Genomic DNA, 288,358 nt, shown 5'->3' on the forward strand with positions numbered 1-288,358 from the left:
CCTGGATCCGGTCCGGGCTGCCTAGCACCCCAGCTAGATATTGGTGTCATGGAGATTGAGCACCTAGGCGCAGACATCGCTTATTTTGAGAGGTAGAGAACTTGCCGATCTCCCTTTCTCTTCGCCGTCGGAAGAGCAATTCCTCCTCCTCCACTTCCACCGCCGCCTTCGCCTTCAAACCCGTCGCCGTCTTCCACCAATGCAACTGATTGTAGCGGCGGATTCGAACTCAACGGCGTTGAATCCACCACCGGCCTCTCTCCATCTTTTATTATTTGTTTTCTTTTTCTATTTCTGCTCCTTCCAACGGTTGTCGCGCCCTCTATCACAACCAGTTGCTGCCCCCTCTGTATTTCCGCCAAATTAGTCGCTACCCCCAGCCCAATTCGTCTCCATCATCTTCACCCATTTGGGTTTTGGAGCACTCCATGTAGAGGAAGAAGAGAGATCCGGGGAGAGAGCGATGGAGAGAGAGATGTGGATTACCGCAGCTGTTGTTCGTGCATCGTGAGGGAGGGGAAAAGAAGAGAAAAAGAAAAAATAGAAAATAATAGGTTAAATAGGTTTTAATAGAAAAAGAGCAAGAAAAAGAAATAGAAAAAGTTTAGTGAGGTATTTTGGTAATTTAACATATTTTGTCTGATTTAACAGTCAAAGGGGATCTTTCTCATGGTCATAATACAGGGGGGTCTTTGTAATTTACTCACTTTTTTAATTGAAATTTTCTTTAGATAAAGGATAAATATGAATTAGATATATTTTATGAGAGAATGTCTCTACTAAATTAGAGATAATTTAAAAGATAAATAGGAGTTATAAATAATTTAGGAGATAAATAAATGGGAGTTAGAGATAATTTAGGAGAAAGTGGGGGGGAAATGGTGTCACTTGACTAAACATTAGAAGAGCAAATTTTTCTATTTCTTTATGGTTGTTAAAAATAATTAAGCCCATATTATTTCCTCATTGGTTTAATGGGCAATTATGTAGAACTAAAAAAAATAAAAAATTCAAAAAAAAAGGAAATTAAGGGGGATCTGTATAAATTATCATTCTCTCTCTATGTTATATATATAGAGAGAGAGAGAGATAATAAAGATGCCTATGTTAATGAGACATTTGAATAACATTTGTATGAACTGACCAATAAAACATGAACACAACATCAATGCAATGCTGTTTTGGATTTAAACCAATAAGAGATTGTAATGCTTGCATGCAAAATCCATACAAACATTACTACATGACCTTATAATATATAGTGCCCATTTGGGAGGGTTTCCAATGAAAGGTTGTACCTTTCCAATGTAGGCCCCACACAGGAATTACACTACAAGAAAATCGATCGATTGTCGACTTAGGCTTGAAGACCGCTGACTTTGGTCTAAGGCGGCGGTCTTCAGTCTGCCCCCTAAACATCTGCCGAGTTAGGTCAAGACCGCCAACTTAGATAGAAAAGACCACCACCTTTAAGGACCGATCCGACGCGGCTCAATCATCCTTAAGCCAGCAATATGTCATAATCGCCAGCTCAAAGTTAATAAAGGTGACGCCCACCACCTTAGGTCCATCGAATATATTACTTTTGTTTTTAGGTGGCGATCAGGACCGTCAGCTTAGAGTTCTTTGGACCGCCTCCTTAGGTCCATCGATATATTGCTTCCATTTTTAGGTGGCGATCATGACCGCCGTCTTAGAGCTCTTTGGACCGCCACCTTAGGTCCGTTTGTATATTGCTTCCGCTTTTAGGCGGCATCTTAGAATTCTTTGGACCGCCACCTTAAGAGCTCTTTTATGTCTAAGGCGACGGTTGTATGGCTACCAACTTTGATTTTTTTATTATTATTTATATCAATCTCAACATTTTTTTGGCACTTGTTTAATACAAATCTCATGATAGATAATGCATAAAAAAATCAATTTAAATAAAAAACTTTTAATTAAATTATTTATTATTATAATATTCAAAACAAATTGCTTAAATACAATATCCAATTAACATAAAAAAAGTACAAAAATCAATATAAATGCTATTTAAAAGATCTATTTCCATTCAAATATTTTCTTACCAAAAAAATTAATACATTCGAATCAGAAATTAATACATGTTAAGTTTCAAATGAATACAAATTAATACATGAGAAACGTCATGGCATTGTGCTTGTGTGGGGGCTCAAGAACAATAGTTAATGGAACACCAGCAACCAAAGAGCTATGAAATTCCTTTCTCACAAGTTCATTCCAATTCCTTTCTGAGATGTCAACTCTAACTATGCCCAAACTTGCAGGATCTGCTAACCTACAAGAAGGGAACAGAACAGGTATTTTAAGCCATTTTGAATGATAGCAAGTACCTTCTTTATGACTAGATTATATTTCCTGGATGCATGAAGTATAGAAAGAGCACAATGAAATGGTAGGAAAAAAGTCCTAACAAAGAGAAAGCAATAGATAAACTTTAAATGGTTTAGAAGAGTTAAATGTTTTACATTATTATATTAAAACTTGTCAACTTCAAGCATAAGAAAATTTAACAGAAAATAATGGAATATTGTTGCCGACAAAAATTGCTAATAAAATCAATACTTCCTAATATAGCCCAAGTTAGATGCCAAATGTCCTCCAACAGTAAATTTCTGACATCAGGTTCAAGATATATTATATGTAAACAAACCTTTTATTCGTATATATGTGCATTTGATGGGAAAAGTCAAATCTGACCACTACAGGTCCTTGGGAAAACTTTATAAAAGAATGTTGTGCATGAAAGCCAATGAATGAAAATGTCTCGACACAAGTTTGAAATTTGTTGCACAATTTGAAGACTGACCAGTCATCTCTATAAATTAGGCATTTGAACTTGGAATCAAATATTTAAGATATGGGGTTGTTCAATTGACATCAGATTACATGCACAAAACACTGAATGAATACCGTATTTGTTAACAGAAACGATTTGCAAATATGCAATATATATTTCTCATTCTATATATTCAATCATTAAGTATAATTTTCTTGTAGGTGATTATAGAATTTTACCACATCATTGTTTCATGAATTTCTATCAATTAAGGAAGCAAAGAAAATGATGATCTAAAGCAAATATGCAATGTGATTGCATTATCAGCATATGGCATGTTTCCAATTTGCAAAAAGTAAAAGTATTTCAGAAAACAACTTTGGAATATATAAACAATCAAATAGAGAGCCAAGGCTAAGAACTGCAAAGATATTTTGCATAAAAACCAAATATGGAACCAGTGAGTGATAGCTTGAGCAGGATGGAAATATATCAGAACCATGTATGTGCAAAAGATCTTGATTGTTTGCAGAAGCAAAGGATACACCACCACTACCTGTTGATGCAGTATGTTGTTGTTGTTGCTGGCAATAAGATGAATATGTCCCTCCTAAGCTGAAGCCAAGAGATCTCCCCATCTATATAATTAAAGCAAGAAATTATGAGGCTAAACTAAAGTTGAAAAATAAGACATAATAACTTTCACAAAACACAAGAATTTTCCATCAAACATGACTCACAGAGAAGTGCCGGGACTGCATCATGGACATGGCATTGTCATTAAGTTGTTCTTTTGGTGTAGATCCATTCTATAATCATTGTTCCCACCTTCATAACAATTACAAACAAATAAATACCAACGTACAATCCCAAATTCCTAATCCTAGTGGAAAGATAAACATGCATTCCAGGTGTACTCAAAATGCACTAAAGTTGTGTCAATACTTGAGATAAAGAGAAGTGGAAAATACAACATTGAAATGTAAAATGGAAAATGACAAAATGATATTGCACCAAATTACAATACGAACCAGGATAACATCATATGAACCCATTGTAGAAATTATTCAAATAGCTATGATAACACAGTAGATAACAAACATGTTAAACGGGACCAAGAGATAAACCATTCGGTACAGTCAAAGCTCAAAAGATGTGTGTTATGATTGAACACAGACAAAACATTATTTTATCATAAATGCAGATTCTATAGCAGAAGTGGAAGTGAAGAATACATTCATTTCAAAGGCTGAAAACAGGAAAAAAAATAGAATAAGTGAGATTCAGAGACAGGAGCATGCTTTTTATTGATCAACAACAAGAAACTCAAAAATAGAATAAACAAAACACCCGATGAGTTAGCTGATCTTCAATCAATCTGAATAGACATTGAACTCTCTATAAGCCAGAAATCTTGCATTCCTGATGTGGTGTCATAGGTCAAGGGCCCTCATAGTCCAACATGTCTACAACATGCATCAACCTCAACACCTGAATAAGTGCCATAATCTCTCCTCATTGAATCTCCTTGGCCAGTGGAGCCAGACTGCAGAACAATAGTTTAACCCTTATCTTGGAGAGCACCACATACTCCTGACCAAACCAAGTCCTTGTCAAGTAGCCACCGAAGTTACAGCTTGACTACTCCATGTAAGATCATCCTTTTCAGGGTCATGCAAAATTCACCAAGATTGTACTAGATGTTTCCTACATGCCCCTCAGTCTCCGAAATTAGTTTTTCTTTTTCTTTTTATTTTTGAAATTACTGCAACATCTAAACTTAGCCAAAACACTTGGATTTTTAGCTTTCTATTATTCCTTCTTCATTAAGGAAGCAGCTAACAATAATTCAAATCCCTCGATGGTCCAATTCCTAGGATCCACATTGTACATTTTTTTATGCATAAGCAGTTAACGTGTCTTTGTTACAAGCACTTTAAGATATGAGAATTTCATAATCTGGATTATGAAAAGTCCCACTTACCTTTCACCCTTACTTTCCTGACATAAATAAATGATTAGTGCCACAATTGACAAGAGGAAAGAAAAACTTTCTCAACCTCTATTTTTACTTATTTTATAAATAACTAAAACCAAAACTTTCTTATCTCTTTTCCACAAGCAAAGATAAAATACCTCAAAAACGATACTAGACTAAGAATGATATATAATTTATGGCAACAAGACATTCTAAAAGTAAGTAATATCGATTGCACAAAGAACATCATCTTTTCAATCTAGATCTAAAAAACAATAGAAAAAACACCTTTAAGACTAGGTAAAGCTGGAAAATCTTCATTTTGAATGCTAAATTCTTGGTTTTATTGGACAACACCAACGCTTTGCTTTCGTACCGAACCTGCAAGGAGTAGGTTAAATTATATCATGTTGCAGGAGAAGCAACTCCAAACAAGAATCCAATAGTAGAAAAAGTTAAATTATTAACTACCCATTATGGAAAGAGAGTGAACATTTTTTTTATCAGAAACAAAGAACATTAATTTATTTATATAAACAAATAATGTACATATTCATTTATAATAAAATAAAATTTATTAAAAGCAATAAAAAGAAGTAAGGAAGGTGACCAAAAGTTACCCAAGAGAAAGAAAAAACATACGTACTCCCAACCAAGCTACAAAACCAAAAAACAACCGAGCAAAAGAAACACCCCAGACGCAAATTCTCCAACCACATGGCAGCCTAACAAACATCTTCCATACAACAAGCTCAAACAAGCAAAAAACCAGTCTGTCCGAAAAACAAAACCCCATCAAACACCAAATATCCAGCAATCTAGAACATGAACTCTGTACTTTGTCTTAAGAACTTCCATTGATTTCATAACCTTCTTGCTTGGTCCAATCCCAAATAGACCGATGGCTTCTGAATCTTCTCACTGCAAGAGGAGCCTTCCTGAAATTCTTCAAACCCAGAATTAATCCTCCCTAGCTCCAAAACTGTGTTCTAAAAAAGCTGACATGCAAATGACTCTTCACCCTCTTCTTCAACAGCCCCTACAGATCCAACTGATGTAGGACATCATGTATTTGTACTGTATATTGTATTTACAAACCTTGTATTTGTATTATACATATTTGTATTTGAACTCTTCCCAAACTGAGCCTTAACGACAACAAGGGGGAGTATTAAAAGAGGAGATGCAAAGTCCCATGAGCCTATAGAAGCAAGAGCACATTAAGAAGAACCAGAAAGAGATTTCCTCAACATAAGCCAAAAACCAAGAAAAAACAAAAAAACAAGAGCATTGCATGTACAAGAAGCAATATGTTGGTTGAACACGATGAATTGTATTAATGCAACACAAGGGAATACTTTTTTGAGTAATAAGAGAAGTTCTATCGAAAAATATTTGTTTTTTAAAAGGAAACGATATATTTTATAGATACTTGCAGGAAGTCCTTCAACCAGATGGTTCGATTTGCTCTATCTGAGTAATTAAACGATCTGCTCTAGCCTTCGGTGTTTTCCTTGGTGAAGTTAGTCATATCTATGATTTTTTGGTATTCTTTAAAGCCTTTAGTATGTGCAATCTTTTTCTTCAATCGGGAAACCTTATTCCTTTGCTCCTTGTACCGCTCAAGTTAGTCATATCTATGATCTTTTGGTTGTGACATTTGCAGCACCTGACAATTGGGGAAAAAAAAGGCTAAGCATCTACCATGTAATTTTCTTAAATGCTTAGATTTTATCACTAAAGACGAGTATTTCTTAAAAGCTTAAAGCATCTACCGGTTGAAGGCTAAGCATCTTCCAATTGAGGAAAACCTAAAAATAACAAAAAACATATAAAATGGAAGAAGAGATTTTCAAAAAAATAAATGCTTAGAGAGAGATGTATACCAAATATTGTTACAGTTAGTCATATATCAGATATTGATTTGATCACTAAAGACGAGAAAATAAGCGGAGCAAACCTAGATTTTCGGATGAAGTCGTCAAGTGAACGAAAGAGACAGAGTTTAGTGAGGAATAGAGAGAGGGATGAAATTTTTTTTTACCTTCATACGAAATAGAGAGAAGGATGCAAGAGAAGAAAATCCACGCCGCCGCGTCACCTTTGCTAGTTGGAGAACAAAGAAATAAGAAGTCGATTGAGAGAGAGAGAGAGAGAGAGAGAGAGAGAGAGAGAGAGAAGAAGAAGAAATGAGAAAGAACAGAGGAAGAGGCGGGAAAGGAAAATTGAGTGGTCTCTGCCGCTTTGGTCTGTCGAACCGGAATTTAGACCGGTTTAATTCAGGTTTGGTTATAAAATCCGCCGCGTCAGCCTTTTAAACCAATGTAGATGGCGGTCTTCGAAAGCCTGCCGCCTTAGATATGCCTATTGCCGCAGTTACAAAGACTGCCGGCTTTAACCCTTTTTCTTGTTCTGAAAACCTAAAACTTAAGTTAAAAAACCATCCCAAATACACTTTATTCAACCAATAGATTGGCTTTGTGGTGAAGTTGTTTTTTAGTAGCTTCTTCAAAACAGCTGAACCAAAGCTGTGAAAACTCTCCCAAATGGGCTCATAAAGCTCCCATTGACAGGTCACGAACTCTTACACAATTCAATCAAAGCTGTGAAAGCTCTCCCAAATGGACCTATAAAGCTCCCATTGGCGAGTTGTGAACTCTTACACTTCCTTATTTCTTGAACTTTCATTTCGTGGGCGACAAGTGTCTAATTACACAAACTGAATAATGATGCACATATAAAGTGCAAGAGATCCGAGATCATGTCTCCAAGCTAGGGCTATCAATGGATTGTAGAAGTTAAAGTCAAGTTTAGTTCTCCAAGTTAGGCTTTATTCTTTTAATTCTTGTTCATCTTGAGAAATAATGAATAATATTGAAATGTTTGGTTACAAAATTATTGCTATAGGCCTTATCTTTTCAGAATGAAAAATCAACCAACAACACAAAATTTAAGGTAGCATGAAACATAAAAAGCAATCATGCCCCATCTTGCTTATTTTCATTATTTAAAGAAACTTTGCTAGTGGTTGTTAATCGTTGGCCTAGGTCTACAAAACTATCGCCATGGATGTTTATTGCCTTATTGGCAAACTGCCATGGAAACTTACGCCAACAGATATTGATCGTTTGCCATCCACCGACAAACATCTATTGTTGACAGTTTTTGAGACCTAGAAAGACAATTTATAATTGTTGGCATAGAGTTTTTTTTTTTTTTTTTTTTTGTTAACAATGAAAATGAGCAATATATGGCACTTGTCATTCTAAAAAAATCATTTAAAAAAAAAACATTTGTTCCATATCAATATTTTCTCATCATGCCATTTTTTACCAAGTCTTGTTCATTCTAGAATTTCATCTTGGGTAAGAATGAGAAAGAACTAGAGTTAAACCAAACATGACCTAAAAGCCTGGTTCAACACCAAATCCAATTATAGATTTTGGATGTTTGAACTTGTATTTGATTAATAATGGTATTATCTATGGTTTTAACTCCATATAGTATGTGTTTGGAATCGTGGACGTTTATTTACTAAACGTTTTGTACTTGATTTGTTTGGAAAACCGAGAAAAGTAATAATGAACCTGTTTATTGACACTTAGGCACCATTATGTGACAGTTAGACACTGGCTTAGCCTTGCCTACGCTTGGCAGGCTTACGTTAGGGACATCATCGTCATTTTTGCCTGTAAGATTTTTGGGAGAATTGATGTTATCTTCAGGCAGACCACCAAAAGCTTAACGTACTCTTTGAGGAGGGGTAGTCGACCTCCTTGGGTCCCTAACCTTGGCACTCTTAGACCTTCACCCCCTTGCGGGGCGGCCCTGGTTAACGGCTAGCATGGCTACCAGGGTTCCTCATGGGTGCACACATGTTCATGGGGACAATGTTGGACCGGCACTGTGCTGCCGACACTCAAGGGAGGCTTGGCATGCGGGCCTGGCTCAAGCATGACCCTTCACCTCACCAGCCCCTTGCCCAAGCTGATTGAGCCATCCCATTGCCTCTAGCGCACGGGTGTGTTTCGGCCCAAGCGGTTGCCTATCATCATGGCACACAGGTGCCTGTCATCATCGACATACAGGAGACCCTTCACATCGGTGCCAAGTCACCTCATTAGCGCATGGTCGCCTTGCATTATGGTTGTCCCCCTTTAGCATGTAAGCGGCGCCTTCCATGGATCGGTCTGAGCCAAAAGAGTGCCCCGGCCATTGGACTTCGGGTCATGATCCAATGCTACTGACTTTGGTGGAGCATCCCATCGGACAACTCCTATCCTCTAAGCGCAGAAAGGCTTGTCCTGGCCTACCTTGGCCTGGACTCCGCACGGGTTCCTTTTGCTATAGAACTACTCCCGTGACAATTAGGCACCACATTAGCAAAACAATGAATAAACGCCTACCCGTTGGGAGAAGCACTAAAGTGAAGCTTCCCCCAATGATAGGCGTGCACATAAATCGAAGCCTACTTTTGCAAGTCCCTATGCATACGGATTCACATAATGGGAGAAATGTTGAAGTGACACCTATGTGGCATCATTTATTTAATAAATGCCCACGTTTCAAAGCACCCTCATAATGTATCTCCATCAATATTGGATGAAAGCTAAACTACTGTAGCCGAAGTAGCAGCAAAGAGAAGAAGAAGAAGAAGAGATGCTGGAATGCCGAACTGCACTACTCAGTCGACAGTACTATTATTTATATTATGATGTAGTACAATGATACAGGAAGTTACTAGAATGCCCCTGATTAGTGATGGGACACCCATACAACTTAAAACATTAAACAAGATTAGGCCCATTAACAAAGGCCTAGTACAGGACAACTTAAACTTAAGTATAGGCTAATAAGAACTCTTATCAACTGAATACTCATACATACAAAGACTTCAATCCAACACTCCCCCTCAAGCTAAGCATGGATATCAATCATGTTTAACTTGCCAAGCATGTCCCTAAACTTTGCTACAGCCAACCCTTTAGTCAGTACATCTGCAATTTGCATCTCAGATGGAGTATAAGGCACACAGAGTTCACCCGAGACAATTCTTTCTCTAACAAAGTGCCGATCAATCTCAATATGTTTTGTCCTGTCATACTGCACGGGATTGTTGGCAATGTTGATGGCAGCTTTATTGTCACAATACAGTCTGAGAGGACCTTCAGCCTTAATGCCAAGTTCATTAAGAAGAATTCTGAGTCATAAGAGTTCAGCAACCCCATGGGCCATAGCTCGATACTCTGCTTCTACACTTGATCTAGCCACTACATTATGCTTTTTACTGCGCCATGTGACCAGGTTTCCTTCCACAAATGTACAGTAACCCGAGGTTGACTTCTTGTCTCCAATAGATCCAGCCCAATCTGCATCAATGTAGGCTTCAATTTCAATTCTATTATTTTTCCTGAAGAGAATTCCCTTCCCTAGGCAAGTCTTCAAGTACCTGAGAATCCTTTCAACTGCTTTCATATGAGGGATCTTTGGAGAGTGCATAAATTGATTGACAACATGCACATCATAAGCAATATTTGGCCAAGTGAGGGATAATTATATCAGCCTCCCTACCAATTTTTGGTATCTCTCTTTATCACAATAGTCCTTCCCTACTGATTCCTGCAGGTTATGATTCTATTCCATTGGAGTATCTGCTGGCCTGCACCCCATCATGCATGTTTCCTCTAGGAGGTCAAGAACATATTTCCGCTGGTAGATTCCCTCTCTTGACCTGGCAACTTCAATCCCAAGAAAATATCTCAAATGACCCAAGTCTTTGATCTCAAATTCAGAAGCTATAAACTCCTTCAGTCTTTTTATCTCTTCCAAATCATTCCCGACAATTACCATACCATCCACATAAACAATGAGTGCAGTAAGTTTGCTATCCTGTCTCCTTATGAACAAGGTATGGTTTGCACCACTCTGAGTGTACCCCACTTTCTTCATAGCCCCACAGAGCCTCTCAAACCATGCATGGGGAGATTGCTTCAACCCATATAATGCTTTCCTCAGTTTGCACACCTTTCTACTAAAGTCATAGCCTGGTGGAGGTTCCATAAATACCTCTTCATGAAGGTCACCATTTAATAAGGCATTCTTCACATCCAGCTGATGAAATTCCCATGAAAAATTTGCTACTAGTGACAATAGAACCCGAATTGTGTTGAGCTTTGCTACTGGGGCAAAGGTTTCTTTGTAGTTAATCCCTTCTTTCTGAGTAAACCCCTTTGCCACAAGTCTGGCCTTGTACCTTCCAATGGACATGTCATCCCTGTGCTTTACAGTAAACACCCACTTGCACCCAACAGTGGTCTTCCCCTCTGACATATCCACTAATTCCCAAGTTATTGCTTTCATCTCTTCATTTATAGCTTCTTTCCACCTTGGATCAGACACAACATCTGAGTACCTAGAAGGAACACACACACCGGAAAGAGAAGACACAAAGGAGTGATAGGCAGGAGATAAATGTGAGTAAGAAACAAAATCAACAATGGGGTGTCGGGTGGTGCAAGAGCGGATAGGCTTATGGAGAGCAATAGGAAGATCCAGATCAGAAGTATGAGAGTTGAAATTACCTTGGGTTGTAGAGACAGATTGATCCGAGTCCAACTGGTTGTTGTCATGAGGTTGAGGGCCTCTTTTTCTTTTGTTGTATGTAACTATCTCTTTTTGTTGTCTATCGGAGCCTTCAGGAACATCTGCAGCATTAGGAGAAGTAACCGGCATAGTGGGAGCCTCACTGGGTTGACTCGAAATGTCACAACAAGGAGTAGGAGGAGAGAATGGAAGACCCAAGGCAGATAGGGGAACATAAAAGGAGGGAGAATGAGAATCCTCTTCCATCCCACTTGTCTCCCCCTGAAGAGGATTCTGAGAAGACTGAAAATAGGGTTGAGACTCAAAGAAGACCACATCTCTGGTGACATGCTTTCTCTTGGAGATAGGGTCATAACACTTGTAACCCTTTTGTATAGGAGAGTACTCCAAGAATATTCCCTTCGTAGCCTTAGGATCCAGGTTGGTCTTCTTTGGATCCTTCACATGTATGAAACATATATAGTCAAAGACCCGAGGAGGAAGGGGAAAGTCTGGAAGAGTGGGGCACAAAACAAAGGAAGGGGTTTTCATACCCAACACCTTAGATGGCATCCGATTTATCAGATATGATGCAAAAAGTACGACTTGAGACCAGTATTGCTTGGGGACTTTGTGCTGGAATAGTAAGCCTCGAGCTGTCTCCAATAGATGTCTATTCTTGCGCTCAGCAACCCCATTCTGCTGAGGAGTATAAGCACAGGATGACTGATGTAGTATGCCAGCATCTTCCATGAATAAGTTCAATGATTATTCAAAGTATTTAGCAGCATTGTCTGACCTGAATTGCTTAATCTTCTTATTAAACTGTGTTTCAATCATCTTGCAAAATGCCATGGTTATCCGTGGTACTTCATCCCGTCCTTTTAACAGGTAGATCCATGTACAACGAGAGTAGTGGTCAATAAAACTGATAAAGTACTGGAAGCCATCAAAGGAAACAATGGTGAAGGGCCCCAGACATCAGAATGAACCAAATCAAAAGGAGCACAAATTTCATTGCTGGAAATTGGATACACAGTTCTACATTGTTTTGACATTTGACATACTTCACAAGTTAGACTCTGACTTGGAATGCCCTTAAACAATTCAGGAAACAACATTTCTAATGAGGAGAAAGACACATGACCTAGCCTAGCATGCCAAAGATGCAGCTTAGCTATTGATTCCACACTTTCCGGATTACTAACAGCAGATGCTTGTAAGGCTGAGTCGATGCCCGCATCAAGGTAGTAGAGGCCTCCATACTCATGACCGCACCCAATCGTTATCCTTGTCAATCTGTCTTGGAAGACACAATGAGTAGGAAAAAAGGTTATACTACAATTCAAATTTTTGGTAAGTTTTGAAACAGACAAAAGATTTGAGGTAAGACTGGGAACATGTAAAACTGATTTAAGAGAGAGGTTCTTGCTTAGGTCAACAATTCCCTTTCCAGAGATAGTGGAGAAAGACCCATCAACAACTCTCATCTTATCTTGACCAGACAACAAATGATATGAAGAGAATAGGGAAGACATATGTGTCATATGGTCAGTAGCACCGGAATCAATAACCCAAGAAGTAGAGTCAATAGAACCAGTGGCACTGAAGGCAGAGGTTGTATTTGATCTAGCAAGAGATGTAGAAGCAAAAGAATTATTTCTTAGGTGGGCTAATGCCCTGCTAAGGACCTCAACCTCACTAGCAGTGAAGCCCAAAGTACAAGTTCCAGAGGAATCAGCAACCTGTCCCATAGGAGAAGAAGACACTGTTGGTGTATTTTGTGAGTTGTCATCATTGTTGCTGGTGACAAAATTCCCACTTGTCGCAGGCCTGTTATCTCTAGAAGAAACATCTTTGGGTATTGAAGACATCTTGACTGCAGCCACTGTGTAGGTGACACTGATTAAGACTAGCTGAAGCAGTTCTGAAGGTTCTGAACCAGTTCTGGAGCAGATCTGATTAGCTGAAATGATCACAGCAGGTTCTGACAGCACTCAACACAGTTTCAGACTTGCCGAGATTGTCAAAGTTCTGAAACAGTTCGGTTACAACAGCAAGCAAGGAGTTCTGTGCTGGTAACTGATATGAAGCTAAGGGTTCTCAACTATTGTGCTATGCAGACTCCACTTGAACTTCGAGTACTGCAACTGTAAAGAGAGTGCCCTTCCTTGCGACCAATACTAGGACTGCTGACATCAGTCCTCAACTAGGGTTCACGGTGCTGAACAATCTGGAGCTAGCAGCTCCCTAGGTAATCTCACAGCAGTGGTGAGGGGTTTTGGACTGATAACCACCCTGAACTTGGAGCTGTTTGCCACATTGCTATGCTGGTAGAAGTGTTCACAGTGCTGGTAGGACACTAGATAGACTTCACTTGGGCTGAACCAAAAACTGCAACAGTTCGGGTATAGTAGCGAGTGAATAGTTCGAGGCTGCAACAGTAGCAAGTGAGCAGTTCGAGGCTGCAACAATTCGGGAAAGAAGCTAAGTCTGTGCGAGTCTTGTTGGAGCACCGAAGCTGCAACTGTAGAAGTAGCTAAGCCCCTTTCGGCTAGTGCTAGGGCTGCTGAAATTAGTCCTCAACTAGGTCTGTCCTACACTGACCTCTCTTAGTAGCCAAATAGCTACTATTTGCTGGAAATAACCTAGTAGGACATCTACTTCTGGGTCTTACTTCCCTTGAGTCCTACAACCAAGAGAAATCCTAGGTTCAAACTTGCTTTACTCTCTTACACCCTTAGGTCTTCACTGCAGCAACCCAGAAAAGGAAGAGAGAAGATGAAAAGACAGCAAGAGAAGAGAGTGTGTGCCGGCTAAACCAGGAAGAAGCTAATGCTCTGATACCATGAAAGCTAAATTACTGTAGCTGAAGTAGCAGCAAAGAGAAGAAGAAGAAGAAGAGATGCTGGAATGTCGAACTGCACTACTCAGTCGACAGTACTATTATTTATATTATGATGTAGTACAATGATACAGGAAGTTACTAGAATGCCCCTGATTAGTGATGGGACACCCAGACAACTTAAAACGTTAAACAGGATTAGGCCCATTAACAAAGGCCCAGTACAGGACAACTTAAACTTAAGTATAGGCTAATAAGAACTCTTATCAGCTGAATACTCATACATACAAAGACTTCGATCCAACATTGGAGATCAATTAAAGAAAAATTTATTTTATATATAACATAATTATGTATATCAATAGATACACAACAAGTTTATACATGATAAATTTAATACCTCATGTTCTTATACATATATGTTGCTACCAAATATGGGGCTGTGGGCAACAAGGGAATTTCGCTGGTGTTCGTGGCCGGTAGGCCCAACCTGTAAGTAGAAGAAAAGTACATGTCAGAGGCCTTGGGTGTTGGGTGTTATTCTAGGGGCAAAGACTCTAACGGTCAAGTTAGCCATGTGCCAAAGAGGGGTCAAACCAGGCTTGAAACGAGGGTTCATAGCTTAGTCCTTAATTGCTAAGGATAATTCTCTTGGTATTCTGAATGCAATAGGGTAAGTTTGAGTAAGTGTGTTTACCTTGAGATGAGCACCCCCTTTTTATAGCTGACCTTGCCTTGGAGTGGTTGGAGGCAGTTGGTAATGTGTGGCCAGGATTTAATTTGGCCGATGCCACATGGTGCAGTTCGAGGCTTGCCAAGTATACCTACATCACTTACCCCCCACCCTCGAGGTCGTAGTGGTTGAGGCCGGGTGATACACTGAGTGGAGACCTCGGCCTTGGCCAAAGAGAGTACTACGTAGCTGCGTGGAGGCGTCGAATGGCGTGTTGGGTGCAGACCTCGGCTTTGGTCGAAGAGAGTATCATGCAGTTGAGTGGAGATGTTGATCTCGATTGTTGAGGGCTCTTCTTGGTGACTATGTGGCGATTGCTTCCTTGCTTGCTTCTCACCTCATTGGAGGAACACAATGGGCCAAGAACATAGGACCATGGCCGGCATTGGTGTGGGACACCCGCGTTCGTTGGTTGTATCCCGCACGGGTGTCGTTGTCATCAAGTGTGGGTCCGTGCTAGGGACGGGCATCGATGTCAACTGGTCATGGCCATGTGTAAGACGATGTGGAGGGTCGCCCTATTTGGGTCGCTCTTGACCCAGAGTTAACAGGTGGACTGCTTTGTTCCTTCAGCGTCGTCTTGTCTCCCTAAGGTCGATGCCACGTGTAATGTGTCAATCCGAGTTGTCAGGTCAGCTATTTCACGGCCGTTGGATCAAAGAGCAAGCGAGGGCTCTTTCCAAGATGTACTATATTTCGGGGGGCTATAGGACTACAGTCCCCTGTGTTGGTGACCGATAGTGGCAACCCGTTGAGGAGGAGGGGTGTGTGCATGAGCACTACCTCCACCTCGGCCTTTGTTTCCCTTTGCCTCCTCTTGTCCCTAACATCCTCAACCACTACAACATTTTCCTCAGCCAACTTGCTTCGAACGCAGTTAGGACCATAGTGGTTGTGTTGGTGATGGCTCGCCTTTGAGGTGTGTCTGTGACCCTAAAAGTCTTAAACAGAGGAAGCCTTGGTGTGCGTTGGCCTTAGCCCTGCCCCCTCGGTATCGGCACTCCTACTGTTGGCTAGCTATGTTGTCTGCTTAATTTTCCTTGTCTTTCCTTTAACATAGTCTTTCTTTGTTGCTGAAATGGACGGGAACTTGAAGGACAAACTCATGCAAGTAGCAATGGCAAAATCTAGGAAGGGCCCGGACGAGAGACCTCCAAGGAGGTTGAGCGAGAAGGAGCTGCCGAGGCCGAGAGGAGAATGGTGGCCACACTCAAGCGGCCAACCGATGCCCCTCAAGATTAGAGGGTGAAGACGTTGGCGGTGAGGGACCACCGAGCTAAGGGTGTCGCTAGAGGTTCTCGACAGTCGGGGCCTCATTCCTTAGATCCACGCGATGACATCCTGTTGGAGGTTCTCCCTGGGTTGTCATACACTACTCAATAAGCTGGCCAAGGTAATTCTTGATCTTCACTTGCTTGGTGCTATTATTCTAGTACTTAGTTTTTTTTAACTAACGAAGGTTTCTTGTGTCTTCGTAGACGTTCTTGTGCGTCATTGGCTTATGTGACAAGGTGGAGGTTTTGTTGTATTAACTCCGATTGTCGTAGAAGGAGAACAAGCAGCTGAAGCACCAACTGGTCGAGAAGTGGACCAGCCGAGAGGCCATTGTCAAGGCAGCCCGTGAGGAGCATGGGCACCGCAAGAAACTTGAGTCTGAGGTGACGGATAAGAGAGCAGCTGAGGGCTGACAGGGTCTCGTTGGATGGGGCGGAAGAAAAGCTTCAGGAGGCATCCGTTCGATCCATGAAGGAGTACAAGGCCTCTAAGGCCCATAAGGACGAGCTGGCCGAGTTTGGCACCGCTCCTTACTTGGAGGGCAATGAGGATTATGTCTCAAGTGTTGGTGCTCCTCCAGGATTTTGATGTTAGCCAGTTAGGGCTTCGTCCTCCAAGCCAACAAGCGGCGACCAACGAGCATGTTGACATCAAGGCTAAATGAAGGCACTCACATAGGGTTGAGGCTCCCACTGGACAACTTTGTAAGGGGCTCAGCCTCCCCCATCAGGGCCCTCTTTTTTGTAAAGATTTGAGTGCACAATGAATACACTTGAGTTTTTTTGTCAAACTTGTGCCTTTTTCTTTCTTTTTTTCCTCGTCTTTTCCTTTCTTTTTATGTAAGGGGCCAATGCCCTCATTGAAGAGGCATAATTTGCAAAGAAACTCATAAATCCTGGCTTAGCTACCTACGAAGGTGTTCCTCTTTAAGGTTGTTAAGTCAAGGCTAACTCTCATCGCTGAGGTCTCGGGACTCACTTCCTTAGTGAGAAGGAAGGGAGGTGATGCCTTAGTCTGCCTGGCGTATTTTTCTTTAAGGGTTTAGAGACCGGACTCGCATGTGGCCGAGGCCCAGCGAATGGTGCTCGGTTGAGGCTGTGGAGTACCTTTGCCTTAGTGAGGTAGCATTAATCGTTTAGTGTGTTTGTTCATCGCGTTTTGTGTTAAGCGATGGTTTGATGTTAGCTCTTTGGCTTAAACAGAAACTCACTTCTTCGGAGAGTCTTTGAGGATGAGGCCAATGTCAAAGGCTGCTCGTTAACGATGAATGAGTTCCCGTAAGCTTTTGCCTTAGCTAAAGAAGGCGACTAGGCATATGACCCTTTAAGAGTCATGTGTCTTGGGCCGATGTCCGATTCAAGCGTACAACCTTGGTGAAGGTTGTGTGCTATAGCCAGTCATTCGGCGATGGGGGGTGTCCTGACGATTGGATGAGACGAGGACATTTACACTAAAGTGACTCAAGCCGAGGAGAGATGAATTTGCATGCTTTATTCACAAAGTTTCCACTAGTCATATTTACACCATTGACAATACATTTAGATTTCATCGACATTCCAAGTGTGAGGCCACTGGTCTTCCTTTTACTAACAGAGCATGGGCAGGTAGGTAGAGGCTTCTCATATTCTCTAGTGGCCTAGCCGAAGGCTTGGATGAAGGTGCATTTGATCAAGTGGTCTACTAATTTTGATGCTTTCATGGTGGGCTTGACCCGACTTGTATTGTCTCCTCGGGCTTGGCCTCAGCTTGCTGGTTCGTCCCTAACGCCAAGCCCTTCCCAATGGTAAGGCTCCTCAGTTCTTGCCTTTTAGCGTTGTAGTGTAGCACTGCCTGGCAATTTGTCTGTCCCCCTAACTACTCCCACGCCATGCTCAATAGGAAACTTCATAACTAGGTGATAGGACAAGATGGTTGCCTTGGGTGCATGAAGGGCCGACCTCCTTATGATAGCATTATATGGGGAGCCTATGTCACACCGAAGATCTTGGTCATCTGTGTGACTTGCTGAGGCTTGGTTCCTATCATGACTGGTAGGGTTATCTTCCCCTTGGGTTTAATGACTTCTATAGAGAATCCTACTAGTGGCATGTCTACAGGTTGCAACTGATATGGCGTCGATTACATCTTCTCATACGTGTAACAAAATATCGGCTGAGGAGTTGTTGTCTACGAGGACTCTCCTCACAACATAGTTGGCGATGGTGATAGACACCACCAACACGTCATTGTGGGGTAGTGAGATCCCTTGTAGGTCATCGTCGGTGAAGGAGATGGCGTCTTCCGGCCTTAGTCCTTTAGGTGTCGATCTCTGGATGTTAAACTGTGAGCGTATGCATTTTCACCGAGACCGATCCCCCAACAATGACATCAGTAACTCTAGCCAAGGGGGGATGGGCTTGGGACCCAACCTGTCATTGTCGATATGAGGACAAGATGCCGGTATCGCCTCCGACATACTCTTTTAGGTGCCCGTGGAGGATGAGAGACTCGATTTTATCCTAGAGTTCGTAATAGTCTTTGGTATTGTGGCTGGTGCCACGGTAGTACTTGCAGTACTTCTTGGGGTTATCTCTTTTGGGATTCATTTTTAGTTTGGCCGGCCACCTCATATATTCCTCCTTCCCTACTTGCAATAGTATATGTATTCGGGAGGAGTTCATAGGCGTATTTTATTGAAGGAAGGGGTCGATAGCCTCTTTTTATTGTCTTTGTTGGTGTGGTCATTGCTGCGGCCTTCCCTATCCTTCCTCTTCATGTCTGTGACCCCTCAGTTGGTCTCAACCTTTGGTTCTTGGAGGCGCTCATTGGCCTCGACCTCCTTGACAACAATGTTCTTTTGTGCTTTCTTCAAGAACTTAGCCTTGTTCTTAGGTGGGGTTTTGGAGATGGGACCATTTGAGGGGTCCGGGCCGAAAACCGTTGATGGCTGCATGCATGGATATCGAGGGGTCAATGTCTCTTACTTCGAGCTTTTCTCACTTGAACCAGTCAATGTATGCCCGAAAGCTTCTTTCGCGCTTTTGCTTGATTGACATAAGAGGTATGACAATCTTCTAACATCGTTGATTGCTGACGAAGTGGGAGAGAAGGATGTTGGCAAACTGGTCACAGGAGTTGGGCTGAGGGGGAGCATGGAGAACCATCTGCGCACTGCTCCCTTGAAAGTGGCTTGGAAGGCTTGGCACATTAGGGCATCAAAGTACCCATAGAGGAGCATGAGTGCCTTGAAGCTCTCCAAGTGGTCATCTGGATCTGTGCTCCCACAGTAAGTCTCTAGAGTGGGAGCATTGAAGTGAAGTGGGAGCAACTCCGAGGTGATGGAATCAATCCGAGTGGACAAGGGGTTCTCACCAGTGAAGGCATCGCCTCGGCCCACCTTCACCAGCCATATTTGATCTTGGATTGCGCCTATATGCGCTTGATGGTCACTGAGTCATCGGTTGATAGAGGCTTGGACCTCGTCCAGGTTCTCTCTCACGTGGAATGGGTCGGCCTTGTTTTTCCAGAGTGCTCATATGCTGGCACGTCATGAGCCTTGTGAGCTTGGAGATTGTTGAGAAGATCGTGAAGATCTAACACTGGTGAGGGAGAGGTGTAACATCGGCCTCTAGCCCTCGAAGGAGGGCTGTAGTGGCCAGAATGCCCGCCATCGTCCTAGTTATCATGGGGAGCCAAGAGGTCTTTGACGGGGGCTTGCTGGCCCATTGATTGCTGTTGTTGGACATCGAGGGGTCAGCCTTCCTGGGGCCGATCGGGCACTGGCCTAGTGGTACATGAGTGGAGTGTCCACTGTATTGCCCTTGGCTTCCGACGAGGCGACCATCGTGCGGGCAGCCTCTTGTTGGATGCCCCACCTCGTCCAATCTTTGGGCTAGGTTGTTTAGCCTGTCGAGGACTAGTTTGAATTGGTCCATAGTAACTAAGTTATGAGCATTTTGAGTGTGGTCTTGCTTATCGACCATGTTAGATATTTGATTAATTATGTTAAGTTTTTCCTTAAAGCGAAGTCTTGAAAAATTCACACAGATGGCGCCGATTATTACTACCAAAGATGGGGCTGAGGGTAATAAGAGAAATTCATTGGTATTCGATGGCAACGAACTCGACTTATAAGTAGGAGGAGAGTACACATTAGAGGCCCCGGGTGTTATCCTAGGGGTAGAGACTCCAATGGTCAAGTTAGCCAAGTGCCAAAGAGGGATTGGACCAGGCTTGATAAGGGCTCAAAACTTAGTCTTTAATTGCCAATGATAATTCTCATGGGATTTTGAATGCAAGAGGGTAAGTGTGAATAAGCGTGGAACACCCCTTTTTATAGCTTACCATGCCTTGGAGTGGTTGGAGGAAGTTGGTGATGTGCGGCCAGTATTTAATATGACACATCACATGGCACAATCCGGGTTAAATCCGAATCCAATCAGATGCGGCTGTATCTGGGTCTGATCCGAATTCGATCGTATTACAGTCGAGTCAAAGAATACATACACGTGTATGTTGAGATGGATGAGGTCTGACGATTACTTTTTCTCATTCGATGCCCTAGCGCCTGCGACGAACAATCTGAGAGAGCCGTCACTCCCACTGTTGCAGGTGATATGCTCGTCAAACTATTTCTTTCCCGTTCGATTCATCTTTCTGTTCCTGCATTGTTCTCTTTAATGGTTTACCCTCTCTCTCTCTCTCTCTTCCCCATGTCTGCGTCTCTCTGCATCTCTTTCTCACTCTGTCTCTTTCTTTCTATCTTGATTCATTTCACCACCTTTGCTGTTGAATGATAAATGAAGTTATGGATCTTGTCTTATTTATATATTCCAAAAGATCTGCTTAATGCTTAAAATCTTCTTAGATACTTGGATATTATAGGCAAAATTGTTGTCTGTGTTAATTTATTAAGTGATTCAAGGCTTTCTTCAAATTATAGATGCACAGTTAGATGTGGCTCACAGATCGGATTCATTTTTCCTCAACATAGAGAGATTATCTGTTTTCACTGGAGTACTGAACTACGGAGGAAAATACCTCTGCTGCATCTACGAGTTCAGCACAAACCCGAAATGTATATCTGTTTTAACTTGAAGTTCGACTAGCCGTGTACTTAATTATAAACCTGGAATACATCCATCACGCTCTTGCAGTATTGCTGCATCTATAGTTTGCTTCCATGGATAGAATTACTTTATAATATGGGACTATGTGAATTTCAAGCAACCGATTGTGCGTACAACAATGCAGTGCATGTCTAGTGACTCCGGTCTCCAGGAACAAACACTGCAGATCCAGGTGTTTCTTGCCTGGATATTTGCCCACGTCTAGATATACAACTGCAAGTAACCTGAACTTCATTGTACCTAGTCTGTCTCATTGCACCATATAACTGAATCGGAAAAAAAATGTTGGATTTAATTTGAGGAAGAAACAGCTAGATTCTTATCCCATTATGCCATAATGAGTGGTCTCAACACAGACATACACACTCGACATAAAACTATAAATTATACAATAGAAGACAGGTATATCTGGAGTGCAGACATCCTCCACATTTAATAAGCAATAATTTCATTGTGTGGCATCTGAATGATATTCCAAAGAAGAAAATTCCACTTTTGAATTGTTGATCTCTTTTCCTTTTACTGTAACCTTTAGATTATATATATTTTACATGAAGGTCAGAAAAAAATCAATAGCTACAGAAAGGCAGTAGAAAGCAAAATTAAAGTTGATACTTGATCAACATAAACAAATTCACATGAACCCATATCTTGAACTAAGGCAGCATTATGAATCTTCCATTTTCATTATTTATTTCCATGTTTTCACTTCACATGAAGAGTTTTTTACTCTTCCGTATATGGTTTTTTTCCCTCCTTGTATCAGCATTATGAATCTGAAGCTCATTTCTTGATCCTGAAACTCTGAAGAAGAAAAAATATCACCAGATTTAAGAAGTAACGGAGGAGGGCCAAATCTAAGGATACTTAGACTAGTTAGTAGTTTCATGGTGGAAAAGGAACAATAAGTAGGCATGTAGACATATGAACGTATTTGCAAGCCTGCAATTTATTACTGAGAAGTAGTGCATTGTATCTTTAGTAAGCGGAAACTAGGAGTTATCCATAACTTAACCAATAATCACTGAAACCAATTAAAAAGAACTGGAACTCTAGAAGTAGTGCATCTTTTTAATAAATGGAAAGGATTTGTCCAGAACTTTCCCAAAAACTTTTATAATTTGATTTGGGTTTGGAAACTAAGCACTCTACCTTTTTTTTTGACAAGTAAAGAGGAAATTTTATTAAAGTATATAAAAAATAAGTGATACAATGATCTTCCCACACAAAGGCATGAGGTGCAGCCTCAAAATACCAAAAGATTATAGTTTAGCCCATAAAAGGTTATTCCTATGCACCCATTGCTTAGCTAGACAATCATGTAGCCCATTTGCCGATCTCCTTTCCCATTGAACATTGTCATGTTAGAAATGAGCCATTTAAACCTCTTCATCTCTCTCATTTAGGCCCAAACAACAGGTTCCAGAGACCTTAGCCAACTAATAACCAACCTGGAACCCCCCTGCCTTAATAAGTAATCTGTCAACACTCATCTCCTTAGCCAATTGTACCCCTACAAAACATCTTGAATCTCAACTTTGGTTGAATCCCCCACACCTAGCGGACCCAAGAATATAGCAACTGTGTTGCCAGTTACATCTCGGAACACCCCTCCTACTCCTGAAGGCTTGGGTTCCTAGACGGGTTCCTAGACTACTACCATCAAAGTTGAATTTAATGAAGTCGTCTTCAAGAGTCCATTTTATCAGAGGCTTGACCTGTTGACCATTAACGTTGAGCTCCTTGCTATTGCACCCCAATTCCTCCATAGATCATCAAAGGAAACTAGAGAGAAAATATCTAGTGCTTTGGCTCATAGAATGGTCCTACTAAAAATGCAATCCCAGATATCATCATTCTTTTCCTTATCATTAAAAATTCTGGCATTCCTCTCCTCGCAAACTGTCCTGACCAACGCTGCTCTAGCACATCTCCTCAAGATTTTATCCCTTCTCTTAGGCCACTTGAAAATGGTAGGGTCGGAGAGATCACAAATTTGTAGCAGCAAAAACCACTTGCACTCAAAAAAGATCAAACAACCTTTCCCACAAGTTGGCAGCAATAGGGCACAAGACAAGAAGATGGTAACAACGCTCACTATTGGCTTTACACAAGGTACACCAGCCCGAGGAGAGATTGATGTATGGTCTTTTTCTCTGTAGATTGTCTAGGGTATTTAGCTTCTTGATGATGCGCAATCAGGTCGGTCCTAGCTGTCGGTAACCTTGCCTCTGATGGAGCTGAAGATGCTTGAAACAAGGAAGAAACTAGAGATTTCCGGGGAGGAACCCGGTAAGAACACTCCGAAGCTCAAGTTAATATTCTTGAGAAGGCAAGGAAAATAATGGATTTCAAGACCAGAAAGCACAAATATCACATATCTCTTTCTCTGGGGGAAGAAGGTCTTTTATAACCACTTGGTGCACTCACTCCCAAGTTTCTGGCAGGTCAGGTATAACTGCCTTTGGGGGGGAGGGGCAGACACAACTGCCACTGTCCTCTCTGTTAGGGCCGTCTTTGCCACAACTGAGATGGCGGTAGCAGGTGGTCGTTACGGAGTGATTTCCATCTGTCAGATCCAGACCAGCCTGGCGTGCTGCCTCAGAGTACGGACCTGTCAGGTACGGTTTTACAGTTGCGCGACCTGGAGCCGAGGTGTCGGAGTGGTGCGCGAGGTGAAGTCTTGAGTTCGAATGGGAGTATGTCCTATTGTTCCGAGGTGCCGGCATACGGTCCGGACTGACCCGAGGTGGGTTAGTCTAGGCTTTGCCCCTCGCGGGCTTCTCTGTTAACCTCGGGATTCTTAGGGAGAGCTCGGGTTTCACCCTCAAGGAAGTGTGGGTTCCTTTTGGGGAGCTTGGGCCTCTTCTTGGGGAACTCGGGAGCTCGGGCCTCTTATTTAGGATATGGCCGTGCTACGTCACCGTGCCGATCTGACGTTCCTGCCAGGTAACCCCGTCTTCTTCCACGTGTTGCACAGCCAGGGGGTCGGACCAAATCTACCTCCATCACATCTCATGAAATGCTTCCTAGCAAAGAGCTTAAACCGTGGGAGGGATAGTGATGGGGTTTAACTTAAGGCGTATAAAAAGAGAACCAAAGCTGATCTTATGCTTATTTGGCATCATTATGATGATGTGGGGCCCACATGGGAGCTGGGTTAGCTGTTGGACAGGACTTATTTGACTTTCTTATATTTCTGGACAGTAAGGGTAATTTTGTAATTTTGCTTGTTGGGGGGGGTGTGTGGTTATGTTTGACAATAGGTCTTAGTCTATTAATTTCCGTTTGTTTAGCTTTATGTTTGTAATTGTTTGTGGCAAGTTTCTTCCTTTCGAAGGGGGGGGGGTGTGGTTATGTTTGACAATAGGTCTTAGTCTATTAATTTCCGTTTGTTTAGCTTTATGTTTGTAATTGTTTGTGGCAAGTTTCTTCCTTTTGAAGCTTCTTTCTAATTAAGCTTGTAAGGCTCATTTGGAGAACATTTTTGCCAATGAACAAAGAAGTTCTGTACAGAATCTGGTGTGATTTCCCTACCCTTAAGTGTGATTACCTAGGGTTTTCATCTTATTTTTATCTTTTCTCTTCTCTTCTTTCTTTGTACGTTGTTTGTTATACACATCTAGACCTAGGTTGCAAGAATAGTTCTAAATCACGAAGATCTTGCACGGTTGCACCAATTTGCTATCAGAGAAGGGATCAACACTATGACAACATGTAGTGAGAAGAACTTTAGAGGGAGATTGAATGATAGGAAATGGGATGATTTCATTTACATGATCATGGAAAGGGTTGATGCCTTGGAAGCTCAACTGCTCAAGTCAAGGAGTTACAGCAAGGTTCTCAACAGATTGTCCGTAGCTTTTCCTTATTCTCCTTAGCAATGTTGTTAATCTAGTGGACCATTCAGATTGTCCATATTGTCATTCGACATTGCAATTCATTCACATGTGACACTGCAGTGTGAAGACTGGTCGACCTTTGAACTATGAAGGAAGTGATAGTGAATCTGGATTTGATTACTGGAGCGCAGCTTGGTTGGTCGCTTTGTTAATTCCAACCCAGAAGTGGAGAAGATTGAGTGGGCTGATGCTGAATGGCGACTTGAGAAACCTTTTCGGGTGAGAAGATTGATTGCTGGTTTTTTTCTGTTCACTTTCAAAGGTGACGAGGCAAGCAATGTCCTGATGAGAGAATAGAATTTGATTCGAGTGCCTGACCTCAAAATTGGGAGATAGAATCCTTTAGTTGGAGCTATTAGAAATTTGGGTCCTTTAAACATGGTAAGGATGTGGAGGATTTAGGCTTGTTGGTTCTAGAACACTTTCTTGGAAAAACTTATTTGCTACTCAATTTTAATTGAAGTTGAAGAGATCTACCTTGTTCCTACTTCCCTGTCTCTTCAGTTTGCTAGTGAAGTTTTCATGGATTGTCTACATTTTATAGGCGTTTTATTCAGAATTTCAGTACAACAATGGCACCTGTAACTGATTGCATGAAGAAGGGCTAGTTCTTATGGTCTAATGCAACAACCAAAGCTTTCGAAGAGATCAAAAAGGGACTAACAGACAGCAGCACCAGTCCTTCGTCTCCTAGACTTTTCAAAGGTCTTTGAAGTACCTTGTGATGCCTCTCATGTTGGGATTGGAGGAACTCTTAGCCACGAGGGTCACCCGATGGCTTTCTTTAGTGAGAAACTTTAATAAAGCCATGCAAAAATACAACACCTATGACAAGGAACTTTTACGTTGAAGTGCATGATTTGCGTTATTGGCGACACTATCTTATTCCCAAAGAATTTGTTCTCTTTTCTGATAATGAGGCCTTGAAGCACATCAATTCTCAAAAGGGGATGAATCAATGACATGCCAAATGGGTTGCACTCCTCCAAGAATACAATTTTGTGATCAAACACAAGGCTGGGAAGGAGAATAAATAGCTGCTGCACTTAGCCAAGTGGTCTATGTCCTCTCTATTATGGTTGTACAAGTGGTAGGCTTTGATGTGCTCAAAAGAGACTACCCTACATGTTGAGATTTCAACATTTTCTATGTAGATTTGCAGCCAGGAAAGCAAGCAACATACCCAGAATTTTCATTACATGATGGTTTTTTCTTCGAAGGGACTCATTTGTGTCTACCCAATACCTCACTTAGGGAAGAGATAATTTGGGAACTACATGTAGGGGATGTTGCAGGTTATTTTGGAAGGGACAAAACCACTGCCATGGTTGAAGATCGTTTCTATTGGCCAAGACTCAAAAGGGATGTAGCTAAGGTTATCAAGCAACGTCGTGTATGTTAGCTAGCAAAGGGAAGAAAACATAATGATGGTTTGTACACTCCACTCATTGTTCCACATTCTCCTTGGCAAGACCTTAGCATGGATTTTATTCTAGGCCTCCCTAAGACACTCTACGGGGGCATGGTCCCATCTATGTTGTCTTTATCGCTTCTCTAAAATGGCTCATTTCATTCCTTGTAGCAAGACATCTGATGCTGTACACATTGAACAACTATTCTTTAAGGAAGTTGTGCGTTTGCATGGCCTACCCAATACTATTGTTTCACATAGAGATGTCAAATTTATGAGTTACTTTTGGAGGACTCTTTGGTGTATGTTGAATACTAAGTTAAAGTTCTCTTCAGCTTTTCATCCTCATACTGATGGGCAAACTGAAGTTGTGATTACAAGCTTGGGGGATTTACTATGTTGTTTGATGAGTGATCATGTTACACAGTGGAATTTGGTGGTGCCCACAATAGCTCCATGAATAGAAGTGCAGGTTGCAACTGAGATAGTGATGGAATTCAGCCTAAGAAGCTTATGGATCTAGTTCCTTTGCCATCAGAGGCAAGACCAAGTGTTGATGCAGAAAATTTTGCTAACCACAATACCACATTAAGGAGATCCATGATGAGGTTAGGAGGAAGATTGCAACCAACAATGGAGCCTATAAGTCCCATGCTAACTTACACACAGGTTTATTGATTTTAATGAAGGGGACATGGTAATGGTTCTGATTTTAATGAAGGGTGCATAAGTCTGAACTTTTTTTTTGGCTCAGTTGTAATTTGTGTTGTTGTTTGGGTTCACACCTTGTGTCCCTCTTAGGATGTTTTGTAAAACTTTGATGTACCCCCTCTGTTTCTTAATAAAACTTCATCATTTATCAAAAAAAAGGTACGAATCAGTTCGGGTCATTATGCTAAGATAATACCTAGAGGCGTAAACTTTGTAGAAACTCTGTAGAAGACCATATCTTTCTAGCTGGGGAAGAAGGGGGAGAAGGTGCAGAAACTGAGCTGTAACAGAACCTCAACCTTAATGGAGAATAGGTTTGTAGAAGTTACAAGATGGAGGAAAGCAATGAAGATTGAAGCAAAAGACCTCATCCTTGAAGAGTTGAAAATCAAAGGCTTGCAGAGCTTGAAGATTAGGGAGGCAAAGAAAGCTACAATTCTGTTGGAAGGTTTGGAAGTGATCGATTGGATGAAGAAGTTTTTTTCAGAAGCAAGTTGTAGAGGTAAACAAGTGAGCTTTATGGAGTTCAACTTAGATGGAAGAAAAAGATGAGTTGGATTGTAAAAAGAATGCAAAAGGACACTATATAACTCTGCAAGAATTCTTTGGGGGAAGAAAGAAGCAGTTAGTTTGCTTCCCAGAAGGTAGAAGGGGAATTGGATGGAAGGCAGTGGCAGAGGTACTGTGTGATTTTACTCAACAGCTGAAATCAGAACAAATAGAGGTGGTGGCAAAGGAAGAGAAAGTGTGTAAACAAAAGAGAGAAGAATCTATTGAGAGGAAATGGATGATTGTAGAAAAAGGAAAAAGAAATTGTAAACTGGTAGCAACAATAGGAAAGGAGGACTGGGAGAAGAAATTTGTGGAGGAAACTTCAAGGCCACCAAAGGATTGGAGGGGTATTGTGCAGTCGGTACTCAGAGAAATAAACCTTCCAAAACCAATGGTGATTACACCTTATGAATCTTGTAAAGCTCTGATAGATCTAGGTGAAGTTGAAGTAGAGATTTCAGCTTTAAATATTCAATCAAAAGTTGGTGCTGCAACAGTCTCGAAATGGTGTCCTCTCTCAAATACTAAAAGTTTTGAGATTGAGGACAATGTATTAGTCAGACTGCTTGGGTTACCTTTCAATCTTTGGAAGGAGGTATTATAGTCCATTGCTATAATCTGTGATGCAAGACTAGATGGTGTCTTTGATCTGGATCTTCATTCAGTCGCATTGAAGCTAGCCGGAGTTAAACCCAGTGACATCCCAAAGAAGTTAGAGGTTGTTTTAAATGGTGTAGTATACCCTGTCTGGCTTGCTACCTCCTTTGAAGCCCAACTATGGAGGGAGGGACGAAGGGACAAAACAGGCCTGGTTACGTGGGTTGCAAGGCAATTCAGTAACTACAAAAGGGGCTAAGTCATATATGAGGAAATCAAGAAGAAAAAGGAAAAAGAGGAAAACATAGAGACTTGGGGAAAGTCAGCATGGCAGGGTGGGCAGAGGGATGGCAGATCCTATGTTCAGACTGTGACAGGAGGATTAAATGGGGTCATATATGAGACAGGAGTTCAAATTTCAAAAGAAACTGAGCGTAGGTCGGCAAGGGCTCAAGTTTCAAACCGGTCTTGTGAGCTGGTTTATTCTGGTCCAGTGAACCAAGACCAGCCACATGAAATTTTAAGTAGACACATGACTGGTAAAGAGATTGGGGGTTTGGGCCCTGGCCCATCTGAAAATAAAGGGCCACTTCTTCTGATTGGGCCGGTTGTTTTAAAACAGGTGGACCCAAGTTTTAAGAAGTCATATGCCTCTTTAAGTGGGCACGTGATTGGTAAAGAGGTTGGGGGTTTGGGCCCTGGCCCATCTGAAATTAAAGGGCCTCTTACTTTGACTGGGCCAGTTGTTTTAAAACAGGTGGACCCAAGCTTTAAGAAGTCATGTGCCCCTTTAAGTGGGCACGCGACTAAAGGAAAAGGGTTGATAATAGACAAAAAAGTTGGTCTATTATCGTCCTCATTGAGCAAGAGGCAACCACCACTCGCAGGAAAGAAACCTAGCTGCAGTGGAGCGGCAAATCAGAACTGGGCATGGGCCCCAAGCTCTAAGAAAACAGTCAGCTCCCTAGAACGGCGCATCCTGAGGTTCAAGAAGCACTCGACGACTGTGGAGTCAGGGTGTTCTTTCATTCCAGAGACGGTAAATTAGGAGGTTACAGACCCTTTTGAAGATTGTGCGACAGAGGAAGAAAGCAGTTCAAGATCAGATTTGGAAGGTTCCTCAAGTATCGGAAGTGTGGAACTTAAAAAGATAAAATCACTCAGTGCTGATGAGAGCTTACACACGGAGCTGTTACTTTTGGAAAATGATGGCTTTGAAATTACTGACTCAGCCCAGAAGAAGAACTCTCAACTACCCAAGGAAATGGAGTTTACCACAACTATTATAGAGGAGAGGTAGGGGATACCGGTTCCTAAATATGCTCCCAGTTCACTAGAGCAGTACGACATCGATAGAGGACTAGAGGAACAGAACACATCTCGGTCACCGATCACAGAGTCATCAATCAGGGGACAACACCTTAAGACAGACTCTGATGCAAGGACTAAAACAACATTGATCGAACACAATGGGAATCCACAATCACCTATTTTGGAAGGATTAACTGTGACCTTACTCCCATGTGTCGTCTCTTCGGAGTCATTGCCCCCTTCCCACAACCTTTCAGGTAATCTTGTCAATTCGTTTTTTGATACTGACGTGGGTTTTGTGCCTGGAAAAGGTACCTATGCAGCTCAACTTGAAGCAACAACCATGGATGGAAAGTTTTTAAGTGGGGACAAGGGGGCCAAAGAACAAGTGGAAAAGGAATTAGAGAAGATCTGGGATCAGATTTGTATGTATTTGGAGGAGTACAAGAAATAAGAGGAAGTGGTAGGAAAATACGAGCCTTAAGAAGTTTTAGTAAAAACAGGGGTTCAAAGTAGCAAAAAAGTTGGGGATGAATCAATCTTGGGAAAGATGCAGAGGGAGGAATTAGAGAGGATTTGGGGACAGATTTGTGCTTTCCTTGAGGAGTATAGGCAATAAGAGGAATCTTTGGAGGAAAATCAAGGAATTGCGGAAGGGCGGAACATAAAAGAAGCAGTCTTAAGTAGATCTGAAACAATAAACAACCGAAGGAAGAAGAAAAGATCAGAGGTGGAAAGGTTGATCTCAGATATAGAAGGAGATTTAGAATTTAGCGGAAGAGGGGAGAGAAGGAAAGCCTCCAAGTAGGGGCCTGACCTCAAAAGGGGAAGTCAATTCTCTTATCTCCATGAAAATCATTAGTTGGAATGTGAGGGGCATGGGGAGTGCTAGGAAAAGAAGGCTAATTAAGGACCTCCTTAGAAGAGAAAGGCCGGATATAGTGATGCTATAGGAGACCAAATTAGCTGATATTGATAGAAGATAGGCAAGAAGCATATGGAAATCTAGAGGAGTAAGTTGGGTTTCAGCACCTTCTTGGGGGGCTTCGGGAGGCATTGCCACTTTTTGGAGAGAGGATATGGTGGAGGTTTTGGAGGAGCTAATAGGTAATTTTTCAGTGTCATTAAAATTCAAGATGGTAGAGGATGGATTTACTTGGGCACTAACTAATGTCTATGGACCAAGCAAATATAGAGAAAGGAATGATTTTTGGGAAGAACTTTATGGGATTCAAGGGATTTGGGATGGCCCGTGGTGCTTGGGGGGGATTTCATTGTAATTTGTTTTACGAATGAATCAAATAACCCCCAACAGGTCATTACAACCAGCATACAGAGATTCAATGATTTCATTAATAATTGTGAGTTGAAGGAACTCCCATTGTTGCAAGCCCTCTATACTTGGTCCAATTTTTAAGAGACACCAAATTGCACCAAGTTAGATAGGTTCCTTTTCAATGAAAGCTGGGAAAACAAGTGGGAGCACTTGATAACAAGAGCTCTACCTAGAGTCACATTTGACCATTGCCCCATTGGCCTAGGACAGGAGTCGTTTAGGCAAGGACCCTGACCCTTTAGGTTTGAAAACATGTGGTTAACTCACCCGGATTTCGTAAAGAAGGCTGAGGAATGGTGGAGAGAAGACCTAAGGGGGGTGAAGTGGAAAGGAGTAAGATTTCTTAAAAAACTAAAAAGTTTGAGAGCACATGTGAAGGATTGGAATAGGGAGCTATTTGGAAGAATAGAAGAATTAAAATCCTCTTTGATGACCCAAATAGAGGAATTAGATGTGAAGGAATCCCAAAGAGTCATAACTCTCAAGATAGAGATTGGAGATGGAAGCTGAAAAGAGAGTTAGATGTCATTTTGAGAGAAGAAATGAGATGGGAACACTAAATTTTTTCATGAACTAACCAATGGAAGGAGAAGGAAAAACCTAGTTTCCAAACTGGAAGTGGATGGACTAGTCCTTGATTCCCAAGAGAGGATAACCAATTGTTTTGTTGACCATTTCAAATCCATATTAAGGAAGCCCCTAGGTCCTAGTGTGGAGTTGGAAGGTGTGACCTAGTAGAGGCTTCCAGAAGAGAGTAGAAGCTGGCTAGAAAGGAATTTTGAGGAGGAAGAAATAAGAAAATCTGTCTTCTCCATGAACAGATCTAAAGCACCAGGGCCGGACGGACATAATCAAGGAAGACTTGATTGAGGTCTTTAAGGAATTTGAAGATAATTCAGTGATTAGTCGTGGAGTTAACACTACCTTTTTAGCCTTAATTCCCAAGAAGAAAGAGGCCAAGCATCCAAAGGATTTTTGACCTATTAGTTGGGTGACTAGTGTATACAAGATTGTGGCTAAGGTCTTATCTTTGAGGATTAAAAAGGTGCTTCCTTGTCTTATCAGCCAAGCCCAAGGAGCTTTTGTTCAGGGGAGACAAATAGTAGATCAGATCCTAATGGCAAATGAATGTGTGGAGGAGATGAGGAGATCATGTTGTAAAGGTTATTCTTGTAAACTAGATCTTGAAAAGGCTTACGACCAAGTGGATTGGGGTTTCTTATTACTCGTGCTAAGGAAGTGTGGGTTTGGGGATAGATGGTGCAAATGGATAAACGATTGCCTTCCTCTTGCCATTACTTCATCCTAGTCAATGGGGTAGTTAACGGTTTCTTCCCAGCTAGCAGGGGTCTGAGACAAGGTGACCTCGTGTCACCTTTCCTATTCACTTTAGTTGCTGATGCTTTTAGTAGGCTTCTCTCAGAAGCGGATAGGGCTGGATCCTTAAGAGGGTGGAGAATAGGTAGAGATAGAGTTTCAGTAACCCATCTTCAATTTGCAGATGACATAATAATCTTTTGTGAAGGTTGTGATCTGATGGAGGTAAGAAATCTGAAGGATTTGATAATTCACTTTGAGAGGGCCTCAAATTTGAAGATAAATTTTGAGAAAAGTTGTGTTGTGGGAATATATTTGAGTAGAGGGGAGATGGAGTTTATAGCAACCTCGTTAGATTGCACATGGTCTTAATTGCCTCTATCCTACCTAGGATTTCCCTTAGGCGCAAATCCAAAGGAAAGTAGGTTTTGGAACCCGGTGGTGGAAAAGTTCAAAAAATGATTGGCAACATGGAAGAGAAACTATATTTCCTTAGGGGGTAGAGTTACTTTGATTAAAGCAACTCTAGCCAACTTGCCTTTATACTTCCTGTCAGTCTTTAGATTTCCTAAAAGGGAGGCAAAGAGGTTGGAAAAACTGATGAGGGACTTCTTATACGAACCTGTGCAAGAGCAAAAAGATCACTTGATTAGGTGGGAGGTGGTGAGTAGAAGCAAAAATGAAGGAGGCCTAGGCTTAGGGAATGTGGTGAGTAAGAATGAAGCTCTTTTAGGTAAGTGGATTTGGAGGTGTTCCTTGGAGAGGGAGAGGTTGTGGCATGAAGTAGTGAAGAGTATCCATGGCTGTTCTGAGTCAGGTTGGGACGCGGAGGTATCCCGAAGGGCTTTGCTCACAACACCTTGGAAGGCTATTTATGGTATTCTCTTAAAGTTCCTCAAATTTGTAAGGTATGATGCTTGTTCTGGAAACTCCATTATTTTTTGGGAAGATATTTGGGTGAGCACTTAACCCCTAAATGACCGCTTTCCTTCTCTCTATTCCATCTCCCTCTTTAAGTTCCCCCCCGGTTCGCCCTTTGGATTTAAACTGGAATTTTGGGTTTCGAAGAGGGTTAAGGGATGAAGAACTTCTTTGTGTTTCAGAGCTCTTGTTGCTTCTTGACTAAGTGTGCTTGGACCCCCCTAACCTGGATAAAAGGGATTGGTCTCTAACCTCGGTTGGCTCCTTCACTCATGCTTCTTTCTTTAAAGCCCTTTGCTCCAATCCCTCCTCTCAGGTGTTCCCTGTTAATGAGGTCTGGTCAAGGCCAATTCCTCCTAAAATAGCAGTTTTCTGTTGAGTAGCCTACTTGGGTAAGATCAATATGGTGGAAAACTTGCAAAAGAAGAAACCTTACTTGTGTTTGTCCCCAAATTGGTGCTTCTTATGTAAAGTGAAGGGTGAGGACTGTAACCATTTATTGATATCGTGCTCTTTTACTGCCAATATTTGGAAATGGGTTGTTGCACTATTTGGGTGCAGGTGGAACTTGCCCTTCGAAGTAAAGCTACTGTTCATTCCGGCTGCCTTTGGGAGATTGACAAAAAGAGGGAAGTTAATGTGGAAATGTATCAGAGCCACTACCTTGTGGACTTTATGGGAGGAGAGAAATGCTAGAATATTTCAAGAAAAGGAAAGAGGTCTTGCTGAAATTAAGGAATGCATAATGACAAGGACAGTCTTGTGGCTAAAATCTTCACACTTGTTGGCAGATTACTCCTTTGATGACTTAAAGGAGAAACTGGGCAGCAGTGGCTTCTACAGTCTCCACAAAGAACAAATCACAAGCTGAATGGGAATCCCCACTGGATGGAGTGGTAAAACTGAATTTTGATGGTAGCTGCCAAGGTAACCCAGGGCCATCTGGAATAGGAGGGATTCTGAGAGACAAAGATAGCAACATGTTGTCTTTATTTTCAGGACCAGTTGGTGTTGGTGATTCTGTAAGGGCAGAGATACTAGCAGCGGTACAAGGTATACAGATGGCCAGTTCACTTGGAGTGAATAAATTGATAGTAGAAGGGGATTCCAAGGTAGTAGTGGGCTGGTTGACAAGTCCAGAGACAGCTTGTTAGGGCTATGGGGATTTGTTAAAGAAAGTTAAATGGCTGACAAGGAATATGTCAGTCAGGTTTCAGTGGGTCAGCAGATCAGCAAATGCAATGGCTGATTCTTTGGCCAAGCAAGGGGTGTCAAGGGGAGATCTGTTTTGGGCCACTTTGTAACTGTGTTTCAGGCTTGTGTTTGTTTAGTTTTTATGACTCAGTCCTAGGGGGAGGTAACACCTCGTGCCTCTTCCTAGGCTGAATGTACTACTATTTTTTTAATTAATAAAACTACTCTCATTAATCTAAAAAAACATTTCCCTAAATGTGTTTATAAGAAGCTCCATTCAAGAAATTTGGGTCCTTTTAAAATCAAGAAGAAAATTAGCTCTAATGCTTATGTACTTGAGTTGCTGGATGATATGGGTATGAGTAGTGCGTTCAATGTGGAGGATTTAACGTTGTATAATGGTGATGCAACCAATATGGACCAACCTGTAGGCTGCTTACCACAGCCTCCATTTCTAAGGAAGAGATTGAAGATGTTATTGATGATCAAATTGTTTCAATACGACATGGGGGATATCACAAGTTTCTTGTCAAATGGAAAGGTCATCGTCATTTTGATTGCACTTGGCTCATTGCCAATGAGTTCCAACACCTGAACTGTGATATGTATGAGAGGTACCTTCCTTTTACTAGACAGAGCCAAGTTTTTCCAAGCCGGGGAGAGATGATGAGGATCAACTTAAGGTGTATTAAAAGAGAACGAAAGATACTCGTATGCTTATTTGGCATCATTATGATGACATAGGGCCCACATGGGAGCTGAGTTAGCAATGAATCAACTTGGGAAGACCCTAGAGTCTTTAGTCCACCTTAAGGTGCTCTTTGTGTGGTTGAGTTTGCTGCTGGACAGGACTTATTTGACTTGATTACCTTTCTAGACAGCAATGTATTTTTGTAATTTTGCATGTTTGGGGGGGTGTATCTTTTGGAACAGGTCTTAGTATAGTAATTTCTGTTTGTTTGGCTTTATGTATGTGATTGTTTGGGGCAGGTTTAGTATAACCTAGCATCTTTTTGTAAGTGGCTTGTTGGGCAAGCTAACTTGGGAGGCAAGTTTCTTCCTTTCAAAGCTTCTTTCTTATTAAGCTTGGAAGGCTCATTTGAAGAACAATTTTGCTAATGAACAAAGAAAGTTCTCTACAAAATTTGGTGTGATTGCCTAGGGTTTTCATCTTATTTCTATGTCGTCTCTTCTCTTCTTTTGTTTCTCTATTAGTTCTTTGTTCTACACATCTAGACCTAAGTTGGTTGCAATTGGCAACAAGTAGGGTGAATCACTACTCTAAACATCATGACAATGGTTACAAAGCTTACCAATATCCAATCAATCATTCTCCCAAAAGCACACTCTAGCTCCATTACAAAATGCCAATTTTGGAACCAACATGCTGCATGAAGTTTCTGTTAGAGGTCATTGCCTCCTTCGATTTCTGTATATTCTGTATGTATTTTTCTACCTAGTGATTTAAAAGGTGTGCTTGAGGCGCGCCTAGGCGGACAAGCGAGGCGCATTTTGGGGTATGCGCCTTGTGCCTCAGCCCAGGCGTGCACTTTTTTAAAATTTTGCGCTTTTTGCGTTTTTTTTTTGAGTCAGATAGCCCCCGGACCCTTGACCACGCCCCTTGAGGCAAGCCCGAACAAGTCTATGTTAGGGTCTGAAATTCTTATTTGCTAATGTTGTTCATTCATTCATTGCAATAAAATATCTTCTTAAAAGGCAATGAAAGTTATAAAATCATTGTTTTTTATGTGAGAAATAAGAAATTCAGACCCTAACATAGACTTGTTCGGGCTTGCCTTGACGGGCATGGTACAAAGGCGACTCATAGAAACAAGAATGCAATATGTTTTACACCACATTAGCTACTTGAAGCAATGCAATCAAGGAGAAATGGAGATTGCGGGTTTTACATGCTTGAAAATGCTTTATATGTTTGCTTTTATTTTTAAAATTTCATTTGAATACACTTTACGTGCTATGTTTATGTATTTTAATTTTAGGTAATAGGTTTTTTGAAACATTTATTTTAAAATTAAAATTTATATTTTTTATTAACATTATGTTTAATATTTTTTGATTTCGTTGCATCTTTAAAATTTTTTTGGCATTTTTTTTGAATTTTCTGACTTTTTTTTTAGCTTTTTTTTTTGTTGTAATTTTGCACCTTGCTTAAAAAGGCGGGCGCCTTGCCTTGCGCCTCAGGCGCAAATTGGCCCTTGCGCTTTCAAAACACTGTTTCTACCTTAACAAAAGCCTAGTTTCTGTTGTATGAAGTTATTTCGCCATATTAAGGATACTTACCTCCATTCTGAAATCAACTGGGGTCAACATGATCATAAGCCATCCTTAATTGTATTTACAAGTCCTTAAAGGACCACACCCTAGAAAAGCTGCTCCCTATTGGTTCATTGTTTTGCTAATAACCCATCTGCTATACAATTTGGTAGTCCTTGGTGTCCATTTCTAGAATATTTCAATCTCTTCTGTTAGTTGCTTTATCTCTCTCATGATTCCTCTATAGATCCATGATGCTGTATCGGGTTTCCTTAGCAATCCTATTATTCTTTTAGAGCCCCCTTCCACATGTAATTGTTCCAATGCATTGATATAACTAATCTTAGACCATGATACAGCCACTAGCTCTGCTCTGATAGAGCTTCCCTGACCTATTTATATTGAATATCGAGCCATTATATCACCTCTCTTCATTTCTGAAAACTACCCTTATTCCTGATTGATCCGAATTCCCAATGCTGCAGCCAGCAAAGTTGAGCTTTGGTTCATCTCTCTTGTGGTGTTAAACTAGAGATGGGTGGGAATGGATCTAAAAGCTGATGATTTAGCTACCTGTGAGGCTGTGGCAATTTTGGATTTTATAGTCTGTGGAGAAAATTTGAAATCCTTCAAATGCGTAAGGGACTCAGATGGACTAAGAATTTCCCAGTGTTCTTTTTTTGAGGAAAAGATAACTTGTATTCAGAAAAGGGAAGAATGTACAACATGCCTCAAAAACAAAGAGGGCAGCCCAGACCAATTAAGCAAACATTGGATCAGCACTATACAAAAAATTCCTTCCCAAACGTGGCTTTGCTAAATCATCAGCTGCTTGATTATTCTAGGGGGATCCATCTAAAAGAGCAGTTCAGAAAAGATGACAGCTCATGAATCTCTGACAGGAGGTGAGCAATCCTCCACGGACCCTCTTCCATGCCTTTAGCCTACCTAATGGTGTTTCTAGAGTCTCCTTCAACAGCTAAGGGGCCGAACTGCTGAAGTGTAGTCTCTTAGCAGTCCTTAAGCCCTCAAGAAGGGAGCGAGTCTCTGCTTCAGAAGCATCTGCAGCTGATATAAGGCCACTGAAAACACACGCTATGTCTCCATTTAAGTTCCTGAAGATGCCCCCTATTCCAGCTACCAAGGGAGGAACAAGTGATCTTCTGAAATTATCATCAAACTGCAGCAAATAGTCACACTCCCTTCTGGGGGGGAGAAGAGCTACTGCAGGGGAAGTGAATAGGATCTGCTGCTAGTTTCTTTGTAAATCACCTCTGTGACTGCCTGCAAACAGCTTATGGACCAGCATCCAGGAAAAGGTTAAGGGATAAAGTCTTCCTTGATTGAGTGTTATTTCTTGGACTCCCTCTTCTTCAGGTTCCTTCTCTTGTGCTTCTTTCTATTGCATCCATTTCTCTTGGGATTTTCTTTTTTTGGAAAGATTAACACTTGTTGCTTCAAAAAAGGAGACCTTCCTCTTGGTTACCCCCTCATTGGTGTCTTCTTTGCAAAGTAAATGGTGGGACCTACTATCACTTACTTATCTCTTAACCTTTTTTTCCCCTGTATTTGGGTTTGGTCTTTCTCTTCATTGGTTGCAGGTGGAGTCCTCCAAAATTCAAATTTTATGCAATCTTTGTTTGCTCCTTCAACATTTGTTTGGACAAATAAAAAGGGAAGGATTTTGCCGAGGTGCATCAGGACCGCAGTCATTTGAACAATATGAGAAGAAAGAAATGCAAGAATTTTCAATGAGAAAGAAATAAGTAAGGAAGCAATTATCGAATACATCACTATAAGGGTGATTCATTGGGTAAAATCCTTAAAGAACTTTTCATCCTTTGCACTTGATATCATCAGAAAGTGGAGGGAAGTGGTAGGGACATCATCAAAAAGAATTTGATTTGTGGAAGCTGGATGCCACCAAAAAGTGTTTACAAAACTTTACTTTGATGGTAGTGGCATGGGAAACCTGGGGTCATTAGGAGTGGGTGGTATTATCAGGAATGAGGATCATGTTATTGCATTATTCTCAGGTCTAGTTGGTATATTAGATTCATTAAGGGCTGTAGTTATGGCAGTAATGGAGGGCGTGCAAAGGGCAAGGAATATTAACCTCACTGAGTTGATTATTGAAGGATATTCAAGGCTGGTGATAGGGTGTTGGGCTGATGCTATAGCAGATGGCTGATCCAACAGATGGGTACAGAGGCATCTAACAGAGGGGGGAGAGTTCAAATGTTCTGGGCACAGTTCTAGGAATAAAAACCAGGGGGGGGGATAAGGGGTCTTATCTCTATTTGACTTTATGCAGTTTCATTATCAATATAATTGTTAGATGCTGATATAAAAAATTGAAATCACTGTCATTATTCAATGATCCACCCTCTAATTATGATGTTTGCAGTAATATTTTCCTTGCTATGAGCCTTTTCCTTAAAGATTCCTACAGAACATTAAATCCAGTTTCCCCTTTTAAGGGGAAAATATTTCTGAAGCCCAGGCAACTGGCTTATGGACCTGTTTCCATTTCACCAAGTGAAAGTTCTTGTTGCTCGTACCGTTACAATTGAAAAGGATATATCGTTGAATCTACTTAAGAAGTTGGGTGGCTATTAGGACCTAAAAGTCTCCAAGCAATGGTTTAAAATAGCATGAAAGCAATGGTTGTGTTAATGGCTCACTGGTTCTCCAGCTGCCTTACATGTAATACAAATTCATTGGGATAACTTCTGTCATGTTTTACTTAATTATAATGGTACTGCTAAAGGATTCATTTTCCAGATGTGAGCTTAATTCTAAACAAATTTGTTTCCATGGAAGGTATTTATTATTTAGCTTCATGATTGGGTTCAGTTGTTTCAGTTATTGTTCTATAATACTTTTAATAATTACCTATCAAAAAATAATACTGTTAATAATTTGAATATTATTTATGCTAATATCAATAAAAGGTGGGTTGGATCTAGTCTATTCTGTAAATCTGTGAAGGACATTTACTACTTAACAATATGCTGCTGTCTTATTTTCCTTGGTTGGTGTTTAACAGTATCTCAATGTGTTTTCTATTGTTTTCATTGTCTTGGCTGCAGATCTTGGTGAGCCATGGTTTTTAGTAGTAGGTAGGGGCAGTAAGGGAGTTAGTTTACCAAAATAATGTGGCATGAGAAGCAAAACATGATATTCCCAGGTCAAGTAACGGGTCCTTCTGGGCCTCAGGTTACTCATTTGAAGAACATGTTACACCCAACTCCTTCAGGTGTTCCTGATATGAATTTTCTTCCTGAATCAGGAAAAAAAAGGAAAGCAACTACACTGGATCAACAAGGGAACAAAGTTTTGGATTATTACTTACCTATAGGATCGGGTCCAAAGCCTAAGTTCGATGTAGTTTCAGAGGTAAATGTGCATAAGAATGCTGTGGAAATGTTTTCAAATCAGACTCCCCAAGAGCATAATGTTAGATTAGAACAATTTCGAAACTACCAAGTTCATGATCCGAGTAAACTTTCAGCAAGTTGGCAGATTAATGATGCAAACTTTGCAAATTCTGCTGTTGAAAAAGTGAATAGTACATCTTCCATGTTACTACCTCAATCCTTCTGTCATAGTGGACCTTCTCCACTGCTGAAGTCATCACTTGGAGATTTTCCAGAAACTGGTTGGAGACCCCCAACATATAGTACATTCAATCCAGCTGAAGTCCCTAACTTTTCATCATACTTGAACCCAAATGACGCATGTATGGGGAAGGCTACATTTGGTCCTGCTTTGATGGATGAAGCAAACAATGTTCATGGGAATCCTGTTACTTCAGGTAATTTGACATTGGAAAAACACCAAATGTCCTCTGCAAATATGGGACCCTTGCGAATGTCAGAGAAGAGCTTCATTAAGGACGACAAACTTACTCATTTTGTAAATTTTGATGGAAAAACTGTTGGGCAGGATGTCACTAAATTTGAGACTCCCATGGAGATGAAACAGAGTGGTCAATCTCCAGACATGGCAGATATCAAAGACGGCCCAAGCAATGGAGCAGTCTCGATAGAAACTTCTTTGTGCACTGATAGAAAGGAAAGTGACAGGTCTTATCAAAATTCCCAAACTGAAGTAAGATCAGATACTGCCCCTTCAAATATGGGTTTGGATGCTAAGGTGAAGGGTAAAGATCAAGATCTGGGAGATTACCATTTCAAAAATATAAGCAAAACAGAAGGACCAAGCATGGACATTGCAAAATATTCTTCTGGGGAAAAAGTTCCACCTGAAAATGCTGGTTGTCCTGCCAAAACTCATGTTGGCCATGAACATGAACATGATCGACACAGTGGCTCTCCTAACTTGGGTGGAAGTAAGTCAAATGCTGGAAAAGCAGCTACTACAAATGCTGAAAAGCTCTGGGATGGGTCCATTCGGCTAAATGCATCTGTAAATGTGTCAGCAGTTGCCTTCTTTAAAAGGTTTTTCCAACTACTTTCGCAACTTGAGCTCTTCTTCTATAGATGTTTATCTTTACAAAGACAAAATCCTTTCATAATTAACACTGGGTTACTGCATTGCTTTGTAGTTCTTAATTATGCAGATAAGATTAGTAGCTAACCAACAACTTTAACATTTGATAGAACCAACCTAGGAAATATCCTTGCTGTCTTCACATTTTATTGGTATGCTTGTTGTGGGTTCTGGGTTAGGTGTGATTGGGTCTGTTATCTTCCCTGGTACAGAATCTCTTTGTACAGGGTTTTCTCTTGTAATAGTTTTTTATTTTATTTTTTGCATATTAATGAAATACCTTACCTTATTCTTCAAAAAAAAAAAAATCAGTCTAGATAAGATGTGTTTGAGATCCAAAAAATTCAAAATTTGATAAAAAATCTCTGGTTGAATGCTAAACCTTTACTTTACCTTGAATAGAAAGATGTGACCAGAAATAATTGACAATGTCTTCTGGTAAACTATTCACCACTTATGTGAGTACTAAGTACTTGGCTGTTAGTGAAGGATTTTCTTTTCTAAATACTTTTTAAGATAATGTACTGATATATTAAAGGTGATCTGAATCAACTTTGAGCATTCTTAAATGAATCATCTGCCAAATGCCTCTCTCAAACTTTTGCTAATCAAAATAAGGCCTCTCTCAAACAAATTTTGAATGTAAGCTGCAATTTTATTTCACCTATTTGTTATTATGTTTCATATAGTACAAGATTGTACAGTGAGGCTTATCCGTTTATACAAAAGTTTGTAAACCAATACATTAGAATCCACTATCCCAAGACTGGCTCAATTCCATCCCAGGATCAGCCTCACTGAAAATGAGTATATCCCATGTTCAAACAGTAGGAATGCACTTCAAAATTATCATGTTCCCTTTTTTCTCTCTCCATGTATTCCAATATATGGGAAAAGGTTTCTCACTCCATAAAATTCTCATTCAAGCTCCAAAAGTATCCTTATTCTTCCCTGGAAGGAGGCATAGAAACTCCAATGACACACAAGTAGGACTAGAAATAGTAATGTTTTTCAGTTTCACTATAATCTAACTACAAAATTATACAGCTAGAACCAGTTTCAATTTTGAGTTCATTGACTATGACAGGAGTTGATCTCATTTACCGGGATGTACACATTTTTCCTTGCTTTTGAAAAATTTGGGTATATAAGGTTGTGTATAGTAAACCTGAACTCTGATCTGTGAAAAGCAAAAAAAGAAGTTTTCACAATAATTCTGAAATCTAAACATTCATATATCTTTTCTACTTTGTGGACCCTTGAATGTAGTTAAACTGTTTGGTATTCTGCATGCTGGTACTTTTAAAAATAGCTATCTTACAGTTTTGCCCCTCTGAATATGTAATATATATTATAGTTATATCTTTTACACAATTATAAACATTCTATAACATTTTATATGATATGGAATATAATACGTAATTGTTTTATCAAAATATAATATTAAGATGTGATGTATTATTTATTTATATATGCTATATAGTATAACATAATAAACATTATATAAAAATATACAGAACAATTTAAATCATATTTTATGTAATATTATTATAATCATATAATCGTATTCCAGAATATATAATTTCTACAATAAGATGATTTAATACATTTTTTTGAAACCATATGATATAATGCATCATATTATCAATTTCTATGAATGTGTATATATTATATTATATGGGGGAGGTTATGTGATACTCATATACACAGGCAAAACTGTTGACTGACATGTTGTCAAAACAACCTTTTAGTTCAGGTTCTGAATTTAGAGTTGAGTTCATCTTTGGAAATTTAAGTGGAGTTTTTTTAGAAATCATAAGTTAGTTTATTACTATTGAAACAAAACCTAAGTTCTAATGAACAAACAATATTACCTGGAAATCCTCTTATAGTCCAAATGATGTGCAAATCCTCTTTCCCCAAGGATTTATAAGTTACAGCACAAAGCTATGGAAAATAATGCACAAAGTGATGAAAATAGAAACCAGTGCCCTGAGTATTATCTCTTTTAGATAATTGATAAAAAAATTTCTTCTAGATAGGGTTGTAAGGTAATGATGTTGGATTCAGATTGAATCCAGCCACATCCAAGTCTGATCTGATTATTAAAACTGCAACCATTTAAAAAAAATAAAAAAATAAACTGCAACCCGTGTTCAATGCAAAATTCTATCAGGCCTAGGGTATCTTGGATTGGATCAAGTATGTTTCACAAATCACAATCTTTAAATCAAAACTAAAAAAAAAACCAGTCTTTGACTTATACCTATAGAATAAATTTATATAAATATAAAACATTAATTACAAACTTTATACAATAAAACACATTTATATATGAATAAATATTATATAAATTTATTTGGACTTGGATCAAATAGGCTTAGATCCGCATCCATTCCCATTATTAAATAGATGCAGTTTTTGAAATCTGAATCTTATCCTTTCATGCAATTGGATACTCTAAATCTGAAATTATTGGATCATGATTAGGTCTCAGACTTTCAGACTCTGTTGACAGCTAGGGCTGTCAATGGGTCATTTCTATCCAACCAAACTGAACTGACTGAGCTGATTCTATTGGTTCTGGTTCTGTGATTTTGTACCAATTAGTAATTGGGTCAAGACCAATTCTTGCTGTTCCGAACTGATTAGAATTAATAATATATAAAGGTTTCCTGGTTTTTCTTGTATTTTTTTTTATTTTATGTCTAGAAAGGTAAATTTGGTAGACAATATATAAAATACTTTTGGTTAAAAACACTTGATTTATTAACATATAATCAAAATGAAGTTTTAAGTTGTTATTAACATTGATAATTATAGATGTCAGTATAGCTGGGCTAGACCCGGTTATCCCGATTAATAATTGGGACAGGACTGGTACACCCTGTCCCAAATCAGACGCGACTCATTGACAGCCCTATTTGTAGATTATAGGTCTGGAAATTAGCATAAGAAATCTAAAAAACATGTGAGCAACCAATTTATAGTTCATTTTATAAATATTGTTGTCTGTATAGTTCATTTCAAAGAAGACAAAGTTTTAGAATTTGAAATCCAGTTTTAGATGAACACAAATAAGATAGTCTTAATCCAGCACGTGTCTGGAATTGACTCGACAAGCAGAGAAAGAACATGGATTTGGAGCTATTAAAGATACACTGTTAATTCTAACATTAATAAACCATACTATGGGCATAAGCAAAGGTAAATGTTTCTTTTTCACTTAGTAACACTCGAAAAATATGGAATTAATTATGCATGCTAGATACTCATTTTTTTAAAGTCAGAACCCGATGAGAAAGTTTGAGAATATGGATTTGGATGTGCAGAAGTGTCCCTCAAGAATATATGTAAAGTCAGAACCTGACACATGTCTGCCATGAATACATTTTCAATTTAGGAGAGTCCAGGCAGTAGTGTTAAAATCTCTTAAATTGAGATATTGTGCAAGTCACGCCTTTCAAAAAAGAGATTGTGTAAGTCATAAATATGTACAGAATTTGCAGAGTTGTCAGAAATACTCATTATACTTGAGGCAATTGTAAGAGAAGCACGACACACTGTATACAAATTATTTTCTATAAACCATCATTCAAAATGAACACAGAACATAGAAAAGTAGTCACTGTCAAGTCAAAGATATAGGGCATTCTGGGTATGGCATTATTTTAGGGAGAGAGGTTCCTAACCGGATCTGTTAGCTCAATCACCAGAGAATCCCACTTATTTCAGTATTTCAACCTGGGGGAACCCTGTGTTCAATTCATACCATCTGGATCAGTGATTTAAAAGGCGTGCCTAGGCGCACAGGCGAGGTGCATTTTGGGTGGTACAAAGGCGACTCATAGAATCAAGAATGCAATATGTTTTACATCACATTAGATACTTGAAGCAATGCAATTAAGGAAAAAAAGAGATTGTGGATTTTACATGCTTGAAAATGCTTTATATGTTTGCATTTATTTTTAAATTTTCATTTGAATACGCTTTACATGTTATGTTTATGTATTTTAATTTTAGGTAATTGGTTTTTTAGAACATTTATTTTAAAATTTATGTTTATATTTTTTTATTAACCTTATGTTTAATATTTTTTGCATTTTCTTAATTTTTTTTGGCATTTTTTTGAATTTTCTGACTTTTTTTCTTTGTAGTTTTGCGCCTTTCTTACAAAATCACGTGCCTCGCCTTGCACATTGCACCTTTTTTGCGCCTTGCGCTTTTAAAACATTGATCTGGATTGTCCATGCATTCCCTGCTTCAGTCAATGTCAGCTTTGTACCTTTCCTTTTCTTGCAGTTTTCCTGAATTAACAAATTTCAAAATTTTCAATGTTGTCTTTGAGAATGCCCATAAAGAAAGGTTTATTCTCGATATTTGGTGAAGTTTTTTAGCCCTATTAAAGAATCTGAATGATTACATAGAACATGGTTTATACATGGCACACTATGCTTTTTCTTGAAACAAAAAGATAGTATCATAGTTCTATTCTTAAGAAGGGGAACAGCTAAAGCTTGATAATCCATCAGAAAAAAAGCAGTTAAAGCTTGACAGTTATGATGAAGAGGTTGCATATCTTAATTCCTTTTTTTATGGTAAAGTAAAAGTTAAACATCACCACAAAAAAAGACTGTGTCCCTTGGCTATTCAAAATCAACTAGCAATAAGTCCTGCATTACTTTATACAGGCTAACCCTAAAATTGTTGCCAAAGGTGGCTCTCTCTATACCCTCAAACTTTGGGTGATTCAATCTAGCATGAATCTAATGTCTGTGCACATAATAGTTGATAATTCTCATAATGAAATACTACAATAAGGTGTTGTGTAGAGGAGACTATTAAAAAGATTGAAATTACACTTGTATCCAAAATGTTTTTTCCTTTTTCCTTCGAAAAACAGTCATGTTCTCATTTTCCATATCCGTGTTTGTGTCATTTCTATAAGTGGGTGTCATAATATGAAAGTGTCATTTCCTATATTTTAAATTTATTTATATTCAGAAGTCAATCTTCGAGGGTGGGCCTTGGTGCAATGGTTGGGTTGCTCCATTGTGACCTGGGTGACCAGGGTTCAGATCTTGGAAACAGCCTCTCTATATGTGCAGGGTTAAGGCTGTGTACATCTGTTCCTCCCCACACACCGCATTGTTGGAGCCTTGTGCACTGGGCTGCTCCTGTTTTATTCAGAAGTCAATCTTAACCAACATTAATTAGTGAACTTCTTGGATATACTACATCAATACAAATGCACCTTTAGGACCCTTGAGACTGTTCTTGAGAAAACTCAATGCAGTAAAGGTTCAACCGTTGGCACTTCTTAACTTGGTGGATGGTATATGGCTTAAAAATTAAATAAAAAGATAGATACAAAAGTACCAAAGAAAAACGTATTTGAGTGGTAGTTCTTTGGTAAGGTCCTAAAAGATCTGTTCGAAATTAGGTAAATAGCTTTAGAATACCAATATGTAGCTTTCAAAGTTTATGACTTTTCCCTTTCCAGAAAGGTAATGGTAGATCATGTTTATACAAAGCACATGCATATATGTATATTATATATATTGGGTTCCAACAGAATGAGTGTTTCACTCTACTCACCAAAGATCTTGCCCCTCTGATAGATGGCTCAGCCTCCATGGATCAGTAGATCAGTTAGTTAGCTGATGATGACATAAGTTGTGTCCCTCAATAAGCAATGAATCAAATTCCATGGAAATTGAAACTTAAGGGCCCAAAGCAAAGAAATGAGTTCCGTTCTCCTCCAATAAGACCAAGATAAGCAAGAATAATCAATGCCTATAAAGACCCAGAAATGGAACCGCTTTACCCTCTCGGTGGCATGCCAGTGGTTCAACCATCTGGTGATGTCATAAATATGATAATAAAAATTAAAATAGATAAAACTTAGAAAAATAAAGAAATTTAGCAGAAAATAGGTATGATGAATGAGTATTATTGTTATTAATGATGGAAATGTATACAAAATAAAAAAAAGGAAAAGAGATTTAATCTTGTTAACAGATGACCAGATCAAATGATTCAGTGGTTCAACTGGCTGGGTCACCAAGTTATTGACTGAGTCAAAGCTTTTTGCAAGTAAGCAGTTCATGGGCCAAATGGACCTGGAAACTTGACCAGGTAATGGTTCAACTGATATGACTTGCTGGTTCTTTTTTTATGATCAATAACAAATTTGCATTAATTAATTGGAGAAATAATTACAGCACTGCAGAGAGAGGTAAAAATACTTAAACTCTCCACCAGAGAACAAAATAAAAGTTTCAATACAGCCCAAAATATTTGATCCCTTCCCACCCCTTGCTTTGCTGAAGTGTCTGCAAATGCATTTGCTGTTCTCTTCACCCACTGAAACTGGATTTCCAGCTCCCTAGTTAGCCATTTAATTTCCCTCCTCATTACCAAATTTCCACAGTCAACTAGCTTAAAACCAGCTTTGAATCACCTTCAACAACAAGCTTTTGTATATTCAGCTCCTTTGCCTTCCTTATACCCTCCAATACAGCATGAACCTCAGCTCTAAGAGAGTCCCCCTCCCCAATGGGACCTGAATACATTGCAATCACCTTCCCATTCTCATCTTTGACCCCCCCCCCCCCCCCCCCCCCCCCCCTGAAGGACCCGGATTGCCCTCGCTGCTCCCACCAAAATTTAACTTTAAAAACCAAAGGTCTGGTGGAGACCACACAGGACACACAACAGAACAAGTAGGAGCAGAGTTTGCCACCTCCACCCAGCTATTCAGCAACATCCCCAAAGAGATCTCATCAAACATGTCCAAAGATTTTAACCATTGCACCACCCTAACCATTATTACTTCAATAAGACCTTCCTTATTTCTTTCTTTTTCAGAGAACATCATGGAATTCCTTTCCTCCCATAAACTCTAGCATGTAGCAGCCCTCACACACCTCTACATGATCTGTCCCCTTTTCTTAGGCCATCTAAGGAAAGAAGGATTAAATAACCCTTGAATATTCAACGGAGGGGACCACCTGCAACCAAATAGAGCAAGGAACTAGACCCAAATATCAGAAGCAAAGGGGCAAGAAATTAATGAGTGGTAGGAACTTTCACCATTACCCTTGAACAAAATGCACCAATTAGGAGACAGGCACCAAGAAGGCCTCTTTCTTTGAAGTAAGTCACAGGTGTTACATCTTTCCAAAAAGGCTTCCCAACAAAAGGCTCCAACCCTTAGAGGGATTGGCTCACTCGAAACCTCCTTTACTGGAAAAACTTGTGCAGAATTACTGGTTAAAGGCAAGAGGAGCTTAAAAAATGAAGCACAAGAGAAGGTTCCTGAGGGGGTAAGAGTCCAAAATCTCTTATCCCCTCAGAGGTATCCAACACCGCCCCATTCAATAACTGGATCAGGTTCATAACAATCTCAATTTCTGAATCCCTTACTCCTCTCCAAAAACCAGATCCCAATCAAAACCAAAGTTTGACTCAGAAGGGACTAGAAAATTAGACACAACCTTACATTTGTACCAGGAGAGGGAGGATAAGGACAGAAATTGATTCTTTAGAGGTACATCACCCACCCAAATATGCTCCTAGAACTTTATTTGATTCCTAGAACAGAGGTCATACCTGATGTGTTGCAGAAAGGATAGAAGAATGGCATGAATAGATTTCCAAGGGGAGGCTCCAGTAAATCTTGCTACTGTCCCAATGTCCCAGCCATCATCAGTCTGACCATGAATGCTCAAGATTACCTTAGTCTACAACTTATGCCTCCAACATCCGAGCCTCCACAACCACTTTCCTAGTAAAGCTTCATTTTTTCTTCTGAATGTTACCTAATCCTAGACCCCTATCAGCCTTACTTTCAGAGACTATCTCCCAATTCACCCTGTGGTCCTTCCTCTCCTCCCCTGTTTCCCACAAGAAATCCCTCATTAACTTTTCCAAGACCCTACTTATCTTAACTGGGACCCTAAAAACTGAAAGGTAATACACTGGCAAACTAGCCAGTGTAGACTTAATCAATGTAATCCCGCCACCCAAAGATAAGTAATTCTTTTTCCAAGAGGCTAACTTCTTAGTGAACCTACATATACAGTGCTCCGAAATCTGTCCTTTCCTCGAATTATACCCTAAAGGCAACCCCAAATAACTGATAGGCCATTGAGACATCACACATACCAAGTCTTCCACCCTCTCCATTATCGCTCTCTCCTCCATATCAATCTCCACCACAACTCTTATCAAAATTCACCTTCATGTTAGACATCTTCTCCAACACTTGAACCACCAACTTCATATTTCCAGCCCATCTCACATCCTCCCCCTCATAGAACAAGATTGTATCATCAGCAAACAATTTTGAATTGTTCAAAATTATTGAAAACTTGTTTTTTTTTTCTTTTTTGATCAATAGCAAAGTTTCATTAACTTTTAAAAGCAAACAAGAGTATAAACCAGATTACAATCCAGGTCATAATAACCTGGACCCCTCCATGAAATTACAATATAGCCCAGAACATATGTTTGACACCCCTCACTTGGTAAAGTAATCTGTCAAGCTATTTGCAGACCATTTCACCCTAAAGAAAGTAGCAGCAATCTCCCTGGCTGTGCATTTTGTCTCCCTTATGGCTCGTCTATGTGTTCTTACTCCTTGATTACTGCCCTGTAACCAAGATATTTCTATCTCCGGATTCCCTTCAATCTCTACTCTGATGTTTAGTTGTTTTATGTGCCTCAAGATGAACAGCAGAGCCATAATTTCTGCATTTAGGGAGTCCCCAATCCCTAAAAGACCGAGAAGAAAGCCAAAATCAATTCATTTCTATCCCTCATTGCCCCTCCAATCCCAGAAGGACCTGGGTTTCCCTTTGAGCTCCCATCAAAGTTCAGCTTTACCATACTGTTAGTAGGAGGTTTCCATTCTTCCTGGAATTGGTGACTGGTTGATGAAGCTGCACCTAACTACTCTGATAAAAAAAGCAGCTAGCTACCACTCCCCAAGCTCTTTCAAATCATCCGCTGTGAAGTCTTTGAACATCTCTAATGTTTTTACCCAATGCACCAATTTTATTGTAATGCTTTCTATGATTGTTCACATTGTTCTATTGGCTTCATTGAAAATTCTAACCTTTCTTTTCTCCAAAAGGGTTCATATTAGAGCTGCTCTAGTAGTACTCGACATTACCCTTTTTTTAGTCTCTGAGGAAGCTGGGGTCAAATAGGCCTATCACTTCTTGAGGGGGGGGGGGAGGATCCCACCTGCCACCAAAGAGAGAGCAAAACCACACCCAAATATTGTTCACAAAAGGGCAGGAGATTGACTAACCATTAACTTTATACAGAATGCAGATGTGGGGAGAGGCATTTATTTGGTCTCCTCTTCTAGAGCATGTCACAACTCACGAGCATTACTTTTCCTTAAGACCACTTCCCAACAAAAAGCCTTAATCTTAGGAGGTACTAGTCCGCTCCAAATATCTTTGACTCAAAAGGAAGCACCAGCACCATTTGTTTGGGTCATAGTTTTCAAGGCGACACCTAGGCTTTAAGGTGCTCATGGAGGGTCGTCTTGCTTAAGCACCAATATATATTTTACATGGTGGTTGGATATTTTTATATTCTAAATTTTTTGATATTTTAATAATAAAATAAACATTATTAAACTAGTGATTATATGCCTTTTTACTACCCCAAGTGATACAAAAACAACTTGCTAGCATATGGAAAAATAGAGACTACCTCTAAGGTCTACTACCTTACTATGACAACCAAGAACTGCTAAGGTGGCCTAATATGTGTTGTGATGTATTCACATGGTCATAGTTCTTTCTTGTGACTCCAATAAAACACTAACCTACTATCAATGAAAAGAAAAGCCAAATCACCTAGTGAGTGTATGCTTGGGTGATTTGATTATGATAAGTTCATGTGTACACAACACTTTCTTGTGACCCTCCAATAGTCACAAACATGCTAATAATCCAATTTAAAACAAAATCACCTTGTGAGTGCATGGCTGGGTGATTTTGTTTCAATTAGTTTGCATGGTCACAACACCTTCTTTTTACCTTCAAATAAAACACAAAGATTCTATCAATCAAATGAAATACCAAATCACCCAATGAGTGCATGCTTGTTGTTGCTCCACCAAGTGATACATGAACTAACCGCTATCGTATGAAAAATAGAGATTATTTCTAGGGTCCATTGTTTTACTAAGAATATCAAGAAAATGCGAAGGTAGCCTAATCTGTGAAGTAATGGGTGCACATAATCATAATAATTTCTTATGGCCTTCAAAAAACATGGACATGCTAGAAATTGAAGATAAACCAAATCACCTAGTGAATGCATGTCTAGGTGATCTTGTTTGATGAGTTCACATGGTTACAACAATTTCTTGCAACCATCCAATAAAAATAGACATGCTATTATCAATCAAATGAAAAACCAAATAACCAGTGAAGGCATGTCTACTATTGTTACACCAAATGATGCACCAAGTGAATGGAAGTGAATCTGATTTGGGTGAAAAGAGATGCTAACTGCTTTGCCAATGCATTTACTAAACAAGGGGTGGGAAGAAGTCAACTATTTTGGACTACGTTGTAACTGTTTGAAATTTCTTGGGGAGAGTTAAGAGAGTTTATCACTTCCTTCTCTTTTTACTTATTTAATTTACTTAATGAATCTTTTTCAATTATTTATCAAAAGAATGATACAAAACAACTCATTGGCGTATGAAAAAATAGACAACCTCAAGGATATGCTACCTATGACAATCAGATAATACTGAGGTGGCTTAACATGTAGAGTGATGATTTCACATCGTCACAATACTTTCTCGTGATTCACTAATCAAACATGAACATGCTACCAATTAAATGAAAAAAAAAACACCCACCAAGTGCATGTTTGTTATTGTTACCCCAGATGATGTAAGAAAAACCCGCTACCACATGAAAGAAGAGACTACCTCTAGTCATAGTTGTCAAGGCAATGCCTAGGCAATAAGGTGCTCATGGAGGGTCGCCTCGCCTAGTCGATAAGATATTTTTTTTATAGTGCTTTTAGATACTTTTATATTCTTAATTTTTTGAGTTTATAATATTAAAAAAATATTATTAAATTAAATTATTCATTTTGAAGTGTGCTCAAGGTTCAAAGTATCGATACACCCTAATATAGTGCAAGTGGTGCATCGGTACTTTGAACCATGCACTCACCCTTTTTTTAGTATTCTTTTCAAAAACAGGTCAGGGGTAGGTTTTAGGCCTGTATACCTCCTAAAATAGGTGAAAATCCCAAAATACTTGTATTTCGTGTATCAGTGAGCCACCAATATGATACACGCTGATATGTGACAAAATTTTGAACCTTGCTCGTGTTGATACTACTAATAGCTCTTGCTGAAATCTATTTTATTTCATTTAAGAAAGTGTCATATCTCAAAAGACCTTTCCAAGAGCTTACTAATGTGTAGACAACCTTGATAAAGCCTTTATACATCCTTTCCCTTTTCTTTGCAATAAAAGTTATCATTTTTCAAAAGTTATTTAATTGGAGTTAAAATACTAGTTTCTTTTTTATTGTTCTTTTCTTATTTGTTAGGGTTCAATCAACATGTATAATGTCTTGAACCCTCAAAGACTTCAAAGCCCGAATTGATAAACATGGAAGAATTCCAAATTTTGTTCAATCAATACACATTGTTTATTTTCTTCTTCTTCCTTTTTCATCCTTTCTTTTCTTTTCTTCCTCTCCTAGGACAACAATAAAGGCTCAACCCCTCTATTTTTAGAAAATTCATTTCTTCCATTTTTTCATGAATATGTTGATTTTCTATGTTTAAATGAAGGTTATACATTTTTCGTGAAGATTATAAACAATTAATAGTGAGAGATGGTTGCTACTTGCTATGGAACCTAGGGAATTGTTCTAGGATTTATGGTTTTTATTCAAAAAAAGGTCATTGCTTGGGTGACTAGGCAATAAGGCACCCCTTGTCGCCTAGCCTCACATCGATGCCTTGAAAGGCATGTCTCTATGGTCTGCTCCCTTAGACAATAAAGAATTAGAAAGATAGTTTAATATGTGGAGCAATGAACTTGAATGGTCACAGCACTTTCTTTTGACCCTCCAATAAAACATGAAATGCTATCTCAACCAAATGAAAAACCACATCACCTAGTAAGTGCTTGCCTGGGTAATTTGGTTTCAATATTCACATGGTCACAACACTTGCGACCTTCTAATAAAACATAGACATGTTATTAATCAAATGAAAAATCAAATTATCCAATGAGTGCATTTTGCTATTGCTAACCTGAATTATACACCAACAACTCACTACCATATTAAAAAATAAGATTTCCTCTTGAGTCTACTACCTTACCATGACAATTTAGAAATACCAAGGTTGCCTAACATGTTGGATGATGAGTTCACACGACCACAACACTTTTATGTGATCCTCTAATGAAATACAAGCATGCTATCAATCAAATGAAAAGCCAATCACCTAGTGAGTGCATGTGAACTCATTGAAACCAAATCACCTAGTGAGTGCATGTGAACTCGTTGAAACCAAATCACCTAGTGAATGCATGTGAACTCATTGAAACCAAATCACCTAGTGAGTGCATGCCTAGGTGATTTGGTTTCAATGAGTTCACATGGTAACAACACTTTCTTGCAATTCTACAATAAAACACAGACATGCTGACAATCAAATGAAAAATCAAATCACCCAATCAGTGCATGCCTTTTTCCTACACCAATAATACAAAAATAACCCACTAATATATGAAAAAAATAGAGACTACCTCTAAGGTCTACTACCTTACTATGAGAATCAAGAAATGGTAAGGTAGCCTAACATATGTTGTGATGTATTCACATGGTCACAATACAATGGTCACAATACTTTCTTGTGGCCTTCCAGTAAGACACTAACATGCTATCAATCAACAGAAAAACCAAATCACCTAGTGAGTGCATGCCTGTGTAATTTGATTTCAATGAGTTCATATGGTTAAAACATTTTTCTATGACCCTCCGTTAGGTCATGAACATGTTAATAATTAAATTTTAAACCAAATCACCTTGTGAGTGCATGCCTAGGGGATTTGGTTTTGATTAGTCCACATGGTCACAACACTTTTTTGCAACCCTCCAATTAAGCATAGACATTCTATTAATCAAGTGAAAGACGAAGTTATCCTATGAGTGCATGCTTGTTGTTGTTACCCTAAGTGATTCATTAACTACCTGCTATATATGATAAAATGGAGACTACCTCTAGGATCCACTACCTTACTAGGAATATCAGGAAATATGAAGGTAACCTAACATGTGGAGCAATAAGTTCACATAACCATAACACTTTCTAGTGGCCTCTAGAAAAGCCCATACATGCTATAAGTCAAAGGGTAAACCAAATCACACAGCGAGTGCATAAAATAGTGACTACCTCTAGGATAAACTACCTAACTATGACAATTGGGTAGTACCAAGGTAGCTTAAAATATAAAGTGACAGTAGGTAATAAGGTGCTCAAGGAGGGGCGCCTCACTTAATCACCACGATATTTTTTTACATGGTGCTGTTGGATACTTTTATATTTTTAACTTTCTGGGATTGTAATAATAAAAAGACATATAAACTAAATTATTCAGTTTGAGTTAAAATACTAGTTTCTTTTTATTATTTTTCTTATTTGTTAGGGTTTAATCAAGATGTATACTGTCTTAAACCCTTGAAGACTTCAAAACCTGAACTAATAAGCATGGAAGAACTCAAAATTTTGTCCAATCAACACATATTGATTTTCCACCCTTTCTTTTCTTCTTTTCTTTTCCTATGACAAAAAGAGAGGCTCAGCCCCTCTATTTTCTAAAATTTGTTTTCTTCCATTTTTTTCATGCATATCAGCATATGTTGATTTTCTATGTTTTAAATGAAGTTTTTACATTTTTTATGAAGATTATAGACAACCAATAGGGAAAGATGGTTGGTGCTTGATATGGAACCTAGGGAATTGCCCTAGGATTCATGGTTTTTATTAAAAAAAATCCCATCGCTTAAGAGATGCTTAAGTGCCTGCCTAGGCGGCTAGGTGACAAGACACTTCACCTTGGCACCTTGAAAACTATGGTTTGGATAAGAGCACTAAATGAGGAGGCACAAGAAAAGAAGCCTGAGGGAGTAGCAGTCCAAATATGGCTGTCCCCACAAGATTGGTCAAGAAAAACACCTTTCAGCTTAGACCAAAGGTCAACCACTGCAGAACTTTCCTTATTCAGCTTAGGCATTTATTTGTTCAAGCTGTGATTTGTGAAATCAATTTGCAACCACTCCAAATTCCAAGGAAGAATATTCCCTCAGTTTTGAAATAAACTTTTTTGATGTTTTTGAACTCAGGAATTTATATTGAGGAATGCATTGATGTTTTATTTTTCCTGATTGTTGAAAACCAATGAAATTGAAATCACTTTGTGGGGTCCAGTTTCATGAGAATTACACATTGGTTAACGCCCTATAAGTAAGAGGTAAGTATTCATTCCTGACAACAAGAAAGAGGATTGGAACTATGAGTACTTAATATACAAGACATAAAAGGCAAATCTAATGCCAAACTTAGAAGCCCTTGAAAGCAATTATGTCTCTTCTTCCTATCTTTTCTCAGCACATCAGGAATGACTCTTTGTCCTGCTGTAGGGTGAAATTTTGGGAGGACCATTGGTGCAGAGATTCTCCTCATTTCTAATCCTATCCTATAACTTGGATCCTATCAACATTGAAAAATAAACCAATTTCTGAAGTTGCAACCATTGACCAAGGGGGATTCTTGGAATTTGGGGTTGAGGAGAGGTTCAAGATAGGTAGAGTCATTGGATATTGTTAATATACTTGATGACCTTACTCATCAAAAAATATACTTGATGTCCTTAAGGAGATGGTTCTTGTTCATGGGCTGAGGGATGAGGGAATATGGCCCTGAAACAACAATCGTAGCTTTTCTTGTGATTTTTTTAAAACCCTTTACTAATCCAATTTATCTTCCTTGTTCCCAGCAAAAGCTATTTGGTCCACTCTTCCTTCAAAAGTTGAACTTTTCTGTTTGGAGGGGGCCAACCAGGTCATCAACACACTTGAAAAGCTTCAGAGGAAATTAAAGACATAGTGTCTTTTTATCTGCGTCCTCATGTGCATGTTCTTTGTTTCAAGAGTGGTGAAAGCATAAACCACTTCCTCCACTTCCTTATGCGTAGCTACCATGCTTCCCAAATATGGAACTATCTCTTTTTTGGGGAAGTTTGGGTTGCACCACCAAATGCTATAAAGTTTTTTCAGCATCAATCCAGGGTCTTGTCACACAAAGAGGCAAAAATTTTGTGGCATTGTACAAGAGCAGCCATTTTATGGGGCATTTGTGGTGAGAGAAATGCCAGGATATTTGAATATAAAGAAATAAACAACAACTCCATTGATCTTACCATTAGTGAGAATTTTCCATTGGGCTTTGGCATGCAATGAATTCAAAGGAATATCAACTAATGACCTATGTAGGAGATGGTAAATAGGAGCTACATATCAAGTCAGGAATAAGCAAAGAGGAATTGTTTACACCTGAATTTGGGAAGTTAAAAATTTAATTTTGGTGACTGCAGCTTAGGCAACCAGGGGGCTACTGGAATTGGTGGTGTGGTAAGAGATTGCTATATTAATATCTTACTCAACTATTCAGGGCCTGCTGGGCATAGTAACTCCCTCGAGGCAGAAATCCAAGCTGTCTTACAAGGCCTAAATTTGGTATCTGTAGACAATTGTTGAGGGAGACTGTCAGGTTCCCTTGAGTTGGATGAGAACAGGTGAGAACATTCGGAGGTACACGGTCCTAGCTAGACTGGTGCAGACTTCTAGGTTACAATCTGATTATCTCATTCAGGTGGGTCCCTTTATCTGCAAATGCTTTCTCTGACTTCCTAGCTAAAACATGGTTAACTAGGGAAAATCTTGTGCGGGGATTGCCTAGACTGGGGATTAACTTGTAATGGACAAAATTTCTGGTGCCTTTCAGCCTATGTGTCGTTCCATGCTATCCAGATTTTTGGGTAGCATGGTTATGTTTTGAATGCAATTCATACTATTATTTATTGGAAAGAAAAAAAAGAACATAAAGATAAATCCCATTGATATCCTCTCTTTTGGTTGGGGAATGGACAGAGGAATGCCAAGCATGTAACCCTTCTACGGTTCTACCAAGATAATTGTTTCATAACACCACAAAACTTTAATACCAATTATCAACTTTCTTTCACCCCAAGTTAGTCCCCTTTGTAGGGCTCCTCTAGAATCTTGTGTTAAACTGATAGGAGAATCAATTAAAAGAGAGAAACAAAAACATAAGAGAGAAAGCAGGAGGAGGATCTTTTATTGCTTTAATATCAATTCAGAACGAGATATACAAGAACAAAGTAGGTGGGAGAGAAATACAATATAGAGTAAGTATGGACAAAGGATTATTTTTTCTAGCATTGTTTTGGTATTTTGGTGAGAGTAATTGGTGGGGGGCTTCAAGAAACTGTCTTCTCTGTATTTGCAATCCACATAAATATAATTTAGTTTTGTAAAACAAGTGAAAAAACTGAAGTTGTTAAAGGATCAATGCAAATTATTAATAAGTTATTGAAAAATGCAGTAACATTCTTGCGTAAGGAAATAACTTAATTGTGGTTATGCATTTTTCTTTGTTGAATCGTTCTTTTTTTATTTCCTTTCTTTTATTCTCATCAAAGCTTGGCCTATCAAGTTGTATGAGAATTAATTTGGTAATGTCTGACTCTTGAATTAGGCTGGTCCTTAGGAAACTTACTTTCAGTCAGTTACTGGCATACCATCCAAAAGCCTGGGATGTCTACACCAAAAAACCACTGGTCCCAGGGCATGTGTAAGTGACATAATGGTAGGAACTAACCAAAATAATGGCCCTTGGTAATGTTATAGTGTTCCTTTTTAATATGCACGAGATGTAATTGGAGATGACCATTTCTGCCTGTGCCTGGCTGGTCCCACAATTTTCTGGGCCCCAGGCCCCTGGTACAAGCTTTTCTTCCAAGACCAGCTCAGCCATGGCCTGCACATAATTCTGATCAGGCCCGGTACTTAAAATCTTAGGCCTAGAAAGCCTGGCTCGTCTTGGAAATATAATATATCTGTTATGGTATATATTTATGTATTAATATATGCATAATAAACTTTATGTATAATTTCTACAATTTTGAATATAAACTTAGATTTAAATTTAAATTTTTTATTTTAAGAAATGATTTTCTTAACTTGTGCAGGCAAACACAGATGCCTTGCCCAGGCCTGGGCCTGGACAATATATTATCAGTTCTAGGGTGCAGACTAGGCTGGGCCTAGGCATCTCAAAATGCTCTTACTTCCCTCTAAAAACTTGTTCCGGTTCATGATCATCCCCAGATATAATCCATAATTTGTTGAAAATTTGGCAAAATTCTTCATTTGAAGTGGTCCCAAAAGTTACACTCCTAGAATCACTTTAATTCTTTAGTCTGGGAATGTTTTAGTGATAGATATTTTTCTTGATATATTGCAAATATTGATATTTTGGGAAGTACTTCATGAAATTGGAAGGGGCCATTACCTGGTATAATGGTAAATCTTGGGCTGGCAATCATGAGAATGCAGGTTTGAGCTTGAGAGCGGCCACGTTGTGCATAAATAAATAAAATAAATAATGTCAAAGGTTAGGACCGTATCCAGTCTATCCCTCCAGCTGGGACCACCAGTGGGTAATGGTCTTTTATTTCAAGAAATTGGAAGTTTTGCCAAGTTTCAGTTAAATAAGAGTAATTTCATAGTTGAATAAATAAACTGAACTGAAATATTAACCATAAGAAAAGGGGGATTGGAGAACACCAATTTCTAATATTTTTGTATTTGTTTGTATTTTGACATGTTTCAGAATTCAGATAAATCAGCAGCTCAGCATTATCCATTTAATTCATAACAAAATAATTTTATTGGAAAAGATATGGGAAATAATACAAGGAAAGGCCAAACACTTTCCAGCAATTGAAATGCAAAGGACTACAATTGAACATGATCCCCTTGATATAAATATCCTTTTATACCACAGCCTTTCAGCAGCAAATCCATTAAGGCTGTGTTTGGTTTGAACCAGGTTTCTGTACCTTTCCCTTCTTTCCCTACCTTATCTTTCAAACCAAACACAGCCTAAGGTTCTAATGCTGGTAGATCAGGAATTCAAGGGAATGAGATGATCACTCGGACAAAACTTTAGCTTCTCTAATCAAATGAAAGATATTTTATGAGATAGTACTAAAAGAATGCTTTGACCCAATGGCAACCTTCTAATCTCCTTGAATAATCACACTAACCCAAGTTATAAGAAAACAATGATAGACCATACTGCTCTACCAAATTAGAGGCCTCTTCAATATAAGATTCTCCTTGCCTACCAGGTTCAAAAAGGCATTTTTAGTAAATAAAATAGAAATTTCATAACAAATAAAGAAAAGGAATACTAGCACCCACTTTCAATATGAAATACATCAAAACAAGACTAAGTTTCTCATACTACAAATTCAACTCAAAACATCAAGAGAAAGTTCAAGAGTATCCCAAGAGTTGAAGCCAAAAGTGGATTTATGTATACCTGAAAAATTTAGGGGAACCAAGAGCAATCCACAATCATGTTTCCAAGATCAGCACATAAACTATGAATATTTTCTTTCCTTGAATGGTCTTCTATCCTTTCTCTCCATAAGCTCCAACACATTGCAAACAAGATACAGCTCTAGAAAATTTGTCTTCTCCCTTGAATATTTGGCTAGTAAGAGAAAATTTCATCTAGGTCGATGTACTCAAAAGAAAGAAATGAAAAGAAGAATTTCCATAGAAAAGCCACCACACTACAAGAAATTAATAGGCTTCTCATGTCTTAATCACAATTCTTAATTTGTTATACATGTAACAAAAACCTATCATTCCAAGACCTCTATTCAAATGATCAATCATGAGAATGTTGTCTAAAGCAACTAAGCCAAGAAAAAGCTTCAAACTTGGGGGAATGGGATTGCCCCAAATCCCATAAATATCACAAATGTCCATTTTTTGATGAGTAAAGATAGTTTTATTACTTCAAAAGATAATGGAGAACTCATACAACAGCCCGTGAAGAGGCACGAGCTGCAGCCTCTCTCAACTGATTACATAGAAACTTAAAAGGAATAGACGAGCATTACAGCTGAGCCCAAAATTAGACTTCCCTATTTGCCCCTTGCTTAGCTAAGCCATCAGCCAAAGCATTTGTTGGTCTCCCCACCCATTGTGTACTAAGTACTAACAGAAATATTCCTTGTCAGCCAGTTAAATTTTTTTACTTCATATCTGTAGCACCATAGAGTTTCCTCAGGGTTCTACAACCACTTCACCACCACCTTGGAGTCCCCTTCTATAACAAGCTGTCCTACACCTAATTGATGTTCAAGGTTCAAGGCTGCTAATAGTTCTGCTCTAACTGAATCCCCAAATCCCAAAGGACCTGAATAGAGAAGTACAATATCTCCAGCCTCCCCCCCGCCATTCCGGAGTGCCTTGGATTGCCTTAACTGCTCTCATCAAAATTCAGTTTCATTGAACCTTCATGCGGTGGAATCTATCTTGTAATTGCCTTAGTCTTCCTAGAAGAGCACCTTGCTACTGCTATCCAATTTCTCCATACGTCTGAAAAGGAAAAGTGATGGAAAAGTGTATTCTGTATTCTTTTCTCTTTTTCTTCTTTTTTCTTTCTTTTATGAGGCTCTTAGTGACTCTTGGAAGATAAGTGTGTTTGTCTTCCTCCTGTAAATTTTCTACTGATGATTAATGAAAGTGTTATTGATAAAAAAAAAAAAAAAGTGATGGAAAAGTTCCAGACTCTTTAGCTAGTGGATTTCCTTATTCAACACACAATCCTTCAGATTTTGGCTGCTCCTCTCCTTGTCTTGGAAGATTCTGGCATTCCTTTCTTCCCAAATTGTCCATGGTAAGGCTGCTCTAGCATATATCTCCACATGAATCTCCCTCTTTTTTGGGCGAACAGAAGGTAGAAGGGTTAAAGATCATGCACACTTCTGCTGGCATATTCCACCTGCACCGAAACAATGAAAAAAGCCAACCCCACAATTCTACAAAAAAAGGACAAGACATTAGTAGGTGACAGTCCTCCCCATGATCCCTATAGAGAGTACACTAGTTGGGTGAAATACAAAGGAAAGTCTTCTCTTTTGTGGGTTATCTAATGTGTTCACTTTCCCATGATACACTTCCCAGCAAAAAGCCATTATCATTGGGGAACTGGCCTACACCAAATTTTTTTTGAAGGCAAAACCCATTGAGAGGAAAACTGACAAAGGGACTTAAAAAAAGAGGCACAAGAGAAGGTCCCTTTGGACCGGGCAACCCAAATCCTACTGACTAGCTTAAACAGATCCAAACAGACTTGATTTAGCAGACAATTCAAATTAGAGAGAATTAATCTTCTCATCCCTTAACCCCCTATGAAATCCAAAGTCCCAATTTGGAGCCAAAGGGGCTCCCTCAAGTGTGATAAAGTTTGAGATGCCTCATTTTTATACAAAGAAATGGAGAAAAGTGAAGGGAGGAGGTCATTCAAAGGAGTATTTCCGACCCAAATATCCTCCCAGAACAAACATCATACTTGAAAAACTTGATAAATTGAGGAAGAACACTGTGAATGGTTTTCCAAGGTGTTGTCAAAGTAGCCTGCCTGGGCATACTAGCATCCCACTCATTCTCTGAGCTGCCATGAATGCTTCCCACCACTTCATGCCATAATCTCTCTCTCTCTCCAAAGGCCACTGCCACAACCACTTACCCTACAATGATAGATTTTTCTATATCACCTTACCTAGACCCAACCCTCCTTCCTCTTTGCTTCTACATACAACTTCCAACTTTACCAAATGGTCCTTCTTTCCTTGTCCCTGTTCCCAAAGGAAATTTCTCATTAATTTTTCCAATTTCTTCTCCTAAAGACAGAAAGAAAGTGGGTACGTTTGCCAAAGTAGTCCCTAAGGAGATGTAGTTCTTCTTCCACGATGCTAATCCCTTCTCAAACTTCTCAATCATTGGAGTCCAAAACCTACTATCCTTAGGGTTTGCCCCTAATGGAAGCCCTACGTAGGACAACGACCAAGAAGAAATGGAGCACTCAAGACAAGCTGCAATAGCCTCGACCTCCCTATCCTCCAAATTGATGTCTACTATACAACTTTTTTCCATATTTATTTTCAAATTGGAGATTCTTTCAAATCCTCTAATCACCTCTTTTAACTTTGCTACTTTCTCACTAGCACCCCCATCACAGAAAATCATCAAGTTATCTCTGCAAACTGAAGATGGGTGACTAGGATCCGATTTCTACCCATCCTTTACCCCCTTATAAGATCTTCCCTATTGGCCTTAGTGATGGTTCTATTGAAAACATCAGTTACTAGGATAAAAAGGAAAGATGGAACCGTGAAAGTGGGTCCCCTTGCCTAACTCCCCTACAAATTGGAAAGAAGTCTTTCACTACTCCATTCACCAATATTGAGTAATGACAGGTACTAATACACCCAAGTATTCAGCTACACCACCTCTGTCCAAACCCGCACTTCCTCAACACCTCTAAAAGAAATTGCCAATCCACCAAATCGTAGGCCTTCTCAAGATCCAATTTACAAACAAAACCTCCTCTAGACATTCATTGGCAATCAAGATTTGAGCCAAAAAAGTAGCATTAATTTCGTGGCTTACTATGTGTTTTTCTGCAAATTTTTTGGAAACATCACACAAATCATCTTTTATTATTTCCCAACAATCTTTATAGAAAGCCATTGTGAACCCATCAGGGTCTGGAGCCTTATCTCTGTTCATTAAAAACACTGCTTGTTTAATTTCTTCTTCCCCAAAATTCCTTTCTTACCACCTAGCCTTTTCCTTGGTCACCCTTGACCAATCCACCCCTTCCATCACTAATCTCTCATTCAAAGGTTTTCTAAAATTGGATTTGAAGTGGTCCACTAATCTCCATTTGATTCCTTATAATTGCATCATAATAATGACTTTATTGTTTTTTTTTTGTAAACAGGTAAAGTATGATATCATTAAAGAAAAGAGATAAGCATCTATAGCAGACACAGGGATTTACAAGCACTGCCCATGCAGTCCTATACCCCCCAGCCCTGTTTTACAAAAAGATTATCATATAAAAAAAGAGTTAAAATTTCCATCCTTAACCAACTTGTTTACAGAGAGCCAAGAACACATTTTGCCCACAATTTTCTGGAAAACTGAATCAGTAGAGCTACTCTTATTCTTGAATATTCTTGTGTTTCTCTCTTGTCAAATGCACCAAAAGGTTGCTGCTGGAGCCAAGTTCCATGCCAAATTTCCCCTCTTGGATAGTCCTCCTATACTCCAGCATTGTACAAACTCCATTACTGATTCTGGGCAGCAACTTTTTACCTCGAACGGCTTCTAAATTTTGGACCAGACCTCGGCAAAAAATCTGCAATGTAGTAGTAGATGATTCACAGATTCCTCTTGTTCTTCACAAAGGACACATGGAAGCCAATTGCATACCCTTCTTTACCAAGTTATCCCTCGTGAGGATTAAAAAAAAAAGCTACCTTTGTAGGCACATTCTTACACCAAACAATCTTGACTGGGATTCTCTGCTCCTCTGGACCTGGAAATTCAATTAAAGAAGGATTTAACTGAAATTTTTCCAGATTTATCCCACTCCCACATTCTCTTATCATTCCTTCTGATGTCCACTTGGGTGATGTACAGCTTCTGCAACATTTCTGCCATTGACTCTACTTCCCAGTTGTTCACATTTCTTCTAAACTGGGAACCCATGCCTTTCCGTTTTGCACCTGCATATTTTCTGCCACAGTGGCTTCTTTGTTTGCTGCCACCTCTCATAAAGGGTGGCAAAGATCTCTTCAAGAGGTCTGTTTTCACACCACACATCCTCCCGGAATTTTACCCCAAGTCCATCCCCAGTTTTAAATCTTACTGCTTTTGAAAAAAGATCATGGGCCTTTTCAACTCCCTTCCACACTGAGCATCCATAGTTTTGATTTGATATTCCTGGTTCCCAACTTGAATTTCTAAAACCAAACTTATCTGCTACCATCCTTCTCCACAGTCCCCCTGACTGTTACCAAATCTCCAAAACCATTTGCCCAGAAGGGCAATATTGATGTCTCTCACCCTGCCTGCTGTTGGATTTACACACCTTATTCCAACTAACCAGGTATTTTTTTTCTTCTCCTCCCACCTCCATACAACACCCATTGCTGCACTTTTTCCACCACCTTGTATTATTTTCTGAAGGAGAGAACTGTTCATCTTCAATTTTTCTAACCAAAGAAATGGATTCCCTCAAGCTGTCCACCACAAAAGATTCCTTTTCTGCGGGATGGGAGAAGAGAGAGGAGGCAGCCGCTTTCTCCAGAAACCTCCAAAACAGGCAGGACTTGAACCGCTCCCTTCAGAAAACTCCAAGGAACCCTAAAAAATTAGGGCGCCACTTCCTAGGTCAAAAATGAAGATTCCAACAGAAACAACTCTTCCCCTTACTCTAGTTTTTCCTGATTTTAATGGGAAACCCTAGACCAGCTACAGGGCAAAACAGATCCACCAAAAAAACCCAAGAACTAGGCTTACCTGAGATCTTCGATCAGCCTCTTAAATCACCATGCAGTCGGTCAATCTTGGGCTGCATGATAGAACAGCTCAAGGAGCCTTCGGCCTGCTCTGATACCAAGTAGAAATCATTGATTACAGTTTTAGATAAATTTCTTGTGAAGAGAAAGAAAATGGTGAAGAGTTTCAGCAGTAGAGAAATAAAGAGGAGAAGAAAAAGGAGTGGGATGTCAACCAGAATTGAATTAGTTCTGGCCACCAACCCCTCTTTGTATTATATACTCAACTTAAAAGAGTAAGAGATTACAAGAATGCCCTTAGTAGGGCGGCTACTTAAGTAAACAGTCACAACTTAAAAAACATAAACTAATGGGCCTAAAGCCCAACAACTTCCTAACTTAACAACTTAAAAATAAGAATAAATAACTGGGCCCAATAACTAGAAATCGGCCCAACTCAACAGAATTTAACAGAGAGACATGCCTCTTAATAAAGTGCAATATTTTTTGTTGAATTGAGTTGATAACTTACTATAATAACCTTTGCACTTGTATTGTATATGTACTAATCGAATGAGGGGATTTATTTCAAGTTACAAATTGCATCAATAAGAAAATGGCCATTTACCCATTACCAATGATGGTCCCTGCTTTCCTGGGTGTTGGGAGGGGTAGACTGGATACAGACCTATCCTTTGGCATTTATAGCACAAAATGGTTGCTCTCCTAATTGAGCCATTGTTCTCACATTTGTCAGCTTGAGATTTTACTATTCCACACAAGCCTCAGCCCGTAAGTTACAAATGATATTTACACATTAGTTATTTCAGATAATTACTGATAAATATTTGCAAGTTTGACTTCATATGAGTGATAAGAGTATTGCTTGGTGCAATGGTAAAATATCAGGCTGACAAGTGTGAGAATGTGGGTTAAGAGTGACCACTTTGTGCAAAAAAATGCCAGAGGTTAGATTCATATCCAGTCAACTACTCTCAACACCCTGGATAGCTGGAGCCATCATTTGGTAATGGCCTTCATATCAGTTATCGGTTCCTTTTTTTCTTTCTTTTTTTGAAACTGTAAAGTAAGGAATTGTATTCAGGAAACTTGGAAGAGTACCTGGTAAGGAATTGTTTTCAGGAAACTTAGAAGAGTACATCAAGATACACCTGGTAAGGAATTGTTTTCAGAAAACTTAACAGAGTACATCAAGATACCGGCAAAACAAAAATGCTATAGAGCTGTCAAAAATCTGTATACAATGTGCCATTAAAATTTACAAAAAGATTGTTGAACTCAAAAAAAGAACTATGCTTTTTTCTTTAAAAAGTTAGTGATTGGCCAGCCAAGAGAAGAACGTTCCCACTATCCTTTTCACACTTCCTCCTCTGTGCTATCTAAAAGTTCACAAAATAAATAAATACAAGAGATTGTAGTCTTGGGCATTTCACTTGCATTCGTCAAACAAATGTTTCATTCAAACTAAGAAAAAAAACTGTAAGTTAATATCATATGGAAAAAGGTATAGTGGATATTTCACATGTTTGATTTGTTTATAGAAACTATATTTTTAAGTAACTGAAGTGACCCAAAACATCATAGTACCACTTCGCAAGGTATATTTAAATGTTTTGAAATAATTTCTGGCTAAAGTATTGATAAAACAAATTCTGGCTCAAGTAATCCTTGGTAAATCATTCTGGTGCTTTTCTTGGGAACCCCCTATACTCTTCAGAAAAAGATAATCCATAAGCAAAATAGCAAGGTCCATGGGAATTGGAAAGTCTTGAGTCTAAATACAACCCTCCATTATTTTCTGCCTCTTGTTATATAATCAAGTTTTGAGGTGACCGCTTGCTGAAAGCAGTGTTCTCTCATTCTCCCTTTACTTTACTACTAACTTTTCCTTACTCTGGCAATCATGCCTTTCTATGAACTTCGGTTTTCATAGAGGTAATAGAAGGAGAATATTCTAATCTTCCAACTTGGAAACTTGAAGATCTTTGATTCTTCTGCTTATCCAAAAAAGGGGAAAGATCTTTGTTTCTGTTGCAATTCTTGGCCTATTGGTCAAAGGGTGCCTGGAGCTTCGAGGCCTTTTTGTCCTTGATGTTATTTTCATTGCATGGTGTACTAGTGTTGTAGGACCTCTTAAGTTACTCAGTCAAGACTATATGGAATTCCAACAGTTCTTCCTAAAATTAGAGTGTTTGGATGGGAAGCACATGAGAACATTGTCATTATGTATACGTTTTGAAGGAAGAAATTCTTTGAAAAACATAACTAATGGGAAGTTTGTTGACTATCTTTTCATTTATTAACAGCCAAACAGAGGAGAAGAGAGGTAGGAGAAGAGAAGAGGAAGAGAGGAGAGGAGAGAAGAGAGGAGAGAGATTTCGAGTCTGCTACAGTGCTGGCTGCACCAGCTTATATTGATATATATATAGGGCGACCATAATAGAAGGGAAAGGATCCTTATGCCCATACTTAAGTTATAGCATAAAAAACAAAAGAAAAAAACTGCTTTAATTTGTCCAAATGGACCCTAACTCAGCAGAATACAAACATAATAAATAAAGCTAACATTCCAACACTTCCTCTCAAGTTGGGACATGGAGGTCAATCATGCCCAACTTGTCACACAAATTATTATGCCGCACGTGTTGAAGGCCCTTGGTGAAGATGTTTGCAAGTTGTTCCTCTAAACTAACATAAGGAGTGCACACTTCTTCGCTCACAAGTTTTTCTCTAATAAAATGCTTGTCCACTTCAATATGTTTTGTTCAATCATGGAGGACTGGGTTAGCAGCAATGTTGATAGTAGCCTTGTTGTCACAGTAGAGTGACATAGGTTTGTTAACTGCAAAGCCCAACTCTCCTAACAAATTTTTTATCCACATCATTTCAGCAACTCCATGAGACATGGCTCTGTATTCTGCCTCAGCACTGGATCTAACCACCACACTTTGCTTCGTACTTCTCTAGGTGATTAGGTTTCCTCCCACGAAGGTACAATACCCACTGGTAGATTTCCTGTCATCGATTGCCCCTGCCCAATCAGCATCTGTATACACATCCACTTTCAAATGCCCATGTTTTTGGAAAAGCAAACCAGCTCCTAGGAACTTCTTGAGGTATCTAAAGATTCTTTCTGCAACTTCAAAGTGTATTGTCTTAGGATTATGCATGAACTGACTAAGAACACCCACTACATAGGCAATATCAGGTCTGGTCATAAACAAATATGAGTCTCCCTACAAGTCTCTAGAACTTCTTTACATCTTTCAAACACTCCCCCTGACTGTTTCTTAGTTGATGGTTGGGTTCAATGGGTGAATCAATTGGTTTCACTCCCAACTTGCCTATATCCTCTAATAGATCTAGTACATATTTTCTATGGCAAATAAAGACGCCCCTTTTTGAGCGGGCAACTTCAACTCCAAGAAAATAATGTAAGGGGCCTAGATCTTTCACCTCAAATTCAATGGCTAGGAATTTCTTCAGCTTCTGTATTTCAGTCTTCCAGTCTCCTGTGATTACTATGTCATCAACATAGACAATTAAAGCTGCAATTTTCTCTTCACCTTTTTTTCACAAATAAAGTATGATCTGGTTGACATTGTTTGAATTCCATCTGTTGCATTGTTGAATGAAACCTACTAAACCAGGCCCGAGGTGATTGCTTCAACCCATATAAAGATTTTTTTTTTAACTTGCACACCTTCTACTCATTACCTTTGGCACAGAAACCTAGAGGTTGAGTCATGTAAACCTCTTCCTCCAAGTAACCATTCAAGAATGCGTTCTTGATATCCAACTGATGAAGTTCCCAATCAAGGTTAGCTGCTAGTGAGAGGAGGATTCTAATTGAATTCATCTTGGCTACTGGAGCAAAGGTCTCTGTATAGTCTACTCCATACACTTGTGTAAGCCCTTTGGCCACTAATCTATCTTTGTATCTCTCTATTGAACCATCAGCTCTATGCTTTACTGTGAATACCCACTTGCAACCCATTGGTTCCTTCCCTTTAGGAAGATCCACTAACTCCCAGGTGCCACTTTTGTGTAAGGCATTAATTTATTCCTTCATTGCATCTGTCCATTTAGGTTTGAATAAAGCTTCTGCCACATTCTTAGGAACAGAGGCACTGTCAATAGAGGAAAGGAATGCGTGGTATGAAGGTGAAATATGATCATAGGACACAAAGTGAGAGATAGGATGATTAGTAGTACAAGACCTAACACCCTTTCTCTTAGCAATAGGAACATCAAGATCATTAACAACAGGAGGATCAATGTTATAAGATTTAGGCATATCAATGGGAACAAGTGTACCTGGCTGATGAGTAGGATCTACCTTTGGAGAGTCCGATGATATTGGTTGCATAGTTTCATGTTCCACGACTCTTGAACTCTACTGTCTCTTATGGCAGCGAAGAAAGACCCGAAATGGAGAAGGGTCGGAAAGAGGAGGTAGTTGAACCTGAGTGTGTTTCTCCTCAACCCTACTCTCCCCCTGAGGAGAAACCAAGAGGAAAGGTTGACTCTCAAAGAATGATACATCCATGGAGACATAGTACTTGCGTGAAGCAGGATGATAGCAGTGGTAATCGTTTTGAGATAACGGATAACCAAGAAAAACACGAGTGGCACGGGGATCGAGTTTACCGCAAGTAGGAGACAAGTCATGAACGAAGCAACGACACCCAAAGACACGCATTGGAATGGGGAACAACGGAGTTGTAGGAAACAAGAGTTGATGTGGGGCCTTATACTCTAGTAACTGAGATGGCATGAGGTTGATGATATGTGCAGCACACATAACGGCATCCTTCCAAAAACGTTTCAGAACATTCATATGAAGTAATAAACCACGAGCTACCTCAAGTAGATGATGATTTTTCCTTTCAGCAACACCATTTTGTTGAGGTGTCCTAGCACAAGAGCTTCGATGAAGAGATCCACACGAGGCAAAGAATTCCGTGAGATCACTATAGAAGTACTCTTTTGCATTGTTTGACTGGAAAATGTGAATTTTAGTTTGAAATTGAGTGAAAATCAGTCGTTGAAAGTCTTTTACAATCTTTGGCACTTCATCTCTAGATCGCGTAGGATACACCCAAGTATATCTAGAGTAGTCGTCGATCAAAGTAATGAAATATTTATATCCAGTCTAAGTAGGTAGAGAAATAGGGCCCCAAACATCAAAATAAACAATATGAAAAGGAAATTCAGATCTTTTATTTCTTAAAGGAAAGGAATTTCTACAATATTTGCTCAATTGACACGTACGACATTGCAATTTACTAACTAACAAAGACAAACAACTCAGGAAACATAAGTTTTAAAGACTCAAATTAAAGGTGACCAAGACGATTATGCCACAAGTAGGCATGTCTCTCACTAGAAGAATTTAAAAACTCTGTAGCCACAATACCAACTTTATTCTCCAACACGTAGAGGCCATCCACCATGCTTCCTCTACCAATCGTCTCCCACGAGGTCAAATCCTGAAACACACACGAAGAAGGAAAGGTCACTGAACAATTCAAGGAATGAGTAATACTACTAATGGAAAGTAAATTGATAGGTAATTTAGGAACATGCAACACATTAGAGAGGGTAAGATCAAGAGGAAGGGAGATGGTTCCTTGACCGGCTACGGTGGAATAAGACCCATCAGTCGGTTTCACCTTATCTCTCCTAGAGAGGAGGTTATATGCCTGAAATAAATTTGACTTACCAGTCATGTGGTTTGAGGCTCCAGAGTCAATTATCCAAGGGGAATCAGATGTATGAGATGACATATGGAGGCAGTGGCAGTGTTTCCTGATGTAGACGCAAAGGAGGTAGAAGGAGTAGGGCTAGAATCCATCTGGCGAAGTGCCCTACCATATAATTCCAAGTGGTCACAAAAGGAGTTGATGATCTCTTTCTTGGGGTCAGAACCAGAGTGTCGCTCTTGGGTACCATGGGGCTAGTCTCTTGAGATGCCACATTTGCTGAGTTATATTTCTTCTGACTTTGCTAGGTTGGCTTCTTACTTGGATCAGACTTCTTACTCAATTCCTGATCCCATTTCGGCTTGCCATGAAGATCCCAACATGTGTCTCTAGTGTGCCTAGACTTTTGACAGTGAGTGCACCAAAGTTTGTCTTTGTCATCCACTCTCTTCTGTGAATCTCCCTTTTTAAAAGAACCTCCAACATTTGAACTTGTACCCCCTTGGACAGCTAGTCCAATCAGTTCTCCTTTTGTACAATTCATCACACTTCTGCTCTCTTCAGACTGAACTAAGGCATAAACTTCTTGGACTGAAGGTAGGCTCTTACTTCCTAAGATTTGTACCCTCATGGATTCATATGTAGGATTCAACCCCAAAAGAAAGGCAAATACCCATTGCTGGGAAACAAGTGGTTTGTAGGCCTTTGCATCCTCATCGCACTTCCAATTCACATTTTGATAATGATCTAGTTCCTTCGAAATTGATGTCAAGTTTGAATAGTACATCGAGAGACTCCTCTCCCCTTGCTTGCAAGTAGAGGATTCTGCTTGTAATTGATATATCTTTGCATAGTATCTCTGTTTTGAATAGGTAGATTTTGCTTGTTCCCATATTTCACAAGCTGTTTCAGCCCACATAAAGGTCTTCCTTACTTGTGGCAGCATGGAAACCAAGAGCCATGACATCACCATGCTATTTTCTTGGTCCCATCTGTTATGTTCAGCACTACCAATCTTTGGTTCCTTGATTTTACCATTAATATACTCAATTTTTCTTCTAGCAGTGATATAAAGTTTAATTCCCCTAGACCATTCAAGATAGTTCAGTCCATCAAAGGGGATTACAGCCTCTGCTATTTTGACCTCCTATCACCAAACAAACAGTCCTAGAAACACCAAGGATGAAGCCCACATGCACACACTGCAATCTGGACACAATCTGATCACAAACCAGCCTAGATTGTCCAAAAAAGGCAAGATTTTAGAGTGATCTCAGAACTGATCTGACCTAGCAATCGCACTCCACCAACTTCTAGACACCCCAAACACATCGACTGCTAGGAGGAGTCATAAACCAATATGGTTACACCACAAGGGTTAAAAGATCAGGTCATTCACGACCTACAGATCTGAATTCTCAGACATGGGATCACACGATCCATAAAAAAAGAGGTTCGAACCTCACAGCTTCTCAAAAAACATTCAGCAGTCTGGAGTCATATAGTTTCTTCTTGGTACACGACCAAGGAAAGGAAAAAAAAAAGCACTAAAAAAATCTTTACCAGTCGTAGGTCTGCACTTTTTTTATCTCAATTGAAGAAGACAGCAGGTTGAAGCTTGTTCGATCTGCTCACAGGCCTAGCAGAACCGCTTTGGTACCATATTAACAGCCGAACAGAGGAGAAGAAAGGTAGGAGAAGAGAAGAGGAAGAGAGGAGAGAAGAGAGAAGAGAGAAGAGAGGAGAGAAGAGAGAGATTTGGAGTTTGCTGGTGGTGCCAGCTTATATTAATATATATAGGGCGACCATAATTACAAGGGAAAGGACCCTTATGCCCCTACTTAAGTTACAACATAAACAACAAAAGAAAAAACTGCTTTAATTTGTCCAAACGAACCCTAACTCAGCAGAATACAAACATAATAAATAAAGCTAACATTCCAACATCAGTCATTGTGCTGCATTCCAGATTTTGAGTGATTTTTTCTTTTTTTTTTGGTAATTGAAATATTAATTCATTAATCAGAAGATAAAACTGTTACAAGCATCCTTGAGGGAGGTGCAAGGTGCAGCCTCATTCTTGATAAAGGCTAAAACCAGCCTAAAAAGAAAAAAGAAATACAGAATATAGAAATTACAAAACAGCCCAAAATAAGTTATCCCTGTCAACCCCTTGTGTAACAAGACTGTTATCAGGCCTGTATTTAATTAAATAAATAAAAAGAAGGCTTTTGGTATGAGCCTAGAAGGAGAAGAAATGGAGAAGAAGAGGAGAAGAAAGGTTGAATAGAATAGGGCTACACAGTTTCTATCGAAGAAGAGAACTGCCGCCCATAATGTTTAATTCATAATAAAAGGTAAGATTACACTATTACCCCTGTATACAAATGCTTGAGAATAGAGACAAAAAGCACTGATTTAAAGAAGGGAAAATACTAGTATAACCCTAAAACAAAGTTGTATTTTAACACTCCCCCTCAAGTTGGAGCATATATATCATACAACTCCAACTTGTTACAAATGTATTTCATTTGAGCACCACTCAAGCCTTTGGTAAACAAATCAGCTAGTTGATCTTCAAACTTCACGTATGGGGTAATGATTTCTCCACTGACCACCTTTCTAACAAAGTGGCAATCCACCTCTATGTGTTTGATCCTCTCATGATACACTCGATTGGAAGAGATATGAATGGAAGCCCGGTTGTCACAAAATAGCTTCATGGGGGTTGTGACTGATATTCCCATCTCTTGTAACAATTGTCTCAACCACACCAACTCACATGTAGTGTGGGCCATGGCTCTGTATTCGGCCTCATCACTACTCCTAGCCACCACATTTTGCTTATTTGTTTTCCAAGTAACCAAATTCCTTGCCAAAAAGTGCAGTAACTAGTTGTTGATTTCCTGTCAGTAACTAACCCTACCCAATCAGCATCTGTGTATCCTTCCAAGGAAAGTTCTCCATTTTTCTTATGCAACAACCCTTTACTTGGAGCCCCCTTCAAATAGCGTAGAACTCTAACAATACCTTCCCAATGGGTTGTCCTTGGGTTCTGCATGAATTGGCTCAATAATCCAACAATGAAGGAGGGGATCTTTTGGAGAGGAAGATAGGGAGCTAAGATGGAGTGTGAAGAGGCAGATGGAAGACCTCTTGTTTCAGGAGGAAATTAGCTGGAGACAGAAATCCAAATGTAAATGGTTAAAGGAGGGAGATAGAAACACGAGGTTTTTCCATTCTATGGCAAATTGTAGGAGAAGGAATAATTTCATTTCAAAATTGGAAGTTGAAGGTGCAGTCATTTCCCATCAGTCAGAAATAGCAGAGGCCTTTGTAAATCATTTTAAAGTTATTTTTAGAAGGCTGGTAAATGAGAGGGTTTGGATGGAAGGGCTGGATTTGCCTTCTCTAAGTGGATTGGACAGGGAGGGATTAGAAAATAATTTTGATCTAGAGGAGATAAAGGAAGTAGTGTTCTCGATGGATAGGACAAAAGCTCCAGGCCCAGTTGGGTTCACAATTTATCAGGATTTTGGGATATTGTGAAGTAGGATATTGTGCGAGTCTTTGAAGAGTTTCACAGAAGGGGAGTAATTAATCGGGGTCTAAACTCCACTTTTATTGCTTTGATCCCAAAGAAGAAAGAGGCTTTACAACCAAAGGATTTTAGACCTATCAATTTGGTGAATAGTCTGTACAAGATAATTGCAAAAGTGTTGTCTCTAAGGATAAAAAAAAGTTCTTCCCACCATTATTGCACCCAATCAATGAGCTTTTGTGAAGGGGAGGCAGATCACTGGTCAAATTTTGATTGCAAATAAGAGTCTGGGAAGTTTTAGGAAATCCAAGAAGAAGGGTGTGGTTTGCAAATTAGACTTAGAGAAGGCTTATGACCTAGTTGATTGGTCCTTCTTGGTGGAGGTGATGAGAAGCTTTGGCTTTGGAAAAAAATGGTGTAAATGGATTTGGGGTTGTGTTAGGAGCTGCCACTATTCTATCTTGGTGAATGGAACTGTGAGGGATTTCTTTCCTACCTTGAGAGGAATAAGACAAGGAGATCCACTTCTCTTCTTCCTATTCACTTTGATTGCAGATGTTTTAGGGAGACTGATTCATAGAGCTGACTTGAGGAATTTAGTAAAAGGATGGAGAGTAGGAAGGGAGCAAGTACCACTTACACACTTACAGTTTGCAGATGACACAATTATGTTCTGTGAAGGTGGGGACATAAATTGGATAGGGAATTTGAAATTGGCAATACAACTATTTGAGCAGATGTCTAATCTCGAAGTGAACTTTGATAAGAGTTGTATGGTGGGAGTGAATTTGGAGGAGAGGGATGTAAGTGAATATGCAAGTTTGTTAGGGTGTGCAATTTCGGATTGGCCTTTGACTTACTTGGGTCACCCCTTAGGAGATAATCCCATGAATGACAACTTTTGGAACCCGGTTTTGGAAAGATTTGAGAAAAGGCTTGCTTCCTGGAGGAAAAGTTATCTCTCATTAGGGGGGAGAATCACTTTGATTAGGTCTACCCTAGTTAACCTTCTTGTTTACTTTCTGTTGGTGTTTAAGATTCCCACAAAGGTCTCAAATAGGATGGAAAAGTAAATAAGGGATTTCTTGTGGGAACTAGGAGAGGAGAAGAAAGATCACAGGGTGAGTTGGGAGGTGGTAACTAGAAGTAAGAAGCTAGGAGGGCTTGGGATTGGAAATATTAGGAAAAGAAATATGGCATTGTTGGGAAAATGGTTGTGGAGATTTCCAATGGAAAGAGATAAATTATGGATGAAGATAGTGGTTAGCATACATGGGCTAGAAGACAATGATTGGGATCCAGGAATCTTGGCAAGGGCTACAGCTGCTTCTCCTTGAGCCATTCATGATTTGCTTCCAGTTTTCTCCCCTTGGATAAGGTATGATTTGAACTCTGGTAATCTTATAAAATTTTGGGAACAACCTTGGATTGGGGATTCATTCCTGATGGACCAATTTCCCTCTTTGTATGCTTTGTCAAATTTGAAAAATGAACCCATTTCTTCTTTCTTAGTTCCTTCTGAATCTACTTCCAGCTTTGGGTGGAATCTAGGGTTGAGAAGAACAATCAGGGATACAGACATGGGTTGTATTTCGTCTTTGCTAGCCATCCTTGAAAATGTTTTCCTAGACTTGAGTAAGGTTGACTCCAATATTTGGATCCCCTCCTCTTCTGGTTCCTTTTCTTGTGCATCGTTTTTTGAGACTTTGGTCCAACCTCCTGTTCCCTTTGGGTTGTCCTCTGTTAAAGAGATTTGAAGCAAACCCATTCCTCCTCGGGTTGGTAGTTTTTTTTGGGAAACTTTCCTAGAAAGAATAAACACAAATGACTTGCTTCAAAGAAAGAAGCCCAATTTCTGTTTACTTCCCAATAGGTATATTCTTTGCAAAACTGATGGGGAAACGGGTTACCAACTTATGGTTACTTGTCCGGTTACTAAAACTGTTTGGGAGTTGGTTTTCTCCCTTTTTGGATATACTTGGAATCCCCCTGTGAGTGTGCAAAGCTTGTTCCTCTCCTTCGTTCTCAAAATGGCCTAAGAAAAGAGGGAAGGTCATGTGGAGAAGCATTAGGGCGGCAGTGTGTTGGTCCATATAGGAAGAGAGAAACTCACGAATTTTTTCAGACAAGGAAAGAACCATGGAAAACTTAATTGAATTGATACACTTAAGGGTCGCTCATTGGCTGAAATCTATGGAGCTATTCTCAGATTTTTCCATGGTTGACATATTGAGAAAGTGGAAAGAAATAGCTACCTCTGCCCAATGTAAGAGGACCTCTAGACCTTCTTGGTCCCCCCTCCTTTTGGATTCATAAAACTGAATTTTGATGGTAGTAGCTTAAGGAATCCTGGGCCTTCTGGGATTGGGGGAGTGTTCAGGAATGAGGCTGGGATTATTAATGCTATTTTCTCAGGCTCAATTGGAGAGGGTGACTCTCTTAGGGCTGAGATTCTAGCTGTTTTGGAAGGAATCCAAAGAGCAAGAGAAGTAAACATTTGATGCTTGGTTATTGAAGGGGACTCGGAGGTGGTGATTAGGTGGTTGAAGGAAGACAACAATGGTTTGTGGAGCTACAACAATGAAAAGAAAAAATTTAAATAGCTGAGTAGGGATATTGAGGTGAAGTACAGTTGGGTGAAGAGAAGCGCTAACTTAATGGCTGATGGGTTAGCAAAGCAAGGGGTGCTTAAGGAATCTATGTTTTGGGCTAATTTTTAGATTTCTTCTTTGTTCCTTGTTGTGGGGGAGTTAAGACAGTTTACCTCCCCTTTCTTGTACTTAAAGTTTTATAAATTTATTATTTAATAAAGTATTTTGTTACTGATAAAAAAAAAAAGTTAGGTCTTGTAATGGTTAAATAAATCAATTTTCCAACTACTCTCTTGTACTGTCTAGGATCATCTAGGGGCTCCCCCTCACTATTAGACATCTTCACATTCAAATCTATAGGGGTATCCACTGGCTTTGCCCTTAAAAGACCAGTTTCTTCCAATAGGTCAAGCACATACTTCCTTTGTAAGAGAGAGATTCTCAACTTTGACCTTTTTACTTATATGCCCAAAAAACATTTCAAGTGCCCTAAGTCCTTATTTTGGAACTGGTTCTATAAAAACTGTTTGAGATTTTCAATGCCATGCTCATCACTTCCTGTGATAATGATGTCATCAACATAGACTGCTAACGCAATCTTCCAAGAGGTAGTGTCTCTACTGAACACTGAATGATCAACCCTACATCGTGTCATCCCAAACTGTTGTACTACACTACTGAAGGTTGCTCCATATACACCTCCTCCTCTAGATCACTGTGAAGAAATATCCAACTGGAAAAACGACCAATCAAAGTGTGCAGCCAGGGAAATAAGCAACTGAACCGAACCCATTTTAGCTACAGGTGAAAAGTTATCAGTATAATCAACACCATAGGTCTGTGTATACCCTTTGGCTACTAAGCGTGCTTTATATCTCTCCACTACCATCGGCAAAATGCTTAGCAGTGTAAACCCAACGGCAACCAATTGCTTTCTTTCCTAGAGGCAAAGAAGTGAGGTCCTAAGTATGATTAGATTGAAGAGCATGAAATTCCTCATCCATTGCCCTTTTCCATTCTAGAGAGAGAAGTGCATCTTGAAGAGATCTAGGAACAAACATAGGCGATAAAAGGGATAGAAAATTCTGATAGGATGGAGATAAATGGGCAAATGAAACATAACGAGATATAGGATGTTCAGTATAAGCACGTTACCTTTGTGAAGTGCAATGGGAAGATCAAAATGAGATGGATCCGTTGACGGAGGAGCCGCTGATGGTGGAGATAGAGCTGGAGAAGACTGAAACACAATACTACGAGGGCCATGAGCATACACTCGATGGATCGGTGGTCGCATTGACTCTTGAGCAACAAGAGTAGGCACAAACACCTCCTCCACTGGTAAGGGAAGAGGAGGTGGGGATAGAATATCAAGAGAAGTAGGTTTAGTTAAGGAAAAAAAAGGAACATTTTCAAAGAAAGTCACATCAGGAATAACAAAGGAGTGCCGAAGGGAAGGACTGTAGCACTTATATCCTTTCTAGGTTTGAGAGTACCCTAGAAAGACACATTTAAGAGCACGAGTGTCCAACTTATCCAACACCTGCCCCAAGCGATGGACAAAACAAACGCAACCAAAGACACGCGGAGGCAAAGGAAATAGAGATTGAGAAGGAAAGGCAATAGAAAAAGGAGAGGAGCCACTTAACACGGAAGATGACATACGATTAATGAGAAAGCAACAAGTAAGAATAGCATCACTCCAATATTTTTTTGGAACTGACATTTGAATCAAAAGTGCTCAAGTAGTGTTAAGTAAATGTCTATTCTTCCGCTCAACTACTCCATTTTGTTGCGGAGTAGAGGAGCATGATGATTGATGTATTATGCCATGAGATTCAAAGAACATATGAAATGGGTGTTGAAAATATTTTTTTGCATTGTTAGACCGAAAGTATTTAATGGAGATACCAAATTGATTCTTAATCTCAACATAAAAGGAGAGAAATATATCAAACACCTCTGTACGAGATTTCATTAAATAAATTCAAGTCATTCTTGAAAAATCATCAACAAAGGAAATAAAATATTTGAAACCATTGTAAGATTCAATTGGATAAGGACCCCAAACATCTGAATGAATAAGTTCAAAAAGACTCGAGACTCTAGTAGGTTCCCTTGGAACAAAAGAGACATAATGATGTTTACTAAGCTGACAAGCTTTACACTATAACTCACGAATAGACACAACCTCTGGAACAAGACTCTTGAGAGCTGGAAGAGAAGGGTGACCCATCCGATAGTGCCACTGCAATGGTGTAACAGAGGAATGAAGAGTTTTTTGTGACCCACCACCATCAAGATAATACAATCCTCCAGCTTCATGCCCACCACCAATCGTCTTCCCCGTCTTGAGATCCTAAAAAATGCAATAGGACGAAAAGAATGAGATGGAGCAATTCAAAGATTTTGTCAACTTACTAACAAACATAAGACTAAAGGGAAATTTAGGAACATATAGGACTGGCGGTAAGTAAAATCAGAATGTAAAGAAACATCACCGGTACTAGAAACACGGGATGTAGTACCATCAGCCAGAGTAACCGATTGGGCGATAAAGGGAGGGGATAAAGATGCAAGGAGGTCTGAGGACCCAGTCATGTGATCTGAGGCCCTAGAATCAATAATCCATGGTTTAAAGGAAGAAACAAGACATGTTGTACTTGACTTTGCAAGAGTTGCAGTATTATCGAAAGAAGAAGACAAACGAAGTTTTTCATACTCTTCTCGGGTGATGGAAACCATTTCCTTCTCCTTCCCAGCACCTAAAGCAGTGGAGTCATCTCTCGTAGTACCATTATCTCCTTCTACAGTAACATGATTGGCCCAAGTAGGTGGGCCATGCAGATCATAACAGTAGTTCACAGTGTGTCCTTCCCGTCCACAATAGCTGTATTCTTTGATCATTCCTCGACTAGCAATATTGACACCACGACCTCTAAAATTCCCATCTCTACCACCATTGTGACCTCCTCTCACATCACAATTACCACCTTTGGGAGAGCTACTTCTACCACGTGAGCCACCTCTACCACCTCTGGTTGCGGCTAGGGATGACTTCTCTAATACTGGAGAACTATCTGTATGTGGACTCGAAACCCTTCTTACTCTAGAGAAGACTTCTGATAGTATAGGTATGTCACTGCTACCTAAAATCTGGGCTCGCACTAGTTCAAATTCAGACCTCAATCTGGAAAGAAAACGTGCCACATCCAATTGATCTCTCCGTTGTTTTTGCACTTTAAGATCAATCGAAAGAGGCTTATATGAATCCAATTCATTCCACAAACTCTTCAAGCAAGCATAGTACTCTTCCACACTCCTATCACCTTGCTGTAATTGAAAATACTCCTGATACAATTGATAGATTCTAGTTACATTGTCTTGTCCAGAATACAACTGCTTAGCATGTTCCCAAATTTCTTTTGCAGTGTCAAAGAACATCAGGTTCACACTGATATGAGGTTCCATACTGTACCAAAGACATGTCATAATATGTGCATTCTCCCGGATCCAATCATCATACCCTGCTGCTCCTGGGTCTGGTTTGTTTTCTTTAATAATTTTAACTTTTCTCTTGCTGTCAAATTTACCTCCATCGACTTTGCCCATGGTACGTAGTTGGTACCATTAAGTTTAACCGACGTCATTTGTACAGCCAGAGGTAGCCATCAGTTACTTCTGCAACACTCCCTAGACGAACACCTTCCCGACTCAACAACAGCATTCAACTGACTTAACTATTGTTTTTGAAACTTCAACAGCATAGCCGCAACCCCTAAACCTGGAACATCAGCATAAAAACTTCTTCTACGAGTCAATCAGCTTCCCGATTCCTAGAAAATAACCACCAAACACATCAACCACAGCCAACAATCAGCCGAACTTCACATTCACAGTCCCCTAACTGCTGAGTCGAGGGAGTCTGTCTAAACCACCATCAAACAGTCGACCAACGGTGCAGATTGAGGCATAGAAGCCTCTTAACCTTCTGGGCGATCAGTCCTTTTAGGTTCTTCCCCTTCCTTTCTTCTCGTATTAGCATAAAAACTCAGCCGGACCAGTTGCAGGTGTCCTTCATTGATGCAGTTAGTTAACTTGATCAACCAGGCTCTGATACCATGTTATCAGGCCTGTATTTAATTAAATAAATACAAGAAGGATTCTGGTATGAGCCTAGAAGGAGAAGAGATGGAGAAGAAGAAGAGGAGAAGAAAGGTCGAACAGAATAGGGCTACACAGTTTCTATCGAAGAAGAGAACTGCCACCCAGAATGTTTAATTCATAATAAAAGGTAAAATTACACTATTACCCCTGTATACAAATGCTTGAAAATAGAGACAAAAAAATACTGATTTAAAGAAGGGAAAAGACTAAAATAACCCTAAAACAAAGCTGTATTTTAACAAAGACAATCAGCCATTTTGTTTGCTGACCTACAAACCCAATTTCATCTTATATTTAGGTTTCTTGTTAACCACTTGACTTTATTTATGAGTTCTCTGAAGCACCAGACAAGCAAGTCCAGGTCCATCAATCAAGCCACAACCACCTTAGAGTCACCTTCAATTATTAGATTTTCCACACCAAGTTGACTTGCTAGTTGAATCCCTTCTATGGCTGCTAATAATTCAGCCCTGGTAGAATCTCCACTTTCCACTAGACCTGAGAAAAAAGCTATAGTATTACTATCCCTGTCTCTCATCACCCCTCCAATACCAGATGGTCCAGGGTTACCTTGACTACTGCCATCAAAATTAAGTTTTAGAACCCCATCAGGAGGATGAACCCATTAAGTTTTCCAACCAACACGCCCACAAGCCATCAAAGGTGAAAGATTGGAACAGGATGGTAGTCTTCAACCAATGCATTACTCTTGTCAAAATGCAATCCTTGACTTCTAGCAACCTGCTTTCCTTATTTTGGAAGATCCTGGAATTTCTTTCCTCCCGGATTGTCTACAAAGAATCTGCCCTAATACATTTCTACATTACTTTCCCTCTTTTAGAGGGCCACACAAAAGCTGAGGACTCAAACAACAGCCTTACTTCTTTGGCTGAACCCACCTGCACCCAAAAAGAGCAAAAATCCAATTTCAAATAGAAGTAGCAAAAGGATTCATTAAAAAAAATAGTAGTAGAAAAGGGCACGAAATTAGCAAGTGGTAGCAATCCTCACCATTTGAGTGATTTTCTCACAGCAGTTTGTTTGGGATCTCAGTCTCCCAAAAGGGGCATTTGTAACCTGTTGCATTGTTGGGGTTCAGGTCTATTTCAGTAAGAGCAATAAATTATCCTAGGTATGCATGTATAACATTATGTGGGGCACTTGGAAGGAAATGGATTTTTTGATGGGAAAAATTTGGTACTCTATCTCAGTTGTCAATATGGTCAAGCTGAAAGTTTCCCATTGGTTCTCTCTACATTTTTTTTAATAATCAATTCTCCATATGTTCAACAATATAGACTCTAGTTCAACTTTTAGAGTTAGGGACCAATTTGAGGATGAAATTTACGAGGTCTAAGTTGCCTTTTGATACTAATTAGAATAATGTTAGTTTTGACGGGTGCTGCATTATTAATTCAAGCCAATCGAGCACTTTGGGAAGGATTTAGAAATTACTTTAGGATCATATAGTGCTCTCTAGCCCAATTTGTATTGGAGATTCACACATAGCCATGGGCTGGTGGACTCGGGTTGCCCCATTTGATTGGTTATGATAGGATGTGATAGAAGGTAATTCATCTAATGTCATCTGGTGGATTCCATCATTTGAGCCATGAGGTTTGCGTCTTGGATTTATGGTGTAACATCTTATTGCAATTGGTGCTAAGGTTGGCCAACTCTCTAAAGCAGCAACTTCCCAACAGCTGTTTCTAGAGATGCATATCAGATCAAGTTCATGTAGTAACTTTTATCAAGAGCTTTTCATAAGGTGAAAAATCTTTATCAAGTTATTCCATCGTATGTTTTGTATTTGAGCCCCCTACAAATTCTTTTATTACATTCTTTGTGGAAAATAGAAAGAGGAAAATGAAAAGATGATTAAGTAATACAAGTTGGTAAAGATGATTAGGCTCTTCAGAAAAAGAAAGGTACTATAAGTTGGTTGCCACCCAACATGAGCAAGTGTACTATTATCTTCTAGAGGAGCTAGGACATGTTTACTTTTTACATTTCAACTAGGCAACAACAAAGTGACAATTACTTCATAGTATTTTATTTTATTTTATTTTATTTTTTGTATTACATGGTACACATTATAGGGGGACTCAGGGTCAAGGGTGGGGGGACAAAGCAGGGTGCATGTGAGGTCACTGGCCATTCTACAGAAGAGCCTACTGTTCCATGGTTATTATAAGATACCTAATAAAATTGCAAAAATTAAAGCTAGCCCTCAAATTCAATCCGTCATTTGTGACTTCTTTCTTTCTTGATAAGTATTAAGTAGGATTTTAAATGCTATAATGTGTAGATATGTATATGGACACAGCACAGATACAGAAAACAGGGATATGACTCCATTTCCTAAAATCCCAACACAGATATGGGTGATGAAAACAAAAAGATGGCCTTGTAAGTGCTTAAATTTTCAATTCAACAAAACCTTATCCCCAGTTATATGAGTTTGTCTACATGAATCTTGTTTCACAATTCCACTATCAATGGTCATATCCGTTGTTAGATTGTGGCCCTTCAAATTGTTTCTTACTTTCTCAACCAATTTTCTTTTTGACCTGCCACTACCTCTTCTAGACCCTTAAACTTGCATAAGATCATTTCTTACTGGTGCAGCAGGCAGTGTTCTGTATAACATTCACAAACCATTTTGTCTTCTTTCTCTCATTTGTCCTACTCCTAGATTCCCACAAATACTTAATCTCACTGTTAAATTGTATTCTCAAATGTTTGTCAAATACTACTCCTTGGACATTTACATCCTTGGTGCAAGAAACGGTTAGTCAGATTGAGAGAACCATATTTACAGTGGTGCTTGGTATTGGATATCCCATTAGTGTTGGACATTGACTAGAAAATGAACTATGAATATGAAAGACACAACATACAATGTTATTTTAAGCTTGACCATCTAGCAAAGTAGCACCACATGAATTGCTTCACATTCACATGAAGAGTATACTAATTGTATGACTTCCACAGTTGTTTTTCACTTTATTCTTTGACCTTTTCTAATTGATGATTTGAAATGGCATTTTCTAACTGTTTCCCTAGTAATCTTGCTTCTTAATTTAAGTTACATTTTGTATCCATATGCTTGTTCAGACATGGATTGTGAAATGCAATTTGATGACTTCCATGAAGACTTGATGGCTGTATTTACATTTATAGCAGTTGGCATTGTCAATATTTAAACTGAATGTGATAAAACTTGGCCTGACAAGTCCCACAGTATTTTCTTTCATTTTTTCTATTTCTTACTTTGCTTAAGATTAAAGTAGGAAGAGGTAGTTGACTGCTTTGTAATGCAATATTCATGCAGTGGTGAGAAGATGCCAGAGGTCAACTGGTCTGAATCTGTAGAAGTTAAAGGAAAAGTAAGATTAGAGGCTTTTGAAAAATTTATCCAAGAACTTCCTCGTTCACGCAACCGTGGCTTGATGGTAACATTTCATTCTTTTCTTTGAATTACTAGTTTACTATTAACTTGGCGGTATATAAATTACAAGGCATATTTTTGCTGTGCCTGTTCTTGAGAATGGAAAACAGAGTGACCAGAAGGCTTTATAGTGGACTCTTCTCCTAGGCAACACCAATCAATTAATTTATTTCCTAGATCATGTTAACTAGTAACTCCTTAGAGCTAATCCTCATCATCCCCTCTCTCTGCAGTGTAAATGCATTTCATAGTTACAATTAGGAATTAGGAGTGTCGACGCTGAAATATATGCATGATTATTTATGGGTAGTCTTTTTTCTCTTTTCTAATTATTTGCAGGTAATCTCACTTTGCTGGAAAGTTGGGTCTTCCAAAGCTGGACTCAAGGGCATGAAGGAGGTGAGCGAATATAAGGGAAGGAATAGCACCTATATGATATGCTGAATCCGGTTCTGATTTGGTAAGTTGATTCCTTTTCTTTTTCATTCCCATTTACAGGTTGCAAAAGGTTATAAAGAAAGGGCGAGAGTAGGGTTTGCACAACTGTCTCCAGGTATTGATCTTTATGTTTGTCCTCGAAGCGACACCATAATCACGATACTTGCAAAATATGGCTTCTTCAAGGGCATGGCAGCAGTTGAAGATGACCAAGATTCGTTAATTGGCTGCGTTGTTTGGCGAAAAAACCGCATATCTTCAAATTCTGTTTTGAAGAAGTCTGAGAAAAAGAGTGCTTCCTTGCCAGAAAAACCTATTAATTCCCCTTCGGACTCTCAGAAAACTGCAGAAGTAACTCAAATAATTTCTCCCACACAACCATCTGAGGGTTCGAAACCTGGTTGTGAAACAGTGCCCTCAGCTACTGAGAGTTCTGGAAACATGGGTAGTAAGAACAGGATCGTCCAGTCTAGCACGGTTCATGTCAAATCTGGTAGTCCAATGTCCACTCCCACCCAAAATAACACTCCCATTTCAGTGGGATCCCAAGCTGCTTCACATGCTGAAGCAAGATCTCCTCAGGGTCCTATGGAACAGTCGATGGAAGTTGAAATTCCCCCCAGGTGTAGCTCAAAACCTGAAAAACCTGATTCAAGTTCAAAACCTCTGAGACATATTCCTCCCATTCCATCTCAAAAAGTGAAACAGATTCCCCTTGCTCCTCCTGATGATGATGATCTTCCTGAATTTGACTTCAGAACCACAAGTGGGGTTTCTCAAACTCCACCCAAGTCTCTGTTGTCCTGTAACAGTGTTAATGTTTTAGATGCCATTCAACTTGTCAAAAAACTGTCTGCAGAAGGAATCAGGAATATTGATGGGTCCATGCTACAAAAACTGCCTGTACAGCCAAAGTCGGTTACCAGCCACCAAGGACCACAAAACCCAGCTTTCCCAGGAATTAAATTGGATACCAACCAAGGATCCCAACCAAAAAGAGTTGGAGATCATGAACCACAGATGCCATTGTTACATCACATAAAGGGAAAGCCGGTCGAGCATAGCAATGAGGTACCAAAACCAGCTAATTTTGCAGCAATTTTCCCACAAAAAAACCTTTGGAATGATGATGATATGCCTGAATGGTGTCCCCCAGATCTAGAACATGAGAACCAATCACCACCAGTTTCCAGTATTAGACCCTCAATCCCCAATATCCGGTGTTCAGTTCCCAATCCACCATTGGGAAAGGTACCACCAGTTCCACCTCTGCCACTTATCCCTCAAACATCTCAAGTTCTAAATCATCCACTACCACGTCCCCAAGGATCAATTGGTGGGTTTCCACATTGTCCCGTAACTATCACAGTGAAGCCAGCACAACCGAGATCTGTTGGATTTAATCCGAGATGTCCAAGTTCTTCATTTGTTCTCAATCCTAACCCCTCTTTGAGACCAGGGTCCAATCCGTTTGATGTGCAACGTTCTACTGGATCTCCTGGTTGGAGAGGTTGGAGGAGGCCTTGACATTTTCTCATGGGGGAAGGGAGGCAGAGTGGTTATCTGAGGGCTAAGAAAAGTCGGATATAAGTGGCGGTCTTAGGCCAACAGGTATTCTAGATCATTAACTTGTAGAAACAGTGATCCCCAATATACATGAGATTTTCAAGAGGATGAAGTGTTTTATGTGGAAATCTCACTCTGTACATAAAGGCATCAAGTTGACTAAAACTCGTGAGATTTAAGGGTTGTCTTTTATTTTGCAAGGTTGGCTTGATCTATGCGTTAAATTTTCATACGCTATGTTCATTATGTGCCTGTTTTTTTTTTTTTTTTTTCATGTAAAACACCCTTTTCATGCCATGGTATATCTAGTATTTTTTATTGTGTAACCAATGGATTTAGTACTGAAGCGACAATTTCCTTGTAAGTTGTAACCTTCCCACACTCTGTACATGAATTAGCTCTCCAGAGTCTTTCTGTGCCAAGTACCCTAAAAGAGATGTTCAGTGTCTTGATGCTCCATGAATACAGCTTATGAAGCACATGCAAGCAGAGATGCATGCTTTTGGTTACACTTCATGACCTACTGTAGTGCTTTTGTATCTATTTCCTTAACGTGCATCGCAAGTTTGCAACCAGGGGAGCAACTGAAGTTCTTCTGACATCGGCCAAGAAGGAACCATGAGCATGCTTAAACAGATGACTTTGTCATTTCTTACTGAATGCTCCCAGCCTGTGTAAGCAGAACGTCAACTACTGATGTTGGGAACATCAACCCTTATTCAGAATCCGTTCAGCCTGGAAACATCTCATCAATAAAAATGTGTATTCAAAATGCAGAAAGCTTATCTATTTTGGATATTCAATGTATTCTATTATTCAATTTTCCTTTTCTCTTTATATTTTTTCTGTTCTTTCAGGTCCTATTCTTATGGTTTTGGAAGGCAACTGCTAAGGTAAATGGTTCGGCATTCAGATGGGTTTTCAAAATATGGAGGATCAGTCGATCAGAGGTCTCTCTTGGACTGTAACCAGTAACCACTGCGGTATAAATTTACTTCTATGGGTGATACTAGTTTACACTTTGGTTAACAAAATCATCTCTCGCTGTGTCCAAAGATCAGGTTACACGAATAGAGACGGGATCTGTTGTATCCTACTAGAAAAAGGGTCAAACTAACTATTTGCAATATATACGGAATATGGTTTTCGAATTTGACCAGATTAATCCAGATATGGTTGAAAAAAAAATCATCTTAATAAAAATTTGCTATGATCGGTTTTGGGAAGAATCTGTTTGGTAAAATAATGGTACACAAAAATGCTAATTTTTCAGGAAAAGCATAGTAATTTTAGACTGCATAGAATGATTTGACATCTGGTTTTGTTCATTTTCATTCTTTATACTAGAATTAATAATCAAGTGAAAAAAAAAAGGAAATATAGGTTCAGAAATTTTTAGTCCCGTTTGGCGTGTCTTTTCGTGCGGGCTGTCGGTTTTTTAGAAGCTTGACAGCCCACGCTTTAGTCTTTTCCCATTTGATTGGGAAAAGATCTAGCTATTGAAAGCCATAACCTTGAAAAGATGAGAGAAGTTCATTTCTGGTTGGAAGCTTCAAATAGAGTTTTTTGTCTTTTTTCAACTTGTCTTCGTGTGGAAAAACATACAAATAGACGCACTTTAACTAAACAGTCTTCAAGGCTCAATTCGGAAGTACAAACACAAATATGTACAATGCAAATACATACAAAATACAAGGTTTTGCACTCTACAAATTTGCATTTGTGCCATGGTTTTCAAAACCGAATTGGATCGGAAAAATCGAGAACCAGTCACCTGACCGGTTCTGTTTTCCCAAAAATCGGATTTCCCCCAAAATCGTTGATTTTGTTTAGCGAACCGCTGAACCGGGTAGTTAACCATTCGAACGATTATGACTTTTTTATTTTTTATTTTTCTGTTAGAACGGGTCGAGCGTTCAGTTCGAACAGTCGGACCGTTCGACCCGATAACTGGACCCCTAACTGAATCGGTCACCGGGCCAGTTTTAAAAACCATGATTTGTACTCCTTCCAAATTGAGTCTAAATTGCTAAGATTTTGATGCAAAAGCATACATCGTCTTTTGCCTGTAATAATCTGTGATTTGACCACATGCATCACTTCTAATAATCTGTGATTTATTGCAAAGTGAAGGGGCTAGATGATGATGATGACGATGATACAAAGGATATTAAAAAACTGCCTATATTTCATAGCCCTAATAAAACCCATACACAACTCTTGATCTTTTTTCTAGCCATGCATCCTTGCAAAACTGGGCTGAAAAAAGAATAAAAAAAAAAGTTAGAAATCACTTCCACGTTTCACATTATGAAAAAAGCAGAATAACAAGATTCTGTTTGTGTTTGTGTTTTGTCTGTGGCTTTTGTTTGGTATTTAGAAACACTAACCCTGGGAAAAGTTTTGGTGGTACTATTTCTGAGTACTGGAAATCAAACAGAAATTCAGAGGAGGATCATAAGCCTAGTAAAATTGGAGTTGTTCATGATGATCTCGATTTGAACGCTTAAGGACCTTTTACTGATGTTTGAAGAGGATGTTAAGCCTAGTAAAATTGAAGTTATTCATGGTGATCTCGATTTGAACACTAAAAGGACCTTTTATTGACACTTCTTTGCAAAAGGCTTGGAATGTGTTGGTCGAATATCAAGTGCTTTTGTATGTTAACTACTCAAGTTATAGGTAAATCGTAAAAGTATTTATATATTTATTACTACCAAAACTTCTACGAAAATTTTATTAAAAATTGAGGTGAAGTACTGAAGTCTAATATATAGAGTTGTAGATGTTAAGACCAAAAATCCTTTTTTTTTGTGTGTATCTATCTTGATAGATATATTTTTTGGAGTACAAACATGCTCAATGCAAATTTCTGAATTCCACCTGTAGAGCTATAAACATTCAAAATGTCAAAACCCCCTATTCTATACATCGATGCCTGCCCGTGAGTTGACATCAATTCCGAGCTGGCACCCACCCCAACTGTACTTTGGGCCTAAAAATTCTGACCCTAGGCTGAACTGCCATTCTCCCTAATTTTTTCATTCTCTTACTTGAACTCATATTGTCTAGTCTTTATTTTTTCATCCTTAATACATTCAAAACTTCAAATTAACAAATTGAGAAGTTATACATGTAAGCAAATCTTCATTTTCGTTCAGTGGAAACATGTTTGTAGCATTGTAATACTTGCTTGAGACTTGGTGCTAGGTGTCATGTCATAAAAAAAACCTGTGCCTCTGGATGCATAGGTCATCAGTTTAACCATTTGGATTAATGAGTCAATCAATGATATCATCGTCATCATCATCATCATTTAAGATGTTGGCAACTTGACCAGCAGACTGGCATAGGTCAACAATGGGTCAATGATCAAGTCATTGATCAAGTCAACATTTTTTTTTTTTTGATAAAATGGTGAATAACATGTTGGCAACTTGACCGGAACAAGAATCATGACCAGATCACCAATCTCTCTGTATAGGTCAACAATGGGTTGAAAACACTCTACTAACGCAACATGAAGCATAAAAATGTAATTCCACTATGATTCTTGCATCATAATGAAGATTGGGGATTTGGACTTGGGGGAAAAGTTGTAGTTGTTGCAGGTGATTACATATGGTTAATGATTCAGGAAGAGATGGTAATTTCAAATGGGATCATCCATTATTTTAATTTCTAATGTTTCAAAAGTTCTTTGTTTAGAATAGTGTAGCCCTTTATAATATCTTCTTATATTGTTTATCCATTTTTATTTTGAACTCTTTATATTAGATAACTTAAGAAACCATGTTACATCCTTGATCTATACACCAAAAGCCTTAAAAACTGTTGGAATGCATAAAGCCAAGCCATTTGGCTTTTAGGACTGTAACAAAATGCACTCCCTTTACGTTTTTTTAAAAAAAAATAAAAAATTCAAGAACGCAATAAGTGAGACTATGTTTGTTTTGACAGAAAGAGAAAGAGAGAACTCTCTTTCCTTCTTCTTCTTCTTCTACTATCAATTCAAACACAACCTAAGGATATTGTTAGAAGGCGTAAGAATTCAGTTCCATGTGAAACAGCACTGTTGTATTAGTATTTTTAGCATGTTTCTTTTAGATTTTCAGTTGTTAGCGATTCATGATCCATGGTTTCATGGTTGTTTTGTTTCAAGACAGTAGAGATCTCACGTTCAATTATCCCAGATACAGTTCTGTCGGTGCATTCAGTTTGTCCTTCTGAGAATTCAATGCATTCAGTAGGCTAGACTGGAGCACTGGATCACAGTTAAGCGAGCAATGGACTTAAGATTGATAGAGGAATTGCAGTTGATCGATCAAATTTATTCTTTCTAATTGGTATAAATGAATTAATTTTCAGTCCAACAGCACATTTAAAAACATCTCCCAATAATAAATACGAGAGATATTCTCAATGCACGCTGAGATGTACATGTGGGGTGTTTTATGGGGATAGATGTGAACTCGGATAACAAGGTAACAAGGCCACATACCACTGTTTTAATATCCACCATAAATTGGTATTGAGTCCCGTCAGTGTACAATTGTATGTAGCACAAATGAACTTTTCTTGTCAAAATGGGTCCCATCAGTGTAATCTATAGGCCCCCGTTGGTTTTAGTTTACCTATGGGTAATGGTCTAATGGAGTGCCCCAATTTACATTTGCACCCCACAGAGGGCGCTCCACAGCATATCCCATCCCCCACTGACAACTGTGGGAGATGTTCCAATGCACACTGAAATGTGCATGTGGGGGTGGATGTGATCTCAGTTTGGAAATGATGTCAGTTCAGACAGCGGACATTTATGTATAGGGGGTATTTGACATTTTGAATGTTTATAGATTTGCATGAGATTCGGAAATCTGCAATGGGGATGGAGTCAGAATTTCAGATTTTAAGATTGGGTTGACATTTGACAATGTCGATGATTTTGTCTTGTCTGTCGTTGATTGCCACTATTGTCACTGGTGTTTTTCTATATATGGGAAATTAAAATCGCCGTTCTTTAATTGGTTATTGGTTTCTTGCTCAGTGAAGAATAAATATTGACAGAGGGCCACAAATCTAACGCGTTTGAAGGTGTGGATGAAGAACCTGAAAGAATAGTCAACCCAGAACCCAGAAGAGCATCTCCACTCAGACATAAATGTACTGAAACTGATGATGGTCTGCATTTATTTTGAATAAAAACGATGAAGCAAGTGCAGGTTGATATATATCATTCCTAGGCTTGGAAATATAGATGTTTTGAGTATTTTTCAGTTTGAAACAATTGTCTTTTCTTTTGAAAAAATTATAGTTTCATGGAATCATAAAATAAAGTAATAAACATGGTTGTCAAAACCGGATCCAATCAGATGGTCTGGACCGGAAAAACTGGGAGCCGGTCAGGTGATTGGTTCTGTTTTTCATCAAAATCAGATTTTTGCCAAAAAAATGTTAATTTGGTCAACAAATCGCTGACCCGGGTGATTGAACAGTTCAAAGCGCTCAATGGTTTTGACCATTTTTAAAATTTTTATTGTTTTGTTAGAACAGGCCAATTGTTCAGTTCAAACGAATGGTCAGACCATTCAACCTAGGAACCGGACCCCTAACCGGTTCGTTATCTGGGTCAGTTTTAAAAACCTTGGTACTAAACATAAGCAGAGGTGAGAGGCCCTTTTTTCCTTCTATCAAGTTCAGAAATTGATATTTGAGTTGCATCCCAAGGCCCAAATTGTGGGTTGAACTTAGAATGAAGATTGAAGAACTGCCCCTTGCCAGGTCTGATACAAGGCAGTGGGATCGAACTGCTCCTCACACCGACCTTATAGACACATCCCACCATGCATTGGGAACATCTTCTGTTAATAATAATACATAAGTACGGAAGATATTCCCAACGCATGGTGGGATGTGCCTGTGAGATTGTGGTGAGATGCCCTATGTGAGGAGCAGATCCCAATTCCAAGGCAGTCGGCAAAACCCAGTTAGGTTTGGGCCCAACTGGATGTGGGAAGAATCAGGATTCTCTCAATTTCAGTCCAACCCATACCTAAGGATGATAGTCATGCATGTCCATATAAAACTGGAAAGAGTTGGGGTTTTCTAATTGACCTCCTTCTACAGCCATGTGGAGGATTAATATGGCCAGTCCAGATCATTGACCACAGAGGAAACCCTATAAAATGGCTATCTGTTGAATAAGTAGATTTTTTAGGGGGTGTTTCTTTTCTGGATTTTGAGAGGGAGGAATCAAGAATCCCACGTTCTTTTTTCAGATTTATGCAAAGAGCAGGGAAAGTTTATTTTCCTGTGTATCACTTACCCGGTAAGTGATGTGGGTAAATAACTTTCCCACCTAGGGGGGAAGTTGCTAACACTTAAATGGGACAAAAACACTCCTTTTAATAATGAATTTTTATGGCTAAAATGATCATTGCCTTATTTATATGAGAAATAGAAGAACATGAATAAATACACTTATTTGGGTAAATATTTCTTAGGAAAAACTTATCCAGATAACTACATTTATCCGGATAAATAACTTACTGAAAAGCAAACAGGGCATTAGTAAAAACAGAACAAAAAGAAAGAGTTCCTCATGGATCTGTTGAACTGAAATCTCACAACTTCATAAAAAGGTTAAACTTGAAAGGATGCATAGTACAGCTGGAGACATCATTGACCTTTTGGGAGTGGTGTCTGAAATCTGCTAAACATCTCCATTTGCTGTGTTTCTCATAATTTGTTACAATTTGTGGACAGTGGAAAGTGATGTTGCAACCTCTGAATAACTTCAGGGAGCACGACTATAGCTGCCTGCAACAGAGATGTTGCAGCATTTGCCATCACAAGTGCTCTAGTTGGTATTTATTTAAGCAGAACAGCAAACTCATGATGGAGTCAGAAATAGAAAAATCTCAAGGGAAAGCAGAAGAAATAAATGCTGAGTTTGTTAGTCTCTTGGATTTACCTAGCCTGTTTTGTGGCCGGGGCAGGGCCCCAAAGTGTTTGTTGCAGGAGGACGGATTCAGCCCTTTTCAGCCGTGCATCGGGAACATCTCCATCCTTATATCTTTCATGGGAGATTTTTTAATGTACGGCTGAAAAGAGCTGTGAGAATGGCACAAATTTGTGAGCACCAAATCTGATTTCTTGTTCTAGTCAGGGCAGCTGATTGGCATAGCTTTGAAGGCCCTTCATCAGTTTACTTGTTGCTACATTTATATTATATATATATATATATATATATATATATATATATATATATATGTGTGTGTGTGTGTGTGTGTGTGTGTGTGTGTAGGGGTGTCAGTTGGACTGGATTTGGTCCATTCCAATTCAGTCCAATGTGAGTCCATTATAAATGGATTAGGTCCAATCCAATCCAATGAATGTTTTAAATCAATTTGGATCTGTCCAATTCAATGTCTGGACCGTCTAATCTGTTCAAATTCATTTTAATTTAGATTGGTTTCAACCCAAACCCGATCCATTGATACACATATAATATATTCTTATCTTATATCAATGGACTAGATATTGGCTTAATCCATATAAATTTATTACAGATGAATCAGGTCCAAATCAATCTAATAAATATTTTGGATTGAATTGGTCCAATCCAATATATCTTATTGGTTCAACCAATTCATCCAAATTGATTTTGGACTAGATGGGGTCCAATCCAAAACCGGCCCATTGACACCCTTATATGTGTGAGTCATCACAAGACGATATTCACACTGTTTGCACAGTCCATTGCAGACAGTTGTAAAAGAATGTGCGAGTGGTGTGAACATGGTCTTGTAAGCACTAAAGCCGATCTTAAGTTGGTCTGATTTGAACTGCTTGTCATGCTTAATTGTCTCTTTTGGTTGACATAGAGCTTTTTATAGAGTTTCTTGTAACAGTGCATTAAAAAAAAAAACTTGGGTTATTCATCTCCTATGGTTTCACGTAATTACTAAGACCTGCTCTTTAGTTCGCATATTACTTAAAAATCCCTCCACTTTGCAACCATTTTATTTATTTTGTTGGTTCTCTTCGATGGAAGTATAAAATGACATTTTTACCCTAATGTTTGTTAGACCAAGATAATTAAAAAAAGGAAATAAAATAAAATAGACAATAAAATACTTTTTCTTTTATTATATATTGCACTTTATTTCTGTTATTTCTTTGTTTTTTATTTAATTTGTCCTTTTGTTTTTCCCTGGTATTTTTTTTTTGTTTTATTTTCAGAATAAAATAATGTGGGAAGGGTTTTGTTAGAGGTGTACTATGGGCCAGACCGGGCTGCCACAACCCAATTGTACAGCCTGCCTGCACTATAGCAAGTCGTGTCATGTTGGCACACAAGCCTTGGCAAGTCATGCCTGCCTAGCCCGAAATCCCTCAAAAGGGAAAACCAACACGACCCACACATTGAGCCCAAGCGGGCCCATGCCGTGCTAGGCCACGGGAGGCACAATTTGTTTTAAAAAAATTGAAAAGAAAAATTAACAAGATAGACAAGAAACTAAGAAAATTACAATAAAATTGGAATAAAATAGTATAATAAAGTTGAAAATAAAAATTTATATATATACATGCATTAATATATATTAATATCGGTTGTGTTGAGCCACCATCCTGGATGTGCTAGGTTAACCCAATCCTAGCACAACACAGGGTTTGACCTGGGCTTGGCATGATCCACTTGCTACAGTGAACGAGTCATGTCAGGCACAACCTGAGTTGTGTTGGGTTGTGTCGGCTAGGCGTGGATTCGAAGCTAAGTCGAGCTAAATATCTAGCTATTCGAGCTCGGCTTGGTCATAAATTATCATGCTCGAGCTCGGTTCAAACTAGAGACTTTAGTTCAAGCTAGCTCGAGTTAAAAGTTCGGAAGTTCAAGCTCGGCAACCTCTGATTGCAGGTCTCCCTAGCAGACGAGGTGTTGAGCCGAAGTCTCCCTCAGTTGCCGAGGTGCCAAGCCGAGGTCCCCTCAGCTAATGAGGTGCCGAGCCGAGGTCTCCCTTACTTGCTGAGGTGTCGAGCCGAGGTCTCCCTTGGTTGTCGAGGTGCCGAATTGAGGTCTCCCTCAGTAATTGAGATCTCCTTCAATAGCTGAGCCAAGGTGACACCCTATATACATATACTTGACTAAGCTCACGAGCCTTACGAGCTGAACTGTGTTAAGCTCAAACTCGACTCGGTTAACAAACGAGCCCATATTTTAAGCTCGAATTTGACTCAAAACTTAGTTTAAACCAAATCAAACTGAGCTTTTTATAAACTAAGCTCAAATCAGATTTACTCGTGGCCACCCCTATCCACTTTACAACTCTACGTTTTGTTTATAAAAGGGTGATATGAGACCCCTTTTATCAGTATTTTTGAAATAAAAAACCATTCCCAAACAAATATATAAATGGTTTGTGCATTAATTAAAGTGGTTACAAAGTAAAGGGGGTGTAAACTATATAGGTAGGTCTTAGCTATAGAGGTGTTTTATTAAATGAGACAATAAAGCTTTAGATTATTTTAAGATGGCCATATAGTGGTTAGTCTTCATGTTTGGATTCATCCTTAAAGAATAGAATGAAGCTAATAAAGCTATTGTGGTTTGACAAACACCCTTTCTTATCACATCCCAAAGTTTTAACACCAGCAGCCTTTACAATGCGTTTAGTTTATTAGAAAATAAGATAGAAACATAAATAGAGGGAATTCCATACGTTCAATTTGTTTGCAATATGAAATCCATTTGCACTAGTGTAAATGGAAAGGATTGAAAATGGATTAATACTAAAAAGTAGGAAAGCTCTTTTTAGTTTTTACAAGTTTGATATATTTAAAAATAGTAAATCTGTTTTTTCTTTTTCCAAAGTTATTGACCTTATATATTTTGGTGATATTAAATTTATTGAGAGTATTTGAAATGATGTTATGTGTGCAACTGTACCAAGTAATTTTTATTGAGTTAAAATATTTGACAATCTACTATAAAGAATCAAATTGAATGAAATGCATTTGGGCAATTGTCTATCATCCAGTCACTCCAAGGAAGATGAATACTATCAAGAGCTCAAAGGAAGAAGCAGCAAGCTCCATGCTTTATATTGTATCTCATTCCTTAGGACTTACTGTAATCATTTGCAAAAGATGCACACTATGGGTTAACCATAGACCTAAATTGGTTAACTTAATCTTAGAGACCAATGGCTAGAATTAAGTTTAATTCTCGAGTGTTGTTAGACCCTTTCCTAGACTTATAAGTGAAAAATCTAAGTTTGAAAACCCAAGGAGTTGATTCCTAGACCTCTAAAGTCATAAATTTTCAGTTTTTAAAGTTGAGAATTATCATTAATTGACCATCCATGATAATAGAGATTGTTGTCACCCAATAGTCAACTGTCCATGAAGGTATAGTTGTTACCTTTGATAGCTATGGCTTGTGTCATATTGATATTGCTCAATAGTTGACCACCAATAAGTTATAGTCAATTATGTCTCATAGCCGAGATCAAGTATTTATTAGCAATTGACTATCATGAAGACACAATTGACTACCAAAGAAAACAGATTTCTCTATGTGCATAATAGTTAACTATTAGGTCATGATAATCGACTACTTGACAGAAAAACTTATCGTTTGAAGGTTCAAGTTTGACGATTCTTTCCACTTTTGGTAAAACTCCAATCTTGTTGGGAATTTGCTTTAAACATTTATAAATTTGGTTTAATTCATTTCCAAATGATCTATAACAGTCATTATGCTCTCAAGCATTATAGATCAATGGCTTTGAACTAAAAAGCTTAAGATCTTGAATTGTGAAAATTAGCAAAGTGAAAAGAAAGCATTTTGTGCAGGAGTGTTTTAGAAAAGAAAAGATTTTTGTGTTTAAATAGTTTGTGTACATTTTGAGATTATCATCAGTACATAATCTAAATAGTTTTGCTTGTATTAGTTTCATTAGCTTAACAAGATGCATTTACAATATTTGTCCTTTATTGTTTATCATCTTATTATACTATCGTGTTTAAGTATGAACACCATCAAAGGTCTGGTTAGCACCCACAAGCCCAATTGCTAAGGTTGGTTGACAGCTAGAAGCTCAACCATTCAGGTCTATTTGACACATGTAAGTCCAACCATGGTAAGGTCTTGTTGCCATCTAGAAGCCCAACTGTTGTAAGGTTTTGTTGGTACTTAGAAGTTTGGCTACTTTAGTAGAAATTCCTAGGAGGTTGCCTAAAGAGAATAAATGGACTTGGATTTGACTGAACATCTATAAATCTCTTTGTACTTTACTTTATTGTAGTTGATTAACTTTACTTGTTTATTTACTTCATTAATTATATCACCCCCTCTTGGGTTAAAGTAACTAGGTGATGTAGGCGTGCATGGTCTCATCCTACCGTGGGCCTACACGTGGCGGGTGACATAGCTCAGAGCAGACCCAATCAGGGCATGCATGCAATGGAGCTCGGCGGGCTTTGCGGAGCCAATAGCACAGAGTCACTTGGCGGCCTCAGGTATAAATAGGTGATGAACCCCCAAGGTAAAATGATCGAAACTTAAGCTCTCTAGCTAGCACTTGAGATCTCTTGTGGCCTCGTCTGGGTGCTTACTTCTTAGACCTCATCCACCTTATACCTCTCCTATTACTAATTTGACCGTCAGAGTCCCCACCTCGGGTTCTCGCCCAGGGCCTCTGACATTCTCCTTTTCGTAGGATCGACCTACTAGTCCTTGACCACCTCGGACCTCGGACACCTCAAAGACCTTGGCTTAGGAGTAAATTGACAATGTTGTCCTTGTCCATCCCAAGCATCAACACTAGGCAATAGAGCCTTTATAATATTAAGAAAAAGGAGGCCATGTTTTATTTTATTTTTATAGTTGAAAAAAGAGGGCATGTTAACCATTATGAGCTATTTACAACACATTTGATCGCCTTCTACCATGGACCACCTTCTTACCAAAATCAAACAAATAATCATTTTGAAAGGTATGTCTCAAATGTCAATACAAACAACATATAACCTTTGAAAATATCAAACCCTGTTTCAGCATTGCCAAAACACCTTCTAAGTGTATAGTCTAGTTTACTTTGCCTTCCCATTTAACGTTTCACTTGTTTGCTTGAGAGAAATAAACTGTTGTGATCGGCAAGTAAGGTAGGACGAAAATTGTTATGGTCCCCACTTTATATAAGAGAGACTTAAGATAGAGGAAGGTGGTGTTGGGGAAGATGGGGTCACTGTAACTTAGGAGGAGAAGCTTTGAAACGCGTCTGAAGACACTGTCTTTAGAACGTTATTTGCCCCCACTCAGTTTTATTGAGTTTGCTGTTGGGTTATAGGAAAATCCGTTCCCAGGATACAACAGAGCCTTGGGCGAGAATCTGCAACCAGCAAAGTTGAAGAGTCTCCAAAGAAACCTTCTGTGAGACTGTAGCATACCGGACTGAGAGAGAGAGATAGTGAATTTCGAAATTGTGTTTTTGGAGTCTAATTCATGCTCCTTAAATAACTTGTGAAGAGGTATGAGGAAAAGGTAGGTGCTGGTTTAGAGAATGCACCTTGAACAGTCACAATTTCAACCATTGTGATTGTTTCAAAAGTTGTTAACAGTTGGTGACTGTTAACTTTGAATTGTGCCTCTTGATCACACCCGATCGAATCGTGACTGTTGATCTCATCAATGGTGATCAACGGTCATCAATGTACCAAAACCAGAGCCGCCCATCGCAAGCCACGCGGGTGCGAGCAAAGTGCGCCTCTAAAGCGCCTCATTGCATCACACACACGCGCACACACGCATGCACGCGTGTTGCACGGTATCAAATCCCCATACCCTCTTCTACTAATTCTAAGGAGTGTAAATTAGCTCCTATTGAAATATTGAAAACAAAACTTATAATTTTCCAATGTGGGACAAGTTCAAAATTGGGTTTTTGTAAAAGAAAACTGATTTTTTCAAACAAGTGTACAGGTACAATTTCTCATGTAATTGACCAATCAAACCCATTGGATTTAATCTCTTATGAGATTAAAATCCAACAATCCCCCACATTGATTGATCAATTACATAGTTCCCTCTCAATCCAAACTACTATGACACAGTTATGCATACAAAAGGTGTTTATCAACTTAAACTTCTTGTTAGTACAGTTATCTCAGAGCCTTGTCAAAGTTATTGGTGGTAAGACCTTAAACCAAATACTCTCAAGAGAGACCGGAGACACCTATACACATAAAAATGTTCAGTCTCTGCAAGAGTTTCAAATTTTGCTCAATACTGTTATGCCCATGTGCTTCTTTCTTAGTTTCATGAACAATCCCGAGAGCAAACCCAAACCCTCATGAGAAGCGACACCACTTCTATGTTCACATAGGTGAAGTTCCACCATGTGCTCCGTTATTTGACACATTTCAGAACTTCATTAAGAGTTTATCTCAACTTCTCATCATAACGGACATCAATGTTTATGTTGTGATGGGAAATTTCTCAATGTTAGTGCTAATAGTCACATTGTTGTAACTTGTTGTTACTCATTAAACCCAATACTGATGGCTTTTCAATTCAGGTTGGGTTACCATTACAGGTGACTAAGTAAAGGGTTTTAATCTCATCTCTTTAGTTGTCATTCTTACCAATTTTTTGGCTAAACCTTTGGTAAGAGGATCAGCCAAGTTTTTACTTGACCTCACATAGGTTATAGTGATGACTCCATCTTGAATCAGTTGCCTAACAAATTCATGTCTCAGACTTATATGTTTGGACTTACCATTGTAGGTACCACTATAGACCCTTGACAGAGTTGTCTCACTATCACAATAAATGGAAATTGGAGGCATAGGACTAGGCCAAAGTTTTATATCCAATAATAAATTCCTAATCCATTCAGCCTCTTTTCCAACAACCGCTAAGGCTATGAATTCGGATTCCATGGTCGAGTGAGATATACAAGTTTGTCTCTTGGATGCCCAAGAGATCGCACCCCCACCAAGGACAAAAATCCATTCAGATGTGGACTTGTTATCTCCATTACCGATAATCCAACTTGCATCAGTGTACCCTTCTACTATAGCTGGATAATCACAATAAAACAAGCCAAGTTCCAATGTTCTCTTGAGATACCCAAGAACTCTCCAAATTGCCTTCCAGTGCTCTGCACCGAGATTACTTGTAAACCGACTGAGTTTACTTACTGCAAATGCAATATCAGGTCTGGTGCATAGCACAGCATACATCAAGCTTCCTACTGTACTAGCATACTCAAGTTGTGCAATTGCTCTGCTAGTATTTTCTACTAGTTTTATACTAGAATCATATGGCGTGCTATATTCTTTAAACCCTAAATGCTTAAATTTCTCAATATAATGTGATTGGCTTAATGCATAGCCCCTACTATGCTTTTTAACTTTTATTCCCAATATGGTATCTACTTTTCCTAAATCTTTCATCTTGAAAACAGAGGATAAGTAGTTTTTAGTTTCATTTATGCCAACCATATTTGTACCCACAATAAGCATATCATCCACATAAAGATACACAATTACTCCATAATTTTCAGTGAATTTTGAGTAGATGCATCTATCAGCGCTATTATGTTTAAAACCAAAAGCTAGAGTGCAAGAATCAAAATTCTCATGCCACTGTTTAGGTGCTTGTTTTAATCCATATAGTGATTTAACCAGTTTATAGACTTTCTTCCGTTTCCAATAAGAACAAATCCTTCTGGCTGTTCCATGTAAACCTCTTCATTTAAATTACCATTTAAGAAAGCAATTTTAACATCCATTTGATGAACAGATAAGTGATAAATGGATGTTAATGCTATAAGTGTTCTAATAGAAGTTGTTCTAGCCACTGATGCATAGGTATCAAAGTAATCAATCCCTTCCTTTTGACTAAATCCTTTGGCTACCAATCTAGCCTTAAAAGTTTGCACAGTTCCATTAGTATTGTATTTTCTTCTAAACACTCATTTACATTTTATTGGTTTTGATCCTGTAGGCAGATTTACTATCACCCATGTGTTATTTGACATTATTGAATCAATTTCATCATTTATAGCTTCCTTCCAAAAGGCAGCATCTTTAGAGGTCATGGCCTCACTATAGGTTTTTGGATCATTTTCAATGTTTAGGACAATGGGTATTTTATTTAAAATCTTATCTCTATCAGCCTCAACCAAAAATACAATTGACTGAGTAGAGATAAAATCTGAACCTAAGTGTTTCTCTGTTCTTTGTCTTTGACTTCTTCTAAGTTCTATTGTAGGTGTTATAGTTGTGTCATTTCTTCTTTCAATCTCATTATTATCAATAGGTATTGAGATCTGAGTTTCTCTGTCATTTTCTGTGGATTCATTTTCTACAGGTTCAAAACACAGTTTATTTTCAAAGAATTCAACATCTCTAGTTTCAATTATTATGTTGTACTCTAACTCTATAAGCCTATAGGACTTGCTATGTTATGCATATCCAACAAACATATTTTTCTTAGCTCTGAGTCCTAATTTGGTTATTTTAGGATCTGGAACTCTATAATATGCTAAGCACCCCCACACTTTTAGATATGCTAAAGTAGGTTTTTTTCCTGTCCATAATTCATATGGGCATTTGTTATTAACTCTAGAAACAATTATGTTATGTAAATGGCAGGCTGTTAGGAGTGCTTCCCCCACAGGTTTAAGGGTGCATTAGCTTTTAACAATATACAATTTATCATTTCTGTAAGTATTCTATTTTTCCTTTCAGCCAGGCCATTCTACTGAGGGGTATAAGGAGCAGAACACTGATGTATTATTCCAAATTCTTCACAGAAAGAATTAAACTCATTTTTAATGTATTCAGCACCCCTATCACTTCTAAGGATTTTAATTTTCTTTTCTAGTTGATTTTCAACTTCAGTCTTATATAGTTTAAACATGTCAAAGGCTTCATCTTTAGTTCTCATAAAGTAGACATAGGTGTACCTAGAAAAGTCAACACTAGGGAAATGTTTCTTAGCCATTTTAGATTTTACACATATTTCACATTTTCTAGTTGATTCATTACTGTAAGCAATTATACCTAGTTTGCTCATGTTCTTTATGGATTTAAAATTCAAATGTGCTAATCTATCATGCCATAAAGAAAAAGAATCAACAATATAAGCATAAACTTTTCCTTCATTAATACTTAATTTGAACATACCATTACAACCATATCCCTTTCCAACAAACATCACATTCTTGGATATGATTAGTTTGTCGGATTCAAAGACAACTTTGAATCCCCTCTTACAAACAAGATTTACTGAGACCAAGTTCTTTCTAATGTCAGGAACATGGAGAACATTCAGGAGAGTCAGTGTCTTTCCGGAGGTGAAGTTCAACTCTACATTGCCTCTTCCAGCAACTTTGGCACATGTTTAGTTTCCCATCTGTACTTCCTGGCCATCAGTCACTTCTTCATATGTCTTGAATAAGGACTTGTCCTTACAAACATGGACTGTGGCGCCTGAATCAAACCACCATCCAGAAGACGATTCTGCCATGTTGACTTCAGTAATCATGGCCACGAGATTGTCTTCTACCATGTTTGCAGACTTGGTTCCGCCTTTCCGATATCGACAAACTCGAGCATAATGCCCTTTCTTTCCACAAACATAGCATGATCATTTCTTATTGTTGCTCTTTTTGAAGTTCTCATCCTTCTTCTTTACTTGTAATGCATGGTTAGTCTTCTTCGATCCGTTTTCCACAAAATTTACCTTAGAGTTCAGCATACCGATCATGGTCTTATCCCTACTATCTCTAATTCGAGACTCTTCTTCAATACGAAGGTGTTGTTGAATTTGCTCCAAGGTAAGTTCTTCAGCCTTGTGCAGAAGTTTCTTCCTGTAATCCTTCCAAGAGGGTGGAAGTTTGGCAATGATTGCTCTCACTTTGAAAGATTCAGGAAGGATGATGTTAAGGGATCGAATTTTATTGACTATCACATGTAGTTCATGAACTTGCTCCAGTATAGGTTTATGGTCGTTCATGGTGAAGTCAAAGTATTCTGCAATAAGATACTTATTTGTACCTGCTTCTTGCACATTGTATTTGAATTCCAGGGCCTTCCAGATTTGTTTTGGAGATGCAAGTTCCTTGTAGAAGTTGTAGAGCCGATCTGATAAGGCATTCAGAATGTGTCCTCGACACAGAAGTGAGTCATCTTCCCGTTTTGCTCTTTCCTTCTTTAGTTTCTCAGAGTCTTTGTCAGTGGGTTCAGGAAGTGATTGCAGATTGGGTCCAACAGATAGTATAGCTTTAGTGTGGTTAGAAACAAGATCATCTTGTCTTGCCATTGGCTGAAATTTGCTCCATCGAACTGGTCTAGTCAAACAAGATCTTGGTTCATCATTTTGATCGAAGTCATGCTTGTTTCTGCCTCAATTGCAGAATAACGTTCTAAAATTGTTGGGGAAGATGGGGTCACTGTAACTTAGGAGGAGAAGCTTTGAAGCGCGTCTGAAGACACTGTCTTTAGAACGTTATTTGCCCTCACTCAGTTTTACTGAGTTTGCTGTTGGGTTACAGGCAAATTAGTTCCCAGGATACAACAGAGCCTTGGGCGAGAATCTGCAACCAGCAAAGTTGAAGAGTCTCTAAAGAAACCTTCTGTGAGACTGTAGCAGACCGGACTGAGAAAGAGAGATAGTGAATTTCGAAATTGTGTTTTTGGAGTTTGATTCATGCTCCTTAAATAACTTGTGAAGAGGTATGAGGAAAAGGTAAGTGCTGGTTTAGAGAAGGCACCTTGAACAGTCACAATTTCAACCATTGTGACTGTTTCAAAAGTTGTTAACAGTTGGTGACTGTTAACTTTGAATTGTGCCTCTTGATCACACCCGATCGAATCGTGACCGTTGATCTCATCAATGGTGATCAACGGTCATCAACATACCAAAACCAGAGCCGCCCATAATTATTTTTTTTTTAAAGTGAAAAAATCACAAATTCTAAAAAGGTTTGGAAGTAATACAAGGGATTTGGTGTGGGCAATTGCATTTTAGAATGTAGTATGGATAGCAATTTGTATCGATCAATTCAAAACGTTTTGGGAAGAAAAATCTCTCTCATACAAATTTGTATCGAGCACCCCTGTAATTTGAACAAGGCTTAGATGATGCTGCTGATGATAAAATTAGCAAGCCATATCATATTCAAAGGCTATTTCTCTGCTTATATTGATCCTTTCTTAGAAGGTGGCAATGGGTAGTGCACAAGAAACTCTGTATTCAAGATGTAAATCCACATAGGTTTATTTGTTTCATTTCCTAGCCAGAGATGGCAAGAAGGATCCTCCTTGTTCCTGCTATTGATTGATTCAAATAATCATTATACCTCTTGCTTCTCAACATCCAAAGATGAAATCCACCCAAGAGAATGGGCCCTGGCCTGGTTTACAATATTCATGCTATCATGTGTGACGGAGAGACATGGTGGACTGGACCCATTACCCATTGCTTCAATGGGTCCCATGGACTCATGGATCACCACCACCACAAGACCACAACCCATTTTTGCTTTCTTTTTCTAGTCCCCCATGGACCCAATATGCTTTTATTGTTAGTTCATGCCTTTGTATTGGTGCAAAAGCATGGGTGTCAAATGATTCGAATGCAAATTCTGATTCATTTTTGCTTCGACTTTTACCCCTTTTTGTTTGTTTGGACTTTGGAGGGTTCAAATCAAATGGTCAAACTCAAAGCATAGGAAGGAATGGGACCCATCAGGTGAAGTATCAGAGCTATCTCACCGTACAAACACGAATCTGGTGCTGCTTCACCAATCGCCATCCCTCGGATGGATGGAAGAACATCTGCCTATTTGATCGGACGGTCAAAGCCTGCACCATCTACAGCACCATCCGTACCGATTAACAGTTAACTAGACTGTAATTGCATCATCCCTTATTCTTATTAGATTAGATGGGTCCCATCAACATATTAATGCTCCATCAACTTCCACGTGCCTTCTGAGGATTGCAGGAGCCGAACTACCAACGGTACTACCAACCTCTCACCTCTCTCCTCGTCTAACTCATCCATCCATGATGCATGAATGTGCGAGTGCGACATGCTTGATGCATGTAATCATAACATAATCCCCAGAAACGCCACCAACAGAGAAACTCAAACACCCCACCCATCTCACCATTCGACCTACGTGGCAAATTTAGGGACATCGAAGCAGAGGCTAGTCAATAGATCAAACGGTAGATCCGATTTATCCTATGTTAGATAGTTAGACTCGTATGCGCTAGATCATCATATAGAGTCGTGACGTGAGTGGATGAGTGCGCAGATTAACTATCCTGCCCTCGTAAGTTGCCAGCTGGCTCAATCGGTAAAGGTCTCTGGCTGATTACAGTGGAGACTTGGGATCGAATCCCGCCTTCATCATGTAATTGTAGACCTAAAGAAGCTAAAAATTATTCTGAGCTCGAGCCCCTGTAAATCCCCATATGCCCTCTCCCTACATCACCACACATCTTCTCTCTCTCCTCTCTCCTTCTCACGCAACAGCATAAACTTGATAAAACACTCTCTCTTTCTCGCGCTAGAGTCTAATACCGAGGGAAATATCAATCAGAATTCAGAACCAGAGATAGATAGAAAAAACCATAAAACAAAGAATAGAGAACGAAAACAGAAACGGTGCCTGCCCCCACCTCTCTCCTCTCTCTATTCACGATGAAGCCGAGCGTATCGGAAATAGCATCGTCATCGTCTCAATCACCGTCCATCTCTTCTGTCTCCGACCCACCACAACACCCTGCGGCGGTTTCATCGTCATCATCGATGGCATCGGAGAAGACGACTGTGTCGGTATCGATAACCGCGGCGGAAGAGCCGGTGGGGTCCAGAGAGGGTGGTGGACAGGAATCGGTAACCGTCGAACGACGGGGGGATCACTCGGCCGTCTGCCGGTGGACGGTCGCCAATTTCCCAAGGGTGAAAGCTAGGGCACTATGGAGCCGGTACTTCGAGGTGGGTGGTTACGACTGTCGCCTCCTCATCTACCCCAAAGGTGACTCCCAAGCCCTTCCAGGCTACTTCTCAATCTATCTCCAAATCATGGATCCTCGCGGCTCATCGTCGTCGAAATGGGACTGTTTCGCCAGCTACCGCCTCTCCATCGTCAATCACGTCGACGAGTCCAAGTCCATCCAGAGAGACTCCTGGCATCGGTTTTCCAGCAAGAAGAAATCGCACGGCTGGTGCGACTTCACCCCTTCTTCCACAATTCTCGATCCCAAAGCTGGGTTCCTCTTCAATAACGACTCTGTTCTCATCACTGCCGATATTCTGGTCTTGAATGAATCAATATCCTTCTCTCGAGATAACAATGAGTTACAGTCTTCGTCCTCTTCATCTTCCTCCGTCGTCATTGCAAGTCCCATAGCGGATGTTTTGAGTGGGAAGTTCACTTGGAAGGTTCATAACTTTAGCTTGTTCAAGGAGATGATCAAGACGCAGAAGATAATGAGCCCTGTTTTCCCTGCCGGCGAATGTAATCTTCGGATTAGTGTTTATCAGAGCTCAGTAAATGGGGTTGAGTATTTGTCAATGTGTTTGGAGAGTAAGGACACCGAGAAGTCGGTGATTTCCGACCGGAGCTGCTGGTGTTTGTTCCGAATGTCAGTATTGAACCAGAAACCTGGGTTTAATCACATGCACAGGGACTCTTATGGGCGGTTTGCAGCTGATAACAAGAGTGGGGATAACACTAGTCTTGGGTGGAATGATTACATGAAGATGTCGGACTTTATTGGATCGGATACAGGGTTTCTTGTCGATGATACTGCTGTTTTCAGTGCTTCGTTTCACGTGATTAAGGAATCTAGTAGCTTCTCCAAGAATGGGGGGTTGCTTGGAGGGAGGAGTGGTGGTGGGGCAAGGAAGTCTGATGGGCATATGGGGAAGTTCACTTGGAGGATTGATAACTTCACGAGGCTGAAAGACCTTTTGAAGAAGAGGAAGGTCACGGGACTGTGTGTCAAGAGCAGGAGATTTCAGATTGGTAATCGGGATTGTCGCCTCATTGTCTATCCCAGGGGTAAGACCAACGGGCATTCAGGATTGTTTTATGACTTTTTCAGTTTTTCCCTACTAATGTAGCTATTCTGCAGGAGTCTTTGTTTTATGACTTTTATCCATCTTTCATTTTTAGATTATTCAGAATGATTAGCCCCTATGGTCATTTAGTTGATTGTAAATGAGGCTGACATGCTTATGCCTGTATACTAAAAGCTATTTTACCACTTCATTAGACCTTGAAACTGAAAGAGAACTGATGGAATTTCTACTTGATGGCACCAGGACAGTCTCAGCCACCATGCCACCTTTCTGTATTTCTTGAAGTTACGGATTCTCGAAACACTGCCAGCGATTGGAGTTGTTTTGTGAGTCATAGGTTGTCAGTTGTGAACCAGAGGATGGAGGAGAAGTCTGTTACAAAGGAGTCTCAGAACCGGTACTCCAAGGCTGCAAAGGACTGGGGCTGGCGTGAGTTTATCACGCTTACTAGTCTCTTTGATCAGGATTCTGGGTTTCTTGTTCAGGATACTGTTGTGTTCTCAGCAGAGGTTCTTATCTTGAAGGAGACATCTATAATGCAGGATTTCACTGATCAAGATATGGAGTCTAGTAATGCAGGTACTCAAATTGATGGAGCTGGAAAAATAGGGTCATTTACATGGAGGGTGGAGAACTTTTTGTCCTTCAAAGAAATAATGGAAACCCGAAAAATCTTTAGCAAATTTTTTCAAGCTGGTGGATGTGAACTTCGGATTGGTATGTGGATGTTATTTGCTTATTGTTCATTTCCTTCAAAAAAATGCAGTTGTAGATGTTTTATTCAATGACTTTCTTATCCCAAGTTGTTGCTTTCATGTTGACTGGTCATGATGCAGGTGTTTACGAGTCTTTTGACACCATATGTATATATCTGGAGAGTGATCAATCAGTTGGAAGTGATCCTGATAAGAATTTTTGGGTCAGATACAGGATGGCAGTGGTGAATCAGAAGAATCCTGCTAAAACTGTGTGGAAAGAGTCCTCTATTTGTACGAAAACATGGAATAATTCCGTCCTCCAATTCATGAAGGTTTCTGATATGCTGGAAGCAGATGCAGGATTTCTTGTACGTGATACAGTTGTTTTTGTTTGTGAGATCATTGATTGTTGCCCTTGGTTTGAGTTTTCAGACCTGGAGGTGAGTCCCTGTGCTACCAATTTCATTTATGTACTTTTTGTTTATGATATGGCAGAGTCATACCATCTATGTAATTTTTGTAGTTTACAATGTATCAATAATTAGAACTTCATTTTTGCTTGGATGTAAAGTTGTTACAATAAACACTGATACAACTTTTGAAGGCATGCCTCTGTGGTAAAACCTTGGGATTTGGTTTCTGGTTTAGCCATAGGAATATAGGATATCTGCCTAGAGAAAGAAAATGCTACTTCTACATAAAGGAATAGCCAAAGGAATATAGGGAATAGGGTATCTTCCAAGAGAAAGAAAATGATACTTGTACATAAAGGAGTAGTTGTTCCTCAAAAAGCTTTGCCTACTTGTTGAGGTTGATGACCTAATCAATTCTAGGTTCTAGGGTTGATATCAATGTGGTACTTTTTGTTCTATCCTTCTCTCCAATTGCATTAAATACTCTAATCTCAATGTCTTGTGGAATGTGGTGACTAGTTGTTTTAAGGTCTAGAATTATGATATGGATTGAAAATAGAATCGCATTTACTATAGCTGCCTTTGATTTGGTGTTACCAAGAGCTGGACTTGGGAAGACATTCATGCTTTAGCTTTGGTTGTTTGAGTTCATTACTGAAGATTGAGACACAATGCAAGGCATGCCCTTGAATGATGTGAGGCACCGATTTTGAAAAATAAAATAAAGCCTTAATATACAAGAATATGCTAATCTAAATTCTAAAAGAAATAAAATATTTAAAAAAGTTTTTTATTAGGATTGTTGGGAAATAATAAATTTGGAAGGAATGTAAGAATGGGAAGTTCACGGTGAAATCCTTCTATGTAGCTCTGATTAAAACCAGATGGGGAAAGAGATAGGGGTGTGTGGGGTAATCCTGTTCCACCTAGGGTGGAGGCATTTGCGTGGTTGGTGGCTATGGATAGTGTCCTCACCACTGACCATTTGAAGCCAAGAGGCTTCCACATGGCAAACATATGCCATATATGCAGACTGCAGAGAAAGTGAGGAAACAGTACTTCATTTGTTCTTCTTGTGCTCAGTGGCTGAGATGTGCTGGAGTTATTATTAAGATCTGTTTGGCTTGCATCTTTTCCTTCCTGAGTCTCCCGGCTGAAATGTTTTCCAAATGGCCATCCTACAAGGGAAGCAAAAAAGCCAGAATTGTGTGAAGCTGTATTCCTTTAGCTGTCTGTTGGTTAATTTGGAGAGAAAGAAACAGAAGAGTATTCGAGGGCAGTCAGTGTGAGCTACAGAAGGTGGTGGGGTCCATTGGAAGGACTGTTTCAGCTTGGGTGCTCATCCTTCCGGGTTTTGCTCGAATTTCTTTGTCAGATTTTGAGTCCTCCTTTTGGAGTGCACTTGAGATTCAAGAATGTAATTTGGAATACATCTCTGTAACAACTGGTGGTGTAATCTCTACACCATGCTGTGACCTGTGGTTCTTTTCTATTTAATAAATTTTTCTTTTTTGTTACTTTCAAAAAAAAAGTTAAAGCTCTATAGGTTTGCCTCCTCACTTAGCAACTGTACCACAACCAGTTTGGAACCCTCTTCAATTATTAATTTTTCAATGTTCAGAGATTTCACCCTCTTTACTCCTTTAATTGGGCCAGAATACAAAAGCCTAAATTTTCCCCTCTTCATCCCTGAACACTCCTCCAATTCTTGACAAGCTTGGGTTACCCAAGCTGCTTCCATCAAAGTTGAGCTTAACTAATCCTCTTTCTGGTGGAGACCAAGAAGGAAAACTGATATTCTTCATTGGGGCAGAATTTGCCACTTCCTTCCAGTTTGAGATGATGTCACTCACAGAACTAGTAGAAAATGAATCCAAAGATTGCTACCAAAGGACCACTCTAATTGTAATTTGCCACATACTCCTTCCCCTTTTCTTTTGCTCACCAAAGAAGGAAGGGTCAAATAAGCTTCACACATCAGCCGGGGGATTCCACCTACACCAAAACAAGGAGAAGAACCATTCCCAAAAACATAAAACAAAAGGACAGAAGCAAGTCTCACCATTGGCTTTGCACAATACACACCTAGGGGGGGGGGAGGGAGATTCTGAAAATGGCTTGGGCCATCTTGGAGGTCCTCGCAACTAGTTGTCTTCCCAGGTGGTGTCTTCAGGTGGGAGGGAGAGAGGGAGGGAGGGAAGGAGGGAGGGAGAGAAGAGAGGGGGGGGGGAGGGAGGGAGATTCTGAAAATGGCTTGGGCCATCTTGCGAGGTCCCCGCAACTAGTAGTCTTCCCAGGTGGCGTCTTCAGGTGGGAGGTGTTTCCAGACCACCAAGGCTTGTTGAACCGACTTATTGCCATCTTGGATCCACCTGAAATCAGCAAGCTGAAACCGAAGGGACTGACCCTAAATGTTTCTTCAATAGAGACACATTAAATGTGGGGTGTATCTTGGAAGAGCTAGGGAGGTCTAACTTGTAAGCCACCTTACCCACCACTGCTATAACACAGAATGGACCATAAAATCTGGGTGCCAACTTTTGGGAGGACCGTTTAGCCAAGCTACTCTGCCTGTAGGGCCTTAGCTTCAAATAAACCCAGTCTCCTACCTTAAACTGAACATCTCAATGTTTCTTATCATAGTGGGCCTTCATTTGTTGTTGAGCCTTTAGCAAGTTGGCCTTTAAGTCCTTAAGGACTGCATTGCTGCTAGTTAGATGTGTATCTACTTCAGCCACAGCCGTGGATCCCTTCTCATAATTGAAACATGACAAGAAGTGTTATACCAGTATTCTGCCCACAGAAGCCACTTGACCTACTAACTGGGGTAATCACTGGTAAAGCACCGAAGGTAGGTCTCAAGGGAACGATTCACCACCTCTGTCTGTCCGTTGGATTGTGGATGATAGCTGGTGGAATGGTGGAGTTTTGTTCCTTGCACCCAGAAGTATTCAGACCAGAAACGGCTCATGAAAGCTGAGTCCTGATCAGAGATAATTGTCTTGGGCATGCTGTGTAAACGGGAGACCTCCTGGACAAAATTTTTGGCCACTTGTGCTGCAGTGTATGGATGGGATAGTGGTGCAAAATGTGCATACTTGGACAGCCGATCCACAAAAACAACAATGGTTGTCTTCCCACCGGAAGGAGGTAGACCAGTAATGAAATCCATAGTTACCTCATCCCACACTTGTTCCGGGAGCGGTATGGGCTGTAACAGCCCAGCCGGGGACTGATTGTCATATTTATGCTGTTGACATATCGTACACGTGGCAACATACTCCCGAATGTCTCTTCATTCCCATCCAATAAAAATGAGAGGATACCCTACGATAGGTTCGTAGGATGCCTGAATGTCCCACTACTGGAGAAGCATGAAAAAGATCGCTCCAAGAGGGTTGGAATGTGGGTTGGAGTTATCTGGCGACACCATTCTGTCCATGTGCATCAGAATTTCATCACAAAGGGAGAAACCAGGTGGGACTTGTTCCCCATTCAAAATCTGGTTTCTGATCTTAGTGAGGCTAGCATCATTAAATGCTTCCTTCCTCAGCTGAGTCATAAATGGATAAGTGAGCTTAGAAGCTACCATCTGACAGCACTCATGTTGCCTTGACAAAGCATCTGCAACCAGATTGGACGGATCTGTTTTGTTCTCTATTGTGAAGTCAAAGCCCAACAACTTCTATAGCCACTTTTGCTGTACCTCATTCAGAGCAGGTTGTTCTATTAGATATCTTAAGCTTCTTTGATTGGAGAGAATGGTAAAAGCTCGACCCAACAAGTACTCCCTCCACTTTTTCACAGCCAAAACAACAGCCATTAACTCCTTTTCATACGTGGACTTACCCTGGGCCAGTGGTGAAAGAACCTTGCTGGAATAGGCAATGGGCTTTTCGTCTTGTAACAATACTGCCCCTATGCCCTTTCCTGATGCATCCGATTCTACTACAAACGGTTTAGAAAAATCTGGTCGGGACAAGATGGAGGGGGGTCGTAAGGGCCATCTTCAGTGTCGTGAAGGCATTCTCCGCTTCTTCTGACCAATGGAAAGCATTCTTCTTGAGCAAGTCTGTTAGTGGGGCCATCATAGTTCCGTACCCCCTAATGAACCACCTGTAATACCCAGTAAGGCCCAAAAAATCCCTAAGATCCTTGACAGTTGTGGGCTTGGGCCACTGCAACATACAATTTATCTTGTCTGGATCAGCTCTGATTGTGCCTGCTGTGACAATGTGTCCCAAATAGTGGATTTGCGTCTGTCCAAAATCACATTTTGACCTTTTAGCATACAACTGATTGGCTCTAAGAATGTCAAAGGTGAAGCGCATATGTTGCATGTGAGACTTCCAATCTGTGCTGTGAACTAAAATGTCATAAAAAAACACCAGAATAAAATGCTGCAAATACGGACGAAAGATCTCATTCATTAAGGACTGAAAAGTAGACGGGGCATTAGTGAGGCCGAAAGGCATCACCAAAAATTCATAGTGGCCCTTGTGCGCCCTAAATGCCGTCTTATAGACGTCTTGAGCATGTACTCTATTTGATGGCACCCTGCTCGTAAATCTAATTTGGAGAATATCTTAGCCATGCCAAGCTCATCCAGCAGTTCAACAATTACAGGTATCGGAAACTGATCCCGGACTGTAATTTTATTTAGGGCACGCTAGTCAATGCAAAAACGCCACATGCTGTCTTTCTTCTTAACCAAGGGGACATGTGCTGAATATGGACTGTTACTAAGCTGTATCATGCCTTTCTCCCTAAGTTCCTTCAACAAATTTTCTATTTCTGTTTTCTGGCAATGCAGATACTGATAGGGTCGCACATTAGCAGGCACAACATCCGGTTTGATTGGAATCCGATGGTCATGCAACCGTACTGTCGGTAAGCCAGAGGGTTCTTGGAAAACATATGAGTAATCAGTGAGCAGTAGCTGCTGTTCTGTTTCCTGTGTTTCAGAAATAGTTTCAATATCGTTCCTGGACAAGGTTGGGCCTGGCTGACTCACGCCTAGGCTCGTTAGTATAGCTCCCTTTGCACCAGTTCTCGCCTTTAGAATAAGGTTTAACTTCTCTTGTTGTATCGGCTCGGGTTCCCAGCCTTTAAGGTGACTGCTTGCCTTGGCTCTAGAAATCCATTGTGAGGTGGTCCCAATCACATGTTGCCGGCCCCAGCTCTTTTAACCATTGAATCCCAAACACCACACCAGCCCCACAAAATTCCAATAGATACAAATCCACTCAGAATTCACATCGTTGCATCTGTAACTTGAGCCCTTCGCATACTCCGTTGCACCAGATATAGTTACCATCAGCTACATGGACGGAGAACGGGACGGTCGGTTCAATCGCTAGTCCTAACTGCCTAGCCAGCACAATGGTAATGAAATTCAGCGTACTACCACTGTCGATTAACACTGTGATCCGTTGGCCCATAAGCTGGCCCATCACCTGCATTGTCTGAGCTGAATGTGTCCCCGTTAGAGCTTGTAAGGAAATGGCTGGCGCTCCTAGTTCCCCTAATTGGCTCAGTTCATCCTTGTCGTTGGCCCAGTCGTCTTCATAGTCTCCCTCAGGATAGATTTGTAACGTGAACACCTGATGTCGCTTACACTTATGTCTAGGGAAGAATTTATCGTCGTAGTTGTAGCAAAGTCCTCGCTCCCTGTGGGCATGCATTTCCGACCATGAGAGCTTTTTTAGGGGAATGGTTTGAGTTGGTGCTGCCATTGCTTTGGCGGTCAGACCTTTAGGACGACTAGGTGGAGTCTTCAAGATCGGTCCTACGTCTCGGTTTATTTTCCTCAAGCTATTTAGCCTGTCCCTGTGGAGTCTAGCCAGTCCAATGGCTGCAGACATGGTGATAGGTTGCACAGCCTTAACCTCTAACCTTATCTCGTCTCGGAGACCGCCAATGAAGCATCCTACGAGCGTGTTCTCCGGCCAGCCATACCCTCTCATTTCCAATCGCTCAAATGCAATCTGGTATTCCCACACAATGCCTACTTGCTGCAGCTTCGACAGAGCTTCATCGAAAACTTCGAAAGACAATAGTCCAAAACGGACATAGAGGGCTTCCGAAAATTCTTTCCATGTCATCTGAGGATGAGATCATTTATACCACTGAAACCAGTTGATTGCCTCTCCTTCTAAGTACACCGAAGCGATCAACACTCTCTGCTAGTTCGCGATCTTCTGGATATCAAATTATCGCTCTGCTCTGTAGACCTAAGAAAGAGGATCTTGTTCATTGAAAGCAGGGAAGTCCACTTTGACCTACCGGTGATTATTTCCACCGAATCGGCGAGCATTGTCTTGACCGGAACTCTCGTCACCATTTTCTTTGTTGTTTGATGATGCATTCATCTTCTCACACTATGACATCACCGTTGAGATCATGCTCACCATAGGAGTCTTCTTTGAGGGAGACTTTGCCTCCTGAGAGAGAGATTCTGAAAATGGCTTGATGCCTTTCTCGCAGGTCGCCGTTGATGCCTTTCTCATCAATTATGGTATTGATGCCTTTCTCATTATTCCATGGGCTATTTATAGATGCCGGTTACCCCATCTTGCGAGGTCCCCAGGTATACACTTGTTTAATGGGCCTAAATGGGCCATTCATAGTTCTGTTATTATCAACAACTCCATCAGAATTGCTCCTTAAGAGGGGAGTTCCCAACTCAGATAGGTTCCCAAAATTTAATGTGTTCCCCAGAACAAGGGTTGTACCTGACATACTGGAGGAAGATGGTTAGATATCATGAATGGCCTTCCAAGGAGAGGCTCGGTTTTGCCCTCGTCAAGAGTCCAATGTCCCAACCATTTGCCGGAAGCCCATGTGTGCTGAGCACCACTTCAGTCCCTAACTTGCCCCTATCTAGGGGAAATCTCCATAGCCATTTCCTCAATAGAGCCTCTTTTCTCTTTTGAATATATATATATATATATATATATATATATATATATATATATATTTGATAAATAACATCAATTCCATTAAAATAATGAATAGATACAAGAAGATCCCCTTAGAGGTGCGAGGAGCAGGCTCTCCAAACAGCAAACACACAAACTACAACAGAGAAAACATGAATGTTGAAATTAAAACAATAGTTACAGTTGTGCCCAGAACAATGTTTCCCCATTTATCCCTTGTTTTGCCAAGATATCAGCAAAAGCATTAGCTGATCAACCAACCCATTGTACTGTTATAGACATATTTCTTGTCAGCCATTTGAATTTCTTTAACTCATTTTTGTAGCCCCAAGTGACATCCTCTGGATTATTTAACCAGTCCACCACTGTCTTAGAGTCTTCTTCAATTAGAAGCTGCTCCACGCCCACTTCTTTTGCAAGAAGTATTCCTTGTATTGCAGATAGCAGTTCTGCCCAGATAGAGTTCCCAGCTCCTAAAGGGCCAGAGTAGATTAAGACAACCTCTCCAGCCTCATTCCTCAGTACACCTCCTATCCCAGAGGGACCCGGGTTACCCTGGCTACTCCCATCAAAATTCAGCTTCAAAGAACCAAGAGGAGGGGGGACCCAGCTAGTCACTGCCCTTCCCTTGTAGGAGGAACAACTTGCTACCAACTTCCAATCCTTCCAACAATCAGCAAAAGTAAAATGGTTAAATAATTCTAGTCTTTAACCAATGTAAAAACCTGGACAAAATGCAGTCCTTTAAGGTTTGACTGCTTCTTCCTTTTTCTTGGAAGATTCTGGCATTCCTTTCTTCCCATACTTTCCATAACAATGCTGCTTGTGAGCATCTCCACATTTTCCTTCCTCTTTTATGGGGCCAAGAGAAGAAAGAAGGGTTAAAGATTGTGCTAACTTCTGCTGGCATATCCCAACTAGACCCAAACAAAGATAGAAGCCAAGCCCAGAGCTCTGCAGTGACACTACAAGATAAAACTAGATGATTACAATCCTCACCATGAGATCTGCAAAGAATGCACCAGTTTGGTGAAATACAAAGGACGGGTCTTCTCTTTTGTAGGTTGTCCATCGTGTTTACTTTACCATGCCACGCTTCCCAACACAAAGCCATAACCTTGGGGGGGACCGGCCTACACCAGACTTCTTTGGAAGGGAAATTCTGATGAGAGGGAGATTGGCAGAGGAACTTGAAAAAGGAACCACAAGAAAAAGACCTTTTGGGGTGAATGGTCCAAATCCTTTTATCAGGTTTCGAGGGGTCCAACCAAACCTTATCAAGGAGAAATAGAAGAGTAGACAAACACTCAATTTCCTCATCCCTTAATCCTCTACGGAAACCAAAACCCCAAGACAAAGTTGGTAAGGATAACCAAAATCCCAAAAACCCAATTTCTGAATATTCTCGATGCCAAGTCCATCAAACCTCTTATTTTTACACAAAATCCCATTTAACCCTATGATCCTTCTTTCTTACCTTCCCCTGGCTCCCACTAGAAACCCATCATCATCTTCTCCAACCTCTGAATCAAACTTCCAAGGGCCTTGAAAACTGACAGAAAGTTAACTAGAATAGATCTGATTAGCGTAATCATGCTACCTAAACTGACATAAAATGTTACATACCTGTAAATGATAATAAAAAACCTCTCTTCTTCTACTTCATTTTTTTATTATTTTTATTGATTATATAAATGAATGAATTCATGTACGAAGTCTGACACAAAGAAACCCCAACTTAGGCTGCCAACTGGCTACCTAATTGATGGGGATCAGTCTAGGCCCTATAAGACCTATTTTTGTAGGAAGAAGGCCAACAAACAGGTTATGATTTGTTGTGGGAAAGATTCTTGGGAATTGGACTGCTCTGGTCAGGGGAATTTTTGTCATTTTGACCAGTTCTATATGAGCCTAATCCATGGTATCCTGTTCTTATAGTTTAGTAGGGTTTATCTTTAAGTTTTCAGTTTAATTGCTTTAGTAGGTGGAGAGTAATTGAGTTTCTTGTTTCACAACATAGGGAGTAGAATTTGGTATTTCTAATGAACAGTATTTGGGGCCACACAACTCACTCTATAAACGGATGTAATATCTTCCTTATGAAGGTAATGAAGGTTTCTCTAGAGTTATTTTACTACTTTGTTGTATAGATTATAGAGTGGTTCCTACAAACCCTAGTGTGGTTCCTTAGGGTTTCTCTCTCTCTCTCTCTCTCTCTCTCTCTCTCGCTCGCTCGCTCTGTGTACTATTTTATACTTATTTCTCAGGTTACAACTCATCTGGTAGTAGCTTGCAAGCTCCAAGGTTTAAAATGTTGATGTTGGTGGAAATGTCGGTCATCCTAATATAAGAAACATGTCAGAAATATTGTAAAAATTATAGACATGGTGGAAAATTTGTAAAATATGCAAACTATAGAATGGTATTTTATGAAATGACAAAAGAAGCATAGGCACACCTTTTTAAATTATTATCTTGTTCCAAATTATGAAACAAAACTAAGAAACTATGGTTATAGACAAAAGAATATGTTTTGAAGTTGCCCTGTAAACCTTAAGCTTTAGAACTTCATTATAGAATTAGCTAAAGCAAAATTTAAACTCATAGGAAATGTAAATGGTTGTGATAGATCAACCAAATAATCTACTACAGAAACAAAAACTATTATTTAACTTCATGTTTGAAATGAATATTGAGCTAGCTCAAAGTTGTAATCATGTAAGTTAGGTGGACAATAACCTGTTACTTCACATATCTACAATATTGTCTCCAACTTGTGTTATAATGCTATCTCTTGTACTCCACATAGTACTGGTGGTGTTCATCAGGGAATATGTCAATTCTAGTAAAATTTCATGTTGCTACCCATGGAAGTGAAAATGGAAATATGTTGTGGATACTCTCTCTTGTACTGCACGTAGGTCTGGTAGTGTTCATTGGGGAAATGTTGATTCCAGTAAAATTTCGTATCGCTACCCATGGAATGAAAATACATCGTGGTAATATTAGGGAAATTAGGGACATTTTAAAACATGGCAAGCTCTATCTGTAGATATTGAGGGTTGGAACAAGAGTGGTTCTATCCTGTATCAGCTTATTCTAGCCCTGCATTGCAGCTGCATCACTAACTCATCCTCTCTCTCTCTCTCATTCAATTTAACAGGGGCTCCAACTCTTTGCTTGTTTCTTCTAATTTTCTATTTCCTGATTTATACAAATAGAAATATTTTTAGTTTCTTACTAATCTAAAAACAATAAAAACCCTTTGCTTGTTTTCTTATTGCTACTTAAACTTGAAGAATGAGGTAGGTCAGAACAACTAGGGAAACATGCTATAATTATCAATTTTTTTTTAATCCAAAAATTGTGTGGGGAACACCTAGATGGGCACCTAGTTGCCTAGGCTAAAGGGAATCGTGCATGCCTGTTGTCTGGACTAGTTGTAGCCCTTCGAACCTAGGGCATTGGTGATCTAGTTTAAATCGTTGTGGAACGAAACTGAATGCAATAGGGGCCATTCCTTGGTGCAATGGTAAAGTCTCAGGCTGACAATTGTGCGCACGAGTTTGAGAGAGTGGCCACTTCATGCAAAAAAAAAAGTGCCAAAGGTCAGTCCATATATAGCCACCCCTCCCAAGACCCTGGTAGTGGGAACAAACATGGGTGTTGGCCCTATAAAACTGAATGTGTATTCCTCGTGCATATATTCTTTTTTTCAGCATAACTTTGACTACATCTATGGTTCCCACGCTCAACATTTGTTTTTTGCTTGGCAGGTTTTGGCTTCTGAGGATGATCAGGATGCATTGTCAACAGATCCTGATGAACTTATTGATTCCGAGGACAGTGAAGGGATAAGCGGAGATGAAGAAGACATATTCAGGAACCTTCTTGCAAGAGCTGGATTTCACCTTACTTATGGAGATAATCCTTCACAGCCACAGGTTACTTTAAGGGAAAAGCTTCTGATGGATGCAGGTGCAATAGCTGGTTTTCTTACTGGGCTTCGTGTTTATCTTGATGACCCAGCTAAAGTAAAACGCTTGCTTCTCCCAACCAAACTTAGTAGTAATGACGGGAAGAAGGAGGTCACACGAACCGATGAATCTTCCCCCAGTCTGATGAATTTGTTAATGGGAGTTAAAGTCTTGCAGCAGGCTATCATTGACTTACTTTTAGATATAATGGTTGAGTGCTGCCAACCTTCAGAAGGAAGATCCGGTGATGATTCTTCTGATACAAGCTCAAAACTTTCTCCAGATAACAATGGAGCCATCAGTCCACTGGAATCTGGTACAGAAAATGGGGTTGCAGAATTTGTACAATCCCCTCTAATTGAGAGACTGGATTCCGGGGCAGAAAGTACTAATACATATGCTGTACAAAGTTCGGATATGAATAAAAATAACATGCTTGAAAAGGCAGTTCCTGGGGAGCCTATTTCTCCTCCAGAGACAACTGCAGGAGGTCTTTCTGTGGACAATGGTTTCATCCGATCTCCCAAGGTACACTTTTTTTAGTTGAACTGTTTGGATGCCTTGGGAAATGAAATGCTTATATTTTTCTTCTCTCCATCTCTTGACATAAAAGATATAACCACAATGCCCTCATCCAAAATGGACGTTTCCTGTTGTTAGAAGGGAAGGAAATGAGTTTATTCCTTGAAATCCTGAATTAATCTCGTTTCTTTCTCTGCAACCTGAATTGGCTTCATTTCTTATGGTGAATTTGTACTCTCAAATGCATCAGACGGGTATAATAAAATCATTTTGTTCTAGTTCCACTCTGAGATGCTGTCAATACATGGTTTATGAGCAAAAATTACATATACTTAACAGGTTGAGCAAATTTCTTTTCAGACAAAGTGGCCAGAACAGTCAGAAGAGCTTATGGGATTAATTGTTAATTCATTGAGAGCCCTTGATGGTGCTGTTCCACAAGGTTGTCCGGAGCCTAGGAGAAGGCCTCAGTCTGCACAAAAGATTGCTCTTGTATTGGATAAAGCTCCTAAACATCTGCAACCGGATCTTGTTGCCTTGGTGCCCAAATTGGTTGACCATTCAGAGCATCCACTTGCTGCTTGTGCACTTCTAGATCGACTTCAAAAGCCAGATGCTGAACCTGCACTCCGATTGCCTGTGAGTATTATTTTTTTATTGTCCCGTTGTCCTTTTTGGGATGTGATGTTAAGTTATTGTATTATGGACTATAAACATTTAGCAATATCATTCTTGATCTCATATTATTTATTTTATGTATCTCGTTTTTTAGTCAGTTTTAGTATTTTGCTGCCTCTGTAGATCAATTGCAAATTCTTTTTTTTTTGTCCTTTCAGGTTTTGGGAGCTCTTAGTCAATTGGAGTTTGGTAGTGAAGTGTGGGAACGTGTCCTATTTCAAGCTTTCAGACTGTTGACAGATTCAAATGATGAACCACTTGCAGCAACTATTAGTTTTATACTGAAAGCAGCATCCCAGTGTCAGCATATTCCTCAAGCTGTATGAATGCAGACACCTCAGTAATCTTTAATTGGATGTTTCCTTTTGAATTGTTTTATAAGGTATCATACTATCATTCTAAATGTTCTGCCTTCCTATGTTTTAAACTTATTTTGTTCTTGTAGGTAAGAGCTATTCGCACCCAGCTTAAAAGTTTAGGGGCTGAAGTTTCATACTGTGTCCTGGATGTTTTAACCAAAACTGTGAATGGCTGGGTTGATGTTGCTGAAGCAATGTTGAGAGATATTGACTCTGACTGTGAGCTTGATGGCAATTGCTTGACAACACCTTGTGGGCTTTTCATGTATGATGAAAACAGACTCACTGCTGAAAAGTTGCATGCAGTAGATGAGCAGGTTCTATGTTTGGGCCGTTGTTTTTCTGATATCTATATTCTAATAGAGATGTTATCCATACCATGTATTGCTGTTGAGGCATCCCAAGTTTTTGAAAGAGCTGTAGCTCGAGGAGCCATTGTGGATCAATCAGTAGCCATTGTCTTGGAAAGGCGCCATGTTCAAAGAGCTGGTATTAATTCAAGATCCATGGCTGAGAATTTTTTACACAAAGACACTGTTGTGGAGGGAAAAACTGATGAATCATTGCAGAGCCAAGAAGATGATTTTGCTTCTGTTCTTGGTCTTGCTGAAACAATGGCTCTCTCTAGAGACCCCAGAGTGCAAGGGTTTGTGAGGATGCTATATGCTATATTATTTAAATTTTATGCTGATGAGGGTTATCGTGGGAGGATGTTGAAAGGACTTGTTGACCGTGCTACCAGCAGTACAGATAATTGTCGTGAAGTAGATTTAGATCTGGATATTTTGGTTTTCTTGGTCCGTGAAGAACAAGGGATTGTCAAGCCAGTTCTGAGCATGCTACGGGAAGTTGCTGAACTTGCCAATGTTGATCGTGCAGCTCTCTGGCATCAGTTATGTGCTAGTGAAGATGAAAATATTCGTGCTCGTGAGGCAAGACAAACTGAGCTTTCCAATATGAGTAAAGAGAAAGCTATCCTATCACAGAGGCTTAGTGAATCTGAGGCAACCACTAACCGTCTCAAGGTACCTGATTTCTTGTCTGGACAGGTTATATGGATGATAAAATGCCATCATATGTTGCTGGTCTCATGGAGGTTAATAAAGGTAGTGTTTTTGATAAAAATTGCAGGCTGAGATGAAAGCCGAAATGGACCGCTTTGCACGGGAAAGGAAGGAGCTTTCTGAACAGATACAAGATGTTGAGAGCCAACTTGAATGGCTTCGTGCAGAGCGAGATGATGAAGTTGCAAAGCTCTTGGCTGAGAAAAAAGCTCTTCAGGATCGTCTTCATGAAGCAGAGGCACAACTTTCACAGTTAAAATCTCGGAAACGTGATGAGTTGAAGGTAAACTATACCCCTTGAAGTTTCAAGAAATTTTTTGCAGGTTTCAAGTTAAAAAATTTTTGGTATTGAGTGTGATGTATGGCTCATTGTGACACTAGCAAGTGCATTAGCCGTTCAAATAATAAAGTAGTGAGTGAAGTATCGTTCCCACGAGGATTTAGGAAACAAGTATCAATACTAAATTGAGTACTTCTTAGCTGATTAACAAATAAATCAAAACTTTAATGAAAGCTAAAAATCCAAAATTAAAATCTATCTAAATCATTGGTTCAATTGCCTTCAAATCAGGTTAGAAGAGTAAACAGTAAATTTCAATATCAGAATTCAGCAATCTATCAATTTGGATCATTCGAATAAATCATAATTGAGCATTGGTTTGGTGAAACCCTAAGGTCATGAACAACCTCTCTCAAGCACATGTTCATCCTATGCATGAGTGACAATTCTTCTATCTCTAACAAGAATTTAATCCCCATGCATGCATTTCTTCAAACACTTCTAAAGCATCAATTCAAAACTGAATTGATCACCAACTGAATTGTGCAAGTTATCTCTAATCTTGCATCCAATTAAGTTATTGAATAGTAGATCTGAATTCCTAGAGTCCCTCTCAAGCACTCTAGGAATTCCAAGCTTTAGATCCATTCGGCCAATCTGAAAATTGCAGATCTGAATTCTCTTTCAAGCAATTCAGATCTTGCAATCTCAGATCTGAGAATTCAAATCTGAGTTTTGAAGGTTAATTGGCCGAATTAATCTACAAAAACACCCTTATTCAAGAAACTCCAAGTACAATTCATGACCATTCGAATGAATAAAAAAGAACTAGATTGCTGAACTGAAAATTTTCAAGCTGAAATACATTAAGGAAGAATGGAAGAATGAGAAAGAAGAAAGAAAATATAACAAAGAAACAGAATTCAAATTAAAGGAGAATGAAACTACAATTGAGTTATTACAAAAGATCTTTGAATCACAAACCCCCAATTTTGAACTCACCTTCTCTTCTAGCTTGCTTGTCTTGAACTTCCTTCAGCCCTTCTTCTTCTTCTTCCTTGCGCCTAACCTTCTTTTCTTCTCTTCTCTCAAGGTGGCCGAACCTCTAAGAGTGGGAGAGCCTTCCTCTCAAGCAATTGAACCCTTCTCCCTCCTCCTAGAGGCCTCCTTATATAGTTTTTCAAGGGGGCTCTTGCCCCTTCTTGAAGTCTCTAGAATTGGGTGTATTACACCCCTCATGAACCTTCTAGAGTGCTCCTTCCTTCTCTTCAAGAAACTTCTAGGAGTTGCCGCCCCTAGCTCCCTTTGGGCTGCTATTTGGGCTGCAACTTAGCTTGCTTTTGAGCTCATGTAGGCTACACTCTAGGCTGTTCTTTGGGCTAAAAATGGGCTGGGCCGAAATTTCCTTCTTGCTAGGCTTCTTTCCTTGGGTTTTCCAAAGAGTTAGCTTGCACTACTTGGGCCGAATGAAACTCCCTTGCTCTCAATGCTGGACTGGGCTGAACTTGATAAATTTTGGGCGTTCTTTTCTTGCTTTTGCCTTCATTTTCTTGATTTGGTTGCCCCTGAAATCTTTCTTGCAATCAAGCTAAAATAGGGCAAAATCTAATTAAACCGGCATAAAATCTATTGTTTCTTTGATAATTCAACTTTGAAATGATTTTGCATGATTTTTTGTGGTTCAGTAGTGACAGATTCTTTCATTGATATTGAATTGGGAGTACCCCTGAACATTAGTCACCACATGCATTATACATCAAACTATCACTACATTTACTAGGCACCAATGTAGTTTGATTGCTTATTAATTGGTGTTTAAGGTATAGGGTGTGGTTAAAGATTATGGGAAGTATCAGGGTTGACTGCACAGAAGTTGAAGTTGAGGGGAACTGCCAAGTGGTGATAAACTGGTTGAAATATGGTGACATATAATGACTTATCAAAAAAAATGGTAAGGTGTAATGGGCCTTTTGATTTTTGCTAAGACATGCAAGAGCACTGGCTTTCAATCTGAACTGCTTGTTCAGGTGTGTGCCAATATAATTAAACATCATTGCCGATTCTATTCATAAAAAAAAAGACATCATTGCCGATTCTCTAGCAAGGTCAGGGGTATCAAGGGAAAGTCTATTTTGGGTGAACCAGGGCTGGGGGGGTTTGCAAATCTTTAAACTACAGCATAGATTGAGTAGGTCAGCTAGGTCTATGGTTTGTAAGTTGTATGAGATCCATTTGTACAGCTAACTTGTTCTATCATTAGTAAAACTTGGCGTGCTGTTACATGTCAAATGGGTCCGCTAAAATAACTAATTAACGAGTTCAACAGGATACAAAAACAGAAATATCCTGTTTTGTCTGCTTAGGATACATGACATATCACATATAACCATGCAGATGGCTTCTGTTATAATATCTCTAATTTTTTTTTGTGAAAATTTGGCATTGTTATAATTTAAAATATCAATTTTTTTTCTGTGATGTTTTATCATAATATTGATATATTGAAATATTAGAATTGCCTCTGATCTTTCCGATCTTTGTTGCACTTTAGATAGTTCTAGGTAGCTATTTCTTTCTTTTGTTTTCTTTGAAGAAGTATTTTATTGTATTTTTTTTATCAAAGTATTTTATTATATTCCTTTTGGTCAAAAATATAAGCACATGTACATCAAAGTACTGTACATTGGGAATTTACAATAGTCGGTATTAATTACTTTTATTGTTCACAAAAAGAGTATCTATATCAATAAAAAGTAAAAGAAAAAGAAAAGAATTGTAAGGAACTCTCTGAAAGGGCTTTTGGATCACTATTTATGTGCCAGAGGGTGCCCTTCAATCTCCTTTGTACTGCATTTTCTGAAATTGCTTCATTCTCAAAGATTCACGCATTCCTTTCTCTAGATATAGCCCATATTAATGCAGAACAGATTATCTTACTAGCTTGCCCCTTTTACTTAGCCTCTTTACATATCAACCACAGAACAATGACAGAACTGATATGGGGAAACAGCTTTTCTCTCGAAAACATTGTAAGACCGATGCCCACAACTAATAGCTATTTCTGAATCCCATTAAATGGGAAACATTGTTTGAAATACTGAAAAACTTAGGATAAGTTGCAAATCATGAGTTCTACAACTCTATTAAGATTCTTTTATATTTATTGGGTTCCATATTGATATTTCATTCTGCCACCAAATTGGTGAAAGAGATGGGGGCCATGTCACTGTAAGCCCAGTATCCCTAAGTAGAGCAGGGCCCTTAGATTGTGGTGGGCCTGGTGGCCACTTTTTTTTTACCATAATGAGAGGATTAGTTTTGGTTCTGGGACTTATCAGAGAGAATATTCTCCGTACTAGAGGTGTTTGATATGCTTTCTGATTGAGGCTTCTATGGCTATTGTATGGGAAGGGAAGTCCTGGAACAGAATTAGTTGGGAATGGGATTAGAGTTTGGGCTTTGGTGGTTTTCTTATGCCAGTAGTAAAATTTGTTCTTTGTGATTATGCCTAGTTCAATCTGTGACTAGAAGTCTGAAGCAAAAGGCTAGGTTACAAGTGTTTCTTTTTTTTTTTTTAGATCAATAACAAGAAACTTTATTAATGAAATAGATGGAGCATTAGTGTTTTTAGTGAAATAGATGGAGCGTTAGTGTTTTTATCCTTGAAATTATGGGTTGGGAATGTGGGTGAGGTCTATTATTTTTTCTTGTCATTGTTAACAGTCATTGAGGGTGACCAGGGTTCAAATCTTGGAAACAGCCTGTGTATCTGCAGGGGTGAGGCTGCATCTCTCCCTCTCACAGCCGCATTGGTGGGAGCCTCGTGCACTGGGATGCCCTTTTTGTTGACATTCATTTTTTCAAGGCCAACTTTTCCCAAGTCCCTTATCTTAGTTGTAAAGAATTGATAGGTTGGAAATTTTGGCATGGAATGCTAAACAAAGCTTAAAAAAATGCTAAGCAAAGCTTATGGCATTACTTAGGGGAGTTGAGCTTGTCAAGCATCCGTTGTTCTAACTCCATTTCCATATAACATGACCTTCAAACAAGGTGAGGCAGAATGGTTTGCATGGAGCCATGCGGACTAGCTTATTTTCTCAATGAGGTAAACAAAACATGGAGATTAGACCTGGCAAAAAGTTGACCCAACCTGCGAACCAGACCAACTCAACCCGAAAAAACAGGGTTAGGGTCTCATATTTAGCCACCTGAATTTGAGAATGATCAGACCCAATCCGACCCGGAAAAAACTGGGTTGGGTTGGGTCATGGGTCAACCCACTGACCCGATTGTTAGGTCTAATTGGGACTATTTATGTATTCTTAGAAGCTTTCTCTCTCTCATTTTTACTATTTAGTCTTTACTCTATCGTTTACTCTTTGAATTGTAGAATGGTCAAATTTTTTTATTTTATGTTTGGGATTTTAAGGTTAATTCCTTTAATTTTGACATTTTCATGTATTTTTTCTTTATTTTATAAGATTTCTTTTATTTTTAGGGATGACCCGAATTGACCTGTGGGTCAATCCTAACCTGAACATTTAGGGTTAGGGTCTAGCATTTGCCAACTCAACCTGAAATTCATCCTGATTCCTGACCCAAACCCGACCCACCCAACCCAATTGCCAGGTCTAATGGAGATCATTTCAGCCCATTTGAGATGGATTCTGACAGGACAAATTGCAAAAACTGATGAGTTCACTAAATCAGGGATTCAGAGGGCTTTTTAGTATGATTACAGTGCATTCTTTAACTAAATTTTGAGGATGGCTGCCTTCCATATATATTTTTTTGGTATAGACTTGTATATCTTCTTATACTCACCTGTTTTGATGCAAGACCATAAAAATGGCTCTCTTTCCTCAAGAAAATATGGCATGGAATGAGGTAGGTAAGTAACAAGCAAAAATTGTCACCTGAAAGATTTATGAGGGAAATCTCCAGTGGAAGAAGCTTGTGTATAACTCCATACCCTTTCTCCTTTAAGTGGGCAATATTACTGGTGACAGAGGGTTTGTGTTTGGAAGGTGGTTAATGTTAATGGCTTCATGCTCATTAAAGTTATACGATTTCAAAATTAACTTGATCCAATCACTCTACTAAGAAAGGCACCTAACTACCTACCTCGTTTCACAAATGACGAATCAAGCTAAACAAAATGTGGATAGTGCTAGCAATAACTCCAATTTGTCCCCCTGTTTTCTTCTTCTACTCAAGAGAGGGTAGTGAAGTTAAACTTTGATGGCAGTGCTTTAGGAAATCCAAGTGATGCTAATATTGGAAGTGTGATCGGGGGAGGGATGGTACTGTTTGCTGGATCTTCAGTGGTCCAATTGGGACAGCTAACTCTACAAAGGCTGAGGTGATGGCAATTCTTATGGATATTTGAATTACTAAAGGCTTGGGCCTTATGAGCATAACCAATGAAGGTGATTCTGTGAATACAATCAAACGGTTAAGGGAGAAGGATGGTGGTCCTTGGAGGTTGGCTCACACCTGGCCATGGCTAGAGATTTATTGAGCCTCATGGATGTAAAACTCACCTGGCTTCCAAGAGAGCAGAGCAGAATTGCAGATAGCCTTGCAAAGTCTGGGATTAACAGGGAAAATCTTTACGGTGATAATACCCTTCCCTTGTAACTGAAGTGTGTCTTCTTTATCTTCTGCATTGTACATCTCCTCGTGTACTCTTTTCGGTTTAATGAATCCAGTTATCTTTTCTCAAAAACAACTCCAATTGGAATTTGGTAGGTGGTTAATGTAGGTGAAAAGGGTTTATTTATTTATTTGATAATTAGGTTGGACCATAGGAATAAACTAATGTGAATTAAGGTTTTAAAAGAGCTAGGGGCAGCTCAACATGAAATGGGCTGAAGTACTAGGGAAAGAGCTGAGAACTCTCAATTTAGTAGAAGATATGACCCTTGATAGGGTGAAATGCTGATATAGGGTTTGAATAGATAGTTGGGTTAAGGCTTAGTTAAGTTGAAGTCGGATCAATGTTTAGAAATATACTTGAATTTTGGGAAGGTGAAGAGATTGACTTTGTACTTTGATATTTGGAATGGCCTCAGTTCTTGTGTCTAGCACTGAATGTTCGAGATGACCGGCAGAGGCTACCTGATGCAATATTGCCAAGCACTCTATGCTAAACAGAGTGACCTCACTATTTAGTTCTCATGAATTAAAGAAAGTCCATAAGTGTTATTGATAAAAAAAAATAATAATAAAGGAAGTCCATTAGAAGAGTCTTGAACAGAAAGTAAAGAAGATATATTGATTGTAACAACCCATTGGCTTTGCTGATAAGAAATAAACATCAACCTTGGGCCTCGTGATTGTTTTCATCTTCTTAATCTCAATTTATTTACTACGACACTACCCATCTATCCATTTTCCCATTCCCTCTGACTTGCTCAATGGTGAGAAAATCATCATCATCATCATCATCATTTAAGCCTTGTCCCAACTATATGCGATCAGTTACATTGGTCCTGTTTTTCCATTTTGTTTTGTTGATAGGGCCTAATTTGCTCTTTAAATTTGAAATTGTTGCCTTCTCATTAGACAGGAAAAACATGAGTTTTGAGCAGAATCTTGCAGATTACACCAATTAAAACTAATTACTTTGTACCTTGGAATCTATACTGCATTTCACATCAATTCAGTGGAAAATTCACTCTGCTCATCATTTACTGTAGCAAATTCTACATAATTTATATTTAATATTTAGTCATCTTTGGCTCTTTTTCCTTAAAATGATATGATTGGTGGCTTATTTGTTCCAGATGTTTTTTTAATCAGCATTCAGTTATCTATTGTAGATTATGTTTATGAACTTTTGCTGTTAGTTTCCCTGGTAAATGACTTAATTCTACTGCATAGCTATTAGTTCTAGATTCCTGCCATTTTACTGTGGATTGAATTCATGTCATTACTGAATACAATCTTCTATGTTACAGAGAGTGGTGAAGGAGAAAAATGCTCTTGCTGAAAGGTTGAAGAGTGCAGAAGCAGCACGGAAAAGGTTTGATGAAGAATTGAAACGTTATGCCACAGAGACTGTAACTAGAGAAGAAGTTCGACAGTCACTCGAGGATGAGGTCCGAAGGTTGACTGAAACAGTTGGACAAACTGAAGGAGAAAAGAGAGAGAAGGAAGAGCAGGTTGCTCGATGTGAAGCATATATTGATGGGATGGAAGCAAAATTACAAACTTGCCAGGTATTGCTTTGTTTGATTTGAAGCTATCAAATCTAACCATTGGGCAGCTACATACACAATCAAGTTTGTTGCAAGTGTGACTATTGTTTTTTTTTTTTATCAGCAAAATGAGAATTTTATTCAATTAAGAGAATTAAATACAGAATTACAGCAATTAGAAAGCAGACATTGCACCAGAAATTGTTACAATAAATCCCAAAAAAATCTGCTGCCTTTGAACTCCCTGTTTGGCTAGAAAGTTAGCCATTGCAGGTGCAATTCCCCTGATCCATGTGAGTGTGGCATTAAGTTCCCTTGCTATGCTTACTATCTCCCTTAACGGATGTCTATGGGTCCAAGTAACATTACCACTTGAATTGGTCCAAGATATCACTATTTTTCAGTCCCCTTCTATCTCCAAGTTCTTAAGACCTGCTTGCTTGGCAAGTTTTAACACTTATAGCAGAGCTAATAGTTCAGCTTTTAAAGAATCACCTTCCCTTAAAGGTCCTGAGTACATAGCCCATGCTTTGCTTGAGGAGTCTCTAATCACACCACCAATGCCTGCCATACTCAGGTTTCCTATAGAGTGCCCATCAAAGTTCAGGTTAATCTTGTTGGGACCTGGGGGCTTCCACTCCATCACCTTTCTTTCTTTCTTCTCAGTAATGTGTGCTACTTCAGTCCATGCTCTTACTATATCAGAAATTGAGAAATTTTGAAAGACCTGGAGTGATTTCACCCAATGTGCAATATTTATCTTTATGGCCTCCACTAGATCTTCTTTTCACCTATACTTCTCATTGAATATTCTTGCATTCCTTTCCTCCCATATTTCCACACCATCACTGCCCTTACTGATTTCAACATAACCCTTCCTCTTTTTGTTGGCTGCCTTAGAAAGTTTGGATCAAAGAGGCTGTCTACATCCTAGAGAGTACTCCACCTGCAACTAAAGAGAGATCAAAAGGATTTCCAAACAAAAAAAAAAAAACACAAAAGGCCAATGGATCAATAAATGGGGTAGGGATTCACCATCTGCACAGCAAAGAGTGAACATATGAGGGGAGAGGCATTTATTTGGCCTCCTTTTTTGAAGCATGTCACAGGTGTTCACCTTCCCAAGAAACACCTCCCAACATAGAACTTGAATTTTTGGTGGAATGGGCTTGCTCCAAACCTCTTTCATCGAGAAATTCTCATCTCCAATGGCCCACTAGGAGTTTGTACAAGGGTATTGAAGAAAGAAGCACAGGTAAAGGTGCCATCAGAAAGATCAGGCCATACTCTAGTGTCCTCCAAAGATTGAACCAAGAAAGCAGACTTAAGGGCATCAAGCAAACAAATAAGAGATTAACATTCATTATCCCTCAAACCCCTTCTGAAACCAAAATCCCAACTCAATCAAGAGTGAGAAAAGGTGAAGAAATTTGAAATGGGTTGTAACTTGTAGTTAGAAACTGAATAAAGAACAGTAAAAGGGAGCAAAAGGAGTATCACCCAACCAAAGAACTTCCAAAAAAGATAAAAAAAGATAGGAATAGGATATACCTCTTGTATTGCTTTCCACAGAGAGCTTGAGGAAGATGTGGAGGCTATGTTTGCTTCCCAACCATTGTTCATCAGCCCGTGAATGCTTTTCTATCACCTTATGCCACTTTCTTGTGAACTAAGTTCCCCAATCCTAAACCTCCCTTATCCTTTGTTTTGCTGACTTGTTCCCACTTTACTAATATAGTTGCATTTTGGACATTAAAAGCCTAGACTTTGTAAATAGGGATGGTTAGATGTGAAATAACTCTTATGTAATAGAACTTGCATATGGTTGTCAGTTTAGCCAATTGGCAATTATATACCTGATCAACTTTGGTGTGACTATTGTTAACAAATATAGTTATTATAATTTGGACTTTGAAAGCCTATGCTCATTGTAAATGGGGATTGTTGTGTGTGGAGGAATGAAAAGGTCTAGTAAGAGAGGATTCATTTGTAAATTGGATCTTGAAAAGGCCTATGATTTGGTGGACTGGAAGTTTGTATTGGAGGTTATGCAAAACTGTGGACTTCGGGACAAGTGGTGTAGTTGGATCTTTGGGTGTATCAGTACTTGCCACTACTCTATTTTGGTAAATGGTACGGTGAGAGACTTTTTTCCAGCTTGCAGGGGTGTCAGGCAAGGGGATCCACTTTCACCCTTCCTTTTTACCTTAGTAGCTGATGTGATTAGTAGGATCATTAATAAGGCTGACAGCAAAGATGCCATTAGGGGTTGGAGAATAGGGAGACACCAAGTCCCCGTCACCCACCTTCAGTTCGCAGATGACCTAATGTTTTTTTGTGAAGGAGGTATTAGTGAAAAGGTAGCAAACCTAAAGGAGATAATAAAAGGATTTGAAAGTGTCCCTAATTTGAGAATAAATCTGGAAAAGAGCTGCATAGCGGGTATAAATTTGGAGGTAGGGGAGGTCGAGGCTATTGCGGAGTGTCTTGAGTGTTCCACCTCTGCTTGGCCTATGTCATATTTAGGGCTTCCTTTAGGGGCAAATCCTAGTGAGAGTAGATTTTGGACCCCAGTGATAGAAAAGTTTGAGAAGAGATTAGCCTCATGGAAGAGGAACTATATCTCTTTAGGAGGGAGACTTACCCTAATAAGAGTTACCTTGGCTAACTTACCTACCTATTATTTGTCTGTCTTTAGGATACCAGTTAGGGAAGCCAGGAAACTGGAGAAGTTGATGAGAGACTTCTTATGGGAGCCGGGACAAGAAAAAAGTGATCACTTGGTTAATTTGGAAATTGTGTGCAGAAGTAAAGAAGAGGAGGGCTTGGGAATTGGGAGGGTAATTAGAAAGAATCAAGCTCTGTTAGGGAAATGGTTGTGGAGATGGCCTTTGGAAAGAGAGATTGTGGCATGAGGTGGTGGGAAGCATTTATGGAAGGTCAGAGAACGGATGGGATGCTGGTGTATCGAGGCAAGCTAACCTAGCAGCACCGTGGAAGGCTATTCACAACACCCTTCCTCAATTCCTCAATTTTATCATGTTTGTTTGGATCCCTCCAAGCCAGATAAGAGAGTTTGGACTCCTAGACCCATTGGAACTTTCTCTTGTGCTTCTTTCTTCAAGTCCATCTCTCAACTTTCTTCTCACCAACCCTTTCCATCTAAAGAAATTTGGTGCAGGCCAGTCCCCCAAAAAATTATGGCTTTTTGTTGGGAAGTATTCCATGGGAAAGTAAACACTTTAGACAACCTACAAAAGAGAAGACCTTTTCTCTGTATTTCTCCTAATTGGTGTATCTTCTATAGAGCTCACGGTGAGGATTGTTACCATCTTGTCCCTTTTCTGCAGACCTTTGGGCTTGGCTACTTTCGTTGTTTGGGGGTAGTTGGAGTCTACCAGCAGAAGTTCACATGCTCTTCAACTATTCTACCTTTTATTGGCCTACAAAAATAGGGAGAATTATGTGGAGATGTGCTCGTGCTGCTTTGACTTGGACTCTTTGGGAAGAAAGGAATCTCAGAATCTTTCAAGACCAGGAAAGGAACAACCAAGATTTGAAAGACAGTGTGTTAAATCGGGCAATACATTGGCTGAAGACCTTGGAAATCTTCCATCAATTCTCCTTTAATGACCTTTGGAGAAATTGGTCAGCAGTAGCAAGGTGCTCATCTTTAAAGGACAAATCATTTACAAGCTGGTCTCCTCCACCCGAAGGCTCAATAAAGTTGAACTTTGATGGAAGCAGCATGGGTAATCCAGGATTATCCGGAGTGGGGGGTGCTTTGAGAAATGAGAAGGGAGAGATTTTGTTGCTCTACTCAAGTCCCTTGGGAATTGGGAACTCAATCAGGGCAGAACTCTTAGCTGCTGTACAAGAGGTGCAATTTGCAAACCAGCTGGGGGTATAACACCTAATAATCGAGGGGGATTCCAAAGTGGTGGTGGGTTGGTTAAAAAATTCTGAAGAGGCTATGTGGCGATACAAGAATGAAATGAAGAAATTTAGTTGGTTGACAAGGAATATGTTGGTCACTGTACAGTGGGTGGGGAGATCAGCAAATACTTTGTCAGATGTGTTAGCTAAGCAAGGGGTAAATAGGGAAGAATTATTTTGGGCTCAGTTGTGATTATTGTTTTTCTTTCCTAGTTTAGTTGTAAGACTCAAGGAGGGGCTGCAGCTCGTGCCTTTCGTTGGGATGCTGTATGAACTCACTCTAAAGTTGCTGAATCAATAAACTTATTATTATTCATCAAAAAAAAAACTTTTATGTAATAGATTTATCAAAAAAAAAACTTGTATGTAATAGATAGTGGTTTCTCCTCGCATATGTACCTAAATCTAGGTCTGTCAACAGACTCTGAAAATCTAATACCCAATTCGAGTCCTAATCCAATTATCCTGGTTCTGGATGTTAAAACTTGCATCCAATTAATAATCAGATCTGATGGGATTCAACCTTAGTCATTCAGATTAAAATTTGAGTCCAATAAAAAAAGTATCATTTTACATATATATGTAGTATAATTGTGTGTGTAGGTAGATGGATAGATGGATAAATATAATTATGTTTGATATCGGATTGAGTGCGGCTGTAGATGGTTCAATCTGATTACAACCCTACCTAAATCATATCCAGTTATTATTTGAGGAGATTTGTTTCTTTATTTTATTTATATCCATGTGGTTTTGTAATTTGTTTTTTTATTGATTGTAGCCCAAGGCTTTAATTCTGAACATTCTGTATGTTGCAAACCTAGTAGGACTTTCAATTGGTGATTGGACCTTTGTGTTCCTTTTCATATATTGTTTTTACATTTGGTTTGTAGGCTTTTGATTTTTATCTAGGGATGGTAATTTCTGACCTGATCTTCATAACCCACTCTAGTGACCCTCTTATAACCCACTGACATTGGCTCATCTAGGTTGGCATGTTCCATCTCATATATTATTTATTACATTTGGCTTGTAGGCTTTTGACTTTTATCTAGGGACGGCAATTTCCAGCCTGATCTACATAACCTACTCTGGTGGCCCTCTTATAACCCATTGAAATTGATTCATCTACTTGGCAGGTTCCATCTCATATATTGTTTTTACATACATTTGGGTTATAGGCTTTTGACTTTTATCTAGTGATGGCAATATTCTTACTGATCACATAACACACTTTAGTGACCCTCAACACATCTAAATTGACTCATCTACTTGTCAGGTTGTATATGGGTTGAGCTTAGGTGTGTATTGGGTCGGGTAGTGTACCCCCAAATCCCCCTCCCCCTTAATGTGGTTGGGTTAGGTTAGATTGCAACCCATTAGGCCATCTGTACAAATGAGTATGGCTGGTTAGTGGGTCAGTTGGTCTTCAAACTGCAGCCAACTGAACCAATTGCTACTCCTTTAATCTACTCATTCCTGATGACATGGGCACTCACGAGTGTGTGGTGTTTGCCCAGCAAAAAAAATGTGAAGTGTGTAATGTTTTGGTCTATATTGCAACTATAGCCCCAAAATGGAATGATTTTATTCCATTTTCCTGGAAACCTCAACTTTCCTTGCCTGCAATTTACAGGGGAATGATATGGTTCTTAGCAATGTTATGTGGACAGGTACACGGAAATCTGAATCCGACATGTCGGATGTAGCTGGGATTCTGACTTGGCAAGACAAAGAAACAAGGACTCATGGACATGTCTGTAGAAAAGCATATACTTGAAAATAGTCCATATTTTGATGAATTTCAACATTATAAACTTATAGAAAAAGGTCTAAAAGATGATCTTTATTACTCAAAAACATTTTATATGAAAAATGGCATTTATTGTGTACATTTATGTCAAATAAGCAAGGGGGAAAAAAAAAAAAGAAAAATGTCATATAGAAGTGTCCTTCAAGGCTTCAAGTGTCCATTTAGTGTTGGAGTCTGGCACATGTCTAACACAGACACTTGTCCATTTAGGAATTTAGGAGAGTCCATGCAGCACTGGTTGAGTATGCATTATCTAGGGCTTTGATGTAAGATTTCCTACACGTTTGTTGACAAATGTGTCATCTTAATTTTGAACTTTGAGCTAATCTTCATCATCTTAATTGTGAAGTGTGAACTTTGAACTTTGTTCTAATATGAACATAAATTGAAGTTTCAGAATGACCTTGGGTTTTTTATGCAAAAAGTGAGATATCTTCTTTTCTGATTTAACTCGTAAATATGATAATGTGTTGAACTGTGTGCTCTGTCTTTGTTATGCAGCAATATATCCATACTCTTGAGGCTTCACTTCAGGAGGAAATGTCAAGACATGCCCCTCTCTATGGTGTTGGCTTGGAAGCTCTGTCAATGAAGGAGCTGGAGACTCTATCCCGTATCCATGAAGAAGGGCTCCGGCAGATCCATGGACTCCAGCAGCGAAAAGAAAGTGCTGGTGGCAGTCCTCTTGTGAGCCCCCATGCCCTGCCCCATTCTCATGGATTATACCCTACAGCACCAGCACCCATGGCGGTTGGACTGCCTCCTTCACTCATTCCAAATGGCGTTGGGATCCACAGCAATGGGCACATAAATGGTGCAGTTGGACCCTGGTTCAACCCAAGCTAAGTTGAGGACCAGAGTCTCCTGTAATTCTTTGTAAGTGACAATGATCGACATTCATCTGGTTGGCCTCTGTTAAATCAGTTAGTTTAGTAAAAATTTCAATATGAAGGATTTTGTCATTCTTATAATTTTTCATTTGGGGTTTTCCTTCTTGAGTTGTCATCTGTTGGCATTTGAACTGGTAGGGCCATTGGGTCGGATCATCTGTCAAATAAATAAGAGTAAAGAAAATGCATAGGATTCAAGAGTAAAGGAGAAAATGATAGTTTGTAATAACCAAACGCGAGAACATGGGATTCCAGAGGTTCTACGGTTGCAAATGCCGCATTGATTTACTTCATCTTTTTTTTTTATAAGAAAAAGCATGTTTAGAATTTTTAAGAATTTGATGTCCTAAACTGGCCTGGAACTTGTTTCTCATTTATGGTCGAATTAAGTTCATTTCTTAAAAAAAAAAAAGAACAATTGCACATCCAATACTTTGAGGGGCATTAGACAAAACTCTCCTTGTTAGTTTTACTGCTACACATGCTCTGAAAATGAAGATCCTGAATGATTTGATTTTCATCACATCGTAAGGAGAATTGATACCCATCCCACCTATCGGTATTGGTTGCGTTGCCCTGCCCCCTCAACCTTTAGTTGGTTGAAATGCTTGGGTAAGACATTAAATTGAGTCTCAGGAATCTTTAAATTGAAATGCTTGGGTAAGACTTTGATTATCACTTTTAGCAGAAACAAAGCGCAACCCAATCCTCTGGCTCTGGCCAAGCGAAGGCCTGACAAAATGGCAAAAGCTTTTGAGAAGATAGCGAATCTCGGAATGTCAGAGACTGATTGATTTGGGAGGAAAGACCCATTATAGTCATGATTCCAGTTTCGGTCAACCTGTGACCCATTATTTTACAAAGGGTAGCTGAAACCTCAGAAGTTTTGGGATATTGCTAAAACTTTCCCTGAAGTTTGGTAATTGTAATCATGTCCCTTGAATTTTTTTTATACAGTTGCAAGTAGACTGCTTCTATTAGACTCTTCAAAAAAGGAAATGTGAAAATGTCCAAAATACCCATATGGTGACCATTCAGGCTGGTTCTATAGAAAAAAAATAATATAAACTTTATTAAAACAAAAAAAAAGAATTTAAAGTTGTTTTGCATTGATATAAAGGGCAAGTTTCAAAAAAAAAAATTAATTTCAAAAAAGAGATTGGAATGATTTTGGATTGCAATTTTATGTAAAGAAAACTTAGAAAATAAATATTTTGGTCAAAGCAATTGAATGGCTATTTTGGACATTTTCATGTCTTTTAGATTCTTGGTTGAAAATTTACATTTACAATTATTTGGCATTGTTTCTAGAGTTTGTACACATTGATCTTACACCTTGAATTCTTACATTAGGATGCAACTTGGATTTCATATTCTAAAATATTTGATAGGACAAAAGGAAAATTTAATAAATCAATCGTAAGGCTAGTAATATTGTACCGAACAGTCAAAAACATGATAAATAATAAAATTGACAATATTAGATAATGAATTTTCTCAAAAGAACCTAAAAGTGGTTATTTTCCAATCTTCCTATTGGAAGACAGCTTGGACAGATGGGCTGATGAGGTTGGTCTACCGAACTACAAGAAAGGAAGAATCAGAATACCCGGGATGCTGATCTCGGGCTGGGCACTCCAACGCTTAAGCCAGTGATGAGAATAGCAAAGAGCTTGAGAGCAAAAGGTGAGTAGTTTGCATAGATTCCGCATACCATGTGAAGAAGTGTTAAGGTCCTTTTATAGGCGTTGGGGTTCGAGTTTTGTGTCCGAAACATCCGGGCACGCTGACCTTATCAGTTCACTATCTTCGGGATGCGTTCATCCCATGTCAGTAGTGATCCTCATCCAGTCTCTTTGAGTCATGCGAGAGCTAGGGTCGTCCACACTGGATAGGTAATGTGTCGCTGCCTAACTTGGAACCAAAAGGTATATTACCCCAAGTCGAGGACAAGCTAACCTCCGAGATCGTTGGCTAGCTCTCCCAAGGTGGTGTGTGCCGCCCTGTTGGGGGGCAATCTACTGTCCTCTCCAGGTCGAGATGTAAGCTAGACAAGCCAGTTTAGGTCATCTCAGATCTAATCGACTTGCTCCACGTGGTGCCAAGGTGTCACCAGATGGTTTGGGCTTGCCACATGTCTCTTCGTGGTTGGTTGGTCAAATCACCCCTACCAACAAGGATTAAAGTATCGGTATTAGGTATCGTATTGGACAGCTTGGATATGGGTACAAATACGCCTTCGAAATACATGGATACAAACAAAAAATATGAAAACACTTGGATACCGCTAGGAAAATGCATATAAATTTCATAAGTATATTAATACCACTAAATTTAATGTCAAAATAACCATAAATAGTGTATAAATACATTGGAGATGTATATTTTAATGGTATATATAAATACATACATTACAATTATTATAGTAGGATGCATATATATAATACAACTTTATTGGTAATACATTAATCAAGAACCCAAGGTATATATTATTTAGACTTTTACAAATTAATACACAACCATTATTATTTTATTTTCTATTAAAGTCCAAGGAAAAAACATATGAAAATATTATATTTGAATTATTATATCAATTATTTTATATTTATCTTTTTTTAATTTTTAGCATTAGCAAAAAGGTCAACCAAAAATTTAATTCTCAAATGTTTGGTAAATAATATTTTTATTTTGTAAACAATAAATATGTTAATATAAACTGTAAATTAAAACATCAATTAATAATTTACAAAAATATATAATCATAAGATATATCAAATCTATTAAAACTTTGGAGATACGTATCATATGTAAATTCATAATTTTTAATTACTAAAATAATTATTCCATTATTATTATTTTTATTTCTTTAAATTATCAATTTTTGAATATAAAAGTATATTAGTGGATTTAATAGATTCAATTTATATTATATTTTCAAATAATTTGTAAATAATATTTTTATTTTTTAAATAATAAATACATCGTTATTTAATATAAATTAAAATATTAATTAATAATTTATAAAATTTTTAAGATACATACCATGTACAAATTTATAATTTTTAAGTACTAAAATAATTATTTTATTTTTAATATTTTTATTTTTATAAATTTCTTGAGATTAAAAATCACTTTTTGAGATAAATGTGGATTTGATAGATTATTTGTTCTATTAATTTATAAAATATTAATTTTAGATATTATTCTTTTTAATTTATAGTTGGGGTGATTGAATATAATGTGTTATTATATGTTATTTATTTGAATTGGTTGTGAACATTAAAGTGCATAGTTAATGTATTTCATTTACTATCATAAAACGAGTGTTGGATTAGTGGTTAATGACACATTTAATTGTTGGGCATTGGTGTCTTCCAATCAGCCTCCTATTGTTATAATGTGTTGTTTGATGCATCGTTGGTACACCTTCATATCGTTGATATCAGACCATATCGGCCAATACTATACGATACACACCAATACCGTGACATATCAGGCCAATACGCACAACTGGATCCTTCCAATCGCGCATGTGTATCTAGTATCGGGTGAATACTTAATCCTTGGTTCTAAATATGAGAGAGAGTAGAGTAAATCCAAGTCTGTTATGTCGGTGCCTTGAATTTGAACATATCTCACTTTGTAGATATGTGGGATATTTGTTCATCCAGAATTGAAGGTTATCCGGAAATGGCAAGTCATCTGGATTTGCAGGTTATATAAAATTACAGGTTATTTCGGAATCACAAATGGGACTCGCAATAGGAATTTGCAAATTGTACCTTTCCTGGTTTAGTGAGAACTGACCCAATTTGGGTTTCTCATATAAATACCATTTGTATCTTGACAGGAAGTAATCTTGTATCTTCAGTAGGGCTGCATTTGAACCAAGCTCTAATCAAATAGTTTAAAGTTTGAATTCGATTAGGCTCAATTTGAGCTCAATTCTAATCAATTTCAATTGGAATCTTGAGGTAAGCTCTATTAGTTCTTTGAAGTTGATCAATAAAAAGTTTGGCTCAGAAGCTAGTAACACATACATACATTGTAGAACATAAAAATATAGTTTGCAATATATATTATAAAAGTATATTTTTATATTCTATATGTAATATATAAGAATATACTATAAATTATAAAAAATATATCATATATATAATTATAAAATACAAAAATATATTTATTTTCGAGCTTTTGAGTCGAACTCATCAAATATTAAATCGATCCAAGCTCGAACCTGGAAATAGAATTTTAATCAAACTCCAATCAGGAAATAGAGTTCGAATTGAACATAAACTCGAACTCGAACTGGAAGTTCAGCTTGGCTTCGCTCAATTGCACCCTTATGGCCTTATTCTTGAACACCAAGAAAGAGTGTACACGGGTGTATGTGTGAGATACAGAGAGGAGTTTCGGGTTTATTGGGAAAAAGGATTGGTAAGCTAGGAAGGCTGTGAGCGTTATTAGTGTAATCTCTGCTATGTTTTTTTAAGGGATTATTTCTTTCTCTAACGCCTGAAAGCATAGGATATAAACTGAGCTACGTAACCATATCTGATTACAATTGCTTTGCTTTACGGTTTTATTTTATTTCATTTTCTCTTTCTCAGTAGTTTTTCTTGTTCATAAGTTTCCGCGCAGCACATTAAATCACAATTGAGATAAACGGACAACTTTGGAAGCTGATAAGGTTGAAGGATGCAAGTCTCGAAACGATTAACAAAAGAAAAGAAAAATCTACCCGGAAACCTGGACGATTCTGGGCCCAGTTGGAAAATCCCCAACCAAATCCAACCTGTCAAAGTTGAGATGTTGGGTTTACAAAGGCTTGAGTCAACCCTACACACATTACACACAGAGAGAGCTGGAGAGACGGGGGGCCAAAGATGCTGGGTCTTCCCTGTTTTGGAAACATGTAAATATGTAACCCTCCCTCCTTAAGCAACTGAGTTCCTGAAGATAACGATTGAAGGCTTGAAGCCAGATCATTTTAGTCAAACGACAATCTTTCAATGTTCTCCTGAAAACTGGAGTAACATAATCCGGATTTACATGAACCCCGAAACGGGTTTATTGTCGGATTGAAGAAAAAGTCTTCCAGATAATGATTACGCGTATAACCAAAATCCTCTCCCACTGTCATCAAGTTGTTCCCACAGACGAGAAAGAGAGAGAGAGAGAGAGCGCAGGAGGAAGCCGAGGTCCTTATCCTCTTCCACTAGTCTGACCTGGTTAATGTGGTTGATACATGTTGATCATATTCGTGTCATCCTTTTTCTGCAGTTAAATCCTTTGAGCACGTTTCTCTCTATCTTCTTCTTCTTATCTATTCTGGGCACAGAAGTATATTAAACGGAATATGTGGTGAGCAGAAATTTCCTAACAGAGAAAAGCTAGCACCAACACCACCAGCAAAACTTGGAACTCACATCACTTGCTGCGTACGTACGAGTAATTTTCCCTGGAAATTTCTAAATTCCAGCCAAGCTCTCAGGTTAGGATAAAATTTCGGACTCTCTACTCCACCACATGCACCTAAGATTTCGGAATTTCAGGTAGAATTCCATCAAACTTGTCATCTCAAAACATGGTTTGGATTAAAGCCATGAAGAGAGAGAGAGAGAGAGAGAGAGAGAGAGAGAGATTCAGCTTTTCAGGTAAGATGGAAGGGATATCTGAGGATCTGACCAACGAGAGGATGACGGAATTGTGGCTTATAATTAGCGTTTGACTCGACACGTATACGTATCTTATTGAGTATTCTCCTCTGATTTTGTCAAACTAAATCCTTTGCCATGTGACGAGTTGTTTCTTATAAATTTAGAATCACAAAACCCCAAAATTTATTCCCCTCCACACATCACTCCTGGGGAGCAAGAAAAACCCACCAACCAACTCTTCTTCTTCAACGTACTCCTTCCACCTCTTCTTGGTTTCCATCTCTCGACATTGTTGGGTTGGTTATGAACGCTGGCAGGTAGGTACAGGTACCCCATACAATACAATACATTCATCATCTTGGCCACAAGCTCTCTTCTCTATCATCTCTATCTCTTTTGGTTGATATATTAATTCTTGTAATGGTAGGATTTTTTCTGATATTTCATCTTTGTTTTCGGTTCTAACTTTTGAATGGTGTTTGTTCCAGCAAACTTCCAATGCTTCTGAAGTTGGTGGTTTGGTTTCTTCTTTAGTAACATGAAATGTGGTTGTTTTGCAGAATGGAGAAAGTGTGCTGGCCTTATTTTGATCCTGAATTTGAGAACCTTACGGAGAGGATACATGGCCCCAGGTCAATTGCTGTCTACGTCAGCCTTAATTTGTTTCAGCTTTCACATACCATCAGCCACCACCTCCACCGTCTCTGCACCTGCACGCCTGTGTCCACTATCCACGACCCACCCTCTGATGGGACCCACCTGGGTTACGTAATTCTTTGGTTAACGATGATGACCACCTAACTTGTCTACTGATCAATCGGTGGACATTTCCCCATCTGATCGTGATGTTAAGCCAACCAGCCAAAAACCTTGTCCGTTGGCCAGATTATTGTTAATTTATTTGGGTTGACCACTATATCTCCGGAGATGTATCCGAGGGACACTGTTAGCAAATGTGCTTTGTATACAAACTTTGCGTGTGTGTTTAAAACGTGGTTTAATTGAGGGGTTAAATGGGTCATTGTGGGTCAGATTTGATTTAGTCAAAGATGGGGTGATTTTGGACATCTCCCAGTCTTTTGTTTGTGGTATTATCAATATATATCCCATATTAATGGACCCAGAGAACCATACTATAAATTTGTAGCCATTTTGTTTAGGTTTTAGGTGAACAAACTTGAATCATCACCTGCTGACAGTGAGTTTTGTGTTCATGCAGTTGCCAGGTTTGCATCGATAATGAAAGCTGTGAAGATTGCACTGTTGTCAAGGTGAGAGAGAGAGAGAGAGGGAAAGTTCTTTGTTGTGAAATCACTAAGCATGTTGTTAAGGGTGAAATTATTGTTTCAGGTAGACAGCGTGAACAAACAGGGCCTCCTCTTGCAAGTGGTGCAAGCATTGACAGACATGAATCTACACATCTCCAAAAGCTACATTTCCTCAGATGCTGGATGGTTCATGGATGGTAAGTGGCCCCACCCTTTGAATTTGATGGGCCCCATTTGGATTTTGACTCGGACCCATCCATATAACCAATCATAAAACCTGAACCATGTGCATATAGATGATAGTTATGGTCCATAAAACACCTTTCTTTTTCCTTGCATTTGCAGTGTTTCACGTCACAGATGAGCACGGGAGCAAACTCACGGATCAAAATGTCATAGACCACATCCAACAGGTATCCTAGTCTTCTACACCATAAACCGGGTCTATAAAAAAAGATCATGGTTTGTACACATGGCGACACGTGGATGGGTCGATGGTCGGTTCACTTGATCATATATAACATGATGAGAACCCCCTACTCCACAACCCCTCCTGTGGCAACAATATTCCTACGTGATTGGTCTCAGGTTTGATAATAATACCCCCCAACCCCATTCCAAACCATGCAGGCCATAGGGTCAATGAAGGATTCCGCTGGCTCCAGCCGGAGCCAGAATGGTGCAGAAGCAGCAGAAGCCACAGCAGCAGGGAGCGACACATCCACTGAGCACACGGCTATAGAGTTGACAGGGACCGACCGGCCTGGTCTCTTCTCTGAGATATCTGCAGCCCTGACCGACCTGGGGTGCAATGTCGTGGAGGCCCATGCCTGGAGTCACAACGAGCGCCTGGCCTGTGTGGCTTTAATCTCCGACGAGTCCACCGATAGCCGGATTGACGACCCTGGCCGGCTGGCTACCATTGAAGATCATCTCTCCACCGTCCTCGCTGCCACCACCAACAGCTCCGGGGCTAATGAAGAACAAGGAGTGAAGACAGCGGGTCTTCCCGGAGGAGGAGATGGTGCAACCCCAACAACAACCAATGTGGAGCGTCGGTTGCACCAGCTCATGTTAGCCGGCCGGGACTTCGATGGGCCACCGGGGAATTCGAGCTTGTCATCGTTCCCCTATTCCACCGAAGGTGAGGAAGAAGGGAAGAAGACCGTCGTGACGATAGAGAGATGTGATGAGAAGGGGTATTCGGTTGTGACAGTGGAGACTAAGGACCGACCGAAACTCATGTTCGATACGGTATGCACGCTTACTGACATGCAGTACGTGATTTTCCATGCTTCCATATCTTCTCATGGAAGTTCTGCATTTCAGGTATGTTTGCGCTAGCAAATCCTCAAGTATGTATAAATATAATCCCTTTCCTTTCATTCATTTCCTTCTGTTAGTGATCATGTTTTACACCAAATCTCTGTAGCATTATATTCTTCCATTGCCAATTTACAGGAATACTATATCCGGCACGTTGATGGGTACGCCCTGAACACAGAGAGCGAGAAGAAACGAGTCATAAAATGCTTAGAAGCAGCCATAGAGCGTAGGGTCTGTGAGGTGAGTGTGAGTGAGCATCTCATTAACCAATAATTAAGCTTGATGAGATGAAATTTACGTATTCAGTGATTTGAGCAGGGAGTCCGGCTGGAGTTATGCGCAAACAACAGAGTTGGGTTGCTCTCTGACATAACGCGGGTGCTGCGCGAGTACGGGCTTGCTGTTGTTCGAGCAGACGTAGAGACGCAGGGAGAGAAGGCCGTGAATGCGTTCTATGTGCGAGATATCTACGGCAACGAGGTGGACATGGAGCTTGTTGAGTCGTTGAAAAGAGAGATGGAATCACTAGCTTTGGAAGTGAAGAATGAAACTCACAGGCCAGGCTCACCTGAGAGACCCCAAAATCGTCTTTCTTTTGGAGACATGCTTAAATCCCAGCTTGAACGGTTCTCTCAAAATTTTATTCCCATTAGGTGAAATTAAGCTGTACATCGACCAGATTGCTTGCTGTATATATGTAGTTGATTAGTATCCAATAACTTCATCATCATCTATTAAGTAATTTTGTACATAAATGAATCAGCAGTGTCTTGGCATTTATGGTGGTATCTGTGTATATTGTTATGTGAGAAGCATGTCTGGTTGGAGAACCGTGAAACCCATTTGTGTCCATCGAGGGTTTTCTATCACTTGGCTTGTACATAATTAAATAAACATGCTTAATGTATTTGCATTTAGTGTGCTAGCCTTGTTAGATATAAATTTACTGTCATGGGATGCGGTTAGGTGAGAGTTTTAACTTCTAACTGTTCAGCTAGGAAGGCTCAAGGACGCTGTTGTAGGAATTGTATATATACTTGAATTGATTCTTTTATCTTCCTTTGACTTTATATCGTTTAGTTCTGTGCAGAGTTAACAAAAAAAGTTTCATTCCAGAAAAGCTGGATTACCATTTCTACGTTGCAAGGGAGTTGAGAAGATGGGCATTGAATCCAAAGTAATCAAGGGAGTCTTCACCAGATTCAAGCTTGTCCCTCTTGTGGAGGTTTGTAAATGAACCACAACAGAACAGAACAGGTATGAGTTGAAGTCGCCTAATTTAGGGGTGTTCTCCACCTGAATGTTCTTGCTTCTGAAAAATGCAATATCAGCAGTAAAAAGCAAAAATGCATTCATGGATGCGTGTAACCAAGAAAAATATTGATGATCATTTTTCCCCATCCCCCAAACTCATACCCCCCCCCCGTCCCAAACCAGCCAAACAACTTACCAAGTGGCACCTTCAATATGAGCTACTATTTAGTGAGTAGTACAGACACCAAAATTTCCTATACACCCTTTTACAACTACAGCTGCTCGTTTAAAGTTCCCAAGGGACACCCTAAGGCTGCAACTTGGGCCAGGTTGGCCCGAACCCAACCCTAACTCAATCCAAAAAAGTTGGGTTGGGTTGGGTTGATGTTCGAGTTAGGGTTAGGGTTGAAATTCATAAACTCGACATTACTTCGGGTTGGGTTAGGGTTGACCCCTTAGCCAATCCAACCCAACCCGAACCCGACTCTATAGTACATGTCATATATAAATATATGTTATATGTAATATATAACATACATTGACTTGTTTAGATGCATGATATTTGTATAATCCCCACCACATAGTATCATGTATTTCTTTTAAGATAATCACTTCACTTAATCCTAATCAGAAAGACTAAAACCTTAATAACATTATTTTATGTTTTTTGAAAATTTTATTCTTCATCCCCTCTATGCTGTTTGCCGCCCAAGAAAGATCTATCGTAAGTCATAACTCATAATAAACTATACTCATTTCTAACACTTGTTTTTCTGAATTTTGTACTAAAAGAACAAAAAAAAATAACGTCAACAAACAAATCTAATGAAACATAAGATTAATCTATGTAATAAAAGTTGAGTTAAGATCTAAAATCGAAAAATTCTACAAGGTTTTAAAGGATGGGAAGAGCGTTGGGTTGGGCTCAACCCGAAATTGACTTCAGGTTGGATTGGGTTGGGTTAGTGTTGAAGGAATTTAGTTAGGGTTAGGGTTAGGGTTGGGTTGGTCGGGTTGAAGGTCGGGTTGGCTTAAGGTTAGGGTTGGGGTTTAGAACTTAGGGTTGGGCTAGGGTTGGCCTCAACCCGACCTAACCCAGCCCGGCATGCAGCCCTAGACACCCCATTCCCAACCCACATTTAAATGGATTAGATCCAAAAATAAATACAAATACCAATATAGAAACAAAGGTGAACTAAATTCATTCAAGCAGAATCTCCATCAGAGATCCATAATATTGCATGCTTAGCAAATAATGTCAACCAAACCACTAGAGGAAAACATGTTTTTGAAAGCAGAAATTCAAGAACACTTTCTGTTCAGCTTTGGAAACAAGAAATACACTACAAAAACAAAAAACATGTCTTTTTTTTTCTGCTTTTGTTTTTGGAACCTTTGTTTTGGAAGGTTCTGTATTATTTCGAAGCAGGTGCAGGTATGGGACCTTTATTTTTGGAACTCAAAAAATGTTCACATTGGAGAAACACCCCCATACTAGTTTAAAATCAAATCAATTACATTTGTCATGCCAATGAGAAAAACAGTTCAGAAAAAAAAAATTATGTACCAAGGAAAAGCATCATATGATTCTAACTCTAAATGTTAAACATTGCCAAACCGATGAAATGCTTATTTGGAAGTTCCTGGAATCAATTCTCTTTCTGGTAAAATCAATTGATTGGTCAAATGTTTTCACCTATGATTAGACAGCAAAATCAAGTAACATACACGAGGGCCAGAAAGAGGAAAAAGAAACAGTGAAGTCGAGACAACCATCAGTAGCAAATTATCTACATTTATATATCTCATGGAGTGTTCATCAAACAATGGCAATTGTCCTTTCAGGCTTCATGTTTCAGCCATGACGACCAGAGGATCAAAATATACACAATAAACAGATGTGGCAAAGGACAACGATGGTGAGACCCATCACAGTAACAATGGTGATTGATAACGTGGATATCTATTGATTATTAATTTAAAAGCAGGGGTTTATTTTGCATATTGAAAGGTAGTTTCACGGCATAGAACTTTACATAAACTTGGCAACAGAAGCTGTCCCAGTACTGACTCAATCAAAATCATCAACATTAAGCCAGTCACTGGATTCACCTTCTGAATCTTTCTCATGGGAAGTTAGTCGGACTGCATTTTTCCAGCTACCCTGAGTGCCAGAATTATCATTCAGTTGAATCCATTCACTTGAGCCTTTGGGGGAAGAAGCTCCCACCACCTGTATTGAACTTGAACTGGGTTGTCTTCTAGGAACATCATTGTCATCATCATCATCCTCTAGATCACTGAAAGAGACATCTTCCTCATTTCCAAGCTGTTTCGGGGCATCAACAGAAGTGCCTGTTCCATCATCTTCTTCTAACCATTGTTCAGCATTCTCATGTTCATCAGTGTCTACCTGGAGTGCTGCATTTGCAGTCTCAGCCAGAGACTCCTTTTCCTGAACTTCGTTGTTCTCTTCTTGGATGGTACAACCCTCATTACTCACCTCTACATGAGAATCATCATTTTTTGGGTTTTCTAATTGTGTATTCTTCCTAGCCTGAAGCTCCTGCAATAGCCTCTCTATTGTTTCCACAATCTACAAGTAGAAAAACCTGAGATATTTATTTATGATATAACAGTGAAACATTCATGTGCACATCCTAAATAAAAAAGCAAGGAAAATAAAAAAATTATGTAAAAAAATTAAACGAGCTTTTATTGGTGTAGCAAATAAGTTTGGACAACCTGATTTGATATAAAAACTGTAAAAGAAAGAGAAGAAAAGGTTTCAGCTGAGAAAGAGAGAGAAGAGATATAGAAGAGAACGGGAGAAGCTCAAAATTAGGTCTGGCCGCCCCTTTCATTAGATTATATACTCGTAAATAAAAGAGAGTACAAAAACAAGTATGCCCTTAGTAAGTCAGCCACTTGTGAGAACTTAAAAACACTCTTAACTTAAAACATAAACTAATGGGCCCAAGGCCCAATAACTCCCTAACTATGCTATACATGGTTTTAAAAACGAACTGGTTAGGGGTCCGATTACCGGTTCGAACGGTCGGACCATTCAACCCGAATGGTCGGCCCGTTTTGACAAAAAAAATTTAAAAATTTGGAAAACGGTCAAAACCGTTCGAACGGTTAACCGGCCGATTCAGCGGTTTGCTGACCAAAATCAATGGTTTTGGAGGAAAACAGAACCGGTCAAGTGACCGGTTTCTGGTTTTCCGGTCCGACCGTCCGGTCCGGTCCGGTCCGGTTTTGAAAACAATGATGCTATGTAAATAAAAAACATGTTATATCAGCCCAAGACTCAACACTCCCCCTCAAGTTGGGAATAAATGTCGCACATTACCAACTTGCGTAAATCATGCTCCACTTTGTTTCTTGTAACTCCTTTTGTAAGAACATAAGCAATCTGCAAGTCAAATGCAACATATGACAAGCAAACTTCTCCGGATGTCACCCTTTCCTTACAAAAGTGTCTATCCACTTCTATATGCTTCGTCCTATCATGCTGAACTGGGTTGTGGGCAATGTTAATTGCTGCTTGATTGTCACAATATATCATCATAAGTTTTTCAGCCTCAACTCCAATCTCCCCTAACAAGGAATGGATCCAGATGAGCTCTAAAACATCATGTGCCGTGGCTCTGTATTCGGCTTCTACACTTGACATTGTCACAACTATCTGTTTCTTTCTCTTTCATGAAACTAAATTACCACCAACAAGAGTACAAACTACTCCTAATGTAGATTTCCTGCATCTAAACACCCTGCCCAAACAACATCTGTGTAAGCCCCTAACTTCAACTACCCATGGTTAGCAAATAATATGCCTCTACCGGGGTGTCCCTTCAAATAGGAAAGTATCCTGTCGATAGCCTCCCAATGCTGAACTCGTGGGGCATGCATGTATTGACTCACCACACTCACTGCATAACAGATGTCTGGTCGTGTCATACATAAGTATAGCAACTGCCCCACAAACCTCTGATATTTTCCAACATCCTTCAGTAGTTAACCCTCTAAAGCACTTATCCTGTGGTTCTGGTCAATAGGTGTATCAACTACCCTTGCCCCAAGTTTTCCTGTCTCCTGTAGTAGATCTAGAACATACTTCCTCTATGAGATGAAGATCCCATGCTTAGACCTTGCCACTTCAATGCCCAGAAAGTACTTCAGCTCCCCAAGATCCTTAATCTCAAACTCTTTGTATAGATTCTTCTTCAAGGTACCAATCTCACTCAAATCATTTCCTATGACTACAATGTCATCCACATACACTATCAAACCTGACACTAATGATCCCCTCCTCTTCACAAAAAGAGTATGATCAGATTGAGTTTGAGTATAGCCAAATACAACTAATAAACTTCTAAGCCTATCAAACCAAGCTCTGGGTGATTGTTTTAAACCATATAGAGACTTCTTTAACCCGCATACATTTCCTTTTTCCACATTATTGTAGAAGCCAGCTGGAAGGTCCATATACACCTCCTCCTACAAGTCCCCATTGAGAAAGGCATTCTTCACATCAAGTTGGAAGAGTGGCCAAGAGTATGTAGCTGCTAGTGATAGAAGAATCCAAACTGAACTCATCTTTGCCACTAGTGCAAAAGTTACCAAGTAATCTATGCCATAAGTTTGAATATACCCTTTTGCAACCAGCCTCACCTTGTACCTTTTTATACTCCCATCAGCCTTGCACTTTTCACTGTATAAACCCATTTGCATCCAACTTGACTATAGTGATGGTTCCGACCCCAAAGAAGCCTCCAACATCTTCTCCCCCGGATCTCATTTCTCCTATAAATTTGTTTTCAATTCCACAACCCTCCATAACTCCCAAAATAGATTAGGAAATCAATTTGAGATGAAAAGAAAGGTATTTATCTCCTTTAGAAACCTCAAACACCCTCTTGGAACCCTAGAAGCCCTTCCCTTCAAAGCTTCCTTTTTTCCGTGGGAGTGAGAGAAGAGAGAGAAGAGGTTGTTGCTCCCTCTAGAGACCTCCAAAATGGCTAGGACTTGAACCACCCGCTTCAGAAAACATCAAGGAACCCTAGAGTGCCACTTCATAGGTCAAAATTCAAGAGTCCTACTAAAACAGGACTCTCCCCCTTTCTCTAGTTCTTCCTGCTTTTGGTGTAAAACCCTAGACCAGTTACAAGGGATTGCAATTTGACCAAAAAATCCAAAAATTGGGCTTACCTAAAGTTTTCGATCAGCCCTTTACCTTATCATGCAGTCAGTCGATCTAGGGCTACATGATGGAGCAACTCAAGAAATCTTTAAACTTGCTCCGATACCAAGTAAAAAAGTTTGGACAACCAGTTTTGATATAAAAATCTTAAAATTAGGTCTAGTCGCCCCTTTCATTAGATTATATACTCATAAATAAAAGAGAGTACAAAGACAAGTATGCCCTTAGTAAGTTGGCTACTTGTGAGAACTTAAAAACACTCTTAACTTATAACATAAACTAATGGACCTAAGACCCAAAACTCCCTAACTATGCTATGTAAATAAAAAACATGTTATATCAACCCAAAACTCAACAGGTGTGATGGGGAAATTTTGACTGATAAGCATGAAAAAATGGGTTTGAGTTTGAGAGCAACCACTTGGTGCTAAACTGCCAGACATGAGGCCAATATCCAGCCCACCCCTCATAACAACAATCCCCTTAAAAAAATGTTGTTATTATTGTTGTATTAATGAAGGATTTGAGTTAATGAACCATCAAAAAAGGGTTCTTAAAAATGAAAAAAGTATTCGGATATACATCTGACTCTCTGTAGAAAAGGATCATTCAAAATATCAACAACAAGACCATGTTAACTAACTACTTATGCAAAGTGGAGCATGGAGAAAACATGAGCCATGGGAAATCCATGTTTACCCACACAGATGAACAAGGTATCAACTATCAAAATGCAAGTTATACTGGAAAATGAAAATTGAAGGATCCAGGATCCAATACAATATGGAAACCTTGTACAGGTAACCAGGTATCATATTGGTCATATTCTTTTATCCTCTATGGGCATAAGATGGTTAAGATAGTTGTCTATCCATCTCCACTGATCAAGAAAGAAAGGGGGTATCCAGAAAACCAACCCATCTACTAAGAATTTGCTCATCCAGGAGTATGAATGAAAGCCCCCCCTGCCCACCACCACCAAACACTCGCATTCCACCCCCCAAAGGATATGCTTTTCTTGCCTTCTATTCCTACTTTGGTCATTTACCCATAAAGAGAACCCTTTATGGAGAAAAAGGATTCATATATCCGGCCCCAAGGAGTTAACAAATTGTGTGTGTGTGTGTGTGTGAGAGAGAGAGAGAGAGAGAGAGAGAACCAGGAACAGAAACAGATGCTAACAAAAGTAGGAAGGGACTGTTTGGGGCTTAAGAGATCTTCTTAATAAGGTGGTTTGGTTAACAAGGAATATGATAGTGAGGATCCAATGGGTAAGAAGATCGGCTAATGAGATGGTTGATTGTCTTGCAAAACAAGGGGTTAACAAGGATTCTCTGTTTTGGGCAGCTTTAAAATTGTGCATTATCTCTCTACTAGTGGTTACTTGGTTTTTCATGTAGTTCTAATATTTTTTAATAAGAGTAAGGCTGCACTTCGAGCCTCTCTCTGGGCTTATTTGCAATAGATCCATCTTTTGATTAATGAATTAAATTTCAATTATCAAAAATAAGTAGAAAGGGACTTATAGGTGGAACCGGACCAATTCTAGGAAGAAATAAGAGGGGAATTGCATCACCTTATGTCACCACCACCACCACCACCAATCACTCACATTCCACCCCCCAAAGGATATGCTTTTCTTGCCTTCTATTCCTATTTTGGTCATTTACCCATAAAGAGAACCCTTTATGGAGAAAAATGATTCATATATCCGGCCCCAAGGAGTTAACAAATTGTGTGTGTGTGTGCGTATCTATGTATGTATGTACGTGTGTGTGTGTGTGAGAGAGAGAGAGAGAGAGAGAAAGAGAACCAGGAACAGAAACAGATGCTAACAAAAGTAGGAAGGGACTGTCTGGGGCTTAAGAGATCTTCTTAATAAGGTGGTTTGGTTAACAAGGAATATGATAGTGAGGATCCAATGGGTAAGAAGATCGGCTAATGAGATGGTTGATTGTCTTGCAAAACAAGGGGTTAACAAGGATTCTCTGTTTTGGGCAGCTTTATAATTGTGTATTATCTCTCTACTAGCGGTTACTTGGTTTTCCATGTAGTTCTAATATTTTTTCACAAGAGTAAGGCTGCACCTCGAGCCTCTCTCTGGGCTTATTTGCAACAGATCCATCTTTTGATTAATGAATTAAATTTTAATTATAAAAAATAAGTAGATAGGGACTTATAGGTGGAACTGGACCAATTCTAGGAAGAAATAAGAGAGGAATTGCATCACCTTATGTCACCTGTGGAATCACACAACCAAAAAGAAAGAGATGGCATATGTCTTGGACTGATGTTACTCTTTTTCCCCCTTCAATAACATTTTTTTCCAATTTAGTATTTAAAAGAGAACTATGCAGCTGTTAACTCCAATGTACATGTTTTTTTTAAATCATGATGCTTACTTGTATTATAATGTAATAAAGAGAAAATAGAAAAGGTACACAAGGAGTATATTGAAGGGGAAGGGAGGAAAGGGGGAAAAAAAGAGAAGCCTTTTTTGGATGAATAAAGAAAAACTTTATTACTTCAGAACTTAATAGAGAACTTTAAACTCGTACAACAGCCCTTGGAGAGGCGAGACCTGCAGCCTCTCCCAACTGATTACAAGGAAACTAGAAAGAAGAAAACATGCATTACAGCTGAGCCCAAAACAAGACTTCCATATTTGTCCCTTTCTTAGCTAAACTATCAGCGAAAGCATTTGCTGATCTCCCCACCCATTGTATAAGAACAGACATAATCCTTGTCAACCACTTAAGTTTTTTTATTTCATTCTTGTAGGGCCATATAGTATCCTCAGGGTTCTTCAACCACCTCACTACCACCTTTGAATCCCCTTCAATAGTTGCCCTACACCCAGTTGATTTCATTCTTGTAGGGCCATATAGGTGCCCTACACCCAGTTGATTTGCAAATTGCACTCCTTGAGTTCCATGGTCTTTAACCAATGGATTGCTTGATTCAACACACAATCCTTTAAATCTTGGCTACTCCTCTCTTTCTCTTGGAATATTTTAGCACTCCTTTCTTCCCAAATTGTCCACATCAAGCCTGCTCTAGCACATCTCCAAATGAGTTTCCCTCTTTTTTTCCAAATGAAGGTAGAAGGGCTAAAGATCATGCTTACTTCTGCTGGCATGTTCCACCTACACCCAAATAACTAAAAAAACCAAGCCTGTAATTTTGCAAAAAAAGGACATGACGGTAGTAAATGGTAATAATCCTCCCCATGAACTCTACTAACAGTACACCAGTTGGGTGAGATACAAAGGAAGGGTCTTCTCTTTTGTAGATTATCTAAGGTATTCACTTTCCCATGATACAGTTAATGACATACCTGAGGAACTGAGGAAGAACACTATGAATAGCTTTCCATGAAGTTGCCAAAGTAGCCCGCATTCATTCTTTGAACTCCCATGAATACTTCCTACCACTTCATGCCATAGCCTCTCTCTCTCTCTCTCTCTCTCTCTCTCTCTCTCTCTCTCCAAAGGCCACCATCACAACCACTTCCCCAATAAAGCTTGATTTTTCTTAACCACCTTTCCTAATCCCAAACCACCCACCCTCCTCTTTGTTTCTACAAACAACTTCCCACTTCAACAAATGGTCCTTTTTTCCTTGTCCCAGTTCCCAAAGGAAATCTTTCATTAGTATCTCTAGCTTCTTTGCTTCCCTAGGTGGTATCCTAAAGACAGACAGAAAATAAGTATGTATGTTCACCAAAATAGCTCTTATCAAGGCGATCCCACCACCCAAGGAAATGTAGTTCTTCTTCCACGAGGCTAGTCTCTTCTCTCAAGATTTTCTATCACTAGAGTCCAAAACCTACTCTCCCTAGAGTTTGCCCTAACGAAATTCCTAAGAAAGAGATAAAACACTCAAGACACTCTATAATAGTCTCGACCTCCTATTCGTCAAATTGATACCCGTAACCCGCTATACAACTCTTTTCCAAATTTATTTTCAAATTGAAAATTCTCACAAATCCTCTAATCAACTCCTTTAAATGTGCTACCTTCTCGCTAGCACCCCCATCATGAAAAATCATCAAGTCATCTGCAAACTGAAGATGGATGAATGGGCTCCGATTTCTACCTGACCTCCAACCCTTGATAATATCTTCCCTATCAGCCTTACCACCTTAGTGATGATTCTACTAAGAACATCAGTTACTAGGGTAAAAAGGAAAGGTCGAAAGTGGGTCTCCTTGCCTAACACCCTTACAAGCTAGAAAGAAATCATTCACCACTCCATTAACTAAGATTGAGTAGTGGCAGGTACTAACACACCCAAACATCCATCTACAACACCTCTCTCCAAACCCACAATTCCTCAACACCTCTGAAAGGGGCCTTTTCAAGATCCAATTTACAAACAAAACCGCTTTTTCCAAACCTTCTCATCTCCTCCATACATTCATTAGCAATCAAGATTTGCTCAATTATTTGTCGCCCTCAAATAAAAGTCCCTTGGGCTTGGCTGATGATAGAGGGAAGAACTTCTTTAATCCTCAAAAAAAGCACTTTAACCAAGATTATGTAAATACTTGTCACCAAACTAATTGGCCTAAAATCTTTTGGGTGGCTAGCATCAAGCTTCTTAGGTATTAGAGCCAAAAAAGTAGCATTAACTCCACGTCTTACTATGTGCTTATTTGCAAACTCCTTAAAGACATCACACAAATCATCTTTTATTATCTCCCAACAATCTTGATAGAAATCCATTGTGAAACCATCTGGGCCCGGAGCCTTAGCTCAGTCCATTAAAAGAACTGCTTGTTTAATCTCTTCTTCCTAAAAATTCCTTTCTAACCACCTAGCCTTTTCCTCAGCAAACCTTGGCCAATCCACCCCTTCCACTATTGGTCTCTCATCCAAAGGCCTTCTAAAGATGGATTTGAAGTGGTCCACAAACTTCTTGGCAATCTCATCCTGATCGGTAATCACCTCCTCTTCTACCTCTAGTTTGGTTAGAAAACTCTTCCTCCTCCTTCAATTTGTACCAATTAATGCACTCCACCACTCCATTTTATTCACAAAATCCGGATGAATGCCACATATTTTCAAATCTGAAAGGTCTAGGTCCAGTAACAAAAGACTCCACATCTATTTTGATAGGACAGTGGAGTAACAAAAGAGAAGCCTTTCAAAATACATGTGTTACCCATCTGTTGTTATCTTTATCATTAATTCATGATATAAACAAGGGTATCTCTTGAAATCATTGCCTCACAAACAACACACACAGACACCCTGTTTATGTGCCTTAAATGTATAAGAAGAAAAAGTGGTTACTATAGAGAAGTTAAATGGATACATCCATAGTTCTCTCATTGCAACCATGATCTGTATTTTCTAATATAAGCCCATACTGATCCTAGTTTCCACTGGACTTATTGAACAAAAGCAACTGTTAATAGACTATAGAGTGTTCCATCTATAGAAAATAGAAGACAAAGTGGTATCTGGCAATACAATTAAAGCTAATTGTGTCCAGCTGCAGTCTTTGGATATACACCTATTCTACAATATATGGTACATAAACATACTTGCACAACAACAACCGGCTCCCCCCCCCAAAAAAAAAAAATTAAAATAAATAAATAAATAAATAAAGACAAAAATAGACATGCAAAGATAATGATTGTTTCAAGTTCATAGATTTGCAGTACAATTTCTTCCATTTTTTTTGTTATAATAATATACATGCCAACCTATAATACCTAGACATGACATGCATGGACATGGGTGTAGAAAGAGTCGAACATGAAGTGGGCACTAAAATGAACTTTCTAACACAACATAGCACCCAATTACAATCATCTATACAAAATACTTGCCAACTGCAATAGAAAAAAAAAATGTATGACCAGAGAAGTCTTGCCTGGGCTGTTGATAGAAGTCTGCGGTCATCCTCATTGATCCTTGGGTACAACATAATGAAATAGATCATCCAAAAGTGACCCTCATTCATATGACTTGGGCAAAGCCTAGTCCTAAGAGCTGCCAAGCTTGGTGTGAAGTGTTCAACAGTTGAAGCATGTTCTCTTTGAATATCAGACATATTGAAATCTGCCAGAGTACATGTCAAATTTATAAGTATATCAACAAAATAACAAGTGGCACATTTCGTTGAAGTATTTAAGCTTGATAGCCAAGAAAAATACAGAACAAAGTTCTACAAGATTCACTACCAATCAAAAAGAAAGTAGTGCTAGATTCACTGTGAGAAAAATACACATGTAGCATAAGTTCAAAAAGCATATGATTGTCAATTGCCAAACATTATGACTTTTTGCAATAGAAACTATATGTAGTTTAACATCTGTATGGTTATCCAAAGTTAGATGCTGACTAAAATATAATAATAGTTATTATAATACAAAGAAAATGGACAATAGAAAGAAAAATTGGCACTATTATAAAATCTCTAATGAGTAGTTTAAATGGACAATGCAAAAGGATAGCAACAAAAACATAATCCTAACAGTTTTCATTTCAATAATCTAATCCCAATAGTATCTTACCCATGATCACAATGATTCTAACCCATTATTGTTGATACGATTTATCTCATGTTAGATCACAATGATTCTAACATGTAAAAAAGAAAAGAAAAAAAAAACAACTCAAGAAATACTGATGTAGGTGGCCATCAGGCTACCAGTAACCTCCTTAAATTGTTAAAATTATGAACTTATGTGTTTCACATCTGGTCTAATATTAGAATTCAAATGCTTTGAATTCTTAGATTACTGGAACTTTTCCAATGAAATATGTTAAATACATGAGTTTTTTTAACCCCTCAAATCAAGATCTAAATTACTAAATAATAAGCAATTCCCAAAAACTAGAACTTTGACCATTTTTGTCCTACATCAAGAATACAAAGTCCTACTTTTATGTCAGTATGAACATGGAACTCTATACTTAGAAAGGGTTTAATATCTTAACATCAAGTTACAGAACCTAGTGCAACAAAGTTAGACAAACTTTGAAGTTTGAATAGAGAAGCCAGATGATCTGTTTTGGGCTACCTTATAATTGTAATTCAGGCTATAATGTGCTTAATTGCTTTGCTCTAAGGGAAGCTGGGGAGGTAACATCTCATGCTTCCTTTTAGGCTGATTGTACACTTTTTCTATTCTATGCTTAATAAAATACCACTCATTTATCAAAAAAAAATGTTTATAATTAGTAAAGTTGATGGTTATTCATCAAAAAAAATTAAGTATCACGTTTCCTGGCTTTCCACTCAATGCAAGTATGCAGGAATAGCATAAAACATAGAAAATTTTTAAAATCTCAAACCCAATTACAAACTTTAGGTTAACAAACATAATATATTCAATGGAAGAAGGTTTCCCAGATTGTTTTGTTTTTATTTCCATTTATATTTTTGTTTTCAAAAGGAGATTACCCATATAATGGGAAACATAGGAAGTTAATCTAAAATCTGGGATTTAGCAGGTGTAAAATGCGGCCTTGCCTTGGTATCAATGCAAGTCAATCGTTTGTTAATTAGATATCTAAAGCAACTAGGCTGGCATGCATGATCCTGGATCAATGAGCACTGTCTTATCTCACTTTTGTGTGGGATAAGTTGTACAGGAAACTGAAATATCCACTCACTGATGGTATTGTGGTAAGAAATTTAAGGTTCTTGATAGTTGATCTACACTACCTTTTTGAGCTTTCTTAAAGAAACCTCATGATCGAGTGAGAAATAACGATGAAAAGTGAGGTGTATGATGGAACCCTAATGGAGGTTATAACAATGAAATGGGAGTTCAAAGTTTTAAAACATTACATTATTATTTTCTGGTCAAGCCTTCTCTCCAACAGGGAAGCAATAAGTGAGAAAAGTACTAATTATATTACATATTTAAATGTCTTGGGTGGTAAATAATTTAATTGCTAACCAATATGATCATGGTTACAGGTTAGTGTGATAGAGTAGTTAATATTGTTAATAGAAAAAAAATGCTCAGATCTGCAATGCCCTGACAGGGATAGGCATTTAATGAAGTGAAATATTAGCCTTACTAAAAGTGTTAGTAACTTTCTATCTATTCTTTCAATATTTATAATACTTATCCAACTTGTAATGGTCCGATACATAAATTGTGGTTCACTATTCCTCTCTATTAAGAGTCATATCGTTGGTTAAGAGCCCGAAAACCCATATTGGTAGTCTGGAACCCTTTGATGGGCTGGTTGAAATTTGACCTTCCAAGCACTTAAAGCAGAGACAGACAATACATAAGCCCTCCTCGACCCAAATAGGCAGAGAATGATAACATTCTTAACCTCTTTCAATCTCCCTACAGCAGCAGAAGCACAATTTAGGTTCCAAAACTCTGCAGATGAGTACTATCCAGAAAAACAAAAAAACCTTTGCAGTTGAGTCCACTTCTCAATAAAATTCTTGGATAGTATATTTAACTGTACAAACATAAAGGGTGGCTCCAACATTAAGTACAGCTAAAATAGATAAAGACTGTGGGTTTTACGATTTGAAATGTTAAAAATATTTTTAGTAGGATTTCACAAAACATGACAAACATCAACAAACCAAAAGAGTCACTTTACGGGCTCATCAAGAAACCATTTTTAACAAGGAAAATCAAAGTTTCAATATCTCAATTCTCACAAATCTTAATATTTAGCTAGTAATAATGACACCGATAATAAATAAAGAACCCACTAATTAAAACAGCAAAAAACGCATAACTGAACCAGCATAAAAGCAATTGCTGACTGAATTCCGTAAAAGAACAAACAGGGCATAATTTGATTACCGTTACTGATCGACAACGGGAAATCAACCCAGAATTCTGGTCTCATGGACATCTCTTGAGCGAACTCCAAAACCTCATCCGTAACCCCAACAATGCCATCACCATCACCACCCCCATGATCCTCCCCAGAAGACTCATCTCCATCTCCGCCCTCTTCATCTTCCTTAAGCTGTAACAGATTCGAGGCTAACTTAGAGATCTCATTAACAGCCTTATTGGTAGACAGCAGAGAAAGCCCCCATCTGAAGCTACCACTGATCTCTGCAAAATCATTACGAATGCCGAGAAACGTCTGGGAAGAAGAATCAGAGGATTCGGCGGCGTCGGAGGAAGAGTCGGTAACTGGCGGAGGAGCGAGGAAGGACGCCACACCCCATAGCTGTCGGCCAATGGTTTTTCCAAGCTCTGATAAGTCCTCTTTCACTCCCCCGACATGAGAAGAGCTCTCTTCTTCTTCTCCTGCAACCTTTTCTTCTTTATTTACTGCATCCTCTTCATCCGATTCCTGCGATTTGAAGGGATTTGGGAGTGAAATTGAAAGCCAAGACATCCTCGAGGCTACGGAGCTTCAGAGAGACCGAGAAAGAGAAGAAATAGAGAGAGAGAGAGAGAGAGAGAGAGAGAGAGAGAGAGAGAGAGAGAGAACACGACGAGGTCGAATCGAACAAGGGCACTGTTTAGGCCGCCTTTTTCCTATTGTCTTTCTCTTTCTTCCGTTTTAGTTCATCTCTTTTTATGAGGTGAGATTTTTTTTCTTTCGATTTTTCATTTTGTTTTTATATAGAGAGGCCGGTAAACGAGAAACCCTTTGACTAAAAAAGTTCCTTAAACTTGATTGAATTACATCAACCGATCAACGGAGGAGGCCAGTAAACGAGAAGCCCTTGACCTCTCTCTCTCTCTACATTTCATGAGGTTGATGGATCAAGGTCATCCTCGTCTTTTAATCCAGACCAGAACCCTAGTTTATTGAGAGTTACCCAAAAAAACAGAGTAGAGAGAACAGAGTAATTTGAGAGCATGGAAGTGAATTTGACAGAAGAAGGCAAGATCTCAAAGCTTTACAGAAATTGTTAACAGCTGAACTGAATGGCTTGTTGTTTTTATCTCAAGTTACTAAAGGAAATTGTAAGCTTCTTATTGGCTGAATCTGAAATCGGGTTGATTACTGTACCATATTATAATGTTTTACTATCTAATTGGTTTATCCACCGAAAGTAAAACTGTAAGTTATTCGGTTCAACTTCAACTACTTCTGATGCTATGAATTGCTCTCTATTTGGGCTTACTTTTAATCTTTATTTATTCAAGAAAATAAAAATTGTACAAAGTGACTTCAACTTTAAGAATTGAGACTTAGCTAATAAATCATTGTAAAGTTATGCAAGCTGAACTTTGCAAATGGGTCCATTCCAATTTTTCCCGAGTTGTAATACTCCAATAAATCATTTATGGCAGTGTTTCTCCGAGGCATTCCACCATGTCCATGTGACTGTGTCATGTAGGCGTATTACTCTTATTTCTTGTTTAATTGAGTTGCTTTGAGCTGAATTCTGTGAGAATAATCTTTGAATACAATGCCATTTTGATATTTCTTTTTAGTTTTTACCTTTTTTTTTTAAGATACCATTCATTGATCTTAAATGGGTCGGTCATTTGGGCTTCCGAGTTTTGATGACCTACCCTATCCCTAGTTCTCCTTTGCTGGAGAAAGGCTCCAGTTTGGAATTTTCACCACATGGTAGGGTTGTTTACAATTCGGGTTGGGTCGGTTTATTGAGATTTTTCCAATCGATCTGACCTGATCGGATTACCTAAGATGGAAATCGAAATCGATCCAATGTTAAGCAAAACCGACCTGGTCGATTTATTGAGGTTTTTCATCCATGCCCCCCATGGCCACTTAGTTTTCTGGAAATATATTTAAAATTGAAATATGTATTTTAGAAATATATATATATATATATATATATATATAAATAAAAATATACATACAAATATATTGGAATATATATTTTCAGATATTTCAGTTTTTAGTTAAGTAGGAACTAAGTCGTTCGATTCAAGTTGGTTTCGATTTTCACACAAGAAAACCGAAACCGATCCGAACCATCGGTTTATGAATTTGTACAACCCGAAACCGACCGATGCTAATAAAAACCCGACCGACTCAGGTAGGGTCAGTCCGGATTGGTCAGGTTGGTCGGGTTGGGCCTTCTTATGAACAGCCCTACCACATGGGAAGATGCCTTAGACGAAACATGTATTAAGAAGCTCGAGTCTATTAATAATTATAGACCAATCATTTTGTGCAATGTTATTTACAAAATGATTTCAAAAATTCTGGTGAATAGAATCAAGTCTTTCCTTAATTCAATTATATCGCCTTTATCATAATGTTTTTATTCCAAATAGACAAATTAATGCAGCAACAATTTTTATTGCCCATGAGTTTTTTCACTCTATCAAAAAAAAAAGACAGCTTGAGAATTATAGCTTGTAAACTTAACATGAAAAAAAGCATACAATAAGCTTGAGTGAGATTTTATTGAGAAAGTCTTCACAAAGTTTTGACTTCCATAAAAAGTATATTGAATGGGTCATGACTTGCATCAAATCAGCTTCCTAAAAGATTCTAATTAATGGCACCCCTTCGACAACCATTTACCCTACGAGAAGCATCAAACAAGGTGATCCGCTCTCTCCACATGTTTTTGTGTTGTGTGTGCTTTGGCGAAAAAGGTGGATCTCAAGGCCTCTTGTCCTAGAAGCCAAACTGGGTTTCAGCTTATTAGGGGGGTCCTCACATTCCTACTTGGGTGCCCCCCTCATTAACGATCGTGTCACCCAAGGACCTTTTAAAGAGTTGAAGGATAAAATAAGCCAGAAGTTGTCCGAGTGGAAGAAAAACACCCTTTTTCTAGCCAGTTGTATTACTATGATTAAGGCCACCATGAGCACGATGCTCCAATTCATCATGAGGTCTTTCAAAATTTCAAGAAACATTATGGGGGTGTTCTTTTTTTGGATTTTGAGAGGAGTAAAAGTTGGTCAATGGAATTTTGATTTTCATTGACTAAAAATCTCATGTTCTATTTTCAGATTTATGTAGGGAACAAGGAAAGTTTATTTTTCTGGGTAAGTGATACCCATCTCCTATGTGAGTAAATAACTTTCCCACCTTGGGGGAAAGTTGTTAACACTTGAATGGGACAAAAATGCCCCTTGTAATAATGGATTTTTATGACTAAAATGGTCATTTTCTTATTTACATGGGAAATAAAAGAACATGAGTAAATGCATTTACCTAGATAACTCTTTCATGGAAAACACTTATCTGGGTAAGTGCATTTACGTGGATAAATAATTTACCGAAAAGCAAATGGGACCTATGAATGATTTAAATAAGATGCAGAAAAACTTCCTTTGGAAAAACAATAATGAAAGGAAGTCCATTCACCTAATTAGTTGAGATAGATCTAATATGCACCCGGCAGCACCCCCAAGAGATGGGGTGGTCATAGTAGTCTAAAAAACCTCCTGTGGGTCAATGAGGCTAAACTAGCAAGCTTGCGTGGATAGTTATTAATGATCAAAATAACTCGTGGATGAAAGTGGTTTCAAATAAATACCTTAAAAAATAAGATTTCTGGAACTCCAAGACTACCAAAAACATATCTTTGGCTTGGAGGGGCGTTATTTAGTCGAGACATCTTCTCAAAAGAGGTATGGGTCGGAGGATCGGTAATGGAAATACAGTAAAATTTTGGGAAGATAATTGAGCTGATACCACCCCCCCTTTAAGAGGTCATAAACAAGAACTGAAGAACAACAACCCAAATAAAAATCTCAAAGTTGCTGAGATGATTGACTTTGACAGAATTTAGAATTCAGGAATTAATTCCCTTGGAGGTATGGCAAAAAATCAAAACAATCCTTCTCCCCTCAAGCCCCGTGGCTGATAAATTGATTTGGAGGCTTGATCCTAGAGGAAAGTTTACGGATAGGTTGGCCTATACCAAAGCCAACCTCACCTCAAGGGGTTTAAGAGAGCCAAACCTATGGCTCAGCAAAATCTGGGGCCTCGTGTTACCCCTGAAGATTAAGCCAAGCAAAAGCCTTGCTTAGAAAGGATTTCCCATTGATGGTTCTTGCTCGATATGTAGGAAAGAGGAAAATACAGATCACATTTTCAAAATTGCATCTATGTGAAACATGTTTGGATGGTTGCAAGTCAAAATGTATCCTATCCAAATAATAACCATCAAAAAGTTGTAGACTGGTGGTGCTCTCTTGACTCAGAGACTAAAAATTCCATGAACCATCAAAAGGGAAAATGTGCTATTCTCCTGTGGTTTCTCTGGAAAACAGGAATATAAGCTCTTTAATGAAAGATCTATTTCCCCTCTCCAATTGCTCTTGATCGTGCCTTGTGTCTATTCATGGAGATCCAACAGAGCCTTGGGTTAGGCAGTACGCAAGATAGAAACTTTACCTGGAGAAAAATTCACCTCACCAAAAGGGGAGGGGATCAAGATAAATTTTGACGCTTCTCGCATTGGTGAGGGTACGTGTGTTATTGCCTGCGTGGCCTGAAACAACTATAATGAAGTCCTCGAGGTTAAGGCTTATTATATGGGAATCACCATCAGTAACTTTTTTGAAGCTTGAGTGGCTTAGGAAGCCCACAATATGGCGCTAAACTTTGCTAACTCCCCTATTACTATTGAGGGTGATTCCCTCTTGATCATTTCTTGTATCAACTGGAATACCGAAATCCCATGGAAATTGAAGACTATCATTGAAGAATGCCACAAAATGAGCCAGTTGCTAGAGTTCGGGATCTAGCAAACAAAGCTACGGACTGGGCTGATCGGGAAATCTATTCTCGCAACACTCCCATCCATTTCTGCCCGCTTGACGTCCCTGTTGATTTAGTTTCCATTTGTAGAGCGGATGCTGGGGGCCGAACCACCCCGTTATGTGTAAGTTGTAACTACTCCTGTTTCTACCAAGGAAAAAAACTATTTTAACTTAATACCATTGTTTAAAAGCTTAGAAGTTAGAACCATAATCGGTTATTTAGCCAAAAGAGAGAGAGGGCTCTGAAGTTTTAACGATGGCAATTTAATAAGCTCCCCCTCACGTGAGGAGCACGTTCAATCAGTGAACACGTGTCGGTCTGTCGATTAGCATATGAGACCGGGAATCCGGGGTTAAGTGATCTTCCCCTTGCAACAAACCAGCACCATTCATTTCAAGAGCTCTTTCTTGCTAATGTAGAGGCAGTAATTTTCTGTACAGTCTTGAATCTTTTCTCGTCTATTTACAATCAAAGACAAATCCATCATTCATTCATATATAAGACAATCACACGAGTACAAATCTTCAGCGCTTTTCCTTTTTTCCTTTTTTTTTTTTTGGGGGGGGGGGGGTGTCAGCAAATCATTGGCTGTGAAAAGTGAACCAAATTCTCAACAAAGAAAAGAATTGAGCTTCCTGCTTAATCATTAAGAAAGAAATGCAGGTTACATAATCTTGGAAACATTATTAGGAACTATTTTCTCATAGAATAATCAATAAGGCAATACCCAAAACTCTCTCCCCCCTGGCTAATAACCAGACAACAATCCCATTCTAGGAACTACACATACATATGTTACATAATCGTCTCTCTCACCTGTCGTCATTCACCATCCCATGCTCGTGTTACCAGAAAACAACATTAGCCACTCAACAGTTCTAAATAAGGCCGGTATAGGGATTGTAGGTTTGCACAGGCACACCAGAACCATATGGGTGGACCCCAGCTCCTCCATATGGATTACCAAAAGGATTTAAAGGCTGTTGCTGTTGTGGGCCCATCATCATCATCTGTTGCTGTTGTTGTTGCAACATGAAAGCCTGCCGTTGCTGGGCCATTGCTGAAATCTGAACGGAGGGTGGCGCAGACACGGCATTGGAGGCAAAGAATGGATCATGCGCTGGTTGTTGCATTATGGGTCCCGTCATTGGCATTGGCTCCCACGGATTGTAGCTGGCAGTTTGGTTAGCTCGTCTAATTGCATCATCATATAAGCTGTCCAACGTAAGTTTGTCCAGCCCTCCAGCCTTTTTAGCAAGTTAAAACATTAGTACAAAACTGATGGAACATCATTTTTATGTGTATTCTTATATTTATTTTTTTATTATTATTTTTTTTGGGGGGGGAGGGGGGGTTTGGATGTGCTTTGGTCGTTTGGGGGAGGGATTAGGGAGTGTTACCCCAAAAGCTAACACTATTTTTTTTTTTTAGATTCATACGCCATAAACACTACTTTGAGGATGGGAAAAAAACACATTTTTTCCTTTTCTTGGACAGATGCATGGGGATTCTCGGGATTCCAGTAAGTCTGTTTCCAAATAACGGCAACTCTTGGGATAGAGATAAAATAAAATTAGATGGCGTAAACATCCAATTGACTTATCCCTGTACATGAACACTATGAAGAGAAGTTGGTCCTACACCCAATCAGCTCCACTTTTGTACTAGGTCTCCCTAGTTGGACCATCAATGATGAATACAACTACTGTGTGAAGCAGAAAAAGAGGTAGGTCCCAACCATCCTCATCATGTCTGATCTGTCTGACAGGTAAACAAAGCATCTCATATCATAATGACTTTGTCACCTATCCTAAAGAAACTCATCACCAACCTAGTATAGAGCATTCTTGCTTCTGTGGAAAATGGTATTATGTTTAAACACCAAGAGGACATCACTTGGGATCTTGGGTATATTGTAGAGGAACTACATCTTGCTACTAAGATCCAGGGTAACAGTAGAATGGTGAATAGTCCAATAAGAAACTTGTTATAGGAACAAAATACAGAACATAGGAATGATACCAGTTTGCTTGCAGCTGTAGCACTTTCGTTTGAACTTGGGGCAGTTACAAGTGCCAATTCCCAGCCTGTAGTTCCATTCATAGGATTAGGGGCAGCAGAAGGGATAGTTGTTGATGAATCAGCTGCAACCACCACCACAAATATCATGAGACAAAACTTTCCAATCGTTCAAAACTCCATAATCAACTGGAAATTGAACCCAATTTCAAAGCAAGATAATAAAGACTCCATTATTATGGATACTTGACCCAGATTTGACTGGATTTATCCAGATGTAATAGACAACTTGACAATTGTGTCCTTTTACCTTTAACATTGGAAAACAAAGTTTGTCTATTAAAAAAGCAAGGGCAATTTACACGGTTCATGTTCTTTATGATCTAATTACCTAAAGCGTTGAATTCGCCAACCTAAAAAAAAAGTATTGAATTCACATCCTACATCAACTATTCAAGTTCAGTTTGTTTCTCTATTGTTCCAATGCTGAGAGGGGATTGATTATATACAAAACAAGAATCAGAGAAGAAACCCTTCACAACAAGAGCCAGCCAACTAATTCTACTAGTTATGTTAATGAACAACTTACCAACTGGAACAATCGCCAGAGCCAGAGCATTTTTCTGATCCAGTTCTGATGCTTCAGGGATGGGATCATTCAAACCCTATTAACCAAGTAAGCAATATTCATAGAGAGACTCCAGGAGATTCCAGTTAAAACCCCAAATTTTAAAACAGGATCAGGTTGAATGCAGTGAAGAAAGCAGGTTGAAAAAAAATACCAACAGATCTGGTGGTTCAGAAACAGGAGCTTCAACTTTCCCTGGTTCAGGTTTTGGTGGGGATGGTGGACGTTCCTCCTGCACCTCAGGGACCTTCTTATATTCTATAGCCAATACCACCTTTGGAGCATCAATTTTATCAACAACCTTACATGAGAAAAAATAAACAAGATATGGTGAGTTTAAAGTAAATAAAAAAAGGTTCCATTTTTGTGCAATAAAAAAGACAATTTTCTCCAAAAGATTTTCTTCCTAATCATAGAAATGTGTAGCATATGAGAGACAGAAAGAGACAGGGAGAAGAGAAACAATAGGATCATATCCAAGTTTGGGGGGGGACAGTCTGCATTGCCTTGATATGGTCCATACTCATTGTATCTAGTTTGTCTGCACATTGCACTTTTTTATAGCAAATGGCATGAAAACACCATGTAGTTCTAATAGGAAGTGATATTCAACAAAGTTCCTGTGTGTTAGATTTTGTTTGTAGCCACAGAGATCCGAAAGATATAATAGGAAGTGGCTTAAAACAATTCCACAGGTTCACCTCATTTACTCAATTTTGGGGAAAAAGAAACAAACCCAAGGAAAGCACACATGTCATATTATATTGAGAACATTTCTTTTCCCTCTGACAGCATGAGAAACACTATCATCAGTTCATCACTATTGACAAGCCAAATGGAGAGGGTGAATCCATAAACAAATGTAAAGCATTTACTGTGATTCCTGGTACTGAATTTAATGGCATTCATCATTTATGGAAGTTGTTTCCATTCTCTACCCATTCGAATGAAATTATTTCTATTCATATTTACCAAGAGAAATTTCATACCTGATCTTTGCGAACTGTGGAAACTCGGGGGGCTTCTTTCACGTATTCTTCCATGGCTGTTATAAATGATGCAGGCGGCTGCATTATTTACAATGAAGCAACTATGAAACATGTTGAGTTGATAGCGATTAAAGAGAAAAAGATAAAAACAGTTAATAGATACAAAGAAAGTAAAACCCATCAATAGAAGGCCTCAATAGAGAACGAAATACCTGCTCGATCTTAATGAACCTTTCTCCACGCCCAAGATTAAGGCTCTTGCATATTTCATAGAACTCTGATAGTCTCTCTGCCTGATAGACACGAAGCAATGTAAGGAGGGAAGTAATGCAATAGATGTGGAAATTCTCCCTACTAGCAAGGTTTATGAGTATAGGATGTTCTTGTTGCAATATAACTGTAAGAACAATTAATATATGAAGAACATATACCTGCTGTCCTGCCCTCCTGTATATATCAAGAGCCTTAACAGCATCATGTCGTTGCATCTCAAAGAACTGTCATGATCAAAATTTTCATTTATGGTTGATTTACAAAATAACCAAACTGTTCATTCATGGAGAAGAATAATAATCATACCTTGTCAACCAAATTAACTGTGCCATCACTAATAGCATGGTAAATCTTAATGCTCTCTGAAGCAACCTATTGAGATGGAAAAATAAACAAGACATAAAAATGTAATTAGCAAGTCATTTAAGCCAAGCTAACAGAAGGAAGCAAAGAATCTAGAAAATTTACTCACCATTGAAACTGCTAACTGAATGACAAAATTATAAACTGCTGCTCCTTGGGGCTGCATATAAGTTCCAAGATGAAAAATATTTCCATATGAAAAAGAAGTCCAAGTATAGAAACATTTACAGTTTGAAATATCTTGTAAAGAAGCAACATAGTCTGCAAATAAAAGCCAAGCACTTCTAAGTGGGATGAAACCTATGATACCCAGATACTCATACATGCATAGTAGGCTGGGTCTTGGACATGATACACATTCCATAGAATATTTATACAACATGGACACTTTTTAGAGTATATTTTATAGGATTCACTTTTTAAGTATGTAAGATGCTATGAAAAAATCACAACATAAAAGATATGCATATAAAAGAATTTAATTAAATTTGACAAGATATAAGTACAGAGAAATGACACTTAGCTTCAAAAACTATATATTAATATAGTAAATGGGATTAACCATAGTCTATCCATGATTGGGATCTTAGGATATGAAGTTGCATCCCTGTTTCCTATACTATATCCACATCCATGTCAGCACTCATACCTGGGAACCATAGATCTAAACGCATTCAGTATGAAAAGTGAATTGTAAAGATTTACCTGACAACCAAGTACACGATTAAGAAGCTGTTGCAAAGCAGGCAATTGCTCAAGCAATTCAACAGTGTCCAGGTCCTTGGTTCTCTGTCAGCATCATAACAAATTATTTGCAAGGATGATAAACACAACCCATTTCCCACATAAAATTGATGTACTACAGCCAAAACTTAACCAGCACCAAAGATAACAAAATGCAAGACAATAAGTGCATGAATTAATCATCTACTTCCCCAAATAATGTGAGTTTGGAACTCAAAGAATTTGAGTAAGCCAGAGCTTAGAGGATCTTGAGATACATCTATGACTAAATAAGGTGCATGATGCAGCAAGGCTTGGCCTCCTTGAGTGGGTAAGCCCAAGGTAAAGAAACTTTCATCCTAACCACAAGCCCCTGACAAGGGGCGAATGATGATTCCAATAACAAAGTCCATTCTAGCAACACAATTCTTGGAGAGAGAGAGAGAGAGAGAGAGAGAGTAGTGAACCCTACCCTCACTAGGTAGCAGACAAGGTCAGTACCAAAGTTGGTCCCAGCTACCTGGGGTCTTGGGAGGGGTAGGCTGGATATGGTCCTAACACTTGACTCTTTTACACAAAGTGGCTTCTCCCAAACTTAAACCTGCATTCTCATGCTTGCCAGCCCAAGATTTTACCATTTCACCAAGTAATGGCCTCTAAGTAGCAATCTATTCACTTTTACCAAATTAAAGAATAATCAATTTCTTTTTCTCTGCAATTATGTTATTTTCTTAGAAAGAATGAAATAGACATTCATTTTATCATGGTTGCTATGTCATCCTCTTCCCTTGTTGAGGCTCCTAAGGTCTGGAAGGGTACTGGGGCACACCCTACTTTTGTAAATGGAAGACATCCATAAGAAAACATTAAAGAAAAGTATTCACATTTAATAATAAAAAAAAATCAGTTTCAGTAACAAATAAAAAATAAGGTAAATTATAAACTGCCACCCTGTACTTAGGGAGTGATGACACTTACCACCCTGAACTTTTGGATTTCAACACTTCGCCCCACCCCCATTCTGTTAATGTGGTTGGTGGTGAAGGTAAAATTACAAAATTGCCCATTTAAGACTTGATGGACTGAGAGAAAAAGCTACCAAAATGATAAAAACGGGCATGGATGAACTCTATTTCCTCTTCAGCAAGGGTTTGGAAGCACAGTAACCTATTCCGAAAAAAATAATTGTGCTTTAGCATGCCCATTTTCATCATTTTGATAGATTGTTCTTAGTATTTAGCATCACTACCAACCCCATTAATGAAGTAGGGGCTAAGTGCTGAAATCCAAAAGTTCAGATGGCTCTTTGTTGCAAAACGAAGTTCAGGGGGCTAAGTGTCACTATGAATATTAGATTGTGAGACAGGAGTCACAGGACATGAAGCTCCCTTCCTTGCTGCTTCTTAATCACTATGAATATTAACTCATCTATCTATTTATTTATTGGGTTTTTGGACGGTCTTTTAAATCAGTAATATGTGTCCCATCTTTTTCTACGGATTTTGTGGACTTTTCTTGCCCTTTCAACCAGAAAAGGAAAAAAAAAATAAAAGGGGAAAACAAGTAAGCTATTGTATATCATCTCTCGTCTTTGACTCACTCAGCTCAATTGAACACACTATCAAGGCATTTCCTTTATTCCTATTTGATTCAATAAGTAGGTTGGTTTTGTTCAGAAAAGTTACCATTTAGATGGATGTTGGACCCACTAGTTGGGGTTTTCATAGGAAGTAAGTATGAATAAGTGTGAAAAAAGCACTCGTCTCTCTTGAAGGTATATTATTTTTTTCATGCCACAATCAATGAAGCATGAGCTTCAAGTGTCTGTTGTGCTTTCAAATAAGCTTTGAGATATTTTAGGAGAACTTCACATTGAGACACCTGGTCCTTCTGGAAATTTGCCTAATTATAAGATCTAACAAATGACCCAAAGAGGTATTCTTGGATCGTTTTCTTTTAACCATTTTTCCAGAATATCACATTGGAAATCATTAAAATAATTATAATTTTTGAGAAAAATCATTTTTAATACAAACCTGCCATATAACACGTTTCAAACCTTTAAAAAATTAGGAAGACACTTCGGTATTTATATTTTATAGATTTTTATGTGAAAATAAACACCCATTCCTCTGCAACATAGATTGGTGTATGTAAAACAAAAGGAATTGATTCTTTGTCAACATTGAAATGAAAATTATTCCTTTCTTTGATTTTTTTTGGGCCTGCTGAATTTTGGGTAAACTTCATTCAGGAAGGTATTATTTCAATGGTTCACAATTAAGAATGTATGGCCATGATGGAACAATGTTCTTACAGGGTGATCTGTCTCAACATCATACTTCAAGACACGGAAACATTCCAGCTTCTCCTCTAAGAATAAAGCATAAGTGCGGATCCATGCAGAGTAATCCCATGCTGGACATATGAGCAACAAAAAAAAAATGTCATCTAACAAACTTACTTGCATTTAGAAAAAATATACAGAGCATATCTCAGAAGAATTGAGTACCATTTGGACTGGAATCATCCTTAAAATGAGACATGTTGAACATGTGGCTTCTGCTTCTTCCATAATTTATGAGCTCTTCACGGAAAGTGGGATCCACTTCTCTCAAAGCGCGATGTATAACAATTAATGTTTTCAGAGCCACCTAAATACCAAAAGCATTTTGTCAGCCAAATTACAAGATATGCACTTCCAAAATGTGGATGTAACCACTAGCTCACATACAGTGAATACAGTGCATTGTTATCAATAGAATAATTTAGTTATCCATGTAATACTGGATATATAATAAAGAGGCACGCCCATTCAATCTGCAGAAAAAGCAACAGAAACATTTATCCTATTACACAACTCAGAATGCCAAAGTCTCTCAATTCCGGGATATGAATAAAAGTAAGATAACAGAAGTTCTCTAAAAGAAATTTAGAGTTTTAGACTAGGAGGATCTAAACAGGATATAAGTAACTACTGGAATTATTTTACTTCCCCCTACCCCACGCCACCCCACCCCACCCCAGAAGAAACCAATCAGGATTAATCACTCTTATGTAGACTTTAATCACTAGTAGAATGTTAGCCACTCCATAATTTATCTATAACTTTTCTCCCATGAATAGAAATCTAACAATAGGCATAGACATGGAAACATGGAAACTACCACCAGCAATGCCTCTTTTTTATCAAAGAATCAATACCCATCATAAAGCTTTCCCTTTTATCCGAATGTTCTCAAAAACGATGATAAGCTGTCACTGCTAATAAAGTGGCTTGCTACTCACCTTTCTAACATTCATTTGTGAATTACAAGGAAGCTGAACAGATAGGATAATTTTTTTTTTTTTGATAAATAAACAGATATAGATCCTCACTTCTGTATTTATGCATGAATTCGCACCTATGTTCATATATTCCTACAAGCTGGATGAAGGGCACTCACTGCTATAAAATATGGCAGTAGCATTTACACATAAGAACTGAAGCAGATTCTATGGACCCGCAGGTATTAAAAACCCATACAATGATATGTTGGCATTATAGTTTAGGATGGGCAAGATGATACTAAAAGTAAAGATTTAAGCAAATGTATCTTCAGAAGAACAATTATCAATGTAAGTTGGGCACAATATTTGTCCTTACAATGTTGCCTATTAACTTAAGCAATTGCTGGAATATAAAATGCTTTGCTTTTTTCCCTTTTTGAGGGGGGGGGGGGGGGGAGTAGGTTTAACAGCCACATGCTAGCTTACTCAAGGATCTAAGACTACAATTACACACTTATGAGTTGGAGGATAATTAATTCAAGACATGATGTTGAACCTTGAAAGAAAATACTACCAAATGCTACTTAACGTAGAATTATTAACCCAAATAGAAGGGTATGCACTGGAAATTGTTGGGAAGTGAGACAACCAAGGCCAAATCCAATGTTATGGTCCCACGCGTAGGATCTCGTCACGGGTCGGTCCACCGGGAGAGACTCCTGTCTTCCCTTGCCCTTGGCCTTGCATACAGACCCTATGGTGGCAATCGCGTGGGTGATTTGTCCAAGAGATCACCCAAACTCTCCTAATGGGTGATTTGTCCAAGAGATCACCCGAACTCTCCTCACTCTCTTTCTTGACTGTGAAAACTGAATGCCTTTATTTCAATTCGTAGCTCCTTAAATAGGAGATTACAGAAGAGAATTCCTTGTTGGATTCGGCTAGGCTAGGGTAATCCAACTCAAACTAAAACTCCTAATTTCCTACTCAAACTAAAACTCATAACTCTTACTTAAGAAGATAAAATAAGGATAAGATAAGATAAGGGATAAGGGATAAGGGATAAGTTGGCGGCAAGTTGGCTTGACGTGTCTAGATAAGGGTGGGCCCACCCCTGTGAGCTGTCGTGTGGGCCCCGCTCTGCTACAGCTGCTGGGTGCATGCGCGCGGCTCATGGTGCCGCTGCCGTGCGGTGCCTGGCGTGTGCGCGGTGCGTGCTGCGCGCCATGGTGCCGCTGTCGTGCCGCTGCTGTGCGTGTTGCTGCCTATGACTGTTGCCGGATGGTGACCCATAACATTACACCCCTCCCAAACTACGAGCTTGTCCTTGAGCTCGTATTCCGGATACATGGCTTGGGACTCTACGAATGGATCAAACGGTTGCACACTATTTCTCAGTCCACCAACAGTATGAACAACATGGACTGCCCCGCATCTTAGTGCATAAAGCTGGATTATTTGATGCAGACCCCAGCCACCTTCTTTAGTTTCCAGCTCCCAGGCGTAACCATGGCTTACAGTGACTACACGATCTACTGCACTCAGTCCAGCCGTAAGGACATTGAAGTGTTCCCCGCCTCTTGGGTCATATAGTTTGAAGTAGTTTTGTGGAAGATCCACATAACAAAAATCTTGTACTGGACCACGGCCCCGGTGTGCTTTGTTGTGGATCACAAGAACGCACCGGGTATACTTACAAAAGAGAACCTCAAGAGCAGCCTTACAGAAGCGAACCATGCATTTTAAAATATCCCCTCAGCCTCCCCCATATGTATTTTTCTCAATATTGCGGAACATAGGGCTTTCTATGAACACAAAATCCATGCCATCAGTATAAGCTTGAGAGAAAGTTACCTCTATATCCTGCCCCTCCACCTTACATCTCTTGCGCACTCCTGTTTCTTGGATTTCTGCATAGTTACCATTCTGTGGTGCCGCAACCATAACTCTATGTCCATGCCGAACCAAGGCCTTCAGTAAAGCCCCAGCAACATCGCCAAGCCCACCTGTCTCCGTCAAAGGAGCGCATTCTGCAGGTTCTACTATAATGTTCGTGACATTGTCCCCGGCCAAAAGAGAAGACTTTACAGTTTCATCCTCCGTGCGTTAATCCTTGGAAATAACTGCGGATGTAGGGGCAGCGATCTGTTGTTTGCTTGATGCCTCTGCCCAGTCCGGACTGCGGCTGTTGTTGGTGGCGGTCCCTTCTGAGTTTCTTTCCCTATTGGCTAAGAATGTCTCCAACAAGCGTCGAAGCTTCCGGACATCATCTTTGACCTCACGTACTTCCATGCTGGTCTCTGCAAGTTGGTGTTCCAGTTCATGGACCTTGGAAGACAACTGCTCCATATCGCCCATGACGTTTGGCTCTGATACCAAAATGTTATGGTCCCGCGCGTAGGATCTCGTCACGGGTCGGTCCACCGGGAGAGACTCCTATCTTCCCTTGCCCTTGGCCTTGCATACAGACCCTATGGTGGCAATCGCGTGGGTGATTTGTCCAAGAGATCACTCGAACTCTCCTAATGGGTGATTTGTCCAAGAGACCACCCGAACTCTCCTCACTCTCTTTCTTGACTGCGAAAACTGAATGCCTTTATTTCAATTCATAGCTCCTTAAATAGGAGATTACAGAAGAGAATTCCTTGTTAGATTTGGCTAGGCTAGGGTAATCCAACTCAAACTAAAACTCCTAATTTCCTACTCAAACTAAAACTCATAACTCTTACTTAAGAAGATAAAATAAGATAAGGATAAGATAAGATAACGGATAAGGGATAAGATAAGCTGGCGGCGAGTTGGCTTGACGTGTCCAAATAAGGGTGGGCCCACCCCTATGAACTGTCGTGTGGGCCCCGCTCTATTGTTGCTACTGGGTGCGTGCACGCGGCTCATGGTGCCGCTGCCGTGCGGTGCCTGGCGTGTGCGCGATGCGTGCTACCATGCGGTGTGCGCTGCTGCCTGGCGGTGCGTGCTGCTGCCTGGCGGTGCGTGCTGCACGCCATGGTGCCACTGACGTGCGGTGCCACTGCTGTGCGTGTTGCTGCCTATAACTACTGCCGGATGGTGACCCATAACATCCAAAGGTCGAAGTCAATGGGCCTTTTGATCAATTAGATAATTTAGATTTCTATGAGTCCATGTTGGGAAGAGAGACAACCAAGGAAGCTCCAATGGGGCATATTAAATTCTATAGACATTTTCTTTTATTTTGTATTTTCTTTGCTTCTTGTATAATGTTTCTTTTTGAGGTTGCTGAAAGAGTAAGTCAGGACTTCCTAAACCCTTACTTACTATTTGAACAACCAAGGAAGCTCCAATAGGGCATACTAAATTCTATAGACATTTTCTTTTATTTCTTTTATTTCTTTTATTTTGAATTTTCTTTGATTATTGTATTATGTTTCTTTTTGGGGTTGTTCAAAGAGTAAGTCAGGGTTTCCTAAATCCTTTCCCAAATTTTCATACAAAAATGGTGTAGCCCACTTGCAAAAAATTGAGAACTACAATCCCAGGTATTTCCTATCCCATCTCATAACATCTCACAAACCCAACATGGGAAGGAAAAAAACATTCAAGAATATTCCTTTTTTATCCCTTCCCTTCCCACAATCCAAACATAGCCTTAGTGTTTCCATATGGGAGATATAATTTTAGGTGTAGTGCAACAAACCATGCCATATTGTATAAATAAGGAAGGGGTGTAAAAGGGTACTGTGAAAGGCTAGTTCTAAACTTAGAGGACTATAAATTGGGCTTTACTGAGCCTAGATCTCTTGCAAGCAAAAACTCTGCTCACAAAGCATCCATCCACACATTGGGAATATCCCCCATACATTTATGTTAAATTCATGGGGAGATGTTCACAATGCGTGGAGGGATTCCCATGCTTTCACAGTTTTTGCTTGTAGGGAATCCCATTGTGGCTTTACTCTTTCAGTTGTTCTTTTTCTTTAAATCCTCTGTAATCACCCCCGTCTTTCTAGTTGTGACCAGAATAAGTGTTCTACCCTTCTTTTTTCTCTTTTTTCCATGCAGTTAACATTCACACCTTCTAACTTCTATATTTCAATGTCATTCAAAAATAACAAGGGATGCATCCCTTCATATGCCGTTTTCCCCTATTCTTTGATTTAACATACACATAAACTTTCTCTTTATATCTTCCTTTTGTATCCATCCCCTAATTTTTCATAAGTTGTGTGATGTTGTTTTAATTCTACTTTTAATTTGTAATTCTTTTATGCACTTTAATGTTTTCATACCTTCCTTTTGTCATACCATCTAGGGAAGGAAGACTAACTCACCAAGATTTTTTGAATAACAATTATATTCATACCTAGTCACCTAGGAGGTATGATGCTCTATCATCAACCCAACCTCAATTTAGGACCTTTTTTTTTATATCTTCTGAAGGGCTACACAATGACAACGGGGTAGCCCATCCCCCGACCCATATCCCCCCCACCCAGGTGCAGGCGGGATTCGATCCCAAGTCTCCACTACAACCAGCAGGAGACCTTACCAACCAGCTGGTTGGCACCTTGCGACCTCAATTTAGGACCTTGACAACAATGGTCAAGAAGGCCATTGTATCCTATAAAAATGGTCAAGAAATTCCGTTCCTTGAAAATGGTGTATGAAGAAAAGATTTTGAAATTTTATCCTTCTCTGCCGTAGTTGCTGATACCAACCCCTGGATTAGGGTTTTGTCTCTTTTTCCATATTCCCATCTTTCGCATTTCCAGTTACTTCCTCTTCTATGCAGAATTTATAATATTAGGTTGCTACACTAACCTCAAGGTTATACGCTTGTACCTCTATCATTGTACGCAATATACAATATTTGGATATTACCAAACAGGTCCACTAAAATAACACAGTAACCCAAATATGCAAGCATCCATGTGTGGACCTAAATGGCCAAAAAAGATTTCTTAACCCAAGCTGAGTTGACTGTATTTGTATCTGTTTAGTGTGAAGAGGGTTAACCTATCAGATCATAAAAAGAATCCTATCCTGAGCACAGAACCACTAACCAGAATTGTAGGTTCAAGCTTCTAAAAGGATAAGGGCAAAAACATTGTTGTGATAGACAGTAAGAAAGGATTTGAAGGCAAATTGCACAAGAAGAGCCCTGAACAGAATTGAATGGTGGAACAGAAATTATCTAGATGAACACAGAGAATCTTTTTCACTTTGATGGTGATGATTCATGATATACACCAACTTACCCATCAGCAGTTCCTCTATTTTGTGTATCTTAATCGAGTTCTATCATCTTTGAACTGTTTAGTTTGGAAGAAAGAAAAAAATAAGAAGAATAGAAGACAGAAGGCTACATCATTAAGTGATGTTACAAGAGATACAATCAATCTCAGGAGAAAAAATATATATTGCTTTCTCCACATATGTCCAACATTCTTCGCATGTTGAACTCTAAAGTAAATCACCCATGCTTCTTGCGGTTTTTTTTTTTTTTTGGTAAAAGAACATGCATTAAAAGCATCTTTCCCTCCATGTTTAGTTAGTCCAGCATACAATATGATTGCCACAATTCACATACCGCCCAGTTATGTGTCTTGGCAAGTCGCCTGGCAAGAGCATGAATGCAGTAGGCAACATCAGCCCTAGGCCTTGTCGCTGAAATTGCAGCAAAAATAGCTGTAAAACAAAGAAAAATGTATAGATCCTAACTCGTCAGTTACTTTACTTCTCATATGCTGGAAAAAAAAATCTAAGCAGAAGTGAACAATTCCATGAAACACAGAATCTGGTACAGAGCCTATAGAGCGGGATCACAGAATCAGATTTACCAATGTTACAGCATGCATCAGAACATTTTTCAAGAACTTATCTTTAATACTCCTTCAGTAAGGTTACAACGTTTTCTTGTAGAGATAACGAAAGCGAAAACAAAATCCTTTTATGAGAAAATAAATACGAAAATAAAAACTTGAGCAATAACAGGAACTAGTGAAGTCCGCACATCCAATAGCAAAATATGAAGTAATAATAGAAACCAAATATGGGGTAGCTTCTTGTGAAATGTAATGACAAGAATCAACATTAAGAAAAGGTACAAACAAACAAAGATTTTTCACGAATGGGAGATTATCAATCCCAAGGCACAAGAAGCCATTCACATTTTGAGGTAGAAACCCCACATAGGAAACTGAAACAGGAGAGAGGTGCTCACTCACCGTTTATGTGTTTTTCTTTTGCAGGGCGTTCAACATGATTTGTGGCCTTAACAATAGCAATGTCTAATTCCTGCAAAGTTCAAAATATACCATTTAAAAACTCAGAAAAATCCAGTCCTGCAGCAATTCTCATGAGCATATGCCCTTGTCACACCTTGTAATCACTGTTAACTTTGGCTAATCCAACGGTTGTGGAGTCCTTGATGGCTCCTAGAGCTTTCCTCAAGCTCCTCTGCGTACCTCCTCCAGACATCCTCTCTCCGAATCAATTTTCTACAAAGACAGAACAGACAAGCATTGCTTCTAGAACCAATCTAGCAATTTTCTTTACCAAATGTACAGTTCCCGTGAAATTAATACAACTAAATAGTGAATAGGAATAATATGGAATAACCACACCAACCAATTCACTTAATTATTCCAAACTTCTATTTGGAACGTATCTATCTCGTCGATTAGAGTAACTTTTGAAACATAGAATACTGCTATTGAATCAAACAACGATATTCTCAGAAAGCCATTGCAAGTAAAATGAACACCTACAATTCTCACAAACTCATATGGATTCCTGAAGTCAAAATCGAAATTCGCATTACCAATCCTATCACTGGATCCAAAACGACAATAAATTGTTCGAAACAAAAAAAAAAAAACAACAACAACTACGAGAAAAGCTCCCTAATCGACACTAAACTTCTGATCCTGATCTACCATCACATCATATAAACATTAAACACTGAAACGCCCTTCGGTTGAAAAGCAGGTAAGAGAAATGTAAGCAAAACATTAATCAAGAGGAAACATATGAACAAAAATAAATCAAATAATCAACGGAAAAAATATTAGTTCCAGTCAAGATCTAATCAAACAGAACACATAGAACACAAAATCTACAGTGCCTTCGTTATTCGAGCAACCAAAAGAAAAAAAAAACAAAAAAAAAAGCCGTTCCCATTCGTTCCAATTCAGTAACCAAAGCGAATCAAAGAACAGCGAATCGAAGAGAGATCAGAGAACTCAAACTCACCTCAACCTGGATCAACAGAGAAACAGATGAGAGGAGACGGAAAGAAGGCTTCGCTCTGGACACTGCCCCTGTCTGAGACCAAACAATCAAAGAAAGAAAGGTGAATGATTCTGGTTTGGTTGAGTCGTCGGCATCGTTCGCATTTTTTATATTTTCATCCTTCAATTTTTTTCTTCCCTTTACAAGTCAATCCACAATTAAGAGAGAGAGAGAGAGAGAGAGAGAGAGAGAGAGAGAGAGAGAGAATTTCTGGCCTTCTCGCGCGCGCGCTAACCACAGCGGCACAGCCAATGAGCCAACTCTAATGAATACTTTTACCCCAGTTAAAACTTAAAATCCATCGTCTACGATTTAGTGCTCTGATTACGTATGAATGTACTACATTTCAAATTTCTATCGGTTAGATTATTAAATAATGACGTCGTACAAATGATTCCGTATCTATGGTTTCGTATTCATTGACTTGATTGTTACACCAAATTAACTTGCTTATAGATGTACGAAATCATGGACTGATTGTCCCGCTGAATGAAAACTGTTGCACCAGAACAACTGAACAAGTGGGGAGTCAATCAGGAGTCCGGACTCAGGACTCAGAACTCGGTACGAATCGGGAAGTCTTTAGCTCTAGTCGAGAGACCAGTTGCTTCGGAAACTGCCAGCTAGGCACAGTTTAAACACAGCAGAATTTTGAATTTTCTTCGAGAAATCAGGCTTCGTTTTCCGTTCATATTACAGAAATGCCACCCATAATTCTTTAAAGACAAAAAATGGGAAAAAGAATATGCATGATGACGAACGAATGTCCACAGTCTACATGATTCCTAGCCACCTGGAAGCATCATCTACTGGGTCCCACTAAGGTAATTTCTCGGGTAAATGTTGATTGGATTGACTGGTGACAACCGTCGGATTTTGTACTATTTCTTTTATCGAGGGCTTTATATGCTGTGGCTGTGCAATTTCACTTACATCCTTGCTACTTTTGGGAATATGTAAATAGAGTACAAATATAAATACGTAGAGTACATTGCCATTCATGCAACTTCACTGTTGGTTTAATTTTGCATCGATAAATTTATGAAGTACGGACAGGTTTAATTCAGATTTTTTACTTTCACTATAAACATCTGAAAGGTCAAAAACTCATATTTTATGCATTTATATCTGCCCTTAAATTGGCATCAATTCTGAGTTGGCACCTATGAACCTATAAATTCTAACCCTAGGCTGAATCACAATTCTTCAACAAGTTTTAGTTATAATGGGTGTAAATACAAATTTCCAAAATCTTTTTGTAACATTGTTCAATTTGAGTGTAAAATTTTACTTCATTTTTCCTATCTATACTTAGATTATATTTTGGATGTAAACATGTCTTGAAATTTGTGGAAACTGTCACTTTTAATATATAAGTTCATTCTTATCAAATACTACTAAAATTGAATCAGAGTGCATATATACACTGTCCGCATTTGCACTCTTCTCAAATGGAACCTTAGGCTTTGTTTAGAAAAAATGAAAATGCCAGTTCACTCTAGTTCCGTGTTGCAATGTTTGATAAAAATGCATTTGTATATTGAAAATGGCATCAAATACAGATTTCAAAATATGTTTGCATTTAAAATAAGAGCAAAGTCTGTATCCATTTAAAGGTAGATATTCATATTTGTATCTATTACAACTAAAAATCATTTGGCAAAAATAGGAAATTATCATTACAATATTAAAGTATTAAAATTTTTATGAAGTAGATATATTTGTATTTGTGCTGAATTTTTACAGAACCTTATACATTTGTATCAGTACAAATAAAATTACACTCCGAATAAACAGAAATGGTTAAAATGTTAGATCGAGTTCTTCGTATGTAAAAATGCAAAGAAAAAAAAAAGTATACACTTAAGCACCACTTGGGCCTATCTCATACTTATAAGACCAAGAGGCTTTTGCTTTGATGTGATCATATTGAACTTTTAGAACAGAATTGCTCCTTTTGTGAGGCCCTATAAATTAAAGGATGGAACCCACCACTACTCAATAGCTACAGCCTTCTATGTATGAGAGAAGGAAATTTTTGAATCTCCATTTGTAGCTTTAGTCTCCATTAGTGGAACTCCCATTTATATTTGGCTTTGGATGAGTCAGACATCAACGAAAGGAGCAAAAATAAAAAGCATGTTTCCATGGTCCATGGTTATATCATCCATCCTCTATCATCACTTTCAATGCCTAATTCAAGTTCAAACCATTTGCCCGGATACACTGTTTACTGTTTTCTGGAGGAAAGTTTTCTTTTGACCTAGTTTGCAAGTGAGTTTGAATGTTGTTTTTCAGGGTCATTTATTAAAACACCCCTGTAGTTTTATAGATTTACTAAAAGCTTATCTATTGTTTGTATTTTACTAAAATACCCATATTGTTTGCAACCTATTTACTTAATTAACTTTTTATTAGATGAAAGTGGAAAATGATGGTTCTGATCTTAACATACATTAAAACAAATTTAATCAAAAGAAAAATAAAAACAGAAAACATAGACAATCACTTTGTTTAATTAGCCATACTTTCTATTTAAAGTGTTTGGGGTATTTTTGAAATAAACAACGTCATGCCCTTAAACATTTTTCACTCTATATAAGTAGTCACATGACCATTTATAGATGGCAAGACGAACAATTTAAAACAGAAGGTAGATTGAGTAGATTGGTTGTAAATTATAGGGGGTGTTTGTTTGCAATACAAATGAAGTAAGGAGAGAGAGAGAGAGAGAAAGCAAACGTGAATAAGAATTTGTGCTCCCATACATTTGTACCAGTGCAAATGACATTGCATTGCAACCAAATAGAGCCTATTTTGGGATTGAATCATTAAAGGTGTATTGTTAAAGCTGCATAGGCAGTGTTGCAGCTCTTACGTTCCAATCTATTAGAATAATTGTAGTTTTATTGAGAGACTAACAAACTAAAGTTTTGGTTTCCTTCTTGTGTCCAACAAATTTAATTTAGGTTATATTTGGTTTAAAGGAAAAGGTAGGGAAAGGATGGTAAAGGCAGAAAGTCTATACAAGGTTCGTTTTTTTACATATTTCCCTTCCTTTCCTTTCTTTTCCCTACATTTTACTTCAGAGCAAATACAACCTTAGTGAATTCAAATTCTCTGCAGCGCCCCTGACTATCTCCATTACATTACATCCCATATTCAAGTTCCCAACAATTGATTATACCAAACTCATTTAAGAGATATCTGATAGGAGTTATTTTGCTTTCGAATCAATCAATTTAGTGCAGTATTTGAAAGTCTTTATTATTCAGTGGAGAACTGGTTGAGGAATCACTGCTTATACTTGAATCAGCTTTAATTCAATACTTGAATGGGAATGTTTGGGAATCTAGTCCAATTTATTGGAGATCAGGAGCACTAAATCTATTCCAGTCTAGCTGTTGCCATCTCATATGCAAGTACCTTATCAATGAATAATATAATAATTGATGCAGTAAATAACTAAGTATAACTAGGTTTAATCACAATGCCACCTACCCACCAAACTTGCATTCACCAGATAAAAACTTGAATGTGCATTTATCATGCATGCATGATTCCTAAATGGGAGGTCCTCAGTCCTCAGATTCGCCCATGTTTGGTTCCATACGCATAAGGTATGGGTATTATGTGGGCCCATATATATGGAATACTGTTGTGTTTATTAGTGATAGATTGTCTAGTTTGGTGTACATAGTTTATAGCCCATCTAGTGGTGTTAATTGTGAAATATAAGTATGAAGCTACGAGTTGTCAATGGGCCAGGTGTGGTATGGGACAGGGTGGATTCAGTCCCCTAACTGAGATGACAACCATGTAGACTCAGACACTCAGTCACAAACCAGAGCTAGAACCGAATCGATTAATCGGGCTAATTGGGAATTATTTTAATTTGATATCTTTAATGACCAGTCCGAATCCATTTATAATCGGGACATAAAATTGGAACCTGAACAATATAATTCAGTTCACTTCTATTGGATAGACCCGACCCATCGAAAACTCTAGGGTAGCATGAAAACGGTTTCTATTCCGCTCCAAGTATGAAAACATTGGAAAGGAGACTTCACCCATCTCAGTTACTCCATTACTGGCTGGTGGATAATCTGAATGCCGTGTGGAGTCAAATAATGTGGCGCTTTTACAAATGCTACCATAATGGTGTTCGTTCCGTTGTCGTTTATCTGAAAAATGACACCAATTCAATGCCACATAGGTGTTTCTCCTGAAACAATGTTTAGTTAAATTGTTTATTTAATAAATAGTTGCCTTGGTTTGTGTGAAAGGTATCTGTCGAGGGAAATTTCCTTCAATATCTATGTATTTTTCTCTGTTTAACTTACGTGATATCTAATAGCATCTAATCGTTAAAAAACATCAATAAACATTTAATCATTTTTCTCATTTTTTAAAATGAAAAAAAAGGTAGAAAATGGCAATGAAATTTGAAACCAAACAACCTACAAACTCCAAAATAAGTCAACAACTCACAAAGGACAAAATCAAGGGAGTCATTTGAAAATCCATTGTGCTTTTGCTTGGGTGATAATCATTATTCCCGGAATTGGGAATTGGGTTGGTAATAAAATTCAGCTTCATCTACTACTCTGCCGCGATCGGAAGCAATTCAGAGACATTCATCATGCACCATTTGGCCGTACTGACCAAACAAACAGCAGTGTTTCTTTTGTTTGAACTTTAGCGGAACTGGGTCCAATTCCATGCGCGCCCGGCGGCCCCATTGGCCTGCTTTTCGATGTCCACCGTCCACAGAGCCCAGACAATTCCAAAGGGCAAGCCCATTAGGCCGTCACTTCTCTGGATTGATGCTTGGGCAACAGAGATTTAAGCCTTTAATAGACTTGATTCAGCTCTTCAGCCATTTCGGTAAGAACCTAACGGCTTAATTAGAGTCCAGACTCTATAATTTTTGTTTTGTTCAGTTGCTCGGTGTTCCTGGGCTACAGACCCATGGGCTTTTTCTGCAAGTGCTGGAATCTTTACTATCAAAAGCCCACTTGCAGACACTAGCAAGTGCCAGCCATTATCACCACGCTCACCATTCCACCACGTGGATGTCCTGAGTCCATTGAATTCGGAAAAGTCAACTATGCTTTTTACACTGTTACGTAAAAAAAGAGAAAGAGAGAAAGTAAAAGCAGCCAGCCAAACAAGAAAATAATAATACATGTATGCCTTTTGTGGAGCACAGAAAAAAGGGTTTTGGGAGGGCGAATTTGCTAAGCAGCTTCTTTCGGATGCTAATTTATATTCGTGGTGTCCTTTATTCTATTCTATGGTCTGTTTGTTTTGATTGTGGTTGGTAATTCTTTTTTGGCAGGTAGAGAGATGGGCGATTGGCAAATGCACTCTCTATATTCGGTACATGTGAACTCCTGACTTGGCAATGATACCCAAAAATTCGATGCCTGTTTTATTTTATCAAATTTGGATGATGCATTTAGGTAATCGAATTGGATTTGGCTTTGACCCATCTGATTTGATTTAAATCCAAATCCAATTAATATTGTAATATTTATTAATTTTATATAATTATATTTAAAGTTGAAAAGTAATTCAATTTTTATTTTTTCTAGTATTTTAAAAATTAAAGTAGAGTCGGATTAAATTCAAATTCAATATGAGTATATTAGGATTCGAATTCGAATCCAAAGAGGTCTTCAAATCGGATCGGATTCAGATGCAGGTTTTTAGTAGTCCAATCGGATGCCAATTTTGCTGAATCCGATCCTATTACAGCCCTACTCCCAGTTCTGGTAGGTCCAGTCCTGGAGATAACTGTAAGCACATAATTAGTGTATTGACACTTGCCCCTTAATATTTCTTTGCCATATTCAGATTTCATCCTCACAAAATTTGCTATGCATTAGATAATATTCTCAATACACGATTATAAAGGATGTAAGCAATGTGAGGATAAAACTCGAATTCCTCTGAACTACACTTAAATCTGCTACCTACGAAAATGTTATCCACACTTAACCACAAAACACTACAACTGCACATTGATAATGTTATCCACACTTATCATTATGGGGAGATGTGGGGGGATGTGTGGCTGTGGTGTCCTAAGAGTAGGTGGTGTCTTTGTGAGTAGCAGATCTCACTTGCAATGAGCCCACTTTTTATTCAGTGTGTTTACGGTCTGTACCTTCCCGATCCGATCTTCTCCTCGGGATCCTAATGGTGGGCGTTGGACTCAAACTTGAGTCCTATAAATCGTAAAATATATCAAAGGCGTGCTCATTTTCTATGAGCCGGTTTATTTGAAACGTACCAAACGTGGGATACCCATTTGATCCTAATTCAAGGAATTCGCATGAACGCCCCCACAGAAGGGACCCCCCACATGCGAATATATCTCACATTTATCATTGGAAAATGTTTTTAGTACATGGTAGATTGAGTCTAAAAGTTCGATAAATTTTTGTCGCAAATGAAAGTTTGGAGGGAAATCACTAAGGTCTGATTCACTTTTCGGTAAGTTGTTTATCCAGTTATTTGGGCAAATTTTTCTGGAAAACATTTATTTGGGTAAGTACATTTACTCATGCTCTTTTATTTGTTATGTAAATATGGCAATGACCATTTTATCCATAAAAATTCATTATTAGAAAATATATTTTTGTCTCATTCAAGTGTTGGCAATTTTTCCCTTAGGTGGAAAAGTTATTTATCCATCTAGGAGATGGGTATAAATAAATAATACCCAGAAAAATAAACTTTCCCTATCCCAACATAAATCTGAAAAAAAAAACATAGATTCTTGGTCAATGAAAATGAAAATCATATTAACCAACTTTCCCCCTTCTCAAAATCCGAAAAAAAAACACCCCCTCAAAGTATAAGGTAATAGTCTATAATTTACCTTTTTTTAATTGCCAAACATCTAAATATCACCCATCATCAAGTCATAGGTGACATTGGCAAGGATAGAGTCAGTCATGGACAGATGCAAACCCTAAATCACCTAACCACATAAATTAAAAGACAACCAGATGCCTTTGTCCACTTCCGTATGCTTGGCATTTACAGAACTGGCAACTGACTGCTGGTTTGTATTCTTTTGCTTTTTTTCCCTGAGAATCTTGGCAAGAATAAAAATTACTTTGAACTCACTGACTCCATCTTGAAATATTGATGGATTCCATGTTCAAATTCAAATCAGTGTGGCTGAAACTTTGGTTTATTTCACTTTGACAGCTTCACCTACTCCTAGTGTCTCCTCTGGGCTTGTTTCTAAAGGGAATAAGGGATGGGTTAGGGACATGGATTGTGCTGTCAGGGTGAAAGAGAGTAGGCTAGCAACTCTTCTTCCATAGTTAGAAAGTGATAGCAACAGGAAAATGACAAGAGAAAAAAGGGGAAGGGGAAAAGGTAGAGAGAGATGGAGAGGAAAATTTTGATGATTCCACCTTTTTTTTTTGGGAATTTTAATATTTCTGTTAGAAAGAATTTCAATGATGAGCCCTATAAAACTATAATTTACCTGTGCAGATCTCTTACACTTATATATTAGGGCAGACGGTAACCAATCAAAATTCATCAAAATTGAAAGTTCATGTGAGGGGGGTATCTGATTGCTGAAAGTTTTTGTTTTTTTAGGAAGGGAAAATCTATGGCACCAAAAAGAGTTCAACCAATGATAACCCCTTATAATTTCGATGAATTTTCACTAGTTATTATATACTTTAATACAAGTATGAATTACTCGTTCTCAAAAATAACATGGGTTAGTGACTTAGTGGGGTTGGTGATAAAATGCACACAGGGCCCATTGGCACAACTTCCTATTGCCTGTTTGAACTCGCACTTCCTTGCATACATATAGATATTAACTAGGCATGACCCCTCGTACCAAGTACGACTTGGTATTCTGATTTTTTTTACTCATCTATGCTTGTTATTTTTTATTAACACCCATTTTTTATTATTTAATGTAAGAGATTAAATTAAGTTATATATATATATATATATATATATATATATATAATATGAGAGATCAAGAAGTTAAGGAGATGATTTGGTAATCTGAGCCCAATATTTTGGATTTAGGATTTTGAAAAGTTGGATGGAATGCTGGATCCGATATGAATCCAACCCTATTCAAATATATGGCCACAATAAAACTATGGGCAGAATTGGAAACAACTTTTTTTTTAAAGAAACCCTTAGGCCAATTCATTCAATTCACCAAATTATCCAAAAATACAGACCTGAAAAACTTGGGGCCTGTTTGGTTCTCGGGAATTAAAATGGCCCAACTATCTGGGCAGAATCGAAATCTCATTCCCATTCCCAGTGGAATAGCATTCTCCTATTTGAGGAAATAGACATTCCCTACCCTTCCCTTAGAAATGAGATTCCATTCCAGTTGCTTTCAATTTTGATTCATGTTTGAATCAAATAGGCTATGGGAATAGACTATTCGAATTATGATTCCAAAGGATTTTGATTCAATTCCAAGTTCTAACCGCAAACAAAACAAACCGTCAGGAGTGATAGACCATGAGAAAGCTTTAGGCTCACCTTGGAAGGAGTACAAATACAAATATGTAGAGTGCAAAGCCTTGTACTTTGTATTATTTTGTATGTATTTGTACCCCTTCAAAACTGAGCCTTAGGTTGTGTTTGGTTGCAATGCAAACAAATTTGTACTGATGCAAAATCATGGCAATGCAAATGATTTGAGTGTAAATTCTAACATATTTTTGTTTCAAATTTTGGCTTAGGTAGCGTGGATAAATCTGAAATCTTAAAAGTTAAAAATATATTAAGTGTCTGAAATCTGAAAAGAGCTATGATGCTTTTCTACTTTTTAGAGGCTCTGAATATATAAGGTTGTTTGTGTTGGATCAACCCTTTAGCATTTGAAGTTCCTTGATTTTACAATTTTACCCCTAGAACAAACTATTTGATAATTTTGAGTTCAACTTGCACTATTTCATATCAAATAATTCGAAATAATATTGAAATAATACGAATAAAAAATAATAAATAACACGATTAAAATTATTAAAAATAACTGATGACTAATAAACAATATTAAAGTGGTTGATACTTAATAATAATTAATAATTAAAAAAATAACAAAGTTAAAATTAAAAATAACACAAAATGTCTTAATTTGATATTGCAAAAAGATACAACACAAATTATAGAAACCCAAATGTTCTTATACTGAAATTATGACTGATTAAAAGAAAAGAAAAGAATTCCTTAATTTTATAAGACTAACAATGTAATGGACTGAGTTGGTCCATAACCACACTACTAGATAGGGACATGGGAAAAGAAGAGGAGTCAAGACGATTCAATAAACAAAGCATTGATGTTTTCTCAACAGTTAAGAGATTCAATAAACAAATCAAATAATCTGCAGTTTGCATATGATTATTAACAAACTTAAGAGATTCAATAGTTAAACGTAAACAAACCAAACAAATCAAACAATTGTAAATAGGAAAGAAGAAGAAGAAAGATACCTTCGCTAGGCGTCTAGTGCAACTATAACCCCTGAAAAAATGAAGATTTACGATCAGGAATCCAACTTTTGATAAAAAAGAAGGTTTTGCGGCCATACCTGGATCAACCTTCATGAGCAGAGATTTCTTTTGCATCTAAAACAAAAATGGGCTAGGTTTTTTTTGTTAAGGGGAAATCAGGGGCATCATCATGCCATTTCAAAAATGTTGGAGGGGATAGTTTTGGCTTTTTACTAGCTCTAAAATGCGTATGAGAGCATTAAGAGTCGGGCCACATGCTTTGAATTTCAGATCTGAAAACGAAATTCATGTCATTTTTCAAACACATCATCAAACGGGTCTGGTGTCAGAAAAGCAAGCTTTTCTCAAACATTAGACGTTTGAAAAGTATTATCAAACGCGCCCTTATTTTGTTTGGTTACAGTACAGATGAAGTAAATTAAAACATAAAGCAAAATAAAATAAAATCCAAAACAAAATTAAACAAGAATTTGCATTTTTTACCTCCCATTTACAAAATTAGACAAGAATTGCACTGCAACCAAAAACAGCCTTAGAACATTACTGCCAAATTGCGCAACGGTATGGGCCTCACGATTGCTTGCACATGGGATGTAGGATACATTAGAGTAGTGATGGAACCCAAGCAGAATCTCTCTGCAGTCTGCAATAATTGTATGAAGATAAGTAATCTTATTCTTATACGTGTCTCTCCTTCAAATACAGATGCGATAGAGATTCAGATCTTTAGGCTTTAGGCAATCGGAGTCCTCTGAAAGCTCAAGCTTCTGTTACTTGCGGTTGCGGATCAGCTGATTCTTTTCTGATTTCTCTACCACAGCTCATTTTATAAAGAGCCAAAATTACTTGCAACCGGAAGCCCCCCCCCAAAAAAAAAAAAATATATATATATATATATATATATATATATTTAAAGCATTAAACTAAATCTTGAGGATTCACCCCATTGCTTAGCATATACTTAGAATTCAATCAAAGATTTGGTTATCTATCTAAACAAACAAAAGAACCAAATCTAAGTCTGCATTTGGCATTCCTTATTTTAAGGACTTTCCTTTTTGCAGTTAAAATTCTCCTATGAACACTGAGTTTTTAACTACAAAAAAGAGGAGATAAGTCCATGCCAAAAGCAGCATAAATCATGTGGGGTCCACGTCCACTTGAGTTGATAGCCATCTAATTGGGCTTAATGGAATGTACTGAAATTTGTGGTCCTTGGGCTCAACTCGATGGTTTGTTTGATTTAAATTTTCTTCCACTCCACTTCAGGCACAAGAAATTGGTTGGATTCACAGACTTGTAGAAAACCAATTGTGAGTTGACAGGGAAATAAAGGCCCATGAAGCATGGGCTTAATGCACTTTTTTTCCTTTTGAGCCTGGGCTTAATCTCACCCTTCTTAGACTTCGGTCCCATATCATGAGTCCATTAAGCCTGTTCTACGATGGGCACAAGAAATTGGTTGGATTCACAGACTTGTAGAAAACCAATTGTGAGTTGACAGGGAAATAAAGGCCCATGAAGCATGGGCTTAATGCACTTTTTTTCCTTTTGAGCCTGGGCTTAATCTCACCCTTCTTAGACTTCGGTCCCATATCATGAGTCCATTAAGCCTGTTCTACGATGGGCAGAAGAATATGAAGCTGCTAATTTCATGACAATCAAATCTAAAATTCGGCCTATAAAAAACAATGATGAGTTTCTCCCATTCTGATTATTATACGTATACACGTATAACATACACTAATATATTAATATAAAAAAGAGACTGGCAACGTTATATGGAAATAACTGAAATTGTAATCAGGCACTGGAGCAATACTGGACAATGATCAGGTACAGGATACGACCTGTTAGGCCATGATCTGTCCAAAAGAAACTTATATTAAGGGTTTTGGATCAACGAGTGAACTAGCTGTACAACCAGCCAATCTTCTCTCTCATACAGGATTTGGGATCATCCAGACCTAAAATCGAACTTATATGACAAAATTCCAGATTCCCAGTTAACCTTAATAATTATCACAAGGACATCTTACTTTTTCACCTTCCTTGACTGAGTGCTTTTCTGACTGGTTTTAAGCTTCTTTGATGCCTCTTCTGTCTTTGTTTGTCTTCTCTTGGCCATCTTGACTGGTTTATCTTCTTTGCCACCATCTCCATCTTCACCACTGTCATTTTCCTCGGAATTACTTTTTGCACGAGACTTCCTCGCTGCACCTTTAGTTGTGTTCTGGTTTTTCTTTGCTTTGGCTCGTCCTGTGTTTTCCTCATTTACTGGCTCTTTATCACCATCTTCATCTTCATATCCCTTGGAAGATTGTTTTCTTGGTTTATTGGGTTCTTTCCCCGATTTGGTTCCCGTCAGCTTTTGTAACTCAGGTACATAGGCTGTTGTCTGAAAACAAGAATTATCTCACTAAATCAATTGGTTTGAGTACAAGGACAAATACAGAGGCAAGGTTCTAGAATGAAATACCCTTCCACCTGCAATTATGAAATCAATTTTCTTACCTGCCATCAGACAGAAAACTCAAAATACTTAATACTCTCCTTGAAACATGTGGAAATAATAATGAACAAACTACATTCATGAGGCAATCAACAAAAAAAAGTGACATATTCCAAGACTTAACCAAACTATACAGAGATCTATCAAAAAAACAAACTATACAGAGAATGTTACAATAAATCTTTTCATCTTCTTGCATTTTTGTAGTGAAATGCTACATAATTGATCAACAAGAACTTCTTGGAAGACCAGGAATCATCTAAGCTATAATTAACCGGAACATTATTCATGGTTAGAGAAAGCAATTTGAAATGTTCATGTGTCAAGGTCATTTCAGATATAATTAACTCTCCATCTAGTGGAACTATAATTCCAAGAATTCCTAATCAGACATCAGATATCTTGATGCCACAAATCATGAAAGAACTGTTCAGAAATTGCAAACATATGGAGAAGAGAACAATAAAAGAACTAGCACTTCCAATACAACCACACAAAGTGAAGAGCCAAACCATCGACAAATGTTTTGCCATGTTTCTTTTCACGGGAATGAAAAATCCAATTACTAGGAAACTGACTACTATCTGCTCCAACCTCCAGTGCTTTTTCAATTACCTGTAACATAAATGGATTTACTTGTCAAAATTATACATATACCAGAACTATCTTACCATTTACTTTTCCAGACTTTTTCCCCCAGCGGAAGTGAAACAACCATTCAATTGGAAAGTGGCTGCAATCGGCATCAACTTCTACCGCATAATGAATGACCTACAAGTATTGTCCTCTATATTTGCTATAAATATCAAATAGAAATCCTGCTCTGCATAAGAAATTTCTACAACTGCATGTGAACAATCTAATAAGAAACACTGGCCTACCTCTTTGATGCACTTGTGCAAAGATTTGCAGCTCTCCCTTGACAAGCTGGAAGCAATTTGCAATGGATGAATCCTTGCCTGCAAGGAAGCAATTAAAGGTTATCCATGTACACATTCATTTAATGACCAGGAAGATGCTCCCCCGTTATTGCAACATCATATTAGAGAAGCTAGAGCCCTAGTTTCCAGAATGAACAGCCATTCAAATGGATGACTAGCTAAGCTTAATGATAGACAGTTTGGTCAAGCATTGGATTGGGAGGAGTGATCTAATATTAGATACCTACATCTCTGGATGATTCTGTCTAAGTTGTAAGTAACAGAACTATAGAATCAGCAAGAAGCAAAAAGCACATTTAAGATGCAAAGATAATCAGGAGCTCCCATGCAGAAGGATCAACCCCACAGGACAGAATTTCAAACACCGCCTAAAATAATACAGCTCAGGAGGACTTACACCTCTAACATTTAAGATATAAAGATAAACCAGGAGCTTCCAAGTGGATGGACCAACACCACAGGACAGAATTTCAAACATCACCTAAAATAATACAGTTCAGGAGAACTTACACCTCTATACTCCACTAGCCAAGCTGTCCATAATGGATCTCCTCATCTCTCTTGTAGCAAAAGATGCAGAACTTCCATATTACCATTGCTTATCTAGATTGTTCCAGAGAGCAACTAACTTGCACTCTTTCTTTCAAGTCCAAAAGATAAAAGCACTGGTGCTCCTGTCAAGGACAGTTTCTTGGTCAATAACTTTTGTAGGTTTACTTAGGAATTCTGTTTAAGCTGAAATTTCTTTTATTAGTAGGTTTATAAATGCTGCCGCTCACATAACAGCTAAGGGTCTCCACCATTAGTAGAATGGATTGGTTTGCTGTGGGCATGGCTCCAGAATGACTAAACTCTGTTGAGATTTACCCTGGCTGTTGGGAACCAGACGTCTTTGTTTAATGAAGTTCTCACTACCCAGAAAATATGACATACATATGGATATTTAAGCTTATACAAACTGCATACTAGCATAGTACTCCTAATGTGTACCAGGTCATCAAGACAAAAGGTATTCTCTGACAAACAAAGCTCCCTAATGATTTGATAACATGTTGGAAGCTAGGTTAATACAATGATAAAGTTAAGGATCAAAAAACTAATGCAAATAAAATAGGCCAAATTATCAAATTATATTTCTTGATAACTTAAGGATGTGATCAAACTAACAGCCATAGCTCATCATTCATCTAAAACAGGTCAAACAAAACTTAATGCTATTGAATTAGGTCTTATCCCAACTGTTGGAATTGGCTACACGAATCCCACTCCACCATACAGTCTGTTTATTCAGACCTTTTATGGTAATTCTACTTTACTGTAGACCTGCAACTAGAATGCACACAGCACAGCAGTAGAATGACTAAAGCCAGCACAAGGACCTTAAGATAGATAAATGAGGGACAAAATGAAAGCTATATTTGAGTTAATTTATGGTAGCCCAAGAGGATTACAACTAATAATGCTTGGCCATTTACAGCAAAGACCGACGATGGCAATTAGGGAGAATAGGTTACTTGATGCAAGAGAAGGGCCAAACCATGTAGGGAAGGGCAAATATAACATGGTTGAAGTGGGGTAAGGGTAAATATAACATGGTTGAAGTAATAAGGAAAGATCTGAAAACTTAGGCTTTAATATAAGAGATGGGTTATGCATCAAGTTGAAAGGACGAAATGATTCATGGAGCTGATACCAAATTGTTATGATAAATCTTTGACCATTTTAATTTTTTTCATTGTCATTGGCAATTTTAATGATGATGATAATGAAAACAGTTTTTACATTATGTCATGTCGTCAGTTAACCGCGTAAATGAATCTGTAATTGTAAGCATTTTCTTGAAAGTCTAAAATATTGTATTACATATTGCAAATGAGAAACCCCATAGCATAAAAATATTTGACAAGATTATCCAGTTGTATGAAAAGATATTAAACTAGGTGGAGTATTTGAGGTAGCAAAGATATTACACAGAAAATGAATTTCCATGTAAATGGGACCACAGAAAACAAATATTGTAAATGTAAAAATAAAATAATAGGAGGAAAAAAGTCTTTCAGGAGAAGGGAGAGTGTTTAGAGATTGGGAAAGGAACATTTTAGCTATTTTCTCAGGGCAAGTGGATGTTGCCATAGGCAACTAAGTTCTGGCAGAATTATGGGCAGTACTAACATGGCCCAAGGATGGCACAGTCACTGAGTTTCAGAGATATATTGGTAGAAGGCAACTCACAAGTAATTACTGAGATGGATTAGAAAGAATTATGCAGGGTCTTGGAAATATAGACACGAAGAAGTTAGTCATGGATTGAAAATAATATACAAATAATAACTTTGCCAATGGCTAGCAAAACAAGGGGTCTACAGAAATCAGATATATCAGCGAATAGTATCATTGGGTGGAAACTTGTAACTTAAAGTCAATATAATGTAATGGATTGCGCAACTAGCAGAGGCTGGCTAACTAAGAAGGGATACTTGGCACTCTGCTGTACAAACATTTCTATACATTGATAAAATCTTTTTTGTTACTGATAAGAAGAGGAAAAATGGATGCAACTATACAGAAAGATTACACTGACCTGATAAAGAACTTCATCTGCAATCCAATTGCCAATTCCTGAAATGTAACTCTGCAAGTGGAGATCAGTTAAAACCATCATTTACACAAAGAAAAATCAAAACAACATTCAGAATCATATAAGAATGAAGCGCATTTTTCACTAAGAACTAGACAGAAGTCTCCTTTATTGGTCCTGGGTAATCTTAGATAATTCCCACAAGGCAGTTAAAAGTAGATCTTCTAAGGTATCCCGTCATATGGAGAAAACTTTACTACTTATTGGGGTTCACAGGTCCTAGTTGATTTGGCATTTTGTTATGGACGCTTTTATTGGGAAGCAGTATCGCCGCCGACAACAGCAGTAAAGGGTGTTCTCATCTTATCTAATTCAGTGTTCTCACCTTAGTGTTCTCACCTTAGTGTTCTCATCTTATCTAATTCAGTGTCTATCTTATCTGTTCAGTAGTATAGATCAGTAGGGAGTCTATGGATTAGTAGGGAGTCTTATCTGTTATGGGTTCTTATCTAAATTCAGTAGTATAGATCAGTAGGGAGTCCTCCAAAAAGTAGGATTCTTATCTTCTTGTAATCTCCTATCTAAAGGAGCTAATGATATTCAATAAAGGCATCGAATTTCTCAGTCAAGACAGAGTAGAGGAGAGTTGGTGATCTCTTGAACAATCACCATTAAGGCACCAAGATAGGTACCTCAAGAAAAGGGAGGAACAAGGGGAAACAAGACGTTTTCCCCGTTGACCGACCTGTGATGAGATCCTATTTGCAGGCCCTTAACAATTTGGTATCAGAGCACAAGCTCGTGGGACTAGAGCACAAGCTCGTGGGAAACAACACGGAGGAGCGCGAGATCAAGGAAGACGTCCGAGAATTAAGGTGCATGATGGAGCTCTATTTTTCTAGCAAGGAGAGGAATCCAGAAGGGGCTGCAACCACAAACAGCCGCCGACCAGACACGGCAGAATCGTCCGGCGAGCGGCAGGTCGTCGCCTAGGGAGCCGCGATCGTTCCCAAATACAGCAGGCTGGAGTTCCCTTCCTATAATGGTGCTGGAGATCCGTTGGGATGGCTGTACAGATGTGAGCAGTTCTTCCGCAACCAACGGACAGAGGAGGACAGAGACAAGGTAAGCTTGCCTGCATTCCACATAACGGAGGAGGCACAGCTCTGGTTTTATAGATTAGAGAAGGAGAAACCCGGGCTCAATTGGACCCAATTCAAATCCTACTACCTACTCAGATTTGGGCCCCCATTAACAAGCAACCCATTAGGCGAATTAATCAACCTCAAACAGACCGGAACGGTGGCTGAATACCAGTGCCAGTTTCAGACCCTCCTTGCAAGAGAATCATCGGTACGACCAGACCAGCAGGTTGACATGTTCACCGCAGGGTTAGTCGAAACCTTGAGAGTGGATGTGGAGATGCAAAATCCCCCCAACCTGGTTACGGCTATGAATCTGGCTCGTGCTTTTGAGCGCAAGCTGCAACTCAGCCACGTAACCTTCAGTTGGGGCGGCCTCCGACAACATGGGTACCCCCAAAAACACTCGGTACGGCCCCATCTTCTGCAGCCAGTCGAGAACAGAAGTCACATACGAGCAACGTTTCCAGATCGGCTAGTGTGGGAAGCAGCGTGGTGGCACCCCCCATTAAGCGCTTGTCTAGGGCTGAGATGGCAGAACGTTGGGCGAGGGGACAGTGCTTCAACTGTGACGATCTCTATTCGGCGGGACACAAGTGCAAAAGACTCTTCTGCCTCCTGGTGGATGAGCAAGAGGAGGACGAGGATGTACCCTCTTCGTTAGAACCCAAGATTTATCTCCACGCAATCACAGGAATAAAAACCTCTCAAACTATGCAGTTGCAAGCACGAGTAGCGGGAAAACCAGTACTGATCCTCATTGATTCAGGAAGCACACACAATTTTGTAAGCGAGCAAGCTGCCCTCCAGCTGAAGCTGCCAATGGAAGTCAAACCATGACTACAGGTAGCCGTAGCAAACGGTGAAAGAGTACACAGCCCGAGCATCTGTAAGGACGTCCAAATACAGATCAATTCTGAATCTTTCTTTGCTGATTTGTTTGTGCTATCCTTGGATGGATTTGATATAGTTCTTGGGGTAAAGTGGTTGATCACCCTGGGCCCAATCCTATGGGATTTCAGCGCCCTATCGATGACATTCCGCTTAAACGGGAAGCAAGTCACTTGGCAGGGTAACGTGGTAAAGGCTAAAAACCCACAGGTACATGTGCTCCAAGGTGAAATGACGCAGGCAGCAACCATGGAAAGGCTCCTTGCCGATTTTTCAGACGTGTTCCAAGAACCCAAGGGACTTCCTCCTTCCCGAGCTTGCGATCACCAGATCCCTCTGGTGACGGGATCTGAACCAGTCTCCGTCCGACCTTATCGCTACCCATATCTGCAGAAAGACGAGATTGAGAAGCAATGTGCTGAAATGATGAAGCAAGGGATCATCCGCCTTAGCCGTTCTCCTTTCTCCTCGCTAGTCCTGTTGGTGGCAAAGCGGGATGGCACTTGGAGATTTTGTATTGACTACAGAGAACTCAATAACCGGACTATCAAGGATAAATTCCCTATTCCCATTGTGGACGAGTTGTTGGATGAACTTCATGGTGCCCAGTATTTCTCCAAACTAGACCTAAGGTCGGGATACTTTCAGTTCCGAATGGCTTGCGAAGACATTGAGAAGACTGCCTTCAAAACTCATCATGGCCACTTTGAGTTTTTAGTTATGCCGTTCGGTCTCACAAACGCCCCATCCACATTCCAGTCTTTGATGAATGAGGTATTTCAGTCCCACCTTCGCAAATTTGTTTTAGTGTTCTTTGACGACATTTTAGCCTACAGTAAAACTTGGATAGAACATGTGCATCATCTGAGGATTGTTTTTGAGCTCCTGCGCCAACACAAGCTCTTCCTTAAACGGTCCAAGTGCTCCTTTGGGGAGCGCCAGGTTCTTTACTTGGGTCATGTCATTAACGGGCAAGGTGTAACGGTGGACAGTTCCAAAATTCAAGCAATCAAGGAATGGCCCAAGCCCAATTCCGCCAAGGCCCTCCGCAGTTTCCTCAGTTTGACGAGATACTACCGCAAATTTGTACAGAATTATGGCTTGTTGGCTGCCCCATTAACTAACCTACTGAAGAAGAATGCCTTTCATTGGGACGACGCAGCCGATACGGCTTTTGCAAGTTTAAGGGATGCCCTCTCCACCACTCCAGTTCTGCAATTACCAAACTTTGATCTCGAGTTTACAGTTGAGTGCGATGCATCCAGCATAGGGATTGGTGTCGTACTACAGCAACAAGGGCACCTGATTGCCTTCTTCAGCCGTAAACTTGCTAATCGTCATTTAAAATTGCCAGCCTATGAGCATGAATTGATCGGGTTAGCTAGAACAGTCCAACACTGGCGTCCGTACTAATGGGGAAGGTCATTCGTTGTCAAAACTGATCACTATAGCCTCAAGTACTTGTTGGAGCAGCATCTTACCACTTCTCCCCAACAACATTGGATTAGCAAGCTGCTTGGGTTTGATTTTCGGGTCGATTACAAGGCGGGATCTTTAAATCACACCGTGGATGCATTGTCTAGGTGTGACGAGGACACTATGCTTCTTTGTGGGATTTCACGACCCCGAGTCACCTTATTAGACGACATCAAGAAGGCGGTGCCACAATCAACGGAGTGGATGACCCTTGTTCAACAAATTCAGACCGGAACTGCCGACCCCAATTGGTCCCTTCAAGACGGGCTTGTGATGTATAAAGGCCGGGTGCATCTTCCAGCCGATTCCCCTCCAATTCCCTCCATCATCTCCGGTATTCACAACTCCACCAATGAAGGCATTCAGAAGACACTATATCGCGTCTAAGCAGATTTCCATTGGCAAGGTATGAAGGCTTCTATTAGGGACTTTATCCAAAACTGCTCTACTTGTCAACAACACAAATGGGAAAATCTGCATCCCGCTGGCCTTCTTCAGCCCCTTTCGATCCCGACACAGATATGGGCCGATATCTCCATGGATTTCATAGAGGGACTACCCAAGGTTGGGGGAAAATCGGTTCTTTACGTGGTGGTGGACCGCTTCTCTAAGTATGCCCATTTCATTCCTCTGTTATATCCGTACAGTGCTACTTCTGTCGCCCATGTCTTTTTCACCCACATTTTCCGTTTACACGGATTACCGGAATCGATTGTCTACGACAGAGACCCGGTTTTTACTAGTATCTTCTAGAGGGAATTGTTTCGGTTACATGGTACCACTTTAGCTCTTTCTTCCGCTTATCATCCTCAATCAGATGGTCAAACTGAGGTGGTGAACCGAATGATCGAAATGTATCCCCGTTGTTTTGTTGGGGATCAACCGCAACGGTGGGTTGATTAGCTTCCTTGGGCCGAGTACTGCTATAACACTGCCTATCATTCTTCCCTAGGAATGACACCTTTTCGGGTCGTCTATGGCCGTGAACCTCCTCGTTTGTTGTCCTATGAACCTGGTTCTACTCGTTTGAAGGAGATTGATCGTTCCCTACAAGAGCAAGATGCCCTTTTGGTTGAAGTTTCTCTTCGCTTACAGCAGGCACAACTACGCATGAAGCATGCCTATGACAAGCATCATCGAGAACTATCATTTGAACCTGGGAAGTTTGTTTGGTTGAATCTTCAGCCTTATCGACAACGCTCCTTGAGCCACAAGGCTGCTCCTAAATTAGCTCCCAAGTTTTATGGACCTTTCAAGGTTTTACGGCGAATTGGTATGGTTGCATACCAGCTGGAACTGCCAGAGCACAGTAGGCTCCATGATGTCTTCCACATTTCCTTGCTCAAGCTGTTTCTGAGTATTCCTCCTGACAGTGTTCCCCCCTTACCACCCTTGAAGGACGGCAAACTCATTCCCCAACCTCGAACTATTGTTCACTCCAAAATTAATCGAGGTGTTCTTGAAGTCCTGGTGGAATGGGCCAGCTTACCATTGGCCGAAGCTACCTAGATCCCTTTGACTGAGTTTCAAGACACATTTCTTGGATTCGAGCTTGAGGACAAGCTCTTAGTCCGGGAGGGGAGTAATGTTATGGACGCTTTTATTGGGAAGCAGTATCGCCGCTGACAACAGCAGTAAAGGGTGTTCTCATCTTATCTAATTCAGTTCTCACCTTATCTAATTCAGTGTTCTCACCTTAGTGTTCTCATCTTATCTAATTCAATGTCTATCTTATCCGTTTTCAGTAGTATAGATCAGTAGAGAGTCTATGGATTAGTAGGAAGTCTTATCTGTTATGGGTTCTTATCTAAATTCAGTAGTATAGATCAGTAGGGAGTCCTCCAAAAAGTAGAATTCTTATCTTCTTGTAGTCTCCTATTTAAAAGAGCTAATGATATTCAATAAAGGCATCGAATTTCTCAGTCAAGACAGAGTAGAGGAGAGTCGGTGATCTCTTGAACAATCACCATTAAGGCACCAAGATAGGTACCTCAAGAAAAGGGAGGAACAAGGAGAAACAAGAGGTTTTCCCCGTTGACCGACCTGTGACAAGATCCTATTCGCGGGCCCTTAACACATTTATTTGGGTTTTTCTGTTGGAAAATGATGTATCTTTGTCTCTTTATCTTCTTTGTCCTTGATTTTTTTCATTTTTCATTTTTTTATTGGTAATGTAAATTTTATTAGATGGTAATAAAAAAAATGGTTTATATACATACATAACAAGCACCCCACTTTTTAAGCTGACATCTACCACATAACCTAACCCTTTTTTTTCTGGTTACATTTCAGCAGAAAAAATCCACAAAACAACGGAATCCTATTGGCCCCCCTTTGTCCTTGCTTCTCATTCTCGAACTTGCTTTAAGCAAATGTATTGTACTACTGTATGAAGATGTATGTGGCAGATGAAAAATGCAAAATCCTAAGGTCAATAGGGAAAAAAAAAAAAAAAGAAAACAGAATTCAGAACTACACAATGATCTCAGTCAGGTCTCATTAAAAAAAAGGAAAACGAAATTAACAGATACAAATAGCAAACTATCAAGATAACACCAACCAGAAAACAAACAATATCAAGTTTAAATATTAGCATTATTCACTTGGATTTGAAAGAAAGCATCATGTTATAGCTCAAGCTGTCAATGCCTACAACAGCAAATAGGATCCACAAAAAACACTTCCTACATCGACTACTTGGAACTTTTTAAAAATGCTTCTGCATTATTTAGCAAGAACAACATCGCATCACACAAGTACCTTGGAACCATGCAAAGCATGTCTAACCTGATCAAGCAATAGAGCCTTGATTGTAATCTTCTTCTTGCTTAAGGAGTCAACAAACTCATCCACTGTCATAGGCTCCAACAATGCATCTGGACCAAGTTCAGATATTGGGGGCACAGAAGCCGGCTACAAGAACACAATCATCAGCACAATATTAAGGAAAATTTGCCAAAAGTAAATCAGAACAGAAGGCCAGGCCAGGAGGGGGAACAGGTCGGAATCAGGCCAATGGAAATCTGATAAACCTTATGGCATAATTATTTGTAGAAACAAAATTGTTTTAATTCAACCAGCCTAATATGCCTATGTCAGTTGCATCAACCCCCAGGAGGATCGATCAAATCGATAAGCAAACAGGTTTACCAGGTCAACATGATTATAATGTGAATCTGGTTGCTTGGGCTAATTTGACCTGCTAGGAGACCATTCCCAGGTTTACTGGTTTGACCAGCCAATCCAAACTAAGGCTAATTCCTGCATAGTCTAAAAAGGTGGAAACATGGGGGGGGGGAGGGGAAAAATGTGCTTAGGGAAAAGTGATACATCTTTTAGCAAGCGAACTTTTGCAAAACGCCTTTTATCAGTGAAGGAGAGCTCTAAACCATCATCTAGCTGCAGGCAACAAAATATCGAACTTTTGTTACGAAAATCAATTAAAGAAAAGCCCATTTATATGATGCCATAAGAGTAGAACTTTAACCAATCAGAATACCCCTATGAATTTTGATGAATACCAGTTGTTTTTTTTACCAGTAACGAATACAAGCTGATTGATTACCACTTTTATGGTACCAGTGCCAGTTGATTGGTTATCCATTTTTTAGGTATTATGCCTTTTCAGTATCATAGTCAGACTCTAAAAAATAAGTACAACATGGCAGATGCTCAAAAATAAGGAAGGGCAGAAGTAAGTAATACAGGCAAGTCAATTTGTTGTTGGTAGTGGTGTTAGGACTGTTATTAGTGTCTCTTTTTCTATTAAGTTGTAATTAGGGGTACTCTTGTAATTCCCCTCTTTATTATGTAAGTCAGTGAGATATTCTCTTCTTTTCTCCGCTGTTTCTCTCCTCTCTTCTCCCTCTTCCATTCTAGATGGTAACAGAGCAGGTTTCAAAGAGTTTGAGGCTCAAGTGGATCTTTCTTCCTCTTCTCCTTCTCTGTTCTCTCTGGAAAGGACTGAAACTTACCAAATCTGGAAAGGATTTGATCTGGTAAGGAGTTTTTTTTTTTTGCTTTTCTTTTTTTTTCTCTTGGTCGTAGATGATTATTTGGGTGTTTCTCCCTTAACTTGTGATGGGGTTTTGAGTTTGTGGAGAGGTAGCCCTCAGTTTTTCGCTGTCGTGTGGTCTGAGATCCAATTGACTTTAGGTTGTGCCTAGTTTTATGGATCTCTTACAAAATTTCTGATTAGGTGATCTGTTGCGTTGGGTGTTCAAGAAGTCTTCCTTCACTCAGAACATTGTTCATTCAGAGTTGTATGGTCTGTGAGATCAACTGTTGGGGCTGCTTCTTTCCTTTTTTGGCCTGGTGATGTTTGGAGTTGGTTGTTTACTGATGTTTCTATCTTCTCGAAAGAAGTACTTGTGATAAGTTGTTAGAAGTGTATTGTACCTTAAGTATTTGGTGTGGCAATGTTTATTGAGGCTGTAAACAGAGGAACAGCACTGCTCTTCCTTCTTTTTTTGGTACTGCTAGTTGGTGTAAGTGGGTGGTTCTTGATGTGACTGTTCCTTGGCTTGCTTTGGGCTATGGCTACTGAAAACTCAGTTGTTTCAGAGGTGTCTGGAAATCAAAATATGTTAAGTCAGGTGCTGAGAGTTGGGGTCTACTTGTTGCTATTACTGTTCTTAGTGGACTGAATTATTTGGAGTGGTTAAAGAATGTTAAACTCTATTCATCAAAAAAAGGAGTGTTAAACTGTATGTTGGTTCAGGAGGAAAACTTGGATATTTATCTGGGGACGTTTCTCAACCAAAGGAAGCTGGTTCAGCACGTAATGAGTGGGACCAAGACACTTATTTGCTTTATGTTTGACTCTTGACCTCTATACAGCCTAGTTAGAGGAAAAACTTCATGTGGGCTGATACAGCAAAGGAGGCTAAGGCTACTTATTCTGAGCAGAGGCACTATGCTCATATATATCAGCTTCAAGTAGAATCGTCCACTTGTAAACAGGGGGAGAAAAGTCTGTCCCCGTACCATTCTACCCACACCTCAATGTGGAAAGATGACTATTATCAAACCATTGCTTGGAGGAATGAGTTGGATGCTAAAGACTATAGAAAACATGTAAATCAACGGCTGGTGTTTGCTTTCCTATCAAGTCTTAACACTAGTTATGAGCCCATTCATGTTCAGATATTAGGCAATAAGGAGCTCCCCTCCATTCAGGAAGTGTATCCTCTTGTTCAGTCTGAGGAAAGTAGGGGGATAGCCATGAACCCTCCAAAGGAGGAGCAACAGGTTGTTTTCTTGGCCAAGGGAGGTGGTAGAAGTAAGAAGAGTGGTGACATGGTGAAGAAGACTAAAGTGGACAAAGATAAATCGAGGTGTTCTCATTGTGCTAGGTTTCAACATACCAAAAAGACCTGTTGGATCTTGTTGGCAAGCCGAAGAACTTCCAATATTTCCAAAAAGAAGCAATCACACACAACATCCTGGGAAGAAGTCTAGTTCGGTTAATGTTATTTCTAGTGCCTCATCTCAAGAGAGCATCTCCACAAGTTCTAACTCTAAGGAGGGAATGCTAAATGCTTTGCGTGATCAGCTAGAAGAGTATGGAAGGATTCTCCGTCATCCTCAACCCCTTGGATCATTGATTCTGGGACAACTAATCACATGACTGGTAAGCCAAATATGTTTTCAGTATATCGTTTACTCTTTGGTAGAGATAGAGTAAGGCTAACAGATGGTTCTGACACCATCATTGCTGGTCAAGGCACTATATCTTTACAAAATAGTGTTGACCTTCATTCTGTTTATCATGTTCCAAGATTCCTTACCAACCTTTTATTTGTTAGTCGTATTACCCAATCTTTGAACTGCAATGGCCTTTTTTTTACTTCTATGTTTTTCAGGATTTGACTTACAGGATAACAATTGGTAAGGGGTGTGTGATCTATGGTCTCTACATCTTGGATGTTGTTGCTGGTTTGGAGGTGAATAATAGTATAATACAACAGGTCTTGTGGGTCAATCTGAGAGTCCTTGTAATAAAGCATAGATCTTTCTTTGGCATTATCATATGGTCCACTTGTCCTTTTCACCCTTGAAAATCTTGCTTCCTAAGTTATTTAAGTCAATGTGCACTTTGGGGTATGCACCTCGCCCAGGTCCTAGGCGCACCCCTTTCAAAAGGCACACGCCTGGTGTGCTTGATGCGCCTTGCGCCTCAGCCCAGGCATGCGCCTTTTTAAATTTTTGCGATTTTTTGTTGTTTTTCCCCCATTTGCTAATGGTGTTCATTCATTCATTGCAATAAAATATCTTCTTAAAAGGCAATGAAAGTTATAAAATCATTATTTTTTATGTGAGAAATAAGAATTTCAGACCCTAACATAGACTTGTTCGGACTTGCCTCGAGGAGTGTGGTACAAAGGCAACTCATAGAATCAAGAATGCAATACGTTTTACATCACATTAGCTACTTGAAGCAATGCAATTAAGGAGAAAAAGTGATTGTGGGTTTTACATGCTTGAAAATGCTTTATATGTTTGTTTTTATTTTTAAATGTTCATTTGAATACGCTTTACATGTTATGTTTATGTATTTTAATTTTAGATAATAGGTTTTTTAAAACTTATGTTTATATTTTTTTATTAACATTATGTTTAATATTTTTTGAATTTTTTGCATTTCTTTTATTTTTTAGCATTTTTTTGAATTTTCTGACTTCTTTTTTATTTTTTAGCTTTTTTTGTGTACTCACCTTGCGCGTTGCGCCTCAGGCACAAATTGGCCCTTGTGCCTTGCGCTTTTAAAACACTGATTTAAGTTGGTTTCTGAGTCTCCTCTTCAATGTCCTACTGATGTCATTTTAATGTTTAAGCTATTTTGCATATATAGGTCACTTTAAAATCTAACATGTCAATTGTCAAGCAAACCAAGATAGTTACATGAAAGTGTAATAACTTACATCAAAGAGGTCATTAATACACATTAATGGTATTTAAAAGACCATTGAAATAGTAGTAACTCTTACTTCTATAAAAAACTTTGAATATTTGGAAGGCCATTCATCGGAATCACTCACTGCAGACCTGTTAGAACCATTGAGCTACATTGTGACAACTAATAGTCAAGAGTGAAAAAAAAAATGTATGAGAAAATTAAAACAAGCATAACCAATGATTTCTGTCAGTTGTTCATGATGAACTAAAAGCAGAAGAATAAAGCTCCTACAACATAATGTATTTACATTTTTTTTATCGATGAAGAAAAATTTATTAAAATCAAATCATAAGATAATACAATGAGTCTTCTATAGAAAAGGCACAAAATGCAGCCACAGATTGATTGCAATTAATCCCAAAACAAATGCTGCCTATGCACCCCTTGCTTAGCTAAGTAGTCAGCTATCACATTAGTTGGCCTCCTTTTCCACTGAATCCTTACAGTCATATTGGATATTAGCCATTTGAATCTTTGAATAGCTTCTCTATAGGTCCAATTAATAGTGTCTTGGTTTGCCAGCCAGCCAACTTCCACCTTAAAGTCTCCTTCTATTTACAATTGTTTCACCCTAAAAGAGAAAAGTGTTCCAGAAATGGTATACTATGTATCAAACATAACTATGTAGAAGTTATAGCAATTGTTCTGGCGGTACACATCCAAGTATGTCTATGCATAATCATAAACAATCAGATGGGTCTTGCCCATTGCCTCTTTCAGTCCAGTTAGACTTGTCATGATTCCATTATGGCAAAAATATATACATTTGAGGACAAAAGAGGTCCAGGCTCAGGTAGTGATTAGTGGGAACTAATGAGACCAAATTGCTAATGAGATCGAAAAGAGAACCGGGGCCACAAAGAAATACATACGAGGGTTGTCATGATTTCTGGTACATCGGTTTCGCCTATTAGACACTTACCTCTTGTATTTAGTAACTGCTACTCCCTTAATATAAATAGCACCCGCCATTCCTGAAACACCACAGAACATTTTCTTCATTAAACCCTAGCCAACGCTCTGGAACAGTCCAAAAGTATGTTTTAAGGTTTACACTTAAAACTCACCAAACTGGAATGAAGGAAATGGAGGAGAATCAAGCTCAAGCCACATGTTTTTGCCCTTTCTCCGAGCAGCAACGATGGTCTTGCCAAGGAGAGACGCTTGGAAGTCGGAAGGAGAGACGCCATCTATAACCTTGGTGTCGTCTGCAATAATCGACCTTTTAATCTTTTTGCCCAAACAATTCTCCTCAACTGCCCTCCTCGCTGCTTCTACTTCTGGAAGCTCAGGCATGGTGTCGTGAACAATCTTTTCGCGCGCTTTTTACTTGTCTGCAACTTTGGCGAGTGAAAGAAGGAATACATAGCAAAAGGGCAGGGAAATGATAAAGTATTGCGTGAAGCATCAAGTTGAATGGTCCTACTGCAGATCAGAATTCAGATACACTTGCTTCGTGATCGTTATTCATTCTTACGCTGGGGCACACCGCACAGTCACTAACGATCAGGTACCGAAACCGTCAAGATTCCAGGGCCGTATGATCAGCCATCCGGATCCGGTCCCCCACTTCACGGTCCATGACAATGACAACGCTGCACCCCACTCTCTTGTATAGAAATACTTTCCATCCAAGCTTCCAACCCATGAACGAGATCGGATTCCGTCAGAGCCCGTGCCCATACCGTTACAAGTTCCAACCGCCTTTTGCAACCCTCCATTTGAAATATTCTCCCATCAAATAAATTACACATAAAATGCTCAAAGTCCCTGACCGAAGCCGAACTCCCTATGAACTAACAATGCGGCAGATGATGGACTGGATCATTATCCAGTCCAAAATGAAGTCCATCCGATAAATCAACATGTGCATCTCAAGTGAAAATCTCGGTTTGTAATCGGATCAAATGTTGGATCACCTTAATTCGAGGGGATTAATCCAAGTATTCGAGAATATTGCTAAAAGTTGTTTACGGTTGATGATTGTTGGAAAGATACGCCAAATGGCAGGGGTGGATCCAAAAAATTTGGATAAGAGGGGCCAACTAAATGAAATATAGATGGAGTGGGGGGTCAACCGTTGAGGTGGACAATGGGGAGAGGGGAAATTTTACATTCCGAGCCATAGGGGGGTCATGGCTCCCTAGGTCCCCCCTACCAATCGGCCTATTAAGCTAGGGGTGGATTCGAGTCAAGCCAAATAGTACAAGGCCCGAGCTCAGCTCAAGACTGTTCTATAAGGCTCAAGCTCGAGCTTGAGAACAAACTATATTCTTAAGCTCGAGCTCGGCTTGAGCCAAAAATTCATAAGCTTGAGCTCAGCTCAAGTCAAAAACTTGTAAGCTTTAGCTTACCTTGAGTCAAAAACTCATAAGTTTGAGCTCGGCTCGAAACTAGCTCGATTTCTAAGAAAAAATGTTTTATTAAATTCAAAAATTATATATAAAAATATATTTTTTTATATTTAAAATTTCAAAATTATAATATTTTTATTATGTATATTATTTTCTATAATTTTATTATATATGTATATATATCCGAGCTGGCTCGTGAACCTCACGAGCCAAGCTCTAGTAGGTTCGAGCTCAACTCGTTTCTTAATTGAGAATATGAATTGGGCTTGAACCCGAGCTGAGCTGAGCTCTTCACGAGATGAGCTTGAGTAGCTCGTGAAGAGCTTAGCTCGTTGCCACCCCTAAGGCGATGTTTGACATCGATGCATTTGAGAAAACAACACTATAGCGGTGCCACGTTAGGGAAAAATAGTGTGCTTTAGAAAACGACATTTTATTTAGTATTGTTTTTCAGGAAAAAAAAAACGTTGTTCTAGACTATGCCTTTAAAATTGGGAAAGTGTGGTCTGAAGAAATGCCAAATACAATGTTTTAAAAAAAAATAGCTTATTGCTGCCAACGGTGCAATGATGTGGCATCCCCTTGGGTGTTGGATAATGGAGATAAATGCTAAAAATGGTTATAACATTGGCACCAAACAAAACCAATGTTGTTTTCCCAAAAAACAGCTATGTGGCAAAATCGATGCCAAACAAAAAAAATAGCCATTTTTTTGAGAAAACGATGCAATAGACCCTTATGCATATAGCACCATTTTCTTTGAGAACATCTCTAGAACAACGACATTTATGCCAAACACCTATTAAGACAATCTTTTAAGAGATAGGGTAGATTTCGTAAATTGGAAGGGTGTTGCCAAGGTTCAAAGTATTGGAATATGCCAAGTGTATCAGAAATGAAATTTTAAGAGGCTTATTGGGATACGCCTTGGATATGCATGTGTATGGAGAAAAACTAAAATATGCATAGATACACTTGAAAACAATACATATACTTCAATAAATCATAAAAATACATAAACAACACTAACTATAAGGCCTCAATAGGTGTATATACATTAAATTAATATATTTTAATGGTTTTATGAATAAATATATTACAATTAAATATAATTTCAATAAAAATCATATGCTTAACGATAATTTATAAATTATAATTCTTAAGTTTTAATGTTTTATGGGATGGGAAAACCCAACTCTCCTATGAAACCATAAAACTTGCATTGGCACAATTTCTATGTGAAAACATAATTAATAATTATTTATTATTTAAATAATTATTATTTATTATTCATTTCCAAAAATTATAAAAAATAAATAAACATTATATAGTATATTCAAAAAGTATTTATTAAACAAGAAATTTCAATTGCTTTGTGGATATGATAGATCATCCATAGAATTATAATATATTCAATCATTATGATCAAATGATAAAATATAATTAATTATTTACTTATTTTTTAATTATAAAAAAATAATTATTAAAGAAAAAAATTTAATTGGTCTGTGGATATGATAGATCATCCATAGGATTATAATATATTAAATTATTGTGATCAAATGATAAAATATAATTATTTGTTATTATTATTTTTTAAATATATATTTTAAAGAATAAATTTCAATTGCTCTATGGATATGATAGATAAATCCATAGATCTAAAAATATTTAGTGTTTATAGGTAGAGAAAGAATTACATTTTCAAATTTTTTTTGTTAACTTATATCTTCACCAAATATCTTCATGAAATTTCCATAAATCTATTGATAACACAAAAAAAATGTGATTTTGAATGTAAGAAATGTACATCATATCAACATAAATTTAAACATACAAAAAAAAATCATAAGATATTATAAAAAAATTAAAAAAATACCTATTTTTGGTATATATTTTCAAAATTTGAAAATTATTTTAAAAAATAATGATTCACACTTGTTTCTTGCAAATTTTTGCAAATCTAGCACTTTAGGAATGAAGTTTGGAGTTTTAGAGTCATTTGGGGGTGAAAGAAGGCTTATTTTGGGGGAAAAAAAGCTTGCTTTCCCCTTTTATTTTTTTAGTTATTGGCCGTATTTTTTTTGTCGATATGCTACTAATATACCCTGATACACCCCTGATACGCCCCCAATACGGGTCCAATACGCATGAAAAAGACGAAATGCCCAATTTTCATGTGTATCACGTATCTATTTTTCAAAGATACAATACGATATGCCCCATTTCGTAGGGATGGTTTCTAGTGTGTTTAGTTAAAGTTACATTCTTTGCTTGGAAATGTCTGGTCTTGAAAAATGTCAAAAAGGTTTTCATACCACTAGCAATGTCGTGTGGTTTTTTTTTATGATAATGATCGTGACAATAAATAATACGTTTTCAAAATTTGTACTATTTTTTATATTTTCATGAATACAAAAATTATTATTATTTGTTACATCTATTTTTGTTTCATATGATGAATATGCAATATTAGAGGTGTGCATAAATGTTATATTAAATTTTATTTGCATTTTGTATACTATTGTGTATTTTCATCTTTTTTTTTATTTTTATTCTTATTTAATTATGACATCAATGATTAACATATTTGACCCAAAAGATTGAATTGTTTACTTGCCATTGAACACGAAAACAATGTCATTTTTTGGGTTGGTTTCAAATTTGTATTTTATTGTTATCATCAATAAAAAACAATTATTCATAATTTTCCATTGTTATTTTCCTTTAATATAAAATGTTAGATATATGCCCAAATATTTTTTTTCACATAATTTCTATATTTTTTATGTTTTTATCTTTTTTAATTTTTATTATTTAATTATGACTACATGGGTTGATACATTTGACTTGAAAGGTTGAATTGTTTATCTACCTTCAAACATTTGACCTAAAAGGTTAAATTTTGTATTTTATTTCCATCATTAATAAAAAGTTAAAAACAATTATTGTTGATCATATTTAATTTTTAACATGAAATATAAAGTATTAAGAGATGTGACCAAATGTTTTATTTTTTCATTTTGTTGTATTTTTATTATTTAATTATGAGATCAATGGTTTACACACATGACACAATAGGTTGAACCATTGACCTAGCACCAGAAAAAATAAATAAAATTTTGATTGATTTTAAATTTTATATTTTATTTCCAACATCAATAAAAAATAAATGTTATTTGTCACATTTATTTTTCTTTAATATGATTAATATAAAATATATATAAGTGCATAAATATTTTTACGAACTTTTTATTAGTAAATAGTTTTTACAAAATGTATATATCATTACAGTGTTTTTGCGTTTTTATCTTTTTTATTTTTTATTTAATTATGATTCAAAGGGTTGACACATTTGACTCCAAATATTGAATTGTTGGCCAGCCACTATGAAAATGATTTTTATTTTTTGATTGGTTTTAATTTTATATTTGATTCCAATATTAATAAGAATAATTAACATTTAACACACTTATTTTTCTCTAATACGATTAATATAAAGCATTAGATATGTGCCTGACTTTTTTTACATTTTATTACTTAACTCTATTTTAAAAGATTTTATTTAATTATGGCATTATATGTATTGCCCCATTTTGACATAGATGATTGAATTGCTTATTCACCACTAGGATGGAAGAATTGAATAATGGTTCTGTTTTTTGTTAATTTTAAAAAACAATTACTTTATATCATTAAAAGTATTGAATATATATAACTAATATAATTTATTGGTGAAAAATAGCTTGAATATATTGAAGCATAAAAAAAGAATATCTTGATTATACGATTAGGAATTAATACCCTAAATTGATCAAGACTTTATGAGAGGAATTAAGTGATGCCTTTAAAGCTAACAAGTAGTGCATGACACATTAATTCACCCAACCACATGTGGATTTTAGTAAACTACTACATGCTATAATCTATATTTGCTTCTCACACCGACCTTGTAGCATGTTCCACCACGTATTGGGAACATATGCCATCAATAACAACACACTACACACACATGTATCAATGTGCTGTTCGGACATTTTGTGAGGAGTGCTATGTGAAGAATTGATTTGGTCCCTAGGTCTGTTAATGATACCTGAAAAATCTGAGGTCTGGTTTGACATCCAATATAATTATATTAGATTCAAATGAAATGTTTATGTAATCAGATCAGACTTGGGTTTAACTCCATCCAATCATATTAAAATCTAAATCCAATTATATCATAACACTTTTTAAATATATAATTTTATATAGTTATTTTTTAAATTATAAAAAACATATTTTCATATATTACCTTATATACTTATCTTGTCAATGATTATAACATCCTATTGATCTTTTTAGTATTATCTTGAGCTATAAATCTCTTGAGGTGTAAACCTAAGTATTGTTCATTAATTATAGTCTAATATTTATAATTTGTTCATTTAGTTATGGTTAATATGAAGCTTCTTTTTTTTTTTGACTCCACTGGAAAAGACAAGTTAAGCATGTTGGGGTGATAGTAGTATTAGGAGATTCCTGTCCACATCCATCATTAATTAATGGTAAAATTTATCAATCATCAATAGTAAATCCCAATAACAAGGAATTTATTCGCTCTTGTATCCTGAATATGGATTATCCACCACTATAAATATAGAGAAAGAAACTTTGTAAGTCCTCTTTCATTTAAGTCTTTATTTGAGTTTTTTTTTTCTTATTTCTTTTGTTAGTATTAAGGATGTGCATGGTCTTTTGTTAGTATTAAGCATAGTACTTATTTGAGGATGAATTTGCTTTCATCCTAATTATCATGCCTTATAAGTATATTTCTCTTGAGGCTCAGTTTGGAAGGAGCAAAATATGTACTGTACAAATATATATAAAATAATACAAAATGCAAGGTTTTGTGGTCTACATATTTGTATTTATACTCTTTCCAAATAGAGCCTGAAATTCACTCCAAATGCATGTTCTTGCTTTTTATTCTAAAAAACATGTTGCAAAAACTTACTTTGCCAAAGCCATTTTACAACACAAATTACAACGCAAAAGCTAAAATGTAAGCTTCTATTTTAGACTTATATACATAACACCTTAATATCAACAAAAACATATTCAATGTTAACAACAACGACAAAAAAAAATGATAGTACATTTGTATCATCATTTGTATCAACTATAATGTTCGTTGCTTGAATTTCACTTTGGATTGTCCACGCTTGGAGTTGCCGATAAATCTCAATGAGTCTATATCATTGTTTGCCGTGTCATGCATTACCATTTGATTGATCCGCCAAGTTTCATATTTATCTATTGTTTGGTTAAGAAATATTAAAAAATAAAAAATAGCTCTAATAATTTTGATAAAATGGTTTGACTATGATATTAAAAAAGGTACAGAGGGGATCAGTGATGAATCAGGTGGTATTCACCAAAATTTATGAGGTGCTCTGATTGGTCAAAGATCTTTTGACCTAAACTGGGACCTCATACGCAAATGGAGTAAAGCCTGAAAGGAAAATGTTCATTTGAATTCTCACTTTTTTTAATTGAAAAAGCAACTACTACAGTACTACATACCTTTTAGTCTATTATATTGACCATTAATAAAAATGGGAATGGTAATCGTCCCACTCATCATTCTAATTTTTATTTTCAAAATTACCCTCATTATTTATTATACCATTTATATGCTTTACTCTTGTAACTATGTTTATTAATTTATTTTCCTAAAAATCAACAATGAGGGGTAATTGTAGAGGTGTAAATCGGGCCATGTCACCCATGGCCCAACATGGTTTGGCATGATTTTGAGTCGGCCCTGCCTGACATAGCACAATCGAGCGGGCCATGCCGCCTGTAGCCCTTATGCTGGCATGGCCCAGCTTGCAACACGACGTAGTATGATCCATATGTATTTTATATATGATAATATAATATGTATATTATAATAATTATATTATGTATTAATATATATATATATATATAATATTTTATTATTGCATATATAAACAACTGTATACATCAAAATTCATATAAAAAAATTAAAATATTTTTTAATTTTTGTATATATTTTTTATTTTATGTTAAAATTTTCAATATTTTTTCAAAAATTTTAAAAAACATGACTTAGCCTAGCCTAAGGTACGACCTGTGGACTGGCATGGCACGGGCCAGTGCGGGCTCGAGACGTGGGCTGTGCCGAATCGATCCCCCCAAAATATCCTAGGGGAGGGAAGCACAACTTGACTCGTCCCGCGGGCTGACACATCACGTGCACTTTGCACGAGCCGCATGCGGGTTGTGCCATATTTTTCCAGCATGGCTCGATTTTACACCTCTAGGTGGTTAATTGGAAGATATGTAAATAGAAATAATGTAGCTTTTTAGATACTTGGAAATAATGGAGTTTCAAGTGTTTTTCTCTTCATTTTCGATCATATTCAATCCTTTTCATTTCATCTCAAAAAGTTTCAACAACAATATATGCCAAAATCATACTCAATATCATCTTTATCACAATTGCAAAGTTCTATTATCTATTTCACTCTTTTAAGTTATGAAAATGCAATAGGAGTTTTGATTTCACATCATGCTTTAGTTTAAAATTGTGTTTCTTTGATAATTATTTCCATTTAATTAATTTTAAGCAATTAGGGTTTTGGTTTATAAGTTTCAAGCACTTTTCATCTTTGGGTTTAAATCAATGTTTAATCTTGTGTCTTTAGCAGGCTTACATTTGCCCAAATCAAGTTTGTATTTGTAATTTTTAAGCATTTTTCTGGTGTTTTGTAATTTGTAAGTTTTCAAACACCTAATTCTCTTAACCATCAATGAAAGACACTGTAAAAATACCAAAACTTAGTGCTTGTTCTACATGAAGATCCAAGTTGTTTACTTTCAACATCCTACACTAGAAAGTTGAGGTCAAACCCCCCTATTGCTAGGTTCTTTAGTTGAACTGAACCTATGCCACACCATTCCAATTAGGATCAGTCATTGGATTTTAATTTATGGTTGGTTCCATAGTCCTCTAAGCCATTGTGCTAATTTTGTTATATAGAGTTTTTTGCGTACTTATATACACAGATTACATTATATGTCTAATGGAATCCTTAATCATGTTTTAAGTCAGCTTTGTTTTCTTTAACATTACCACTCACACTCAATTAGGATGAAGTAATTGAAATATGATTTTATTTTAGGACAATCAAATAGATTAGCACTAACACAATTGAAGAATCAAACAAGTGGCCACACCTAACTTGGATAAGATCTATATCTGGTTGTGGTATCATTCATTGGATCAAATATCCTGTGCATTGCACGTACCATTCTACTAGTTCTTATGAAAAAAGAGAAATGAGAAAGTATTTAAGGGCCTTCATACAAGGCCACGATTTTTTGCCCATAAAGTCCATTTCTTTATACAAGAATACATTGAACTAATTTTACCCTTATCGTTAACTTCCATTAAAATCCGTACATATGTAACATTGTATGACTTATAATTTTTTTTAAAACTCAATATTACCCTTCACCTAAAACCAAAGCTTGCCTAAAAGTAGGGTTCCAAAGCTCATATGAGGGGTTGAGTTAACCTTTGTTACTGATGGATTTAATTTAAAAATGAGTGGTTCTCATGTTTGAAGTCTCAATTGATGGATCTTGTTGAGGTATTGAGGAATGAGCGAGTCTTTACAATTGATACAGAACAGCATAGCCCACATTCCTTTCTATGTATAATCTTCGATGCTATTGCCTTTTTTGGTACACACTATATGAACCACTACATCTCGTGCGACCCTTAACTTTGAATGGATTTCCATTCAAAGCTTGCCTTTAAATGGTGCACAAACGTCGAATGTTGCAATGGTCGCTGACGTACTACATCCATGTTTGGTTTTTCTTCATTCTATACATCTCCTTCACCTCCTCTCACAATGTTCAACCCAAATAAGATTATTACTAGCAGAGGGGCCCCTGTTTTGTAGGGTTGGATTGGAATTATAACATTGCTATTTGCTACACCACAAAAGGCAATGGTTTCTTAATAAGAAACTTGCAATTATAAGTACTCAAGCCTTGAAACTCATATAAAGAGATCATTATGTGCTTGTTTTTTAAATTTTTCTTTAGCAAAGCATCTCATATAAAAGAACATGATTATATAGTGATAGTTTTGAGTTCTACTTCATAATTGTCATTTGTTTCACATCGAGAATTCCCAATTGACCTTGACAATAGGACTGTTCGGCATGAGAACCGTCCAGACAATAGGTTCTGCTTTACCCAAACCCAGTCCCTACCAAAAAATCATTGAATCGATCAACAACCCATAGACCTGGGCGTTCGAACGTTGACCTGTTCAACGGTTTTTTGGCCATTTTTATTTTTATTATTTTTAATTTTTGTTGTTAGAATGGGTCATCTATTCGAACCGGATGGTCGAACCGTCGACCTGGAAATCGGTGACCATAATGGTTTTGTTTTCGGATCATTTTTTTGTAGATGCCAATAATTAGGTGAAAGAACTTTGTAGTTATAGTCATAGGGAGGGTGAACATTGCAAGGGATTCCAAAACCTTGAAAGATAAATCCAAAGTGACCTTAAACAAAGAAAAAAAATGGTGGTAAATCCACCAAACTAGAAAAACCAAGGAAAAAAAATCAGAAAATCGAGTCTAAAGTTTTGGTTTGAGATGGAGCTAAACATACGTACACGTCAAAGAAAGATGCAAAGCAGATTGTCTTGTAAGAAAAAAAAACATTGCACAAAAAAAAACCAAAGAAAAAACAAAAAGGAAGAAATAAAATGGTGGTAAACCCTAGACCGTTTTGGAGGATCTTGAAGAAGAAGACCAAATGCAAAAAAAAAAAAAAAAGTAGAAATGAAAAAAAAAGGAACATATCACACACGCTTGAATAAAGCCCATAGTAGAAGAAAGATTTGAATAGTGAAAATCCAAAAGCATAAAAAAAAACATGGTTTTCGAACTGTCATTGACCCGAATGGACAAACATTTATGCCTGAGAACTGTCCAAGCAATCGGTTCCATTTTACCCCAATCCCAGTCCTTGGCAAAAAACCATTGAATTGGTCAATGACCCATTGACCCGGGTGATCGAACCGTTGACCCGTTAACCCATTCAATGGTTTTTGGCCATTTTTTATTTTTTTTAATTGGGAACCATCCAATCAATCGATTCCGTTTTATCCCAATTTCGATTCTTGGCCAAAAATAGTTGAATTGGTCAACGACTCATTGACTCAAATGGTTGACCCGTTCAATGATTTTTTGCCGTGTTTATATATTTTTGTAATTTTTATTGTCAAAATGGGCCGCTTGTTCGAATCGGACGATCGAACTATCGACCCGAAAATCAGTGGCTAGAACGATTCCGTTTTCAGGTCATATGAGTCACACACTCGAATGACATAACACGTATGATACTGCTTAATGGACCTCACATACTCAATTTTTTGCTTGTAATTTTTGTTGTCAGAACAGGTTGCCTGTTTGAACCAGATGGTCGAACTATTGACCCGAAAACCAGTGGTAGATAAGATTCCTTATGTTTTATTTCTTGTAATTTGAGAATTTTCAATGAAGAATCTTAAAACCACCCCTTTCTACATAAATTGCATCCCAAGTATGTCGTGTGTAGGTAGTTAACAGTAATCATACTCAGGCCGCCTGTATTTTCTAGTCAACTAGTTTATTGCTTCTCTTCTTCTTGCCCGATTGTTTTTGCTTTTTGTTATGTTCTTCTTTAACTAGCCATAAAAGTTTCGAAAGAATGACCAGATACAGGTAGGGCTTATTTGGGAAATCTTGAATGAAAGAAGGAAAATCTACAACTGTCGAATACAAGGCACTACCCCACCACTACAACTCCTCTCCTATCGCAATCTCTCTCTCTCTCTCTCTCTATTTATCTATCCCTCCCACTCTCCCTCCCTCCCTCTATCTTCCTTATCTCGTCCTTTGCTTCTTTGCATCAATGCCACCACCACTACAACTCCTAACAACAACAACATCTTTTCCCACTCTCTCAATCTCCCCTCTTTCTTTCTCTCAGCTGATTTGAAGCACAAGGTTCCGACAATCTTAGGCATGGAAATGGAGAGCTTCGGAGGATCTGAAGCACATCCTTTGGAAAATAGGCTGGACTCGTCTCACCTTTGCTATTGTGGTTTTCAGCCCCTTGTTGGTAATGGTGGTGGTGGTGGTGCTGCCTTCACCGGTGGGGTAGGTGGAACCAAAGGAAGCAAAATTGCCTTAAGTTTCATTGTGGTTGTTGTTGGGATTTTGCTCTCTACATAATAACAATGAAGCTGATGAGGAAGGTCTCAGCAGGGGATTTGCATATGGTGCTGTAGTCGTAGTAGAGGAGAATGGTGAGAGATCAGAGGTGGAGGGGGTTGTTGTCGTTGCCACTCGAGAAACCATATATGAATACTAATTGACAACCTTCTCAAAACTAGGAATGGCAACGGGGCGGGTTCAGGATGGGGATCATATTCCTTGTCCTCAACCCCGATTATAAAAGTAACCTCTGTCCCCGATCCCCGCCGGGGATAAAATTTGTCCTCCATCCCTGATCCCCAACGGGAATGGGTTCCCCGTGGGGACTTGAATCCCATAATTTTTTAGGTAATAGTATTTATTTGAAAAATAAATAAAAAATTTAAATTATTAATAATTTTTTAAATATGTTTTGATATATATATATATAATATAATAATATATATACATAATCGGGGGCGGGGCAGGGCGGGGACCTCAATCCCTAACTAGGGGCTTCTCTGTAAATTACTAAAGTTTAACTTAATGAAATAGAATTAAGGGAGTAAGAGAAGGTATTATGTTAGAAAATCTATCTCTGAACCCAAGTTGCCGCCACCTTCTTCTTCTTCTTCTCTCCTCTTGGACTATGATTTCTACAACTTTCTTTTGAATTTTTGCAACTTTCTAAACAATTATTTCTTCTCAAAATGTTGTTTTTCTTCTTGGTATCAGAGCAGTCTCGTTTTTCCCTTTTTTTTCCCATACACAGTGTGTATGGAGAACTGAATCGTATGAATAGTTAAAGAAACCTATTTCAACCCAGTTATTAGTGGTTTCTAGAGAAAAGGGGTCTGGTTTTGTCGTCCTCTTGACAGATTCAAGTGGACTGCCCAAAACCCTAATTTTTTGGAGAAATCCGATTATGGGCCCCATAGGGAGTTTGACCTGGGTGCTCAGTAACTGAAGGCCTTCTCATTCTTCTTCTTGAAGATCGAATCAAGTGGGTTGGTGTTTTGTGAAGTCTACAAGGAGAGGTTGAGTTTTCTCTGTTTATCCTGGCTTTCGGGTGTGACGCAGGTTATTGGTACGGCTGCATAGAGGTTGACTCACAAAACAATTTTTGTTCTATCTTCATTTGTTGTTATTCGAAGTTGTTTGAAGTCATTTTTTTGAAGTATTTAAGAAGATAAACTCCTCAGACTTTGAAAACAAGCATGCTGCTGAATTCAGACAAGTTCCGGGAGCCTCTGTAGACTCTCTACTGGTTCTGACTACAATCAAGCTGGATGGAACTAATTATCTGGCTTGGTCACAATCAGTAAAAATTCATATTTGTAGTAGAGGCAAATGGGGTTTTATCTTCGGGAACAAAAAGACTCATCCAGAAGATGATCCATCATATGAAAAAATGGATACAATAAAATTATATTGTTATTGGATGGCTTGTGAAATCAATGCAACCACAGATTAGTCAACACTATTTGTGGATGAATTCAGCAAAAGAAATTTGGGATAGTATTGTTGAAACATATTCCAAAAAATTAAACGTGGCCAATGTTTACAAGTTGAGAAATGATGTGAAGAATTTGAGATAGGGGGAGAAACCATTAATATCAACACTGAAGTCTTTATAGCAAGAAATCAATTTGATAGAACCTATAGCCTGAGACACCTCTAAGGATGCTGAGACCTACAGAAAACTGGCTAAGAGAAACAGGGTGTTTGAGTTCTTGACAGGGCTAAATCCAGAGTATGACATTACAAAGCAAAATATTTTATCCAATGATAGTGGCTCACTGTCTCAAGCATATGCCTTGGTAAGTAGTGAATAAAGCAGAAAACTTGTCCAGGTCCAAGGGACTAGTCTAAATGATCACTTTGCTAATACGGGAGTGAAACCCAAGGGGGTTGCAGGTACTCCAAGTAGCTCAGAGAAGAAAGAGATTATTTGTGAGTACTGTAAATAGCCAAAACACACTAAAGACAAGTATTGGAAATTGCATCCTGAGCTCTTACCACTTCGGTTTCAGAAGAAGTCTGATAAAATAAAGGCAAGGAGTGCCAATGTTGTTGTTGATCCAGATAGTGACAGATACCAAACTGAAGAGATGGTGGCTAGTGAGCAGTTAACAGCTATGAAGGCAGAGTATGAAGAGTTTGGGAGGATGATCAGTCACCTAGAGGGTGTGACCACTCCTTCCAACCCTCCAGGAAATTTAACATCTTCTGCATTTGCTCATTCAGGTATACGGGCTTCTGCCAATCATGCAACCATTTCAGGTAATTGTAGGATCCCTTGGATTATTGATTCTGGTGCTTCTGATCATATGACCAGCCTTTCTACTTTGTTTGTTTCATATGATTTACTTCCTAGACGTGACAAAATCACCCTAGCCAATGGCTCTATTGCCCCTATCTCCAGCAAGGGAACCATCAAGGCTACAGATTTCTTGGTTCTTCCTTCTGCTCTTCATGTACCCATACTAAATTCAAACTTGTTATATATAAGTAGCCTAACTAAATCATTAAACTGTTGTGTAACCTTCTTCCCTTCCTACTGTATTTTTCAGGATCTGGAGTCTCAAAAGGTGTTTGGGAGTGGCTGTGATGCGAATGGAATATATCTGCTGGATACTCCTGGATAGTGCCATGAACAACCTGGAAAAGCTGCTTTTGGGTCTACATCTACAGAGTCTATTAGTCGAGTCATGTTATGTCATTTTTGTTTGGGTCATCTTTCTTTTTCTGCATTAAGACATTTATTTTCAAAACTATTTAAGGGAATTAGTTTGTCTAGTCTTCATTGTGAGTCTTGTGAACTGTCAAAACATTGTAGAAACAATATCCTTTGAGTAATAAAAGATCTTCTTCTCCTTTTAATATTGTGCACTCTGATGTATTGGGGCCTTACCACTTACCTTCTATGGGTGGCAACAAATGTTTTATCTTATTTATTGATGACTTTTCTCGATTCGCTTAGATGTTTTTGATGAAGTCCCATGATGAAGTTCCAAGACTTGTGAGGCAATTCCATGAATTTTTTATAACCCAGTTTGATACCATAATTAAAGAATTAAAATTTTTAGATTTGACAATGCAAAAGAATATTTTGAGAAAAACCTGACCTGTTATCTCACTGATTTAGGGGTTATTCATCAAAGCTCCTATGTTAGGACCCCAGAACAGAATGGAATTGCTAAAAGAAAAAATAGACATATTATTAAAGTTACAAGAAGTATTCTATTTGCCTCACATGTCCCTACGAACTTTTGGGGTGATGTTGTTCTCACTACTACCTACCTTATAAACTGTATACCATCCAGGGTTTTAGGGTTTAAGTCTCCTTTCAGTCTTTGGCTAAACTTGTTATGTATATATCCCAAGTGTCCAGAGACATCAATTTGAACAAAAAGCACACAAGTGTATCTTCCTTGGTTATTCCCCCACATAGAAGGGTTACTGTTGTTTTGATCTAAAGACTGACACTCGGTATGTCTCAATGGATTTCACCTTTGATGAGCTTTCTTCCTTTTAGGTTCTTCTCTGAAGGGACATTGTCTAGAGGGGGAGGATTTGTCATAGGAGTTTGTTTTTCCTCTTCCTATCCTAGTTGAGTCTTTTGCTGAGTCTCTTCCTCCTTCAAATGAGTTAAAGGAGGATCAATCACTTCACTTTCATTCCAGTGTTCCTATTCATCATCCTTTACCTCATCGTCCTCTTTTTAATCCCAGGTTGTACCAACGACAAAGAAAAAAACATGATCAGATTATTTCCCCTCCAACACATGAGCCTTATGCACTTCCAGTTACAGATGAGACAACATGTAGTGTTACAGCCCCTTTGGAGCCATCCTTCCTAGACCTTGATATCCCCATTGCTATTAGGAAAGGAAAAATGAAGTGTACTGCACATTGCATTTCCAAACACTTTTCTTATAGTTTGCTCTCTCTTTCATATTTTGCCTACATTTATTCTATTGCTTCTAACCCAATTCCCAGGTCTGTGTTAAAAGCTCTTACTATTCCATAATGGAGGGATGCTAATGAGAACAGAAATTGATGCCCTGCACAAGAATGACACTTAGGAAGTGGTTGATTTGCTTGAAGGGAATGATCCGGTAGGCTGTATGTGGGTTTTTACTATGAAATATCATGCCGATGACACCATTGAAAGGTGGATAAGTTAGTTGCAAAAGGTTGTACACAGACATATGGGATTGATTATCTGGAGACCTTTGCCCTTGTTGTCAAGATGACTTATGTGAGAGTTCTACTATCTTTGGCTACACACTCAGACTGGCCACCTTATCAATCGGATGTAAATAATGCATTTCTGAATGGAGAGTTACATGAGGAGGTCTATATGTCTCTTCCTCTAGGGATGTATGAAACAGATATGAAAGGAAAGATATGCAGACTGAACAAATCTCTTTATGGACTCAAATAGTCCCCTAAAGCTTGGTTTGAAAGGTTTAGGACTGCCCTTATTAGCTTTGGCTATGTATAGACATAGTCTGATCATACCCTCTTTGTAAAGAGGAGATGATCCTTGGTCGTTTATTTGATTGTGTATGTTGATGATATTGTTGTGATTGGTAATGATGTCTCAGAGATTAATGATCTCAAATCTTTCCTTCATACAGAGTTTGAGATAAAAAATATGGGAGAATTAAGATACTTTATTGGCATAAAAGTTGCTAGATCCAAGGATGTGATCCTTATCTCTCAAAGAAAGCATGTTCTTGATTTGCTCTCTGAAACAGGAAAGCTGGGTGCTAGACTAGTTGCTACTCCTATCGATATGAGCCATAAACTCTTTGCTTCAGATGGAATATTGTTAGAAGATAAGGGAGTCTTCGAGAGACTACTTGGAAAACTTCTTTATCTATGCATGACTCGGTCAGACATTGCATATGCTGTCAGTTGCATTGGTGGCAGATAATATTGTCTCTTGGAGAAGAAGAAACAATCAGTTATTGCTCGATCTTCAGCCGAAGTAGAATACAGAGCCATGGTTCATGGAGTTTTTGAAATATTTGTGGCTTAGATCCTTGATGGAGGAACTAACTATTGAGCACGATAAGCCAATGATGTTATACTATGATAATTAAGCCGCCGTCAACATTGCTCACAACCCAGTGCAACATGGCAGGACTAAGAATATTGAAGTTGACAAACTCTTCATTCGAGAAAGAGTGGCTTTTGGAGAAGTGTGTCTATCTTTCATCACCTCTAAAGGATAGTTAGTTGATTTTCTCACCAAGGGCATTCCCAAGGCTAAACTTCAGCATGATATTGGCAAGTTTGGCATGATTGACATCTATGCTCAGTCTGAGGGGGAGTGTAGAGAAGATGAGATGAATGACTCATAGGCTATTTATCATTTTTATCTTTTATGTTCTTTGTTGTAATGGGCCTTAATCTAGGCTTTATTCTTTCTTATGTTATGTCTTTTTAATTTCTGCCCAATTAGGGGCTTTTCTATAAATTACTAAAATTTAACTTAAAGAAATAGAATTAAGGGAGTAAGAGAAGGGATTATATTAGAAAATCTCTCTCTAAACCCAAGTTGTTGTCACCTTCTTCTTCTTCTTCTCTCCTCTTAAACTTTGATTTCCGCTATTTTCTTTTGAATTTTTGCAACTTTCTAAACAATTATTTCTTCTCAAAAGGTTGTTTTTCTTCTCCATCTCTACTTGAAATCTTTAAGATGTAACCTTATAGACCCATCTTGATCCCTAATTCACAGCCATCAACGGGAAAGGAAGATGCACTATAGGACACACACACACACAAAGAGAGAGAGAGAGAGAGAGAGAGAATCTTACATGGACAAAAGAGGCAGGGAGAGTTTATGTTGTGTTTTGTATATGTTATTAACTCATTATGTCCATGTGTTATATTTAAGTACCTGTTTGTTTATTGGATTTTGAGAAGGGAGAAAGTTGGTTAATGGGATTTTGGTTTTCATTAACCAAGATACTATTTGTTTTCTTTTTTCAATTATTATATGGATTAATGAAAAATTTATTTTCCTTGTATACTTATTAGTTACCTAGGTAAGTTAATTTTCCCATCTAGGGGTAAATTGGTAACACTTTGATGAGACAATATTGCTCGTATAATGACTTTTTTATGGTTAAAATGATGAGACATGTTAATTTTTTTAAAACAAATAAATGAACTTAATTTATATAATAGCCCTGCCAAGTTAATATGAGCATCCATGCATCATTCCGGATCCGGTGCGTTTGGATTCAAAGAGATTCCATTAAAATTTTGACACGTCCGTTCAACTAGCCATGACCTGCAACTGATTGAAACTTTATGATTGTTAATAATGTTTCTAAATAAAAAAACAAATGGATTATTAGTAATTGGCGAGGTTGTGTTCGGCTATGGCGACGGAGGGTGAGAGAGAGTGGCGTGACTCGTTCAGGTCCTCACCCAAGGGGGAAGGGGATTGCCCCACCTTGATATCCTCGATCATCTTCGCCACCTCCGACATCATCAGCCTCTTCTCCGCTTTCTCTGCCACGCATGCCACCCCTATGTACAACATCGCCATCATCTCCTCTTCTATGTTCTTGTACTTCAGAAGCTCCGGGTCAAACACCTCCGCCGTCCACTCATCCCTCACCACCAACTTTACCCACTTGGGAAGATCCACTCCCAGCTCCTCCACCCCCGTGGTCGAATTGGGGAGCGATACTGCAATGAGAGCCTCCCTATCAACACCTCCGACAGTAAAACCCCAAAATTGTACATGTTTGCCTTCTGAGACAGCCTCTTCGTCTCCCCTGCTCCGACGTGCTATACCCTCCCAATCTCACCATGGCGTGGACTGGGCTCAGAAGTAGAGCCAACCTGAAATCAAAGATGCAACCTATGCCATTCTTGTCGAGGAGGATGCCATGCGCGTCGGTCTGAGAGTGAAACTGAAGGAGCGCGTCCGTGCCATTGGGGGGCAGAGCACCACTGGAAGCAGACAACAAGTGCGGGAGAGAGACAACAGAGAAGATGAAGGCGAAGGCATGAGCCTGCATTTTGGGCAATGGGCACTCGCCTTGCCAAATTTTTTGCTTTGATTTTGAATCAGGATTCAGGAGAGAAGCAGGAAGACCACTCCGACCACGACGAGTTGTACTTTGTCACAGAAACCCCTCTCCCTCTATCTCCCTCCCTCTATCAGCGATTTCCGTCTATTTTTGTAGGGCTTTCCTCTCCCAAGCTCCGGCCGTTGTCGACAGACCGAGAGAGAAATTAGACTTTTGGCACACAACATGCTCTTTTGCAACATCGAAGGCATCACAAATGGTTTCCATCTGTGTCTTGAGGTCGAGAAATTTGTGGAGAAGTTGATTTCAGTGTAGAGTTTCTCAGGAACATATTCCCCAAGATCGAATGGAAGGTTCTTGTCGATGCCGCTCGATCCATGGGCTACTCTCAACTTCCCGACGAGGTCGATTCATTCATGCTTGACTCTGACGACTTCCTGAAAAAATTCCATCACGCCCTACTCGCTTCACCTTCTAATCTGCCCGGAGGCCGGTCGACACTTCCCGGTCAAAACTGAAAAGCCGTGTCAAAACTTAAACAATCATTCATTTTTGGCAGCCATTAATTTTATATTTATAAATATTGTTAACAGTTATAAAGTTTCGATCGGTTGCAGATGGACAGTTAGCATATATTGATCCCATTGGCAATACCATTAATTCTTACGTAATCGAGCATTTATCAAAGTTAACTCTAATTTAATACCCTATTCACAGTGGAATTGGTCAGAAAAAGTGGGGGGCAATCTCAATCTTAAATTATAAATAGCTTTGTTTAGGAAGAAAGAGCTAATTTTTTATTTTTATTTTTCCATAATCACATTACAAGGAGTTCATACACACTAACATTTGACCGCAAGAAACCACAAGCTCTTAAGAAAATATCATTCACTTGTTTGCTATCTACAAACACTGGGATTCAAACTTTTTCAAGAAGATTAAACCATTGCAAAATATCATTCTTAAAAAAACATCATTCACAATTGATCAAGCATAAAGCCTGGAGTGAAAAAATCTACATAAATTATAAGAAAATCTACATTGGTACTTCAAGAATTACGAGAAATACATTAATGGCCCTCGTCTTCATCGAATTTGATCGTTAATTAGAGGTTGTTCACGTTATCAAAAAAGAACTAAAGAGAGTTCAATTCTCTTTTTTTTTTTTATAAATTTATTTTTATAATTTATCTCTATATTTTATGTTAATTAAATATACAAAATTTATAAGGTAAATTTCTTAAACTACCCATTATGCTTTAGTTAATTGACTAAATGTACCCTTACTGTTTGAAAATTGACTAACGCTATCCTTATTGTTTTTTACAATTGACTAACTCTACCCTTACCGTTAAGGTTTGTTAACTTTCTGTTACATGCGATATAATATGACTAATATATTTATCAAAAATTTCAAAAATACCCTTCCCACCTCCATTCCTAAAATACCATATTCATAAAATACCATCCTAAAACCTTTCCGTTGTGGACAGACGATAGATACAGTGGTTTGAGTATGAGTTTCGCTAGAAACCAGTAGACGAGTAGACGAATGGAGATTGATCAAGTTGTTAATCTCCATCTGTGGGTAATGTTTAAATCGAAATTTTACCAAAAAACTCATTAATTGTTGGGGAGAGAGATAACTGAACAGTTGATCCGTAACGGAAGATGATGAATAGTTGATCCGCCGACATCCGAGCCCTTCGTAGATGAATAGTTGATATGAGATGGAAGACGATGAACTGAAAACGATAGCATCATCTCAGCATCGAAGAGCAGCGGCGAATCTCAACAACGAATCTCAGGCATCAAAGAGATCACCCTCACCTCCGAGCCCTTCACAGATCCCTGCCATATCTAGCACCACGCGCGCGACACTTGTCTTCAGTGATGGTTTTCTGCTCGGATCACTTCCACGACTTCAGCTACGGGTTGGTTTTCCACTCGTCTTCAGTGACATGTTACCGGTGGCTATCAGAAGTGGCCGCTCGTCATCCGTGCTTTACCCTTATCAGAGCTCGTCTCCCGTGCTCTACACATGTAACAACACCGAAAACATGCTCACCAAAGTTACTATAGTTGCCAAACAGAGCCCTGAGCCCCACCAAGGACTCTGGGTCTCCGTCAGATGCAACTACAGTGAAATTCCTTGGTTATAGTGTTTTACCCTCTACCCTTGTCGCCAATTTAGTCTCACAGACGACGAGAAAATCTTGGAAGACCATTATTGCAATCGATGGGGATTGTGTTTAGCAATACTAGATGTAGCTACTGTGAAAAGCCCCGGATGCAGCTCTAGTTGAGCGTTTTATCACAATCGATGGGGATTGTGTTTAGCAATACTAGATGTAGCTACTGTGAAAAGCCCCCGATGCAGCTCTAGTTGAGCGTTTTATCACAATCGATGGGGATTGTATGTTTAGCAATGCTAGATGTAGCTACCGTGAAAAGCCCCGGATGCAGGTGCAGTGGAGCGTCTTATCGCAATCGACAGGGATTATGTGTTTAGCAATGCTAGATGTAGCTACTGTGAAAAGCCCCAGATGCAGCTATAGTCGAGCGTTTTGTCGCAATTGACGGGGATTGAAGACTGTCCACGTAGACGCAGATTCTAACCACTCGTTTAAGATTTTCCTTTGTCAAATATCTCTAATGAGAGGTTTTCTCGTTGCAAGAATCCTAACCATGGCTCGTTCTCGGGATCCAAGTCTTCATAGTTGTGTTATTCTGCTAAGGACGAAAGAGAAGCTAATCTCTCACACTATCACTCTCTCTCCTCCTCTCCTTCATTCTCTCTTCTATGTTTCATCACTCTCTCTTTTTCCTGCGTGTTTTGGCCAGACCAAGCGGCGGAGAGCAGCAACGGATCTATCCTATTTCTCTTGCTGAAGCTCTTCGAAAGCCGTTGACCACTACAACATTTTACGGTTGCTGAAGCTTTCATGTTCTGATACTCTGCCCATGAACCCAATAACGATGGAAAAAAGAGAGAGAAAGAGAAAAAAATAAGAGTTTTGTAGTCATGGGAAATAGGGGTTAACCGGCTTTACAGTAGTGGAAGATAGAGAGTGGGCGTAACAATTCCGCTCAGGGAGATGATTGTCAAGCAAAAATATATCTACAGGATAAAATAGTCATTTTATTTATTTGTAACGAAAATTAGGAAATGTTAATAGTAAGGAAAGTATTAATCAATTGTAAGAAATAGTAAGGATTGTGTTAGTCAATTTTCAAACCGTAAGAATATATTTATTCAATTGGCTAAACTATAAAATTAGTTTAAAAAATTTACCCAAATTTATATTCCCATGCAGTTACCAAGTATTTTCTAAAAAACACTTACCCAAATAAATTACTTTCGGAAAACCTAATGGGCCTAAAAGAAAAATCTGATGCCGGAAAAACATAATACGGGAAAGGCTTTAACGGTTTGATCAATCAAAACCCCTACTAATTTTGATTTTGATAAAAAACAAAACCGATTATTTAGAATTCTTACGAGCAAATTCGATTTTAACTGAAATAATCAAATAATCGAACAGAAATTTCCGTTCGGTTGTTTCGGTTTGGACAAATATCGGTTTCGGTTCGATTTTGAATAGAACAAAACCGAATGCTCACGAATTTGTAAATTGTAAGAGTCTAAACGCAGACGATCCAAAGCGCTTTAATTTGGGTCCCATCTCGGTAGAGAAAACAAAACCCTAACCAGTCCGAGTTTTAATAAAATCGATCATCGGAAGTTAAAAGAGTTGAAGATTGACACAGAAACCGACCTGGATTAAAAAACAAACTCCATTGAAATAGTTCATTGGAAATCATTTGCGGATTGAAGCCCATTTGCTGCAAAATAAGATTGAACTGAAACTCCTCTGTAGACTCTTTCACATCAGGTATGTATTTTATTTCTTACGCATTCTTCTTCATCTGAAACGAAAACTGGCCGTCGACTATCTTCTTCTTGTAAACGAAAAGAGGGGCTTCGCCCCATCCTCAAACTCTCTTTCTCTCTCCCCTTCTTTGCCTACTCATAGTTGCACCTTGTTACATGTTAGAGAAAAGTTGAGGTTTCTCTGTTCAATTAAATGGTTCTATTGCCCATGTTTTCGCTCTATGCTTCAGTGGTCATCATTTCTTCTTTCTTCCATTTATTTTCTTTACTTGGGGCAGTCAGTGTTATGGTATATTGTTATACTCTGTATAAACTTGGTTATATTTTAGTGTAACTTAACCTTTTTGGGCTTTGATGCAAGCAACTAGTGGAATGAAAGTTTTGAAAGTCCTCAGACGCTTGAGAAATCGGTATTTTGCTTATAATTGATTATTATTTGTTATTACTTCGTTCACTTTGTAACTTTTAATGTTCACAAACTATTAAATCTGCATTGTTGATTCTGAATTAGATGCTTCTATACATATTATATCGACAAGCAAAGATATATAATCATATTAAATTTAAATCATTGCATTATCTTGAAGAATTGGGGTCTACAGTGAGGGGTGCTTAAGGTTAGAGGATTAAGTTGATTTTCCTTTTTTTTGGTGCTACTGATGGTCTCCCAATCTCATTCCCAGTGTAGACTTCCAAGGTTTTAACACAGTTTCAAGGTTTTGGCCGACAGGCTACATGATTTTTTTTTTTTTTTTTTTTTTTTGATAAGTGACAGGCTACATGAATCCTTACAAAGTCTCCAAACCAACTTTGCTAAGAGAGCAAGATTGAGGGCTTGCGGATCTCTGACCCCAAATCCCAATCTAACATTTAACTTGTTTTTGCAGATTTGGTTCCAAGGAATCCATATAATTTTCTTCTTATCTTCAGTGTCCCTCTGCCGAAACTTTTTTGGAGTTTGACAAAATTATCACAAATTCTTTTTGGGACTAGAAAACAGGACATGAAATAGGTGGGCATTGCAGCGAGCATTTACTGTAGTTCACTTGCTGACCTGAAGTTTTCTCATAGATTGAGCATCCAAGATCACATTTGCTTCTTAGGGATCAGATTTTGAAAATGTGTAACTGTATTTGCAAAATATAAACAAGAACTTACTAGGGCACTATACAAATTCTAATGCCAAAAAGAACTTTTCTTTCAACCAAATTATGTGGGATGGCAAAGAATACATTAGAGAGGAGGAAAAGATACAGGAAAAGGTCCCCTTGGCTAACCCTCTAAGGCCTTATCTTCTTTGAATGAGATCCATTTACGAGAATTTGGTATGGGACTGAGTGAACACAAGTCACGACCCAATTAATCCATTTTTTCCTAAATCCCATTCTTTTCCATTGTCAATTGCAGAAACGTTCACTCAACTCTATTATAAGTCTTGCTTATATTTAATTTGATAACCATGAACCTTTTGTTTTTGCCTTAGTATGTTTAATATAATGCATGATTTCGTGAGCAAGGGAGATGTTATCACTTATGGGTCTGCTTGGAATAAATACACTTTGAGTGATTGGAATGATCCTCTCTAGAGTTGGCTTAAGTCTGTTAGCTAAGATGTTGGCCTATTACATAGACTAAGAGGCCTGAAATGGGTCACAGATTCTAGATAGAATGAGAATCTCATGTTGACATTCACATTGGTTGCTTCTCTTGATTTGTGATCAATGGTTATTGACATCTCAATCTCCAACATGTTGTTCATCTATCTGCTTCTTATTGTTTCAGAATGTGATGTCCCCTGCTTCGTACTTTTTGTAGTTTCTTTGGTGGAATATTGAGTGCAAGTAATTGTGAATCTGATATTGAATGGATAAAGTTTTGCATTCAAAGGTAGATAAAAAATAAATGTATTATATAATCATTACCAAACTGTACCCTTTTATTCTTGTAAAAGATATATGAAACGGTACTGGGTTTTACCTCATACAAGGTTGGAAGTTAAACAGTACCCAAAAATCACCATCAGGAAACGGATCTTCTTTTAGAAAGCAAATTATAATTGGACTCTAAAGGATATATACAGCAGAACCCATGTTAAAAGGATAACTATACAGTGGAACTTCAGTGTAGAGAAGAGTATTGATTAGGCATATGGATTGTTTATGCGTTAATTTAACTAATCATGGCTTGAATTGACCATTGCTTATATATTGTGTGTCAATCAGTTTCAAGAAAACCAAATGCGGGAAAAGAATTTCAGAAAACGAAATCTTGAAGAAGAGGAAAGTGTGGAATTGGAAGATGAAGAAGAAAGGAGGTCTTCTAGAACATTGATTTATCAACTACTCCATTTTTTTCTTAGTTTTTTGCAAAATGTTATATGGTCAAATCAATGATTTGCTCAGTTACTAGGATTATTTGAGTAATATAAGTTACAGGAAAAGAAAGAAAAATGGGTTATTTAGTTTATCCTTTTTGTATTAACTGAACTTGAAAAATCTTGTGCCTTTTAACCACTGTTAAAGTTTTAATCATAGAAAAACTTGCTCTTCTGTTTTATTATTTGTACCGATAGAGATTTTTAACAATGCTATCTTTTTCCCTGTATAACTTGTATTCAGATTGACATTGGAGGAGGTGAAATTCCTTCAGAAACAAAGGGAGAGAAAGTCAGGGATCCCTGCAATTCCAAACATACAAAAGGTTGGTATTGTTCCAAAATCAAGTGAGAAGAATGAAGGAGATGGAGAGAAGGATGAGTTGGTGTTACAAGACACTTTTGCTCAAGAAACTGCTGTTATGGTTGAAGATCCAAATATGTAATTCTTTTCTCTTTCTCTTTTTGTGTTCCTTTTGAAGACTGTTAATAGTTTCTGTATTTCTTTCATCACACAACATAAATTCTTTCAGAACTAGAAGTTTGTGTACAGTGAACTGTAAAAACAAGTATCATGAAAATACAAGTTCACGGAGTTTAGCAGGTAATTAATAAATTAATTTGGCTATTCACCTTGGTTGATTTCAGAAAGTCCCAAGTTTTAATTTTAATTTTGTTGTGAGGATTATTTAATTGTTAGTGGGTTGTTCGTTTAAGATGCTGTCAATTAGTTATTTTCTTTCCTTCTTATTAGTTTGTTTCTAGGGAGTGCTGCCAGGGGCATACTTGTAATTTCTATTCTTTTTATATTAAGTTAATATAAATAATGAACTGGCGGCTGCCAGAAGAAGGTTTTCTTTTTCTCTCAATCATATCTTCCTCTTCTTCTCTTTCTCTCTCTCGTCTCTCTCTCTCTCTTCATGAATGATTACATGGTATCAGAGCAAGGTTTTGGGCTATAAAAGAATTTCAGTCTCTCTTATTTGAACCTGCTTCGTCCTTTTTTCCTTCTTTGATTTCTTGGACGTGGAAAACAGAGAAACCCTAGCAGACTACTTGCAGCTCTTCCTTTGGGTTCTTCCTTAGTCGTAATATCAAGGAAACCCTAGTCGAAGAAGGGTGATGCAAAAAGAGACTCCCTTTCTTTTTTGTTTGATGCTGTGAAGTCAGTTTCTGGTTGGCACCTTCGTACAGGTGCTGTACAAGGTATGTGTTCTTGTTTTTTTGTTTTTGGTCAATGGTGTGAAGGCCTTATTCCTTGGTTCTATACATTCGTTTGGATGCTGGATTGTTAGATTGTATGGGTTGTAGTCAGACTGATAGTATACTATTCTAATGTTTGCCTTGGCTGGTGTTGGACTGATTACCGAGCTGGTTTAATGACTGAACCATCACAGAGTTGATTTCAACAGTTTTTTTGTTTTATTTTCCACATCCCAAAAGTAAATTTCTTGAGGGTTGGTATTCTGTTTGTGGCTATTGTGTAGTTGTGTGGGATTTGGACTGATTTTAGCAGTAATTTATGGCAAATTATGATTCAATTTCATCGGGGGTTACACCGACCCACATCACAGCTGGTATGGGAGGTGAAAACATGATGTTTCCCATGCCCATTACCCCTTTAAATGATCTAAACTACCTGGAGTGGGCTAAAAGTGTAAACTTTATGTAACGACAAGGGGAAAAACTGGTTATATAATTGGAAGGGTGAAAAAACCCAAGAGTGAGACAGCTGAACATGATAGGTGGGACCAAGAAAATAGTATCGTGATGTCTTGGCTCCTTGTGGCCATGGAACCTGATGTGAAGAACTTTATATGGGCAAACACCGCTAGTGAGATCTGGGAACAGGCCAAAACTACCTATTCTGAGCAAAGGCATTATGCCAAGGATTACCAGTTGCAAGTTGAATCATCAACCTGTAAACAGGGAAATCGTAGTTTGTCTTCCTATTATTCAGTGCTTACTTCCATATGGAAAGAATTGGATCACTATCAGGTTATAGAGTGGAAACATCATGACGATGCTAAGGCCTACAAGAAGCTGGTTTCTCAACATCATGTGTTTGCCTTCTTGTTGGGACTGAACCCGGCCTATGAACCCTTGAGAGTTCAGATCTTAGGAAGCAAAGAGTTGTCGTCGGTTCACGAGGTATACTCCCTTGTTCAATCGGAAGAAAGTAGGTAGAGTGTGATGGTTACAACCGAGGGGGAGCAACAAGTTGCTTTGGCTGCAATGAGTAATAACATGGGGAAGAAAAGTGACACCAAGAAGGCTGATGATAAAGACAAGTTGTTTTGTACCCACTGTCGACGTTCACGGCATACACGTGACACATGTTGGGACATTCACGGGAAACTCAAGTGGGTAGTGAAGAACCAAGAACAGGGTAAAGGGCAAGGTCAGAAGAAGATGAACACAACACATAATGCAACACATGTGGCAACCCAAGATATTCAGGTTGCCGGTACTACCTGGGACCACCTTAATAATTCTGACCCTAAGGAAGATATAATGAATTTATTCAGAGACCACTTGGAGTCATATGGTAGGGCTTTGAGATAGATGAATAGCTCAGTCACTGGTACTCACTCTTCATTTGCATCTATATAAGGTAATACGGCTTCTGCATTCCATGTCACTCTCGCTGGTTTCCCCTTGGATCATTGACTCAGGGGCCTCTAACCACATGATCGGTAAGCCGAACTTATTTCTGACTTATAGCCTTTTGTCAAGAAGGGATAAAGTGAGGCTTGTAGATGGCTCATTCTCCTCCATTGCAGGCTAATGATCAATATCTCTTCCTCATGGCCTTAACCTGAATTGTGTATTGCACGTCCCTCAACTTCTTATAAATTTGCTTTCAATTAGTAGTATCATAAGCTCTTTAAATTGTAGTGTAACATTTTTTCATGGTTCATGTGTTTTTCATGATATAGCTTCTGGGAGGACGATTGGTAGAGGGATCCTAGTGGATGGTCTCTACGTTCTCGACAACAAAGCTGGTTTCTCGGTGTTATCCTTAGAGTCACATAGTCAGTCAAATAAGAGTCAATTTTTTTTTGTGGCATAGTCGGTTAGGTCATGTTTCTTTTGAAATAGTAAAGTCTTTGTTTCCGGTTTTATTTAAGTCATGTTCAGTGTCAGAGTTCCAGTGTCAAACGTGTCAGTTGAGCAAACAATGTAGACCAACTTTTCACTCAAATAATAAAAGATCAAGTGTTCATTTTCATGTTGTGTATTCTGATGTATGGGGGCCTACTACTGTAATCTCTGAGGGCGGATATAAGTACTTTATCACATTAATCGATGACTACTCTCGCTATACATTGGTATTCCCTATGCGTAGTAGAGATGAAGTTCCAAAGATTGTGAAAGACTTCCAGAGGATGGTATTTACGCAATTCCATGTTGAAATACAGATCTTCCAATCCGACAATGCAAAAGAATACTTCCATGGTGAGCTCAATGAGTTCTTTGCCTTCCACGGATCTATTTGTAGGAGCTTATGCGCTAGAACACCACAACAAAATATTGTCGTAGAAAGAAAAAACAGACACCTCCTTGAGGTAGCTCGCGGGATGATGTTACACATGAATGTTCCAAAAAGGTTTTGGATGGATGCTATACTTGCAGCTGCTTATGTCATCAATTGCATGCCCTCCAAAGTGCTGAACTACATGGCCCCTCATCAGTTGTTGTTCCCTTAGTCTCCTTTATTTTCCATTCCCATGAGAGTTTTTGGTTGTCGTGCCTTTGTCCATGATTTGTCTCCATCTCGAGGTAAGTTAGACCCTTGATCCATTCCTTGTATCTTTCTGGAGTCTCCCTCCTCTAAAAAAGGGTATCGGTGCTTTGATCCCGTTAGTCATAAGTTTTTTATGTCTATGGATGTCTTTCTTTGAGTTTGAGCCATTCTTCCCTACTTCTCCTCAGGGGGAGAGCCCTTCCTTCTATTATGGACTTTGCTCCCTTTTGTGTCTTCCAACGTACACGTCGTAGAGATCAACAATGTAATAGAGATGTGGAGCAGCTAAACATTGAGCAATCGACCCCGTTAGATTCCCAGGAGGTAAGTTCAATTCCTGTTGCACCTATTGATACCCCTACTCCTACTGTGGATGACCTTGACATTCCTATTGCTCAAAGAAAGGGAGTCAGGTCATGCACTACCAAACATTCCATTACCCAGTTTGTCTCTTATGATCACATTTCCCCCTCATACTGAGCCTTTCTATCTACAGTTGATTACATCCCTGTTCCCAGAAATGTTGCAGAAGCCTTAAAATGCCCTAAATGGATAGATGCCATGAAGAGGGAGATTAATGCTCTTCATAAAAATCAAACTTGGGAATTTGTGGATCTTCCAAAGGGGAAAGACCCCATGGGGTATAAGTGGGTGTTTACAGTTAAACACAAGGCAGACGGAACAATTAAAAGGTACAAAGCAAGATTAGTAGCCAAAGGGTACACTCAAGTGTACGAGGTTGACTATGATGAGACTTTTGCTCCAGTAGCTAAGATGAACTCAATCAGGGTTCTCCTATCATTAGCTACTAACTTTGACTGGGAATTGCATTAACTGGACATAAAGAATGCTTTTTTGAATGGTGATTTAGAGGAGGAAGTATACATGGTTCAACCCCCTAGATTCTGTGCCAAGGGTAATGAAAATAAGGTGTGCAAGCTGAGAAAGTCTCTTTATGGTTTAAAACAATCTCCCAGAGCTTGGTTCAGTAAATTTCACATGGCAATTCAGCAGGTGGGCTTCAAACAATGTTAGTCTGATCATTCACTCTTTGTGAAGAGATGTCAGGAACAGGTTGCTGTATTGATAGTGTATGTGGATGATATCATCATTACAGGAAATCGGAGTTCAGAAATACAAAAATTGAAGCAATTCCTTGCATCTAAATTTGAAGTGAAAGATTTAGGTCCCCTGAAGTATTTCCTTGGAATTGAAGTCGCCCGCTCAAAAAAGGGTATCTTCATTTCTCAAAGGAAATACACCCTTGATCTATTACAGGACACAAGCAAATTAGGTGCAAGGCCAGCAGATACTCCCATGGATGTTGACCACAAGTTGGGTGACTGTGATGGTGAACCTCTAAAAGATGTGAAACAGTTTCAAAGGTTAGTGGGAAAGCTAATTTAATTGTCCATGACCCGTCCAGACATTGCCTATTCAGTTGGGGTTCTAAGCCAATTCATGCACTCTCCTAAGAAACCACACATGGAGGCAACAGAGAGAGTTCTTAGATACTTGAAAAAGTATCTCGGAACAGGTCTACTATTCAGTAAACATAATCACCTAAAGGTGGAAGTCTTTACAAATGTTGATTGGGTAGGTGCTGTGGATGACAGAAAGTCCACGAGTGGGTATTGCACATTTGTGGGAGGAAACCTAGTGACCTGGAAAAGCAAGAAACAAAGTGTGATAGCAAGGTCAAGTGCTAAAGTTGAATATTGAGCTATGTCACATGGAGTGGCTGAAGTCATTTGGCTAAAAAATCTTCTAGGGGAGCTTGGAGTTGTTGTTCATAATCCTATGTCTCTTTACTGTGACAACAAGGCAGCCATAAAGCAACCCTGTCCTACATGAGAGGACTAAGCACATTGAGGTGGACAAACACTTCATAAGGGAAAAATTGGAAAAAAGGGAAATCTGCATCCCTTATGTCAACTCCAAGGAACAACTCGCTGATGTCCTCACAAAAGGGCTTCCATACTCGCGGTATAATGAGTTACGTGACAAGATGGGCATGATAGACATATTCAACCCAACTTGAGGGGGAATGTTGTGAGGATTATTTAATTGTTATTTTATAGTTGCTGTTAGTGGGTTGTTCGCTTAAGATGCTGTCAATTAGTTATTTTCTTTCCTTCTTATTAGTTTGTTTCTAGGGAGTGCCTCCAGGGGCATACTTGTATTTTCCATTCTTTTTATATTAAGTTAATATAAATAATGAACTGGCGGTAGCCAGAAGAAGGTTTTCTTTTTCTCTCAATCATATCTTCCTCTTCTTCTCTTTCTCTCTCTCCATGAATGATTACAAATTTTCTCCATGAGCACAATTCACAGATAATTGGATATTTGATGAAAATATTTATGCTTAGTCTATGGCATACTTGGCTTGGATCCCCAATAGTGGCAATGATCATTATTTCCTCTGGAGGTAAACTGTTTATGTGTAATTGATAAAAAAAACTGTTTTTGTGTACAAGTTGGTTGTTAAAAAGAACAAAATGGGGAAACAAAACAAAAACAAATGTAGGAAAATTTCAAACTCATTTTTGCCAAATTTCTAGAAAAAAAAGCTCAAGATTTTTGCATGTGTCCATGCTCCTTTTTCTTCTGATTTTGTCAAAGCTTGTCATTTTTTTCAGAGTCCCTTCACTTTCAAAACCTTTTTTATTTTGATCAGCAACACGGAAAAAGATTTCATTAATTAAAAGAAATCAGGATTACAACAAGAAGTTGTGAAAGAACCACATTTAGGAGCTGTCCCAATACAATTTACATTTGAGCCCAAAACATATGTGCTCTATGAACTCCTTGCTTGGCTAGGCTATCTGCCAAGCTGTTAGCAGTTCTCCTCACCCATCTCACTCGGATTGACATATCCTGTGACAGCCATTTAAATTTCCTGAAATCATTCCTCAAATGTAAGCCACCCCCTCCCCCTTACCAAGCCACTTAACCACAGTTTTCAAATCTGTCTCAATAATCAGCCTACTAATACATTCACTTTCAAAACCTTAATAAGTTTAAATGAAATTTAACATGGCAAATTACAGTTTTTTAGGTGCTTCTATTATTCCTTGTGGAAGGAATGGAAATTTGTCAAATTTCCCTATCATAGGTCCTGGATGCACCTACTTCCCCCTTCCTCCCCTAGAAGAACCTAATCAAACTTAACTTTGGTGGTTGTTCTCATGACAAGTTTTTAGTTTCATGTACTGAAGATATTTGCAGAAGTGTTGCATGGACATGACACAAAAATCAGAATCTGATGTTTTTCCAGGAGTCTGACTCGGTAAGACAAAAGGACAAGGAAGCATGGTAACATATACTGTTCACATCTACAAAAAAGCATCACTATTATAATGCCCTAGATTTTTTTTTTTTGAATTCTGACACTTTACACCTATGGAAAAAAGGTTTATAAGTTATATTTGTTACTTTTTTTTAATTAAAAATGGCATTTATTGTGTATTAAATACTATGTCAAATAAGCAAGTGCAAAAAGGAAAATGTTATGTAAAGGTGCCCCTCAGGAATCCATTAAGTATCTGACTCCAGCACAGATGCTTCATCCATTTTGAGAGTCCATGCAATACTGGCTTTTAGGAACTAGAGGGGTGGTGTCTATTGCTTATTTAGGCTCTACTTGGAAAGGAGGCTCAGGTGGGAGATTCTGTCTCTCCTTCATATTACAGATTGTCATAATCTATGGATGTTGTGGGGTTCATGGTGGTGGGCAGCTCCAAGGTTGTCATGAGATGGATGCTTGACCCCTTTATGGATCCTTGGAAATTGAGCCATGTTATTACAGAGGTGAACTGTCATTAAGGCTGAACTCCTTGTTTCAAATTGTCCAACATCTGTCAATTCCATTGCTGACATATTTACTGTGGAGGGTAGCTAGCCTTCTTTGCTCTGGGGTACTTTTATATAAATATAGGGCTCTAATTGTATGATTTTTGTTTTTTGTTTTTTTATCTCCCTTGTCAGGGGTTTTCTTTGTTTGTTCTTCCTTACCATTCTTGTATCTCAGTCTGATGTCTTGGATTTGGTTCTTTTTAGTTATCAATAAAATTTTTCTTATCTATCTAATTCAACTTGACTTGGTCTTAATCCCAACTATTTGGAATTCACATCTGTGCCCCACAAATGCTCCACAGCATACCCTAACCGTGTATTGGGAACATCTCCCACTGCCAACTTTGGGAGATGTTCCCAATGCACGCTGAGATGTGCATGTGGGATGCAGATGTGATCTCAATTATTTGGGGTCATCTACATGAATCCTGTCCCACCATTTTGCTCTGTTCATCATTATGTAAAGGAAGCAAGATGACAATTTGAATTGTTCAATCACCCGATCCATTACAGTTATATAACAATTTGTGTGTCCAGCTGGTTGTAATTTAGAGGGTCTCTTTTTATGGTAATGACTGAAAATGGACCAAGTTGTTGACTTGGGGGCCATGATTATAGTAATTGCGAATGTATCATTGTCTCCCAAGGTGGCTTTATTGTTCAGGAAGAGCATTTTACCCGGAAAGAATTTAGAGGTTATGTTCATAATTCGTTTGACATATATCTGTTCATTTCTGATGTTTGCACTTTATTATTGCTTCTTGACTTTATAGAGGGACAGCTAAGGATTATTTTCTTTCATTTTTTTTTTTTGTTTTTTAAAGGAAACAAAGTGTTTCATTGACAGGTTTCTGGTCTAAAAGAAAAGCAAGAACTAATTTTAAGAGAGTACTGCTTGAGATGCTCTGGAAGCAATATTTTTATAAGTTTTTCTATGAAAAAAAAATTTTGTATGTTCATCCTCGTTGAGGTTGCTTTTTTGATGGATATTGCTGGTTGCATAGTTTTCAAGGTGCCAAGGCGAGGCTAAGTGACTGGGGGGCGCCTTGTTGCCTAGTCGCCTAGGCGATGGATTTTTTTATGTTAAAAATATAGATCCTAGGGTAGTTCCCTAGGTACCACAACCATATTTCTTTAATAATTATTCATGATTTTCATATTATAAATTTCATATTAAAGTATAGAAAATCAATATATTCATGAGAAGAAAAGGAAGAAGGAAAATAAAATTCAAAAAATATAGGGGCTGAACCCTTATTTTTGTTATAGGAAAAGAAGAAAATAAAAAGTATTGGTGGTGGTTATAGGAAAAGAAGAAAATAAAAGTAGTAGTAGAAGTAGGCGCCCGCCTAGGTGTCACCTTGACAACTATGGATGGTTGTTTAGATTCTATTTTTGACTCTATTCATTATTTAACAGGTTGAAGTATGTTGAACAAGAGTTGGCAAAGAAAAGGGGTAAAAAAATTGATGCAACCAATCAAGCTGAGAATGATTTAAAGCGTGCGGAGGATGAGTTATACATTATTCCAGATCATCTTAAAGTGAGTTGGCATATGATTTTGTAATTTTGTTTTTCTTAAAAAAGATCCTTATTTGAAATTTAAGAACGGTATCAAAAGATATCTAAATCATTATGTGATGCTTAATGGCAGATGTTGGTGGTCTCTACAATTCTATTTGAGTTTTTCCTCCATCTAAACGTAAAAGATGAGTTTTAGTGATACATTTTTAATGGGGTCCTGATATTTTATTTTACTCTTTAGTGAGCAAGCAAGGTTAGCAATAGTAGGTCATGTGGTGATGATGGGTGCTAACATGAATGGTAGCACAGTGTCTTTAACAGGGATATGCAGGCTTCATGTTCATATTATCATAAGGGCTTTCACATTGCATTTGACTTAGTGTCCTGATTTTGGGTGCAGGATGCCCCTTGTGCATCGTTGTTAAATTCTATGTCTTGGCACAGTTACATCTAACCACCCTATTTCTACAATCTACATATGTTTATGCACAACATTCATGGACATACACAGACTGTGTTCCATTATCAGTACCTTTTCCTTGTTTTTAGTTTTCCATTTATGAACTTTTTCCATGTTTCATTCTAGGTGAAAAGAAGGAACTCAGAAGAAAGTTCCACTCAATGGACTACTGGGATTGCTGAGGTGCAACTCCCCATTGAGTATGTTATTTCCTACTTATTTTTTCTGTTATACATCGAACATTCTGTTTCCATTTATCTGTCTGAACATCAACCAATGTGAATGTATCTGGTGTTTTTAATGTTATGACTAGTTGCATCTGAAAAGGAAAAATGGCTAGCCTTATTCTTGCTTGTAATTCTACTTGTTCACATTGTTATTGTGACTGAAGTTATGAGGTCACTGCCATTTGTTCACCCAAAAGAGGAAAAAAGGGAAAAGGGAGAAAAAGGAAAAGGAGCAGGAAGTTATTTTCGTGGATGATTATGGGTTGCTTCTTCTGGTTCACTTGTCTTTCAAGAGGTTATTTACTTTAATTATTTGCTTCATGTTGTTTAACTATTGCAGATACAAGTTGAGAAATATTGAAGAAACAGAAGCTGCCAAAAAGCTTCTTCAGGATAAAAGGCTTGCTGGTCGGACTAAGATCGAGTTGGGCATCCCTTCAAGTTACAGTGCAGATTATTTTCAACGTGGCAAAGACTATGCAGAAAAACTTAGGAGAGGTTGTTTACTGTTTTTGAAATTATTGTTGGTCATGTGATATGATAAGACATTTTAATCTTTTGTCCAGAAAATACTTGAATGCCACATCTCCTCTAGAAAACGTTTAGGTTACCATGCTCTGGGACCAAAGTTCGCAAGTCAATGCTGAGACTAATCTTTACTATTTAGATCTAGTGACTCTTCTCAAAAGTCGTGGTCCCATCCTCCCTGATGCCTGTAGACCCAAAGAAGTTTTATGGTATTTAATTTTATTTTTTCATAGTTTTATTTGTATGTTTTTGAATTTTGAATCATAAATTCAATGCCTGCAGAGCATCCGGAACTATACAAGGATAGAGGTGTGCAGGAGAATGGCACAGGCTCCAAACCAGCAGATTCTGCTAGTGCAGACTCAGCAGGGCGGAGGCAAGCTGCTACAGATGAGTTCATGCTCGAGCGGTTCCGCAAGCGAGAAAGGCAACGTGTCATGCGGAGATAGGAAACGCAAGTCAATCATTTAATTTCCAACCTCTTGTGGTATTCTGATGGTTTCTGCAGATGCTTATTTCTCTTTACAAGGTATCCATGGTTATGGGATCTATGTGTGGTTAAATTGGTTGAACAGGTGCCATCAGTTGCTTCCAGTGCAATTTTGTGTTACTATAGTATAATCTGAATTGAGGATGTTAACGGATGGCAATTAGATCATATGATGCAATTACTCAACATGAGTGTTGGACATTTGAGTCTGATTTAGGCCGCAAATTTGCACCTGTATTCTCCAAGCAGCTCTGTAGTTGAAATTGTTTGATTAATCTGGATGTACCAACTCCAAGTTATTGATTATTGCCACCCAAGAATTTTTAAATGATCATAAACCTTTGATTCTGTTTTATTTGATAAAGTTCTATTAAATATTTTTGCCAAATTATGGTGATCATAACCTGCGATCGAGTGACTGTAAAAATAATGTGTTAAACATCCATTACCCTGTAGTAGCATCTATGGAGATTGTTGTGTTTACATGCAACCTATTCTATTTTTTTTTCCCTGATACAAAGGAGACCAGCAGGGAAGGGCCTTGTCAGCCGCATCTAAAAAAACAATATAATTAATGGTAAATTACAGATGGGTACCCTGTACTTTGGGGGTAATGACAGATAGGTAGGGGCGTCGATTGGACTGGATTTGGTTCAATCAGATCCAGTCCAATGTGAGCCCATTATAAATGGACCAGGTCCAATCCATTCCAATGAATGTATTGGACTAATTTGGATTGGTCCAATTCAATGGCTGGACCATCCAATATGTTCAAATTTATTTTGATTTAGATTGGTTTCAACCCAAATCCGGTCCATTAACACATATTCTTATCTTATATCAATGGACCAAATATTGGCTTAATCCAATCCATTCTAATATAATTTTTTTATGGACAAATCAGGTCCAATCTAACCTAATAAATATTTTGGACCGGATTGGTCCAATCCAATATGACTTGTTGGTCTATCCAATCCATCCAAATTGATTTTGGACTGGACAGGGTCCAATCTAAAACCTGTCCATTGACACCCTTATAGATAGGTACCCTAAACTCTTAAAAATAGACACTTGGATCTGTCTGTTAGTATTCCATCAGTTAAACATTACATAATGTCAAAAATATCCTTGTGTATTTCTGAGATCATTCTCAGGTAACCAAATGTCTCCCCATGGTGACGTTCTCACATGGAGAGCAAATAATAGATTCAAAATTTCCAGCAATAGTATTCTTTGGTGATGATTTTATTTCGTAGAATGATCTAAAAAATATATAAGAAGGGTATTTTTTATATTATGTAATGTTTAACGGATGGAATACTAATAGATGGACCCAAGTGTATTTTTGAAAGTTCAGGGTACTCAGGTGTTGTAATTAAAAGTTCAACATACCTATTTATCACTACCCCAAAGTACAGGATACCTATCTATAATTTACCCTAAAATTAAACTCGCATGGGAGATCTTGTATGATGGAATCCTCTTCTCTTTTAGTGTGATTGTATGCGATCCTTGTAGAAGATTGACGAGCAAGCATCCAGCAGTCTTCCATCAACACTTTGCAGTTCCATGGGATCCTAAAACTACCTTGAAGCATTTTATGACAAGAAGAGAATCACCTTTGATAGTGGCCGAGGCCTTGTTTACCTGCAAAGCAAGCTTACGGGCCTTTTTGGAGCCCATGTCTCAGCTACAGAGATAGTTGTGATTCCAATTTTGCCCATTTTTTGTATGGAGGGTTTCACCTCTATGGTTTCTCTTTCTCACAACACAACCAAAGGCAACTCCCATCTTGTTTAGTAGATGCATCAAAATTGATTTTGATTGAGCCGAGGTCAGGTGGGATTCATTTGTTATTGAGTACTTCATTATTTCTATTTTTTCATATATATATATATATATATATCAAAAGGTATAACCCCTGGAGGGGCGTATCGAGAATCCATTTATAACCCAGCTACCCTCTGAACCAGCGTTTGACCTGATATAACCCTTGGAGGGGTGTATCGGAAATCCATCGGCACGATACGTATCGACCAATACGGGCCGATACATATCAATACTTTGAACCTTGTCACAGGAAGTTCAGGGTTATGTTTACTTTTCTTGACAAGGTTCTTTCTTGTTGCCAATTTATTTCTTATTGCTTGCCAACGAAAAACTTTAGGGTCTATTTGGTTTGCAGTTGGAATCAGAATTGAAATTGGAATCGGAATGGTCTATTCCCATAATCTGGTTTAGACAGGAATGGGAATGGGAATTAGAATAAACAGGAATGAGATTTCATTCCTAAAGAAGGGATAGGGAATGGCCATTCCCTAAATGGGGGAATGCCATTCCAGCAGGAATGGAAATGGGATTCCAATTCCACCCAACTAAATAATTGAAATCGGAATAACCCATTTCGATTCTGATTCCAGACCCCTATTCCCATGAGCCAAACGGGGTCTTAGTTTTTTCCAAACATAGGATTTCTCCTGATTTTTTGACAATTCTTAACAATGACCGGTCAAGATTTTCCTTATTCCTCAAAAAATTGTAAGCAGATTTTATTGTGAGATTGCCATGCTGACTTAGGCTCCATAAAATCATGTCTTCCGTCTCAGGTGAGGGATATGGATAGCCTTAATTTTGTTTGTTATTTCTGTTGGAATCATTTTATTTAATTTGTTTGTGTATTTCTAAGTACTGGGATTTATCACCTCCCTCATTTTTCAAGTTCAAATCTTCATCATTTCCGTTTCTATCTCTTACCAACTCTTCTAATAGCCTCTTGACAACATTTTGAGCCATCTCCAATACTCTATCTGCATTTTTGAACTCGGTAGTTTAGGAAATTTGAATGATTTAAATATTTATTTTTCATCACTTGAACCCATAAATTGTCTTGTTGAACTAAAATTTTCTATCAGATTTGCTTGGTTTACTTGTTTGGCTTTTCTTATTCCAAGGCCCTTGTTGCTCTTGTCTATATAGACATTATCCCATTTTACTAGAGCAAAGGATTTGTTATTTTGTTTCCTTGCTCAGAAGAATTGTCTTTGAGCTTTGTCCATCCGTTTAGTGATTTCTAAGGGAATTCCAAACAAAGTCATTTGATATTGGGCCATGTTCCCCACAACTTATCTACATTAGGAGGGTGATCTTTTCCCTAGGGATAAGAATTTACTTTTTCACCCTTCTAATTTTTGTTTAATTTTTTCTAATAAATCCTTGATGGTATTCCTTATAACCTTTTTGCTAATTAAGGGTGCTCCCAAGTATTTTTCCTCTTTATTAGTTCTTGGTATTCCGGCCATCCTTGCCAACATTCTCTAAAATCTTTGTGGTATAGTTTTTGGAGAAATACAAGGATGATTTTTGAAAATTTGGCTTCTGCCCCAAGGCCATTGTATGTATATTGTAGTCATGCAAATTGTAGCATAGGTATTTGGGCCCTGCCTTGAAGTTTTGATTTGATGCCTAGATGGGAGTAAATTCCTTGTGAGTATTTTTCTATTTGTCTTGTTAAAACTTCACTTAAGATCACAAATAAGTATGGGGATAGGGAGATCGACTTCCATCGGGGCAAGTCGTGCCTACATTGTTCCAACTGTCTTTTACAATCTTGTATTGGGAATATCTCTTCATGAAATAAAGTATATAAATACTTAAATATTTTTAATATAAAAATGTAGACTGTCCGAATGAACTTTGCCCTGACCGAAGCTGAATTCGGGAATAAGGGGTCTCTTTGTCTCATGATCTTATCCCTTTGCTTGGTTTAAAATTACTTAATAGGAATCTATTTACCAAAATCTAGAAGCTTATAGAGGTCACACATTCCATGACCCATCCTATTAATTTCTTATGAAATCCAAATTTGGTGAGCACTATTTTTAGAAAATCTCAATCTACTCCATCATATGCTTTTCTATCATTCTATGTTAATCCTGTAGGCTACTACCCCAACTTTTCCTTTCTTTTTTCTTTATCGAGTAAAACCTCAAAGGCAATTATTTTATAAATTACATTGCATAGATTAATTAGTTTGAGGTTTAAGGGTTTTTCTTTTTTTGGGGGAGCCACAAATGTTTTGTTCAAATCATTTGTCATTTTCCTAGAATAGAAAGATGTCTTCACCATATTGATGGTGGATTCCTTAATAACATTGCATTATCTTTTTAAGAACCTTGCATTTAATCCATTAGGTCCTAGGGCTTTTAGGTCCCCTATGGAGGTTAGTGCCTTCAAGATTTCCCCCTCCTCTATTTCTTTGGTCATCCTTTGATTGTCCTCCTTTGTGATAATTGAGCTTATTACAGTTAGAAATTTCTCTTTTCGGATCCTTATGTTGTTTCACTTTTCAACCTCTTAATGGAGCTTTGTGTTATTACATTTTTAATATTATTGGTCAGCCCATGAATTCATGATTAGGATTAGGGATGCAAATAAATTGGATCGGATTTGAATTAGGATATATTCAAATTTGATTCGACATTGTTCATGTCTGATTCGATCTAATTTGATCTGACTGGATCTGATAGGTCTTAAGTTGAATCTTTGGATATGATCCATCTGATTTGTTTTCTTTAAAAATTAATAAATTATTAAAAAGAAAAATAATATATATCAATTTAAATAAAGAAATAGCAAAAATACACTTTTTAATTATTTTCATCATCATATATACATGTTTTTTTATAAAAAATAAATGATATAACAAATTTATAAAATACAATATAAATAATATATTTATAAATAACTAAATAACACATATATATGTATTATATATTAATATTTATAAATATATAACATATATTGGGTCGAATCTTCTCGGATTGGATTAGGGGGGATCTAAATCCGATCCAATTTCTGAATTTCTGTTTGAATCCTATTCTGATCCAACCCGAAGATACAAACACAGGTGATCCAAATTCGACTATATAGGATTGGATTGGATCATGATTCATCCATTTGCACCCCTACCCATGATTTGTTTTTTGTTCATTCTCACCGTTGTGGACGTATGAAAAAAATTAGTATTTTTTTCCCCACAGTTTAGCCATTGAATTCTTGATTTTTCAGTGGTCAATGAATTTCTCCTCCTTTTAGGACTTTATTTAACTGTTTTTAGAATGCCTCAATTCCCACTGTTTTTGGAATTTCTTGATTTTTTTTTTCATTCATCATCTATATTCGAATGCCTCTTCCTTCCTAACAGCCATTGGAAAAGTCAAAAATCAAAATCAAATCTAAAAAGGCTAAAAATACACAAAAATCTAAGCTGAAAATACCATCAATAAATAGTCAAAGCCACCATAACCGGCATCTCCAAAAGAAATTAGGGAGAATGACGGTTCAGCCCAGGGTTAGAATTCATAGCCACAAAGTACAGTTGGGATAGTTGTCAGCTCGGAATTGAGGCCAATTCACGGGCAGGTATGGATGCATAGAATGTAGTTTTTTGACCTTTTGAATCTTTATAGATTTGTAGTAAAAATCAGAAATCTGCATTAGGCCTGTCCTTACTTTTCCAAAGCCTAATGAAATCAGAAACCAACACCACTAAGTGGTAACCATAGCAAAGAGAAACATGTTAACTATGAGATAAAACAACAGAGCAACACTCAAAGATATACAATAACAGAGAGATACATGGTAACCATGAGTATCCAAATTTCAAGATCTACCGCCCACAAAGCATTATGCCCATAACCTAAGAACATAACCCTTAATGACATCCAAAAATTTCCATTAAAATCAACCTACAACTCAAATCAGAACTAACACTACCATCAACAACATGCAAGTATGCAAACCCAATTTGAACTCACCTATTCATTCATCTTCAATGCCAATTTTGTGGGGCACCTTAGTGAAGTGCTCTAATCACCTCAGCTGAGTCTCACATTAGGGCACTTTAAGACAGAGTTTAGTACTTCACTTCTAATGCCTTTGCGTTGCTTCATCACTTCCATCCTTGTCTTTCTCATTTTTGACTGACATCAATGATAAGCAGAAAATGCATATAACAGATCACTAATGAATCCGAATATGCTCCTTACACCGATCTTATAGCAAGTCTTAGCCACACATTGGGTACATCTCCCATACTTGTATTTATTATTCATGGGGAGATGTTTCTAATACATGGTGGGATGTGATTGTAAGGTCAGTTTGAGGAGCAGATCCTAACTCATCCCCAATCATTATTGTCAAAACTGAAAAATACATGAAATTGTGCAACTGGTTGACCAAAGTCAATGCACATAATGCAATAGAAGGACATCAACTAGGTCTCTAATCCCTTTCAAGTTGATGACCCACATATAGGGATGACAATCGGGTGAGTTCAGGGAGGGTTTTGTAAATTCTAAACCCTATCTGCCTCCCTAAACCTCCCAACGTTAACCCATAACCCATCTCAAAACCCATAGCAGGTTTGGGTTTTGAGAATCCAAACCCTCCTGCACATGAAAATACAAAACCCTCCTTGCATTCAAGGGTATATATAATAACACAAACAAACAACAAAAATTTCAACTATTTAATTAAAACATGTAAAACATAGATAAACTATCAATCATCCCTTACATAAATTTCAAAATATTATCAAATTCAACACTTAATACACAAAATTTATATGTTTTCCAATAATATACGGGTTGGGGAGGGTTGAGTTTAACCTAATAAAATACCCTACCCATTAAGGGTGTCAATGGACCAATTTATCTGGATGGGTTGGACAGACCAAAAAGACATAGTGGATTGGACCAATCCAATTCAAAATATTTATTAGATTGGATTGGACGTGGTCTGTCCGTAATAAATTTATATTGGATTTGGTTGGATTAAGCCAATCTCCGATCCATTGATATAAGATAAGAATATAGGTGTTAATGGACTGGGTTTGAGTTGAAACCAATCTAAATTAAAATGAATTTGAACAAATTGAACGGTCCAAACATTAAATTGGACTGATCCATAATAATCCAAATTATTCATTGAATTGAATTAGAGCTGGTCCATTTGTAATGGACTCACATTCGGATTGAATCGGACTGGACCAAAATCCAGTCCAATCAACACCCCAACAACCCATACCGGTACCGATTGTAGAATCCCGAAACCCATCCCACTTAGAGTCAAACTGGACCGAGACTTTAGAGAAAGCCGACCAAGATGAACATATGTTTGTGGATCGTGTTAACTCCAAGATGGTTCATAACAAAAGTTCAATTTGAAAGTTTCAATTCATTTAATTTCTCCTAGAAACTAAGACTGTTCATAAGAATGTCCAACCCAACCAATCCGGACCGATTCATCCCGAGTCGACCGGGTTTTCATCAGTATTGGTCGGTTTCGGGTTGGAAAAATATATAAACTGTTATATCGGGTTGGTTTCGGTTTTCTTGTGTGAAAACTGAAACCAACCCGATCCGAACCAAACTAGTCTTCTACTAGTTCGGTAGTTCCTAGTTTGAGTAGTTTCCTACTTAACTATAACTTGTCTTCTACTAGAACTAGAATGCCCATTAGGCAATTACAATTAGAATAGACAATTTATCATAGTTTCTAACTTTATATAATCTTTTACACCAAATAGGCAACTCATTAGGCAATTACAATTAGAATTCAATTAGGTGTCCTTTTGTACAGGAGCAAAACCGAAATCGACCCAACCCAATTCAAACTGACCTGATCGGTTTGGCCTATCAGTGGATCGGTTTCGATTTCCACCTCAGGTAACCCGACCAGGTCAGGTCGGTTAGGAAAACCCCAATAAACCGACCCAACCCAACCCGTCAACACCCCAAACAAAAAAAAAAAGAAATCATGTTATTCCTTTCTTCACAAAATGATGTGTTGAACATGTCTTATTTGCATAATTGCATTTATCCATGCATCCATCTTCGTTGATTAATTGTTGACCGACTCCCATTCATTTTCCAACTTGAGCTTACTCCACATCCTTTTCATTCAATGACCATAATAAACTCAGATCAACAGATGGTTGAAATTTTATGATTCCTTTGACCCTCTTGCTTTGAAATCCTAAGCCCATTTGGTACTTTTTTTTTCCTCCGTTAAATGAACCTATCAAATCAATTACTCCCAAAAATCAAATAATTATAACCTATTACTGAAAATTTTCTTTTCTTAAATTATCCAAAAGTTAATAAATTATTATTATTTTTCTTCTACATTCTTCTTCCATCAGCGATAGGGTTGAATGCTCAACCTGACCCTAATCCAACCCAAATTAACTTAAATTGGGTTCATATTTTTCAGGTTGGATTCAGCCTTAGGCCAGTTCAAGTTGCATCTATATATATGCAGAGAGGGATAGAGAGAGTAGCATTCATTGTTACAAAATCTAGTGATTTTTCATAAAAAATTGATTGGGTTATACCAGTTGAGGAAAACTTTAGTGTATTATTGGCTTCAGTCAAAATTTCAGAATGTTTTCTAAAGTTTCGGGATCTCAGTTATTTATTTTGCACGAGACTCAGATATTATATATATTCAAATTAATTAATAAAAATAAAGGCTTTTTACTAAAAATTTAAATAAGTTCGAGGAGTTGACAAAATCAGATATGTTTAGAAATAAATAAATAGCAAAAACTGTGAGCGGAACAAATTAAAAATACACCTTTTGGACTAAATTGCCCTCTCTTGTTTTACTTTTCTTCGTCTTCTCATTCTTCAATATTCTACTACTCAGGAATCTTACTGAGAAGATTTCTTTAGCAAGCATTAATACAAAAAATGGAGAGAAATCCCCATTATGAGAAATCGGATAAGGAACACATAGCTTAGTAGATCTGAAGCTATATAGAGCTACGGATAAAGAAGGGTGGGCCACAAGACTCTGTTAATGTTTCCACAGGGCTATCATCGGCGTTAACGAAGGGAAGTTTGAAAACTTTGAGAAGAAACTGGAAAGTGCTCTGAGAAACAGTGTGAGGAGTGATTTGATGAGGGAGAGTGTAGGAGAGAAGTAACGGATGCGGCTTTTAATCAGGGGCAATTTGGTCCCAAGATGGATTTTTTCAGTTTTTACATTTTTTTTTCTAAACATATCTGAGTCTGATTTTGTCAATTTATCAAATTTTATTATTTTTTTTTGTAAAAAGCCCTAAAAACAACTAATATAAATATAATAGTATGATAAAGTTAAAAAAAATTTATTAATATTTGCCCCAAAATACCAATATTTAAAAATTTTCATTTTAGCTATTGGATAAAAAAATAGCAAAGTTTCAGCTAAATTATCAAAAACCTAATAGGAAATAGTGGGGTTCAAATTGTCTAAAAGTGTAAGTTTCCAACATATTAATTATAAATAGTATCGTTAACAAGAAGAACATACATGTGAAAACTCTGTGTGATTTGGACCATTTTGGCCATAAATCTTCACTCCACGAGTCAGCCGAGTTGAAACCAGAATTTCCAACCCGAGAGTAATTTGTGAAGTCTAGAACTGGTCATATACCATTAATGCCTCCATTAATGGCCGCTTATGTTAGCTAGAAGCCTAGAACTGGTCTTCGTCTTCAACAAAATACAAGTTTGAAATAAAGCAAGTGGGACATGCAGTCGGAGGACTGAGACGTACGAGTAGATAAGTTCAAAGGCCTGATCTCTGATTAAGTGCACCAAAATCTATTCATTCTATCAACAAGATTCAAGAATCAAGTCAATACATTTCAGCTTAGTTGCTCGATCCACTTCCACCCAATTGGATTGTCTTCTTCGTTGAAGGTGTCTCTCATCAGTCAGTCTCTGTTCTCATTAATTTCTTCTATCCTCTGTAGAAGTAGAACTCAGCGCCATCTTTGCCTACTTTTTCAGCCTTATCTAGCTCCCATGTCAACCCGTCCCTATAAATATACTTCATCCCTCTGTGTTCCAGCATCCATCTGCCCACATCCCCTCAACCCTTCCAGCTGTTAGCCATTTGCTCAAATTATCAATACTTCTCTAACTTTTGCTCTTTCTTTTGTATTCATCCATCCATAATTCCATATAATATTACTTCATTCAATGGAGACCTACACTCTTACAGTTCTTCTACTGTTGCTTGCCTTGGCCACATCTGCTCAGGGCCGAGGCACCCAGGTTGGGTTCTACTCTACTTCATGCCCACAAGCTGAATCCATTGTGCGTTCCACAGTTGAATCCCATTTTCGCTCTACTCCTGCCATTGCTCCTGGGTTGCTCAGAATGCACTTCCGTGACTGCTTTGTTCGAGGCTGTGATGCTTCCATCCTCATCGACGGGTCTTCCACAGAGAAAACAGCAGGACCCAACCGTTTATTAAGAGGATATGAAGTCATTGACGATGCTAAGACCCAGCTCGAAGCCGCTTGCCCTGGCGTTGTCTCCTGTGCTGATATTCTTGCACTCGCTGCACGAGACTCAGTCGTTCTGGTAATTACTTAATACTTAATCCATGTTCATCTGCCTGAGAGTGAGAAAGAGAGATGATGATATTTCTTGATCATCTGTTGCAGACAAATGGACCCAATTGGCAGGTTTCAACTGGGCGTAGAGATGGACGGGTTTCCTTGGGTTCTGATACAAGTAATCTACCGAGATTCAATGACTCTGTCGATGAACAAAAACGAAAGTTCGCTGCCAAGTGGCTCAACACTCAAGATCTCGTCGCCCTCGTCGGTAAGCATTACGATAATATAGTTCTGTCAATCACTCTCTAGTTCTGTTCACCTTTCTAATTACATATATATAGCTAAACGATGTTCTTGATTGCCAGGTGGACACACCATCGGAACTTCAGCTTGCCAGTTCTTCTCGTATAGACTGAATAACTTCACTGCAACTGGGGGCTCTGACCCAACCATCAATCCCACCTTCCTTCCTCAGTTGCAGGCTCTCTGTCCCGTCAATGGTGACAATAGCAGGCGTATTGCACTGGATACCGGTAGTCCCAACAGGTTTGATAATTCCTACTTTACCAACTTGAGGAATGGTCGGGGTATACTTGAGTCCGACCAGAAGCTGTGGACGGATGCTTCGACGAGAGCTTATGTACTGGGCTTCTCAGTTGGGAACGCCGGAGGATTTTACACGCAGTTCGGGCGATCAATGGTGAAGATGAGTAACATTGGTGTTAAGACGGGCACTGAGGGAGAGATTAGGCGAGTGTGTTCTGCTGTCAACTAATGGAGATTTTAGTTTTGGGACTCTCAACTCTGAGTCCATAAGATTTGAGAAATATTGTTTCATTAGGAAGCTATTGACTGTTTACTGTTAGGATTTAGGATATATAACCTTATTGGAATCCACAAGAACTGTTTTATTTGATGCTAAAATGTACTGTTGTTAAATAATTGAAAAAAAAAAAATCATTGTACTGGAAATGATTTGGTGCAAATTCTGATTTATTTTTGTGTCAAATAACACCCGACTCCTGAGTATAATAAAGTAAAATGCAAAGCAAAATTAAATCATTTTTTTTTTCATTTGCACTCCCATGCATTCGTATTAATACAAATAAAATTACACTTCAACCTAACAAAACTTATGCTTGCCGATCCAGACCATTCATTCATGTGATACTAGACTGATTGTATTGGAATATTTTTTTTGGATAGATTGATTGTATTGGACTTGTATTAGGCACGATAGGCGACAATAAAAAACTGTCTGTCCATGTTCGACAGCCTGGGCTGTTCTGTTGTGTGGCGCGTTAATTCTATTTGCAATACAATGGGTTAACTTTGGCTGTTGGGGCTCAACAGCATAGGCTGTTCACACAGTTTTTGGGTTGGGCACGTTCTGAGCAGTTCATCTATTTACGTCTATACTTTGGTTTTTAGTAAAAATAAACTAATATGCAATTACTAATTTATTCATTCTTATGGTAACGTGACATTCTCAGAAATTGTCCCAACGGTATAGGCTGTTGGCTCCCAACGGCTAAAGTTTTCCCAATACAATACATCCATGGCACCGATACTACTTGGAGTCTGTGAATTAATGCATCACGATTATATAGGAAGAGCCCTTTTGACAGCCTAGGCTGATGAATTTAGACAGTCAAATTTTTTGCCACATCTGCACTGTACCGACTTTGATGGGCCAATTAGTAGGGGTGTCCTTGGACTGGTTTTGGATTGGATCCGTCCAAACCAAAATCAATTTGAGCAGATGGACAGACCAATCAATAAGATATATTGAATTGGACTAGTTCAGACTTAACGGTTCAATTCAAAATATTTATTGGATTGGATTGAACTCGGTCCATCCATAATGAATTTATATTTGATTGGGTTGGATTGATCCAATATTTGGTCCATCAGTAGAAGATAAGAATATAGATGTCAATGGACCAGGTTTGGGTTAGAATTGATCTAAATTAAAACAAATTTGAGCAGATTGGACGGTCTAGACAGTGAATTTGACCAGTCCAAAATGGTAAAAAATATTCATTGGATCGAACCTGGTCATTTGTAATGTACTCACATTGGACTGGATTGAATAGGACAAAATCCAATCCAATTTACACCTCTACCAATTAGGATACACCACACTAACTCCTATCATATAAATCCTACACATTAGGCTAGGGGCAATCTAGCCCGGTGGGCTAAGCACCTATGATAAGAATGCAACTTCATTTACCAAGTACAAATGCGTGAGAATACAAATTCTGGCCCGCTTTTGCTTCAACTTTTACCTTACTTTGTCTCAGGTTTTGTTTTTGCTTCAACCAAACTGCAAACAAGCAAAATAAGATAAAATTTAAAACAAAAATAATCGAAATTTACACAAATCATTTGTATAAATGCAAATATGTACAATGTACATATATACAAAATATAAGGTTTTACACTCTAGATATTTGCTTTTGTACTCCTTTCAAACTGAGCCATAAACTAACTAATAAGATTCTTATTAGATGATTTAACCAATTACCACATTGAATTGATCATGTACAGTTGAAAAATAAAGATGCAATATCTCAAAAAGAGGTGTGTATTTTGATGGGTAAGCGCACTGTCCGAAAAATACTCTCTATACTGTTTATATGAGTTGTATACTTGTATAATCACATCATGAAAAAAAAAAAACTATTCATAAGTGATTCTAAAATTTAGACCCAGTTGAATCTCTATGATAGCACCCATCAATGATGGGCCATGATCATCCACCAAGCATGTGATACATGCCAATTTTAGAAGCCCAAATAATTTAATGGGCCCAGTTATCATAGCCCAACCCCAAGATTTCTTTAACTATAATCTTTTAAGGCTTTTCAACATATAGAAAGTAAACCTCTTTACAAAGTGGGGTTTGAGGGGAAAAAGCGAAAAACTGAACTTAACCAAGAAAATAAACCTAAAATAAGGTTAACTAAACCAACAGCTATATACTTTTATGTATATTATATATATTTTTAATATATAGCATATATTATTTATTATTATATATAAATATATATTTATAGTGTTTATAATATAATATATTATAAATATAAAATCCAAAAAACGAAGAGTTGAATTGGTCAAAATCCAACAATCTTAAGGGGTCCCCAACCAAACTGCCTCTTGAATGATTTTATTGATTTTTCAGACTATTCACTAAACAACCCGACTGATGGCAGCTTTAAGGCTGACTACACGGTTTTGTTCTCAGACAGGAGTGGACCATTCTAAAAAAGCCACAGTCTGGTCCCTATGCAACCTTAAATTAGATATATAATGTGATTAACAAGCTTACATAGATATGATTTATTTTACAAAAGTCAGGTACTCGTGATGGGGCAAACTTGTCATAAAATGTTTACAGGTTGCAGCATAGTTAAACATAGCTTGTCAAGAGGGACAAAATTATTATATGCCAGTAGGGGAGGCAGCTCTTTCTTTTCCGATTTCGCCCCTATATCCTCTACTTACGAGGCAATTTGCAATGCAAAATTCTCAACCGCATGAGAATGAACTTATACATGAAAATGACTCTTCTTTGTCTAAAATTTACAAGTGTGAGGGAAAATGAGAATATGCAGTATGCAAATGAAGAGATAGGGGGAAAAAGTAAAAAAAAAAAAACATTGCACTGAGTTATAAGCGTAATCAAAATTATATCAAGGTTTCATAAGTAGTTACAACAATCGCTTAACAGAGTTTGGTTTCCAATTGGATATGGAACCGGAATCAAAATCCTCTAGATTTGGAATCGGAATGGTTCATTCCCATAATCTGTTTGATTCAGATAGGAATGAGAGTCAGTTGGAATGGAATTTCATTCTCAAGGGAGGAGCAAGGAAAGGAATGGCCATTCCAGCAATAATGAGAATGGGATTTTTTTTTCTGCCCAACCAAACAGTTGGAATCGGAATAGCCCATTCCAATTCTGATTCCATACCCTTATTCCAACGAACCAAATAGGACCTTAAAAATAAGAACAAGTATTGAGCTACATACTTCAAATAAGTGACATTTTATTTTTTTAAGAAGAAACATCTAAGAAGTGGATTACTCCTACTTTCAAACAAAGTCTACCCACTCTCAAATTCAAAAACTTTCTTATTTAGACATTTGCCTACCCACTCTTATTAGGAATGTGAGAATAGTTAACTCCACATTCAAAAGAAAGTATTAACTTCTTCACACATATATCTACCTATCAAAAAATACCACTTAAAAAGATGTAAAATCCATTTTTATAAATGAAATAGGTTCTAAATGACAAATTGAATCTGATTTAATTTATCTTGAAATAAAAAACTCAAATTATATATAATATAATATAAATAATAATTCTCAAACACAAAATAATATATTGATATTGTTGCGCTATAGTTAGTATGGGTCGTTCTTTAGTTATAGGATAATAACTAACCTCTAAGGATACAGTTCCAAAAATATTTGAATGTAAGATAAATGAATTTAGATATTTTACAGTCTTCAAAGTAGGGGTGGTCATTCTTAGCCTAGGTTGGAAATCCGACCTGGCCCCGTAATATATTATTTATATATTGATATATACTTATATTAATGTTTTGTATTATATTTATTACATTATTTATATAAATATTAAAAACTAACACATTAATATATATATATATATATATATTATGTATAATGTTTTATAATATAAATTATATCTTATATTATATCATATAATATAAAATATTATATATATCTTATAAAATTGAATTAGTGGCTTAGGCCTAAAAGCACAACCTGGCCCGACCTGAGGCCGTATAGACCTGGTCTGGGCATACATTTCATGGCTAGTGTTTTGGCTGGGCTGGGCCTAGTCGCAGGCTTCAACCCATATCATAGGTGTAAGCCCAGCCAGGCCCATGATTACCCCTATTTCTGACCTCACGTCCAGATTATGATGTATACCAGCAACCGGATTTTAATGAATCGAGTGAGGGAGAAGGAAGAAGAGAAGATGGAGTTTCAACTTATCAAGTGATCAATGAGAATGGGTAAGAAGATTTTAAGGTGTATGTTTGATAGACTCGAGATAATTAACTGAGAATCTGAGATCATCAAATCTTCACAGTTCAAGAAATCAAGACATTTAATAATGTTTGAAGAAGAAAAGTCTCAAAGCATATCATTCTATCCAAAGCAACTTTAGCACGTCTACCATCTCATCTTCCTTGTCTAACCAACTGAGAATGTCTTCTTTTATAACCCAGCGGCTGCTTGAACCATATGAATTCATTATTTCTGCTCATATTCATCATTTTGTCGCGGCTATGGTTTCTAGAATTCATTCAGTTGGACAGCAGAAACAAGGCAACACATTCAAGTAGTATTGGTGTGAATTTTTACAGGAGAATGTAAGGAAATAAAATAAAATAAAAAAACTTAAAACATATCGAATCGATGGGAGCATGCATGGTTAACACGTAGAGGAGGGAAACAGACGCATTGTGTTTATTGGTTTACAGAAAGAAGTTGGGATAGAAAGGAGGCAAAACAGAGAATTAGGATACAAGTGGAGTTCACATTTCCGCTCCACAACGAGATCAATTCCAATAAATTTGGAATTTTGGGAGTTTCAACTGAGATTGGGCCAGAGTTAATGTAAAAATTCATGAATCTCTTGAATCCTTTTGAGTTGGTGTGTTGTGTTGAACATGAACATATATATATGTTCATGTTCAGGAATCAGAACCCATCTAGACCAACATCAACCGTGTAGTTTCAATGTCAACGAATAATAATAAACCATTGCAGGCTTCAATTTATAGTTCAGGCTGCTAATAATATTGATAAGAACAGACCATTCACATATAAAATTAAAGAATTGCTGTTTATTTCCTCTAATTTCACTATCTTCTCAGCTACAAAACGCTTACAGAGACATATCAATTAATCATGCATCGATCTATTTGCAGCAAGCTTTATGTCGAGTCTCCTGAGCCATATAGAGTGCAATATCATATGAAACACATCGAACCTCTTCGCTGGCTGGTTCAACACGAAATGCCTCCTGACTGCCCTCACTCCAGCCTTCAACTTCCTGTATTCATCCTCTGAAACTCCTCTCAACACCTTCTTCAACCTTGGGATATCCGACACTCGGACACTAACCGAAAAAGCTTCCCACCGTAGAACATCGCTGAACGGTAAGACGTAATTGTTCGATAGAATTACAGGCACACACTCGGCGTAGATGGCCTCGACGATTCTTGGGCTGGCAACTTCGTATCCACTCGGGCACAAGCAGAACTTAGACTGGAGCATGAAAGAGTAGTAGTCGAGCTCTTTTGGTAGATATTCGTAGACGCGGATGTCTGTGTCTTGACCCTTCCAGTGTTGGAGGAGTATGGGTCGAATTGGACCGTGGAGGCCGCCGGAGAAGAATGCCAGATATGGCCGTGGTGCATCGTCCGAGGGTGGTGAGAGGAGTTTGGGCGAAATGTTGCCGTCGTAGAGGTTGATCTCCGGGAGGCTGACGTCTTTTCGAGGGACGAAACCTTCGGAGGTGTTGGCATTGCAGAGGACTCGTATGGATGTGCTATAGAGGAATGGGTTGCCTCTGGAGGCATGAGGACCCTGTTCAGAAAGCCATTAATGAATGTTAACATGCATGCTCCCACCTGCTCACGTTAGCAGAATCTGGTGCAGAAGAAACTTACCCAATCATGGCAAGAGAGCATGAAGTGATCAGCGCCTTGAGTCCTATTCCAGAAAGGGTATTTGGACGCGATTGATCTTACGTAACCAGAGACAAACCGTTGGAGAGGAGAGATATCATAGGAAAGAGGCTGATAGAGGTAAGCCACCATCCTGGTTACACTGAAGGGCAAGAAGTAAACGTGCGCACGTTGCGCATCTCTGGTCCTGAACCCATTCATCCCAAACTCCATCTCCTCTATGAACCTGCCCTCAATGGTGTAGATGTCCTTGCATGGTCCCTCATGAACCATGGGTGGGTCCCCATCTTGGTATACGTACACCTTGAATCTCTTCTCCATCTCTACATAGCTCCTGATCAAGATCAACACAGAGAGTTTCTCGTTAAAGGTGGGTATTCTTGTCATCATTTGGAGAGCTGTAGCCATGAATGATAAGAAGCAGCTTTTGTGCTGTGGAAAAGGAGCTATGGGTGTGCTGTGAATTGAGTGCACAGAGCACTCCTAGATAGCGTTGGAGAGAAGAATCCTTTAAGAAACAGAAAAAGTGACAGTGGAGTGGTGGGGGTGGTGACTTAGAAGACAAGCTCTGAGAGCTTTTAAATGAATCACTACTTTCTTCCTTTCTTTCTTGCTTTTGAACCTTTGACGTCTACACTTACTGATAAAACTCGCTAGGATTACGATATATATCGCCTTTCGGGATATCGGCGTCGATGGCACGTGAAACGTTTCGGGTTGAAGCGGCTTTTCGGATTGCAGCTCTAGCTCGTGCAAGTCCTTCTTCGAGCTGTGCAGCCTTGTTCGGTGTCTTGGCTTTTTTCAGCTATAGCAGAAAAATACATACCAACAAACAGATAAAGAAAAACAACTATATATATATATATAGAGAGAGAGAGAGAGAGAGAGAGAGAGAGAGAGAGAGAGAGAGAGAGAGAGAGAGAGAGAGAGAGACTTACGATGACTGCTATGGTTCTTGAATGTTGCATGAATGGAGCAACGGAGTTGGCTGCAGAGACAACAGCTTGGAGTTGCGAAGAAGTTGGGAAATGGGTCTGCAGCTTTGCCTTCCAAACTGGTTCTTCCAATTTTGGATTGGAGAAGAACAAGGAGGAGATGGCATGGCCGGGACTCCTGAAAGCTTTCACCAGTGAGAGGATCAATAGCTGACTGAGAACAAGGAACACCCAACGAGAGACCTCCATGTCTAATTGTCTATCCTCCTCATTTGTGTATCAGTATCAGTAGAAATTAAAAAAAAAGAAGAGAAAAGGAAGAAAAAAGCTAGAAATTCTTTCCTTTGGTGTCAGTGATTCGTTCCTTCTTCTCTCTGGTTCTGTACTTCTGTTGACTTCTTACAAAGAGAATGTTCAGGGCGATGAGAGAAAGGCAGGCGGCGTACGAGAGGAAGACAGTGAGAAGAATTCAGAACTACGAAAAGGGCACCACTGCACTGCACCAGGCAGCGTGCTTTAATGCTCATTGCGGGAAAAAGGTTTACCCGTTATTGAAATTACAAAACTATCCCTATTAAAAGAAGTAGAGCTTGATTAGAAGCATTTTAGTGACAAATAGTTGGTGAGTTGTTGGGTTCAGGGTTCCTACACTTCAGCTAAACTGTAGGAATATAGAGTTTGGTGTTAAAAGTTTGGTTTTGTTTAGCTTCTTTTAAAGGTGTTGTTTGTTTCGCTCATTAGAATAATATATTCGTTAGTTCTGGGGTCCACATAACTTACCACGTGGCAGACATTTAGAAGATTAAGGCCCCATGTACTATCGGATGGATCCCATGCATGCATCTAGGATAGGAGTAAAGGCCAAAAATCAACTTGATTGATCAGTTTTTCTTCAAACCATCTGAGCATATCAGACTAGTGAGAGCTTAGTTTAAAAAAAGATGGGATTCGAATATAACTAACTTTTCTTCATCGTCGTCTATTTATGCTCCATTACCCTCATCCTGTATTGTCCTTGACTTTCTCCTTTTCCCTACTTGAATATAACTTTGAATTTCAAAACTTAAAGTAAATGGCAATGAGATCAAGTAGATGGAAAGGTGATCTTGGAGTTAATTCTAAATCGCCCCTCTGTTTTTCCATTTGTATTCCATCTATGTAGAGAGAGTCAAGCAACTGATTTTGTTCAGTAGGATTTAGCCAAGCTGTACGTGGAAAGGGGATCTTGAGCTAATTCTAAATTGCCCATCTATTCAAACCAGTGATTTTTTTTTTTTCTGTATTTTGGCGTCACTGGAGTGGGCAAACTTCATTTAGAGTGACGAACCATCTCCCAAAGTTGCTCATCTTCCAAGGTTTTTGATGAGGGATAATTTGTCCGTGGAGTGGCCCATTGACTTGGTGACATCTCAGCATCTCCGGACACCTTAGCACTAACTCACCTAGGGCACCTCAGGTCATTTAGATTAGACTAGGGCCCGAGCAGCTCGCCACACTCATTGACCTGCCTAGGTGCCACGTAGCCTCCTTCTAGAAATGAGTTAGTTGTCTGCAATCTCCTTGGGATTACACCGCACTCCAATGGAGCACGGGATTTAACTCTCACTTGCTATTACTTTCAAAGCAATTAATTCTCCACAATCTCCTACCCTAATTTAAGCACCGGAGTACCCACACGAGGTAAAGTACCCCGAGACCTCTGATCTTTCTCCCTTGCAATTCAACTTAGCCACATAGCAGTCAAACATCTTAACTACCTTCTAGTAGGGAGTGACCAAATCGTGCTACATCAGTTTTATCTGATTAACCATCTAAACAAAATGGAGATTTTTCACTTCCTAATGCTCTGTTTTTTTGTCACGGCAATGTATATCGAATCATGGTTTGGTTCTAAATTTTGGGAAGCGTGCCAGTAGTTCTGTGATCATTCAAAATACTTATAGCCTCTAGGGGATTTCTTCTTTCTCTCGATGTTTGGAACATGTATTCTTTTATCCACCTCTCTATTCATCTTTTTTTGCTCTATTTTCACTTCTCAATAGACAATGATTTGTTTTTTTTGGGAAACATGCTAGCAGTTCTCTCATCCTTCAAAATACATCTACGGAGTTCTTAAGATTAGAAAGAGGTATATTTTCATCCTCTTTATTATTTTTTTTCTTTTTTACTATGAATGCTAGAAGTTGTTCTATGATGGTTATTTATTGGGTAGAGAAGACGATGTAAATGGTTATGTTGCAACCCGAACTTTTTTTTTTTTTGGAATGGCCTATCGAAATCCAATCTGTTACTCTTTTTCAAAAGCCTATCAAATTAGTTATAAATTTATAATACTGAAATTTTCGTATTACATTGCTATTAGGTCGGATTAATGAATATTTTGTGCTGACGATGACTTGCAACTGGGATTCCATGATTTGGGTCACCCCATTAGTATGAGGATCGTTTTCAATCATCTTGATTCAGTTCCTGTGATACGGTTGCACAATATTGACAGATTAAGAAGATGATATAGAGGCTCAGATCCAAACCAGATCCGACCGTTACCCATCTAACACCCGATTCCCAAAACGTCTATAATTAATTGCTATACAAATTACTAAATAACCGGATTATTATTCATTAAAGTTTGGTAGATTAATTAACTAAAAATGAATTGGAAATTACTGTTAGCATTAAATAATTAATCGAATCATTGTAATTTATTGAAAATTACTGTATAACTTTCTATAAATTATTATTAATTATTAATTACCAATTCAGAAAAAAATGTATTTATTTTTAAACTATTATTATTTATTAACAATCACTACATTTAAATATTTGTAAATGTTTTGATAATTTTTACATAACAATTTTGGTAATTATCAAAATAGTTAATTTTGGTAATTATTAAATTAGTTAAAATTTATCTTATTAATTAGTTAAATTAATTTTGGTAATTAAATTCATTTCATAATTTTTTGTAATATTGGTAATTTGAGAATTTAATTACTGATAATTATTTTCTGAAAGTTACTGATATTGGAAATTTAATTTCAGAAAGTTTTGAAAATTAATTATTGAAATAAATAATTACTGATAAAATGAACAGTTAATTAAAATATTAATAAATACCAATTTAATAATTAAAAATCATGAGTACTTTTCATTGGAAAATTTATTCAAATAAATATAAATTTTGTTTTACATTTTCAATAATTTTGGTCAATTTATTAATATTTAATGATATTATCAAATAATAACTAAAATTTTTCAATAATGCTTTAGTGGAAAATTAATTGAAATAAATATCAATTTATTTTTTACAATTTCTGTAATTTTGATATTTACTATAATTTTTGAGCAACAATGAGTGATTTTGGTACATTAATTACTAACTATTACTGATTTTGGTAGTTTAATTTAGTGAAAGTTAAACCATAAAATTAATAATTTCCATAATTATTGGATACTACATTTATAATTTCCATGATTATTGGAATTATATTTATGGGTTCGGGGGATGACCCCCCCCCCCCCCCCTATAGGAATTGAATTGAATGGATTTGAGGCGGGGATCATACTCCTTGTCTCTGACCCCAAGTTTTAAATTAATACCCATCCCCAAGCTCGATCAATGTTGAGGAAAAATTTTAGCCTCCACCTTGGTCCCCAATGGAGATGGGTTCCCCATCGGGGATCCAAATCCTTGCATTTTTTAATTAAAAGTTTGATTTAAAAAAATATTTATTTAAAATAGAGGAAAAAGTTAAAATGCAAATACTATTTTGATACATATCATAAATAATATAATATATTTAACATAATACATACATATATATAATTAGGGTTGGGGACCTTGGGGTGGGGTGTGGACTTCACTCCTGTCCCTGCTTGGTTGGGGACATCGAGTAACTAACGGGGATGGGAAAATTTCCACCCTTATTCATAATTTTTATAACCCTAAAGAGCAATAATTTTTAAGCCCTATAAGCCCTAACGTCTTTTTCCCGTGCATTGCACGGGTACCACTAATCTTTTATATAAGAATTTAAGGTGATCTCCTTTCCAGTTAATCTTCAAAGTGGAATCTAGTAAGAGTGGGTCTCCTCAATATGAATCTTTTGTCATTTTGGCATGAATATTATCTATCAATAGACAATATCTGGAATAGCTGACATGCGACATTTTATGAAGTTGGGTAGGATCATCTAGAGATTGTGTAAAATGATCAGACCGCCCTTATGGTTGAACCACTGGCTGGAGTCATTGGTGGCTCAACTGTTCAAACACCATAAACCATTGGGAAGATTGTAAGTAAAACACCAGTCTTGGTTGATCTCTCTTTCTCTCTCTCAATCTTTCATTATCCCATCAACATCTTTTCTTACCCATTCCTTCTCTCGTCTTTGTAATCTGTTAAGAATGGATGACGGAATGGAAAATTCTTTTCCTACTCTTTGTAATCTTGTAGGATCATTGAAAACTCCAGCTCTTCGGGATGCTGGGAAAGAAGGTGATACGCATCATCTAGAGGATTAGGGGTGAAAATGGACCAGATCATGATTTGTCCGATTTTATTGAATTCAGTTACCCTATGTCGGATTTCTGAATTAGACTAGATCGCAAATTAGGAATCATTTTAAAATTGAATTAAATTTAAATCACCCCTATCTGATCTGAATCGGATCCTTATGGGATATCCAAAATATGATTCAAACCTAATTCAAATTTGGGGTTAGAGAACCTGATGGATTTTTTATAAGGTCGAATTTAGACAAGGATCAAAGTATCAGTATCGGGTATCGAATTGGACAACTTGGATACAGATACAAATACGTTTAAAAAATGCATGAATACGAATGAAATATATGAAACTACATGGATACGTTAGAAAAATACATATAAATTTCATTAATACATCAATTACACTAACTTTAAGGTCAAAATAACCACAAATAAGGTATAAATGCATACGGAATGTATATTTTAATGGTATATATGAAGAAATATATTACAATTAATATAATGGGATGCATAGATATCATACAATTTTGTTGATAATCCATCAATCAAGAGTCCAAGATTCATACTATATAGATTTTTACAAATTAACACATACATAAAACCATTATTATGTTATATTCTATTTAAGTACAAGAAACAAAACATATGCAATTATTATATTTTAATTACTATATCAATTATTTTATATTTTGGTAAACAATATATTTCTTTTTTGTAAATAATAAATTTTATTAATAAAATATATAATCTTAACTTAAAATTTTTCATATCTATATATTAAAATTTTTAAAATACATATCTCGCACAAATTCATAATTTTTAATTACTGAAATAGTTATTCCATTATTAACATTTTTATTTCAATAAAATTTCTAAAATAAAAAGTCATTTTTATATAAATTTAAATTCGTGTATTTGATAGATCTAATATAATATTGTATGCTTGAATATTTAGTAAAATTTTTTTAATTTTTACAAATAATAAATATGTACAAATTTAATTGATAATATATATATATATATGTGTGTGTGTGTGTGTGTGTGTGTGTGTGTGTGTGTGTGTGTGTGTGTGTGTGTGTATGTATGTATAGACACACACACACACATACATACATACATACATACATACATACATGTACAAATGTATGGATTTTAAGTACTAAAATAATTATTCTATTATTAATATTTTTATTTGTATTAATTTATTAAGAGTAGAAAATCAATTTTTGATATAAATATAAAATCAGTAGAATTTTTATTATATTTATAATTATAAATATTATTTTTAATATTATTCTATTTAATTTTAAGTTGAAATTGTTGAACATATTAATATTTAATATGGAATTTCTTTAGACTACATGTTTATGATCAAGTTAATAAAATTTATTTTATTTCACTTATTATCACAAATTAAAGGATGGATTAGTGGCTTAAGACGCATAATGCTTAGTGTCTATTTAATTAAGCTAGGGTTTGTATCATGTTAGTCACATTTTTTAATATAAGAGTTGTGTGCGTATCTGTGTATTGATACACACAATTGGCACGATACAATGCCAGTTGTATACGGATATCGATACGATACATGGCATATTGTATCAATATTTTAATCCTTGAATTTAGCCGATCTGTTTACAGTCCCTATATAGAGATGCAAAGTATTCTTGATTTTCAAAATATTGCGTGGTAGACCAAGCCGACTCCAAAAAAGGTCTGGCAGTCTCAGACTTGAGGATACCCTTAAGGGCCAATTATACTGGAGAAAGCCCATAATGGAGCCCAAAAATCCGAGCCAACAGATTTGGCTCAAAGATTGAAGATCTAATTATAATTATGAGTTAGACCTCAATATGGGCCTGATGGTGGGTAACTTATAAAATAAATGCAAGTATATGAGACTCTTGAGATTAATAGAAGGGAAGCAAGTAAATCCAGTTGCTTTGCATTTTGTTCCTCCTAGGGCTGGGCTTGATACATAGTCCAGGATTGAGTCCAATACTCTGACACCCTACTTATGATTCCAATTCTGATTCCCAACCCCTATTGCTGCTACACCAAATAACAAATGGGACCTAAGAATCATCTTGATTCTGAAATATAATATCACTGATTTTCTCAAGCTTGTTTGTTGCCCTTGTGTCTAGTTTATATTTCCATAGTGAGGGTTCCTGTGTTCCCTTCTGCAAAAAATAACAACGTGTTTTTTGCGCTGAAACAAATACTTCTTGGGAGAAATAGAGGGAAAAAATGTCCCCTAAATAGACCATATAACTTTTTTTTTTTTCCAAAGTTGGTCATGGGGTTGATCTTAGGCCTGCCTAACCTTGAAAGTGGTCAAAACCCTAAGGCTTAATTTGGAAGGGGTACAAATACAAATATATAGTATAAATCTATATAAAATAATACAAAATATAAGGTATTGCGTTCTACACATTTGTATTTGTACTCCTTCCAAATGGAGACTAATGGCCTTTATTTTGCATAATGGAGGGGTGGGGGTTCCGAATGATACGATCAAGCCTTGCACTCTTATCTTGGTCTAGATCTGCCTGTTTTTTCAAACAATTTGAGAAAGACTAGTTGGACTTACAGGGAATACCCGAAGAACTTTACCTTTTTTTTTTCTGATATTTGGTGATACACACCACTAATAATACCCTCCCCAAAATCTGTGGTTGTAGGAGTTGAATGTATCTATGCTGGAGCGAACCAACTAACATACCAACTAAACCACCCCTCGGTTGGCTAAGAAACTTTACCTTGGTCTTGGGAGTTTGAATCTCCACTTTCTTCCCATGTCTATTTTCCATATCTCTTGTGAGTGCATGGATTTCCGCTTCAGGAGCGTCTTGGTCCTCAGGACACAGGCTCCATAGATGGGTAGGGTTGCAAACGGTATCAAGGTGTCCAAATTCAAATTTGGATCCCAATGCTATTAAGCATGGTACGAATTTAATCTGTTTATAATTAGATTGAATATGTATTTACCTCTATCCGGTGTTGTAATTTTTAATTCACTTTATTTATAAAATATAATATTAAAGTCATCTTTAATTTATTTTATTAATAAGTATAATATTTTAATTATTATTAATCTAACTCATCCATACAATTTAACCTTATTATAATTTGATTTCAATTTGAATCCACTAGATATCCCATTGATACAATCCAATTCGAATTTGAATATAAATAAATCATTTGATCCGTTTGCAGCCCGATTTGAATTCGAATATAAACAAAACAAATTTAGATCTAACTAAATTCAATTCTATTCTTTACAGCCCTAAGTCCACAGCAACAGACGTATGGCCCACCTTATTTTAGAATTGGGAAAATGTATGATACGAAAAAGATATGATATGAAAAAAGTTTTGACCAATTAAAACCCATTCATGAATTTTGATAAAAACACCTGATTCGTTATTATATTTATAATTCTAATTTATTGGTCAATTATTTTTTAAATATCATATCTTTTTCATATCATGGTCGAACTCGAATCTTAACCCGTATAAACAAAACATACCTGCCTATCTACACAGTTTTGGTCCTTTGAGACCGGATAATTTCATTTATTCATGCTTCATTGGATCCTGCGACAGTGGTCGCAGCTGATATCAACCATATCAACTCGTATAAAGGCCCCACTGACAGAGCATGTGGGGTCCTTTTGGGCCTCAACTCTATTGCAAATTTGCTGCTACATGGAAGATCTATGTGATTTGCATTTAAATCCCTTTGAACTTTGAATGCTTGGATATGCACACAAGGGTGTGCAGGTGGGCCCGGGCCATAAGATTTTGTTAAAGAAATGAGCCCACCATAATGCTAGATGCTTTCGAAATCAATGCCCTAAAATTAGATGTTTGGATCGATTTGGATGGATTGAGTGGATCAATAAGACATATTGAAGTGGATCTGTTCAGATTTAATCCGCAATGGATTTATATTGAATGTTTTAAAATAAATATAATTTAAAATCAATTTAAACAGATTGGATGGTCCAAACATGTCCAAAATAATCTAAAAAAAAGTATTCATCGGATTGAATTGGACCTAATCCATCTGTAATGGATTCATATTTAAGCGGACCGGATTGGACAAAATCCGATCCAATTGACACACCTAATATGGCTGGCTTCTAGTCATTAATCATTGCATTACATTACTTTTAATTTGAATCAACCCGATTACAGAGAATTCTCCCTCTCTCTTTCGCGCTTCGTTAGACACGTAAATAGTGTTTCTATACAAATTATATTCTCATCTATAGAGGTTTTGGTACACCTGGTAATCAAGAAACCATCAATGGCAGCCTGAGGTTTAGCCTTCTGAGCCACACCGAGTGAAGAATCATGTGGATAACGTCGAACCGCTGTGCTGGCCGATTAAGCACGAAATGCCTTTGAACTCTCCTGACCTTCTTCTGCATTTTCAGATACTTGTCTTGAGAAATCCCCTGCAATATCGTCTTTATCTCCGGTATCTTCTCCACCGGAATCTGCACCGAAAACTGACTCCAGTCCAGTACGTCGCTGAACGGCAGCCAGTAGTTGTCGGAAATTATGGCTGGGACGCATCCTGCATAGATGGCCTCGACAATTCTGGGACTTGCCACCTCGTACCCGCTGGGGCACAAGCAAAACTTGCTCTGGCCCATTAGTTTGGTATAGTTCATGCCCTTTGGGAGATACTCATGGACCTGGACATCTTTATCCTTGTCCTTCCATTGCTGCAGCAGCACCCTCCTTATGTAGCCATGTGCCCCTCCGGCGAAGAAGGCGAGCAGCGTCCGCTTGTGGGGGGCCTGGCCGAAGTTGGGTTGGCCAAGGGTTCCGAAAGGTGTGTTTATCTCCGGCAAGGAGGCGTCGATGCCCGGCCGGAATCCTTCTGTGATGTTGGCGTTGCAGAGAACTCTGATGAAGTGTTTGAAGAGCTCAGGGTTGGCGTCGGAGACGTCTGGTGCCTGAAACCACACATGGAGGAAGAGTGTTTATGAGTAAATCAAGACAATAGGTACTGCTGTTAGCTTGCATAAAGAAAATGTAAAGAAAAAGTATTCTAATATTTGTTACGATCACCAAGAAAAACTGGTTCATGGGTTCAGATCGTGAACTTGAGATCTGAACTAATTGGGAATTATATTAATATCTAATCTAATCTTTCTATTAACTCAATTCATATGTATGGCATAGGCTATAGCCTTGATTAATGGAAAGATAGCTGCATTGTCAACTCTTCATGTGGCTGAATTAAACCTGTTGTCTCTTTTCTATGCTTAAGCTGGCTGGCACTAGAACCCATAAATATACACAAACATGCAATTTGGCATGCATATGCAGATACATACATCCATATTACATGCATGCACATGCACTGAGACATCCATACATTTATGTGTATAATATGGATTCACATTGAGCATGCTTTGAACTTTTCTGTACAATGCCCTTCCCGAAATGTAGAAATTGTTATTTTACTGTGAACTCTCTCTAGTCTTAAAGTTGTTGTCTTTGGTGAGACAACCAATAAAATAATTGTCTTGATCTTAGACAAAATAAAACTAAAAAAATATATTTAATATACAGTTTTTTCTTGAAACATCAACTTAATTAATATAAACCTCAAGATCTAAAGATTCTTTTAGGGAAGATAATCCCACTACCAAAGTCACACTTATCTTTTATCAGCCACAATTTAATATTTGATTATAAAATAATTGTTTATTACTCTTAATTAAGACAACTTTCAAGGGTATGTTAAGTTTGAATAAAAAAATAAGGGAATCTATGGTGCCGAAAAGATATGATATCAGTAGAGAGTTTTGACCAATCCAATCACCCTGTGAATTTTAATAAATAGGCTACCATTTTTATGATATCATAGTTAAACCCTAAAAAATAAGAGAGAAACAAAAAAGTTGAGGGAAATTAGTTTGACAAAATTTTGTAAACTTCCCTAACAAAATTCCTTCAACTTTCTTTTCATCTCTTATTTGCTATCAAGCCAAACACTGCCTAAGCATAAACAAATTGGACCCATTAATTGATGGATGGTGAAGGCATCATAACCGTCCGATGGGTTGAAAAATGTTGATGGGTGGATGAAGATATGCAAATTAAACGTACCCAATCGTGACAGGAGACCATGAAATGGTCAGCCCCTTGGCTTCTGTTCCAGTATGGGTACTTGCTGGATATCAAGCCAAACACTGCCTAAGCATAAACAAATTGGACCCATTAATTGATGGATGGTGAAGGCATCATAACCGTCCGATGGGTTGAAAAATGTTGATGGGTGGATGAAGATATGCAAATTAAACGTACCCAATCGTGACAGGAGACCATGAAATGGTCAGCCCCTTGGCTTCTGTTCCAGTATGGGTACTTGCTGGATATAACTCCGATGTAGTCTTCGACCACGTGTTGCAGCCGGTCCCTGGCGTAGGAGGTGACGGGCTTGTAGATGAACCGGACGACGTTAACCACACTGAGCGGGAGGAAGAATGCGTGGGCCTCGTCAGGGTGGCGGGCCAGAAATGGGCTATGGCCATTGTCCATTTCATCAATAAATTGCCCCTCAGTGGAGTAGATGTTGTTTAAAGGCCCATCGTGGACAAGTGGAGGCTCTCCTTCCTTGTACACCCACACCTTGAATCTCTTCTCCATCTCAATGTGGCTCCTGCACAAATTGAAGAGACAAACTCACAATTAGTAGACCAAATATACTGGATTTGGTGGGTCTTCTTAATGGGCCATGGAATGGGGCTATTTCAAGTGGGTTTTGTTACAAGCTTGACCCAGCAATACTGGATCTTGCTTACTGTAAATTGTAATCCCCATGACACTAGGAGGATTGTAGTCTAGTAGACCAATGGTTTGTGTGAACTAGATCATTGACTTCACCTCCTTATGTCCTTATGAACCCTAATGGGGACCATTCGAAGGTCTTCTCAGTAATTCAAAAATGGTAAAGATATAATAGTTTATGTGAACCCTAATTAAGGCTATGTGCAGTAACAGTGCAAGACTGTGACACCAAAAGTACAGAGAACAAGTTTCTATACACAGAAGAAATTAAATGTGAAGAGAGAGAGAGAGAGTAATAACTTATTTAGTAGAAGTGGAAGCATATAAAAAAAGTAAGGCTCGTTAATATTGGCCGGTTCACTGTTCCATCAATGTGATTTCCTGATTTGTAACAGTTGTTTAAATCAATGATAATTCCAGTCAATCGGAACCATCCAATTCCGGGATCATGGCATTGATTGGCAAGCTAATTCCTGTAAACCCTTTTTGTCAATCGGTTGTATTCAGTGGGGAAACATGCAACGAGCAAGATAATCTGTAAACCAGAATGATCTACATTCTACTTTCTGATTTGCAGAGAGAAAGTGAAGAAAAATGGCGAAGATTTCAAATGGAAATAAATAACTAAGCACAGTTTTCTTCATCTTAACTGGTGAAACGCAAATGGGTTTCTGTATATGGATCCTCTGGGGATGAATTCATCTTCTGTGAGAGTTGTGCAGTTATGTGAACGGACAGCCTGGAGAATTGCCGCCCGAGCTCTTGCGAGGCCTTCTTCAATCTTGTCCAAGCTACCCTTCTTCTGCACATAATTGAAAGGAACAAGAAAAGCAAATAGAATAAAAACCGAGATTGAAAAAGAAAAAATCAGAAAGAAAGAAAGAAAAGATTTTGAATTAAACAAGCTTGAACTGACTCACTTTAATGCGAGTGTCAGTCACAGTAGTAGGACTAAATTCGAAGGATGGCACGGGAGACCCAGTAGAGAATTCTTGCATCAGATTCATGGCCGGAGCTGGCACCGGCGCTGGAGATACTTGCTGCACATGAGGGTTGATCTTGCTGTGATTAAAAGGGTTAATGTATGAACTGAAAAGGGTGGTGAGGTTCTGCTGATTAAGCGGAGAAAAGTAGAGAAGGAGAAGAAGGAGAGCAGGGAAGAGCAAGAAAGGCATAGGACAACTGCAGGCTGCCATGGCTTTCTGCTATGTTGTTTCTTTGTTTGGTTCCTTCCTTGTTCTTCCTCCCTCCATTCACGGCGTTCCTTATATAGCTTATATTAATTGAAAGATCAGAAACATGGGATTCTCTGAGGACTGATTATTGGGTTGGTGTACAGACCGTAGATGAAGTCTCAGAGTATTAAGCCCACGTATTGCCAACTCCTTCCTTTTCTGAATATAGAAAGCTTGGTCTTCAAAGATGATGTCAATGGTTAGTCAATCTCAACCTCAGCTCAGGCATTAGAACGGATTTTGTGGACTCCAGATTTCAGTACGTTATAAGTAACAGAAAAGTAATAATCAAGGCTAATTAGGATAAAAATGGAAACCGGGTTAATTGATCCAACGGTTTGGGATTAATGACTAGTGAACTTGTCTTAATCAATGGACCACGAACTTTTTTCTTCAACAATGACCCCTAAACTTCTGGGTTCCAGCACTTTTCCCCCGGCTGTTAGTATTCCGTCCGTTAATTCAATGGAATATTTTGTTAAACATTTCTAAAACCCCAAATTACCCTTTGATTTAATTCTTCTAATATAATAACTTTCACATGTTTCTCTCAACACCTTGAGAACAATTGGTTCATCAATACCTTGAGAACAATCTGTGCTTTAGAAAGGTTATTAATAGGGGGTGCAAAGCGAGCCAATCAAAGCTAGCATTTTACACTATTTTGGGCTTAGGTCTTCAGGCCGGGCCTATTCAAATTTTGATAAAAGTTTAATCCGAGTCCGTCTAATTTATACTCTTAGTTATTATAGGGAATGTTTGGTTCTGTTGGAGTTTATTGAAAAAATGTCGTTATATCAGCATCACATAGGCATTGGCGTTTATTGTAAATAAAGCAAAGTGAAGCAATTATTTGGTTTCAGGTAAAAAACTAAATGCTGATGTCATACTATAATGGGTATTAATCTGAGGTAAAGAGTAAAAAACATTTAAAGTGAAGTTCAACTAAACAGCAAAAATAGAAAACTTTTGAAATAAACGTTGTTTGAAGTAAAAAATATAAATAAACGTTTAAAGTGAAAAAGTGCAAATAAACACTCTATCCATAAAGGCCCACAAAACCAAACACATACATAATCACTTTGATATTTGTTGCTAGTAGTTCATAGAATCTCGATTAAACAATTTAGTAATTTTAGTTTGGCTGTCAACCCCATTAGCGTATAAGGGGCAAAATACTGAAATCTTGAAATTTAGGGGGTCTTTGTCGCAAAGTTGGGGGGCTAAGTATTGCCACCCATTAAGTACAAGTGCAAGATAATATTAATAGAATAATTAATTTTGCTCTCCTGGAATTAGAGAAATTGGGTTGCAGATGGGTCGGCTGATTTGCTTCAGTTAACACCATTGAAAACAAGAGCTGTTTCACGTGTGGTGGAATTCTGTTACATGTGATTTGATGAGTTTCTCTCTTTTTCAAAGCCAGATTATATTAAAACATTGAAGCCTTTCCGTAGGCGAATGTAGAGGAGGATTGCAGGTTGATTAAATTAATTCAAGATTAGGATCCTAGAGTAAAGCTCTAGGATACTATAGGAAATTGGTTGGGGTTGAGAGTTGAGTCTAGAGACCTACAAATTGACATTTGGCCTCTTGCTTGGCAGTCAATAAGTTTGGGCATTTTTGTTTTTTTTTTTTCTTATTGGATTTGTGCTCTAAACAAGGATGTAAATAGGGATGTCAATGGATCGGGTTCGGAATGGGTCTGTTCAACTCAACCCGACTAAAAGAGAGGGTCTATCATGTCCGATTCGTCTAATATATAAATGCATCTATACTAAACGAACTTATATGTTTTAATATTTCAATGCTGTAATGTCAATGGAAAGTGTGGATCTACTTCTAATAGAACACTCCTTACACCAACTTACAATGCCTCCCAGCCGTACATCAAAAACATCACCCGTGCTTTATGTTGTTATTTATAAGGGGATCTTTCCAATACACTGTAGGTTAGGGCTGTGAAGTTGGTGCGAGGAGCACATCCTGATTTGTTAATCAATGGGAATTAGAATGGTGCACCTCAACCTAAAACCCGATTACGGCTGATCTGCCCCTACCCAATAGGGTCGGGTCAATGAGGGTTTACCATTTAACCCGACCCATCACTTATCGCAGAACAATTGCAATTGAACTCCTGTGATGTGATGGATAACTAAAACAAATGGCTTGAGGGGTTTTCTGAATCAAAGAAGACTAGCCCGCACGCTTCCTCTTCATTCTCTTCTGATTTATTAATTAAAAATAGTTAGAAAACAAACATCAATTGAAAGTCTACGATATAAACACATTGCTTCAAAAGTGGAGATTGATTGGCCATTTTCTAAACCCAAATCTAAGGGTTAGTGAATCTTGACTCTTGAGTGATGCTTTTGAAATTGGGGGTATTTTCTCATTTTATTTACATGGGGATTGGGTTTTGGGCTTGGGGATTAGAAATTTGGAATAAGCAGCAAAACCAAGGTGTATGGATTATTTCAATATTAGGCATTGCTTAATGGCCCACAATAAGAGGTCTAGAAAAAGCCCATTATAAATCCTGGTCGTGGGCCCCCGAAACAGTTTATTCCATGAGCTTGTTTCACTTTTTAAGCACAGAGTAGAAGATAAGCAAGCCTACTTTAATCACAAATGACAAAACTGAGGCCGGAATCACATGTAACTCTTTGCTTGCTCTCACAGTACTAATAAATCATGATTCTTGAGGACTTTGATATGATTGTTAGTATGGATCATGTGATCTCTAATCAGTGGGTGAAAGGTATGATGCATGCACTGAGCAAGGAAAATGTGAAACTTGGGTGGGGCCTGGGGAGATATGGATCCCACGTGTTTAGATCTCAGATTCGAAGAACTGTAGTGGTGGGCCTGGTAGGTCCAAGCATTGATTCCAATTTGACGGCTGTGTCACATGGAGCAGGCGGCTCTACAAGTCTGATTTGGTCTGTGAAACTGAATACTCTAAATGGAAATGAGAATGTGATTTTGAACTAAATAAGAGGGGATTTGTGCTAAATTAGATGTGAGAGAGAGATGAATGAAATGGCTTTTGGGGGAGTATCAGCCTTGCAGACTCAATTAGGTTTTGTCTGACTTGGGCTCTGTATTTTAATCTGCAGTTGATTTGGGCAACTGAACCATTTCGATCATTAACAGTCCAAATCAAAGAACAAAAAGAATTGGGTCGACCCAATTCTGGGTTTGGGGGCATTAGTGAGCTTACTAGTTTCCTACTCCCATTCAGACTTTGATGACCTAGAAAACCCAAGGGACAAACCCAGCTCAATTGAATCTGGACCATCTCAACCCAATTAAGGGTACGTTTGGTTTATAGTCAAAATCAGAATTAAAATTTGTTAAAATCTGAATCTGAATTGGAATAGTCTATTCCTGTAATTTATTTGGTTTAGATAGGAACCAGAATGAAAATTGAAATCAATTGAAATGAGATTTTATTCTCAAGGGAGGGAGGAGTGACCATTTCTCAAATGGAGGAATGTCATTCTATTAAAAATGAGAATGGAATTCTGATTCCATCCAACCAAACAGTTGTAATTAAAATGGCTCATTCCAATTCTGATTCCAGACCCTTAATCCCGTGAACCAAACAGGCCCTTAAATAACGATTGTTCATGGCCAACCAAGCATAACCTCTCAACAGTTTTTATTTTATTTTTTCTTGCTCCTGTGCACTGTATCTTTGTACTCCAGCTTCCAATATATATGAAAATAAAAATGCATTGGAATCCAAGAAATGACAGGTGTTAACCACCTACTATAAGTGATTTTCTCTTCTCTTAATGCTTGTTTACTTTTGTTAGTATCTGAATAGTTAGTACTCAGTAGGGAGATAACAGGGTGCACATGAGACCCATTGGCACCCCACAGTGCCAAACAACTAGAATGTGTTTGGTCAATGCACGCTAAGTTGTTAATCCAACTATATCACCTCTGTTAATGGGCATGACCCGACATTAGGGCTGTATGGATAGGATTGAATCGAATATGTTTTAGATTCAAAATTGATTTGTTTTTATTTGGATTCTAATTAAATTCAGATTGAATATATAATATAGCGTTAATATATTCAACTAAAAATGATAAAAATATTGTATATTATTAATAATGAATTAAAAATAACATGTATTGTGAACAAAATATATTGAAAGAAAAATTGTTTGGGTTATAGGAATAGGGGTTTGGAGTTGAAATTAGAATGGACCATTATGATTCCCATCCTTATTCCTAGTTGAATGAAATTCTCCCATATAAGGGAATGATCATTCCCTCCCTGTTGGGAATGAGAGTCCATTCTTTCGATCCCCATCTGAACCAAACAAGTGGGAAGAATGGCTTATTCCGATTCCAACTGTTAACCAAATCAATCCTAAATTGAATTGAATTGGATTAGATAGAGGTGGATCCATGTTCAACCCAATTGTAAATGGGTCGAATTTGGATGACCTATAATTAACAAGATAAAATTCGAATTCGGGTATATATGCAGCACTACCCCCAAATTGTAAATGGATATTTTCTTTGATATTCAGTTTCATGGTAGCAATTCCGAGCATAAACTCAATACGCTAGTGAGATGAAGTGGCAAGAATGGAGGTTTGTCATTTGCCATTATAGTAGCTTTTATCTCAACTGTGGAATCGGAACCATGTGCAATACTTTTGCTTAGATTGGATACATTGTTTTAAGTAATAACTGCCATTTAATGTCTGGCATAGTGGCCTTAATCTGAGAAGCGTGAAATGGAAGATTCAACCCCTAAGGAGAAACGTTACTTTGATAATGATAACTTCAGAAACGATTCTGTTTAATTAATCAGTAAATTATTGTGATGACCGCTTCTGGAATATTAGTTTAGTAAATGAGAATCAGTTCATGAGTGATTAAGCTGGTCAATTACAAGTCAAAAACTTCAGAAATCTTTTACTCAACTATAACACTTGAGATTTAAAATTTTCAACCATGGGCACATTAAATTACAGCCTGCAAATTAAGTTGCAATGCTTGAGTCTGAGAGTGCTGAGTTAAGCTAATTCTGGGAGAAGGTTATCCACTAATATTTCAAATACCAATTTGTACACAGGTTCTAACTGTCGACCTGTTCAACCCGGACAACAGTTTTTGTGTTTTAATCATATTTTTAATTTGAAATGGGCCGCCCTATCCTTGGTCCCTAGAGTTTCAGGTTTCCCCGGATCCCAACTAATGGTCAAATAAACCACTTCGACCAAGGTGAGGTAGGATGGGACCCCACAGGATGGGTCAAATTGCCATCTCTACTCAACATCATGTGGGATGCATAAATAAACTATGGTTTTTAAAACCGAACTGGTCAGGGCACCGTTTTTCGGTTTGGCGGTTCAATCATCAAGGTTGAGCGGTTCGACCCATGACATCATAAATAAATAAAAAAACAAAAAATACTTATATATAATAAAAAATACCATAGAAATTTAAATAAAATACAAAAAATACAGAAAAAATAACAACATATGAAAAAAATAAAAATAATAAAATACAGAAAATATAAAAAAGTACAGAAAAAATTCCAAAAAATATAGAAAATTTTCCAAAAAAAATAGAAAAAAATATGTAAGCAAGAATATGTAATGAGCACATATTTTTTGAGAAGAAAAAAACATATCAATTCAGAAAAAAAATTATCTGAACATATTTTGAGAAGAAAAAAATAAAGAAAATTCAGAAAAATATAGGATGAGACCTTCTTTTTTTCATAGGAAACGAAGAATAAGGAGGATAGAAGAAGAAGAATGTGTTGATTTGATAAAATTTAAGATATTCCTTGCTTACCAGTTCATGTTTTGAAGCCTTCGAGGGTACAAGACTGCATACATCTTGTGTATTGAGTCAGCAAGCTCGTCGTCCGCTGTTGCAAGTGTTGGTGTCTGGTGAATCTTTTCGCCATCGGACGCCGTTGCAAGTGCTTGGGTGAGGGTGACTCTTTTCGCTGCTGCAAGTTTGCCGGTCGCTGTTGGTGTGTGTTGCCGTCGGATGCCGGAGTTGATGGCCGTTGCAGGTGGTAGGGTGTGAGGATTGAAACTTGAGAGGACTAAGGAGTGAGGAGGGAACTCGGGCAATAACCCTAAAGGCTAAACCGAATAAGGGACTGAGATTCGAAAATTGAACTGGTTGGGATATAATTGGTATTTTATTTTTTGTTTTTTATTTAAAACATTAAAAATAAAAATATTAACCCACAAAATGCTGCCCGGGTCGAACGGTTTAGCGGTCTGACTACCCGGGTCAACGGTTTTTGACTTTTCAATGTTTTTTTTTTCAAATTTCTAGTTTCTAGTAAAATTGGACCCGGGTGGCTAACTGGTTACCGGTTTTTCTGGTCCAACTGTCCGCTTTGGTCCGGTTTTGAAAACCATGAATAAAACTCTGAATGGAAAATGGTCACTTCATCTGGGCTTGGGCCTCATTTTGAAGTCCCATATTTAAAATTGGATAGCCCAAGGTTTTTAAAACCGAACCGGACAACGAACAGTTCAGGGGTCTAGTTCCCGACCGTTCGAACTGAACAAATGGCTCATTCTGGAAAAAAGATAAAAAAATGACCAAAAACTGTTGGACGGTTCAATAGCTCGGGTTAGCAATTTGCTGATCAAATCAACGGTTTTTGGCCAAAAGACAACTTTGTAGTAAAATGGAACTGGTCAAGTGATTGATTCCCAGTTTTTCCGATCCGACCGTTTGCTCCTGGTTCGGTTTTGGAAACACTGGTCCAACTTGACTTACAAGCAAAGCATTAGCCATCAATTTGTTATACATGTTTTGCAACAAAAAAAAAAGGTTAAACCAAGGTTCAAAATATCGATATGCCCGATACGCCGGTAGGGGCATATCGGGTGAATCGATATTGTTTTTTGGTGTGTTTTTTATTTTTTTCACAACCGGTTCAGGGGGCGGTTTAGGGCTCCTCTACCCCTTGAACTAGTCAGACCCCCGATACACCCATTGTAGGGGCGTGTTGGAGGGGTCCCGGAATGATATGTATCGACTGATACATGTCGATACTTTGAACCTTGAGTTAAATTAATCCCATGTATTGCTTAGGGTGGTGTTTGGCAACATAGTTTGTTTTATTTTTGAAAATAAAATCAACTGTCACATAATAAAAATTATTAACCCCTAAGCATGTGAGAATTATACAGAAGAACCAAGGTTCAAATGCACAAACATGCGTATTCGCTAGATGTTTCAATATTATAAAATACCAGTTTTTATATTTTTTACTTAGAGATTTTTCAGGGGGGGGGGGTGTCAATTTTAAAGGTAATTAACGTTAAAAATCAAACTTTAAGGAAAAGATTTAAAAAAAGGTGTTTTGATCAGTCCACGATACAGTAAAATACACTCGATACGAAGGCGTATCATATCTAAATTTTGAACTTCGCCTGAAACATTAGAATGACAAAGAGGCTATCTAAACATTTTCATTCCTTAGTGGTGAGAATTGATGCAATAGGTAATCTTCCTTGTACACAAAACTAACTTCATAATCAATTTCAAATTCATTGTGAATTTGATTTGGACTGTTTAATTATGATACAATAAATTTCTTTCTCTCAAATCATCCATATTCACACCTTCAATAACCATCTCTAGGAACTGATGCAACAACTAGTTTATTCACTGCATCAGTTTTAATAGGGCGCCCTACAGCCTTTATGACACTACACGGATGCAGTGAATGAAAGGTTTGTAAAGGTTTCCTTAGACAGCTTACTACACCCTACAGCGTTGCGCCATTCGACAAATATGAGTGCAGCTCCGTAGTGGGCTAGGGCGCCCATGATCACAAAAACATGGAATATCTGGTGGCTGTGGCCGGCCAAGTCGAACCACCCTGGTCGCAACCTCTCAGGAATCCGACTAACATAAAAAAAGGCCCCAGTGAGGTAAGATAATGCCATGACTGATTCATAAACTAGTGTTATGGTCCGTCGAGGCTCAGACCAGTTGACAACCGTAGCATGGGTTGCCGGAATGATGGCGAAGAAGCCCATGGCGATGAAGAGCAATGCTCGAAATGATCGGAATTTACCGGACGATAGCGACGGAGAAAACAGTGTTATGACAGTGAATATGCCCAGCATTGTGATCCCAGCGAGGTAGACGAATTGCCAGAGGGGGGCACACTGGAAAATGTAGTAGATGGGAGGGAAGAAGGAGGTGACGATCATGACTGCAATCCCCAAGTAGTCCATTCTCAGCATTTGGACAGTCAAGCTGTGTGAATGGCAACTGAAGAGGTGGCAAATGCTGCTACAGAGGAGGCAGAACATTGAGCCTGCCAAGTAGACGAAGAACGGCCATCGGGCTGCTGTGGTTACTGATGATGTTGGTGTTATCTCAGCTTCTACCATCTCCAATTCAACCAGTCTTGTTGCTTCCTATAACGGTTTCAGAGTGTTAATGCTTATTCCGGGCATGGCCACTCGGCCTTCTCACTTAATGGATCAGTCTAGCCCAATACATAACCAGCCAAGCGGCCTAAGCCCAGTTATATGGTTGGGCTTGGGCTGAAAATTAACTCCCTATAGGGCTTGAGCTTGACTTTTGAATAGGAATGTCATGGACCGGGTTTAGGTTGGATCCATCTGAATCAAAATCAATTTGAAAAGGTTGGACAGTCCAATAAGACATTGAATTAAACCAGTCCAGATTTAATAGTCCAAAGTATTTATTGGATTGGATTATACCTATTCCATTTATAATGAATTTACATTGAATTGGACCGGGTTGAATTAATATATCTGGTCCATTTACAGAAGATAAAAGTGAGGTGTTAATGAACCAGGTTTGGATTGGACACAATCTGAATTAAAACCATTTTGAATAGGTTGGATGGTTCAATAAGACATTGAATTGGATCCATTCAATTCAAAGTAATTATTATTGAAATGCATTGGACCTGATTCATCAGTAATGGACTCATATTAAACCGGATCAAGTTGAACCAATATTCAATCCATTGACAGCCCTACTTTTATCGTATTGTGGACCTACACCTACATAGACCACTCCCATGACTAATTTGAACCAGAAAATGGACTGGCTTACCAGGATGAAATCTTTGGAATCATTAAAAGCATTTGTTGCTGCAGCCACAGGGAAAGACCTGCCACAAACATATGATGGATCCATAAGAGTTTTTTTTTTTTTTTTTTCACCAGAATTCTCTAACCTGGACTGTCAGATTTGACTAAAGTGATTTCAGGGAAAAGAATATCAATACCACTACTGGTCTAAGACGAGATCAAATCAGCCCCCCCACAACGTCACACAGTACATCTCCGCCGTGTATTAAGAATATCTTTGGATGATAATATCAGAAATGATGATATCATCATCAGGAGATGCTCCCAATACACAGCAGGGATGTACTGTAGGATATTTGGGCCTAGTGCAGTAGTGCTTACGGGCTATAACCCATTTCCACGCCCAACTTCCACCAAACACCAACCGGGTGGAACTGGACCAAGAAATATCTGCTACACCCGTAGGCATAGCCTTGGGCTGGGCTAAAGACCATGCATCACAGCCTTTCATGTATTGATGTGGTGCTACTTTGAATTGGATGAGATAACGTTAAGGCTGTGTTTGGTTTGAAGGAAAAAGTAGAGAAAGGAAAGGAAATATAGGGAAACCTTTACAAACCTTGTATAGGTTTACCTATATTTTCCTTCCTTTCCCTAATTTTTCCTACAGACCAAACATAGCCTAAGGTAAGACCACAAAATACATTCAAGACTGACATTTCAGGTTCTTACTCAAGGAGAACCAGTTTCCCTTTCTTGGGAAGCTTTTTGTCTGATTGACTGTATTAAGTCTCTGATTGCCTCCTTTTCTTTTGTTAAGTTTACTTTTGTGCCTAGGAGTTATAATAGGGATGCCCATAAGCTTGCTCAGGTAGCTAATGGTTTGGATTCGGAGTTTGTTCGCTGGAACAGCCCTCCTCCTTGTATAAAACAATTTGTTTCTTCTTTCTGTTAGTAGTATTTTCTTCTTTTTACGCAACTCAAAGCTATGTCATGAGATCAGATCAGCGCCCCACAGAATCTCTCACTTGTGTATTGGGAACATCTCCCATACCCCCATAATAAGTAGGGTAAATTATAGATAAGTATCCTATACTTTGGGGGTAGTGACAGATAGGTATCCTGAACTTTCAATTGCAAGAATTGAGTACCTTAACCTCTTAGAAATAGACACAGGGTTCATTTAGTATTCCATCAATTAAACATTGCATAATATAAAAAATACCTTTCTCGTGTATTTTTAAGATCATTCTATGGAGTAAAATCATCACTAGAGAATGCCATCATTGGAAAACATGAATATGTTATTTGCTGTCTATGAACGTCATCATGAGACGTCTGGTTACCTGAGAATGATCTAAAAAATAACAATAAGGACATGTTTGACATTATATAATGTTTAGCTAATGGATGAATCTATTAGTCTATTTTTGAAAATTGAGGATGTTCAAGTGTTACAATTGAAAGTCTAAGTTATTTATCTATCACTACCCTCAAAGTACAGGATATATCTGTAAGTTACCCTTCCGATGCACACCGAGATATATATATGTGGGGCGCTTGTGGGATGCCTTCTGTGGGGCACCAATGTGATCTCCTATGCCCTCCTATGCCATGGGCATAACGGATTTCACCTCGAATTAAACCATATGGGTCAAGAGAGAAACGCTACTGCACCACAAGTCCACATCCCTTGGCAGGCTAGCTAGTTAGGCTACCTGCCTTTGGTGTGAGTGATGGCCAGCAGTTTTGAGATCGGCTTTAGTCGGTAAAAGGTCCTCTGAATTTAGAAATCGGATTCAGTCATTGCAATACCCATTCTAACAACCATTATAGTCTTGTATTTTGAATATCTCCCCATAAAATAAAGCATATAAGTATGGAGATGTTCCTGATGTAAGGCTGTAATGGCTGTTGGAACGGTGTTTGAACAGGACTTGCACTGACTGAAGCCAATCTCCGTTCGTACAGATTTTCTCGTACCTATGTACTTTATTTCATGGGGAGATATTCCCCGTAAGGCCAAAAGGATGTTTAACTGTTCAAATGGGCTTTGCAATTGACTAAAGCTGACATCATGATATCCAGCTGTATACCAAGAATATCTTCCCATCCCATGAATATAACATATAATTACTACACGAGAAAATTAAAATGTGTGGCTGGATGCCATGCTCTCAGCATATTAAAATTTTTTTTGGCAGCAGATCTGGGCTTTGGACGCTGACCATTTCTAAAATGGACAGAAAATGGAAGGAAATTTTTGTTTTATTTTTCTTGGTAAAATGGATTTATAAAAAATTCCAAGTTGTTATAAGCCCAAATACAACCCTTTCTGATTTGTTTTTATTTTAACGGCGAGGAAAACCAAATTTTCATTGAAAAATGAGAAAATATAAGAATCTGAAAAAATTCCAACCCATCTTTGCATTGAAGCCAAAGACACCAAGGAAGCAATCAAATCAAACAACAATTTATACAAATATTTTCACTTTTTAAAACAAAAAAAAAAGAAAAATAATAAAAAGAAAATTAAGAAAGAGAACGTTTTAGTTAAACAAACCTGGTAAATTGGCCGAGGAGATCCGCTACTTGTGGGAGTTGCATCAGATTCACCATCGTCAACCCCAAGAATAGGAGAAACCCTAGTAGATGCCTATACCAAATGAAGAATGAACACAAGAAAAGATTAATCTTACAAAGAACGCTGATAATGGATGAAATGAACCCACTGCATATGGAATGAATCGGAATTTGTGAAGAAGAAATTTAGTACGTACGTCCAGACATTGAGCGTCTCGTTGTGCCAACGAAAGACGCTAGCGACAGCCTCCTTGAGGGGCCAATTAGCTCTGTAATAATCCAATATGTACTCGTTATCCTTCATGTAGTCTGGTAAATCCTTGAACGATACCAACCGGTATCCATTTGCTTCGCTTCTCTTCTTGTTTTTCTTTTTCTTGTTCTTCAGCTTGTTCTTCTTCTTGTTCTTCTGGGTCGTGTCTTCCGACGAAATCAAACCGTGTATCTCCATCTCCATCCCTCCTTTTCTCTTCCACACCACTCCCTCACTGAAATCCATCGTCTGAACTCTGAACACCACCTCAAATTAAATAAACTATATTTTTCAGAGGGAGGGAGAAGGCTCTCTCTCTCTCTCTCTGCTTATCTATTGCAATTTCGACATCAAAGTTAGCCAACTACCCAGCCCAACTGCAGCATTTAAATTCTCTCTCTCTCTCCATAGGATCAATCAACCAACAATATGCTTAATTCATTTCTTTTACATCTTATATCCCCAACAATATTCATCACCATTACTATCTTTGAATTGATGAACTACTTCTTACATGGATTCTAAGATCAATTTGAGTCTCTACAGATGCTGGATATTGATATTAATGTAAAATTTGGTCAATTGATTCGTGGTCAATTGATATTAATGTGTAATTTGCCTTAGCTGTATATTGCAAATTTCCATGTAAAATATAAATCGTTTTGAGTGTGTTAGTGAGATACCAGCCAAAGCCATATGGATTTCTCGGTCTAATCGGGTTTTGTTGGATGGTAGCAACTACCCATTAATGGGTTTTGCCAAGTCAAACAAAATCGCGTTTCATCTCTCCAAGCTACTCCCATAGTTGTCAATGGTCCGGGTTAGCCCGACAGACCCGAACTAAACCGATCCTATCAAGATTGTATGTATTTGTCAGTCTTTCTATAGGGGCCGGTATGGATTAATTGCATCTCGGTCTGAGTGGTTTCTTATCGGTTCGACACTGGGTCGATCCTGACCTACCCATTGGCAGCCCTATCCGGTTCAAAATGGAATATCGACTTGAGCTAGGGCTGTTCATGGGTCGGGTTGGGTCAGTTTACTGAGATTTTTCCAATTGACCTGACCTGGTTGGGTTACCTGAAATTGAAATTAAAACCGATCCTGTGTTAAGAAAAACCGATATGGTCGGTTTGAGTCGGTTTGGGTCAGTTTCGACTCTAAGTTCAACCATGCTTGAGCTTGAGTTGAGAGAATAAGAATATGGGAGTTGGGAGAGCCAGGTTCGAGTGATGTCTTGAAGTTGAGACTTGAAAACTTGAAATTTCAAAATTTTGATTCTTGAGAGTCAAATTGTATTAGAGATTGTGCTTGAGTTGAGGGGCGGACCAAGTTAGAATAGAAGTTATCAAGAAAATAGAAAGTCAAACTGTATTAGAGAAATAAGAATGAAATTTGTATATTTCAAGAAACCTTCTAATCTAAGTAAAAAATGACATAATTCCAAAAAAAATTCCATGTCTAGTTGTCTTACAATACTTGCCATTAATGTCATTCATAACTAGAAGATTAGAAATTAAGTTAGGTTGTAACTAGGATAGAGACAACTTAGTTAAGTAGGAACTAAGTAGGTTGTAACAACTAACTAGGAACTAACTACTAAGTCGGTTTGGTTTGTTTCGGTTTCGATTTTCACACATGAAAACCGAAACTGACCCGAACCATTGGTTTATGATTTTTTACAACCCGAAACTGACTGATGCTGAAGAAAACCCATCCGACTCGGATTGGATTGGTCCGGGTTGGTTGGTTTGGTCGGGTTGGGTCTTCTTATGAACAGCCCTAACTTGAGTCATGCCAACCCTCATCCGGTAAATAAATTAATGGGTTTGGGTCATGGAATCAGAGTTGCAACCTTTTGGTTGGGAGCCAGTGGCAAAGGAGACTGGTTTTTTATTAGGGTAAATTACAAAGACCCCGTTCTGTTAGCTTTTCGTTAAAATCCACTGTTATAATATTTTTTAATCCCCATACTACCTTTAAAAACACAAACACTGTTCATCTTCCCTATCATTGTTCATCTTCCCTGACCTCACAATGCACGAATAGGATGGAAATGGCAGCACCGAGGATGGAGTGCTGGTTTGGTAAGTGGAAAACTCCTCCAATCCAAACCAACCAACATTTGGTTGACGGAATTGACCTCAGGGTTGTTGTTAATTCACTTCTTGGAGTTCGTTGATGGAATGTCCCTGAAAAGGCAGCAACTTTTTTTCCAAAATGACGAGGCATGTGACATCTGCAGACGATGGCAAGGAATCCAGAACTTTTATCATTGTTCGAACCGATCAGAAAAAACACCGAAAGTGGTTTTGGTACCAATAGTCGAGATTTTGCTGGTGATCGGAGACCTTTCAGAGAGAAATTGAGCAACCAGATTGAGAACGACGAGGAAGCAGAGGTTGAACTTGAAGCATTTCATCAGATCAGTGACGATGAAGAGAACCCCGGAAACCTCAACTACGGTGGGATTTTGATAAAAAGAGGCATGGGCTTTGTTTTTCTAAAGGCAAGTCTTAAGTCTTACAAAGAACTAAAGAGATCTAGTAAAACTAGTTTTGTAATTTCTGAAACCAAGGCAAGTTTTAAGTCATACAAAGAATTAAAGA

General features: G+C 38.3%; 11 protein-coding genes and 3 long non-coding RNA genes across 35 annotated transcripts in view; 5 read left to right on the forward strand and 9 right to left on the reverse strand.

Annotated features, from left to right (window-relative positions):
* LOC148843010 (uncharacterized) overlaps positions 1-555 on the reverse strand; it is a 1,689-nt gene extending 1,134 nt beyond the window's left edge. The window contains exon 1 of the long non-coding RNA XR_016103715.1: positions 1-555. This exon is cut by the window's left edge and continues 71 nt beyond it. This is a non-coding gene — a long non-coding RNA (uncharacterized LOC148843010).
* Positions 556-1,920: 1,365 nt separating this feature from the next.
* LOC148843011 (uncharacterized) lies at positions 1,921-6,956 on the reverse strand. Of its 3 annotated transcripts, XR_016103719.1 has the most exons (6): positions 6,823-6,921; positions 6,376-6,447; positions 5,067-5,159; positions 3,541-3,628; positions 3,357-3,438; positions 1,921-2,299 (listed from the first exon to the last, which is right to left on the reverse strand). It is a non-coding gene; the product is annotated as an uncharacterized LOC148843011 (long non-coding RNA). The 3 variants fall into 3 exon arrangements; XR_016103717.1 differs by lacking the exon at positions 6,376-6,447 and having other exon boundaries at positions 6,823-6,956; XR_016103718.1 differs by lacking the exon at positions 6,823-6,921 and having other exon boundaries at positions 6,211-6,376.
* Positions 6,957-20,686: 13,730 nt separating this feature from the next.
* Positions 20,687-87,815, forward strand: LOC148843012 (uncharacterized). Of its 8 annotated transcripts, none has more exons than XM_088959652.1 (6): positions 20,687-20,803; positions 39,940-41,310; positions 84,466-84,586; positions 84,922-84,981; positions 85,081-85,135; positions 87,444-87,815. In XM_088959652.1, the coding sequence occupies exons 2-6, from the start codon at positions 40,004-40,006 to the stop codon at positions 87,476-87,478; spliced, it is 1,578 nt and encodes a 525-aa protein (XP_088815778.1). In that variant the 5' UTR covers positions 20,687-20,803; positions 39,940-40,003; the 3' UTR covers positions 87,479-87,815. The 8 variants fall into 8 exon arrangements, with proteins under 8 accessions (XP_088815778.1, XP_088815774.1, XP_088815770.1 ...); XM_088959648.1 differs by lacking the exon at positions 87,444-87,815 and having other exon boundaries at positions 39,940-40,037; positions 40,140-41,310; positions 85,081-86,913; XM_088959645.1 differs by lacking the exon at positions 87,444-87,815 and adding an exon at positions 21,135-21,269 and having other exon boundaries at positions 20,724-20,803; positions 85,081-86,913.
* An 18,255-nt stretch (positions 87,816-106,070) lies between these two features.
* Positions 106,071-136,583, forward strand: LOC148843013 (uncharacterized). 2 transcript variants are annotated; one of them, XM_088959876.1, is made up of 10 exons: positions 106,071-107,675; positions 107,939-108,412; positions 108,532-108,833; positions 119,524-120,252; positions 120,607-120,885; positions 121,083-121,244; positions 121,370-122,308; positions 122,415-122,630; positions 129,590-129,850; positions 136,080-136,583. In XM_088959876.1, exons 1-10 carry the CDS (start codon positions 106,310-106,312, stop codon positions 136,422-136,424), a joined length of 5,073 nt encoding a protein of 1,690 aa, XP_088816002.1. In that variant the 5' UTR covers positions 106,071-106,309; the 3' UTR covers positions 136,425-136,583. The 2 variants fall into 2 exon arrangements, with proteins under 2 accessions (XP_088816002.1, XP_088816003.1); XM_088959877.1 differs by having other exon boundaries at positions 107,528-107,675; positions 107,944-108,412.
* A 5,140-nt stretch (positions 136,584-141,723) lies between these two features.
* LOC148843014 (ACT domain-containing protein ACR2-like) lies at positions 141,724-145,970 on the forward strand. Of its 8 annotated transcripts, none has more exons than XM_088958047.1 (9): positions 142,304-142,445; positions 142,689-142,760; positions 143,348-143,399; positions 143,479-143,593; positions 143,742-143,809; positions 144,027-144,725; positions 144,858-144,962; positions 145,041-145,375; positions 145,813-145,969. In XM_088958047.1, the coding sequence occupies exons 1-9, from the start codon at positions 142,432-142,434 to the stop codon at positions 145,901-145,903; spliced, it is 1,551 nt and encodes a 516-aa protein (XP_088814173.1). In that variant the 5' UTR covers positions 142,304-142,431; the 3' UTR covers positions 145,904-145,969. The 8 variants fall into 8 exon arrangements, with proteins under 8 accessions (XP_088814180.1, XP_088814173.1, XP_088814176.1 ...); XM_088958050.1 differs by having other exon boundaries at positions 145,803-145,923; XM_088958048.1 differs by having other exon boundaries at positions 142,336-142,455; positions 145,813-145,970.
* A 1,783-nt stretch (positions 145,971-147,753) lies between these two features.
* LOC148843015 (uncharacterized) lies at positions 147,754-160,985 on the reverse strand. The gene is made up of 3 exons (XM_088958055.1): positions 159,986-160,985; positions 157,069-157,256; positions 147,754-148,572 (listed from the first exon to the last, which is right to left on the reverse strand). The coding sequence occupies exons 1-3, from the start codon at positions 160,533-160,535 to the stop codon at positions 148,048-148,050; spliced, it is 1,263 nt and encodes a 420-aa protein (XP_088814181.1). The 5' UTR covers positions 160,536-160,985; the 3' UTR covers positions 147,754-148,047.
* A 4,471-nt stretch (positions 160,986-165,456) lies between these two features.
* LOC148843016 (putative clathrin assembly protein At5g35200) lies at positions 165,457-180,705 on the reverse strand. The gene is made up of 16 exons (XM_088957499.1): positions 180,345-180,705; positions 179,472-179,590; positions 179,318-179,387; positions 178,681-178,778; positions 172,357-172,498; positions 172,162-172,262; positions 169,827-169,910; positions 169,231-169,281; positions 169,065-169,130; positions 168,917-168,982; positions 168,698-168,778; positions 168,486-168,563; positions 167,651-167,797; positions 167,458-167,533; positions 166,872-166,993; positions 165,457-166,096 (listed from the first exon to the last, which is right to left on the reverse strand). Exons 2-16 carry the CDS (start codon positions 179,568-179,570, stop codon positions 165,728-165,730), a joined length of 1,650 nt encoding a protein of 549 aa, XP_088813625.1. The 5' UTR covers positions 179,571-179,590; positions 180,345-180,705; the 3' UTR covers positions 165,457-165,727.
* Positions 180,706-191,724: 11,019 nt separating this feature from the next.
* Positions 191,725-208,127, reverse strand: MMH-1 (MUTM homolog-1). 2 transcript variants are annotated; one of them, XM_088958629.1, is made up of 10 exons: positions 207,479-208,127; positions 207,334-207,385; positions 206,443-206,500; positions 202,784-202,852; positions 202,241-202,366; positions 195,948-195,998; positions 193,307-193,384; positions 192,938-193,040; positions 192,393-192,427; positions 191,725-192,311 (listed from the first exon to the last, which is right to left on the reverse strand). In XM_088958629.1, exons 1-10 carry the CDS (start codon positions 207,705-207,707, stop codon positions 191,949-191,951), a joined length of 1,164 nt encoding a protein of 387 aa, XP_088814755.1. In that variant the 5' UTR covers positions 207,708-208,127; the 3' UTR covers positions 191,725-191,948. The 2 variants fall into 2 exon arrangements, with proteins under 2 accessions (XP_088814755.1, XP_088814756.1); XM_088958630.1 differs by lacking the exon at positions 192,938-193,040 and adding an exon at positions 193,097-193,196.
* A 17,164-nt stretch (positions 208,128-225,291) lies between these two features.
* LOC148843018 (uncharacterized) lies at positions 225,292-228,624 on the reverse strand. Its single transcript, XR_016103369.1, has 2 exons — positions 227,747-228,624; positions 225,292-226,613 (listed from the first exon to the last, which is right to left on the reverse strand). It is a non-coding gene; the product is annotated as an uncharacterized LOC148843018 (long non-coding RNA).
* Positions 228,625-229,554: 930 nt separating this feature from the next.
* Positions 229,555-243,555, forward strand: LOC148843019 (integrator complex subunit-like protein). Of its 2 annotated transcripts, XM_088958369.1 has the most exons (8): positions 229,757-229,995; positions 230,882-231,006; positions 232,217-232,308; positions 232,613-232,810; positions 241,391-241,514; positions 242,082-242,155; positions 242,523-242,680; positions 242,993-243,555. In XM_088958369.1, exons 3-8 carry the CDS (start codon positions 232,232-232,234, stop codon positions 243,157-243,159), a joined length of 798 nt encoding a protein of 265 aa, XP_088814495.1. In that variant the 5' UTR covers positions 229,757-229,995; positions 230,882-231,006; positions 232,217-232,231; the 3' UTR covers positions 243,160-243,555. The 2 variants fall into 2 exon arrangements, with proteins under 2 accessions (XP_088814494.1, XP_088814495.1); XM_088958368.1 differs by lacking the exon at positions 230,882-231,006 and having other exon boundaries at positions 229,555-229,995.
* A 9,546-nt stretch (positions 243,556-253,101) lies between these two features.
* LOC148843020 (peroxidase N1-like) lies at positions 253,102-254,582 on the forward strand. The gene is made up of 3 exons (XM_088959304.1): positions 253,102-253,618; positions 253,702-253,864; positions 253,962-254,582. Exons 1-3 carry the CDS (start codon positions 253,232-253,234, stop codon positions 254,369-254,371), a joined length of 960 nt encoding a protein of 319 aa, XP_088815430.1. The 5' UTR covers positions 253,102-253,231; the 3' UTR covers positions 254,372-254,582.
* Positions 254,583-259,372: 4,790 nt separating this feature from the next.
* On the reverse strand, positions 259,373-261,759 carry LOC148843021 (putative glycosyltransferase At5g25310). The gene is made up of 4 exons (XM_088959225.1): positions 261,272-261,759; positions 260,975-261,138; positions 260,316-260,667; positions 259,373-260,232 (listed from the first exon to the last, which is right to left on the reverse strand). Exons 1-4 carry the CDS (start codon positions 261,515-261,517, stop codon positions 259,546-259,548), a joined length of 1,449 nt encoding a protein of 482 aa, XP_088815351.1. The 5' UTR covers positions 261,518-261,759; the 3' UTR covers positions 259,373-259,545.
* An 8,028-nt stretch (positions 261,760-269,787) lies between these two features.
* Positions 269,788-273,992, reverse strand: LOC148843022 (putative glycosyltransferase At5g20260). 2 transcript variants are annotated; one of them, XM_088956991.1, is made up of 4 exons: positions 273,513-273,992; positions 273,243-273,394; positions 272,110-272,464; positions 269,788-270,749 (listed from the first exon to the last, which is right to left on the reverse strand). In XM_088956991.1, exons 1-4 carry the CDS (start codon positions 273,786-273,788, stop codon positions 270,078-270,080), a joined length of 1,455 nt encoding a protein of 484 aa, XP_088813117.1. In that variant the 5' UTR covers positions 273,789-273,992; the 3' UTR covers positions 269,788-270,077. The 2 variants fall into 2 exon arrangements, with proteins under 2 accessions (XP_088813117.1, XP_088813118.1); XM_088956992.1 differs by having other exon boundaries at positions 273,243-273,391; positions 273,513-273,923.
* Positions 273,993-281,280: 7,288 nt separating this feature from the next.
* LOC148843023 (heptahelical transmembrane protein 1-like) overlaps positions 281,281-288,358 on the reverse strand; it is a 12,307-nt gene continuing 5,229 nt past the window's right edge. For both annotated transcript variants that reach the window (XM_088956870.1, XM_088956869.1), the window contains 4 exons: positions 285,694-286,005; positions 285,477-285,569; positions 282,936-282,993; positions 281,281-282,265 (listed from right to left, as the gene is read on the reverse strand). In XM_088956870.1, the coding sequence (XP_088812996.1) occupies positions 281,546-282,265; positions 282,936-282,993; positions 285,477-285,569; positions 285,694-286,005 (1,183 nt within the window). In that variant the 3' untranslated portion in view covers positions 281,281-281,545. The remainder of the gene's footprint in view (positions 282,266-282,935; positions 282,994-285,476; positions 285,570-285,693; positions 286,006-288,358) is intronic.

Source organism: Nelumbo lutea, chromosome 8, assembly GCF_056320005.1.
Source record: "Nelumbo lutea isolate HS-2025 chromosome 8, American lotus-T2T, whole genome shotgun sequence".
Taxonomy (NCBI): Eukaryota; Viridiplantae; Streptophyta; class Magnoliopsida; order Proteales; family Nelumbonaceae; genus Nelumbo; species Nelumbo lutea.

What these genes read in the sequence shown, in the direction of transcription:
- LOC148843021 (XM_088959225.1), bottom strand. Translation starts at nt 261,517, where the DNA reads ATGGAGGTCTCTCGTTGGGTGTTCCTTGTTCTCAGTCAGCTATTGATC. An exon ending in CAAGAACCATAGCAGTCATC is followed by an intron (nt 261,139 to 261,271) that starts GTAAGTCTCTCT and finishes TTTCTGCTATAG; the next exon opens with CTGAAAAAAGCCAAGACACC. An exon ending in TGCTCTCTTGCCATGATTGG is followed by an intron (nt 260,233 to 260,315) that starts GTAAGTTTCTTC and finishes CTTTCTGAACAG; the next exon opens with GGTCCTCATGCCTCCAGAGG.
- LOC148843012 (XM_088959644.1), top strand. Translation starts at nt 40,004, where the DNA reads ATGTGGCATGAGAAGCAAAACATGATATTCCCAGGTCAAGTAACGGGT. An exon ending in GCAGTTGCCTTCTTTAAAAG is followed by an intron (nt 41,311 to 84,465) that starts GTTTTTCCAACT and finishes ATATTCATGCAG; the next exon opens with TGGTGAGAAGATGCCAGAGG. An exon ending in GACTCAAGGGCATGAAGGAG is followed by an intron (nt 84,982 to 85,080) that starts GTGAGCGAATAT and finishes TCCCATTTACAG; the next exon opens with GTTGCAAAAGGTTATAAAGA.
- LOC148843013 (XM_088959876.1), top strand. Translation starts at nt 106,310, where the DNA reads ATGAAGCCGAGCGTATCGGAAATAGCATCGTCATCGTCTCAATCACCG. An exon ending in TGGATGTGAACTTCGGATTG is followed by an intron (nt 108,413 to 108,531) that starts GTATGTGGATGT and finishes GTCATGATGCAG; the next exon opens with GTGTTTACGAGTCTTTTGAC. An exon ending in GTTTCATCCGATCTCCCAAG is followed by an intron (nt 120,253 to 120,606) that starts GTACACTTTTTT and finishes ATTTCTTTTCAG; the next exon opens with ACAAAGTGGCCAGAACAGTC.
- MMH-1 (XM_088958629.1), bottom strand. Translation starts at nt 207,707, where the DNA reads ATGCCTGAGCTTCCAGAAGTAGAAGCAGCGAGGAGGGCAGTTGAGGAG. An exon ending in GCAGTTACTAAATACAAGAG is followed by an intron (nt 206,501 to 207,333) that starts GTAAGTGTCTAA and finishes TGGTTCTAACAG; the next exon opens with GTCTGCAGTGAGTGATTCCG. An exon ending in CAGATGAAGTTCTTTATCAG is followed by an intron (nt 193,385 to 195,947) that starts GTCAGTGTAATC and finishes GCTTCCTTGCAG; the next exon opens with GCAAGGATTCATCCATTGCA.
- LOC148843022 (XM_088956991.1), bottom strand. Translation starts at nt 273,788, where the DNA reads ATGGCAGCCTGCAGTTGTCCTATGCCTTTCTTGCTCTTCCCTGCTCTC. An exon ending in TGACTGACACTCGCATTAAA is followed by an intron (nt 273,395 to 273,512) that starts GTGAGTCAGTTC and finishes AATTATGTGCAG; the next exon opens with AAGAAGGGTAGCTTGGACAA. An exon ending in TGGTCTCCTGTCACGATTGG is followed by an intron (nt 270,750 to 272,109) that starts GTACGTTTAATT and finishes GTGTGGTTTCAG; the next exon opens with GCACCAGACGTCTCCGACGC.
- LOC148843016 (XM_088957499.1), bottom strand. Translation starts at nt 179,570, where the DNA reads ATGTCTGGAGGAGGTACGCAGAGGAGCTTGAGGAAAGCTCTAGGAGCC. An exon ending in GGATGATTCCAGTCCAAATG is followed by an intron (nt 172,263 to 172,356) that starts GTACTCAATTCT and finishes TCATATGTCCAG; the next exon opens with CATGGGATTACTCTGCATGG. An exon ending in CCACAGTTCGCAAAGATCAG is followed by an intron (nt 167,798 to 168,485) that starts GTATGAAATTTC and finishes TTCTCATGTAAG; the next exon opens with GTTGTTGATAAAATTGATGC.
- LOC148843020 (XM_088959304.1), top strand. Translation starts at nt 253,232, where the DNA reads ATGGAGACCTACACTCTTACAGTTCTTCTACTGTTGCTTGCCTTGGCC. An exon ending in CACGAGACTCAGTCGTTCTG is followed by an intron (nt 253,619 to 253,701) that starts GTAATTACTTAA and finishes CATCTGTTGCAG; the next exon opens with ACAAATGGACCCAATTGGCA. An exon ending in AGATCTCGTCGCCCTCGTCG is followed by an intron (nt 253,865 to 253,961) that starts GTAAGCATTACG and finishes CTTGATTGCCAG; the next exon opens with GTGGACACACCATCGGAACT.
- LOC148843019 (XM_088958368.1), top strand. Translation starts at nt 232,232, where the DNA reads ATGCGGGAAAAGAATTTCAGAAAACGAAATCTTGAAGAAGAGGAAAGT. An exon ending in ATGGTTGAAGATCCAAATAT is followed by an intron (nt 232,811 to 241,390) that starts GTAATTCTTTTC and finishes ATTATTTAACAG; the next exon opens with GTTGAAGTATGTTGAACAAG. An exon ending in GAGGTGCAACTCCCCATTGA is followed by an intron (nt 242,156 to 242,522) that starts GTATGTTATTTC and finishes TAACTATTGCAG; the next exon opens with ATACAAGTTGAGAAATATTG.
- LOC148843014 (XM_088958047.1), top strand. An exon ending in TGCTGGATGGTTCATGGATG is followed by an intron (nt 143,594 to 143,741) that starts GTAAGTGGCCCC and finishes TTGCATTTGCAG; the next exon opens with TGTTTCACGTCACAGATGAG. An exon ending in TAGAGCGTAGGGTCTGTGAG is followed by an intron (nt 144,963 to 145,040) that starts GTGAGTGTGAGT and finishes TGATTTGAGCAG; the next exon opens with GGAGTCCGGCTGGAGTTATG.
- LOC148843015 (XM_088958055.1), bottom strand. Translation starts at nt 160,535, where the DNA reads ATGTCTTGGCTTTCAATTTCACTCCCAAATCCCTTCAAATCGCAGGAA. An exon ending in CCCGTTGTCGATCAGTAACG is followed by an intron (nt 157,257 to 159,985) that starts GTAATCAAATTA and finishes GTACTCTGGCAG; the next exon opens with ATTTCAATATGTCTGATATT. An exon ending in GACTTCTATCAACAGCCCAG is followed by an intron (nt 148,573 to 157,068) that starts GCAAGACTTCTC and finishes TTCTACTTGTAG; the next exon opens with ATTGTGGAAACAATAGAGAG.